This window comes from Phymastichus coffea, unplaced genomic scaffold, assembly GCF_024137745.1.
Source record: "Phymastichus coffea isolate CEN01 unplaced genomic scaffold, Cenicafe_Pcof_1.1 PCOF00141, whole genome shotgun sequence".
NCBI classification, from domain to species: domain Eukaryota; kingdom Metazoa; phylum Arthropoda; class Insecta; order Hymenoptera; family Eulophidae; genus Phymastichus; species Phymastichus coffea.
The window spans coordinates 130,302-342,397 of NW_026706952.1; the positions used below are offsets into that span (position 1 = coordinate 130,302).

At 42.2% G+C, this 212,096-nt stretch overlaps 15 protein-coding genes, 1 long non-coding RNA gene and 1 other non-coding gene across 33 annotated transcripts; 9 read left to right on the forward strand and 8 right to left on the reverse strand.

Moving 5' to 3' along the window:
* Positions 1-5,282: 5,282 nt before the first annotated feature.
* Positions 5,283-16,645, reverse strand: LOC131672021 (annulin). 2 transcript variants are annotated; one of them, XM_058948930.1, is made up of 10 exons: positions 16,385-16,645; positions 11,634-11,983; positions 10,821-10,953; positions 10,287-10,516; positions 9,567-9,880; positions 8,995-9,264; positions 8,417-8,496; positions 8,188-8,332; positions 7,799-8,105; positions 5,283-7,634 (listed from the first exon to the last, which is right to left on the reverse strand). In XM_058948930.1, exons 1-10 carry the CDS (start codon positions 16,515-16,517, stop codon positions 7,320-7,322), a joined length of 2,277 nt encoding a protein of 758 aa, XP_058804913.1. In that variant the 5' UTR covers positions 16,518-16,645; the 3' UTR covers positions 5,283-7,319. The 2 variants fall into 2 exon arrangements, with proteins under 2 accessions (XP_058804913.1, XP_058804914.1); XM_058948931.1 differs by lacking the exon at positions 16,385-16,645 and adding an exon at positions 12,653-12,775.
* Positions 16,646-17,634: 989 nt separating this feature from the next.
* LOC131672023 (mitochondrial import inner membrane translocase subunit Tim21) lies at positions 17,635-18,976 on the reverse strand. Its single transcript, XM_058948934.1, has 5 exons — positions 18,830-18,976; positions 18,560-18,760; positions 18,251-18,485; positions 18,047-18,146; positions 17,635-17,958 (listed from the first exon to the last, which is right to left on the reverse strand). Exons 2-5 carry the CDS (start codon positions 18,756-18,758, stop codon positions 17,800-17,802), a joined length of 693 nt encoding a protein of 230 aa, XP_058804917.1. The 5' UTR covers positions 18,759-18,760; positions 18,830-18,976; the 3' UTR covers positions 17,635-17,799.
* A 124-nt stretch (positions 18,977-19,100) lies between these two features.
* LOC131672022 (solute carrier family 66 member 2) lies at positions 19,101-20,780 on the forward strand. 2 transcript variants are annotated; one of them, XM_058948932.1, is made up of 4 exons: positions 19,101-19,835; positions 19,926-20,062; positions 20,281-20,497; positions 20,577-20,780. In XM_058948932.1, exons 1-4 carry the CDS (start codon positions 19,645-19,647, stop codon positions 20,764-20,766), a joined length of 735 nt encoding a protein of 244 aa, XP_058804915.1. In that variant the 5' UTR covers positions 19,101-19,644; the 3' UTR covers positions 20,767-20,780. The 2 variants fall into 2 exon arrangements, with proteins under 2 accessions (XP_058804915.1, XP_058804916.1); XM_058948933.1 differs by having other exon boundaries at positions 20,314-20,497.
* A 324-nt stretch (positions 20,781-21,104) lies between these two features.
* Positions 21,105-21,755, reverse strand: LOC131672024 (transcription and mRNA export factor ENY2-like). The gene is made up of 2 exons (XM_058948935.1): positions 21,533-21,755; positions 21,105-21,342 (listed from the first exon to the last, which is right to left on the reverse strand). Exons 1-2 carry the CDS (start codon positions 21,580-21,582, stop codon positions 21,111-21,113), a joined length of 282 nt encoding a protein of 93 aa, XP_058804918.1. The 5' UTR covers positions 21,583-21,755; the 3' UTR covers positions 21,105-21,110.
* A 1,445-nt stretch (positions 21,756-23,200) lies between these two features.
* LOC131672038 (tyrosine-protein kinase Shark) lies at positions 23,201-28,329 on the forward strand. Its single transcript, XM_058948962.1, has 13 exons — positions 23,201-23,528; positions 23,610-23,747; positions 23,853-24,016; positions 24,091-24,276; positions 25,263-25,347; positions 25,444-25,602; positions 25,678-25,880; positions 25,951-26,115; positions 26,192-26,632; positions 26,706-26,814; positions 26,896-27,064; positions 27,142-27,268; positions 27,345-28,329. The coding sequence occupies exons 1-13, from the start codon at positions 23,453-23,455 to the stop codon at positions 27,540-27,542; spliced, it is 2,220 nt and encodes a 739-aa protein (XP_058804945.1). The 5' UTR covers positions 23,201-23,452; the 3' UTR covers positions 27,543-28,329.
* Positions 28,330-28,525: 196 nt separating this feature from the next.
* LOC131672039 (uncharacterized) lies at positions 28,526-40,636 on the reverse strand. 2 transcript variants are annotated; one of them, XM_058948965.1, is made up of 3 exons: positions 40,078-40,208; positions 31,835-32,153; positions 28,526-31,282 (listed from the first exon to the last, which is right to left on the reverse strand). In XM_058948965.1, the coding sequence occupies exons 2-3, from the start codon at positions 32,084-32,086 to the stop codon at positions 30,950-30,952; spliced, it is 585 nt and encodes a 194-aa protein (XP_058804948.1). In that variant the 5' UTR covers positions 32,087-32,153; positions 40,078-40,208; the 3' UTR covers positions 28,526-30,949. The 2 variants fall into 2 exon arrangements, with proteins under 2 accessions (XP_058804948.1, XP_058804947.1); XM_058948964.1 differs by lacking the exon at positions 40,078-40,208 and adding an exon at positions 40,360-40,636 and having other exon boundaries at positions 28,527-31,282.
* An 8,649-nt stretch (positions 40,637-49,285) lies between these two features.
* On the forward strand, positions 49,286-50,374 carry LOC131672050 (dynein axonemal assembly factor 6). The gene is made up of 4 exons (XM_058948982.1): positions 49,286-49,409; positions 49,475-49,683; positions 49,865-49,992; positions 50,228-50,374. Exons 1-4 carry the CDS (start codon positions 49,286-49,288, stop codon positions 50,355-50,357), a joined length of 591 nt encoding a protein of 196 aa, XP_058804965.1. The 3' UTR covers positions 50,358-50,374.
* A 680-nt stretch (positions 50,375-51,054) lies between these two features.
* On the forward strand, positions 51,055-51,127 carry Trnat-ugu (transfer RNA threonine (anticodon UGU)). The gene has a single exon. It is a non-coding gene; the product is annotated as a tRNA-Thr (tRNA).
* Positions 51,128-56,171: 5,044 nt separating this feature from the next.
* On the forward strand, positions 56,172-81,933 carry LOC131672025 (cysteine-rich secretory protein 2-like). 4 transcript variants are annotated; one of them, XM_058948938.1, is made up of 7 exons: positions 56,172-56,518; positions 66,087-66,477; positions 68,170-68,294; positions 73,806-73,942; positions 76,379-76,524; positions 78,157-78,360; positions 79,687-81,933. In XM_058948938.1, the coding sequence occupies exons 3-7, from the start codon at positions 68,216-68,218 to the stop codon at positions 79,928-79,930; spliced, it is 810 nt and encodes a 269-aa protein (XP_058804921.1). In that variant the 5' UTR covers positions 56,172-56,518; positions 66,087-66,477; positions 68,170-68,215; the 3' UTR covers positions 79,931-81,933. The 4 variants fall into 4 exon arrangements, with proteins under 4 accessions (XP_058804921.1, XP_058804919.1, XP_058804923.1 ...); XM_058948939.1 differs by lacking the exon at positions 56,172-56,518 and adding an exon at positions 61,140-61,157; XM_058948936.1 differs by lacking the exon at positions 66,087-66,477.
* Positions 81,934-87,940: 6,007 nt separating this feature from the next.
* On the forward strand, positions 87,941-124,761 carry LOC131672026 (protein phosphatase PHLPP-like protein). The gene is made up of 20 exons (XM_058948941.1): positions 87,941-88,333; positions 88,442-88,622; positions 88,653-88,799; positions 94,473-94,626; positions 95,932-96,066; positions 96,957-97,186; positions 102,773-102,960; positions 103,638-103,784; positions 112,778-112,928; positions 113,038-113,148; positions 113,929-114,082; positions 114,178-114,238; positions 114,939-115,193; positions 115,798-116,055; positions 117,101-117,263; positions 118,229-118,548; positions 119,472-119,949; positions 121,086-121,545; positions 122,510-122,941; positions 123,333-124,761. The coding sequence occupies exons 1-20, from the start codon at positions 87,942-87,944 to the stop codon at positions 123,683-123,685; spliced, it is 4,770 nt and encodes a 1,589-aa protein (XP_058804924.1). The 5' UTR covers position 87,941; the 3' UTR covers positions 123,686-124,761.
* Positions 124,762-133,167: 8,406 nt separating this feature from the next.
* On the forward strand, positions 133,168-141,829 carry LOC131672056 (glycerophosphocholine phosphodiesterase GPCPD1-like). 2 transcript variants are annotated; one of them, XM_058948989.1, is made up of 14 exons: positions 133,168-133,799; positions 134,270-134,354; positions 134,878-135,101; positions 135,179-135,348; positions 135,433-135,611; positions 135,706-135,837; positions 135,917-136,027; positions 138,185-138,338; positions 138,420-138,573; positions 138,654-138,879; positions 139,326-139,403; positions 140,289-140,444; positions 140,716-141,143; positions 141,321-141,829. In XM_058948989.1, the coding sequence occupies exons 2-14, from the start codon at positions 134,316-134,318 to the stop codon at positions 141,640-141,642; spliced, it is 2,373 nt and encodes a 790-aa protein (XP_058804972.1). In that variant the 5' UTR covers positions 133,168-133,799; positions 134,270-134,315; the 3' UTR covers positions 141,643-141,829. The 2 variants fall into 2 exon arrangements, with proteins under 2 accessions (XP_058804972.1, XP_058804973.1); XM_058948990.1 differs by lacking the exon at positions 139,326-139,403 and having other exon boundaries at positions 133,187-133,799.
* Positions 141,830-144,570: 2,741 nt separating this feature from the next.
* Positions 144,571-145,327, reverse strand: LOC131672059 (uncharacterized). Its single transcript, XR_009302591.1, has 3 exons — positions 145,220-145,327; positions 145,031-145,129; positions 144,571-144,661 (listed from the first exon to the last, which is right to left on the reverse strand). It is a non-coding gene; the product is annotated as an uncharacterized LOC131672059 (long non-coding RNA).
* LOC131672058 (chromatin assembly factor 1 p55 subunit) lies at positions 145,032-147,641 on the forward strand. Of its 2 annotated transcripts, none has more exons than XM_058948996.1 (5): positions 145,032-145,169; positions 145,770-146,268; positions 146,357-146,614; positions 146,696-147,023; positions 147,098-147,641. In XM_058948996.1, exons 1-5 carry the CDS (start codon positions 145,151-145,153, stop codon positions 147,275-147,277), a joined length of 1,284 nt encoding a protein of 427 aa, XP_058804979.1. In that variant the 5' UTR covers positions 145,032-145,150; the 3' UTR covers positions 147,278-147,641. The 2 variants fall into 2 exon arrangements, with proteins under 2 accessions (XP_058804979.1, XP_058804978.1); XM_058948995.1 differs by lacking the exon at positions 145,032-145,169 and adding an exon at positions 145,243-145,661.
* On the reverse strand, positions 147,641-155,102 carry LOC131672057 (slowpoke-binding protein). 4 transcript variants are annotated; one of them, XM_058948993.1, is made up of 10 exons: positions 154,761-155,101; positions 153,186-153,830; positions 150,315-150,562; positions 149,631-149,896; positions 148,830-149,145; positions 148,532-148,623; positions 148,277-148,408; positions 148,122-148,204; positions 147,979-148,019; positions 147,752-147,890 (listed from the first exon to the last, which is right to left on the reverse strand). In XM_058948993.1, the coding sequence occupies exons 2-9, from the start codon at positions 153,584-153,586 to the stop codon at positions 147,986-147,988; spliced, it is 1,572 nt and encodes a 523-aa protein (XP_058804976.1). In that variant the 5' UTR covers positions 153,587-153,830; positions 154,761-155,101; the 3' UTR covers positions 147,752-147,890; positions 147,979-147,985. The 4 variants fall into 4 exon arrangements, with proteins under 4 accessions (XP_058804975.1, XP_058804974.1, XP_058804977.1 ...); XM_058948992.1 differs by lacking the exon at positions 147,979-148,019 and having other exon boundaries at positions 147,641-147,890; positions 153,186-153,752; positions 154,761-155,102; XM_058948991.1 differs by lacking the exon at positions 147,979-148,019 and having other exon boundaries at positions 147,641-147,890; positions 154,761-155,102.
* Positions 155,103-156,830: 1,728 nt separating this feature from the next.
* On the reverse strand, positions 156,831-158,930 carry LOC131672041 (non-structural maintenance of chromosomes element 3 homolog). 4 transcript variants are annotated; one of them, XM_058948970.1, is made up of 6 exons: positions 158,862-158,930; positions 158,003-158,560; positions 157,677-157,911; positions 157,500-157,594; positions 157,319-157,432; positions 156,831-157,232 (listed from the first exon to the last, which is right to left on the reverse strand). In XM_058948970.1, the coding sequence occupies exons 2-6, from the start codon at positions 158,498-158,500 to the stop codon at positions 157,119-157,121; spliced, it is 1,056 nt and encodes a 351-aa protein (XP_058804953.1). In that variant the 5' UTR covers positions 158,501-158,560; positions 158,862-158,930; the 3' UTR covers positions 156,831-157,118. The 4 variants fall into 4 exon arrangements, with proteins under 4 accessions (XP_058804953.1, XP_058804951.1, XP_058804952.1 ...); XM_058948968.1 differs by lacking the exon at positions 158,862-158,930 and adding an exon at positions 158,673-158,847; XM_058948969.1 differs by lacking the exon at positions 158,862-158,930 and adding an exon at positions 158,716-158,843.
* Positions 158,931-160,739: 1,809 nt separating this feature from the next.
* On the forward strand, positions 160,740-164,507 carry LOC131672045 (UBX domain-containing protein 6). Of its 2 annotated transcripts, none has more exons than XM_058948975.1 (7): positions 160,740-160,853; positions 161,158-161,311; positions 161,390-161,591; positions 161,689-161,832; positions 161,910-162,321; positions 162,399-162,694; positions 162,790-164,507. In XM_058948975.1, the coding sequence occupies exons 3-7, from the start codon at positions 161,515-161,517 to the stop codon at positions 163,175-163,177; spliced, it is 1,317 nt and encodes a 438-aa protein (XP_058804958.1). In that variant the 5' UTR covers positions 160,740-160,853; positions 161,158-161,311; positions 161,390-161,514; the 3' UTR covers positions 163,178-164,507. The 2 variants fall into 2 exon arrangements, with proteins under 2 accessions (XP_058804958.1, XP_058804959.1); XM_058948976.1 differs by having other exon boundaries at positions 160,753-160,849.
* A 186-nt stretch (positions 164,508-164,693) lies between these two features.
* On the reverse strand, positions 164,694-203,883 carry LOC131672046 (low density lipoprotein receptor adapter protein 1-like). Of its 2 annotated transcripts, XM_058948977.1 has the most exons (7): positions 203,720-203,883; positions 176,239-176,462; positions 170,363-170,475; positions 169,355-169,596; positions 168,338-168,462; positions 167,975-168,061; positions 164,694-166,475 (listed from the first exon to the last, which is right to left on the reverse strand). In XM_058948977.1, exons 1-7 carry the CDS (start codon positions 203,763-203,765, stop codon positions 166,302-166,304), a joined length of 1,011 nt encoding a protein of 336 aa, XP_058804960.1. In that variant the 5' UTR covers positions 203,766-203,883; the 3' UTR covers positions 164,694-166,301. The 2 variants fall into 2 exon arrangements, with proteins under 2 accessions (XP_058804960.1, XP_058804961.1); XM_058948978.1 differs by lacking the exon at positions 167,975-168,061.
* Positions 203,884-212,096: the final 8,213 nt, after the last annotated feature.

Sequence of the window (212,096 nt, forward strand, 5' to 3'; positions counted from 1 at the left end):
CAAAAAGAAAGTGTCATCCAATTTAATTGAAAAAAGGAAACGAACGAATCTCATCAAACTATCGATTCGTTTCGCGACAAGGTATGAATACTCCGCTTCTCGCATGACCTCCTAAAATTCGACGCATGCACGAACAAGAAAGCTACAGCGCATATGTTTGTTGGCGCTGCGCGGATCGAGGTATCGCCATTAATCGCGCTGTCGTTGAAACACCTCTTACGCACCTAATCGCGATGTCATAGACAGGCGGAGGCGAGGTCTCCGCTAGCGTCGGAGAGAGAGAGAGCTTGCACGCGCTAGATTAGCTCTCGCCTGGAGCGTGAAAATCTGCGAAAGTCGAGGCCATTACTCTGAGAGATTACGCGCCAAAGAGGGTAGGAGGGGGCGCTCGAGTTTGCCTCGCAATTAGGGTGGGTTTACGCTTTGAGCGAGGAGGGGCGTCTACCGTTCTCGAAATATGGGGGAGCGCACGAAAAATGGTTGTGTCTCTCTCGGCTGTTCTTCGTCGGACAATTTTATTATAAGCGCCGTAATAAAGACAGATTATATCGGGTTGATTCGGCTGTTACGGGAGAGAGCGCGGGGGTAGCGGCACGTTAACAATGTTTGCTCGCCCGAAAAGAATAAAGAAAGAAAGAAAGAAAGAAAGACAGAAAGGGAAAAAAATAACTGTCGCTTCGAGATCTGCAGAGCAGACAGGAAGAAGGCGTGGATACATGCGATGCGTCGCATCACAATGGGCTCGTAATATACATACTCGCGAATGGAGGCGCGAGTGAATTTCCAGTTAGTCGCTGAGTTCGCTGAACGGCAGAGGGGCGCTGCTGCATGGATAATGAGTGACTCCTCCTTTCCGCGAATGTCATCCCTCTCGAGTGCGTTGCCGTTGCGCGCGGTCCTATTTGTCTCGATGCCTTTTTTATGTAAACTCGAGATGACACGGCAGCAAGAGACTAGGGGAGCATTATAGTACACACCGCAGTAACGGTTCGCATTGGCTTTTCCCGAGCGACTTGAGAAATGAAGAAAACTCGTAGGCTCCGCACGTGTTAGGTGTGATGCATTTGTCGTCGCGATTGCTCGTCGACCGTGAACCTCGCGCTTGAATGGAGGATTCGAAGCGATTAACATAGCTGTTATCTTGGCACCTGGCAGGACCATTGAGTAACATAACGTAATTCGCTAACGTAGGACAAAATCAAAATAGATTCGGCAAGGAATTTGGCGAATGAAGAAGTACGACTTTGTCGGATCGGCGATGAACGCGGACGAAACATCGTAACAGCATCGCAGCGGACAAGGGATATCGAGAGAGCCGAAACTGGAATTGCCCTGGGCATTAGTCTGCCTGTCAACCTGTCGAATCGCGCCGATGCGAGAAAATCCGACGGCGGCTCCCCGACAATCTGCATTCGGGCCCGCGTGGACAAACGTACAAACGGCGCAGGAGCGGCGCACGCGGAGCTCTCGACTTTGTAAAGCTGTTTGGACAAACGACTGTCGGGAGGCGTCGCGTGGATTGGGCCCGCTAACCCAAAGCAAATAACTCGGCTAATCCTCGCGCAAACACGGGGGTCGTCGACGGCGGCACCGATAGTTTACACACTCGCGGCGGAGCTGATTAGCATAACCGCAGCTGGCACGTCGCGAGCGAGGAAAAGTGCCGGCAATTGGATTATAGCTGGCGCTGGGCGCGGGGGTGCAGGCTGCGCTCCGCTTATTAATCTATTTGTCTTGGGCTACGTCGCAGGCTGCTGCGCGCGCGCGACGCCTTTAAACATCTCCTGTATATGCTAATGGCTTATGAATTGTCGTGTTCGATGCTATATACAAGCGAGACGAGAAGGAAGCTTCTGCGAAAGGGCGAAAGTACGGGGGAGGAGAGGGAGAGAGAGAGAGCGCGCGAGCGGGGCTATATCGAGCTTGCGGATCTGCGCAGACGTTGCTGTGCGAACGAGGTGGGCGGCCTCCCTCTCTCTCTCTCTCTCTCTCTCTCCCTCGAGCAAGGGGCTGGCTGGGAGTAGGGGCTATAACGCGAGAGGAATAATGCATTGCCGGCGCCGAGGGCCCGGGCAAGCTGCTGTCTCTTTGGCTACCGCCGGGGCCGGGCTCCGCTACCGCTGCTGGCTTCTCTCTCTCTCTCTCTCCCGCCCGCTCCATTCTTTCGCGCCTGCGAGCTTTTCGACACAGCGCTCGATGCGCGAAAGCTCGTGAACCGATCGATACGCCGTATTGCCAATTTCACTTGTCGCGCACAACTTTCCTACTGCTGTTTCGCGCGTAATCAGATTTGTATTATAAGACTTTGCGATGCTAGGTACTTGTTGCAGTCGATAATCTCCGAGCAGCGTCACCGTGCTGACAAAAGCTGCCATTGAAATTCGAATTCGAACAGTCGTGTAGCGCATAGTCTTTGAAATGGAGCGCGTTAAAAATGAATTTGTCGACGTAAGAAGCGTGAATTAAAAAAAAAGCAAAATACATGATTGAGATTTGCCTGAAAATAGGTATTTGGATGTGAACTGATTAGCCGTCTCGATATAAATGAAGCGAACAGCTTACCGAACGAGTTCTGCGCGCGCCATCTGTTGAAAGGCGCTACTCCTTACGACCTTGGCGCGCCTGCTCCTCGGATAACAAACAACCGAGAACGAAGACTCAGGTGCGAATACAATTCTGATGGTCGCAGTTTGCACTGGCATCGAAACCTACCTGAGTGCCAAAAATACCGATACATAGGCTGTACGCGTATACGCGGAGGACTTGGCGGACACGGTATTTCAAATTGAAATCAGAGAGTAAAAAAGGTTAGTGAGTCGCTAAGGAGCATTCGGCTTGACGGTCGCACTGTCGCACCGTCGCACCAATGCCTACAAAGTTGCAATAAAAAAGAGAGAATGATGCGCTCGCAGATGCAAACACAGCTGCCACTCGACAATGACATCCGTGTGCAGCGGAAAAGTCAGACACGGCGCACAAAGCTCGAGCGCAGCGGGGAAAAACTCGGCGACTCGGCGCGCAAAACCTAAATGGAATCCATTGTCCCGCTAACGATCTCGGGGGCCACGCGCGTGCACCAAGACGGCGAAAATTCGTTAAAAATGAGCCCCAAACATGACGAGCATTGTCGCGTATATAGGTGCGCTGCTGTTCCAAGAATCGCGATACGGGGTCATAAACGCTCATCCCGACGATAGGCCACACTCGACAAAAAGAATGCTGCATGTGTGTCCGCTGGTTTTTCGACGAGGCAATATAATGGGTCGGCGGAGGCTCGCTCCGGCTACGTGGTGTTGATGCATGGCGCGTAGCGGGGGGCCTTGCCACGGTTTTATGTATTTAGACGTAGCCCGCTTGTATCCTCATCTCTCTTCCTCATTGCTGCTGCCCGGAGTGTGCACACACGCACACACATGCCGCGCGTACCAGCCGCTATAGTAGTGTTGTAACGCACACTCGCTCTTTTCTTATTTATCCTCGCCTAGTTTATCTCTAGACGAAAGGCATATTTCAATCTGGGCTTTATGATTTCTTTTATTTCTCGACTCTCCTCCCTCTTTACTTTTTTTCGCTTTGACGAGCAGAACGATGACGATGATTTTTAATTTGAAGATTTATGCGCCAAAGAGATGTTATCGCCGACGAGCCAGTTGATCGGATTTTTTTTCCGAGGAGGCGGACGGAATGTGAATGGGGCGTCAATTAAGCTTTTATCGCGTCTGTGTGTGCGTATGAGAGACAGATAATAGACGCCCGTGAGCAGTCATCAATCCATTTGTTCAAGTCATATTGATGGATTTCAATCGTAGGATCGTTTATCTACATTAATTACGTCTATGATTTTGAAATTAGGATGCTGCCGACATGCGCAATCAAATATTTACTTTGCCACTTGACGGGTGATTTTTCAATTTCTATAAAAACTGACTACGCTAGCGACTGCTTCGGCGACGTTCGACCGTGATGTATTTCTTGAGGATGGATTGAAAAGCTTAAAACAATGTTTTTATAATCTCACTGCTGTCTTACCAAACGAACGACGCGTCTACGTGCAAACAATTAAATGTAATATTTAGCTATTTAACTAGAGCTACAATTGATGATACTCGCAACATGCAATAATTTTCGCCAGATAGCAAACTATCCTCCTATGTATCTTAGACGAGCGAAAGCTCACCTAAGATATTTCAAAGATCCACTCGGGCGTAGTTTTGCATTTTTCAATGAAATATTCAGGTCACAAATCAGCGACCGCAGCGCAAGCCTTCTCGGTATGATTGTCCACGCCCACCAACGAAAGCAGCAGCGCCAGCAACAAGTAAGAGCAGCGGCGGCTCCCCGAAAAAAAAAACCCCTAAGAAATCAGCTGGCAGTCGAAAGACAAACAGTCGCGTGTCCGTACGACATTGATGATGATGATACATGGCACGTATCAGCGTGCGGTCCCATCATCGTCGGGCTGCCAGTCATAATGCCGCGGTGGCGCGCACGTAGTATACGAGGCCTTTGAGTAATCGACGCACACGGGACGCAGCAGCCAGACAGACGGACGGACGGACGGACGGACGGACGGACGAACGGTCGAGCGATGCGCGTTCGTCTCCATCGAGCCGGCTATTAATCAGTCGGCGAGCGCATTTTTATTTATTTTTTGCTTTGTTCCTCCGCGCATGAATAATACCGGCATTTCGTTTCTTCATTCGCTTTTATTTGGCGCAACTCTATAGGTCAATATACCCGCGCGCGCACACGTACGCGTGCGGTGGCGGCAGCTATATATGCGTCCTGCGTGATACCCGATAGCCCCGCGAGAGAGCGCCTATGCACGTATTACACATTTTTTATTCGCGCAATAAAGATTCGAAATTGATGCGGTGTGTGCAGGCAAATTACTGATTTACGCCGAGTAATTAGTTTGATTGTAACCGAGCTTATTCATGAGCCAATTAATTCGTCCTTGCAGGCGGACATATACTTGCTTTCTTTTCGTTATGCCTGCGCGCTTTTGTTTCTTGCTCTACTCCTTTTTCTCCCTTTCTTAACTTCGTATCTTACTTTTGCGAGAATCACAAATTGTAGGTTAACATCATTTCTTTATTCATACGATTCTTTTTAATAAGCGCTCATATACTGCGATCAATTGCATATCTCATAGTTTCAAGCATAAATCAGTACCCTGACGTTACACGTGCATTGACGATACAAATGAACACTATATTGAATAAATAATGCCCTTCCAATAAATATTCACAGATGATTATTTATTAACGCTACATATTTACGTATTAATTGTTGAATTCTTCTGTTAGCTAAGACAAGATGGCTTGGATGAATAAAAAATATTTATGTCTGAAAACATATAACTGCTGATAAAAATAACGACATCAACGATGTAAAAAAAAAAACAAGAAAAGAAACCCGTATGTAGTCCAAATTATCACATCAATCATTTGTAATAGCGTTATTTCAATAATATCATATAATAAATTTACTCAATAGTAGATGTTCTCTATGACCCTAGTGTTATGTTAGTATTAGTTATATATAAAACACCCATGAAAACTTTTCCAATTTCATATTCTAATCATTAGTTTTCGTTTCCCGCAACCTCTGACTTTACAATGTAAGAATTGAAAATATTATATGATCCATTATATTCTATTCACTTTTTCTCTTTTCCAATCACACTTTAAGACGATACTATTATCTTCACAGATGCTATATCAAATTATTAATTCGTATTTTGTAATTCACATGTTACTTTTGCGAGCATAATCAGAAATTATTACACTGTAATTTAAAAAGATAACTTCTTATTTTCTTATAACGATATATTAACGGCATATTTCCATTTTCGTAGATTATTATTCATTTTAATTATTCATAAATGGAATTTACTACTGAAATATAAATTTTCATGCTGATAGATATATAATACAGCCGTTTAACAGTATATATGAAAATTTAAAAGTTTGCTCTCTTTTTTTCGCATGAACAAAATCATGATAGATGCCGGCGACTCATAATTTTTTCAAGATAGGAGGATATGATGATAAAATAGAAGACAAGATCGAGCTAATAGACAGTGAACGAAAACATCAACGTGTTTTATATATATATATTGTTAATATTTTTGAATGAATGGATTTTCACATTTTTTTCAACGATTCATGGATAGAATAAGCTCAAGAATGAAGAATATTTTGTTTACACAAGCCGATAGCGTAAGAAGATAAGTTTTGTGATTTTTCATTGTGACATTTCGACCTCATTTCATGTTACTCTTATTTCACCCAATTCGTCTTTAAGTAAACTTTTCTATGAACTACGAAAACTCACAAAAATGTGTAATCAAGAAGGCAGGTCGGTATTCCAATGTTGTTTTCCCCTCTCTTTTCATATCTGCATTACACTTGTACAAGCTTTCCTGCCGCATCAGCAGAAATTCAAAGTAGAATTGAAGTAGTTACGTTAATGAATTCTTCTCTGATTTTTTTACTTATAATATGTTATGGAATGTAACAAGATTTGTTATGATAATCGATAAAATAATTATTATTTTATGTGGAGTTGAATTTTGAAGTAGCAAAAGTTTTTAATTGATAATTGAACAAAAATTGGCAATAGCATTAAAAAATGTGCAATTGATAGTTGAACAAAAGTTATTAATAACACTCAGATAATTGATATTTAACTTTAATTTAATTTTAGACAGTCCTTCTAATTTACGATTCTTGCCTCAAATTGTTAAATTGACGTTTGTTGTAATTCAGATTTTTAGTATTGTTCAGTAAGTACATTAACAAAGTATATAAAGAATACGACAAAAATACCATAAACGATGTGAATATAATATTACAAGAGGATTAAATAGAAAAGTACTGTGAAATAGAATGTATATTAAATATAAAACTTGAAACGGTAGTAATACTACAGACAATAAGCGATCGGATATACGTAATAAATACAAAAGTCTACTATCTATAAAAGGATAGCTCAAAATAAGATATTAAAAATAATGTTTTATGACAAAAATAAAATGGTCTTGTGCTTATTTTTGGGAAACATAAGTTAATATTCTAAGTTCATGTTCTATCTAAAAGATTTATATACACTGAAACGTTGCTGTTCAGATAGACTAAAACTTTTCAAAAATGCCTACTTAAAGATTACTCATAAATAATAACGTACAAAAAGAAATACTTGCTAATAAATACATCAACTTGGACTCTAGTTCGTAAAAACAAAAGAAAAAAAAGTCTACGAAATTTTGACAGCGTGTAAGTGTAGAAGATCGAATGAGAATCATTGGACTAGCGTTAATTGTTGCGAGATGAGTAAGGCTCATAAGGCTTATGCTTAACCATGAAGTTGAGAAAACCGTCGACGTCGTCGAGCTCTCGCGAGTAGAATTTAGCGGCAATCGTTGCTCTGCCCGAAAATCCTGGTGTCATGGAGAATCGACAAGCTGCTTTACCACCAACTTCTACGTTTTCAGAGAGTCGTAGTTTCAATTGTTCTTCAAGGCCTGGTCCATCTATTAAGAATTTGCCACGTTTCAGAGGAATTGGCAATGGATTTTTAAAATGTGCCGTTGCTTCTAGCAGTTCGCCAACGACTGGGCTTGATTCCAGCTAAAATTAAAAATTTAATTTGTCTATTGATAAACGCAAATGTCCATTACACGAGATTAGAGACAAGTGATATATAACATTTTTAGCGTACAACCGTAAACTTAACGATCGAGTTTGCGCTAAAACTTTAAAACTTTTTGAGAATAGAATGCAAATAATTTTACCTCAATAACAATATCAGGTTTCCGAACACGAAAATCATCCTGCGCGAAATACTCAAAGTTGGTATCCTTAACAGTGGCAAGACAAGATATGTTAAAAGCACTCTGATCTAGAAGTCTCGAACTGTATTCCTCCCAGGATACCTCGAGAATCACTTCATCGGTTGCACTGGGTTTGATAAAACGTTCAGTGTCCGAGCGTTTTATGGGATCACCAATTCGACCTGTATACGTGACAGCTTCCACACGCAGAATTACAGAAACCTGATAAGTTTCCACATAGCTGTGATTTTTCACCGTCAGTACAACGCTGAAACATGCGATTTAATATTCCATCATTATTATATACTAAAAATAATGTATTCGATTGCGATAACATGAAATAAGCCTACTTGAATGGCTGACCGATGATAATATCGTCTTTGAGTTCAAAGTTGAACATAATGTCATTGAATTCTTCGTTGAGGTAATAACGGCTAAACAACGATTCGCTTTGGCGCAGCGCCTTTAACATGGCGGCCCGCTCTTCTTCCGATTCTACGAATGGACAAAGTTGTATTTGTTAGGCGTTGGAAATATCAAAGCTTCAGCTTCAATTGATACATTTATTGAAAAACTTACTTTCCGGGTATTTGTAATGGTGTGTTATGTCTTCGCGTTCCCACCTCCCAACAGCTTTTGTACTGATATTTCGTCCAACTCTGACATGTATGAAACAATAATGAAAACATCCATCTTTTATGTATTTTCGAAATGTAATATTTTTGAAAAGAGATACTTAAAATCATTCTGTATTGAATAATTTAGCAATGAAATCCTAAGACCATTTAGTGTTATGCAAATTAAAAAAAATTAGTTTATATTCTTGTCAGAACATTAATACTCTAAAACATGAAAATTAAAGAATGCTAAATTGGCAAACAGAATGGCTATTATGACTTAGAACTTTGATGGTTATATTTGTTAATGAACGTAGATTTAAATGTACCTGTGAGTATAATTGACTCAATTCTCAGGTTATACATTTCGGTTCGACGCGAAAGATCTTTCAAAAGCTGAGAATATTCAGTTTTAGCAAATAAGCGTGCAAAAATCATTTGCGCATAAATTATTAAAATATCTCGTACTGAATTCGCAAATATTAATTTCGCAACAAAGAAAAGATGTTTTTTTTCAAAATCATAAAGCTTTGCGCTTACCCATAAATATCCTTGCCAACAAGTTTAAGGGGCTGCGTTGGTCCATTGTATCGCCAGAAAACTTTGTCGGCGTTGACCTCAGCGAAGACGAAGCTAATATCGTAGGGTCGATGTACCTCACCACGCTTGATCGCCGCGACGGAGGCTGGACCACAGCGGAAGGCATTTTCGCTGAGCTCTTGGGGCGTCGCGTCTATCACCTGCCAACCGTGCTGGTCTGCCGTCAAGTCCAATCGTTTCATCCACACCTCGTTCCACACGTGGAAGTTCCTGCACAGAGTCGCGCCAACTTTTACTTTTACTCAATTCGTGGATTTTTGTTCGTCCGCTTTGCGAACTTTTTCAATGTGACATGATTCCAATAGCGTACTATTGTTTTGAAATTGGTTAAATTTGCTAATCTTTTTATTCAACGTAAGTAATTCGACATAAGATTTTAGTTTGGAAGCGTTGATTCTGTTTTTTTTTTTTTTTTTTTGCAGCAAAGGCAAATTGAAATTCCAATGAGTTTCAAACAAAAAGAAAAAAGCAAGACAAATTGACAAATGGGATTAGCAATCTGAATCGATTACCATATCGAATCGCTAGCCAACTCAGGCATGGTTTTGCCTTCCTCATCCACAAAGTAATCTATAGTCAAGCTGCTCTGCGTGTCGTGAGCACTTAAGTAATTAGTGATGGTACGGCAGGGAATACCAAGCGTCCGGCAAACCGTCGTTAACACACCCGCGAACACCCAACATTGGCCGTACTTCACGGGCTTCTTCGTCTTGTAATACTGCTGTAAGATCTTCTGTGAGCCTAGCCACTGCGTCGGTGGGGTGCCACCACCGAAGTCTTCTGACCAGTTACCCAGTACAACCCCGTAATCGTCTTGTGAATTCACCTGTTTAACAATGTTTGTTTTTCATTGTTTCCTCAGTCACTTAATAATATTCCAAGTAAAATGGTATTTAAAGACTACGTCAATTCGAGTAATGTTAAGTACACAACGTAAAAAATAAAACGTCAAAACAGTTTTAAGAGCCAACAAGTCCGTCAAATTTCTTTCATATTACAAGCTGTCCAAATCTGTTCTTGAAGAGTCATCTGTCGAACATTTCAAGCTCAAAGTCTGACAGACCACCCTAAAATGTGAGGCGCGTGCCAAGTATATGGCGTAACAGCAAGTTGCACTCTTAATAAACGCATACCGTTTGCATTCCGAACGCAGAACGTCGATAAAAATTTTCGTATTTCCAATGAAGAACGCGTCGCGAAACAAAAATAGTTGTGACATTGAAAAGACTTACGGCAGCAGAGAGGCATCGAGTAATGACAACAGGATCGTTCCGACCGGATACCCGCACCTTGCCAACTTCGATCATCGTGTATAGAGCACAATCCAAGATATCCTTCTCGAATTGTGCGTATTTCCAAACCGTCGGTCTCATCTGATCTTTTGTACCACGCCATATGAGTCCTGTATCAGCTAGCACATACTCTTGCCTCTCGGCTTCGTTTCCTAAAAACACCACGTCCTCTGCGAAAGGAATGAAATGGTTATTCGTATGCAAATAACCCGAGCCATTGATCTACATTCTTACAGGCACATAAGGCAAATGCAGAGATAATTTGTTGGAAAATTGCCCTGTTGCGACAGCAAAGCTTTGTTCGCATTTGAATGCAATAGAGAGAGAGAGAGAGAGAGAGAGAGAGAGAGAGAGAGAGAGAGAGAGAGAGAGAGAAATCACACTGCACCTTCTTCAGTTTTAATCAGCTGCTCGTGTATTTGAATGCACGCGCGGTTATTAATAAAGCTAATCTATTTTGAAAAACGGACTCACCTCGACACCAGGGATTGCATATCAAGTAAAACGGATAGTCGACCGTGAAGCTCACAGCACCCTCGGAGTCCCGTCTCTTCGTGTCGATTTCCATGCGCCACTTGCCAACAATAGCGTCTGCCGACGGCGTAACCTGCATAAAAACCAACATACCATAACGTGAGCTTAACGTGCAAGCATATTTCACGCCTGAAGTACTTTTCAATTACATTGCGCGCATGGGGGAATTAATTGAAGTGTAGGTTGGGCGTGAATCACGCGCGCGACACTCTCTGATTCATTCGAGAATTCTTTATCGGCAATGCTTCACGTGCGTACGGAAAATTTGTTTACGCTGAATTATGATGCAGTCTGCTCGACTGTCACGTATATTTCGTCATTCATTTCAAAGTTGTATGAAACAATGTTGTAAAGGAGCGATCAACTTTCATGAAATTTACGAAACTGTATAGTGGCATACTTTACTAATTGCTTCTAAGCTACTCTAAATGATAATTTGCCGTATTACAGCTTTACTCGACCTATTGCTAGTCTTCTGCAAAAAAATTTATGCCCTCAAAACTTTTGGATTGGATTCGTTATGTAAATGCTGATGGTAGTGGTGATTTACCGCATTAATCACAGAATGATATCTATACTCAGTTTTTCTGTACTGTAGTATGACTACGTTATTCTATAAGTCATCATCAATCAAGAAAATCATAACTTTCAAAAGCTATAAATTCACAGATAACTGTTATTTGCCACTTTCTGATGAAAGAGCACAAACGACGCAGTTTTTTATTGAAATACCAGAAAAAAGGAATGACATACCTTGATTCTCAACGAATTCTCAGCATAAGCTTCAACGACAGTTTGCCATGTACCCTCGGAAACTTCCCCAGGATGTAGAACCGCTGACGCGACGAGCGTATGATGGCCGTACTGCGGTCTCTTAATACCGTCCACCGTGAACACGATAGACATACCATCGATCGCTGGGTCATAATTACGCGACAAGCTGATGTCCAAATGAAAGGGATGACCGCGACGTACGACCAGACGAGACTGATTGCCACTTCTGTTCATCAATTCGTAGCGCGATGTATAGTGGGCCTCCCCATTGTCTTCGATGCAGTAATCCACGTGCACGATCGTCAGCACCGAGCGGCTGTGGTTGTCCCCTTTGAAGAAGAGCAAAAAGTTCGCCTCGTTAATTCGTCACTCGCATTCGCACTCTCGACTCATCACGCAACAAATTTTATCGACACGCTTTTCGGCAACACTTTTCAAACGATTAACTCGCAAGCTGTCTCCAACTCATGTGCCGCACAGTCGCAGATAGAATTTATGAATGATGGTCAAAGATGAAAAATCGCTGAAAGATTTACAAGGTCGAAACCGGTAGATCCTCCACGTTGGGTACATCTCTGCCACTGGCGAGCGAGATCGAATGAGCGTGCTCGCGTGGATTTTTCGAATATTTATAACGGGGCGACTAACTGTCCAGTACAGATTATAGATATTCAAGAGCGACGGCGGCTAAATGAATTATTCAGGAAATGCCAGGCTGACTAAGAAAATATATTGCACCGATGCACTCGACGACTGCGCCGCTACGGGCAACGCTATTTTCGTCGTCATCTCTACACATTGGGATTTTCATGGATTTATTTTCAGCGTGCACGGATGATTAGAAGAAAAGTGAACGGCGCAGGAAACCTTCCACTTTTCGCAGTGTGCGCAAAAAGAAACGAAAAACCTTTGGCGCGTCTGCCGCAACTCACGTGCCAAACTAATCGCAATCAGCGTAAGATTCAAATTCGCACGGACACTGACAAGCGGCCACTCACAATAGAATCTAAATGGAAAAGGTTTCCTTCGGCGGTCGTTGAAGACCCGATAGCGATCGTAAAATCGGTAGAACATCCTTCGTAAGGCCGTGATGAAAGTGCGCGGAATCGAGGAGACTACCTTTCGCAGTGTTCACAGTTGGTTGGTTCCCTCTGGGCGCGCGCGACGACTATTCGAACGTGACCAGTACCCGCGGAAAAAGCCGAGAGGCACGCGCTCACGTTTGTTTGAACTACTGCCTGCACTATTGAATGCCGGTGTCTGTATGGTGGGAGGCAGAGGATGTAAAAGATCGCGACGTCGCCGTCGTCAAGGTACTCCGTACATGGTTTCAGGCCTCGTAATAGGTCGCCTGTACGAGTGGGAGAGCAGCAGCACATTACCTGCGCACACAGCCGCCGATCGCGAAAAATAGATTGCTTGTCGTGCCTAACATTTGATGGTTGAACGCTTAGCATGCGTTAAACTTTAATTATCCATCTATCAAATACTTAAAATGGATGCAGTATAGGTGTACGGTCGATTGATTCGACAGTGCATATCATTGCGACTGCGGTGTGTGTTTTGTTGCGAAATCGAATCGGAGCGAAGAAACACAACCGAGCGTTTGTTGCGGAACGGAGCGGTGGTGCAATTGGCGCGTTAAGATATGCGAGCATCGAGCGATCGAGACGAGAAGCAAAAGTGTAGCGACGCTCGGTCAACGATGATGGGTCGTTCGAACGAGAAATTAATATTTATCGGCGGGAGTGACGCGCGACGGTGTGTCGTCTCGGCGCTCGATTAAAAGTAGGCGATAGATTGTTATTACCTCCCATACTTGCTCCGCAATGAATCGGCTACGAGAGTTCTAAGCAAACTTTGCGACGCGTACGAACACAATCGCGCACCCGATAAAACGAGTATTTAACTGGCATGAGCTCTCGCGAGAGTATGTATCCGACGACGATTACCGTCGAGTTATATCTTTTTCGCGGCAACCCGTCAAAGCATAACGGACTCGCACTTGCGCGCGCTATAAAAAGGTGCAAAGCAAACGCGCGCCAATTAAGTTGATTAAAGTACGTCGGACGTCGTTTTCAATGTCTTCCTTTGAGTGGCATTCCCGTGAAAAAAGGTGCGCGCGCGAGCTCAGAAATATTAAAGAAAAGATGATATATTTGAGAATGGGTCAGGGTTCTTTTTTCTTTCTGCGAGTACATGTAACGTGATCGAGCTTTCCTCAAAACCCAACGTTCTAATGGGCCAATTGCTCTATTGCTCTGTTTGATCGAACGCGCGTGTGCGTTTGCGCTCGTCTCTGAAAGCGCAATTAATCACGCGCGCACACACAATCGAAGAAAAAAGAACGGCCGTTAATTTATAGCCTCATCAATTTGCTAAATGTCAGCTATGATATTTTTCTCGCATTGATCTAATTCGACTTTGGGCGGCCGCCTCCGCGTGCGCGTATTCGAATTGCGCAATTGAACTTTCACTGGGACGCTCCTGTACACGCATGTCTAAATATATAATACGAGAGAGGAAGGAGTCAAAAGAAATCGGTGTAAGAGTATGGTCGTGCATCGCTGACGCTGCGCCTTCTCAACCGAGTCAAGGTCCACAAAGCAACTTGACAGTGTAGCTCTTTGGAGCGAGAGAGAAAGAGAAAGAGAGAGAGCCGGATACCTTTGCACATCGGAAACATGACACGCGCCTCGTTGCGCTTCGTAATGTACGATCCCCTTGTCTTACATTTCGCCAACTGTGTCCTCTCGTTTGCTCGTTGCTTGATATTTTATTTTCCGAACGTGATATCGCTGATGAATTAAAAACACCTAAGAAAAAGTCTTACTCCGACTTTCGATTAAAGCTCCTCCAGCGAGACAATCAATGATCACCATGACTAACCAGACACTCAAGTACGCCGATTGCTTTGTAAACATCGCCAAAAGCCCATCGATAAATCACTCACAGCAAGAGTTGACTTATAAGTTATTACACCCATGCCAAATTCGATTAGTTCGCTGCCAAGCGCACTCTTAAATCAAAAATTAATTAGTGCCCGCGCGAAAAGTCAAGCACGCAGGACGTACCTTTTTGGCAAATAACAAAGCTGCGCTCATTTCGCGGAGCCACTGCTAATTTATTAATATCCGTTCCGCTTCTCTATATCGCGGCGATCGCTCAAAAATCGTAATGAGATTGTCGCGGGTCAGTTTATTTTAGCGGAAAGTCTTGTTTCGCGAGCTCTACGCTCGGTCCGCTAACGCTATTTCCAGAATACGTTTCCGTATCAGGGCAGGGCAAGCCTCTTATTCTATTTTCACGCGAAGCATAATAGTTTACAAACTTTCGTCGGGGAATCTCGTAAAGCAAGGAATTTAATAACTTCGCTCAGTGCGAGTTGATTTTTCGCGAAGGCGAGCACGAGAGAACAGCTAATAATAATGCCGCGGCACCTATGTTTAGCCAACCGATATATATGTGCCTTATGCACTTTTGTGCCTGGTGCACGTGTGTTTATATAATATCGCACTTACTGAAAAAACCAATTCTGAAGGATCAAGTACGACGACCGACGTGCTACGCACCTTCGGTTAGACGTTAACGTAGACGGAGACACATTCATTTGATCATCAGTCGCTGTAAGATAAGACGTCGTGCGACAACGACCCAGCCTCGAGTTTAACCAGATGTACAGCAAAATAAATTTCGTACTTCTTAACGGAATTAGATATTATCAGTTAAAAGTCGCGGGCGACGATTTGTATCGAAGCACAATCTATAGCTAAGCGATTGCAAAATCGAAGAGGCGAATAAAATGCTGAAAAGTAGTCGTCTCCCACGCGAAGGCCTCGCAAACGAATCCACGTAATGCATACTTTCCTCGCTTCGAAATCGCGCTTAATGACGCGCATCGGACTACAACCGCGAGCAATTATTTACAACCACAAGCAATTATTGCGCGAATGAAGGAGAGGCGAAACTACACTGGAAGGGACGACGCGCGCGCGCACCGCGATGAAAGCTCGGCGACCACTCTTTCCTCCGCGTCTCGTTTGAGCCTTGAGCGCCGGTAATCGGCGCCTATTATTCTCTGTCGAGGGAGTGACGAGGTTTCGCCGTTAAATGCTACGTGGATCGATCGCGAAAGATAACAGGATGGCATATCAATTCGAAACTTTGGCCGATTATGTGACATGATAGATGACTTGATCGGCTGCTTCATTTAATTACGTCTTTTTTCCACGCAAAGTTAGAAGCAAATATTCCCGGCGGTAATCTTTTTGACTTTTTACCGATGTCTGCAACTTCGCATACAATGCTTTGAATGCTTGAATGATGAAAGATTGACGTCTGAGTAACAAACCGACATTTACAATTACACGTTATAGTAATATTTCGCCGAGTTAATATTCATTATGCTGATTCTTATTAGATCACACAAGCTTACGTCAAGTTTATTGATTTCCATATATCTCATAATGTTACTATAACGATCATCAGTCATTGTTAAATTGCAACTGTGTTATTTTTTTAGAACGCTTGTTGCGTAGAACGGTAAAATAAGCAAACTAAGGCGGAATGTTGAAACCCACTTGAAATTCTCGATCGGGGCGTTCGATCGCTCGCATTTAAAACAGTTTATAGTCAAGTTAAAAGCTTGAAACCATTTTCACGCAGCACGGTGTTTACAATGACATCACGAGCGCGCGCGCGATCTCAACAGATGAAATCAGGCAACTTACCATTTATAGTAAGTTCTGGTGGTTTTGGCAAGTTGCACTCTAGTCCTGTGCACTCGGGTACAATGTTATGTTCGTGTGGACGTTGAACCCTCTTTATCAATTTCGGACACACGGACGAACAGCAATTACCCATCTTTCCAAACGGTCTAATTCACTTCGAAGTCACGAGTTTCCAAACACACTCGTTATTGAACGATAAGTTCATAATTTGTACGCGCTTATCACATGCGCTTAGACAATTGAAAGGTGTGGTGTGACCCTATGTCGCGAGTATAGGCCTGCCGGTAGTAGACTACTGACAAACTATCGGCATACGTAGCTGTGAAAGAGCTGCAAGAGAGAGAGAGAGAGAGAGACTCCCGCCGACCGAGTATACGATCAGTCTATCCCGCCCAGCATCTTATTTGGCGCATTCGCTGACGTTCTGCTGCTTACTACGTTGCGCAGCTTAAGCCGCCTTGTGACTTTTATATAGCGATGACAGAGTATGTGATATCTTGTTTTTGCGTTTTTTGCTACGAATGCGCTGGTCTTTTTGATTTATTGACTTTGGATTTGCCGGCGGCCTTTGTTTGATACACTTTTCATAGACTCACTTGCATTCGATTGAAAATTCATTGGATCTTTTTCTAACTGCCACTAAACAACGACATGGTATTATAATTTCTATACGCAGGAAACTTCTATATCGAACCATTTTGATTTTTTTTTTGCCAATGAAGCTTTAAACTAAATATTGTACGTCTTCAGTTAGCTTACAATTTTTCTTAAGCTATGATACTAGGTGGAAATGAATGAAAGCTTGAGTTGTTAAATAACATAATATCGCTCGATTCTGTGCTACATATCGTTTAAATGCTCGACTATAAAATTAAGTATGCTATCTGATAGAGTCCGATGATGGCTGACTACCGCATTGGCTAGCTACAGCCCTTGATGACGTTTCTCTTATCGCCTACAAGCCGCCGGTGTGTGAAGATGTCAACTTTCGTATCCCGTCGACGATGAACATAAAAGCAGCGAAATGCATTAAATCCAGAAACGTTGCTTTCATTTCAAAATGCTGATAACAAATTAATAAATTTATACTGATACGATGCACCAAATTTGTTACACAATAAAATTACAAGATAATTAAATACAATTTTTAAGATAAACTAATTTATGAAACAAATCATGTCAAAAATAAATCTTGAAATAACAAATATTTAGCTAGCAATATCAATATTTGAATAATAATATTACTGATCTATTTATAATTAATAGTTTATTCAAAAAGATGACTTAGTTTCACATAACATTTCTTTGAGAAATATATAATTACTAATTTTTAATCAAATTGATTCAGTGTTGGACTAACACTTCACAAGTGCTACTCTATAATAAATAACAAATGAATAGTAAAAAAAACATAATCACAACTTGAATTCAGATGATACCATTTCACTCAGTTCATTAGGAGTTTTATAAACATTGTTCTCAAGATTTCTGTTATCTTCTAAAATTATAACTGTATTAGCCAAATCTTTCAATTGCACAAATAAATATCTATAAACCCAATTTCCATTCAAATCCTGCAAAAATAATGGCAAATTTAGGTTCAGTATATTTTTTTTAATAATTTAAAGTTTGAAAATTATAATCAAATGCATGTTGACTGACTTCTCGTACTTCTAAGTTGACAGTGCCCTGTTTACGAATACCTTGGATATAAAATTTCATCCTCATGTGTGAAACTCCATTTTTCTCATACAGCTGATGGCTACAAAAAATAATCTCTTGTATTACTTTTGTAGTATTAAAATACAAATATATTATCAAGAGTTGTAAAACGATATGTAAAATTAGATTAAATTTAATTTGTACCTGACATGACCTCTTCTACCTCTTCGAGTTTCTTCTCCATAAGCTTTTATTGGGGCACCAACAGCATCAATTACTTTTTTATCTTGCATTATTCTGTCAAGAGCTGTGCTGTATACACCATTAGGACTTTTTTTAGAGAATAGTTCTCGAAAAATAGCATAAAATATAACAGCTGTCACTCCAACCCCAGCAATAATTACACTCATATACCAAGCAGACTTTGTATTTTCCTTGACTGAAAACATTTTTAAACTAAATTAATATTTATGTAGAAACAATGTTATAATAATAAAGACATTAATTGATTACCTGCTTCGCCAAAACCAATTTGCACTTGACCACCAAGATCACTCCGTTCAGATTTTGTTACAGATTTTTGATCAGAATAATTTATTTTTCTAACATGTAATGGTAAATAAAAATTAGATTTTATTGGAGTTATTTGTACTACACTAGGTAATAGACTGCTCCGTCGGACAAAATAAAGTAATGCTTTTGTGGTTGCCATTGCTGTAAAAACAACAGCTTTTTCATTTTTGTTTATCAAAATATTATAGAACTTTCCATTAAAATACTTACTTTCACTCAGTTATTTAAAACATTGACTTAATAAAAACTAACTAAAAGTACTGTATAAAAATAAATCAATATCTAAAATAATATGCTTATAAACAAACTGTTGGGGTTAAAATTACATAGAATACAGATAAATCTGGGCAGATTTGTTCAGTTTTTATAACTGACTGTAATACCGACATAGTTCCCGGTCCATAAAATAGATCCGAATCAGCTGACATTTAGAAAATACCATTGCTGCGATATCTGTTGTTTGATATAAACTGTCAGTTAGGTTAGTGCCTATAGATATAGGTACATACAAAAATGAAAGTATACGCTCAATGCTAATCAACGCTAATTGCATTTGAACATTCAAATCTTTGTCAAGACTAGTGGATATGGACGTTACATAAACACCTTCAAAAGTACAAGAAGAAAAAACATTCAAATGTCTTGTATAACATCATTTCATATCAGCAGTAGACTAAAATAAGATGAGCAATGAATCATTCGTCTAAACTCTTGATTAGAAAACGAGCCTTCAAGCAACTAAATAACTAAGCACCCGTCCTGAGGATGAGTCCACAAGAACAGTGTGAATTGGTTGTCTTGGTCGTCTTCGTGACGACGAGTATAAAGTGATAAATTTAGTCATCATAGTTTTCAAAGTCGTAAAATGATTAAATTCGTGATTGTGGAATAAAAATATTCAACAATCTTATAAATCATATAATCTAGGAAACACTACATGCTACAATTAAACACGTTTAGTACAAAATCACTATCTGGAAATTTTTGATTGGATTTGAAGACACTGTTTCAATAAAATCCTCAAAATGGAAACTTACGAGCAATTAACTATTGGACATGTAGTTGGTTGGGCAGCATCCGGTGCTATGATAATTGGAGGAATTGTGCCATTTATTCCACAGTATAAAGAGATTAAAGAAAAACAAGATACAGAAGGGTTTTCTCTTTATGTCTGCCTTACGTTGTTGATAGCTAATATTCTGCGAATACTATTTTGGTGAGCATTCTTATTTTTCTAATTTTTCTTATTCTTATTCTTATTTTTCCTAATATAGTTTTATAACAATATATTTTGATTATTTTACAGGTTTGGAAGGCGCTTTGAGTTACCACTACTAATACAAAGTATTTTGATGATAGCTATGATGTTTTTCATGATTAAAGTATGCATAGATATTCAAAATAAACATCAGATTACAAAGCAGAAGGATAGAGTCTTTACAGGTATACTTTTTGAGTTGTTGCAAAATGCATTATATTACCTTATATATTATATATAATATAATCATATTTGTGTTATTAATAATAGTTTTGTTAATTTAATCATTAAGTTATTACTATTAATTTACTTTTAGATAATATTAATTTCTTATGATTTAACCTGTTTTGTAGTATTTATGTTTGTACTTTTGTTTGTTTTGTCTTGCTATGATTTTAATTAGATTTCAACATTAAATACTTTTGGAAATGGACAGAGTTCCAGTCCTACGTGGACTTCATACTAGTCTTTGCATTCATTGGAGCTGTGTTGATGTACCTGTTAATAAATGTTCCAATTTTTGTGGAATCAATTGGTTTATTTGCCTTATTAACAGAAGCAATGCTAGGGCTTCCTCAATTTTTAAGAAATTTCAACAATAAATCTACTGAAGGAATGAGGTAATATAAATAATAATGAATATTAAAAGGTTACTTAAAAGAAAAATGATAAAATAATTTAATAAACTTTTGATTTCAGTATTGCAATGGTTGCCATGTGGACAATGGGAGATACATTTAAAACTTGTTACTTTATCAAGCGTAATGCACCAGTTCAATTTTCCATTTGTGGAACATTACAAATTTTAATAGATTTAGCAATACTTGCTCAAGTTTACATTTACAGGAGTAATATCTTAACAGTTAGAGCTACTGGTAGAGTTGACTAAAAGATCTTTCCTCAAGTAGTCAAAGGAAAATAATACAAAACGATTTGTAAATATTTTAATTTTGTGATGATTGATTGCAGTGTAAAGACTTTTTCTTATGTTTAAGAAGAATCTATTTTTGTATAAGATTTTATTAACTTTTGAGAAGTTTTTTGTATGGATCTTATTTTTAATTCACAGATAAATGCATCTTTTTTTATATTAAAAAATTGGCTAATCTTTGTGACAAAGCCTAATACAAATGAAATAATTATGTTTAAGTTATAAAACTAATGACTCGTCAATCAATGCATTTACTTAAAATAAAGGATTGTAAAAATCTGAATATCAGCTAATAATAAATATCACATTTTGCTCAATTTTTCTTCTTGTGCCAAAAGCTGTGTCTTAATTTTTTGCAAGAGTTCCTTTTTTACAATATCTGGCACCCGGCTCCTTGCTCTCTGTGTTACCATTGCTAAAAGAGCATCATATGTGATATCTTGGCCATTTTCCTTGATGATCTCCTTACATATCAGTTTTACTTCGTCTCTCCAGCCACATTCAACTAGTCGGCGCCGTAATAGTTCTTTTAACCTATAAAATAATTAAATTATTTCCTACTCGATACCATGTTTTAGAAATTCTTAACAATATCACTCAGTTAAACTGTCTAATTTAATTTATCAAAATATCCTCGAATATGTTACACTTTTGAAAAATATAATAAAAAGATTTCAAGAATTAATTTTTCCAATGAGTAATAAAATTTACAAAAATTCCTTACCCATCTCGATCACCAGCTTTGACTAAAGTTTGATGTGGCGAATTCTTCATTTTTGTAAGAATTTATTCAGCAACCACAAAACAATATACTTATCCAGTTTACAAATATTAATCGAATATTCTAGGTTATGTTGCGTATAGAATTCGACGCCATTGAATAACAACAAAAATATCTGAATCGGAATATATTATAAAGCTAAAGTATCATTGGTTAATTTTATCTATCGCCTGACCAGGTGCTGGGGTCGGGATCGGGAATCCGGGATTGGTATCTTACTCCTAGCCTAACTTCATATAGTTTCATTTTATGAAATGAAGTCTGTTCGTTCGGACAGTTATAAATATATATTTTCACGCAATAACTTAATATACAAAAAAGAAAATGAAAACCCTACATTGTTATAGTAGTATTTATTTATTTTTTATTTTATTTATTTATTTACCAAAAAAAAATTACAGAATTTACGCGTTTGAAAAATTGGTATATAAAATATAATAAATTTTATTAAATTAAACTTATCTAGTAATATATACATAATAATAAAATATTAAAAAGTTTATATAAGTTTCAAACATCACGGTTTTAATAAATGTAAATATCTATATTGTATATTTTCATTATTTCTCTAAGTAATTCCCATTAAAACAATTAAATCTAATTATTGTTTTAATCAAATTTCTTAGTTTTTTCTAATGTTCATTTTGTAATTGCTAACATTTTTAATTCTTTTCACAGCACAATATAAATGAACTTCGGTGTTAATAGGTTTTTAAATCTTTTTTTACTTCATATATTTATTTTTTAATTCATAATAATGATAAAAAATTAATTCGTGTACAAAAACTTGATCTAATCTTAGAAGGCAATTACGTATAATAAAATTCTTTTTAACTAATAATGTTAAAGAACTTATTTTTAATTTTGTAGTTGATGTATAATTGTTTTATTTGCAGTATTCCATGCTATTTTTTTATATTATAAGTTATATATTTTTATCCTATAATTTAGTAAACTATGAAAGTAAGCATAGTAAAGTATTAGTAGCTAATTTAGTACTGGATATTTTCACTTATATAGTTTGTAACAAATAAATATTAAATATTTAGTTTTATTAATTATATTGTTGACATAATGACTCCATTTTTAATTAAAGTCTATTGTTATACCTATATATATATATATATATATATATATATATATATATATATATCTAAAACTTAACCATCTTTAATGTTTTATGGAAAATTATATAGCTGGAACATGATTTAAAACACAATATATTTCTCTATAACTAGCTAATGTCATAAATACTTAATATGTGTTCATTGTGATCATTGCATTTTATTATTTTTGATTATTCGTAATTATAGCAGTATCATTTAATACGCAAAAATTAAATTTTTTAAATTATTCGCTGCGAACAACTGGTCAAACGAACTGACTTATTGTCATAAAATGTATAAATCTCAGAAGAAGAGTAAGATCTAAGATATTAATGCCGGCCACGGAGACTATATAATATAGAGACAATGCACGTATAGTTTTTATGTTATATTGTTTTGCTATATAGTTTCCACTTTCCATATGATACCGGCCCAGCAGTCCCAGCACTGCCTGCAGCTATATTCTCATGTATTCCAAGACAATAATCTCTTGAAGAAGTTGCAAGCGAAATCGTGTTTACGCTTTTAAGCATACTGGAACTTGACAAGTACGAGTAACTGTGTGTGTTATATAGATAATGCGATGACAAATGCTCGAGAAACAATATTAAAAATATAAAGAAGCACCAAAATGATTGTCAAGAGAAAGACGATAATTGCAGTGTATTTTAGTGACGTCTGATCTTAAGCATTTCATCAGTAGCTTCGACTTTCACCTACGTATTTTTTTTGTCAATAATAGTTTTTATTTGACGCTATGAGCTCCGATGAAAGCATTTGCTGGTTTCACGGCAATCTTTCAAGGGATGATGCCGAACAATTATTGAAAGATGGTATGTATTTTTTGTTTGACAATACTTTGAGAAATTTAATTGGAATAATGGACCATACAAACTTGATTTATTTATTTTTAGAAGGTCGAGAGAATGGAACTTTCCTTGTAAGAGAAAGTGGTTCTTCTTTGGGAGATTATGTCCTCTCAGTCACATATAATGGTGATGTTGCCCATTATCAAATTAGAAAACATGGGGAAGACGCCTTTTTTTCAATAGGTGAGTTTTTGAAACAAGAAAGTTGACTAATCAATTTATTTCTTTGTTGATACTGAGCAGTCCTTTATATTTGTCTCATTTGTGTGCATTTGTGAATGATTTCAGATGATGAGACAACAATTCATGGTTTAGAAACACTTATAGAATATTATCAACAAGAGAATCATGGGCTAGTGACTACATTACGAACACCTGTTAAAGGTTTGCCACCTCCGCATGATACCAGGAGACATGGAAGAACAAATTTGTTGCATAGAGCTACACTTAGAGTAAAACTTTCTCTTTTCAGTTGCATCATATGATAATAATTGAAGCAGTTAAATAATTTATTTAAAACTTGCAGAGAAATTATACAGTAGTATCTGAACTTTTAAAATGTGGCTATAGAAGTTTGGATGCCAAAAATCAACTTGGTCAAACAGCAGTACACCTGGCTGCTATGGATGGTACAGATGAAATATTGACTCAACTAATCCAAGCCAATGCTAGTGTTAATTGTAGAGATACTGCTGGTTACACACCTTTGCATGTAAGTTTATTACTAAGCTTATATGAACAAATTACTGTAAAGAAAGGAATATAATTTAATACAGGTATTTAACAGATACTCATTATTTCTTTAAAAAGCAAAAAGCAATAGGATATATGTATAAAACAAGTAAAACAATAAAAGTAAGCAGGTTTTGATGCTGGCTAAGGATTAGTTTAGCTTTAAAAATTAGTTTGCTTCATTATTTCACTGCGTATATGTTTTTTTAATCCATTATTACCCAAGCCAAATCCAAGCCAGATAGCATCAAACCAACCACTGGATCACTATCAAAACAAAAAAATTTTACTCGTGTTTTTTATTTTATGTTATTGTTTAAACGAAATAATTTCGTTTATTTAAATTATTTAAACAAATTATTTAAACAAGTTTAAAAAAATTTTCCGATTTAAAAAAACTAATCATGGCAATCTATTCTACAAGAAAAAACACATTGAAAACTTCTATACTATTTTTCTGTTAGATTCTATATTGTAAATCTTAGATTTTTGTATTTTGTATTATCTTAGAAAATAAAGTATTCAACTTTATTCAGAAATCAAGATTTTATTCTAACCAATTACACAAGACATTTAGGCATGATTTTTTTTTAACCGATCGTTTAGGGTTGGGTTTAAGTGACGGATTACATATGTGTAAGAAAGTTCTAAAAAGGTTTTTTACTTATTTTTCCGCGTAGGATCGATGGTATGATCAGTTTTTAAAATTGCAAAATTTAAAGTTTTTATAATTATTTAAATGATTTCACATAAACAATTGGTATCGCAAAAAGAAAAAACACGGGTACATTTTTCCCGTTTTAACAGTGATCCACTGGTTAGTTTAGTACTATCCGGCCTGGATTTTGCTTGGGTAATAATGGGTTAAATTCGGTTCATTGAATCTTATTGTTTCTCTGTGATTTATGCAAATATTTGTATGTATATTAGTCTTTAACTTGAATTCAGTTTAATTTATTTTTCTAGTATGCTTGCCAAAGTAATTTGCCAAGTACAGTACAAATATTGATTGCTGGGGGAGCAAATATACAGGCTCGTCATACAGAAACAGGTGAATTTTATAATCTTTATTATATAATCTTTTTAGCAATGTTTTTCAAAATTATTGTCGATGTATTTGATACAATCATATTGCGTTGATCTTTAGGAATGGTGCCATTACACGAAGCAGCAAGCAGAGGCCATAAAGAAGTAATACAATTGCTATTGTCAGCAAATGCACCATTAAACCCTCGAACGTTAGAAGACGACGTGCCAGCAGATCTTGCAAAACTTAACGGCCATACAGAGTGTGAACAGTTATTGCGTAAGTTAATTCTATTACTAAATTCACGTGCAATTAATGCTTGCATTGTACTTAAGTTTCATTAATTTCTCACAGGTAATTATAGTAGACCAACAAAAGAAAAATTAGATGATTGGTACCATGGTACCTTGGAAAGAATGGAAGCTATTAATCTCATACATCAACATGGCGATCTTGATGGATCATTTTTAGTTCGTCTTAGTGAGAGGCATGATGGTATTCGAGTTCTCACAGTTATGTATAATAAACAAGCCTATCACTTTCAAATACAAAAACAAGTAAGTTGAACCACTGACAATTTAGAAATCTATTACATTTCTGATTAAATATTTTATTTGATGATCGCAGAAAAACTTTTTGTTTATTGATAATGGGCCATATCTACCTTCATTAGAGCACGTTATAGAGCATTATAAATGCATGCAAGATGGACTTCCGGGACCTTTGATTCATCCTATTGCACCAGCACCTAAACCTCCTGTTCCAGAAATGCCATCGTCGATCTTCAATGGGGTAAGTATTCCATAAAGACGCAACATTAAACATTGTTTTTATAAATATCAATGGCAATTGTTTATTTACGTTTTAGGATTCTATAAGAAAGAAGAAACTCTCGATTCCCGAACCTCCACCTCGTCTTCCTGAAAAACCATATTTAAGTCCGAGTAATCCCATAAGAGTAGACAATAAAAGTGTCAATAACAAATTAAACGACAATGATCTTCACAGCGCTGTACCCGCAATAGTTGAAAACGACAACGATGAAATGTCCGTAAACAAAGTTTTTATCCCTGGTGAAAATATAATCCTAGGAGAAGTATTAGGTGAAGGAGAATTCGGAGCCGTTTACGAGGGTCTCTACGACAGACCATGTGGACGTCAAGAACCTGTCGCTATAAAAATGTTAAGGGATACGCAAAACGTTACAACTCGAGAGGAATTTTTACGAGAAGCACGTTTGATGATGACTTTCAATCATCACTGTATAGTTAAATTAATAGGATTCTCAGAAGGCCCTCCACTTTTGATGGTATGGAAATGCATTGCCTAATGTTCTCATTCTGATATATTCGTGATATAAAAATAATTATAGTAAATTTTAGGTTCAAGAATTAGTTTCACTCGGCTCTATGCTGGCTTATCTTTTGGAATTTCCAGACAGAATCAGTCCTAATTATGAGCTTAAAGTGTGGGCTTCTCAAATTGCCTGTGGTAGGTAGTAAAAATATTTTCTAGTTTAATACAAATTCTATTATATAATATAGTAGTAAAACCCGTTTTCTTTCAATACAGGTATGAAGTATTTAGAAGAAATAAGGCTTGTTCACCGAGATTTGGCTGCAAGAAACATTCTGCTGGCTTCAAGACATCAAGCAAAAATAAGTGATTTTGGTCTTTCAAGAAATTTTGGTTCTAACGACTATTACAAAGCTACGGCAGGAGGAAAATGGCCTATCAAATGGTTCGTATGATTCATCAAAAGTTATTATTATTGTTCCAACATTCTTTTAGAAATATTCATGTAATGTATTCAAATAGGTACGCTCCTGAATCTTACAATTTTGGCAATTTCTCTAACGCTAGTGATGTATGGAGCTATGGAATCACGTTGTGGGAAATGTTTTCATACGGAGAACAGCCTTACGGGAACAGAAGAGGAGCTGAAGTGAGTAATCATTCATTTCATTTATCAATCATTACAACTTAATTTAGTGTTTATACCATTGAAATATACTTAACAGGTAATAGAACTAGTAGAAAAAGGAGATCGACTGTCTTGTCCTAAAAAATGCCCCGATCACGTCTATCAAGTTATGCAGAAATGTTGGTCATATAAGCCAGCCGATCGTCCCACGTTTCAAGAACTACTCGATATTTTTAGCAGTGACCCAGAATACGCCAACATTCGAGAACTTGTGACAGCTGTCGATATCAGCTGATGATTCAAAAGCAATCGTGTGTTATGTATACTTTTAGTATAGCATTTTTTTAACCGAACTGATGAAAAAAAACACGTTACGCTTTGATTTTGTATTAGTCTAAGTATATGTTTTTCAAATAAAATATTATAATTTATTATTTTTATTTTTGTGTACATCTTATAATGAACTGTAAGAAAAGATAATCTATATCATTCAAAGCACGAAAATTTTTTTAAGACATTTCATTAATGTGAGGAAATAATAATAAATAAAAAGCATTTTTTTAAAAAACCGATAAAAATGTATTCACCATTGACATTTCACTATACAAAAATGAACTTAATATGGTCCAATATAAAAATGCCTATAATATGGTTATTCTATTCGTCTTTCATAATTTGATAAATTTTAAGAACTTAAACTAACGTAAAACAGATTTATCCAGGTAGAAACAAAAATAATAACTTCAATTTAGCGATGTTTCGCTACTTCTTGTTTGCGGCCTCATTAGGTTCTAAATTATAATTTTGAAATATATAAATACAATTAGACAAAATTATACTCATGTCAGAAAAATCAATGTAAAAATATTTAAAAGAATAACGCCGTTAAATTGAAGTTATAATTTTTGTTTTTATTATGGGTATATCAATTTCACATCGGTTTAAGTTCTTCAAAAAAAAGTCTACAAATTATGTGGTTTTCGAAATTCAATGTATTATATCGTCAAGATATAAAACATAAAACTTACGTTAATTGTTTTAAATATCTGTTTTCATATTTAAAAATGTTCCCTAACATCTATTGGTTTGCTTATTTTCAACACCTTATTCAACATTTAATAAATCAATGTCATAAAAAACCTCATATATTGGATTGTGTTAATCTATAAGAAATGTTTTCAAGAAAGGCAATGTTTATTTTTTTTAATTTTATAAAATGTGTTATATTGAAGAATTTATAATAAATAAAATGCTCGTTGAAAAGAACCGATGAAAATTTATTTATCACTATTATCAGGTTGTACATTTGACGTGACACCAGTGTATATCACTTTTTTGTATTATGTTGCGGCTTATAAAATGCCATCGCTCAGGCAAATAATTTCAAGTGATGTACGATGTATTTTATTTATTAATCATTAGTTTAGGGACGCTCATAATTTTTGACGTCGTGTAATAGTTAAGAAAGAAACTTACGTTATAATTATTGAGCTGCAGTAGACTTGGACTAGATTTACTTACTACAATCAAAATGATCGTGAAAATATGTTGAAAAATCTACCATTATTTGAAATATAAGAACGTCATAACAGCTGAAAATGTGTAAAACTCGTTCAACCGTAGCCCAACACATGTCGCGTCACCATTCTATGGAATGCTTATTATTCTAAAACGTACTATATCAATATACTCTTTATAATCAAAACGTATGTTATATATAAAATTCTACAAATTACGTAGAAAAGTTAAGTTTTACAAGGACTCATAGCACAGATTATGTTTCAAGCACGAATGCACAATTGAATAGTTAAATCAGTACTTTGTGTAAAGATTTTGAAGTTTACAAAAAAGAAAGATTTTCAACAACGTTTTTCTTCAAATTATCAGTGGCGCGAAATGTGCCTTGTGCTTCTACTGCTTCTCAAAAGGCAAAAAGGTTCTCAAAAATTAGCTACAATTCCATAGTGAACCTCTGGCTTATTTACAAATTATATACAGACAAAATTATGTATGAAAATTTGCGCTCTCGTAATACCAAGCTTGAATGCTAAGTCCAAGTTTTGTTTCCATTATATTTGGTTTCGCCTGTGATGTAATCTTTTTCTTGTCTTTTCGATTGGCTATTCAAGATTATTTGTTACAGAACGATTTTCATTTTCCAATTTAGATTCAATACAAAAAAGTTTGGAGTATTCAATCGTAACTAACGACATCATGAATGTCATTTAAGGGTATTTCAAACGTCTTTATTTGATGTTCTATTTTCATACAAAAGATTACGACACACGCAAATTCGCATAGCAGAATGTTCTATCTTGGCTTTATATATAAATTACATTTGTAAATATAGTAGAAAATAACGGAGGGAAAAAAAGGAAAATAAATAATATCGGAAACTAATTTTATGTACAAAACATTAAATTCCCGAATTAGTAATTATTCCTACGAGGAATTTGATTTAAATCCAACGATCGGATTTCCCTTTTTATGCATAAGTTTTTCCCAAAAGAAAACAAAGATTTTTCACGTATAACTCTCTCACTTACTTACTATGAATTTAAGGCAAAGAAAAGGAAAAACGAAAAAAATACTCGGAATAAAAAGCTAACGTCTAGTTGATCGCTACCTATCCATTGCCATGTTTTCTAAGTTTTTCAACTGTTTTTTACCGAAAGAAAAAATAAAGAAATTCTCATTTAATTACTATTTACACATACGTTTACCCGCGTCGCAATAACAAGATCAAAACACCGCTTAAAAATTATAATTTTCAATTCTTCTCTCTTTTCTGTTTGCTCGCAAAAATTTATTTCATCATTTCTTTCGCTCGTGTGTACCAATCACGCATACTAAAACATACAACTTACAAAATACTCACGCATACATATACGTGCATCTTAATAGTTTTATCGCAGATAAGTGTTTCACATTCCTAAAACAAAAAGAAAAAATATGAGTTCCATATCTCTACACAACGTAGCTGTTTTAAAACATTGCATGCATTTTCTTTTTTTGCAATATCGCTTCGCAATTTAATCGCTGCATTGCACGAGACTCTCATTCTCGTTCAAGATAAATCAATCAGCTTGTTTTGTGTTTATCATTGAATAGCTTGCGAAAGATTCTCGTGAACGTAATATTTTTGCCCTCTCCCCCACTTGCAGAACTACGAATGATTACCACCAGCGAAGTATCGACACAAACAAAACGTTATCAGGCATTCTCCTAGTATCTTCAAAGGTCGTGTAAGGCTAATAAAAAGTGTAAAAGAAATGCAAATGAATAGAAGAAACAAAGCAATGTAAAACTGAGAAATTGATTGATGTAAACTTGAAAATGCAAGATATAACAATTCATACGTGGAAATCTGATTGCCGATACAAACTATAAGAAATAAATAGTAATCATCAATAAGAAATAAACAAAGAAATAGACAACGGCGACAAGCTTAGCCAATCGAGAATTTTAAAAAGCACAATCGGTAATTGTAAAAATAGTGACCTACTCTTCTCCGCAGATCAGACGCAGATGCAAGCACACACGCGTACACACACATACATACGCACACGGACATGCACATGCACATACACATATACACACGCATACGCATACGCACATGCACACACAAACGAGATTTACAGGCACACACGCGCGAGCGTACTAGAGAGCAGCAGAGCTGATTTTGGTAGTAGAACCGGCAGATCAAACTTGACCACCGACGTCAGCTTGATATCTGAGAGTCAGGTATTCCGCAGCCTCAGTCATGCGGTTGATGCTACGATGGAGTCCATGAAGATGACGCCTGAACTGCTCAGCAGCAAGATTGGCGAGTCGATCACTTGGCTCTTCGCTTTCTAAGCCAGAATCATTCTCGATGCCTGTGTCCGAGTCCGAATCGCTTGCCGAACTACTCGATACCATCGACGATGCTGACTGAACACTTTGCATCGATGTGGTTGATGGACACCTCGCGTGGCCTAGACGAGCGTGCTCCATTGCGGCAACTTGCGCCTTGTTGCGCTGAGCTTCTTGCTCCTACAAAAGAAATGTTCTTCCTTAGTTATTCCCTCATTTTAAACAAATTACTTCTGCTATAAACGATCGTAACTAATTAATTGATCAATTAATTTTTACAGAAATTTAATCGCTTCCAAATAATTCATCGTTAATCCTTAATTAGAAGTGTTTTTTTTTGTGATATGATTTTTAAGCGTGAGATCTTTAACTGTAACAATTTCCTACTCCATATCGTTATCTTTGAACTCTCTATTAAATTGTTAATATTCCACGATATCATCGTTACCCCCTCTCACTAAATTGCAAATCAAACGATATTAATTAGTCTCTCAAGTGCCACATATCAATTTAATGAAAGTAATTGTACGCGTTTAAAGTGCGTAGATAAGATAGTCAATAACAAAATGCTGTATTCCATGTACAAACCTTAATCAATTACGCTATTATTAACTGCATTTATTATTGAAAAAGAAACATGATCAGTACGATCAAAGAAAACGGAAAAATACCAAATTATGTACGGCGAGTCGTAAGGAGGAAATTAGTGATAAACTTGAACTCGTGCAATACCTGTTGCTCGTCAGCGAGGTTCTGAGCAGGATTCTCCTGCGACCAGAGCAGTTCGATTTTCATTTGGTTGACAATATTATAAAGTCGGTAGAGATCGGTGTTGTTGAGGTTGCTTTTGATGGTGGACGAGCCGTTTCTGCATTCTTTTTGGCAGATTGTGTCTGATGCATCGCCAACGGCTAAATCCAACAAACGACTCGGCACCAATATCGTCTCTTCCATCTCGTTAACTGTGCGAACGAACCTCTCCATGCTGTTGAGGATGCTGGCATTGCTGAATTCCGGCTCCTCGTGCCTTGCGATCCTGCGCAGGCTGCATCTGCAAATGCAAAACGATCGAACGAATTAGCCACGCAGAACCATCTCTATGGGAACTTTTCTATTCGAGCGCGCGTCAAAACATTTCGCGTCATAATTATCTGGCCCGTGCGTCATTTACGCGAGCACGCCAAAGCTCGTTCGAGTGTCTCTCAGTTGGGATGTCAGTGAACTACAGAGAAAAACCGGATCATCACTATGCGCGAGCCAACCATGCGCCAGCTATATTATATTTACGTGACCAGCGCTGGTGACTCCATCGTCATTCAGAAAACACCTCTTCTTTTGCATATTAACACGAACGTAATACGATTAAATATATTTACGTAAGCGTCACACTTATTTGGCCATTTCTACGAGTAAATAGGAAATGTATTCGCGACGCGATGATATTCCAGAGTCGCGGCTTGATTCAGTATTAACGAGACGTGCGCGCGATGATCGCGACTGCGGAACAAACTGGGGAAAAACTGCGAGAGCCGAGATCGGGCTCGTGCACGTGCGGGCGAAAATCGTAGAAACTGAAATGCAAACGACCTAGAATCCGCAATAGCTAGAAGAAAAGAAAACGGCCGCTTGTACAAATTGACGGCTACATGACGTTGCAGAATAATTCCTCCGAGAGAGCGGCACACACACGCGCGCGCGCGTCGGACTTTGTGGACGGCGAGGAGAAAGACATTTTTCGTGAGCTGACCTCGATGTATAAGCTCAGGTACACCTTGCTGGCGGCAAGTATATATATATTACTTTTGCGCTCCTCGACAGAGAACCGCGATGTATAGTGAGTCAGCGACTGTTTCTCTGCCTTTTAGGTGTAAAAATTACGATGGTTTTTATACTGTTTCCCCGTATACATCGTTTTGAGGACAAAGCCTCGGTTGAGATAGGTGAAAGGAACGACGTTCTTTTTTTTTAATAAGACTTATTATTACTGCTTAATGGAGGAGGAAAGACTACCTGAAGTATAAGTTAATGTGTTTTAGAGCTATCGAAAGTAATGTTCGCTTTGTAATAGTAACAATTACAATTTATGTTTTTCAGAGTTAATTAACCAAATTATTTTTTCATAGAGTTTGAATGTTATTAATAATTGTCGAAAAAATAACAAATACGAGTAATGAAATAATTATGGTTTTGTTCTGATATTGATTTCACGGTTCAATTTGTGACGATTTTTGGCAAAAAAGGGAATGGTATGTCATCCTGACAATCATCAATTCAAAATACATGGCTTGAAATACGTTCATACTCCAATAATCTGTAAATTCGAAAAAATCACCCGAACCTTCACAAATGTTGTTTTTTTGATCATATTTTGTGTTCTCATACGGAAGCTACGATTCGATTTTGCTCGATCAATTTAAATCCGCGTGTCCTTCAAATTTAAGAAGACTGATTGAAAATAATAAAATGAAATAAAATAAATTTAAAAATAAAACAAAACAAAATAAAGATAAAAAAAAGTGTATCGAAAATGCCGATAAGCCAAACACCCACGACCTCCAAAGTGGCAAGCACGCCCGTTCATTTTGCTAGTCGTGCGATCTTTTAGAAGTGGCGGTTAAGACTTTTCTCCTTATGTGACTCAGTCACTCATCAAAAAGGAGAGAATCTTCTTTACAAACTCGAAGAAATTAAACCGTCGCGACTTGGGCGTTTGACATGCAAAGTTGACGTCTCACGTGAGCGTACGAAAGTATCGATTGTATGGTAAACTGGCGCGTGGGAGAACGAAAGTCATTTTCACTTCGCGAGTGTACATCGCATTCGACGTTTTATTGAATAAATAACGGCACGCGGGCCAGGAAAGCGGAATTCTTCTGTGCTTTCCACAACTCGGGCCTTCCGATGCTCCGAGAGGGGGGGGGGGGGGGGGATAGTCGCGTCGAAGATAGGCATGTCGTAGGATCAGCATAAAGAAGTGGAGAAAAACGCACGAGTTGGCTCGGACGGCAGCGAGGGGAGCACAAGCTGTCAAACCAAGCGGAAGCACAGTTGCACACACACACACACACACACACCTAGACCTCCGATTGTCAACGGGCTGCCTCATGACACTGCACCACGTGCGGCGACGGAGACTGGCACGAGAGAGAGAACGAGCGGGCTGTGCGTGCGAACTCGGCGTGCGTCAAAGCTCAACTGACGAAAACTCCGCGCAACACAACTCGTAACGACGACGGGGGGAGTTCAACCTTGCCGTCCTGTCTGGCGCAACATGCTCCTCGCGCTCGCGCGCGATTATAAACGCCGTGACGGGACTGTAGAGGCGGCAGCCGCCACCGACGACGAACGTTCCAGAGCTCGCGGAGCCGATGGCCGCGCGCGGACGGCAATACGCCTTGGACTCGAAAGAACCCAGCGGACGATGCAACGGCGCCTCCTCTACTTTGGGCTACGATCAAAGTCAATGCTTCCCTTACGTCACAAAGAGATCCGCCGGCTTTTCCAATGACATAGGTGCTGACGAAAGCGAGCGCGAACATTTCGCAAATGAAATCAAAGACCACGCCGGATCTGAGAATGCGCTTTCACTTCGGCGCTGCTCGTACGGACAACCTTGACCAGACCAATACCTCTCGTATATTCAATACGTATAGACACTTCCGAAATTTATTGTCGCGCGTGGCACTGATTTAGATGTTTTGAAGGAACAACAATCGAGAATGTCCTGGAATCCACCGTGGCTGCGTGTGCCGAAGGATGCAAAAATTTTGATATTCTAAAATCCAAAACCGCAAGGTGAAGATCGTCAATTTTACTTCGTCGTTTCTGAAAGTGTGTTAGTAACTGATTTCTGATCTTAACAGTTTTCGTCATTTAGCAGATCGACGGCTCATTCATTCTTTTTCCTTCCACGGGATAATATTCTCACGGCGAATCTTGTATATTGACACTCGATTTACATATCTAAACACTCGAAAGAAGAAGAAAAATATCCTCGTGTTCCATTCTTAGTCACCTTGCCACAGGCGGGCAAATGCCGATAAAAGATCATCAAACGCAATAATCTCTAACAATACACGTATAATTCTATATCTGACCTCGAAGTCAAGCGCAAATCAATCATCATCATCAACATCGCAGAGCCGATAATAAAAACCTTGCGCGTCTCGGTTATGGGTCAAAGCTCTTCGCGCGCCCGTGACGATCTGAAAATGCGCAAAGTCGATCCGCATGAGCATAAGCATGGCAGAGATAAAAAGAAATTATCGAGCATCACGATTCGCACACGAGCGCACGTAAGCTTTCATCATGTTGCTGCCACGCGGGACAATCGTGATAGTACTAACTTGCTCGGAAAAAAGTTGTACCGTACGACGAGAGGCGTCAATGCGCACGTCGGTTCCGGTCCGCCCGGAGATTTACGAGCTTATTATTTACAATTGCTCACGCCAATTTTTAACTCTGTCGGCGGGTCGCCTGACGACCTGCTACGAGCCTAGCCAGGACTCGAATCGCTGCTGGTTAACGGTCGATCGATCAGCTTTGACGGATTCCTGTTTTGTCCTCTCGTATAATTACTCTGCCACGCGCCGGAGCATACCAGCGGATTCGTATCCCGACCGTGCGCTTTTTTCAAACGAGCCTTGCATAGCTTTGGCAATAAAAGATTAATCTGGGAAGAAAATTGCGCGCGCATTGCGAAATGGTGCGATCGCGTCGGGCACCGAAGAAAAAATCCCACGCTCGCCATTTATTTCTCTCAAGATTTTTCGTACAGATTGCCCGAAGATACGCAGGCTCATCGCGTGAGCTTTTCGCGGCGCGCAAGCAATATTACGACACGTCCTTAGCTAATTGAATAATCCCGCTCCGCTCGCTGCCCGCGAAGCCAATTGCGCAATCGCGCTACGTGTTTATAGTGCACCTGTACTACGAGCGACAAATGGAAAATCACTCGATCTGCTCATGATGCACTAACGAGTCAGTGGGTTGCGCGTAAGTGCGTATCGGTGTTTGGTTTACCAACGCCTGCGGAATCTGCTAGATCTACGTCGCGGACGACCAGCATACATTGATTGATTTTTGCGAGAAAAGGGAGCGACGATCGAGGTTGACGACTGCTTCATCCCCGCGCACGGAAGCGAACAAACAAATTATCGATTGCCTTTCGGCTCTACGTTCACTTGGGTCTTCGGTTAGCCGCGCCTGCGATAGTACTACGAGCACCGCGTACTTGCGTATTGCCAAATAATTCGTTAATCGAAACATGCCATCGGACCGAATATGAGTGCTCGGATCCCGTATCGAGCAGAACTTGAGCAAAAAACGAAGAACGAATCTAGCGCGTAATCGCCCAAATCCACCTTCCCGTTAACGATGGAGGATCCGCGCAACCGCATCTCATAAATACCAGATAAGCCAAGTTCATTCGCTCATTGAAAAATTCATCGCTTTCTTTTCAACCTCAAGCGAGCAATTGTGCCGAGTTGGCATTGCGAAATCTGTGGCGGTGCAGCGCGAAGTCATGCTCGCGTCTTCGGCTGGAAGACAAATAAAACGCCAGTGCCGCTGCTATTGGCGCGAGAGGCGATGAGGTAACGCGCATCGGCATCTGCTTTCTCGATCAAGGAGACGCCTCTCCAGTGCGCACTTTGCTTCTACGACTGCCCTTCCGACGATCACGTTTCCACATCAGGGCTCGGGGCCTTACGGAGCTGCGCGCGAGAAAGTGAAAACTGTCGGTGGCGAAAAGCCGCGATGGAAAAGATGATTGAGATAGTGAAAGTTACTCTCGGAAGATTATATTGGCTCGCAGAGTATGGTTAACGAACGGGCGACCCCCCCCCCCCCCCATTATGCAGAAAAAAAAGTAGCGAGTGCACCCCACGTCGACTCCGCGCACTGGCGCGATTGACGTATCCGCATAACCTCGCCGTTCATAGATATCGACTTCCTCTCCGCGCGCACGGAGGATGCGCGCGATCTCTTTCAAAGGCTTTTAATGGAGCTCTCCTCTCCGCCTCTCCTCGTACTCGTTTTCACGCATAATTTAAGCGTACGACGACCTGGCCATCGCCTTGACTATGAAAAGTATACCGATCAAGGCTCCCGACGTCCTCGATTTATCGAGATTTACCGGGATTCTATTTTTAGTGCTCTTCGCTGCACCTGACGTCTGCCTTCTCTCTTTCTCGGCCTCCCGGCGAACGATGATCATTAAGCGGCGATTCGCAAGTCACGCGCCACGACGTTTTTTCCTCCTACCGCCGCCCACCTGCCGCACCACTCCGCACTTTCTCTTCGCGCGTGCGCGAGAAGAACAAAAAAAGAGTTCTGCCGAGAAAAGGCGCGCGGGAAGCGCGCGCGATTTGTCCATTGCCCCTGACCTTCGCGCCCTCGCGACAGCAGCCGCGCGCCTCTCTGCGGAAGACTGCCGATTAAAATGAATCGATCGCGCGGCCGAGATACCCCGCTGGTCAGCAAATAAAACGACGGATATTTCCAGCGATTCCAAGTCCTTTCGAAGGTCGCCTGTCTGCTCGCCGACTTTCAATGAAGGCCAGCGATCGCACCACGATCGTTGCTCCTAACCGCACCGCAGGAAAGCACGGGCAAAACATTCTCCTCTCTCGCGCATCAATCATCGCACTCCGCGAACTTAACGACAGTTTACTTGTTTCCCTCTCTCCGCGACACACTTTCGCGATCTACATAAGCGATACAACGCGAGCTGCTCGGCCAATCAGACCGCGAGAGACTGTGCAGCCTAAAACCACCTGTAAAAGACTGCTTCGAATTCCAGCGGCTCTCTCTTCTCTCGCGAGCTTTTTTTGTAAGCGAGAGAAAGAGAGAGAGACGGATAATCGCTTTAGAAGACCCGCAAGCGTGTAGCAACATACAGAGCATCTTTGTTGAGTTGCTTGCGCGTATAGAATGGTAAACTGGGCCATGCGCATCCTTGTGTGAAAGGCGCGTACATTCTGATTTCACTGTATAGAGAAAGAAAGAGATTATTTCGGCTCTCTGGCATTATTGAGAATGAGCCTCGATCAACGTGCGGCTTTCAAAGTGGCGCAGCAGATTCTTGAGTGCGCGATAGTTTTAACGAGGCTAGTCGACCAGCTGCGCCGAGGAATCGGAAGAAAGCGAAAGTTTCGCGATGATGATTGTTTACTTGCCTGACGAGGATTCACGTGAAATGCCTTCTTCTGTTCTACCGTATTGCGAATCATTGACGCTAGCCTTTTTTTAGGGTGGAAATTTGACAAACCGAATGTGTTCGGCAGTGTGTTTTCTTTTATTTTGTTGTAATGGCCGCCGCCACGTGAGGTTATGTAAAAATTGTAAAATTTTTATTTTTTACCTTTCGATCGATAACTCGACGGAGCTTCTATGTTACGATGTTCATCATAAAAGTATAAGTGTAATTGTAAAGTAATTATCGTTGATGACAATTTGTAAAGACCAGTTATTACGATCTTGTTTCACTCGATTGGTCAATAAATAATTGATATGACTATTTTTTGTCTCCGTGTGTGAGAAAAACAATGAGATAGTCGGAGATAATGCAAGAAAAAACAAATAACAATTTTCGCAACAAGATTAAAAGAAGAAATGTCAGCAATGTATAAAATTGAAGTTTTTTCTTTAATTGCACACGAAGGAGTCATCGGTAATAGACGGTAGACTGCGGGGCAAAGCGGGTTTTGCGATCGGAGAAGTCATGAATGCAGCGAATCGTCGCGTTTCAGCAGCCAATGAAAGAAAAGCTGCGAGCCATTGACAAACAAAACTTGACCTCTCGCACTCGAGAGCAATTATTACAAAAGCACGCTTACAGAATGCGCATTATTTGTCGATACAATCAGATGGCGAAGCCTTGCATTGCACGACATAAAAAAAGATATCTATATCAATTACACACGTAGAAAAGTGCAGCACGCAAGTGTTTAGCGTGTTTATCATCGGGTTAGTCAATGCTCGAGGTGAAGCTATTCAAATAATTGTCGTCATTTTATCTATTAGCGGGCAATTAACAAAATGATTGTACGACTGTTTGACGCAAGGAAATTCGTGCATTTTTTCAGTGGACACGTGAATGCACAATTCCTATCTGCCAAGTATACTACAAAAGACGTATGCGGCGAAAGTGACTATCCTTGAGTTTCCCCTCACACACACGCACTTACGTCTTTTCTGTTGTTAATATTCGGAGTGAGTAGTATAATAAAAGTGCGAAGCCAAAACACAAACGACCTCGACGGAATTGTAGCAAGCTCTTTCTCTCGCGTTCGCGAGCTTTTGCGCAAAATCTGTCGAAATCAATGTTTACTATCGCTCTGGATTTTCCGCTGCTGCTGGCAAGCGTGTATAGCTGGTATAGCGAGCTCCGAGAAAGTTGGGACTGCGCGCACGAGTAGGGGAGCTATTTCCATCGCTACCGCTATGGCGATAGTTGAGTGCACACGTGTAACGAGCGCTAACACTTTTCGAAAGGATGTATCCGTGGCAGCTTATATAACCACAAACTTATGTGCACTTGAAACGAAACCTGCAGCCTGGGCAAACGCGAGAGTGCACGAGCTACTTTTCCTTCTTTAGGTGTATCAAATTGCGGCTCGCTATTATAATTATTCGTTTCGGCTATATTTATATGTAGGTTTACTACGAGTGACAGACGTCTTAGCGAACAATTTCGTCGACATTTCCCTTCGTTCAAAAAGTCTACCTCAAGCATCATAGAACTTTCTATCTAATTTGAACTGCTGACGCGTCACTGATTTCTCATTCTTTTCCGGGAATGCACCCGCACACGAACACATATATATGTACGTTACGTGTCCCATCTTCTCGGCATCAGGCCACGCCGGACGCGCATGCGCCTTTCGACTGTCGCTCGTAAAATCTTCGCTCGACGTAGGTATGGTCAGATCTCACGCGTGTATACACAAAACGACGACACTTATGTATACTACCATTGCAAGCTGAGGAAAATTTCGCGCATGGAAAGCATCCATCGCATCGCATCACCGGTAGCGCGCAGCGCGTGCGACAATGATTTCAAGACAGACACTATTCAGCCGGCGAGTTCTCTCTTTGGCAAACGAATCGATCGCCTGTTCTTTCGTGTCAAGGGCTAACGTCGTCGTGGCCTGGCAAAAGGAGAGAAAGAGCGAGAGCACGTCCGAGAAAAAAAGAGCAAAAAATGGAACAGACACGCCTCTATCTCGTTCTACGTATTTGTATGCGTGCATTACCTGTTGTTCTCGGCTGTGGTGCTGTTGCCGTTATTCATCTCAGTGCCGTAACCCACGATCGACATCTTTGAAGTGTGATTTGCACAGTCCACTGCAGGAACACTGCCTTTACACTGATGAAATAGAGTAGTGCGAGGACTACGACAATGACGACGATGAAGCGACGTGTGTGTATGTGTCACTGACTCTTGCGACTGATAGAGAAAGAAAGAGACAAATGAAGCTCATTCACACTCGATTCTCAACGGACGACTGACTGTGACTGAGCTAAACGCGCCTGTTACTTTGAGTAGTCGGCCGCTCCCTCTTCTGCACCGCCACGCTACGCCGCGCGATTTCGAGGGGAGGGTAGGGGAAACACGGGGTAAGAACATGTGAAGCCGCATCATGCACACGACGACGCGTCGCCGTATTATACAGAACGAGGTTGATCAACCTAACACACGCTAACGTGGCTTGCAAGTTCAATAAATGGAAAATTCTTCGGTATGCACCGGAAGGGCTGCTTATTTATGTTTTTCTCGATTGTTCAAAAGCCGGTTTCTGACGTTCTGCCGCACGTTTCGTGCGCGTAATACTTAGATTTTCTGGATTTCTTTTTTATTCGACCAAATGGGATTTAAATGAGGGATATGAAGTAATCTATGATCAAAGTTTTTAAAAGTTTTATCAAATGTTTTGTGTGCGTGTGTCTCATCACCCAACTCATATGGAAATACCGTATTAAAATTTTGTTTTGCGAGTACAAACTCAAAACTCAAAAGTACTTTCACATAAAATTTTAATTATTTCACTTCATTCTTTTTTGATTACGACCTCGTATATTTTTATAAGTAATGTCATTCACCGTTAATAAGCCGCCGAAGCATATTCGAAAAAGAAAATAAGCCAACTTAGCATTCCGAGTACACTTGACTGTTATGAATAAAAAAAAAGCAACGTAATCTATAAATAATTTACTTAAACAAAATTTTGAAACAAAAAAGAAGAATCAGAGACGCTTAAGATTTTTTTCATTAATCTTTCAGTGAAATTTGTGGAACAATATCATTCAGATACCTACTTAAATTTTTGAATTTCCAAAACATAAATAGGCCAAGCCAAATATACGCGGACGTCAATGTTATATATAGCTTGTAAATAAAAACATACAGGTATAACAAAATTTACATGACAATCGCAGTATGCGAAATCTTCTGAACAATTGAATACTTTGAAATTTAACTGTACGTAAATGTTTCTCGTGTGACGTATAGCTACACTCGAGCTTAATTATTTGAAATTGAATAAACTTAACTTTATGTTTCCTAAGAGAATATCCCTGCAATTGCCATAACATTCTATAGAAAAATTCCGTTATAAGTGGCTTATCGCGTATCGTACAATCGTAAACAGGCCAAGTATTTCAACAAATGTATGAACGAATATATTAAAGCTTCCCAGAAGGAAATGTCAAGTGCATCATCACAATTTCCGATTCTCGCCGGAAAATTTCCACAGTCACAAGAAAAAAAGAAAAAAATACAAATACTCGTTGCGACAAAGGGAGCAAATGAAAACAAAGTAAGGCAGACGAATATTAGTCAAATGAGAGATAGAAGATGATGAACCGCGCTTGAAGTATAAGTGATCACGCGGAGGCAAAGAACGTCATCGATCTCTCGCATACTTGTATTGTAAAGTGCGAGCTGAGATGCTCACGTGAAAGCCAAAAAAGCGTGCGTGGTGGATACAAGACTGACACGTTGCAAGAACTCTTTGACCCCGATAGACGCTGTGATTTTTTTTTTTTTTTTTTCGACCGAAGATTCGTCTCCATTTTCCGACGAAGCCTCGTTTTTCAGTGGCTGTAGTGCTTAGCGCGTGCAACTCACGTGATACAGATGTCCATTTTTATCTCTCGCTCTCTTTCTCTTGGAACCGCCCGATACGTATACATTATCGATCTTCTTCATCGCGATGCTTTATCGATACTGCTGCATACACCTATATTACACTCTGCACGAGTATTATTGATCAACGATATCGCTATTTACAAGGTATTTTTGTGGGTGCGCGTGCGCATATGCAGATAAAAAGAGAGAAAAAGATGACTGGCCACACATGAACATTTAATTCGCTAATGCTAACGAGTTATCCGCGTAGAGTCCGCGGTGGTGCATTTTGCTTAGTAATCCTACGCTCGTAGCTGCGCTGTCGCTGCTGGTATGGCGATCATTGCGTGGAAAACCTGAAGCTCTTTTACGGCATAATTATCTGTAAATAGAAAATGTCATTGTGTTTAGCGACATCTGCAGAAATGCGAAGCCCAACGTACTTGCCTCGACGCTGATAGCTTCGATAGGCAGTTAAATGCGATATGTACACGATTCGAGGAAATTGTTGAATGACATTGCCATATGCGACAATGAATATTAAGCTACTGCATTGAAGGTCAATGCTAGATAGATATATATGCATGTAGTGTCATGAGATAGTATAATGTTTAATAACGCCAATTGCCGTAATGAATTATGACATCGAAGAAAGAACAAAAAATCTTAAAAATTATTGACGTCTTATAATCATGGCGCCTATTGGCACACCATGCGATATGCATTCATATTTGCGAAGGCGCCTTTCGCGCCCCTTCATCTAAACCACGTATCGACGTTTAGACAATAACCAGATTTTCGACGTTTGTTTCTATTTGGAAAAGTGTAACTTGCTCCGTCCAGTGACGTTGCGGTACGGGTCAAATAGATTTCGGGGCAGATCAGAATGGCGTCGTCGTCGTAAATTTTGTCAATGTGCAGAAACTCACTGCACGTACATGTCCGCACTGCGTCGTTGAATTTCAAAGTAACTTATAAACGCATCATTTAACGCCACCGCTCCAACAAGGGTTTTACAAGAGTTCACCGTTTCTGAAACTTTATTGTGATTCACGGCCCGTCTTAAAATCACATCATTTACATACCTTGCAAACTCAGTTTCCGCGGAATATGGCTTTTGTATTATGATGTCTTTGTTTTTCTGCATCGTGGCGTTTTCTAAGTACTTTGACGTTCGACGTCAAATTACTAGCGACAAAACAATTTGGACGAGCGCGAAAATAGACAATTAAGCGTGCATTAGCTGGGAAATTAAATGGGCTATTTTCTCGTTGCAGGAAGTGGCAAGGCGCTCGTTACGCGTGAAACTTATAAAATTGACCTTTACGCAACACAGCGTGTTCGTGCGCACGGAGAAAATTGCAGATGTATTGCTGATGATCGACGATCGAAAGCACGCGGATCCGAAGATACGTCCAATTGAGCGTCTATTTTGATAAATCTTAATCGCCATCTCATCGCGTCTGATGAAGAGACGAATTATTATGTCAGCGTGAAAGCAGCTGATATTCCTAAAGTGTACACGTGATACAGTTCAGTGTAAACAGTACTTATAACGCGGATTTGATCGATTTTTTTCAAATAAACAAATAACTTTTTGTTTTTTTTCAAATAAACAAACAGTGGAATCTTTTGTTGTATTGGCAAGCTTCCAAAGTCAAAGGTTTTATTCGTGGATCGGCCTTTGAGATATATATTATTTTTATCAAGCATTCAAATCTTATATTAGATTTATTAGCCGTACAAAGTTAATTTTAACGTTATCCTCATATTGTACATTAAGCTTGCATTTTTTGAAAAACTTTAGTAAACATTTACACGCAGATACATTAGACTTACTGAGGATTATAGTCATTTACTTTGGGAGATACATTTTAATTGCATACAATTATTTAATTAATTTTTTTCGTTGTTCATTATAAAGTGAGCATTGCCAAATGATGTGATCTAGGTCTTGCTCTGAGATACGGCATTTATACATGGAGTCTTCAATTATGTATATCCTAAATAGAAACGCGGTTAAGTCGTAACGATTTGATCGACAATTGACATTGGTTTATGGTGACAATAAATTCGCACGTTAAGCTTTTACATTCAAACCAATGCCTAGAATGCTCCGAGTACTATAGTTAGTGAAATATTGAGTGTTGCGTGTTGCGTGTATACATATAATGTATTCACAGAAAAAATATTAATTAAGTCGCAGTCCAATTTCGTATGATTTATAAAATTATTTTTTCTTTTTCTCAAATTTAGAAATATTGAAAAGCCGCGCGTTTTGTATACGCACATTAATCATCATTAAATCAAGAGAGTTAATTCGCAACGAAGACGGAACCTCTTCAATAAATATGTATATTCGAATGAACAATCGGAGGAGAAAAACTGAATTGCCATGTAAATTGTTATAGACGCGTGGCCGCATACCTTTAGAAATAACGAAAAAAAAGCGGTTAGATTTTGAGAAAAAAATCTAGGTCCCTGGACGATCCCCTATCTACTAGTCCATACGAAAGCCACTGTCTTGGCGACAAAGGACGCATCGCTAGTCGACTAGATATGTGTCCGCAGGTCGTCGCGCGAGTGAGCGTTCAGCAACCCTGCTGCACCGGTGAGCAAGTTGAGGGCACTTTGTCGCTACACCTACGGCACTGTGGATGTAGCTTTACACGCACCCACGAGCGCGTAGTCGCACCACAATGCCGCTCGCCGATTGGCCGCACCGGCAACACGCCAGAGACGCCATAAGTCGCGGCGCACAGGTGCGTCATCCCTTCCCTCCAACCCCGTGCCCCCGCGGCACTTTTATTTCGCGTGATTTTTGCCTTCGCGCAATGTTTAGCGATAAATTTCTGCGATTCGCGTGTTGCGTAAGCGATGACCGCCGACGAGGATCTTCAATTTTTTATCGTCCGCAATAATCGAGTGGTTTTGCGGATGACCGGCAATTTTCCATGACTGCATACGAGGAATCACGTAATTCTGCAAATAATACATCTTACTTCATCGGCGATCTGTGATCTTGGCGAAAAAAAAATCGTAATTTCCCGCGATGCCAAGCTGCGCAGCTCGACCCGATCCATTTATTTTTTGCGCCGAAACTTAGCGCGCGATTATACCGCGCGACGCACGGTGTTTTCAAAATCAGGCGAAAGAAGAATGAAGAGAACAGCAGCTCGATGGTGGCAGCTATTCGTTGACGGGCGCGTAATATGCATATATAGGCGCGCGGCTGTCCCTCAGCGAGAAAACACAATTACGCAATTGCCAAAGAGGCGCGCTCGCGATACGAATTGGCCTACCTAATTCACACTCGACGCCGAGCGACGATACCATGGCCGTTTCAACATTCTTGAGTCCTCAATTACGCGGATGCTTTACGATTCAGCGTTGCATTATCATGTCGTAAATATGTAAGTGTGTTTGTCGAGACACCGCGACGATACAGACGTTTATTGGGAATCCCGTTAAACAATATACAACAAAGTCGTAAGGATACCGGCAGGAAGTCGCGAAGTGTGTTTGATAAATGGATGGCATTTGGCTTATACCGCAGTGACGCCATCGTTTCACATACACGCGCCGAGACGATTCCAAATGTACATTGTGTTTCGTGAAAAATGTGTGCAAAAGTGGCTTATGCTAATGGCGAGCATCAACTCTTTTTTTCCTCCAACTTTTGAATAATTCGCGCGGACAGTCGTGCGTCGATCGTGAGAAATATTCCAAATCGATTTTTCCATTTCGAATGATATGTGGCGGCTAGAACGATGCAGCAACATAATAAAAAAGGAGCTTGTTCTGCATGCATGAGAATACTTATTAGACTTTCACAACTGACTTGACTCCATTCCCTTTTTTTCCTTTACATTTTTTTTTCCTTCTTTCAATCGACTAAGTAACGCACAACTGAATTTAAACGAGTGTTAAATGATAATAGTGTTTACTCGCGGAACGTGACATAGATCGTCGCCGAGCCGTTCGTCAATGTGCTACCAATTGCAAATCGACCTTTGTCTTGGAATGCAATGTATTATCAAGCGACTTGCGGACTTTGAACTCATCTATCATTTACCCATTTCTTCCGACTCACGGCTTTCGAAAATTTCATTCCGGCATCCAGAACAATACTGTTCGAATAACTTCGGAATGATAATTTTGCTTGCGTAAGATTTTCACGATAGCGAATTCTTGCTTGATTAAGTACCTTGTCAGGCATAATTTACAGTTTCTCGAGCGAGAAGCATTTTCTTTTCTGCGTCTTTTTCGCGTAAGTTATTATCTCGCGCTTAATGTTTGGTGTTATGTTGTATGTACGTAAAGTTTCCGCCTTGCAATCCATCGCAACTCACTTGTCAAGCACGCGCTCTCGATCGATAAGAATGCCAGAATGCCGTATCTTTTATCTATGTCAAAAACTAGAGCGTATAAAAGGTCAAGAAATCTTTGTGTATTCTTAACCACGTGACAGCAACAGAGCGTTTTTTCCGTGCATCCACGATAACGTTGAATGAATCGCGGCGCTGAAAAAAACGTTAAGTTATCGTCTTGTCGTCATTAGCACGCGCGTAAAAACGCGATCGTTCAATTACAAGTCTCTACGTCTTAAGCCGAAACGCGCAAAAACGGCGTCACGCGAATTAATGCATCTTATACCCGCCCGTCCGATTATTAATGGAGCCGTTAAAAATATACCAGAGCACGTCAACTTTTTTTTTCGTGACGAAAGTTCCGGCTGGGCAACTCTTATATACTCGTAATGTCTGCATTCAATCGGATCTTCTTTTTTCCTTTTACTTTTAATCTTATGCATAGACACTTCATTTGTTATGCCGGGGATATCCCTAAGTGCACGCGCGCGTATGGTCACTGAGCTTGCGTTTGAGGCGCATGATTTACGCAAAAGTTATTTGCAGAGTCACGCTCGCACGCAGTTTTTCTTCGATCGCTTCGTTTTTTCTCCAGCCGAAAGATAAAGAATCATCAAAATTTCGTACTTGCGTCTTTACACTCGTGGCTGAATCGGCGATGATGTGCTTTTATGCTAATTTTGAAGGCAAGTGTTCAGATAACCGCGATCGCGAATAATATAATAATAAGAAAAATAGAATGCGACGGACAAAGTGGCTCTTGTCGAATACAACAACAAAGACTCACGGGCGATTGGAACAAAAGATATAGATGCGAAAAATAAATTCCAGTCTCGCGCTTTTGTACGCATGCGGAATTTGTGCAATCTAAACGACCGCAGCGCAATGTTTATCGGCAGGATTATACCATTGGAAATAGATTCGTGCAAATTCTTTGTTGCCAACTTGAAACAGGCGGCGAGGCCAGAATGTCCTGTATCCGCATATCTCGGGAACGGTTCAATCCAGTTCAATGGAGGTGGACTTATTTGAAAGGGTATGCCTGCGATATGGTCCTGTTCCAATATTGATTTGACTGAAGCATAACTTTGCGAGTAATTGCGAAAGATGTTCAAGTCGTCTTTTATTTATTTATATAAATTAATCTTGTTCTGGTGTATATAACTAAAATTTCAGAGCCCAGTATTTAGTAAGAAATTGAAAGTAACAACCTTGATGTTTCGGAATACGAATTTCCTTTTTCATCAAGGCTTCCTGCACCATGCACTTGGTCAAATCGTGAAGCCGACAGGCTATTAACATAGGTAAATATACATGCGAATAAGCGACGATACGCGTGTGTCAACTTCATATAGCGAAAGAACGCCATGGCTAATGTTTTTCTTTTATTAATGACGTAAACAACATTTTATAATACAAACTGTAAGAGTTCATTAATCGCTAATGCACAAGCGTTATATGTCGATAATATGTATGATGCACGATGCGATAAATTATACTCTACATAGATTATGCAATTGTGTTCTTTGATAACTGATGTCTGCTGGCACTTATCGTCTTTTGACAATCTTAAGCAGCTGTACTTATGTACTTATAAACGGCAAATCTTATGCAAACTGATAAAGCGAGACAGCTACAACTATTTATAGGTCGCGTGGCATTATTAATAAAACCGTTCAATTTTTTCCGTTAGTAGAGTTGCCAATGACATATATGCAAGTGGTATTATTTTAATTGTCGCGTTGACAAGAGCGTGATCAAACGATCAAAACATATAGCAATCGCGAAAAGATTTCGTGCAAAATTACCGAAGCACAGCGACATCTCCTGGATTGCTAGTTGAACTAACTTGAACGACTGCACTATCGACATTTCGAGTTGGTTTTTATGATATGTGTCCAAATAGCTCTGCTTTGCCGATTGGTTCTGATCTGTTCAAAATTTTCAATGTCGATGCTCGGAGAAAAGTGAGAAAGCTCGAATGCCTTTTTCGTCGGCAGATTTTTTGCTATATCCATTCTTTTTTCTCACTTACTTAATTAACTTGGAATTTTTCAGGCCTACACATTTTGGTGTACGCGCATATATAAGCTGGTAACGCGCAGCCACTATACTCATTCCATTTTCTATTACTCTCGGTACTGCAGTCACGGTTTAGCAGTTCTTCTGGCGCAGAATTTTAAATCCATGGAGTCCTACACATAGTCTCCATGGTTACGAGTAAAAGTGTACAAAAACCTTACGCTACAACTGAATTGCATATATGATGTATGATGGACAATATGATGAGGATGATGGTAGATTAATTTCGCCACGTTTTCAATTGCGTTACGTGTGTTCAATAAACATAAAGTGACATCGAGTAGGCAGTACTCTTACGATCTCGTGGACCTCGTCGTGAATCGTGGTCGAATCAGCACATTAGGCAGCATCAGCATTCTGAGCGCTGAGCGTATTATATATGACATTGTAATACGTCGCAGTTGCACGAGGAAAATCCGACAGATCCGACTTGAAAGTTGAAACTGCGATATCTTAAACAGGTGGCGCTGTGTACATTGCGCGGTTGCTATGACTTCGTCGATTGTTTAGCTTTCCGTTGGATTGTATTTTTTCTCGCGTCTTTTCGCTTCTTGGAGTGTAACCTTTCCAACTGTTTGCGTGTCATTGAAAATAAATATAATGGAAGGTTTCACTGTCCAACAGATAAAGGATCTTCAGCAACTTGTCTGTCCTCCAAAAGAAGATTCCGATTCGGACTCCGACGACGGCAATCTGAGGCAGAGATTGTCGAGACAAAAAATTTGTAAAGCTACAATCGCCGATGCAAAGGCATAATTAACAAGTGTTCTCTAACAACAAGAATTGCAGGCCCGAGCGACATTGGGAAAGCAGCATGTGCATCGTCCTCGGAAGCAGTGGCATCCGCGAAAGCAGCGCAAATCGTCTCCAATTCTGATATATGGCATCCGTCAGAGGCAAATATAAGCGCGGCTTTGTTGAGCGAAGATCCACGTACGGTGCCCGAGTACCAGATGAAATTCAAGCAGGCAGTCGGCACGGAGGACATTTTTCTCGGCGTAAGCGCGTTGAAAAAGAAAAAAAAAAACATCAGTGCTCATATCTGTAACAGCCGCGCGGGCGAAAATGCGCATGCATGCGTGCAAGAATCTGGATAAGAAGGCTCGTTAAGGGGCTCGGGGAGCTCGTTAGAGCTTAGCCGCACAGATTCGCGCACAAACGCGCCTCTCTGAATTGCAGATGAACCTGAAAACGCCGGCAACTGCGTCGTGTGAGTGGATGAGCCTGCTGGTGCGACTGCCGGGCGAGCAGAGGGAAAGGGTCGAGTTGTCCGTCGAAGCGGACGTCGTTGATCTACGCAGTCCGAGGTATAAAAAGATATTTAATCGGCCCAACTGATCTTCGCGCTTCGCTTGTGCTGCCGGATGCATGCCGCGCCGGAGTATATTTAGGTGATTTTCTCTTGTCGGGATTTATTTGTTTCCTCAAAGGGCCGCGACGTTGAAAGCTTTCTCGACTGTTTGGCAATCCGTCTTCTTTTCGTTTCTTTTCCTATCATTCTGACCTTTGCATTCTTCCTTTACGTGATCGACAATGCTGCAGATATCGGCTGCAACTGCCGACGCCCCATCCCGTTGATCCTAATGGCTCGTCGGCGAAGTGGCATTCTGACAGCGAGTGCCTCGAGATAACTCTCAAGCTCACCAGAGAGCTCGACGATGTCAATTTCTAATGGGGAATATGTACGGATGCCCGTCGATTCCTCCTAGTCTAAGTCTGATCTAACGGCACGCAGTGCAAAATACTTTGTTTTTATCCTTCAAATAAATAATTCTAAGAATTTCATCTGAGAACCTTCTTTTTCCTTCATCTACCTCAAAGATTCCGTCAAAACCTTAAGATATACAATAATAAATTCGCTCACGATGAACGGAAAAAATAAAATATGATACAAAGTACAAGTCGTTGCGAGCGTGATTTAAGTCTAAATATACGTATTGACCGCGTCAAACTTTGCATATAAAATGCAATCACGGTATCGAAAGTCAGATAAACCAGCAGCAGCCGTGAAACTTGGCTAGGGGCAGGGCAAGAGAATTTTTCCGATAACAAAAAGCAAAAGTACGGCGGCTATATGATGCACAAACTTTCATCTCGGCGAAGCTTAATAAATTGCGTACACTGTCAGTAGCAGCCGAAAAACATCAGCTGATGCTATCGAACTTTCAAGTTCTTTAATAAGCTTACAAGCTTGATTATCGCGAAAGTATGAAAAACAATTACAAGTTTCGCCTCGGCTGCGCGTCGTGTCGCACACGCCGGCTTCTCCCCACCGCTCTTTAAGAAAGAACGAGCAAGAGAGAGAGAGAGAAACAAGGACGGAGACAGTCGCTTGGAAATAGCGTGCCAGTAAGCGACGTCAGCCGCGAGCCTCCATAGCTCAGGGGTTAGAGCACTGGTCTTGTAAACCAGGGGTCGAGAGTTCAAATCTCTCTGGGGGCAATTTTATTTTATCTATTTTTTTCCTGTCACTTTTCGTTAATTCTACGCAATTCTGATAGCACGTCTGCGATAGTTTGATTTTTTGTTGGGCAACTCGATCTACATTCGGCTTGTACTTTGCGCGCTAATTAACCAAAAATAGTTCAGGTATCTCGCTCTCACTCTCTCGTGCGCGCGCGAGTGTTCATTTGCTCGTGTAGGTTTAACTTTCGTGCCTGCAGCATCCGAGCCCACCTAATTCGTAATTAGCATTAAGAACGGGTTGTAATCCATATCGTTAATACGAGAGTTCTGGAAAGTGCATCTGATCGATTTCAACTCTACTAATTACAACGCAGTGCTCGTGTGTGGACGCAGCAAAGCGTGTAACTAAAAAAAAAACCAATATCAAGCGATGTATTGCATCATAAAAATTAAATGACCCTTGTTAAGCATCGCGGAAATGTCATATTTCGCTAATTACCTTTGAGCATTCGTACACACGGATAACTAATAACGGATAACTACTGCACGTAGCCGGCAGATGGAAAAATGAAAATTCAATTTTTCTTGTTTTATTATTATGATTTTTGTATATATCTCTCTGTGTATCTCGGCGCATCTCTGCACAGACGGGTCATTAGTGACACTCGAGCGGCATGATGCGCGCTCAGCAATACGTAGTAACGATCGAAGCATCGTCATCATCATCAAGCGAAAATCAGCGGAGATTGCGCGAAGCGATTAAGGAAAGCGATAGGTCGTGCTCGCGCACACATGCACACGTACACACCAGCAGATAATGAGACTATCATTACGCAGGGCCAGCGCGCGATAATGACACTGATAACTCGTTATCGCGCCAGCGACTCTCGGCGCCGCATTGCGATATATAAACGCTCAGATAGAGAGAGAGAGAGAGAGAGAGAGAGAGAGAGAGAGAGCGAGAGAGAAAGAGAAAGAGAGGGAGAGAGAGGCTTTAGCTGTATGATCGATCGCCTACCACTAGAGTGCGGCTCGCGCCTCTGGCTCTCTTGCAAGCATGATGCAGCATGTTATAGGAGGACTTTACACCTTGTTTTCTAGAGCGTGCAAATTTTTTCGCTTATAATGGTTATGTTGTAACGATGTGCACGGTTAAAGAAGCGCTCGTAAAGGCATTTTTCAAAGGTACACAACCAGCAGCACTCGGACAAAAAAAATTGCTGCATCGTTATATTGTCGATCTGATAGAGCTCTCAATTCATGCTATAACACGCCAAGCGAAAGAGAGAGAGAGAGAGAGAGAGAGACAGACAGACAGACAGACAGACAGAGACTCGACAACTTGGGCTTCGCTAAAGAGCAGAGTATTAAAGTATTGATTTTTCCACGAGTATTGTTAGATTGTCAAAGTCAAATGAAGACGGGCTTTTGTAAAATCGGATGCACTACGGTAAAGACAACTTTTCTGTCTTTGCCTTGCACTGGGACAATTTTATTTTCAAAGTTTCTTTTCATGAAAGTTTTCTTGCTTGTACACTATCGATCATTTAAAAATAGTAACTTATCTACGTCTTTTATTATAATCTCTATGAATGAAAACATCGCTCAGCTGATTACAGGTTCGGTCAGAAGGAATAACACAGCGAATGATTGATGAGATTTATCAGAAATTTTGAAAACACGTTTTTTCGCGACTCTGGCAGAAAAAATATTTTCCAAACAACAGACATGATACGATAAATACTCGAAAAATATTTTTCTTAGATGAGCATGAAAATAAATCTTGATAGACAAGAAACTTGCAAGAATTTTCGAAAATATTTTGGATCGATTCATTCTAACTTGTTTGTTACAGTTAATAGTGGACAGTAAAGTTCAGTGAAAATTTCGAAAAGTTTAACATTAGTAATCAATTAAAAAGAAAAAAAAATAGCAGATTACTTAGCCAGGCCGGGAAAGGTTTGGCAAATCCATAGCACATGGAAAATGACAACTGAGGCGAGGACTCGAGCTATGGATTTGCCAATTCCCGGCAGTGGTACATACACTATTTCTGTTGCTTGTATTTTTATTTTTAAATTACATTATTTCATTTATTGACCTTTACAGTGATTCGACTTATGCTTGAACACCGTATACTATATATTACTTTTATTGATAATTTAATGATGTTAACAAATATATAATTGTACATCAATTTGCAAGAGTTTGCTGATCTTGATTATCTGAATGATTCATATTTTCAGGTATAACTGAGTGATTCATGTTATTTAATGATAATGATGATTGGCACATAATTAAAATAGCGCCCTTGTACAATTAAATTCAATAGTATAATTCAATTTTTTTATGATACTGCAAATAGATTTTTTCAACAATTCTAAATAGACTTCATGTAAGCAACATTCTTTTTTGTTTAATTGTCAGTTTTAATGTGTAGTTGATATTATATCTCCAAATTTTCATTATCTCTACTTTACGTAAAGTGTTAATCTTTAATCGATCAAATTATTTTTTTATTTTGATCGACTCGTGTTTACAGAGCTTACAGTAAATTTCAAACATTTCTTCAGAATTACATTTCTAACGAATATACTCAGCGACAAATTCCCTTGACTTTTAGAATTGCTAAATAGGCAAGATATAGTTTTGCCACGTAAAATAATTGATTATTCATTATAGTGTAAAAAACTGAGGGTTAGCAAATAGTGCTATGTTTAGATAATTTACGCTAGCATTTACGTCAGTGCCATTCTCTAGTGAAAATAGAATCTTCTTGATATGGCTGTATTAATATTCTGCAGCCATAAAAAGAGGAGTATAGACTTTTATGTAACGTACATTTATATCAATATTCAAGTCTTGTAGTTTTTGTATAATGAAAGAATGGGAAAATGACAGAAATAACTTGGGCGAAATTAGTTCACATCAATACAAAATCATACAAAACGTGTATATATATATATATATATATATATATATATATATATATATATATATATATATATATATATATATAAGCACTGGTAGAAAATAGTTCCTGTACATGTAGGTATTTCACTCAACTACAATACAAAGTCACAGTCGGTATGAGAGTGCGTTGACGTCACGTGGTGGATAAATCATCAAAGCAAAAAGACAAATTGCGCAGTGGTTATACTAAGGTCCCTTCATAATAGATTCGGTTGTACCCATCAGCCGGTGATTTAATATCAATATAAATATATAATACAGGATCAATGAAACTGCTTGGTACGATAGTTATAAAATACATAGTGGAAATTAGTTACAAAAACTACGTTTATATCTGATGTGAAAGACTGACAAAACTTGAAATTAAGCAATAAAATAAGTTTCGTCATTTCCAAGCTTAGTTCAAATTATCTATAAGAAAGTTTTTCCTAATCTTGAACTGAATTAGGTTTACTTTATAAAATATAAATGCAGTATTTTTACAATAATTTGCATGCGCCATTTTTCGGGCAATGCCGTTGTACGGTCGCCAATTTTCACATATTTTTATGCTGATTTCATTTTGCTTATTAACTGCAATTCTATTTTTTCGGACGCAAAGTATTTCTCAAAGCATTTTCATCAATGATAACATTGGAGTTTGTAGTGGCAATTGTAAATTCATTGGAGTCTTACCTCTCACAATGCAATTATCTGTAATAGAATGTAGTTGTCTGTTGGAACGTAATGCTTCGTGAGAGTTTGAAAACTAGATAGGGTTCAGTGTAGCAAAGAAACAAAAGTATTGATCTCCAGACGTATTGTTGGATTGTCAAAGTGAAATGGAGTCTGCGTATTTTTCCGTAAAGTTTTCGAGCGGAACTTCAAGTTTCTCTGGGATAAAATGAATAAACACATTATTGACAATTTGGAAATAGTAACTTATCGGTGTTCTTCTTTTATCTTGACGAAAACAATGTTACGCTAAAGTTTACAGCTTATTACAACGTAGAGTTTCTCTTATATAGCCGCCAAGCAGTTTATGTAAATGTGATGATTATGAAGCAGGAAAACTTTTTTCATTCATTTTTGACGATTTTATTATATCTTTTACCGAGAATAATTCTACGAAAGTTTCAAAATAATTTCGAACTCATGCTACTATGTAAAGTGATTCACAGGCTTAAAAACTTTTTGACACTACATTTTTTTACCATGACACTTAAAGGGACTATTTTACTCACAATTAAAGTGGCAATAGGGATTCCCGAAATGCAATACACACGTTGCACGCGCAAGAGGAAAAAATTCGAATTTACTATTTGCTGTCAAATTGTTAAATTTTAACTGCGAAATGGATCAGGGCAAATAATTATTATTATCTCTCTGTTATTAAGAACAAATATTGACTTTGACTGCATGGTTGATTCTCAACGAACAGTTAAAATGAAGCAACGTCTGCAGGTCTGCTATTTTTCCGGTTTCGCAAAAAAACTGCCATATCGGCCATTTTATACGATCTCAATCAACTGTTTTGAACTGACGGATTAGTTGTTTTTTTATTTTTTCAATAGCAGCTCAGTTTCAGAAGAAATTGTTTGAAAGAGTGTTGGCAAGGTACAATATTGAGATGCATTACACTACCAAATCTCTAGCTTATCCTTTTTTTTACTGCTGAAAAAAAGCCTAGCCACTCTTCTACAACATCGGGTCCTTTCATAAGCTCTTGGCACTGGAAAACTTTGCACTCGGCTGCGAAACTCGACGGCGGGAAACAAAGTAAACACCTTTTGAATCTTTCAAAAACGAAGCGCGAGAGCGTGACACTTTGGAAAAGCGGCCCAGTTTCGAGAGAAAGAGAGAGAGGAAAATCCTCTCGCTGGTTGGCATAGCCATTTGGCCGTGGTAGCCCTTTGACAGAGAAACTGACTAATTGATTTTCGCCAGTCGGCCGCTCGGTGGGAGGCTGGTTTTCCGAGCCGATTTCTAAGCGCGTCGCGAGACCCTTTCTATATGTACTCCCTCTACTCAACTGGCGGACTGGCGCGCGCGCAACTCTCCTGGTCTGCTTGCCTGCCTGCCAGGCTTTCGCCCCGGCACCAAAGTGCGCGCAGTCGGTCTCGCAAGCTCCGGCCGCAAGCTCTCCCAGCTCGGCTCGCGTCGCGCGAGCTAGCGAAACGCTCGCTCCCCCAAGGCACTCCGCGCGCACACAGCAGTCTTGATTTTTATTGTTGTCGTTGTCTTTTCTTCTCTTCGCTGTATCATGTATCGCGAGTACGCGTGCAATTTGAAATTCAATTACGGCGGTTGTAAAAGGGAGGACGGGTGATTGCAAGATCATGTGGACTTTGCTGTACAACGAAAATTGCTGTTGCTACTGGAAAAGCGCGCCTAATTGCTGTCGCATCGAGAGCTAGAGAGGGAGCACAAGCGCGCTCGCGCCAAAGGGCAGAGGGATCACTTTCTCGTTAGCGAGTAAGTAGTTGCGCTCCGATACGCTGCAGCAGAACTCTCAGTACTTTTCATCCCTTGCTTTCTTCTTCTTCTTCTTCTTCTTCTTCCTCTTTGTTTATATGTATATTTTTCTTGCTTCATTGTTACTCGATTGACAATTGATTCTCAACTGTTCTGTTTTTCTTCCAACCTTCTGAGTGCTGGAGTGTATGCCAAGGCGGCGTTACACCGACAGAAACGCCGGCTTTCGTAACTTTTTCGAAACTTCATTTTTTTTTCTCCCGTTCTCTTCTCCTGCAGTTGCTCGTCTCTTTATCCGAGTTTGCGAAAAATTTTATCTTGAAGTTTTGATGCATAGTTTTATTCATGAGCATCGTCCGCAAAATTCTCGTGACAAATTCCAAAAGTATGTGAAATAACGTAAATGGCTTCTCTTTGAAGGGAACTCATATCTGATTTGTATGTGTTGCTGATTAAAAGATGATTTGGTCGAGAAGTGAATTTATGTACTGGAGGCAGAAGTTTTGTGGAGAGGTGCAGAGGGCAAAAATATGCATGAATGTCTTCACACGCAGAGATAACTTTTATAAGTGCGCTGAATAGAAAGTGCGGAATCGACAAAGTTAAACGGAAACGCTGAAAGAATAGTAAATCTCGAAATGGCAAACTTTGAGACATTTCCAGCTCTCCAAAGTGCAGGAAAATCCCGTTGGAGAAGCAGTAAATAAGCAGGATCCGCTTGAATTACACGAGTCGATGGAGCAAAAACGACGTGTCGTTCGTGTCCGACGAGAATCTCGTAATTGGCTGCACGGACAACACGTTGTATCCATCTGTTTTCCGCGTGCGAATTGAAATCTCAAATGCTTGTGCAAGCAAGCAATTGTCGTTGCGTGCGGTGTAAGAGCGCACTGCTCTTTAAATTCTTGGAGCGCCTTCGAGAGGCGGACTCGCGCAATTCGGGAGTGCAATTTTCATTCGGCGCGGTCTTCCGTTCGCGCTCGAGTAATTTTCATTAGAGGGATGAAAATATGTAGGGCGCGTACACGGCGGAGAAAAAAAAACAGCCGGAGGGAGAAGGAGCGACAACGGATTGCCTGCGGTCCGCGCGAAAAATACGTGGACAATTATGCTGCAGTGTTGTTTTTCGTTGCCGTGGCTGTTGCAGCTTTGTGCCTGAAAGAGCCGCAATGGGAGGCAAACAGAGAGTGACGGGGAGAAAAAAAAACACAACAAAACAATCACAGAGTCACAATTCATTTAGCGCAACTCGTTAGCCTCGGCGTTGACAGACGTGCTTTTTAATTTGTTTATTAAGGCGACGTAAAAGAGAGAGAAAGAGAGGGGGCGGGGGAGACGTCAAAGCAGGCCGGGCCTTTGACGAGCGACGCGCTGTTGGCAGGAAAACACAATGAGATGGTTAAATGCTGCAGCCGGCGCGTTACCGAACTGCAATCGATTCCGGTTATCCGATCGCCGCGCACTGCTATTTTCTTCGTCGTCCTAATACTAATTTCTCATCAATATTCCGCGCGCCCGCTCGCGTTGGATATTCTCGTTAAGCAAGATTATGAACCCAGGCGCTTCATCACTTACATTCATTCAGCGCCGATCGCTAATTACTCTCATGATTAATGAACGCGCAGCTAGCTTTCATAAAACCCGCGAGCACGGAAAAATCCTTCTCATCTTCTTTCTCATTCTTCATTTTTTTTCCTCTATCTCTCGCGTTGAAAATCCTATTCTTTGTGCTCGCACCAATGCTTAGATCAATTAAGTAGAAATCGGCAAATCGTCCTTGCCGATTACACCTTATAAATAGAACATTGCCATTGCAGCCGCGACCATACAATTCATATTTTCGTAAAAAATTAACACGAACGATTGTACGGCTCGGGGCTGCAAATGCATTTAAATTTTCATAAAATTCAGGTCATTTTTCGCGTAAATGAAAATACGTATCGAATACAGTTTCGATGTGGTGACGATAATGGGCTTTTACATAATGTTTGACAAATTCAATTCGCATGAAATTCGACGATAAATAAAGCAGTGCGTCACATTTGCATAACAAAAGGAGCAAAAATTACGAGTGCCAACCGTTAGAAAAGTTATTTGCTCTCTTTATGAATATAAAGAGTTCGTCATTAGAAAAATCTTCAAACTCATTTGATAAAAAAAATTCGATCAATGCCTTCTTAAGTAATCAAGTTAGTTAGAATTGAATAGGGGCACGGTCACGAGAAAGGAAAGAGTGTAATGAAAAAGTAAAAGAAGCGCTCAGTGAGTTGTAATTTGGCTCGTAAGAATTCCAATATCGCGTAACGAGTAGAAAAAGGCGGTGAATAGGGTGGGGGGCGGGGGAAGCCTGCGAAAAGGAAGTTCATAGCAGAGCGGCGGGGCAAAGTAAATAATTTGACGGCAGCCATTATCCCAGAGCCACCGAGACTTTTGTAACACGTGCCGTGGTGGTGGCGGCGGCTCCGCGATATAAAGTACAAGTAACAGCAGCGGCAGCACGCGCTTGCGCAAATACGAATAAATTTCGCGCCATTTGATGCTGTCCAATATAATTTAGTTGGCTCGCGGACGCTCTCGGGAGCTCTCGGAAAATTTCCACCCACCGTGCTCCTTGCTTTCACAGCCGCGTACGTGCGTGCTGCTGCCGCGATGCGTCGAAGTGGCGCTTGATTTAAGAGCCTCTCCGTCGCGATGTATTTTATTGCCGAGCGACAGCAGCTCTCTTAATCCTAATGAGAATAGACCACGAAAATTCACTGCTCGCGCTTTTGTTTTTGTTTGCCATTTGATTTTACGAGCTCGACAATTTAATGCGCGGCGCAAACTATTTGTTTTTCCTCGCTACTGCTTTGTGCGGGGCGAAATTTCGTTGTCAAGAGATGTTTTTATGCTTTTCACTGCTCCCTGTTTTCACCCGATACTACTCGCTTTGTAATATATTTACGAGTTAACCTACACGCACGTTTTTTTTTTTCACTACGAGTAAATAACCAGAGCTTATACAGCTTTCGCGAGCCATCGTATACGTGTCAAAAGGATGGAAAAAGCTTTGTTTGAAAAGTTGGCAAGATACGCTCCAAATGTCAGCAACAATGCCTTAGAGAACAACGCTGTAGAGTTCCCTTTTTCTGCAAGTTTTAATGTGAAATATTTGTAAAACGAATATTTTAACTTAGAAACACACAGCGGGGAGCGTATTCATGAACAAAAGATCGCCGGTTTACACACACGCGCTAATCAATAGTCTATTCGTATTATTTCAATTACACGTTCAAGAGTAAAATAATTCATAGAATTTTCGTAGCCACTTCAAAGCCAAAGACATGTATGCAATGGATTCGAGTCGTCTCCTTATTGTAAACGTCACTTTTCAGAAGTTTGGTTTTGTTTTCTAGATGTAAACTAGTTTAACCATCTAATTTCCGCAAGAAAGTCAAAGAGACAAGGACGATGATATAATACCTAATTGTTTTGCGCTAGATTCCCAAAACTCAAAAAACTCGTTTAGAGATTCGTTTTCCCCATAAGTTGGATCTACAATCAAGCACAGGCGCCGTACACGTGCACAGTGGAACAAGTAGAGCCACAGTCAGGCGACAAAGTCGGACAGTTTACCCGAACGCTTTACTATGGTGCAACTTTTCTCTCTCTCTCTCTCTCTCTCACTTTCGTGCTTATTTCCTTGACAAAATGATTATGCACCTTTGGTATCAGCCTACCGCTACAAACTCTGTAACCGAAAATAAATGTCCTCTTCATCCGAGGAAACTGGCAAAAGCGTGACGTACTCATTGAGAAATTATCTCGAGTCTCGACTATAATCTTACGTGCTCTTTGCTCTTGGCATCTAATCAAAGCAACGTTAAGGTAAAACTTTGTCGTAACAAAGGCTAATCAATTCTGACGCGAACTTGATCGATGGAAATCTTATGATAAGCCAGTGACGTCTAATTAGCGGAGACTGATATCTCGCTTGCTTGCTTGTCGGAGGCTGTCTCAAGATGGACAGATAAATAGTTAATTAAATCTTTTCGATTGCGTTGAAAATCTAAAGTTAAAAACAGTTTAGACGCTATCTCAACAAATAATGAAATATGCAGTTTCAACTACTGGGATATCTGACAAGAGCCGAGAACGACACTCTATAATTGAACGTACTCGCTATACATACAGATATAAACGGCATTCAGGTTGTTCCGTGCACATTATTTGAAATATCGTACATTTGTGTTATGATGTGAAAAATGTTCATCATTGTATCCTGTTCATTTTTCGAGCGCCTTGAATAGCAACTCCTGCGTGAATACCAATGATGCTATAAAGGCTTATCTATAACGCGAGGACCAGATCGGTAACAACAATACAGCGATGATTGCGCCGTTCTACCTATCATCGAAGCCACATGGGATTAAAATTACTCATAACACAAAGGCCGATTATTTGTAGACGGCGCTATCGATTGAAATCGTACGTCTAATTAACGACAAGCAATCTCTGGCTTGCTTGACTTGCTCGCTCGTTCGTGCGTCGGAGGCTGCGTGTAGTCACCGTCTGGATCTCACCAAGAAAACTTCGCGTCGAGATCGACGAGAACACGTGCCAAGCCGAATTCCATCCTCGAGTCTCGCAGAAATATTGCGTACGTTATACAGATACACACATACCTACAGCGTTTGCGCGTCACGCATCCTTATGGGGGAGAGCGAGGGCTTGAGAACAAGAAGTAGGCCGAGAATTAATTATTTTTTTCGAAAAATTTGACGCCCAGTGATTTCCAAGTAGGCAAATGAAAAATTATATGATGTATATTCAGACTTTCAATTAAGAGCTCACCAGAGTTATAATTTTTTTTATTTTGCCGCTGCTTTGAGCACACATTCATATCTCTGTGTGCTTTATACGGCTTTCAGCGACGACAGAGCGCTACCGCTGCCACTACGTGAGAATTTTAATCTTGTAACTTTCAAATAGGCATATTAAATTTCATGCTATGGCAACTGAATTTTCAAAGCGTATAATTAAAATTTGAATACTTTTGCCGGAAGTTGATTAACATGTTGTTTACGGAAGCTTCGTGAAAAAGTTGTCGGAAATAAAGAAATCATCCGTCGCGCTTTTCTCAACTTTTTTGCCTACGCTCGTACTCTTTTTTTTTTTTTTTCAAGCTCAATGCAATTTTCTGATAAGCCAAGAGTCGATAGGAATTTTTATCGCGACACACACGCAGATTGCCGAGGTCCTTTTGGCGTTGCCTTTTTTGCCTGGCGTCCGTGCGCGCGCTTAAATCGAATCTCCACTTGCCACGCGAGAACGATCGTGACGTTTACGAACAAGCGATTGTTTGACTAACGAAGTTTTGCAGCAAGCTTCGTGAAGTGTAATTTGCATGCTCGAGAGAGAGAGAGAGAGAGAGAGAGAAAAGAAATTCGCGCGAGCTTTAACTCAAAGTTACACGGCTTAAATTTCACGGCACTTCCGGGTTTCGTAAAAGGGCGACAGAGAGACAGTCGTTGGTTATGCTAAGAATACGCTGTCCGCATATACAAGATATAATTCGTATTTTTTAACATGAGTGGGGAAATGTTCGCTCGCCCCCGCGAGCGCGACTTTGAGAAAAGTTATTGCCCTAAAGGAATTTGCATAATGTCTTATTTCGGCGTTACGCGCTCAGCTGCAAGCTACTAGCCCGTAAATTCTCGGAATCTCAACAATGTTTCTATTACTTTGTTTCCATTAGACATATTAGTTATTTTGTTTTTTGTTTATTTTTACCATCTTTGGAATTTTTGAAGTGACTTGTCGTGCCCTTTTTACGCGTTTCCCACTCGTTCGCTTGAACTAATAAAGCGATAAAAACCTTTTTTCCCGATAAACCTCCCTCGCACCGGCAAACCCAACAGCATCACATTCACTGCACGGCGATTTAATATGAACCACTTCTTTTTCTCTTTTCTGTGTGTGTGTGTGTGTGTGTGTGTGTGTATGTCTCTCTCTCTCTCTCTTTCCTCTCAGTGGCGGAAACTCTTCAGCCGGAGAAAGAGGTAAAAAAGTTTCACCGAACGACGACGTATGCTAAAAACGGTTGCCTCGCGTACACGAAGAATTATTAAATTTTTTGCTCCACTGTCCGCAATAAATTCAGCTCAACGACAAATACAACCGTATATCTTCGTTCATTAGCGTTTGCACGCTAAATGCATATAGAGCACGAAAGCGGCGTTATATTAAGAATTTCGCGGAAGCCGTCGATGTTTGTAGGCGGTATAATATATTGAATTGTTCATTGGCGCGGTGACATTGAGCAGCGCCGGCAAGGAGGTGCACTTAGTCCTTCATAAAGATTTACGATCCCGATCTTTAATTGCTATTTTACAGCGTATTGCGTGATATTCCGCGCACTAGTCTCGCGCGTGTTTTATTGCACGATACTAGTGTGTAAGAAACGGATGTTCGCACCTGTTAATGACCTATTAAGAAAGCACTGAATAATTTGTGCGCGGCTTTGGAAAGCGCGTGCGTGTGCGCGCGCGATGCCTAAGCTCACGTTTATATCACGCGCCGTAAGCTCGAGCATCGGAAAGTAAGTAGCTGCACTTTTTCATTTCGAAGGAGGCTTGCACCTTTCAAGATTTATGCTGTGCGAACCAACAATTTTTTTTCCTTTACTCGCGAGGATTTATTATTCTATAGTAATAACCTGCCTTCTGTTACGACAATTTTTAATATCTTCTTTATTGTAACTCTCGTGCTCCCAAATAAAAGCTACCTTCTGCTAAGAGATACTTCTTGTCAATCGTGAGCAGTCTCATTACTGGTTTCCGATTGCGAGTGCGATAGTCAGACGTAAGGTGGCTTTAGTTTTAGCTACTACGTTTCAAATGAGATAACTTTCGGCTTTCTTATTAGCTGTGTGCATAAAATCGTGCACAAATATTCTTCTCTTTTATCCAGCGACCTTAAAGTGGTTCCGAAATAGAGCGTTGAAAAAGTCTATGTCTAAGCGCACAATGCATGGAAAGTTTCCATTTCGCGTTGCTGCGCAAAAATTATTAAAAAATTACGATTATTTTGGTTTATCGAAGCGGAAATAATATTAGTTATTTTACACGAGATAGAAAAAATTACATCTAATGTATCTCGACATTTTGATTTCGATCAGAAAAGGATTATGCAAAACAACATATAACACAAAATAACATAATACAAAAAAAAAACAGAACACAAAAATATAACAATGAATGTTTCGGGCGCTTAACTTTGAATAATTTGGTCGACTGTGCGTTGAAACATCACGCAACAATTAAATATTGTAAGTGCCTCGGGTAATGTTGAATAATTTAATCGAGATTGTTGCGGCGAATCACGTAAATATTAATCGACGCGAGCGTACTGCGCAAGCTGCGTTGTCATTTTAAAAACTTGAAAGCTTTTTAAAAACCGCACTCGCGAGCGTTTCAACGGCTGCAAAAACCTTCCTCCCCGCGCTGGCGCAATCTTTCTTTTCGTGTAATCGTAAACGTCATTCTCGCTAAAATATCATTTCGCGTCGTCGCGTAAAATTCGCAATAAAAATCGGACGCAACCGGAAAAAATATAGCTATACCCGACGCATGAGCGTTTTAATTCAATAACAGCAGCATTTACGGGGCGACAAACTCGGTAAGCTTTGGACATTCTTGCTTAGCGCGATATATTTCTTGGCCCGCGAAGCGCGCGTTTATGGGTATATCTAATCAAAAAACAACACCGACGAAACGTCCAGCGGCAGATACGCGATCCCTCTATTTTTTTTTCATTATACTAATGGATCTTCATTTGAGAACGACACTCGCAAAAATTTAGTTAATTCGGGGGATATAGCTGCTTCTCTCTCTCTCTCTCTCTCTCCCTCTCTCTCACTTACTTTGATCTTACTGCACGCTGCTACTAGCGTTACCGCGCGTCGGGAGCAGACTCCGCCTCGGGTGTGATTTCGCCGCGAATCCACTCTGGGTTTATCGTGGTTAATCGGTAAAAATACACCGAACTTTGCCTTATCTATTTTCGTATTCGCATCCAGACTTTCCCTCATTCCCAATTTTTTTGGTCGTTCTTCTGTACTGCTCAATTATTCGCTCGCGTCGCGAACTTTTTCTTAGAATTCTAAAAGAAAGCCCAGCCTACGGCGTCGAGGTAGTAAAATATGCATTTATTTTAACGCTGCATGAAAAATGTCGTATGGCCCATAAACTGATTGATCGACATAAGCTTGTGTATAAGTGCGAGCGCAACTTTCTAATGGGCTGTATCGCATAATGAAATACTCGGATATTAACGAGGTGCTAAAAGGGTTGATGTTCCATTACGAAGAGCAGGCAGCAGCAACTTTTCATTAAAATCCCAAGAAATACGGCGCGCCAAACGCGCAAGTTAGTTAAGGCATTAATTAAGCATTTGCAGTTTAGTTGGATAAGTTAGATTAGCAATCTTAGACTGCTGGGCGACGCGATGCAAAACAATGCAGGCGAGCGCACGCGCGCGTTCACTGCAGATCGAAACGCCCGTCAAATTTCAATTCTCCGCGTGCTCTTTTCGCCCCGTCTGTCGGCGAAAACGACTGCGACGACTGCGCGATAAACAAATGAAACAATAAATAAAAAGGGAAAAAGCGAAAAAGCCCGAGGTATTCGATTAAAGCCCAGCGCATGCATGAAACTGCGAAAAGAGGTCACGTGTGTACGTCGCTTCGGAGGCAAAAATTGGCCGCTCGTCAAAGTCTTCAGAGTGAGAGAGAATATTTCGCGATCCCTTCCGCTCGTTTATATACATATTCAATGGCCAGAGAGGATCGATGGGTGCGTGCGCGCGATAGAGACGGTAAACATCTCGGCGCGAGAGTCTCGAACGCAAATATTCGCTTCATATAACTCGAACGTACACACGCTGCACACTGCACCTTTACCGCACTTGCAGATCCTCTATAAACGTATCTGCGCATCGAGAAAAATGAGATGCACCTGTGCCCGGCAAAACGATAAGTGCGCCAAGCATTTCCCCCAGCAAGAGTGCTTCCGCGCTTCGATAGCTATAGCAACAATTATCAAAGCCTCGCTTTGGGGAGCTCCGGCTTTGAGCACGCATCGGCGCGCCAGAGAGACGTTTTTTTTTATGAAAATCTGACACGCTCGGTTGAGCAAGACGAGCCTTTAATATTGGAAAGTGCGGTCGCAAGTTCTAACTAGGAAATACGTGACAATCTCGTAATTCAAAGGGCCACCTAGCGAAATTTGATTGTCGGCGAACTCTCCTCGCCAAGTGGTTTTCCGTAAAAATGCCTTTTCTTGGCATCCGGACTTCGCAGGCAAAAATAGAAAGAGATTATGACGGTGCAGTTAGCTCTCGGTAACGGAGCGACCGTGCAAACAAGCTTTGTTTCGAATCGACTAACGCGCGCGCAAACTGTACTCCACTATTTCATCCGCTTCGAATATCAGATGAATATAAGTACGACGAGGCAGTCGGAACGCAGTGTGCCCGAGTGATGAATGTTCGCGAGCGCAAGCATTATTCATTGAAAATCGCATTTCAGATGGCGAACAACAAATGTTGCCGGGATCTCGCAATTAACCGCACCACTGGCCAAATTACCTTCCAATCCGAATATAATCAAAGCCCTTATCTACGGGGCAAAAGTTCATACGTTGCACGCGCAGATACAAAGTGCCCGGCTCTCCCGCCGGTATCACATATCCATAAATCGCCTCTCGCCGTCTGAAAAGTTAATTATCCGTGAGGGGCTTACACTGAGCCGCGCAATAGGCAACAGAACTCACGAGGAAAAAAAGAAGAGGACATAAGCGCCGAAAAAGAATGACGTTGGCTGAGCGGACAAACAAGATTCACGACTTGCAGCAGCAGCAGCAGCAGCAGCAGCAGCAGGAGTAGCAGCGGCGGCAGCTCTATCGGCGATAAAGCTCAGGGTAAATAAGATCGCCCGGAGAATTGGCAAAGGCCTGGCGGGTTCTGTGTACACAGAGTTTCGAGCGCCGGCCAGATAAATGTGATTAAATGCCGAGGCGCGCTCGCGTCCCCCGACAGCCTATCTATATCGCGCGCGCGGCATACAGCCCTGATTTATATCGGCACAGGTGGCCAACTTTTTCTCGAATTAATGGCCGATTCTTACGAAAGAGGAGCGCTGCTCGAAACTTTGCTTTCATTGTGCGCGAGTTTTCCTGCGCGCGCGCGCGCGCACGCGGATTGATACTTTGCCGGCGGCCAAAAGTTTTCTCCTCCCGCGATTGCGGTTTCTAATAATGATGGATTCTTCCGCGCCCCGCCACATGAATCATCGACGATTCCTAATGGATCTTCCGCGCGCGCTGCGGTAGAATTGGCGCCCCTGGCTTCGTACGTGCGCGCGCGCGCGCGTGAGATAATTGCTCTCCCGGGACGACGCCTCGTGAAACCTAGTAGTAATAGACCGTACGTCGGCGTTGAATATTTCATGTATGTGCTTGTGGATGTAGAGGGAGAGCTCGTGAAAAAAAGAGGAAGAAGAAAAAAAAAGATTAAGCGAAAACCGCATAAATCCAGCGACCAAAGAATGTCGTCTCCGTGCGCGTGTATAGAAAAGGGAAATGCCAGCGAGGGATAGCTATAGCTGCTTTTATAGATACACTTCACTGGAAGGCCGATCAGCGTTTATGTACACGAGCAGAAGTGTATATGCGCGCATTTTACTGCCACCTCTCCGTACTCAAGTTAAGAGCACACTCGCGAGGACGGAGAACAAACGTTACCGATATTTAACGCGAAAAAAAATCCGCAAACAGATTCACGCGATGCTTTGAAAAAAAAAAAGAAATGGTTGCTTCGCGCGCTCTCCCGACAATCTCATTCCCATGACAGTGCTATTGAAAGAAAAAGCGTCGTTAATCATTGATTATAAAAGTGGCACGCGTCAGCATACGTGACTTTCACTTTATTTCAAAGCATTTGCTTTTTGTGCAAGCTGCGGCTTTTCCGCGGTAGCACCAATTTTCGTAAGAGTAGCCTTTCTCAAAGAGAAATGCAAAAGCTACGGAGGAAGAAAGCTTCTTCAATTTGTACTCGAGTCATTCGCGCCCCTTTGACGCCGCGAGTTTGCCTGTCTTTGCTCCTGCAGCCTCTTGCCTGGCAAAAGGATAAACTCGTTGAAAACACGGTTATTTTACCTACCTGCTTGCTTCTTTACGGAATCACACATTTGAAAAGTCGAGAGCGTAAATGCTCCTTGCAAAGGAGAGGAAGGAAACAACTGCACAGAGAGGTGTCGTTGCCCCTCGAATTTCATCGCGAGGAAGAGAAACTCGCGCTATTATTTTCGCAGAAGCGAGCCGCGCGACCATCAATCCAGTGTCCAATCAAACGTACAGAATCTCCGAAAAGTCGCGACAAGGGAGGTCAATCAATAAAGCTGGATCGTATATCTATGTAGGTGTGCGCGGTTGGCTTGAAAGCTATGCCGCCGAAAAAAAAAAAAGAAGACATGCGCGGAGCAGCGCGGGGGTGGCTGGCCAATATTGGTCCGGGCGCCGCGCGAAAGACTGTTTTCATTTCCTGCGTTCGCTCGCGCGGCGCCGCGTTCGCTTGGCTTTTCTAACGCCGAGCCGTTGCCGCTTGTGTTGCAGGCGAGCACGTACGTGCTGCGAGGAAGACGACGACGCTGCGGGCAGCATGAATTGGCCGTGGCTGCTGGTACTTGCCGCCGCGTTGGCCGCCGCGACGCCCGACGAGCAGCAACGCTACAAGCCTGGTAAGCGTTTGTACCTTGCACCTACTATCGCGCGGCGCCTCTGCTCTACGCGTGCCTCTTCTTATCCGATAGGGCTTTTAGGCTCGATGCTCGCAAGCTCTCTGTGTTAATTTACCTCGCGAAAGCACTTTTTTTTCCTTTTCCTTCTTCCTTTTACCTTGTTTTTCCGACTGTTCTCTTGTTTGCCTCGCAACAGCTGCGACAGTCACTCAACGAACGATGAAATCGAGAGCTCGCTGACGGCCTTTCTCCGGCGCTATTCACTGAGAACTTGATCTTCTCCACTGCAAGCTGCTTGTTTGCACGCCACGCTGCAAATTAATTCTTTGATAAATGAAGTAAAGGCTCGAGGACCTAGAGTTTTGATTACTTCCTTCGCGATGGCAGTGTTTTCGTTAATTGTTTTTTCTCCAACCCAAAAGAAATGGAAACAAGGTAGAATCACGTGTTTCTTTGTCGAGATTAATTCTGTCGTTATTAAATACCTTTCTTATAACGAAAACCAGCCCACCATTCTAGCATTTTTTTCTCGTTCCGTCTGATGAACTTCGGTTCAAAGAAACATTACAATTCTCTCTTCTCGCCAAAATTCAAAACTTTAGAAGTTACAAGTGAACATTAAGAAAAACAAAAATAAAACAGCGAACGGACTTTTCGCGGAGCACGAGAGAAAAAACAGCACGAGGAGTTAAATTTTTAATTAAACTTTTTTTCTTTGAAATCACTTTCAGCTTTGGCTCCAATTATAAGTAAGAACTCTGTTTGAAAAGAAGCGGAAGTTTAAAAAAAAGAAGGAAATACAGAGTAGTTTTTTCGCAGTTGTACTTTTATCCGTCAACTTACGTGAAAATTTTTAATTGAAGTTTACCTCTTCACATCTATCGTGTTTGAGTATTCTATAACGAGAAGAAATACGGGTGTGTTAAACACGCACTCGCGGAGTCACTGAAAAAATTTTGTACAAGCTTCTACGTCATAAAATGCTTGTCAGAAAGTTTTTATATTAAAAGTTATGAGCGTGGCTAGTTTACAAAGTTTTGCTCAGTGTAAATGTTGTTACACGTATATCTATCAATCAAAACATATTGTCTCTACCAATAAAATAACTATCGAGAGGTGCTCTTTTGTTGTTTAGCAAATTGAAGGATTAATTTATTTTCATGTACAAATCAATTACACGAACTGGCAAGGCGAGGATTGTGTATACAATCAAATTCAGCAAATGAAAAGACACCCGTCTGCGTTTCACTGGGAATACATTAAAAATATAATTCAATCATACATTTTTTTACCAACAGTTATTCTATATATCAATAAATAGTACTGTCGTTTAGTAAGAAATGTATTAAGGGTTCAACAATATTATACATATAAGGTGCAACTACTATTTATAGAATCCTAATTTCTTACATTCTGCCTTAAATATATGAAAGTGCTAAAACAGCTTTAAGAATCATTTTCAAAAGTTTAATATGAAAAACACAGTCAATTTAGAAAATCCATGAATCGAAAATCGATCGTAAATATCAGGCCTTTTAAGATACATATCTGTATGCTATTATTCACGACACGTAATAAAAATATTATAGTAATGATTATAATTTTCGTGATATACACAAAGCGAAGCAATTTTTTGTAAATTACCAACAATTTTGTGAATCTTTGCACGTAAGAATTGGTCTGAAATAAAGTAGACAAATAACCTAGGCAACATTATTTAAACCAGTTCACAATAACTTTATCAATCGAAAAAGAAGTTAATACGGGTAATTTTTATTAAAAGTATTACTCTAATTAATTTCTGTATAAAGTAACTGGGTGTCATTTAAATAACTATAGGTAAATACTCAAATTCGAATATATCTATAAATTATAGCATTGCGGAAGTTAATCGTTTTTAGTGAGACGTGAATACCGAAGTATTTCGTTTAAGAATAGGAAATCAGTTGTATTATATGTACGTTTCAAATGAGTCAATAATAAATTATGAATAATTGAGGACTTTATTAAGATAATAACGTGAATTTTTCCAGCAAGAAAATCGATAAAACAGATAAATAAAATTATCAAATTTTGATATTACAAACTTTATATTTCAGTGCAAAAGATTGTAGTAAAATAAGTTAGTATAATTACAATTTTAATTAGTAATTTTATTTTAAAAAATAAAGGTACTAGCTAAATTTTACTTTTTCAAATGTTTGCTCGAGATTAACGTTGCTTTCAATTGACGCAAAGCAAAAGTAACATTTGGCCTACCAAGCGGTCACATATAGTCCATTAGTCCAGACGGGCATTAAATTTCCCTCAAATATATTAGTAATATGCGCTATATATACAACGCTTCAAATGGAAATTTCCATATTATCATCTGTGTTAGTTAAATTTATTTTTTATACTTTTTACATATTTTATTCCTATCTTATCTTTAAAAAAAAAAGAGTCGTTGACATCCAGCGTTGTGATTTGTTGATGCAAAAATAGAACGCGAAATTTTGAATTTTCCTATACTTTGAAATATTATTATTATATATCAAAGAGTGTAAGATTTCTATTTTAGCGATAAATTCAATTTATGAATAATTAACATGGATAATAAGCTGCAAGAATGGAAATATGTTAATAAATTGGTTTAAGAATATAATACGTTATGTTTTGAAATTATTTGTACAAATTGTTAATTTTATAACCATCTCCGATACTACAATCAATATCGTTATGTTAAAATTTGGTAGAAAGAAAAAGAGAATGAATAAAAATAAAATAGAGACTACATATTGATCTTTTGTATGTTTTAAATTAAAACGTATGCGAACAAAGGAAATTAATTATCAAAATATTAAACCCGTTAAATTAGATGAATATTCACGGGTGTCTTCATAGTGGCAGCAAAAAGTACTCGATGTTAAATGTATTACTCATACTAATATAAGATTGGAGCCATAATCACTACTATTGAATATGTAAGTTTAGTGTTGTATAATAGTATAATAGTATAATAGTATAATAGCATTATTGATCTTAGGTCGAATTAATCTTTTGAATAATTTTTCCGATATATCTTGAAATGAGTAAAAGTTCATTGATTTTTGAGAAAAAATGGATGCATGTTCTATTTTTATTCATCTATAAATATTGACATATGTAGTCTATTTTAAACAGCATGACTTATTTGTGACTATTGAAATCTTGAAGTTGACATGTAAAAGGTTCAAATAATGTAATAAATAATAGTAAAACATTTTAAAAAAAGCGCGCGAAGTGCGCTAAATAACACTAGTAAAAAAAAATCGCCATTTCATTTGATCATGAACGCCGTTGTTCTTTACAATTGCTGAGTGCGCTACCAATTACGCTACTGAAACGACAGAGGCGCAGATGTTTTCAGTCTTTTCGTTGCGTTATGATTGCCATCACATTCGTTGTTATCACATTCGTTGTATCGATATGTTTTTTTACCCTGTTACCGGTTGGTCCAGCAATTTCTTGCTTTTAAAGATTAGGATAGTGAGTCACGCTAACGACACTCCATCCAAATCGGATCTTACATTTACACACAGCCAGCATAGGAAGACGCGTCCAGAGTCGATTCAGCGAGGATTTGAACCCCGGCCTCTCAGATGCAACATTGAACAGTATGACGAATCAAACCACTTGACCATCAACGACTTGGCAATATTTAGTCAAAAACACCAAGTTAAGCCGCTTACTGTTTGCAAACAAATGATCGTGGCATAGGTTCACTGTTCATGTGAAAGCAGCACTATCTTAATGAAATGTAAACAGTCCCGCTAGTCGTGTCGACTTTGACGAGAGCGACACAATAACAACACTTCCATTGTCTAGATCTGTGCGCATAATTTCCATTATCAACTTCATTATTTGAAAACAAAATACTTTTATCGATTATGCTTTTCATTTAGTATATAAAAACTCGTGGTACAAAGAAACCTTTCGTCTATTTAACATGCCACAGGTCGCTGCCGCGACCCATGATAACGTTTAAGATATTTACTTTTTGTGTACTTTATCACGCACCCACTCATGCGCGTTTGGCCGAGCGTATAATTAATCCTTGTAGCTTTGTAATAAAATAATGGTAAATATGGTATTTATGTATTACATAACAGCTTTTGCTGTTTTCATTCAGTACCTGAACACACTGCTATCGGAACATAATTTCTTTTTTCGTAACTTATCACTTAACTAAAAAAAATCATATCGACACACAGGTCGGTGATAAATCTTCATCTCAAAAAAAGCATTTTGTTTTGCTTATAAAAATTCAAATATCCGCGTAAATAAATTTATGCAGCCGCATATCAACACAGAAAAATCTCGTTTACTCGAAAATTGTCATGGAGAAAGAAATAAAAACTCTTGTCCCAGGATCGTCAGTCTCTCGCGGGAAAGAATTCGGGTCTCTGAGGTAGGTTCAGAAATACGTGAGTTAACGCAAGCAAGGCCTTTATGCTACATGTTTCTGCATGCGTAACAACGCTTCGGCGTCAACTAATTTGACTGCGTTCTATCAACGAAGATAAACCTCTCAATTATTCTTTCACCCCATTCCCTATGGGTACGCCTATAAATCGGCGTGACATTTTTACTAGACAAAACATTTTCATTAGTTCGATATAATTGTTTTATAAATAATTATACGTATGATATATATTAAAATAACAATGGCAAACAGAAGACGGAAGAGCTTGCCGATGAAAATCGAACCTTCAGCCAATTACGTTCGGATATGATTTGAAACCATGCTCACGCCAGAAGAATCGTATAAAACATGTGCGTTCACATACGTCTCTATATGGTAATGGTTAATACGATCAACGTTTTGCGCGCCCGTCGAGCGCAAATTTAAAAAGGATATTCGTCGGACGCGTGTCGTCGAGAGAGAACGAACAGATGAAAAAAGCTGTCTCTCTTGGTCTCTCTCTGTCGGCGAATTCAATTAAAATTTCCATCAACAATTCTATTTCCGGCTCATAAGCGATAAAGTACACTTCACAAAGACGACGATGACGGGAGTCGTCCTTGTTCTCCCGCAATTGAAATCCCTCGTCGTCGTCGTCGTTGTCGGCGGCGCGCACAATGGGTTAGCCTTGGCGCGCTCGCAGGAAGTAAAAAGTCGGTCGACCAAATTGTAGCGGCGAGAGACGTTATCGCCGAATTTCATATTTCGCCGTGCACGCCTATACAAAGTGGTAGTGAAGCAAGTCGCAAATACAAAGTCTAACTGCCGGACGATAAAGCAAAGAAAGAGCAAGGGAAGGGGTGCGTCATGGGCAGGAGGGGAGGGACGGATCGGTAAGCAAGTTGGAAAAGTTGCTCGCGGAAAGAAGTAGTCTATTTTCGGAAGTGGAAAGCCCGATATCGATTGTCAGCCCCGCGGAACTAGCGAAACTCGCGAGCGAGAGCTGAAAAGAAAAGAAAGGTTTCGAGCAGAGGCTTGCAAGATAAAACACGAGCAGAAAGACAAGTTTCCCGGCATTTCTCTTTCAGTGCCTCGATTATACGGCGACAGGATACCCAGGAGGGTCTTGACTACCAGCGACAAGAAGGTCCAGAGAAAAATCGTCCTCTATCACAACTTCTTCCGGAGCCGCGTCGAGCCCCCAGCCGCCAACATGCTCGTCATGGTAAGCTCTGATTTTTTTCTTTCTTCCTTTCTCCTACCTTTATTTCTCTCCCTTTCTCATTGTTATCCGATCTGCAAGCTGTAATTTTCCAACGCCTCTCTCTCTCTCTGGTTTGATCCACCGTCGCACAGTCATGAGGGTTAAGTGGCATTGTTTGTATTCAATGAACTGCGCCGTGTGTCAACGGCTTGCTTTTTTCTCGCGACGAATAGAATTTTCTTCATTTTCTCTAAGGGAAAGTCGAGAGCCACTCGTATTCGCGCTTGATCACATTGGCATTGCTCCCAATAAAACCGAACAATTTATTATTTTTTCGCGTTTAAAAGCGAAATAATAAGGATTTATCATCCAGTGCGAAACGTCACTCATACACCGCGTAAGTCCTAGAAATAAGACTGGAATGAGAGGTTTGCTGGTGAAAAAATTTCTGCTAACAAGACAAGTCCTTATGTACACCGGAAAAAAGTTCTTTTCTCTTTTTTTATCTCACTTGCAGTACTTTTTCGCGGATGTAGTACCAGTCTGCTCGCGGCTGAACTTTCATAATGATCCTTCTTTTAGTTTGCTGACGTTTACTACCTTGAATAGCTTTAATTACCCCGGAAATGCGATATCGCGAAATCAATCATCGGCTGAATTACGCAAGCAAGCTCGATAATTAATAATAGCAATCCGATATCGGATCAATCAAGTCTTTTCGAAACTATTCCTTTTATATGAATTATCCATAAAATTATTTAACTAGATTCACTGAAAAACAATTTTTACTACCTCATTGCTGGAGACACGTTTTTTCTGAAGCTTCGGTTCTATCACTACTTTCTCTCTCTTCTCTTGAAATTTTCATTTCCTGTGCTTCAAACTTGGTTCGAAGTAAATGGATTCGCATTTCACTACATCGAATCGAGAAAGCGAGCCGCCCGCGTCACTAAAACATCTGAAACTTCAGCAATAAAGGGGGAGATTGATATTCCGATCACTTAACACGTGAATTCTATACGCCCGTATGTGTGTGACTCGTTCAAGCATAAATCGCGGACGTAAGTTTCTTTCGGGTTTTTCTCAAGGCGAACGATCGTTTTACTGTTCGGAAAAATCAGTAAATAAAAGAAAATAAAATAAAAAAACTAGACATTATACATTTTTTCCGGCGCGCGCAGAATAATTAATTTGGTGGCGTAATTTATTCAAAGACGTGAAAAGGATTAACGAGAGGAAAAACTCTCGAGTTCGTTTCAATTTTAATTATTGTCGCAGGTTATTTGCGCATATAAAAATAGCCCACAGTGTGCGCATCTGGAGAGAAAGAGAGATTCATTTGTTTAACTCGCGAGAAAGACTTTTTGCTAACTCGAGTAGAAAGGGCGCAATTTAGCAAGCGGTAAGCAGAATTTATGGAATCGCATAAAAAACGAATCAGCGCAACGCTTTTCTAACGCGCCAAAACTTACTCCAGTTCTCTTTGACTTTCAAGGCTTGTCATTCCATCCAATATATTCAAGAGTAACTTGGAGTTTGAATTTATGTTTTCTCTCTTCATGTATACACTTCGGGCTTGAAAAAAGGATAAGCTCTATCGAATGCCAATAAAATTTCTCTGGTTTTTTCTTCTCTTTATCGGTCTCCACGCGTAAATGATTGCTACCCACCTCGATTCGCTTCGTCACCGTAGCAATAAAATCACTCAGGATTTATTACTCGCGCGCGCCGAAAAGCGATAAAAAGGACGAAAGGGCTTTCAAATTATTTAGACTTTCAACTTTCGGGCGGACTTGCGCGAACGAGCGCGCCCTAATCCTCGCTTTTAAAGTGACTCGCAAACCCCTTGAAAAGCTCATCTTTTTTCGTACGGGTTATCATTAAAGATTGCACGATGAATAGTCTAGCGCTCACTAAAAAGTTCCACGGATAGGACGCTGGAATGAAAATTTCAATTGATCTTCAAATTTGGAATCCTCGCATCTTTTTTCCCGCCGGCTTCTCGTTGCAGCTTTTCGAGCAAAATCACGAAAGACCTGATTGGCGGTAAGCAATCTAACTATTATATTAATCAGCGTATTCATTGCAGCTCTGCATTGTAGCTTAATTGAGAATTAATCAATCGGAACATGAGGTTACATGCTCAATTACGCGCCGCAAACAAATAGATAGATTATAGTATGAATAGCAAACGCAGGCGCGAATAGCAATAACGAAGAGAAATATGAAAGTTCATTTTCATAAATGGATCAAAAACTGTTTTTCCGCCTCCCTCTTTTCGCCGTGTAAAAGCTTCAGAGTTGAGATAGAACTTTACTCTCTTAATGAGCGTCGATATCTTGATTACATTTCACATTCAAACGAGGTCACTTTGCAAAAGTCATTTAGAAAAGCCGCAGAGCTATTTGCCGAAGCTAACACCTAATAATCTCTTCTTTTTCTGGCTCGCGATTGCAGAAATGGCACGCTGGAGCGGAGAAGGCAGCGCAACGCTGGGCGGAGGCGTGCTACGCGCTGACGCACGACAACGCGACCGGTCTACACACCGATGACTTCGGCACTTGTGGACAGAATATCTTCATCTCGACGGCACAAGTACCATGGTACGAGCAATTACCACGCTGATAACTCGCTAATGTGTATTCTCGATATTACAACGACGCGGTGCGCGGTGTGCGGGTGCGGCAATTTGCATCCACGTGAGCTTATTTCGTCGCACGCATGGCCAAAGCTTTTCATTCGCGCTAATTGCGCGCTGCTGCCCTCGCGCGCGTTGAGCTTTATTTTTTTTAATCCCTCCCGTTAAGCATCGCGGAGCAAAGCCTTCTATCAAATATCATTATTGCAAACCAAAGTAATACTAAAATTCTAAGCTTTTTTAATCAAATGCCGGATGGATGAAAACTTTTCAAATCTCTTCGAGAACGGTATTAAACTTTGGATCTAATTCTTCTGAAAGCTTATCGCATGAGCTAATGGAACACGAAACTCCTAATAATAATCCGTTTTAAATTTTAACATCTGCAGAGCCTGAAAAATAACTTTGTTAACTGGAGTCAAGTTGAAATTACGACTCCGCGGGTGAATTATTGCTGCCCTTCTTTTTCAAACTTAACGATGGCTAATTGAAAATCCGATAACAGCTTCTCTCAATTATCAATGACATACGATAATGTATCCATTGGAAAATCGTTTTTCCCGTCAATTAACGCTACGCAAAACAATCAGCTCGCACGTGCACTTATTTCAATCCCCCGAATTCACATCGATTTAAAATCCCATTGGCCAATGAAACAAAATAAAAAAAGAGTTAAATAAAGGCCCTCGACGATAATCAGATTACCCCCGACGTTAATGAAATAATGCAAGTAATAGCGAGCATTGGCCACTGGAAGGGATAATGGCGGGGTCAGGCGAGTTGCAATTGTCATTAATAACGCAAGTCCAAATGTGACCTACTTGAGACGCGACAGTGGGCTCAGTTGGTGGCCCCTAAAGAAATTATACGTGAAACGGCTCGCTAGAGGGGATGGCGGTGGCGTGACGTTTAATCTCGCGGGCGCGCACATGGTCTCGCGTGCGGGCCGGGTGCCGCGCATTACCCCACTCATCCTCGGGGATTTTGAATCCCGATCACTCCTGGCCCATAGCCAAAACACTCGCTACGCTTATAGCTATACGCGCGGAATTCCGCGCGCAACGCCAAACAAAAATACCTTAAATGCCGTGACATTTTCTAAGGACAGAGGTGACGTTCGCTCGCCCGCGATTAAATCTTGGAGACTTTCCGCGAACCGAAGGAATTCGAGGCGTGTAATGTTCCTTGTTGAGACCGACGAGCACGTTGAATTTGTAAGAAACTCGAAAGCTTCGTGAAATTATTCAGTTTCAATTTGGAAAGGTACCTTTTACTGCGAAAAAACTTAAAAAAAAGACGACCTCCCTGTTGCTCCACCTTTTAACAGATTTTGAAATATAGTCGCTCGTGCCAATGCATTTTTTAAAAATAATTTCGTTCGTTCATTATTCTACTAAATTATTCTGAAACTTTTCCTGGGAGCCCAGTTTGTTACGAAATTATGTTCCCGCCTGCACGAGATACGAAATACGTAACTTCAGTCTTTGCGAAAAAGAAAAAAAAATGAAATTTCTCCGTCAATTTAAAAACGTCGTGAACATTTTATAAATGGAAAATAACAGTTGAAAAAAAAGAAAAATAACTGTTCACTGGGCAGGTTCTTCGCTATAAAAACTTGGTTCGGCGAGGATCGTCTGTTCAAGTACGGCGGCAGCGGCAACGAGCTGAGTAAGATCGGTCACTACACACAGATGGTATGGGCGAGCTCGCACCTAGTCGGCTGCGGCTGGGCCGAGTGCGACGGTAAGCGTGGACCCCGTGGTATCCCCTACTTCAGCTACGTCTGCAACTACTGCCCGGCGTGAGTACACAGCACATCATTCATATTTATGGCGAACGGAGAGTGAGCACGTGATTTGCATATGACACGGGTATCGCATCCGTCATCCTACTAACTCTGCCGCCCTGCCCGTTCGTTTAATTTCATATTGAAGGCAGCAATAGCTTGATTGCCCGGCTTTTCATTAACTTGATTCGGCACGAATAATTTTCCACGAATAATTTCGAAAATATCAATTGTCCGACAAAGTTATTCGTGGCAGCATAATGCAATTAACGTTATTGTGCATCGTCACACTAAACCGTGGCCGAATGATGTGTTCGCTCAATTATGCTGGGTAATCGAGTAATTACGTTGCGTGATTCGAAGGCGGAAGGAGGGGGAGTAAGTAAGTTAATTTTCTCTCGTAAAACCGCTGATTCAACGAAGACGCGCGTGCATTAAACATTAAAATGCTTTCGCTAGATTGGATGTTGTATATATACAACCGAGATTTCTCAACGAGTATATCACACAATTTATGAAAGTTGTAAAAGCGGATCATTAATTCAAAGGCAAGAGGTTTGTTGTGCCGTTAACATTACAAAATTGACGGCGTCATTTCACTTTAACGCTACGACGGGGAGAATATACATATCAGTTTTACGTACTCGCAAAAACAAAAGTATCCAATGAAAACGCGAAGGGCGCGCGAATAGCGATTTCAGTTCTTTCTCTGCAGCTACCAAAGTGTTAGAGGATTTTTATTTGAATACTCTATTCATAAAATCCGTACAGAAGGCGACCGCGGATTGTTGAATCAATTTTTTATTTTACGCACTTTATTCGAGACCTTCTCTTTCGTGCGAATTGCGGGAGGGGGGAGAGGAATAAAACTTGTAAATTAACAATCGACGTAATACAGCCGAGCATGAGATTAGTTTTGCGAGAGGTGTTTGTATCAGGTGTTGGCAATTTTTTATTAGGAATACCTGTGAATTTTTGTCGGATACTTCGTTAAATCCTGGCGTCGTTTGCTCTTAATTGAAAGAACATTGAACAAATAATTAAAAGAAACGGGCAATAATGAGGCGTCGATAATGGAATAAGTTTGCATAGAATAACGCTGTTTAACGAAAAATTGTTTTGGCAATTGGCAGGCTTATACAAACGAGTCGGCTCGTGGAGTTTGCATACATTGTGCAGTAATGCAAATCTATCGCAATGTCTCGTGGCTTTACATATGCCGGACACATTTGACAAGCCCAAACGGTTCGCGTTATTTAACGGACGAAGGCCGGGGCGAAATGGAAACGAAAAGGCTGCGGGGTGCGTACTGATCTGTGTCTGTCCGTGTGCTTTGAACAGTGGCAACAGGGAAGACCTGCTGTCGACGCCCTACGCGGCCGGCGAGAGTTGCTCGGAATGCAAGGAACACTGTCGGCTGGGCAAGCTCTGCAAGAACTCGTGCCCGTGGGCGGACCTGTGGGCCAACTGCCGGCAGCTGCGCAACACGTGGCCAAGCTGGCTGTGCGACAGCGACACCGAGCAAGGACGAGAGCGTAGGCAGTTCTGCCGGGCCACCTGCCGGTGCGAAGGACGTATCATCTAGAGCGCGCGCAGCTGACTTTCCGCAAACAAGGAGGCGTCGAGAAGAAACGCCGACCGAGAATCATATCGTTAGTCTGTGTATATAAGATCTTCTTTTTTCTGTTCGTTGAAGGCGCGCGCGTGTGTGTGAAGCTCTCGGTCTCTCCTCGACTACTGCGAAGCTGCAAAGTTTCAGCGTTAACGGAGTTCTCTCTTGCTTAATTTGAGGTTTTAGACGGTTTAAGCGCCAATGGAGAGGAGATAATAGTTTTGTTGAGCACGCGAGGAGAAGGAAGAGAAGAGAGAGAGAGAGACACTTGGAATATTTGCCAGAGACCAAGTTTCGCAAATGCAAGTTTCCCCTGGTATTGCTATTCTGCGCAAAATTCTTCCTGGACAAGTTTACCATAGTAATAACTTATGAGCAAGTCAATACAAGTCATTTGAGGGATACTTTTTCGCGTACATAGCTTACGAATTTCATCTGCAACATCAATTTCAATGTTAATTCACGGAGCTTTTGCGCTTATCTTATTTCACGGGCGAACTTTGATCTAAATGCTGCATTTCTCAGTCTGCGCCTTTATCTCAATTCCAAATACGTGAGCGATTGTAGTCGGGGCAAGGAAACATTTTCAACGATGATGAAACTAAACTCCCTCTCGCTTTAATACAATTGAAATCCACCCGGGGAGGGAAAAAGAAGGAAACGTAAGAGTAGAAGGGTTACGTAGTCTTTGCAAAGGTGGCCAAAAAACAGCCGTTACACTTCTGGCGCGACATCCTCCTTAATTTGAATAATCATTATCCGTCTCATTAGGCATTCATCCGTATAATCCCCGGTGCAAACTTCAACGTCTCTGCCTCTCTCTCTCTCTCTCTCTTTCGCGCGCGCGCGCGACGCACGAGAGTAAGAAGATACTGCGCGACTCCTCCTCTTCCTCCTCTTGACCCGACCAAGTGAAACGGGTTAACCGAGATTTCTCGCGCGCGCAAGTTTCTCGGCAGCCGCGCCAAGGCTTTGCCGCCTGTACGTTATTCCTGATTGTCGAGTGTGCGAGACGCAGTGAGCCTTGAATAGCCGAGATGCAATCATTAGAGGCTAGGGGATGAACGAAGTGCCAGTGTTTCTTCCTAGACGCGTAAAACTGATGTAATTCGAGGGCCAAAAAAAAAAAGAGAAACGCCCGGGCATAATTGCCCTCGTTGGGATGAAAAATGGCCGCCGAGATAGAGAAAGAGAGAGAGAGAGAGTAAAGGGCGATAGGGTAGAAGGTAGTAATTCATGCGGCTCGCCCCCCCCCTCTCGCAGTTCGTTACGGAAGAAGAAATAGGAATTATCTTGTGCGTAATGTGGTGTGGAAAAATGCCGTCTAAGAATCGCGGCTGCCGCGCTGCGAGGCGAGATTAGAGCCAAGTTCGTAATTTGAAAGTGGCCGAGATAATGGCGAACGGCGCGTCGTGTAAAATTGCACACCGCTCCTCGGCGAGAGACAACGAACGAGCTTGCGCGTCGTGCCAGGGAGTAAAAAAAAATCTCAGTTTTACAATCTTCCAGTTTGCGCTCCGCACAGCTTTCGTGTTTCTCGGCGCGTCTCGGCATCATAATACACACAGAGAAGAAACAACTTTGGCGAGACGAAAACAGACAAACGAGCTTGAGCGAAAGGTCAGAGGAAAAAAGAAGAAAAAACAGCGAGCAGAAGAATTGCGCGTTAAATAAACGAGAAAGCTCGCGAAGTAAACAAAGATATATTACATTCCAAGCGAGAGCGCGAAATCTCTTTCGAAAATTGACACTTGAAGTGACGGCGACGAGTTTCTTTTGTTCCCTTCTTTTTCGCGTGAGAGCTTTCGTCGTCTCTAATGGACGCGTATGTGTGTGAGTGCGAGAGAGAGAGAGGCGTGATGATAAGGATGATGGCGAAACGATGTCAGAGACGAAACCGAGATGGCGAGAGGATTTGAATGTTTGCATGTCAAACGACGCATATGTAAATTTCAAGTGATCATCAATAAATGTATATGAAGTTTTATTAATATCATGTCCTACCTGTATTTTCCACCCTGCTACATTCGAACGAGTATTCTTCCTACCTTATAAGTAGATTATTTGAGTTTATTGGCGACTAAAGAGCTTTGCATGCTCCGTAAGAAAGCATAATCCAACTTTCATTTTTATTTCGAGTGAGTGGAGTATCATCCGTAACGAAAAGTCGTTGCACTTTGGCGAACAGAATCACGTGCCTTATTTTCCTTGTCAAGAGCTGTATCGCGTCGGTAAGTGCTGAAAACCATTCCTCAAAAATTTATTCAAAGCCAACACACCTCGGCCCCATTCAATTATTTTGCCTCGAGCGCTGGCGGCGGCAGCAGCCAAAGTAAAAAGAAAAAAAAAGTGTGTCATTTTTCAGCGAGCGGCTGCTTAGCGGAGAACAATGCCAGCGAGTATTTTTAATCCAGCACGAGCTGTTACGATGACAACCGTAGCACTTGGGAATTAAGGATACCAAGCTCTCCAAGCTACTAGTGCTGCTGCTGCTGCTGCTGTGTAGGGTACTTTAGAAGCTTGCCTCGCGCCAGTGGGGAGCCTCTTTCTCATTTTCACTCTCGCCCTCTCCTTTCCTCCTAGACTAGACTTTAGCCGCTCTCCTTTCTTTTTTTTTTTTTTTTTTTGTCAAACTGTGCGCGACTACTGCGACTTATTTGCATTTCGCCGAGGTTTATGAAGTCTAGCTTCCACGAGAAATTTTGTTATGCGCTTGACTTTTATTAAGACCGCGCGCCGCCCGTGCTATTCTCTTTATCGAATTAGAGGATTGTTTTACTCAGCGAGAGAACGGAAAATCCTCCCATTGTGTTTGATTTCGCTCGAGTCCCGGCAATTTTTCCCCCCGTCGCTAGACCGAGCTACATTTCCCCTTGTTTCCTTTTAGCTTTCAGCCTGATTTCAGGCTGCTGCTCCATATATGCATCCCGAAACAAGCGAAGCCCCGCAAAGGCTGCCGAGATGGCGCGTGGCCCGCGCTGCGAAATCATTCCCCAGCGCCTCGCTCATAATTAAAGCTAATGTCGGGCCGCCTGACGGATAGACGCGCGAGAAAGTGCGCCTCCCCAAATATTTATCTGTCTGACAATTACCCGGGGCAATTGTTCGTTGCATAAGTTGAGCCTGAGCGATCGCCGGTCGTTTGTACGCGTCGACCTAGGTGAAAAGAAGCTGCCTTTGTCGCGCTGCTCGTCCGAAATTGACGCGCGTCCCGCGAAATTGCGAGCGCGCGGGCGCATTATACCGCTTAATAAGCAAAACGCGGCTATCTGCGCGCACATCGCGCATAACAAAGAGCTCGGCATCGTGTATGCGCGTACGTGTATCCCCTCCTGTCGCAAGCTCGCGAACGGGCGGACCAAATTTATGTTAATTGCTCCAAGTGTTTGAGCAGCCGAAGTTAATTAACTGTTGTTCATCTATTTATCTATACGCGCACGCGGCTCACATATTAACGTACGCGCTCGCTCGACCTACACGGCCTGACTGGTTCATTATATGTCCCGCCCGCGTCGAAATTCACCCGCGTGATTAAAAGTCCCTCGCGCGTTGACTTTTAATCAATTATATATGTCACGTGACGCTGATCCCGAGGCATATTTGAAAATAGCTCGGCGTTGTTCGCCCGGTATATCCCGTCCCAAAACTGAAACATTGCACTCGACCGGGCGACCGAGTGAGCGCAACTCCAAGTTTAAATAGGATTTAATTAATCCCCTACCTTACAGCGCCGCAACCCACATACCGGCTTGAAAAACCAACGGATTGAATAAACACGCTCTCATTAAACGTGAAATCGCCCCAAGAGCAGGCACCGGCAAAAGAGCAGCGACCGCGTTCGTCGCGTCGGCGCTTCCGCGACGGCAGACGAAGGGAAATAACTTTCGGCGGCGACGCGTTGCGAAAAATCTCGCGCCGATTTACGCCACGGCTAATTGCATGTAGGACGCGCACGCGCGCGGCGGAAGGCTCGCGAATAATTTCGCGCGCACCAGCCAGATTTATTCGCTCAACGCGAGCGAGCCTATTTTTCCGCGTGATTTTTCAGCCTTGCCGCCGCTAATTAATGACGAGGCAGCCTACGGAGAGAGAGAGAGCTTACGCGCGGAATTTCCGAGCTGCCCGGCAAGAGGCCAAAGTGATGCCTTTATTAAGCGCCGCATTAATGATAAATCGCGTAGGCGCGGGCGGAAGGGTAGAGATGCTGACTCTGCGACGGGCTTATATTAACAATGTTTATGAGAGCGAAACGCCCACCTCGCTAACGGATAAATAGCGCTGGTTTTCACAGAAAGTCGTATTTAATTTTGCTTTGTGCGGAGCGCAGCAGCCGCGGCAGCCGCGGTAGCCGTGCTTATTAATAGACGATGCAGTGCCCACGAGAACCAGAGACAGAAAGAGCGAGAGAGATATTTTTAATTGAATTATCAATGACTGCCCGCTCGTGCGAATTCAATTTTCATTTTCGTGTTTACACGCGCCGCTGCGCGTCATACATTCGTGCGCTACCGGACGATCGTATTATTTGAGATTTGTGGTTTTTCCCCCCTTCCATTATTTTTATTGCAACTCATTGGCAGCAGAGCCGTTGACAAATTCAGTCTGCCACGAAGCTTGGAATTATTTCCTCCCGAGAGCTAACAAAAGTCGCGAAAGCAATCCGAGTGGCCGTCGATCGAGCAGCCGCAATTTTCATCGCAATCAAATTGCTTCCATTACTCACTGCGGAGGTAAAAAAAAAAGAAGAGGCCTCGAAGCGAACCGACGAGAGAGAGAGAGAGAATGAGGAAAAAAGAAAATCGACGAATTGGCCTGGCAAAAGTTTTTGCATTTCGACGCTTTGCACGCCGATGAATTTTTTCGATCCTTATCCAACTTATCGACGCGATTATACATATGCTGCTGCTACTGCGCTAAAGTGCTCTACGAAGAAATGTAAGCTTCATTGTAGCCAGCTGAATTTATGTAGCGCCAAGCTGAGTAAATTATTTGAGCTATTTTCGACAATTACTCATCGATTCAGTTTTTTGAAGGATCATATCTCTCACTCTGATTCCGTTTGAATCTCTGTGAATATACTGTTTTCGAGCTGTACGAATAAATTCGACAGTGAGCCGAAAGGTATGTTTAAATACGTAACGTTGAAAAAAAAGTAAAAAATCTTCAAATATTGCGGATTAAGTGAAATGATATGAAAAAAGAGAAGTTCAACGGGTTATTTATCGTTGACGATAAAAAAAGTTAATACATCTGTCGGTCGTAAATCTTCCACAGCTTGAAATGCATAATCCCCATCAACAAGTTACCTCTGCTAAAAATCCCTCTCGCGTCCCTGAAGCTTTTAGCGAAAAAACAATTTTCCTACCTGTCGCACTCGCTCACCCCTATACAGAATTATCTGGCATCTGCATGCTCGATCTGAAAGCCTTGTCTTTCAATAAGCCCGAAATGCACGGAAACACGTACAACTTTTATCGCTGTATATAATAGTTGACAAGTTCTTCAACAAAAAGTGCTTGCGGAGTACTTAATTGCGTTGCGAGCTTGCGCCGCGAATTAATTGACAGGCGAATCGAGTCTCTCTCTCTCTCTCTCTCTCTCTCTCTTTCTCTCTTTCTATATCGCTCATGCAAGCGCGCGAGCATAGGCGCTGCTAGTGACGAGCTACGCGAAATATTTGCGGCGCGTAAAATGCTCGTCGATGATGTGAACCTGCGAGCAGTGGGATCGGTCAAAGTCGTTAGCGGTGCGTGATCAATTCGACAAAGAGAGTTGATCCCCTCGCAACAGTACAACTTTTCGCTCATTCTTTTCGCCCTGCGCTACGGATTTTACACAATATTTTTTTTAAGCTCAAGCTCTTTTCAATACCGTTCGTTTGATACTTTTTTCCGCCGATCGCATTTAGCCTTCGAAGAACGTATATGTTGTGTACTTTTCGTACTCTCGAGGGCTTTGCGTAATGAAAAACAAGAAAGAAAAAAGAAATAGCAACAAGGTATAGAAGTGAGATATTACGCTCGAGTGCATGGTTTGCATGGGATTCACATCCACACGAATCATGTATGTGAAAAAATTTTTACCGCGAATGCAGGTCGAGAGAGTTGAGCTTTGTTTACATAAACTTGAAAAATATATCACGTACAAGAAAATATGAAAAACGTGATCTCAATACCTGTTGCAAGTACACACTCGCATTCTTGGACAACATAATTCGATTTTCCGCTATTCCGTAGAATGGAAACTGTCGTCTCGCTGCAGAAGCACAGGCAGTCGTTGCACTTGCGACTCGCGACAATCGCCTAACAACGCTGCGAGGCGTAAAAGAAATCCATTCTCTCGTGTGCATGGCGTGTAAAAAAAGCAGAAAGACACGCAGAAACGAATGCAAATTAATGGATCGATCAATCGGTGAGGCGAGAAATCGGAGAAAAGCCCGGCAAATTCCGCTCTGGCGCAGCGCGGCAATTATACGCGACTGAGAGAGCGCGAGAGTAGGAAAAGAGGGAGGGGGGCGTACCGCCACAAGATAGAAAAGAGAGAATTCCACCGGGGGACGGAAGTACATCCTTCCCCCGCCGGGACGCCACGACGCACACGTACGTATACACGTTCGTCGTTCTCTCCCTCTCTCCCCATGAGAATAACGCGCCACGCCAGAGGATGTGGTTGTGTGCCTCCCTTTTTCTCTCTCGACTTTCGGCTTAATCTATCCTGTGCGCGACGCGATCGTGCGTCCGCTGCTCGATACGTGCAATAAAAACGGTTAAAAAAAGCAAATCGAAGCGCGTCGCCCGTCGGCATCGTAAGTCACTTGGTCGGTGTGATCGGATGACTGCATTGTCTAGGCATGACGCAGACCAAAGCGTTGACGCAGAATGAAGATGGCACTCGCGAGATTTTCGGTTGAATGTTCATTCTGTTCGACTCTCGCGTGTCGCTGCACTTTCCAAAAAACGCAACAAGTGGCAGCGCGCGCCAGATTTTTTTTCCCGTCTACCGCGAATAGTTGGATTTCGCGCATGGAATGGAATTCCTTTATCGCGACTATCCGTGAATTGATTTTTGGAGGAGTTCGTATTATCGATGCACACGTAGAAAAAAGCCAAACAATCGAACGGAAATGTTGAACAACGCGCGCGCGTGCACGGTCGCTTAATTGCGCGGGAACGAGGTCGGCGACTGACTCATCGCGCGTCTTTCAAGTGGCCGCAGCGAGCTCTCGCGTACAACCGATGCGAGCAATTGAAGTACAGCAATTGAATCCTCGAAAAGCGAGCCGAGCGGAATTTCTGGGACAACAAAGGAAGAGGCGAAAAAGAGGAGCGAAGGACAGGTGGAACGAGCAGGGCGCCGCCGAAGTACGAATCATCGCGTAATTACACGCGTCTCTGGCGACAGCACACAAAGAGCCGGGCGCTCGCTCGCGCGAGGTGGTAGAAAGGGAAGGACGAGCGATGCACGCGCGGCGCTGCGGACGGCAAAAAGAGAGGGAAAGGGAAGAGAGCTCGCGGCGCCGCCCGGAATATATGTAAAAATATGTGGCCGTGGCAGAGCAGCCGAGAGAGAGTCGAGGGCAGAGATCGGTCAGCTGTGGCGGCGCGAGCATTACGAGCAGCCCGGCTTGCTCGGCCGCGAGACAGCGTCGTTCGTTTATTCGCGCGCCCGCGCGGCCGATCGGCAATGCGCGGCCGTTAGCGGCTCACGGAAAAGCCATCTGACGCTTTGCTTTTTCCCCAGCCGCGTCAGCCGTGGTCGATTACAAAGTCGGCGGGAGGCCGGTCGGGGACCGAGCGAGCGAGTCAGCGGTAGCGCGGGTGCGTGCGCCGGCGAGCCCTGTTCTCACGGCCAGGCCGAGCGTGTCGCTCGCATGTGCACGGCCGCTCCCAGCACACCGTACCGGACCAGCCGCCAAGCAGTGGCAAGTGCACGGTGGACTGACCGAGCAGTGCACGCGGTGAAAGTGATGGTGTAGAGAGCGAAGATGGTGATCACGAGGAGCAACTGCCAGTGGGCTCGGGAGGCCCACATCAACTGGGAGCTCAACGAGCGAATCAGCTTGAGCAGCGCGGGCTCGGCGTCGAGGAGCAGCTCGAGCTCCAATGCTCCGAACGGGGCCACGACGGCCGATCGGAAGAAAGCGGCGCCGCCCGAGGACCGTCCGGAGACGCCCGTTCGGAAAAGGTGGAGCGCGGCGAACGAGCGGCTCGAGCGCACGAACGACGCGCTCGCGAGACGCTCGAACGTCATCCAACAGCTGAACAGGAAAATCATCGCGAACCGCGACAAGATGCACGACAGTGCGGCGCGCAAGAGCCGCTGGAAAAACGACGACGAGCCGGCGTCGTGGTCGTCGACGCCGACGATCGAGCGCTCGTCGCGAGGATGCCGCGCGAGCAAGGATTCGCTGAGCAAACGGCAGAGAATGAACGTGCAGCTGTGCGCCGGTGGCGAGTGGATTCTGCCCGAGGAACCACCCCCCAGTCGGTGCACCCTGTCGCGCTCGGAGAGGCAACAAGAGCAGGAGCAAGACGACTCGGCGAGCGTGTTGCGCGAGTTGAACGAGGCCATCGACAGATTCGAGGAAGAGGACGACTTGAAGAAGCAGAGTGGCACGGCTGGCCAGCAGCATGACTCCTCGTGGGACTCGGGAGTCGGCGCGGAGGTCGGGGCTGCGCTGCTGTCGAGCGGCAAGAGCAGCGTTGGCACCGAGAAGACCACCGGCTGGCTGAGGGTTCACACTGGTATAGAGAGTAGCCTTGTCTACCTCACCCAAGAGACTTCCGCTGCTGACGTTTGCCGTGACATGCTTCTATCCGACTGTCTTGCGCTTTACCTTCAGGTACGTGCACTACGCGTGGCTGATTGTTGTGTAGTCGAGAAGATCTGCTCGATCACGTATCTTCCTCGCGTTTTCGCACTACATGCACAGAGGGATGCTTTTGCGATGATTTCGCGCGAGACCGTTCGACACAAGTTTGAGTATCACGTCGCGCGAAACGTGCTTTCAGTTTGACAAATCGTACAGCTTAACAACTCTCTTATAGGTTGAAAGTCATCTTTTTCAGGTGAAATCCACCCAATTTCAAATATCCAAATCGTAGTTATAATCAACAGAGCTCGTAAAAAGTCCAGTAACCAATAGCTGATTTTCAAAATTGGCGCGCTTGTAAAATCAATTTCATCGACCAGACGGTACATCGCTAAGTCGCTCTTGACGACAAGTACCATCTACTATTAGTTCTACTTTGGTTTGTTCAATTGCAGAGTTTAACGCCTCGTTACGAAAATGGAGCAGCGATTGCAAGCGATAATTCTGTTATGAAACGACTACCGATGGCGCAAAACAATCAAATTAACATTGCCGAAACAAGCAATCCAATCTAACCGAAAATTAATGAACTGAGAGGTGCGCGAGCATATATCAGCGTCGCCAGCCAACGTTAAATTTGCTTTCCGTTAAACCGCGCGTGTCGTTCGCAGCTTCTGCAGATTAACGATAAACAGCAATAAATTAAGAGCTCTCGATTAAAAGTCCGGAACGTCCGAGAGATCGCGCGCGCTGCGACCTTCAAGGACTACGGTGCGCAAAAAAGAAAAAAAGACAAACATAATTAACACTCCAATCAAAAGTTTTAATTAGAACGACGACGAGCTGAGACCGGCATATAACGAAGTAAATAATGTAACGGATAATACGACTTTGATTCAGTTTTCAAAACGTAATAACGTCATTATAGCCAAAGCGCGCGCGCGCCATATGTGCCTGAAGTTCAAGGGGCGTAATTATTGTGCTTGAGAAAAATATAATGGGCGCTTTCTGCCCGAAACCGAAACCTCAATGCTTGCCCTTTCCTAGCGCCGGGCACAATGGAACCGCGCAATGAAACTTTACAGTTTCATGGAATTATTTTTTTAAGGGTAAATATTACCCTTCACCATTGTGCGTAATGTTATGCGCGTTCAAATTAAATCCCATTCGCTCTCCCCCCCCCCCTTCGCCATTAAGAGAAAGGTTACGCGTCTCAATTTAAGTGTAAGGTGAAAATGCAGTTAGTTCGAAATTCCGCGCGCACGCAGGCTCGACAGCTGGGAAAAGAGTCGTCATCTCGTTTAACAAAATTTTTCAAAGCCCGCCCGTGTGTGCGCGTTAGCTTCTTCGTTACCAGCCGTGTTTTTTTTTATTCCTTTTTTTCCGGTTTTTTTTTTGCCGCCGCTTTGCGCGCAGAGCGACAGCCCTAGGGGCAATTCGGGGTTCTCAACGGACGGCGTTAAGGGAGAGACTGTTATCCTTTCGCGGCTGAAATGAAATCAAAATTATCTTGGATTTGAAGCGAGAGGCGAAAGGCGCTTCGAGCGCGTTTTAGTTGAAACGCTGTTAAATAAACGTCGCCGTCTCGCCGCCGGCTTGTTGTTGACGATACGCGTTTGTAAAACTTTATTAGAATTTTGACGCATTACAAAGATATACAGCAATTTTACTTTGACTTTTATACTGGAGGTGGTATGCGTGTAATTTTCTTTTGGAATTCGGCAAGATAACGAGCAGCCGTTTACGCATAAAAAATAATCAACGATCATCTGTGCGAATTTAAAAATAACAAAGAGACGCGTGCCCCTCCCCGTTGATCAATTACCAGTTGACCAGGTATACCTAATTGTCGTGAAGCACATTCATTCCACACTCTTCATCTGCGCAATAACAAAAAAACTGTCATTAGATGCACCGTTCATTATTCACAGCACGCCGAAGGAGAAAGCGAAGAGTTTATTTTAAGCTCCAAGTTCTACGCGCAGCTGACGCACCTGTTTGTTCACATCTGCTCTCTCTCTCTCTCTCTCTCTCTCTCTCTCTCTCTCTCTCTCTCTCTCTGCGACCGCGTCGCAGGCGCACGGCTCAACTGTAACAGGTGTTGCAGCGAGAGCCTCGCATTTAAGGCCTGATTATTCAATTCATCAACGCTGCTGCTAGTAGTAGCCTGCAGCCAAACGTTAATCCACTTTCGGAACATCGATTTTCTACGGGGAATATCCTGTTACTGCGGTGCCCTTTTTTTCCTCCCTCTCGCTGCGGAGTTAATACGATTTTCCAACCATGTACGTGTGTGTGTATGTGTGTGTGTGTGTGTGTGTGAGCGTTGGCAAGCCGCTTTGCTCGTGCACCCGTGTAAACGATGTCGGGAATCAATGAGACGAGGCGCTTTTCTATTTGCCTTCGATTCAGCTTCGGTGAGGCAAACCACGCGTTTCGTTCCATGTTGCTTTCTCCTCCTTCGTGGACGAGCTTTAGTTTCCGATGAAGAGTTCGGTCGAAATTGAATATTGCCGAATTATTGGATTGGTCAGAAAAAGCGCGCGAGCGGTTAAAAATCTTATGTACCGTTCGTCGTTTTCAATTCAGCGGCAAAAGACGATTCGTGCGATTGCTTTCCCCCAGGGGGGAAGGGAGGGAAAGCGAGTGTACGCGGAATAAACACGAGAAGCGCAAACACCCGCAGTCGAGAAAACATATTAAGATCGACTTAAAAATCTTAACTTTTTGCCCTCCGCGAGAGAGTAAAGAGGCAAGCTCAGCGCAGATCAAAAAGCTGCAATTTATTTTTCAATTCAAGAAGCTCTCTACGGCGTTCTCGTTACGGAAGCACTCTCTTTTTGCCTCGTGAGCACCACAATTGTGAAAGGAACCAAGGAGTCGAGAGAAGGAAATTCAAAATCAATCGGTAAAAACGCGAGAAAGCTTTGCAACGCCGAGCGTAAAGAGAGAAAGAGTGGGAGAATTGGTCTAACAAAAACAAACAAGTTTTTTAATTGAAGCTTCCTCCCACGAAGAAAAGCACGAAGCTTTTCATTCAGCTTGGCCGCGTTATATATTCCTTCGCGGAGTATTAAAGATTTGGAGTCAGCGTCTCTGCCGTGTCATTTTATATTGCTTTCTTTAAAATTCCGAGGGAAGTTCTTTGCACCCTCCTTCTTAGCATGTAACTGCGTTACGATCTGCGGCGGAGTTCGAGAATTAATTTTTCATTCAACTCGACTCTAAATGCTCTGTGGATCTGGTATTAAACGTTCCTACTCTCGCGTATTTTTCTTTTCTACAAATCACGTTTCTCGACAGGATCCGCGACTAATAGATAGCATAATTTTCCAACGGTTAGCCGAATGGCTGGCGCGCAAATAGATGGTCTAGCGACGGTTCCAATCGAAGTATTTGTATTGCTAGCCACTGGAAGGTAAGCAATGCCAGTATTGATTATTCGTCGATTGCTTCAGGAATTGAGGCTAACAAACAGAAATACTTGTGCGCCGTGCTTCCTATCGAACGTCGATTTTGACGAACGTTTAATTTTGCTTCGAAATATGTACACTTGAAAAGATAAATATTATCACTCGAATCAATGTTCATTTGCAGTTTCACGCGCGAAAGCTATTAAATTTGACAGTTTGTGGATATGCCAGCAGCCGTGTCATAATTAACCAAGTCCAATACAGATGAGTGACATGCAAAATAATAATGAATAGCGCCTCGCTTAGACACGACTAACTCCCAAAGTAACTATTGGTATATTATGTAACTAGATATACCTTTGCATTTGTGGTACGACCGTTTGTTTCATCTAAAGTTATACGTCAGAGTAGGTACAACTTCTCTCTCGAACGAAGATAATTATTCATCCGCAGCGACGGTGGCGCTTTCATCTAAGAACCGTAATAAGTCGAAACTAATCTTTTCTTTTGGACAGACGAAAAAAAGAAACCCAAGACTTGCGCCAATATAACAATGTCAAAGTGCTCTTGGGGTAGAGACATTGGCTGAGGCATTTTTTTTAACTGTCGCGATTTTAATCACACGGCGTTTCATTACCAAGCTTAACTTGATTGGGGGGGGGGGGGGGGGTAAAAAAGCTCGACAAGGCAAGCGCGAAAAAGCGACAGAGAGCTGTGTAGCGTGGAATTTACGCGCTTTTCCGCTTCGATAATTAGAAAGTGCTACACTGTGCGCTGCGCTCGCTTGCTGCATCACTAGTCCCTGTGCCGACATTTATTTCGGATTTGCTAATGATGTTTGCTCTTCTCGCATGCCCCGACAATGTGTATACTCCAAGTAAACCACTAGCAGGGCAATATTTTCACTGCGTTCCCTTTATTTCTTTTTTTTAACGACGAGGTCTATACAATGTTTGCTTTTGCAAATCAAGAGTCCAGTCGAGGCTGTACCCATCGAATTTTAGAAAGAGGTACTACGTGCGCTTGGTTTTCTCTCTCTCTCTCTCTTTCTCTCTCTCTTCTTGCGGTTGTTTTCATTAGCTTGATTGAACGCTGAAACCCTATAGTTGATGTGGACTTGTTTTTTCATTTCGACGCCGTGAAGAACTGACAGCGGCGTCTGATTTTTCATTTTTTGATCGATGTATTAATTTTCAACCTACAGATTCGAATCGCGATTGCAGTGCGCTTTTTCAATTGCAATTACTGTTCGATTTAAAAAATTGTAAACTCTGCATCGAACATTCGTTATTTTATTTTATCTCAAAACTATATCGGGGCAAATATATGGCTTTTTTGGGCATGAAATTTCATAGTCTACTTTTTCTCGTTACTTCGGGGGCAAAAAGGACGCGGGGCACTGCATTAAAGTTTTACGATTCTCAGCGCGCGACGTTACGTTACAGAGAGCATTTTCCAAAATATTTTCACCATCTGCTCCATCTGATGTTATCGTCTGGCCTGCTCCTATCCGTACGTTTCTAACTACATTTACTTGCACCATTCATTTTCACGGTCTGCGCTCGCCAAGAACAATACATCAACGCAATCATATCTGAAATCATTATTACGTACGAATCTTACACTTTCATCTATTTATCGAGAGAGCTGATAATGTTGTAAGAAAAGTAGAGCAGACAAAGAATGTTAGAAAGGAAAAGGTTGAGGTGCGATGTGTTTTTTTCCTATTACTACGTCTATTAATATAATTATTTTCACAATCTATCATTTATTGCTCTAATAAAATTTTCTACCCATACGAATTTTCAGTTTTATATTACTTGTTTAATAAACTCGTCAAATCGTAACATTGATTTGACAGTTCATACTCATTACCGTTGAATGCTATAAAAAAAGATTATTCTCCACGTAGATAGTTGACAGAAAGGGCCGCCTTGCGAATGCCACGTCGAATGATGCACCTGTCGTAACTTTGTTCTTTTTCATAGACAAATTCCCGATAAATAATTGTCCAACGGAAAAAAAGCAAGTAAATTAGTCATGAAGAGAAGTCATAGCAAAGAAAAGCTCTGGCGCAATCGCCTCCAATTTTCCGGCAATTCTCCGCCGGGCAGCTCGTAAACTAGTCTATTAGGAGCAAGCAGTGCAGCCTCTGCGAGTTTGGCCGCGATACAGCCGAGTGGAGAGAAGGGCGGGGGTTAGCAAAAAACAACACTCGCAGCTCCTAAACAATCGCGTCGCCTGTTTTTGGCGCCGTACGTTGCTAAATGCGTAATGTGGCTGTTGACAGTATGGCGGCGAGCCAGGTCGTAGATTGTCGGCCGACGAGAAACCGTTGGAGCTTCAGGAGCAGCTACTGCTCAGGCTTGGCTACGGAGATGCTTCCAGACGCGCCAGGCTGGGACTCGATGCTGAATTAAGGCATCTTATCGCATTTCACGTTGGTACGTATTGGTTCAAATTGACTTTTCTTTCAAGATTGCGCGCTTTCAAATTTTTCATGTGTTTTTCGGGATACAGCAGAACCAAATTTGCCTGTACATGTGAATTCGAATTGATTATTTCTGAAATTCAAATGAAATATGTATGTGCTTGAAAATACTAGTTAATTAAAAAAATTCGAATAATTGGTAATTTCTAATCTATTCCGAGAGCAATATGTCGATATTCTCCATATATTAGTTGGATTTTAAAAATGCATCAGACTGGATCTCGCGCAAAATTAGAATTATTCGACTCAGCCCGGAAAATGTCGATTCGACCAGTCGAATATACCTTAATCAGATTAAAACATCAATCTTGCAAAATGGCAAACGACAAAAATCTTCATTTAGGTGATATAAAGCTTGACGAGCTGCAATCGGTTATATTATAATTAGTAAGGTCTTGTCGTAATTGCGAATGTTTACAAGGGCTCGTCATAATTGGGCACAACGAGATTAACGATATATATTTTCAAATGACAAATTTCGCTGAAGGCATGCAGGCGTCAATTCGGATTGCCGAGCGCATAAAACTCGACCCGCGCGCGCGGCTGTTAGCCTGAATTATTCCTGTAACACTCGCACGCGAGAATTATATCTGATCGAGGAATGAATTCGAGCGCAAATGAATTTTTGTTTTTTTTTTTTCATTTCGTTTATTTCGCTTTGTTCAGCGAATGATCGGATTATCTCCGCGCAGTAATTTATCATGCATATATTTGTTAATAAAAAGCGTGCTTCGTGCGTCCAATAAATAAAATTGCTCCGCTCGCGATGCTATTCAAAGTTATTGAATGCCAACTATGTATAGCTGGGAAATTAAAAAGCATCGTGAGTGATTTTTTTGTGCAAGTGTATTCGCGATATCGTTCGGAATCGGATCTCTTTGGTGAATTCGCTCTTCCTCTCTCATTCTCTTCCGAAAATTCACCGAGAAGAAAGTAATAAAAATTCTCCGATATCTTTCGCGTTGCCGTCGATAGATTCGCGTAAATAAACGGAAAAGGAGTGAGATCGCTTGTATAAATAGCCATTAAACATTTTTTTTCTTTCTGCGTACTAATATTCTTCTGCCAATTTCGCATCGGCAGTAAACATTCACTACATCGAAACATTGCATCCTTTCAAAAAGAAAAAGAAGTCGTAGAACAATAGCGAAAGTTGGCAAGCGTCGTTCAGCCGCGAGGTACATCATCATTGTCGGCCCGAAGAATTTTCATCGCGTGCAGGACGATAATTGTCGCGTGCTTGTTTATTTTTGCGCAGGACCCGCGGCGCCGTTGGCCGAGCTGCAAGGGTATAGCAGATGCGGCTACGCTCTGGTGCTGAAGGGATTGGTGTTCCCGCAATGGAAAAAGCGAGCCCTCGCCATCATCGGCTCTCGACTCTTTCTCTATCCCGGTATGACCGAGCTTTCTGCTTTTTTCTTTCTTTTAGCTTCCACGTGTATTCCGCCGCCAGTAGACAAATCGAAAGAGCAAGCTGAAATGCTTTTGTACAATCGGCTGTGATCAAGAATTTTTTGCCCCCTTGCGCACGCTCATTTGCGCCGTTCGACTTGTCTGCAGAGCGCAGAAAAAGAAGGAAAAATTGTTTTTCGCCCGTGCACTTAATCAAAGGAATTAAGTGGACTTCTTCGCTCTCTCTCTCTCTCACTTTGGTCGGATAGGACTTGATTAAAAGGAAAATGAGTCTGCAGAGGGCGATGGACTTTCCGTTGCTTCGTCGGAGTAGCGTATACAGACCCACGCATCTTTTAATTAAAGCTCCAATTTTTTTTAGCCCCCGTCGCTCGCTGCTGAATTGTCAAGAGCTTCGTGCACGTAAAGTCCTATTAGCTAGCCGCTACTCGGGCGCGAGCACATTACTTCAGCTGCCAGAAATCACTTAAGGATGAAGAACTTTCACAGAGAATGAAAAACATTAATTACGCGACTCCGTTCCTTTCCATGAATAACGGCCATCTCTCCAAAACTTTTCAATGAAAAGCTCTTAATTATGAAAATGTAATGTACGCGCGAGAGACGATAGTCTCGATTTATCAGAGAATTTTTTTTTTCGATTTCCATTGTAACGAAGGCGCAGCCACCTGCGCACATCGCACCGCGGAACCAATTCATTTAGTGGTTGTTTACGATATACTCACAATCAATTTATCAAGCCAGCCGCAACATTCGTAGAACCTTTTTTTTCTAAAAAAAAAAGCAGCTTTCCCGTGAAAACAATCGTGTAAGCAGCCGTAGGTAGGTGGAGGCGAGCGCTTTAATAGAATCCAATTAATCTGCGCGCAGCTTGTTCGGAGTCGCGGCCCGAATGGATGGAGCTGGCCGCGGTCTGCTGTTCGGCGTCGCGCCTCGGCAAACTCGTGCTACGAGTCACCGGCTATCCCGCAAGGATCGCCGCCACTCGACAGCAGCCAACCAAGGATGATACGTTGTCGAGGTGTAATGACACCAGGCACATGTATCTTGGTTTCCAGCATCCGTGGGACAGGGACCTTTGGAAGACTTGGCTCAGACAGGTTGGTGTATGTCGTTTTTCACTCGATAGCCGCGATAATTATTCGTCGGGATACAAACTGCTGCAAATTAGTTTTCACTGTTTAGGTTCGGTCGCATTGTTTGATCATCAGAGCCCTCCTTCATACACATGTATATATAAAGTTTCATATGTAACAAAAAAGTTCGATCGCATTTACTAGTAAATCGTTCTGTTCAACCCACTGTAGAGATGTAATATTTAATAATTTATGGAAGATAAAGAGATCCTTAATCTTTTGTCTTTGCTTTACTAAAGCACTAATTGCATAATTTCATTCGACGCTGCCGATCAATTTTAAAATTTGGCAACCACGACAACGAGCAATCACACTCGTTTCTTCCAAAAGTAATCCAGCCAAATTGGATTGCCAGGCGTGACATTAAAAGAAAAAGAATATAACAAAATAAAGGCAGATATTGCAAATGATATGAAACCAATAACAAAGTTTTAACGACATTAAAAGGGTGGCGGCACATTGATGCTGGAGCGCACATTGATTATCATGAAAAAGTAGTTATTTAAAGCGAGCGTCGTGGCTGCGCGCGCGCGGGCGCTCGTTAAAACGCAATGAAAAGCCAGCTCTCGCGGCAAATAAACCCATTACTCACTCATCGTCGTCGTCCGATGCCGAAACCCATTGCATCGTCAAATGTTTTATTCGGCCGCTAATCTGCGGGTGAAAGACGTACTTTCTCCGGCAATAACGAGCCCCGGGTTCAGATGAAAAAAAAAAGGAGGAATATTTCAGATAGAGAGCGAGCGAGGGGGAATGCGGCTTCAATAATCTTTCATCCTCCCCCCCCCCCCCCCTCCTACCACCATTACATTTTCATTCGCTATGCAGCGCGGCGGTGCTCAATGATCTCTCGCTGCTGCCGCTACCGCTGCCACTGCAACGCGCGGTTTTCCTTCTCCTATATCCACTGAAAAAACGTTCCCGAGAGATATCTTTTGACGCGGCGGCGCTTTTGAGATTGCGTATCGGCCGTCTTCTCTCTCTCTCTCTCTCTCTCTCTCTCTCTCTCTCTCTCTCTCTCTCTCTCTCTCTCTCTCTCTCTCTCTCGCTTACTCTCTCCAAGAGAAAGCCAAGGCATCCAATCTGTGAAAGCTCCGTCCCTTTCAATGGATATTGGATATGAATTCAAGCAAGAGGCTGCTGCAGCCTGCAACGCGGATGGAAAAGAGGGAAAAAAGAATGCCAAGTCGACAAAGAGTTGGGAGAAGAGAGGTGGATTAGTTTAATGGGCAAACGACGAGCTATGCTAAAAGTGCTCTCGGATGGAGTAATTATGGTCAAGAGAGACTGGATGCGTTAGTGGCTTTGCGCTGCGCGTCTGGAGTTTAATAAGCTAAAGAACTCGGTGCGACTTTTACGTGACGATTCACGGGATTCCAATTATTTTGCCAGCGACGACGACGACGGCTTTCCAGCGACGATTCATCCCTTCGTGTTTCTCTCTCTCCGGTTCTGTCTGTCTCGATTCTGCTCGACGCGCATTCGGGCGACTTTTTTCGAGTTTTACTATGAAAAGGGTTGTACGTTAATTGGAAGAACTTTGCAAAAATAGAAAGTTCCTACTCGTTGGAGAACTTCAATTTGCGAGTGTTCGTTTCACTGCTAGTCGAGTAAAGGTCTTTTGAGATAATCAAGTGCGACGAAATTTTTCGAAAAATTTGGTATTTCTGTGAAGAGTCTTTTATTTATTTGTAGATTTTTGCTAGTTATGACTCAAAGGAAAATGAATTATTTCAAAGATCAGCTCATAAAATTGCAGCTCTAAAGCTTTTTGTAATTTAGAGATGGATATTGAAACAATATCCACTGTCTAGCGTGCATCAGAGTATATTTTAAGTTCTAAGAAAAATTAGGCAAATGGGACAAAGTCGAAAAAAGACAGCGAAAGATAAGAGCCTATCTGCACGACAGCGCATCGTGAGCTTGTATTGGCATGCCAAGCGACATAACGCGCGGAAAATGTCACGCCCATAAAAAACTTAAAATCCCATAAGCTGGTGTTTGAAAAAAAGAAGAAATGAGAAGCAAGAGAGATAGAAACGCAAAATATCCATTAACCACCGATGCTCGAAACACTTTCGCGCCGGCATGCGTATGTTTTTTTTTGACATCCATAAGCAGCAGAGCGTCGTAACACTTACAGCATACACATAGCTGTAGCTTTAGGATGGCAAGCAAAAAAATAAAAAAAAAGAGAAGATTTTATTGCCAACAACGTCGAACCCGTTAGTCGTAGGTGCGCACGCGAGCGTATTTCTTGTGTCAGCGACGAGGATCCTTGCTTATACGAGAGTTGACACTCGGAGCGTGTCAGTCTGAGGTACGCGCGCGGCAAACGTTGACGCATTCGCCGATGAAACATTTTGTGGTCGTCGTGTTTTCTTTCCTTTATTGACGAAGGCTCGTCAGAAAAGGCCCTCTCTTTTGGTCGCTGGCCTCCCTTGGCCGAGCGCTCATTCATTATAAATCGACGAAAAAGATAGAGAAACGAGGACAAAGGAGAATTAAGAGCCGGATACTTTTCCGCTCGGTGCCTTTTCAATTGGACGACTGCCGTCGTCGTCGTCGTCGTCTTTGATCGGATGAGCGCAAGAAGCGAGAGAGAGGAGCTTTATATTACGTCGTCGCGTATGAGCCAAGCCGGTTTTCGCGACAAAGCGAGAGAGAGATGGTACACGAGGGAATATAAGATCCCTTTGAGTTCGCCATTTCGTTTTGTACGTTATATGCACGTGTGTATGTGTGTGTATGCGTGTGCGTGCGTGTGTGTATATGTGTGAGAATTCTAGTTCCGTTAAGATGTGGCGGAGTACAGGGAGGAGCAAGTGTAATTACTCGCGACGACGACGCTAGATAACACATGCACGCGATGAGAGAAGAGCAATGCAGACAGGAGCAAACCAGATTAATCGAATCGAATGTGCTTGGGATTAGCCCCTTTGACGTACCATCCCTTGTCTCTTCTCTGTGTCGCGAATGTGTGTGTATGAGCGCGCGTTCCTTGTGCCTAATATATTCTTCACTTGTTCTCTCTCTCTCTCTCTCTCTCACTCTCTTTGTTCGTATACTCGTGTTATTGAAATGCTGATATTCCACCTGCTGGCTATACTCTCGGGTCGTGTTTGTGTGCGCATGATCAACGTGTATACTGGCAGTTAAGCTGTCCAGAAAACTCCATCGTGTGGACTTGTTAATTATTTATTCCGATACTCCACACACACACACACACACACACACACACACACACACACACACACACACACACACACACACACGCACACACACAAAAACACAAACACAGATGCACTAAAGCAACATTTCATGTAATACAAATTTCTTTCGTTCACTCGTGAAACGTTGACGATAGAGAGGCAGATAGTAGATGACTAATTCCCTTTGCATATCAAGGGCTATTATTCATAATGAATATCATTCAACAGACAGAGAACTTTTTAGAAATGGTAATACAGCAGCGAGACGTTTACAGAAAAGTAAAAAAAAGACCGACTACTTCAATTAATCTTTTGAGCAAGTTGAATTAAAAGCCGTCGGAAAGCTCGCGCGCGCGCGCACTAGTAGATGGGCAGGCAAGATCGAGAGCGAGGAATAAATGAGCGCAAATGTAATGATTTCTTTTACGCACGTTGAAGCTTAATTAGAACATGACATTAAACTCACTCGCGCACCCTTCAAAGAGTCTCGAACTAATCATCTCACGTATTGTAAAGTCGTCTGTCAATATGATATTTCATGAATCATTAACCTAGATTTACTGATAGAAATACGATAAGAGAATGAAAAAAGCTCATTTATTTTTGCACACCCTTAGAGCAATTAAAGTGTTCGCGTGCGCCAGCGACGAATTCTCGGGAAAACCTCCTCTCTCTCTCTCAACAATCGGCTCGTATAATCGCACCGCTCTGAGAGAAAGAAAGAGAGAGAGAGACAATAGAGCTTCGATACGGAGAAGAGAATGCAGTGTACGAGGTGGTTTAGCCTTGATTTATCGGGACTTCGTGACGTGAAAAAAGGAACAATGGGTATACATCGCGAGAGCTTCCACCATCTTTGCCTTTTGCCTTTTTTTCGCAGCACGCAATAATGCCTTTTTTTTTGCATTGGCACGTTGGAATGCGCGCACGTGGAAAAGTATTGGACGCCGTCAGGAAATCGCTCTGCTGTTTTACATCGACAATTGCAGTGTGCGCGGCAAGCGCAAAGAGACGAGAGCAACGTTGAAATAAAAGAGCGTGTGGCTTGGCTTTGACATGTTCGGCGGTGGGCTGAGAGCGGGATTAAAATTCTGCGTAAAGATAGAGAGGAGGAAAAAAAGCGAGCGAGAGAGAGTTCAAATATTGTCGTTCCTATCTAATAGTAGCAACACTTGAAAAACAGAGTGCGCGCAAGAGTGACGAAATGAACGTTATATATACGTTGCCCGAAAGGCAAGAGTACGCACGAATAATTATCCTTTCAGGCGAAAAGAAAGATAAAGTCCGCGGGCTAATTACTCGGCAGTGAGTTAATTATCCAAAACCCTCTGGGGTTAATATGGTGCAGTTCGGACTAAGACTTCTCGCTATCGCCGAAGACAGCAGCGAAGAGGATGACGACGATGATGATGACGGAGAAAATGAAGAAGCAGAGACCGACTCGCTTGAGGTGAATTAAAAGGCGGTCAGAACTCTCTTTGTGTATTCAACTTTTGAGTTCACTTTGCTTCTTTTCCTTGGCTCGATGCACTTTTCCACACAAGCGCTCTGCGCACGCGTGTGTGTGTATGCGCGGTCAAATGAGACTCTTTGTTAGATCGCGCGCGAGGATAAAAAAGAGAGAAGCTACGCGAGAAAAAATGGATGTAGTGTGATGCATTGTTTGCAGGCATATGAATGAGAGGATTGTCATCCTCAAATCAATTGTTACTTATTTTGTGGGTCGCTGAATAGGCGCAAGCATCAGCTTATAGTATAAATGATTGTCAAGTATCAAATTATACAATGAGTATCGAAAGAATTTGAAAGCATTAGCGCGAAATCGATTACCTCGAAATTTGAAATTCAACGACGAACCATCAGCGTGTTTCCACGCGGTGATGACTATTCATATGCTGCTATACCGACTCTTCAATGATGCACGTCTGACCAAATCTGGTCTCTTTCTACTGGTAGCTTGGAGATGCGTTCGAAGCTTTGATTTCGTTAAATCTTTAATTGAATAATTTGAACGATTATTATAGCGTATCTGCTCAAAATAGATGCGAAAGCCGATAATTCTGCATTAAAAATTTTATTTTTCAAACGCGACACTTTATTACGAGCATGCTCTGAGTATCAATGTTTAAATATGCACGAACAATGTAAAAGCAAGCATTAATATAATATTAGTTTCGTTCGTCTCGTGTTCAAAGTATTTCTGAAATTCCCATGTAAAATGAAAACTGACGAGTGTACAACTACGTTATGTAAAGTAAAGAAACACATTGACCGGAACGAAATATAGTTTAAGCGACAGCACTTAAACTGTTGTTATTCTGTGGACACCCTCTCGCAGGCATGCCAATCGAGCACGGCAACGACAACACACCTGCCGGAGCAGCCAACAACCAAACTCGAGATGAGCAATACGGGCACAGTTCGCCTACCGGACGCAGCTCGAGCTTTCAATGCTAGCCGTCAATTCTTTCTGGGTCACAATCAATTGTCCAGCAACCTTGATGCCAATCTCAAGCTACTGCTTAGGTACGCAATTACAGCCGACTACTTCGTAAGAAAAGCCTCTCTCCGGTACTATAGACTCCCTTCATCATTGTACGTGCACCTCGTGAACTGCTCTCTATTAGCCGCCTAGCGCTGGTAGGAGGAGGAGGAGGAGGAGGAGGTTCGTCGATTGAATTTCGGCCGTAGCGCGCACTTTGGTTATTAGTTAGAGCCTCCGGCACCCTCTCTCTCTCTCTCTCTCTCCCTCTCTTGTATTCAATATGCTCCTTTCGTAAATAAGTTGTTTCATTACAAAGTTTCCACTATACCCCATTGCGTTGGCAAAAATAATCGATAAATTGACTGCGCGACACGATTACCATTTGAATAAATCACGGCACATTCGGCGTTATTAAAAAGCTTAATCACTCGCGAGAATCAGCGAAAAAGAAAAAGGAAAAACCTTAGCTTTGTACGCGTATGTTGTTTGCTCGCGTGTAAACGCGTAGACCATAAATCCTCTTCAACTCGGCGTTCTGCGCGTTGGCGTGGGAGCAGCTGATTTATCTCGTCCATTAATTGCGTACGTGCGACCCCACGTGCATTCTGTACCTGCTACTCTATAGGATCTCGCTCTCTTTTGTTTTTGTTTCATGCTTTTCGGATGCCGCCGTTGCTATTTCGTTTGTCTGCTACCACTGTTGCTCGCCACTGGACAGCTTTCCTGACCTGCAAGAGCTACATTTGGAGAACAATCGGCTGGACGAGTTTCCCCGCGAGCTGTTGTCACTGCGAAATTTGACTTTCTTGGATTTGTCCGACAATCAGATTCGGTGCTTGCCAACTGGAATTAAAAGCCTTGCCAGGTAAGTTTTTCCACCGAACTTTTCAATGTTTTCTCCCTCGATTTCAATCAAAATGCCGACTAAATCAAAAGTATTGTTTCTGATTTGATGGAATCCAAAATGTTTCTCTCGTTCGACTGACTATATTTATTTTGTTAAGTTTCATTGGAAAGACGAATGCAAATTTAGTCCGGCAATCTTTTGATAAATGCAAACATTTGCGTTAAAAATTTATTGCATTTCGCAAAGTACGTGAAATATACAACGCCACGTAAAAAGTATTAAAGGAAAATATTTGAAACTGTTATAATAAAAGCTGAAATATAGTTTATTTACATTTTTTTCAATCAAGTCCGTAAATATCCATATCGGTAAATATAATATCACGAATAAAAGACTTTATATTTGTGAATGCGAAAACTGAAAATATGAAATAATGGGTTTGCATATGATAAGCCGCTATTGCGAAGATTATAATAAGAAAAGGTGAAAACCTAAGAAGAACTAGCGACGCTCGATCGTCAATATACGTGGCAAGTCAGAATTTCTTAGTTATGAAAATTTGTAACGAAGGGCAGGGACGGGTCGAAAGGGAATAACCAAGTCGAATTAGTAGTTGAAACAGCGGGAGCTGGAACAGCAGTAAGTAAACACGCGGACACGAGATAACGAGACTTCGAAATACCAAGCCGCGGATGCCGTAGTCGCGCGAGCGCGCGTCTGATGACAAGATTAAAAGGATCCCTCCCCTTTCGGTCTGGCACCGCGCCGGCGCTCGGGTTGACTAAACGGCGAGGCCGATGGCGCGTAAAGATATTGATGATTGGCAGTGGACTTCTACCTCTCGATCGGCTAATGAACATGCAGACTCGGCCGTTCGAAAAGTGGCGCGTCGGTGTATCTTCTATCGCTAACGAGCGCTTTTAGTAATTAGAGACGCCCTTTCGAAGACAAAAAGAAAATAAAGGAAAATCCACGAAATGTCAGGGAACCCGAAGAGCTCTTGAGAAAATATCGAGAAATGTGTATTTTTGAGATTTTATAGATAAGCTAGGGCGGGTTCGATTACCCACTCGACGCTGAGGCTATCGAGGCTATCAATAACGGCGGACCATGATTAGATTTATCGCGGGTGTATTAATATGAAATCCTGTGTGATCCGCTCGCGGAATATTGATACGCGTTAGGCTCGCGCGACTCGTGAACGGATAATTTACATTCATGTATAAATTATCGTCTGCTCGGCGAGCTCGCTAAACGAATCTACCCGTTAGTTTCGCAATACATCATCATTGTCGCAGGCAATAAAATTTTTCAGTGGCATACACGCGCACACGAGCACACGCTGGCTCAACGATATCCCTTCATGATTAACTGATACAACGGAACGTTTGCTAATCGCCTATTGCGATCTGCCTTGCGACCAGTCGTTTATTTGGCTTTAACAACCAAAGTGCCTGCTTTGAGCTCACTTTCGATGCTTTATTTAATTGCGCGTCGTCTAATCAGTGGACTTTACTTTTGGTCTCGAGCGCCTATTGGCATCGATAAAAGCCAATGCTGTTTTGTCTTCTCTCGCGTTCAGATCGGAAAAATCAAATTTGGCAAATGTCATTGACGTTGATGCTATACCTTCCCGAAGCTTTCGGGGCATCTTATACTTACCACCTCGGTGTGGAAAGTTGCTCGTCGTTCTCACTTCTTTCTCCCCTTGGTCTCACTAAACCTACACGTTATACGTTATAGCGGAAAATATTTACTATCGGGAAACCCACCCAAAGAATAACAGCTGTCCTACCTACTTAAATACTGACGTAAGGTGCAGATATTTTACTTCCTCTAAAAAAATACTAATGGCTCGCGATTGAGGGATCGAACAAGCCGTAGCTCCGTATAATAAGCCTGTAGTTTACTTACTAACAAGCCATTACAAGTATTTGCGAAATAATGCTGCAGTTGATCAATAGAATATATATTGTCTTGTAACTAGTTTTTTGCTACATCGACATTACTCATGTATTCATCGAATTCTTTGTTCGACGAATCCAATGAATACTACGACTTTCGTTGGTATAGTAGTTGAAAAAAGTCGTAACACTTTTATGTACCGTCGGTGTTTCAACCATAATAATTAATCTAACGCAACGCGTCAAACGCAATACTACCAAGCATGATCATTTCGCACAAAACGGAACGAAAACGTATATTTATTTTCCTAGAGAAAAAGACACAACACACTGACCCACAATTGCTAGCCGCGAAATCGTACAGTAAAAAAATGTCGAGGCGAGATACAGAACGAAAGAAAAATAGATGTCGCGCGCGGGTATCGCACACCAGCAAATTTGATTAATCGCCGCTATAGGATCGGATCAAAATTTAACGCTTGACAGAGGGGCCGTCAAAACGCCTGCACATCTGTGTCACGATGCACGTACAGCATAAACCAGCCAACTTTTTCATGCGAACCTTCGGTCGCGCCGTTTTTCGCTGGGACGCGCGAGGAAATCAGATACACGGCGACATATCAAAAACAAAAAAGAGAAAAAAGGAAAACAGACGTAGCGTGAGCGGCAGCTTGTCGCCGATAACTCGTGCGCGCATAATCATCTAAGCGTTGATCGATAAACAATCGCCGCACCATTGAGCTTTTCTCCATCGACGTGGCCTCCTGATAATTCCCGTGGTAATAGCCTTAATATGTACACAGGCGTCAATACTGACGCCTCTCGTCGTCGGCACAATTGCGTGGATGTTATATAGCGACCAAGGGCCTCTGCATAGTCGCGTGGCTGTATTGTGTGCTCGAGCTTACAATGGCCACTGTCAACATACACACCGCCACATATATAGTGCGTCTATCACCTCTCGCGCCGTGCCGATATGCATCGGTTGCCCACGTGTGTATACGTGTATGTATCAGGTATGGCACATTTCAAATCTATTCTCCGCCAAACAGCGCGAAGCGACCATGCAAATTTTTATAAAGCCGATTGATGCCTCTGATCGATAAGCTCGCCCAGCCAGCCTGTTTACACTGCAAGCTCGTCCTCGTTGTTGTTGACGCTGCCTCTTTTTTTTCTTTCTTTTTTCTTATTGCTTTTACGAAGCGACGCGCGCGAGCACAGCACCGCTATCTAGCGCTAAATGCATTTCGTTTCGAAACAAAGGAAACGAAAGTGGCGGGCTTTGTTGCACTTTTCAAATCGCGCGAGCTTACGATTTTTTTTTATTCTTTTTTTCTCACTCTGCCGCTGCTATTCGTATAAACTCCGATGTGCATATACTCGCGTGCGGTTTCGTTTGACAAACAAATTCATATTCACCGTGTTCGCAAAAATATGGCGTTAAGGCTTTTGCATGCGTCGCGGGAAAAACAAGCGCCAATGCCCAAAAACGAAGCTAATGATTTTGCTCATTATGACGCAGCTGCTCGTGTGCGCGGTGTATGCGGTTAATATTACGTGCATAACTGTGTCCAGCCTGCTGTTTGCACACAATACAAGCGTATATATACACACGCGGGCCAACGTGCTGTTACTCTGAGAGCGCTAAACAGGCACACAGTACACGTTGCAATACGCCGAATCTCTAATACTCGGTAAAACGCCAGATGACTGAGTGCTTCGAGGAAGAATTTCATCAGACGACGGCGATATTACACATATATGTGTGTGTGTGTGTGTGTGTGTATATATATATCCGTCGTTCACACTTGGCGGCTCTTCGCCCGCCGAAAGAATGTCTCAATAGGCCTCTCTCTTGAGTCGTAAAGGCGACTTCATTACGACACAAAGTAGCAGGAAATTATGCAGTGATTATCGTGGCCCTAGTCGTCGAGAAAAATATTGTTAAAATCAAGCCGCTGTTCGTACGCGCGGAGGAAAACCGCGCTGGTAATTCGTGCGTCCTGCCTCGCTCTCAGCCCCGGATAAAGAAAAGAGGAAGAGAGAAATTGAATCTAGCTATTTGGCAAATCGATCGTGAGACGCATCTTGGCCAATTTCTCCGGTACAATCAAACTCGAATCCACGGATATCAAGGAGCAGCATCTCTCGTTGGCCGGGTGCGCGGCCCGATCGATATCCCCTTTCTCCGTCTCGCGTGCAAGCTCCTCTCGGCCGCATTGTCTCGCACCTGCGCGCCGCCGCGGCCGATTCGTGCCGGCGTTTCCTTCCTCGCTCATAATTGAAGCTCCGCTCTCGCTGCCAAACTCTTATTTACAGCGAACGGGCAACCCCGGAGTAATTTCCCGGAGGCTTTATGGATGGCACAGGAAGAGGCTTTTTCATTCGCGCGCGCGGCTCGACGAGAGGGATTTTTATAGCGGCTTTTTAAGCAGATTGCGCAGCCCTCGCCAAAACGCTGCGAGCGAGAAAATTGAGACACCCCACCGCTCGCCTGATTTTCACGCCGAGTTACCTAAGCTCGACACACTTATTTGGCGAGATATCTTTCCTCTCTTACTACTTCATTCGTTGATAAACTTGCCTGCTCGGGCCTTCCTTCCTTTTTTTTCTTCCGTCCGCTCGAGAGCGTGGATTAGTGCGCCGATTAGCCCCGTGTGAATTATTTCCACGGCCAAATGAAGCCAGTTCGAGATTGAATTCGCACGGGCGTTCATTATTCAATGGACCAACTTCCGCGCAGCAGTAAAAAGGGCGACGTGTATTTTTTTTTTTTTTTATTCGTGCGATTTTTCGAAAAAAGAGAGCTTTGGAAAAGGAAATGCCGGCGTTTCAATGGGATTCATAGAGGATTCCAAGCTTACAATGTGTGAAATTTGTTTCGCGCACTGCAGCTTGAAAGTGAATAACGCAGAATTTACATTTTCAGCAGTGTGCGTGTCTGCTCTGTGGCGAATATGCAGTTGCGCGCGCGCGCGGGCGCTCTGTCAATCACCGTGAATCAATGGAATCAAGAGAATTCGCAGTTGATCCGCGCACATCCAGCTGAAAGCTCTCTCTTTCTCGCTTTTCTATACAAATATCACAACTTTTTCCAGTCCTAATCCTTCATTCTGTGCGAGCTTTCGTTTTTTTTTCCAAACAGTTGTATCGCGCTCTCATTTAAAGTGCACCCGCGAACGCGATTATTTCAACGCGACCGATACTGTCAATTCTGGGAAATGAGCCCCGAACTTAAATTATTCTCCTTTAATGAAACAGAATTAAGTATATCTTAATAAAATTTTATTTTGAAAACCTAATAATATTTGTCTTTTGTAAAAAATCATATTAGCGCAGTAATTAGCATTGAATCGCGCAATAACTATATGTATTATAGAAAAAATGAAATTACCAATTGGCCTTCGAATATTTCAAAAGCCATTCGAGATATCTTTTGGTTGTTTCGCTCATTTGGTTCGTGATAATGAGATATTTCATGTCGAAAGAAAGGCTCGCGCACGGTGAAAATGTTCAGCAGAGCCTGTATAAAAAATAATTGTTACATGAATTAACAAGGCGCACATGATAATCTTTCCCAAAAGTATGCGCGCGTATTTTTTCCCTTTCTATCGACGCAACAGTGCACGCGCGCGGCTATAATGCAACTTCCGCATGGTTTAGTCCGCTCGTGCTCTGCTCACTTTCATAACGATAACGCGTTTAGAGGGCTCCAATTCGATTTCATTTAATACGAGAGCGAGCACGCGCGCAACATCCGCGTATCAGTCGCTCAACCGGCGCGTTTCTAATAACACGCTGCGACGCACCTACGAGCGTGCTTTTCATCAAACTGCCTTTCCTTTTAATTTTTCCGCGTGCTATCATTAGGCAAATTAAAGACTCGGACGGATGTTCCCGCGGGCGAGCAATTCCGGTATTATAAACTTGCTTGCGCACACGCGTTCATCCCCGTATTGACAATATCTCGCCGCGAGTGCACTCGAGTCTGTTAAATTGCGTTTAAACTCTTTTTTTTCCTTTCCGTGAACGTAAGTGAAATCAGACAAGCTGCTTTAAAGTCATAGAGAGGGGAATTGAAATGTTCTTATCGAATAAAGTTTTAACGCTTTTAAACGTTCCACTTCTCTCTGCTGCTGATCGGATTTCAATAAATTTTTACAACTCTAAGACGCGAATCATCTTGGATCAACATGGCTTTTTTATCAATTTCAATTGAATTTTTATAGAAAACGCACCGACAAACATATTTTCCACTGTTACGATTGCTTAGATATCTATCTTCGATCCGAGGAAATTGGTTTGAAATGCACGTAGCCGCAATAAACCAAAGGCAAATTGCATTCATCGCCGAGATAAAAGAAGAAAGAAAAAAGAATTCGAGTTAAGCGTTCTCGCGACGAAAAAAAGTGGATCGTCGAAAAGTAAGGCTAGCTTATATCCTTCAATCTGTGTACCTCCCACGCTTGCGGTGTACCGGCGAGAACAAAGGTAGACTTTGCCGGGGAGAGGTTGCAGATCAACTGATGGGCATTTTGCCTTTTTTTTTTCTTTCTTGCGGCTCGCACCTCTGGCGTGCACAAAAGCCTTCGACGTGCATTCATTCGCTCGTTCGGTATGGTGAGGAGGGCGGGGGGGGGGGGCAGACCGGAGATTACGCAAGTTTTGAAAAGTGCGCTATCTAAGGCTCTGGCGTGCGCGCGAAAGAGGAACTACGCTCCGAGCGCAACGCTGACTTCTGAGGCGGCACGCGTGCGGCCTCTGCCCTTCCTTCCATGCCACTTTTCCACATAGGTTTTTTTTCCTTCTTTCGCATCGCTTTTCGCTCGCTCGGACTTTGATCTCAGTTGTTTTTCGAAACACCGAAAATAGCACGGCAGTTTTCGCTGCGGAATTACAATTTTCATCGGCATTACATCACAATGCAGCGCCGCCCGCGATATGCACGCACATCCCCGCGCTCGGACCTTCTCTTTTCCTTGTTTCTTCCTCCTGACCGAGCGCTGGCTCTCTCTCTCTCTCTCTCTCTCTCTTTCTCTCTCTCTCCGCAGAGGCTTTCCGCCCGAGCTGCGCCACTACACTCACCTCCGCCGTACACCGACGAGGAGCCCTCCTCGTAGTCTGCCGTGCGCGTCCGTCTGGACAAGCCGCTTGTGTTTTCGAACTTGGTTTTGCCATTGGCAGTGTAGTTTACGAGTGATGCATGTGTCGTGTGGTTATTTGAGCCGTTGCGAGAGGTCCTCCGGTGCAGGCGAGGATGCCTTTTAAATTGATGCCACGACGCAACGCGCACTCGAAGGCCAGACAACCCGCCGTACGTATACACGCCTCAACATCTCCTTGACGCATAAAGTTGTTATTGCCCGTGTCTTCCAGCTGCGCTAATTGGTCAGTTTATTAGCGCGCGCTGCTGGGAGAAAAGAAAACGTTCATTGCGAATGATGAACGCTCCCGCGACTGCGATCGTTACGTCTCGCTCCTTTAAATTTGAATAGGAGCGTACTTTGTCGGCGCGCGCCGCGCGGCAGTCTATAAATCGCCAGCTAATAATGCCAAAGTTTCAGCGCTCCTCGTTCCTTCGCCGCTCGCTCTCGCATCGAGTCACTTTTACACGAAATTTCGTGCGCGATGACTTAATCAACCACTCCATCACCTTCATTTGCGTTCTAAAGGCACGTTAATTGACGACCGGCGCTCGGCTCTTTATATATAACACTCATATTATCTCCTCCTGCAAACTTCATATTGCAGTTTTCAATTCATGTAATCGATATATAACGCCAATGCGCTTCATTTATACTTCGGAGCAGTACTTGCTTGTTCTTTTTTATTATTGCTATCTCTTGCTGTGGATTTTCCGATTTAATCGCGTATTAATTTCTCGTTTATCTGGCTCAATGGAGTCCTTTAATTAATGCAAATGTAATGACCGAACAAGAAAGGCTATTTATCAACTCGTTCCTAACGATGCGGGCGCGCGAATGTTTTCATTTGGTTACCCCCCCCCCCCCCCCACCCACCCACCCACCCACTCTACCCACTCTCTTTCTAGCTACAAATCTTCCGCAGCGTTCTATTTCAAGGTTTTTGTTTTTTCTTCAGTAGCACACGATAACCATTTCTAAAAATGTGGAAAGGCTACAGGGAGGTATGCTGGAAAGAGAAAAAATAAACAATGTCCGCATGGCGCTAGCTCGGCTTAGAATTTTTCATGCTCTGCGTGTATGTAGGTTAATTGATGGGTCAATGGCAGCACGAATATCGTCGTTGATTTTCCTTTTTTCATTTTAGCGGGTATTGACTGCATGCCTTAATTGGTCGGGGTTTGTCGAGCGGAAATATTGATGAATCATATAGAGACGTCGAACGTCAAATTGCCAGTTGAATATCTGCCGCAAAAAGCGCATTTATTGCGACTGTCGACTCCGGCTCAGGCGATCCTGAACGCTATTATTATCCCGACAATGCGCTACGATCTTTTTCTTTATTTTTTTTTATTTTAGGTTGCACTGAAATTATAAAAATCGAGGCAAGTTCCACGAAGAGAAGTATAGAAAAGAGCTCGTAACGTTTATTTTCGGGTAATGCTCTTTTTCTCCTTATTTGCTCGACTGACGAGTTTAATTAACGAGGATACAACCAAAAAATAAAGGTAGTGCAAATGCATCTTTCGCCATTCATTTAATGGATAAAGATTTTCACTAGGCTGAAATATAGCCGAATACTCGGCGGATAATTTGAAGGACATCCGTCATACTCAACTCTCCCGATGTGTCAAAAATGAACGTGTATCGCATGGCCCGCGTATAGAAACACAAGCGCATGCTTCAACGTGATCCGGGTCAGTTGCCATTAAATAAAATTTAATAGAATTTGACGGGTAAAAGCAACGTGGAAGATCCGCTTATCGTGCGAATTGTGTCGTCGAATAATAGAAAGAAGATCTTGGCTCGAGTCGGAAAAGAAAAGAAACGGAAGAGAGAAATGGCGACAACAAAAGTTTAAATCTCGGGGCGTAAATCGCGGCTTGATATTTTCTTGCGAGTGTCAGGGTCTTTGGGAGCAGATAATCATTGTCATGGAGACGCCGCGCGTCTACTTTTACAGTCTGAAGGATCTGATCATCGATCGCAATGACATCAAGGAGCTGCCAGCGGAGCTCGGGGAGCTTAGCCAATTACAGTACATCTCCTTGGTTGGAAACCTGATCGAGTTGCTGCCGAGCTTCCTTCTCGAGATGCGCGCGCTCGGGCTCAATGTAAGTTACCGCCAAGCGTAAAAATCAGCGATCGCACATTTGTTTGTCCTTCCTCCTCTTGCTTTTCCAATCTCACGCTTTGACGTGTCCGCGCGTCTGTGTGTTTTAGGACGTGCTCGCGGCCAAGACCGAGGAGAAGAGCAATTTACACAATAGCCTGTACAAAGTTAATCTTAGGAACAATCAGCTCAAGGGCAACATCATCCTTGGCAACTATGGGGTGAGTCGATGTGTTTATCTTGGGCGGCTACAGTCGTCGCACTTCGCTTTTTTTTCGCTCCTTAATTTCCGCTTTACCGATACCTTCCCAGCCTCATTTTTCCGCGCTGCGTCAATAGCTAGAAGGTTTATTATTGCTGCATCGGTCAAAACTGACGGACTGATTTTGTTGAAACTTGGGGCGAAACTAACTCTGGGAAATCTGACAGTGCATAGCCAAAGGATATATAGCTATATAACTTTAGTGAGCGCGGAAAGAGAAGAATAATGAGAGTGAAACTTCCCGCGTGACGAACTAAATTTTCATTTTAATTGAAGGGAATTGAACTCTCGTTAAAGAACTCCTCTCTCTCTCTCTCTTTCGCCTTTTCCATTTCTATTGCAAACTTGAATGTCTTATGCGTCGTGATCGAGGGATTCACTTAACTTTTGCCAATTGCGCTCCTTATTCTTCTTATGCGTTACCCTGTCAAGGGAACTTCGGGCGGCTTCCACTAGTAGATAGCGGCCCTCATGAATAAACACGGCGTAGCTCGCAAATGCCGTGATCAGCCAATCGATGGCCGAATTAGAATTTCAGAAAGCTCATTTCGTCTCGCTTCGAAACAGAAATGCAACCGATGAAAAGAATCTCGGCGCGCAGCAGCCTCGCGTAAAAGTACTTCGCGATAAAACAAGAGGCGGAAAGCCAATCCGCCGCTTCCCCCTTCCCCATCAATCTAGTCGCCGGCTCGGCAATTCGCAGTGTGCCTAAAGTTGGATCGTCGCTCGTGCGTTGCAGAACTTGACGCACTTGGACCTCAGCGAGAACAGCATCGAGAAGCTCGACTTGTCAGCGTTGCAGGAGCTTAGGAGCGTGCGCTGCGCAAGGAACCAACTCACCGAACTGACTCTGTGCGGTAGAGGTCTCGTCTCGCTTATTGCCGGGAATAACAGTAAGAAAAAACGCCCTTTTTCACTGGACTCTTACCTTTGTTCGTCCGTCCCTCGCTTTATTTCTGGCTTTTCTTTTTCGGCCCGCAACGAGCAGAGCTGAAAAAATTGACCATTGTCCCGGTGCCGGCCAACCTTGAGCACCTCGACGTTTCATAGTGAGTAGCCCAGAATTATACGTACTGACGCATTACCGTTGAATCGCGCCTGCGTTTCCTCGTTTTGTTTCCTTATCTTTTATCAACGATTGACCAACCCAATCAGCTTTGTTTGCCTGCATATTATCGGATATTGATTTACACGGGTTGCTACGCTTACTTACCTTTTCTCTCGCGCACGGCCACCTTCGTAAGAATTATGAAACTTTTTTATGATTGCAAGCGTACGCTCAAAGACCCTTTGCACCGACGTTCGAACGTCAAAGGAGCTTACGATGAAACATTTTCAATTTAATTAGAAACGCCTTTTTCTCCCCCTTTACTCCGCCTATCAAAGCGAAACGTTACATTTACAAATGCATGCTTTGTGGCTTTTTTAACGTGGCGCTCAGACCAGGCATATTTTAACACGTTTTACTACTACTTTTGAGTGCTTTTTTCGCGAACGACTGGCATCTGCATCTGAAATTTTTCACATTTTTTTTTTTTTTATGATTTCTCGGAGCTGCCGATGCTTATTCGCTTACATTTTTACGCGCGAGTACTTCTTAAAGAAAAATATCCGATACAAAAGTGAAAAGCACTCTCGGCGTCGGCGTCGCGAGCTGAATCGCGACGAAGAATGAGAGCAAATTAATAAAAAAAAAATGCCCACACACACCTCCGTAATGACCCATCTCGTGTGGATTAAATCTTGAAGCAACGAATTGGAGAGTCTGCCAGATTGGACGCCCGAGCTGCCGCAGCTACGCGCACTGTTCGCCTCGCACAACGGTCTCAGTACATTACCCGAGCGTCTGCTGTCGCAGCCATCTCGGCTGGAGGTGTTGCATTTACCGCACAATCGGCTGCAAGCGCTACCGCCGCCAAGGAGAGCGTTGAGCTTGGTACATCTCACTCTACAAGACAATCAACTTACCGCGCTGCCGGCGCACTTCTTTACCTACACGCAGAGGTGAGCTGGATTGAAAGCGATGCATTTCAGAAATACCGATGGAGGAGTAAATTTTCCAAATTGCTCTTGGAGATGGTGGGAGGGAGGGGGTGGACTGCGGTCGGGTCAGGCTACCCCGTGTATTCGATCTTTACGCCAGATCAAATTTTCAAAGCGAAACCACGAGTCCAGCCGAATCCACAAGCCAACGCGAAAGCCCACGGTGCCGCATCAAAATATTATCTTTGTATAAGAGTTCGCCAGCGTTATCGAGTTTTCCAACGACAAGTTTTTTACCAACGGCAACGTCAACCGATCGAACGTAGCGTTGTCGAGTTGAATAAATCATGAGCGGACAAGTCGGTGAGTTTTTGGCGTGCGTGCGCGCGAGAGCGACGATAGAAAAATTCGTCTGTCCATAAAACAGCGGAGATGTCTTTTCTCGCGAAGACGGCACCGTCGCATCGCTGGAATTCGCGAGGTAGCGTGGCTCGCCTGTGCATCAGCAGGCCTGCTCCTGCCGCAGCCTCTTATCTTTCGATTTGCCGGAGCGGCGCCCGCAACGGAGATCGCCCTGCTTGCCTCTATTTACATCGCGTGTGTTTTCTGTGTCGGTCGGGAAAAGCCTGAAGGTCCTGAATCTTTCCAATAATCGATTGTCGGAGCTGGCCTGGAGCTACGGTGGCGCCGACGAGGCAGGTACTTCTCGCAACAACAGCACACACGAGCAACATCAGCAGCAGCGGCGGCCTCACAGCGCCCTGGAGAAACTCTATCTGACGGGCAACTGCCTAACCAACACCGCTCTCGATGCCCTCGCCAAATTCTCCGCGCTCAGGCTACTTCACCTTGCTTACAATGCACTCGATACTCTGCCCGAAAGGTCAGTTTTTCTACCTCTACTTTTGTGTGTATACTCCCGAGCGCGACTCTTTTCTTTTTTTTAGGACTCAATCCGTAGCTTGTAATTGAATTCGCGAAAGGGCCCTCTTTCTCTCTCGCGCTCTTTTGGGAATATTACTGGCAAGGTTCCTTTTTTCGAAAACGCGCACGTTTCGACCTTTTAAGCTAACTTTATGTGGCTTTCTTCGGCGTGACGCGCTTTTTCGAATCTACTCAGCTCAAACAAGTTAATTTCAGTTTTTTTTTTTTCTTTTTATCGTGGTCAGCAGTTTCTCTTGCCGCTATTCCAACACCTTTACCAGTTAATTTTTAATTTAATTTTGTAATTCATAAGTTTAATAAAATTCACGGTATAAGTGCTTTTCTCAATTTCCCCGGCTCATAATAATATACAATAGAAACGTCGCATTTGCTGGTATTTCATTTGGTAGATCGGCCAAAGCAAATTTTCAACATCAAAATCTACTTTGGAAAATTTAACGTATGAATTCAGCTTCATTTGAAAGTAGTTTGAATTTACGCGTGCGTGTAACTTTAATTTTGCAAACTAGATATACCACCGCGCTGTACAAAAGACCCGTGGCTATACATAGTCATTTGGTGAAACGTAATGTAATGAACTGCCACGAGTAAACAATTGCAAGCGTCGAAATATAATCGACCGGTCGGCCTAAGTCAAGCATCGACAATTAATTTTGAAATTGACATTAGCTAGACAGAGGGAGAACGAAAGATATAGAAGGAGGGAGGGGGGACAACGCAAGTACTATAAACTACGCACGGAAATACATACGTATCATTCAATTAGTCCATAATGTTCGCAAGTTCATTGACTCCCTCGACACATTCATATACTCACGTCCTAAATTAAGCTTCGCTGGCTCGATTGTTGGCTGACAAAACAGCATTAGGTTGTGGACGCATACACAGTTGCGCGACGTCACGGTTACAAAAAATACAAGCCGCACAACTAATCGACATGAATTTCGGAAGGGATTCAAAGTGTTTTCGGCGTGTGCTTGCAGCTGCATAGCATCGTGGCGAGAGCTAGAGGAGCTGGTACTCTCGGGGAACAAGCTGCAATATCTCCCGGACAGCGTAGCGAATTTGGCGCACTTGAGGGTGCTTAGGGTGCACTCCAACAGGCTTCTCACTTGCCCGGCTTTCAGTAAAACACCCTCTCTCAAGGTAAATTATATCTGTGAATAGTTTCGATTCTCCTCTTACCTTTCTTCTGTTCTTCTTCTTCTTCTTCTTCTTCTTCTTCTTCTTCTTTTCCTGCTTTTCTCCGTCACTCGCTCGCTAGCGAGCATCTACTGCACACACGCTAGTTTAATCCTTTAAGACCAGCATGTGCATCATGTTCGAGCTGCAATTACTCAACGTCAACTGGCTGCGTTTACGTCGATGGGGCGGAGCTTCTGTTAATCATTGTCGTTTTGTCGCTGCCCAATCATTATTTGACCCTTTTCCTACACTTATTAATTTTAATTTATGGTAGGCCAGTTTATACATTAACTATTATCGATTTTCGAAGGTACGTACGTTTGGATGGGTTAACTGTGATGTGTACCTATCTCTTGCAAATTTCTCTTGATTCCGCATTAAACATAAACTATGGAACTCAACATTGAATCGCTCGGCGAACATACTGGATATTTTTCGCGGCATATAGGGAGGATGCATAGTGTCTTTAAGCCATTCTTAAGCTCTCTTGCATCAGAAACATAAGCAGCTTGGAGTAATGGTTAATTATCGATGAATATTCATATATAAAAGTCGATTGTGGTGATGAAGAGTATGGGATAAGGCGCGATACCTGTAAAATATAGTCGACTCAATTACGTGTCAAGAGAATCGCAACAAGATGTTGATGCTGAAAAAGGTTAAATTCGTTAATTGCAAGCTCTCGGAGACTTGAAAGCTCGAAGATTCGTTTGTATTCCTGGAAGGAAGTCGTCATTACAGCAAAGTATAGTATTAATTGAAAATTAAGCCATTCAACTTCAGTATCCTGAAGTGAATTGAGATTGTCGAAGGTAGCATCGAACGGAGAGCTGCAGATAAATTTAGTTATTAATTTTAAATTCGATGAAAAATGTTGTCATTTGGAAAATGACGCGTGAGAAAGAAATTGAAATATATATGTGCAGGTACTCGATTTGGCGCACAATCATCTGGACCGCTTGAATCTCGATAGTCTACTACCAGCGCACCTGCAGTTCTTGGATATCTCGTGTAATTCCCGTCTCCACGTAGATCCACGACAATTCCAAACGTACGCAAGCTCTCGCAGGCCACTTTCTTTGGTGGACGTATCCGGGCAAAGTCGCCTGAGTGCCAGCAATCCAAACCTCAACAACGCAACCACGCCAACTCGTAGTAGCAGTGGCGGTCAACGCGATACAACGACGACGACCGCGCACCTACCCTGGAGGCTTGGATTCTCCGAAACCGCCGGTATTCGCGAGAGGTAAGACAGTGTGTAACCAACCGCTCGGCCGTGGAGATTGTCTACCTTTGATAAAATTATATAGGCTTCCTTTTCTTTAGAAAGTTGTTACGGACGTTACGTCTCGAATTCGAACAATTTTCGCTTAGGACTGGTTTTTCTCCGAGGCATCAAGACAAGATGTGTCATTGTGCAACTTGCACTCAACTATTGTCCATCGTTTTATCTCGAGTAGAGAGGCTACTTTACTGTTACTCATTGTTATTCAATTAGAACGATCTATGCGAGCGTGGGGAAAGTAAGCTATGCAGTGAAATTTGCGCGCTCGTTAAAACACTAACGCATGTTAAATTGTTAGGCAAAAAATCAGCGCGAAAGCATCGTTACGAAGCTAAGGAATTATAGATATTTCCGTCGAGTGCAAGAGCCTTCGTCTCCGAAATTCGCAAGGAAACTTGCTAATTTGTTTCTCGCAGCAGCTAAATTAGCGAGTCCCACAAAACTTTCAATGGTTTTTCATTGGTTATTCTTTCGGCGCGTAAAGTTCCGTATAAATCTGGCGTGCAGCTATGGAAAGGAAGAGAGAGCTAAAGTAGCAGGTGAAAGCACTTGAAATAATTTCGCACCTGTCCGTTTCCTCTGCCGTCAAAAAATAATGCAACTTTGGTTGCGACTTTCGGGAGCGGATACACAGCACACAAACTTCGTTACTTCAGCGCTCGCGTCGAACGCTTTCTATAATTTCAGGCTACGCGTTCGCGTGAAAACGAGAATCCATTTTCGCAACGAAGCTCTTATCGATCGCGCCGCGTTCGAGCGTTCAAGCGCGCGCGCGGGTCGTTTTTGTAACGGCAGCGCGAGTTGCCGAAACAATCGCGAAGTTAGAAGGAAGAGTAGATTGCGTCAAGGCCGATTCAATTGACCGGGGCGCGCTAAATTTGCAGACTGCTGGTGAGCCAAGTGCGCATGCCAACGTTCTGCAACAGCGAGGGTCTGTTCGGCCTGTTCGACGGCGGCTCGAATCAAGAGGCACCGAGCTCCCTGCAGGAAATGATACCGCGTCTCTTGCTGGAGGAGCGTACGGTGAAGGAGACGCGCAGCGAGTACCTGCGCTACACGCTGCTGTCGGCGCACCGCGAGCTGCGCGAGAAGGGCCAAAAGTATGGGGTCGATGCCGCGCTGGTGCACGTCACGCGGCAGCCTGCCCTGCAGCAAGAGGAGCTGGAGAAGGCGAGGTATCTGCTTACGGCCGCCACTTGCGGCGAAGCTCGGACCGTGCTGTGCAGGGCCTCGGGTCCGCTGCAGCTGGCCAAAGGTGCCCGGGTACAGTACGGCGCCAGGCTGCAGGCGGCACTGGCTCAGAGTGGCAGGAGAGGCGCCGATCTGCTGCCCATCGCTCTTCCCGAACCCATCAGCGAGGAGGTCAGTTGGAAATTCAGCTCGCCCGTTTCCTTCGCTGTGCTGTTGGATTTTTCGCCGGATATGCCTGTCGATACTAGATCGTCTCGCTGTCTTCGTAATAATAATCTGTGAGAAATTCGCAACGTCAGTCATCCCCCATTCATTCTCGTGAAAATCGACGGACCGTCAATTAGAGTGAATAAAGGTCTTCTATGCCAGTCATCTCCGGATTTAGCGAGTGACAACTATGCTCCGTGCGAGTATCAGCTTGCCCACAGAAGCTTTGCATTTACGTCCTGTCGGATCAATTCTACATTCACTCTAATTCGCCAAAATCCTAGTTCTCTTTGATTCAATCGCGTATACACTCTTATCCCCGGGACTGCTCGCACAAAGCCTCGAAGAGAGAGAGAGAGAGAGAGAGAGAGAGAGAGAGAGAGAGAGAGAGAGAGAGCTGCGGAGCAGTGGTGCGAGTCGCGTGAGAATTTACGGGCCTCACATACGTAATGTATGAGCTCGCTACAATTCTTTTTGCGCGTAGTATTCTTTACAACCGCGGACGTAGATGTACACAGTCGCAGTCTTGTGTCGCAGTTGTGTGTGCTCTTTACAACTATCGGAAAACGTGAGCTGTGTCGGCAACACAATGACTAAACTCCCAATCTTGAAAATTTCACGTACCTCGCAAAGTCCGACAATGGAGGCCGAGAAACCGGCTCGCGTGAAATTTCCACGTGGAACACGCTCCTAAAAGAGACGGGGAAAAAACAAGAAATTTATCTTCGAGTTCTGCGCTAGGCTAAACGGATTCGCACTGTACGGTGCAGAGGGTCGTAGAAGGGTTTCCGTTGTATCGAGTAACGCTATTTAAAAAGAGAGAGAGAGAGAGAGAGAGAGAGAGAGAGAGAGAGAGAGAGAGCGAAAGCAGAACATGAATGTTACTAACGATTTCGAGAGAATTTTCAAATGTTAATTTTTTGACGTACTTTGCCAATGCTTCACTAACGAGCATCGCGCCACCCCTCACGCGAATAGTAAAAACATCGAGTTACTTTATGCGAAAAAGAAAAACTCGTTGCGGGCCATTCACACCAGCAGCGCACATTTTGCTCATCGACTAAAAAAGATCTTTTGCATGGAAATATGAAAATTTCCAGGTGCTGCTGGAGGACGACGACGAGTTCGTGATTATCGGCAACCGTCGTCTCTGGGAAGTGCTCTCCATTCAAGAAGCAGTTCGGGAAGCCCGCGCCGAGGCAAATCCCGTGCTCGCAGCCAAGCGTCTGCAAGACTTGGGCCAGGCGTACGGCGCGGAGGACAATCTGAGCGTGATCGTGGTGCGTCTGTCAACGGCCACGGCAGCTCCGAACGAGCCGCTAGGGCGTCTTTTGATTCGCGAATTACGTCAAGCGGTTCACGCCAAGCAACAGCCGGAATCCAACGGCGGCTGCACGTGTCCCTGCTGCATGCCAAGGCTATCAGCCGCAGGTGAGACACCTGCCGCTTGCTGTTGTCACGCCGCCGCCGCCGCCGCCGCGGCTGCGGCTGAATCGCAATCGGCCAACGGATTTTACCTGAATGGCGTGCTACGCAGCCTCGTCAGCGCCAGGTTTGCTCGCCCTCTTCGTTTTTATACTTTCTTCTTCGGGAGCAATGCACTGCACTGACACAGCCCGCGGCTGAGTTATTGGATCGTTAAACTGCGCCGCATAAAATTATTTTAGGAGGCGCGATAGCTGCTCGCGCTACGCGGTCGTTAAAAGGTTCGATAGGCCCGAGGTTATCTTTTATGTCTATATTTTTAATTCGCACGCTTGCTCTTTTTTTGTATGATTTTTATTTTATTTTATTCTTTTTTTCGCGGCGATCTTAAAACAAAGAACGAAGAAAGTATTTAAAGCTTGAGAACGCGGCGCTGCAATCCGAACGAATAAAATTTTATACTTTTTCCGATTAATAAAGGCCGTGCATTCACTTTTGCACGACTATTTTTTACTACCGAAATGAATTTTCTTGCTCTCGAGAGGAGGTATATAATATTATTTGGATTGGCTTTGCAGGTGTACATGAATATATACATTGACAATGCCGATGTATACGCGAGCACAGCAAGAGATAATAGTAGTAGACAGGAAAATGTTGTGATACCGCAGCAAGTGCGCCGCAATGAATTATTCACGAGTTTCAGATAAATTTGATTATCATGCAATATTTCAGTTGCATTTGCATGCCGGAAATTGCACGCGTATCAACAAATAACCCGACGTACTTTGTGGTTCATGCACGACGTTCGCGTATCACTACGGTGGATGAAAAATTATAATTAAACCCCCGTGGTTGCTCTCTTTTTTATATCCTATCGAATCATCGATTTCCTTGAATACGTCACTCGGCTTTTCGATAATACAGTTCGATCCGCTTCGTTGCGAGATTTATTGAAATTTAACCATGGATATTGTCTGCGATATCATACGATGTGAAATACATTAATTTCTAAGAAACCCGAATGAAATTCTGTTACTTCTGCTTTCCGCTATGCAACTAGTTGAATCATCAATCCCAACTTATCGATGCACTGGCAAACTGATTTGCAGATCGAGCGCGAAATCAAGCCGCAGCAGTCAGCGCAACCAAGAGCGCGCCTTGAAAGACGCGGCGTCAAGCTGCAGTCCGACGGTTCAACAACGCGAAGATCGCAGCTCACCGAGCGGCCAGTCGGATCAAACGAGCGAGGTCGGCCTCTTCGAGCCGCGTTCACGCAAACGCACATCCGGCCGCGGGGGCGGTGGAAGCAGTCGATTGGCCAATGCATGCAAACTTCGTCAGCAGCAGCAGCAGCAGCACCAGCACCAGCAGCAGCATCAAACGGAGAGGACACCGCCGCCGAGCGACGAACAATTGAGATGCTGGGAATACATGCTCGAGCAAAATACCCAGTTGCTGTTCGACAAGGAACTCGATACGCTCACTTCAGGCGGTGGTCCTCGGACTGGTTCCTCGGCTCTTCGACGAGGTGGTAATAGAGCCTCTTTGTTCTCTTCCCGCCTCTGTAGTTTGCAGTTTGTTTGCTAAATCTGCGCTCGCCGAGCCCTGCTCGGTCTATTAACTTTGGCCACGGCTGTTTAACGATGGGCTCTCCAATTTCTTGCCAACGCTAACTTAGCAACGCCGCGAACCGAGTGCATCGCAACCGGGCTTCTCGTCGCGTACTCCAGATAAGACACTTCAAACGCTCGTTGAGACTGACCGATATCTAGCAGTCTATAACAATGTCGTCATGCATCAATTTCCGTCGGCTGCATCGATCAACTCGCTACGCGGCCCTCGCGCGAACTCCCCGATCGTTCGGCAAAAGCTCATCCGCCGAGGCTGCAACTAACAAACCGACTTATCTCTGTCACAAGTAGGTCAATCAAGGTCCACGCCTCAGCTAGGCGCAACGAGCACGAGTGGCGTACCTTTTCTGTCGCGTCGCTTTGGCAGCGCGCGATCGTTCGACACCGGGCCGACGCTTGAGGCGTCTGCGAGCGCGGTGGTCCAACAAATGCCGATATTACGCTCGGCATTCGGCGGCAGTGGGCGCAGGCTGCTCAACGGAGGCCCGAACGCCGCCTACTTCGGTAGCCTGCAGCGCCTCATGCCTTACAACCTCGAGTACGACTTCGCGGTGATCCAAGAGAGAGGAGCTTTGGATTCGCTCGAGCAGGACGCGTCGAGGATGCAGCAGTACTGGGGTGTTGCCACTACCGAACTGTGATTACCGATACTCTCACTGTAGATATTACACGTTGCTTGTGTGCGTGTGTGTGCCTATAGAGCCGAGAGATTTCTACAATTTTATTACTGTTCCGCGGAAGGGGTCTTATCCCAGACGACACGTGCCGATGTACTTTCTAATTATCGATCATTTTCTCATCAAGTAGGTAGTTGATTAATTATCTCATGAAAGCTAGTACACCCGAGGCAGAGTTATCGGTTATTAATCGATTTATTCAAATGTCCTTTTGATTGCCCATTATATTCGATACGAGGCTTCACTATTTGCGAAGCAACTTATTTTTCAAATTAGCATTAGTAACTTATTTGTTGACCACGTGCACCAAACACTGTTACTGTGAACGTAACCGCAGCGATTGTAACCAATTTTTTGTCTCCCGATGCTCGTCAAATACACTCGCACGAAAAATAATGCTCCTCTCTTGAGGCAACTACGCGAACAGGCTAACAAAGGCTTGCGCGCGTTGCTGAAGATGTAAAGCAAGTTTGCGATAGTCTGTAAATATAAAAATCATATCGCGCTCGCAAGATTGATGTCTGACGAGAGCACGGCGAAGCTGTTGCATACATTTTTATCGAACGGAAGATTGGATATCGTGTTTTTCTTCTTCTTTTTACGACGCAAGGTTAAGATTGTCAATCTTAATAAATTTTTTTTTTCATCACTGTTGCGTAAGTGTGTGAGAATAGATCGATAGTCGTCCGTGGTCGATTAATTAAAGCGATTCGTTTTTCACCACACGTCCGCCATTATCTTCGGTTTTCTTGATCGCAGCAAAGCACATGTTTATCCTCGGTATGTACACTATGAGTGCACCTATGTACGAAATGGTATAGAGCTTTCGTGATTCTCACTACGCACGCGTACATACGTATCAAATGAGCACGTGCATACATACAGTGAAGCTAAACAAGGCCAAAGTTGGTTTCCGCGCAATGCAAACAGCATCGGGAATGCCACCATTATTTATAGGCGAAACCATCGACAGCGTCTACAAATTATACGCGACATTGCTAAAATGTATATTTTGTACAAACTGTATCAATAAATCAAAATACGAGCATTTTATATCAAACGTTATCTGGCCGTGACATTTCATCTCTCTTCGTGCCCACCAATTATACACTGTAATGCGAATTCATGAAATGCTCTAGACGTAATGACGCTTCAGATTCTAATGTGAAATATAACACAAAAAATTCGCTTACAATACATTTTAACGCGATAAGGTTTATACTACTTGCATAGCAACGTAGCTATAATCTGCTCTGTGATTATACAAAGAAAAAGTAACGGCGAGGTACCCAAAAACATTAGCTTTTGTGGACGCGTGTGTGAGAGAAACCAAGCAAATCCAATGAGAATAGCTGAACGGTAGTAGGTGTATGTACGCGCGACTAAATGCGCTAACTAACGAATAGTAGGATGCCTCTTTATACACAAGCGCTGTACCGTGAGTAGTCTACACATGGGGCACTGATCGCGAACAATATCAACGACGCTCGACACACGAACACGTAGCGCAGAACCGCGTGGTAAGCTTTGAAATCATAGTTCATTACTCGCAGGAACGCCATTACCCCAAAGTACATACTACGAGCGGGGGGGGGGGGGGGAGTTTGCAAAAAGCTCAAAGCTGCAAAGCATAAAGGGATGAGTAGCTTTGCGTAAACACGCGTAGATTATCACACCGACGCTCGCGTCTTTATTGAATTCAAAAGCTGTTGCAGCCGCAGGCACGCAGATTGTGTGCTTGTATACATCAAGTGCATTAACTAAGTGCACAAAGGAAAGAGTATATAATGGGTTACATTGAACAAAGAGAGACGCAATGAACAACAAGATGACTTTCAGTGTTGAGCTTCTGATGATGATGATTACTCTTTTCGTGCTTTACCCCTAGCTCTATTTCCACAAAATCAAGTGCTGACGCTGTACTCTAATTATTTTTCGATTCGTTGAGCTTTCGAGCGTTTTCTTTTCATTTTTGATGGCATTTTCTTTTAGAATTAATTTCGTTGGCTTCGCGGTTGATAGAAAAAAATCTGCATTACTTAGAATCACTCTCTTCTTTTTTTCTTTTGGAATTTGGCCACTACGATCAAATGAATTGATGGGCTTTTGTGAAATGACAAGCTCATTCGGGCTACAAAACAAGAGATACAATAACTCAGTAATCTCGTACAACTAGGTCAATAAACTCTAATCAGCTTTACCATAAAATATCACTGAAACGTTTCACGTTAGAGTATACATCGAAGGCTACGCATGATGATTTAGCATAAACAAATCCTTTCATTTGCGTCTAGCTTGCGTCACCATATAGAAAGCTTAATTACTAAAGTTGGAACAACTTATAAAACTGAAATAATTTTTCTGGCCTGACGTGCCCGAAAAAATCTTTACTTTGAAACAAAAATTTCAAAACAAAATGAACCCAAAAAATTCTCATCGGACGACGAAGCGATACCGTGAAGTTACTTGAAAAAATAAATCAGCAAGGTAATTTTTCAATGTCAAGAAAGAAACACAGAGAGAGAAGGAGTAAGAGAAACAGTATTCATACTGAATCGGATGCAGCGCTCTACATTTGCTAACTTGCTTATCAAGAGATACGCGAAGACAGTTTCAACTTTTTTTTTCATGCCAAAGATTAACTCAATTAGCTCAAGCAATGTCTAGACGAGTTGCTGCATAATTTCCCACTCTCCGTTGGAGATCTGCAGTAATACCATTTTTGTAGAATACAAAAAGAGAAGATAATACTTTTGAAATTTCCGTACGTGTCAGCTTATTCTATTAAAATCGTAATTTCTATTGAGAATTAAAGAAATATATAAATGATTATGAAGATACTGGATAGAGTTTGGGAGAACGCGGTACATATCTCAATCAATTACATAACGAAGGAGATGAAAATGAATAAAAATATAGTTTTGCAAAAAAGATAATACCTTTCACCGTTCTATATGATGCTGAAAAAATGACCGACAATCCGTCAAACGAATGAAATTTTTTTTACTGGCCCGAACTAATTCACTTATAAAAGTGCAAATAAAATTTTTCCTCCGACGCATGCGAAACACACAAGTTAAACGAAATAACTCTATGAAAGTACACCTGAAAAAGGGCTCCCCATAGTTTCCCCAGCTCAAAGCTTTGAAAGGTACGAAAAAAAGAGCTTGAATGACATTTTTACCCGGAAAAAACAACAAACAAAATGACGACAGCGCAAGCAATCCGCGAAAATACTTTGACCCAGAAAACCTCTGAGAGAGAGGTAGTTTTACACTCGGATTTACCACATAACTTTTACAAACGCGAGTATGAGACAGAACTGTACAAACAAGTGAGCGAAGAGGGAATAAAAAGACGAGCGAAAAAAATAGATATTTTGTCTATCTAGCAGGAGACAAACAAACAGCATGACGAGCGAGCAGCTGTTAGTCAAGCTAGAAAATAGAAAAGAAGAGCGAGTGTTTTGACGAATTGTCGATAATCGAAGCACGCGTGCGTCAGTATATAATAACGCGCGGCAATAAAACCGAGCCTCCCTCGCTCTTCGCCGCCTCTCCGCGATGGAAAAATCGTGGTCACGCGACTGTTGTCGGACTGTCTGTGTGTTGCACTTTCCAGTGAACCTCGGATACCCGCTTCGAGCTTTCATACGCTTTTGATTACTTGTTGATGAATATGCGTTGTTGGCGAGCGTTCGCAATGCTTTTACAATTTGATTGATAATGCTTTGTTGGTAGTTTTTTGTTGCGGACGTGTACATTTCAATTTCACAATTTCAAGTGTCGATTGTTTCTTTCTTTTTCGTATTTCATGCGAGGAATATGATGAAATCGGGGTAGGTTGTATTAATTTCATTTCGCGCGAGTTCCGCCAGGTGGAGTACGATTCCGATCACTCCTAAAATAAAAGATAAACTTTGATATAATTTTAATAAAAATGTAAATAAAAGCTAAAATCCTGTGGCTGTACACGCGCGTCAATTCAAAAACTCATCAGCGGATACGATTCTTTTTTGTACTCTCCTGCTGGCTTTCGTGAACGATCGAGAAAAAGAATCTGATAACATCGGCATTTGCTAAACCCATTTTAATCTTGGCCTGAAGCGCGTTGAAAAAGGGTTTTTAATTGGCGCTCATCTCAATTCCCCATCCGCCGGTGCAATCGATTTTCCGCGCCGACTACACAACACACACACACACACATACACAGAGTGTATAACGATTGCACATCACGTGGCGGGTGTCTCCTTTCTCTCTTGCTGCCTGCCCCTGGAGGGAGCAAAAAAAATTGTTAGGTGTGTCTTTTGCAGGTGCGCGTGTGAGCGGTTCTTTTAACGATGAAGCTCCAAGCGAGCATTGCCGCGCGTTGCAGCAACGCCGCGACATTTACTCGCGCTTCGTGCGCGTTTATTTCGGATGAATCAACACGTTCCGCTCTCCCTCTCCTAATCGCTCTCTTTTTTTTCAATTCGAACGACCGGCGAAGAGGAGAAAAAAGTGTTTTCCTCGAGCTACGACCGATAATGGGCAGCGTCGGCGTCCACCCGTGCGCCCGTGCTCATTTCACTCGTTGCTCGCGCACGGTCGTTTCGATAAGAGCAAATAAAAGAAGCGCATAACTAACGATCGCAGAGCGTTGGTATTGTGCAGAATTAGTCAGTTTTTACAGCATCGTCTGACACACATTTCCGTGTACGCACTTCCAAAAGTGCCGTACTGCGATGCCGTACTCCAGCAGCAGCAGCAGTAGCAAAAGGAAAAACAAACAAAGTCCGCGGCTATACTTTCACGCGGCTAGGCTGCCGCGTGGAGAGCGTGACTTGCGAATCACGCGCCGCACGTGCTTCTAATCCGTGCCTGCGAAAAAGTCATGGTCTTTTCTCGGCAACTCGACTGTTGCTACTGAAAGCTTTCTGCCAATTAATACCGCTGCCGTAAATCAAATGTCGTATCAAGTGTACATTACAATTTCGTATAGTAAAGGCTGCGCGTTCTTGAACTAACAGGCCACCAAAGGTGAAATACTGATTGAGTGCCTCGCCTTCCGATACACATAGCTACGCGGTATGTGTGTGTGTGCGTGAGATATGTTTTGAAACGATGATCAAAAGTTGCAATTTGGATAGTGACTGTTCAAATTTGCGCGACCACTGATGATCATAACAGTGTTCACGTATTCGTGTCATACGAGCAGAAATATATTATTCGCCGAAAACAAACATTCCGCGTTACACGATACTGTAATCTTACGTTGCGCCGAGTTCAAGTGTAGGAGCTACGACGCGTTGAAAAATTTCGTCATCGTAAGAGTTGCACATTTTTCATTCTTCGCCTGAAAAATCCTATTCATATTTCATCATCGAACCGAACGAAAAAAAAAGAGATAAAACGCAAGAATAATAGAAGCTGATTTTCTCCTGGAAATCTTGACTGACCTATAAAATATAACCATATAAAACGCATAAGGAGATCCTCTTCAGCCGAGCAACAATTCACTCTGGCGACGACAAGAAAAGCACGACACACGTTGGTCCAAAGTCTAACTCGACGCTACGAATATTACGCAATTATAAGATCGTACGATATACAACGAGTGGGGAGTACTTCCGTAAACACGCGAGTGAGTAATTGAAACTTTCACGCGAGTCATGCTATCGCGGCCTTGAAATAGATTTATACTACTGTTTACTATATAGACCACGCTTGTTCTTCTTTGCAGAGCCGGCTGTGTGGCGCGCTATAGCGTTCAACTCCCGAGAGCGAGAGAATTGCATTTCGTTGCTCTTGTCTTTTTTTTTGCTTGCGGATGCGCGCGCGAACTCGACGCGCGGTCGGGCGCGCTACATTATTTCGCAGCCGTTGAAATACAATCGTCTCGTTGCGTTCAATCAAACTCGCGAACGATACGAACACTTTGCAAAGTTCTGCTCCACTGTGCTCGTTAAGCCAAGGCTTAGACGATACGAGACACTTTTTGTTTGGGATTGGCTGAAAAAAGCGACGACGGTGATTGACTCTCGACGCAATGAATAATGCACTTTAGAAGGCGTCGATTAGTAGCGTCTCGTCGTAAAAAATCATCAGCAGACTTCTTTTTCAGGCGGTATCTCGCTGCCAGCAACGCAGAACAATAAATTTCGCATCTCGGAAAACTACTTGTGAGTCGTAGAAAAGACGTAAAAGTACTAATAAGAGTTATCCGAGAAAAGTAAGCTGCGGGAGATGAAAAGAAGCAATTCAATTTCATAACCCCGCCACTAATCAAATAATTGAAAGAAGTCAGCTCTCTTGCGCAAATAGTCTCAAGGTAGACGAAACAGAAAAAACACACCTCTCTTCACTTATGTACATTCTCCGTCGAGACAGAGTCGTAATGTAGTTACAGGTGAAGTAGCTAAGGGTTATGAAGGAAATTTTCATATCGCGCAGTATATTACGTGCGTTACACATCGGGGTGGCGAAGCGCAGAAGAAGAAGAAGAAAAAGGAGGGCAAAAAACGAGGCGCAGTAGCAGCGGAAAGCTCTAAATCATGCGGCAAGTTATTAGCTACCTCTAGCGCACTACCTTCTGCTACGTATGCTAATGTCAGTAAAAAGAACTTTCACTTCGTTAACCTTTTCGAAAGATAATTAGCCTTCCGTTATTAAAGCCGGCAGGTGTAGAGAGAAAGCTTCTGTCATTCGCGACGGGAATCGATGCATCTGTGCATTTCGTTGCAGCGACTGGCCAACGCACGACACGCGCACGCGTGCTAATTGCTCCAGTTTTACAACTTTACGCCGTTTTCTATGGCGCCGGACTGTTTACGAGCTTAACTTCGCGCTACACCGACGAAGGAACGCTCGATGAAAAGCTGCACGTTAAGCTTCGAGTAGTCTCTCACCCTGCAAATTTTGATGACGTGCTAAGCCAAAGGCATATTACACCCAATTTCTCAGCATCGATGCCCCTCGCGCACTCGAGAAGGGAAGAAATACGCAAATCTCGTTAACGCGTTAATATTCACAAAAGTTGTGCTCTCGTCCTTCGTATAACGTCAAATGTGGAATAGAGAGAGAAAGAGAGAGAGAGAGAGAGAGAGAGAAAGAGAAAGATGACACGAGCGCCGAGCAGTAGCAGCAACAGCAGCACAACAAAAGGACTCGTGCTCGGCGGAAATGAACCGCGCTCTGTTGTTTGGGTGTGTGTATGTGTTGACTCGGGTACTGCACTCTTGGCACTCTGTCAAAACGCGAAAAAGCGCTAATCCTACGGATATCGCTAACGAGCTTGCACGGAAAACCTACCCAACCCTGCCTGCTTTTCCACTCGGCTTCTGCTGCTGGCTGCTACCTTCTTTTACTTTTAACGATGAACTGCCTTTCCTCAAAGAAAGACACAGAGCCCTACAAGCGCTCTGTGCATTCGCGGATTTTTCTGGTTTCGAGTTTGCATTATATGTGCTTGTTCCGCCTCGTTAGATTTTTTCCTTTTTCTTTCTGAATGATATTTAAGAAGAAAAATAATTAAATAATTTACTTTCGAAATTGTTACGTTCCTCCGGGACGAATGAGACTCAATGAAATTACAGGTGTAACAGTTGACGCCAGGAGAACCTGGCGATTTAAGCTCGATGCGACGCAGTTTTATTCGGTCTATATCACAGTTATCGACGTATAATTAGCCCAACATTTCGAATTTCTAATTACAGGACGATTGCGCGAATAGTTGCCACTGTCCGCGCTCAACGGGTTGAAGACCTATTATTTAAATTTTTTCTAAAACACGAAAGGCCGATATATCCGCTGATATAAGAAAAATGGCGAGTCAAGCGCGATATGGTTTCATCATGAGAATCATTATAAGCTACGTACGCAGGTGTTCTGTAATCTAATTAGCTTAAAGACTCATTTGCATAATTTGCATACACATGGAGCCAGCCTACACAGTTTTCTCATAATCGATGACTTTTGCAACACTGTATACAGCGATAAGCTTAGCTTAGTATACTTGCATCGAGCAGAGGCAACTTTCGATTGACATAATCTGGCTGCGCAGCTTGCGCGTTTCGTCGCTTAAAAGTAGTCAAATGCGCGCGCGCGACAGTGCACAGCGTCGCATCCCCTCTCCTCGATCGTCCGCGCGCGCAATGTTCGCGCAAATATTTGAACTTGCTCGCAGCGTCATTGCTTGACCGTGTCTCGTGAAAAACTAAGGCGAAGGTCGTGGCCGCGCCGTCTGTACGTAGCGTGGCGTGCGCCGCTTTTGCTACTCACACTGGACCTTACACCTGCGAGCTCGACGAGTATTTGGCCTAACAGACTGGCGCCGCGCGTTCGGCGAAGCAACACTTTGCAATTGTTTGTTTGCAGCGCGCTCAATCAAATCCTCTCTATGACAGCAATCGCTGCGATGGAGAATCAACGGCGATGAAATCGCACGTTCTAAATTTAGCGGAGGATACGAGGGATTCGTTTACTAACTTCAAATACAATTACTTGCTCGACTTTCGTATCACGAATGTGTGTATAGTCTTGTAAGAGAGTTTTACTCTCAAACTCGCAAGCGTTAATTGGAATTATTTGGAAATATTATATCTTATCTTACGTAATTTGGTTGTATTTAGGCACGACTTCCAACTACGCCTGCGTATTTTTTTTGGTTTTTACGAACTCGAAAAAACAATTTTGGCACAGGTCCAATATTAATTTAAAGTTCTTCGGTACACTGATTTCCCAATATATACTTAATGTTATAGCAATTTCTTGTATATATGTACATAGGCAAGAGGAAAGAAGCGACGAGTAATTTGCGTCGTTAAAGCTTGACAGAGGGCAAAAGTATATGATAGCGCTATAGTCAGCCGGGGCACGTGCGACGCTCTATCATTGTACTTGCATTAGTTGATTATCATGTAACGTCATACGTTCGCTGTCGCTCTTCTCCTTTCTTTTTTTTGTTTCTACCACTCGCTGCAAAATTGCCTGTTCTTTTTTATTGTTATTACTCAAAAGCAGCGAGGTTTTCTTTTCGAAGGAATTATATTGTTGCACCGACGTGACTACATGTCAAAACTTTATTTTTATCTTATCGTTTTTTAAAGTAAGCAACCATTTACTGCATACAACATTTTTCATATTTGCTATTAATTTGTCGAAATAAAATTTGTTTGAAAGGAGGCCAATATTCAGCTTTTGCGTTGTAACCAAAAATTTTATTTGAAGACTCGTTTGTCTACATTCTAAAAATTACATCGTTCACGCAATAATGTAACTTTTTCTTAAAAAAAATTTCTACACAATACACTAATAAATAAATCATTCATAACGTCTTCGATCTTTCGTCGTTGCTTAAAAACTGAAAAATTATAATAATATGTTTCGCTTGAAAAATGAAATAAATATTCATCGTGCTGTTAAAAAATATCTTTAAACAATTTTTCACGTCAATTTATTACCGTCCTAAACAAGACTTAAACAATACGGTTAACTATAAATGCGAGCAGCAAAACAGAAAGAAAATCAAGATTAATTGAAGAAAGGTCAAAATAACGCAGCGCGCACACAAAGCTATAGTACTTATAAAACAGTGGAGCCGCCTTTCGCCACAGTCTGAAAGTAGCTGAGCACACGCTCTCACGGAGAGAACTCGGCACGGGCGGCACGCGCTACGCACACAGCTAACTTGCACGCACACACCTACACGCAGCGCCAATCGGAGCAGACCGCCGTCGTCGTTGCCGAGAGAGCGCACTTCTACGTAATCGTCTGAGGAGTCAGAGTCAGTACGCTTTCTACGTAGTTCGTGAACGGGTCACCGCTGGTTTTGACTTTGATCGTAGAGAAAATAAATTTCCATCGTCGTCGAGTGCATTGTGAGCCATATTAAGTGTTGCTACACACCAGTCGAGTAGTGCAAAGTGTGCGAATTCAGTGCAACAGAGGAGACATGACGCTGATGCTGGAAGGCACGCCGCCGCTGCAGCAGCTTGCTCGTGCTGGTTACTTGGTCAAATAACATTTGCTTCGCAGGCGACAGAAGCCGAAAGACCAAGTGCCAGTAGTCACATCCTTACCCTCATCACACTTCCTTACATGTAAGTATAATCATCCCTGAAAAAAGCGAAGGCTCATTTTTAATCCCTTATTTCTGCATTGCTGATAAATCAATCGCGTAGCAATGGCATATGTTTTTATTTAGTCTGTAGCCTTTTGCTCGAGTCTGAATCCATACTCTTAGGCCCAACGCGACATAACTAAAGTAGCATTGCATCATTTTACCGTATTATTTACCAAATATTCGCTGGCGAGCCTTCCCCATACTTTGACAGACACGCTATATCCTTGTCTCTCTTGCTCTCTCTGCTATGACTATGCGCGCTGCGCGCAATAAACTTGACACTGCAACCGGCCGCTGCGCAATCCTTGGCTCTCCACGATGTTTTTACTCGATCTTTCGTAATGCTTTGTAAAATTGAACGATTGAAACGCCCGTTGTGTTGGAAGAGGCTACTATTTTTAATGACGTTATTTTCTATACATGTTTTTTGGCACCATCGCATCACAGACGAGGAAAGGATAATACTGTCCTGGCTCAACAAGCAGGAGGTAGCATGAGGGCTTCCAAAACTGATTGGATGTTTAGGGTCCAGGTATGATTTCAAGACCCCACATTCATTGCTCCCGCGATAAATATAGACACTTGTTACCATTGTCTTCAATCTCTCTTTGGAGTGGCATAATTATTACTTAGTAGTTTGATTCATTGAGAGGTTGGATGATTAAGTCATATGTTTGATCTTTTTATATTTGATGTGATGCAATTAGATTGTTTGATATTCTCGAGGAGAGATGAAATTGTACAGACAACAGTCATTGATATGCCTAGTGTTTGTACTGTTGTTGAATGTTTGTGCAAAATATTTAGATCACTTTGCTGAAAACTTTCTGATTGCATAAGCGAATCTTTCAACGCAGTGAATAATTATGTTTACCACAAAGTTTTTCTGAGAATATATGAAAATGAGCAGAGAGTGCTATGATCATATGCTCTGACAGCGCGGAGTGTTTGTTGGTTTTGTATCTTTTACTCGTGTCTATATTCATTGACTAACCATTTATCATGGCAATGAGTATTCATTTCAACTTATTCAATTATTTTATGAATTATAATAGGTCCCTGGCCTGGAAAAAAATGATGTTGTGTTTGTTGTTGGTAACCTCCCCGAATTGGGTGCCTGGAATCATAATCAGGCTATCCAATTGACAAAGGAAAATGATGGAACAGATTCTCCAACAGGCTTTGAAAATAATGGCACATCAGAATTTGCTGATTTTTATGGAAATTCTAGTGATGGATTAGATTCATTTGGGAATGGTGATTCTGAGCATTCTGATGAGTAAGTCATATTGGATCTAAATGCAAATATTTCTGAATTAATGTACAGCTAGTTAGAATTTTAATTTATTTTTGCAGAGGACAGGTATTTTCACAAAAAATTACGTTGCCCTCAGATGCTGACATACAGTTTCGTTACTTTGTAGCTGTAGTTTGTTTATCTAATAATGTCACTAAAAATTCAGCTAAAACTCTAATTATAAGGAAATGGGAAACACACATGACACCAAGAAAAATAAAAAAAAATGGTACGCACAGTGTTCCAAAGCTTTACCTTATTTGAAAATATCCTTAGAAGTGTTCTAGGATTTCACAATTATAACTATTTTTAGCTCCAAGCAACTTTAATGAAGAAACCCTGCCAGATCCTGAAAGATTCGGATACCATAACGGTTACATGAAAGTTGAAAGAGGTTGGCTCACAGATGAAACAGTAATTCAATTTAAACTTTTTAATAATCCTGTTAAACTTTGGAAGAATAAGTTGCAAAATAGAAGGATTCATATAAAAGTAAGCTGAAATAACTCAAATGAATGAAGATTTTATGAACTAAAACAGTTTTGTGCAAGTCACAATAACAATAATAATAATTTGTTTATTCCAGATGACACCAGTTAATTTGGTTAGGCATAATTCATTAGAGTTACAACAATTTGGAGAATGTCCAGATGATAGTCTCTCCATGGATACTCAAGATATTGTAGATCAGCCAGCATTCAGTATTACGGAGATAGCTGTATGCATTTAATAATTTATTACATAACATAATTTTATTGTTAAGCAATATTGAAAACTCTTGTGATATATTATTCTAGGTCATGAATGATGACGAGGCTTATTTTAGGCATCAAAACCAGTTTGGTCGAGCCTATAATGAGGACGAGTGTATGATCTTTAATGTAGCAGTTCGATATCCAGAAACAGTTGTAAGTACTTCTTCACTGTTAGTATTGATATAGATTAATTGGAAATGAATATCTTTAGAACATTGTTTGATACTCTTTTAAAGAAGCAAAATCATTGTGTGATTGATATAATTAACAGTCTGATTTCAAAGCAACAAACAATGGCTTAAATTTATTCAAATGAAATAAAAATAAAATGCACAAATTGACCATATCATGCGAGTTTTCAGTAGACTACGAGTAAGCTGTCAGCGTCTTCTTAAACTAATAATTTCATTTTTTCTTTTCAACTTGGTAAAAGATGATTAAATTGTTCGGCAGCGTGTGCCCAGACCAGAGATGCGGCCTACAACTAATATATTGGACAATGGATAATGAGAGATGACAATGAGAGAGCCTATGACTTGTGCAAAAAAAGCAAGAAACTTGAACAATCTGATGTACAGATGCTAAGCAATGCTTTGCATCATAAGTCACATGACATCGCATCGAGATATGATAGTTTTGATAGTCGTTTAAAATATCCTCATAATCCAGTCCCATCCCCAAGCCTGGGCTCTCGTAAACTGCGCTATACAATACGCGGTTATAAAAGAGCAGAGCGAAATTTCATGATTGAATAATGATATGTAATTGAAACAATAACCTAGTTGAGAAAGAGAGATTTTGAACGTCATATTAACTGCATCACATTGTTTATAATTCGTTATAATGCGACTGCGGTTTACACGGGTCCTAGACATCCAGTCTACATTCCTAAAGCGTAGTAGATTGTGTGAATGGAATGAAAGACATGCATTTTTTAATAATTCATTTTAAGTCAGTAAATTGATCAATATGCTGACGCACACACATTGTTTGTAAATAGATTCTAAAATTGGAGTAAACTTAATGACATAATTCACCTATAATTTCGGCCAATAATTGATAATTAAAAACAAACATACTCATCGCAAGCTCACGATCGTGAATGTGTTTTTGACAAATTTTAGAAAATAACTACAAGCTAGAATAATGCGTCAAAATATTGGCTAATCAGTTTAATAATTCAAAATAAATCATTCAAAAATGCAATGCTTTCATACTGATCTCGTAATCTGTTCCGCTTTCTTTCTTTCTTTTTTTTTGTTTTTGTTTTTTTATTTTTGTTGTTTTTTTTAACAAAGATTAAGAGAAATGATGTCAAGCTGTCACATCTCGTAACCATCTGTGTGCGTCGAAAAATGGTGAGAGTCCCTTATAGTCCTTTTATATCATACTTAGTGTATGGCCATTATTTTCTAGCAATAAACGACTCTACCGAAACCGCACGTGGGCATCGCTGCTTGGCCAATGCCAGAAACAAAATGCTGAATTCGAAAGTAACAAAAGAGTAAACGAATGAAAGTTAAAAGAAATTCTTTTTTCTTTATTAATGATGATGATTGGCAGGTTGTTGCGGGTGCCGCTTTACAGTAATAGCATTTGTCAATTTAGAACAAAAAAATGAAATTGGTCTGGTTCAATGATTTGATTGCACAAGAAACAAACTGTAACGCTTAATTCGATTGAAAAAAAATTTTTGTATGATGTTCTTTGTTTTTATTCAATTAATTGGCTCAATTGCAGTCTTATTGATGTGATACAGTTTTAGTTCTTGATCGCAACATAAAAAAGCAGAATTGATCGAAGATACGATCACTGCCAATGCGGTAAGAGTCGAGCGTTTCCGAGTCGTCGGCATAATTGAATACAAGTGCCTATAAATCTAAAAATAGATTATGCACCAAAATCTCTCTATCTCTCTATGTCAAGTGTAAGAATTTTAATCACACATTACTCTTATTTTTGTTCTCTCTGTCTTTTTCCACCGTCAAATGAGAAGATGAAATGCTGACACTCTTATCTTCGATTGCTGATTCATTAGTTGAAATTAACCTTTAGCTATCATGATGGAATTACAAATTTTACAACAAACTTATTATTTTTATTGACATTGATCATTTGAATATTTTATGAGAAAAACGTCTCTTGAGATTTTAAACTTGTCACCGTTGATAGCTAAATGTTAGGCTAAATAATTGATGAGTAGTGGAAATATGTGCCATAAAACAAAACGTCGAATTTTTTATTTGTAAATATTGTTAATAGGACAATGTGTTGATAAACGTTGATTTTTCATGAAATTATTATTTCCAGGCTTACTTAGTCGACTACTATGTGTACACATCAAGATCCTTTCCTGGGGAGCCACCTAACCACATTGGGTTCAGCTATATTTTGCCTAGCACTTTGCAAACTAGCACTGGTCTTTTGACCGTGCCCATTACTAGTACTAAGCATAGGCCCATAGGTCAGTTTAATCGATGAATACATGAGAACTTATGCAAAATTATTCAAGTTAACTATAATTTTTAAATATTATCCATTGTAGGACAATTAACAGTAGAATACGTTGCAATAAAGCCTATACCGGACTTCCCATGGGACATGAGTATTTCCTACGCAAAACACTGGGAGCAGAGGTGGGCAGGTCTGGATGTCGGACATCGTGGACTTGGAAATTCGTTCTCTTGTAAAATGAAAAGGTTCATATCTCAAGCTTTCGGAATAAAATTATAATGTAATGCTATTAGCAAATGAATAATTAAATATGTTATCTTTGTAGTTGCGCGAATGTTCGTGAAAATACGATTGCCTCTCTGAAGACTGCCTCGTACCACGGCGCCGACATGGTCGAGTTTGACGTGCAGTTATCCAAGGACTTGGTACCCGTTATTTATCACGACTTTTACGTATCAATCTCGATGAAGCGCAAGAAGCAAATTGAAGCTATGGACATGTTGGAGATACCAGTGAAGGACCTCACCTTGGAACAACTGCACTTGCTCAAGGTAAATTTTGTTAATTGTGCCATTGTTACTAACATAATTCCGTGAGAGCGTGAATGAATTACAATATATATTTTTATTCAACGAATCATCTTATATAGTAAATGGAAGTGTTGCCAATGACCTCTATTTCCCTTCTTCAGCAAATATTTTATTTCTATTTCCACGCTTTAGGGATTGGGCATTTTGTAAAGATTTGTTAACCTCATATCTATATCTACGACTACTTTTTTTCCTCCGCTGTTAATACTTTCTGTCTTTCTGATATGCTGGTCTTTACTTAAAAGTAAGCTTGTGTCTCCCGAGCGCAAAGTAAGGGTAGCGAGAATAACATGGTAAAACTCTACCGTGATCTGAAGTTACTTTTACTTATTTATTTTTTTGAACGATAAGTACTTATGATTTGAAATTTCGAAATTATCGCTTTTTTATTTGGATATATTTAACAGGATTTTTATTACCCGGGGGACTCCTTGGGTAAGGTGCTGTATTACGTTGATAAAGCCGAGAGCTGGGTTAACCAACCGGTGAGCCATCATACACCACTTGCCGTGGTGCACACAACTCTCATGCAACATTCATTGCATGTGACGCAGCTGATTTTACGAAATTTTCTAACGACATCACCCATGCGAATATACCAGCATTAACTATTCATATTTCATCCAGCGAGACTCGTAGTTTGGTGGTCACTCGTCAAATAAACTTTGAGTTTTATTTAGGTGTTCAGATTTTCTTTTCTTCCTCGAGAAGCTCCAATGGCGTGTTGTATGACTAACTGCGTTATTTTTACATAACGCGTCCAATTTATGTCGTAATTAATTTTTAACATGAAGTGACCACCTACTAACCCACATAGTACTCTCTCTCTCTCTCTCTCTCCCTCTCTCTCTCTCATGGTATATAATTATTAGTCATATGCTTCAACGAACATCATTCTTCAAAGTTTCCCGTTACTTTTACCAACGAACCTACGTGTTTATCGGAGAGACTTGAAGAATCCTTCATTACAGTTAGCATCAGACGAGGCTTAAATATAAATCAGCTATCTCACTCTCTAATGAATGCCTTGCTCGAAAAAATTTCTAAGTCAAACACTATTCAAGAGCAACATAATTCGCACTTAGACTGTCCTTCACTTTCTCATGTTTTATATATCGTGCAGCATGCCCCATACGACTTCAAATATGATAAAAGACAATGCTACGATCACAAATTTTCTTCACCTTTTCTCTTTGCGTGCATTAACGAAGAAAAGAAAGAAAACATACTGCGTGCAAAAATAGAATTGATATGTATGACAAAAAGCCTCCACGGATCTTCTGGCCTTATCGCCTGTAGTTTATATCTTTTACTTAAATATCAGAGCTAAAATTATTAATTAATTGTATCCTTTTCATTGTTTATCTTAGGTTTATCATGTGAACGAAGGTAGGGAGAAAGCTGCAAAGTTCTTTGATGAAGACTTAGAAGATCATCAGCCATTTCCGACCCTTCAGGGTGCGCTGCAAGAGTTGGAACAACATGTAGGCTGCAATATCGAAATCAAGTGGACGATGCAGCTGAAGGTAACAATTTTTGATTTCTGAAAAAGTAGTTCTGGTGGATATATCCTCAAGATTTTATTTCCATTTCCAATACCTTCGCGATGTTTCTAAAGGCGATATTTTTATAAAACGTAAGTGTTTAAAAACAATTTTCTTTGTAAGAAAAATACATCAAAAGAATGGATGTGCCTTACTAAGAAATACGCTTTTTAAAACTGACATCAGGTCTAAATTGATTTCCATTATTTTTTAAATATGAACTGTAAATGAAGAAATGTATAAACTTTTTCAGGACGGCACATTTGAACTTAATCATCCGTTTGATCTCAACGTCTACCTAGATACGATACTTAAAGTCGTGCTAGAGCACGGTGGCGAAAGAAAAATTGTATTTTCATCGTTCAACCCTGACATTTGCGCCATGATACGCCTCAAACAAAACAAGTATCCGGTGGTTTTCTTGACTCAAGGCGTGACCGCCAAATATCCGACTTATCACGATCCTCGTTGTCAAACAATTCCGATGGCCATGAGACACGCACTGGCTGCGGATATTCTCGGGATCAACGTTCACACGGAGGATATTCTACGCGATCCAAGTCAAGTTAAGCTAGTCAAAGATCGTGGTCTCATTATTTTTTGTTGGGGTGATGATAATAATGATAAAGACACTATTCAGCATCTGAAAAAACTTGGCCTACACGCCGTCATTTACGATAAGTAAGTTTTTCTAGCTGTTAAACCACATATAATTGTTCAAATTATTTTAACTTGCGATAAAGTAGATAAGTTGTAGATTCAAAATTAAACTTCTATGCTTGTGAAGCAGAAATTTGGAATAACATCAATTATAAGCTTTACATCGGTATTAATACGTATGTATTTATATTTTTCTAGAATTGATGAATACAACGCGAAAGAGGTCAAAGAGAGTGTATTTCTAGTAGACGCTCGCGAGAATCAGAAGGCACTGATTGAATTGGCTCAAGCAAATACTGTAGCGGCTGCAGTAGCAGCTGGCACTCCTGGGTTTACCGCTAACAACGCCGGTGCAAGTAGCGAGAGTGACGACAGCGTCGGCGCCGCTAGTGTCAGTTTGACGACTAACTGTGATATAACGCAACAGGACAAGGATATTCGCGACCTTACCAAGGACTTTAGCGTTTGCGCGCCCAGTTTTGGGCATCCCGAAGGCGAAGCTGCGACCAATGCGCTCTAATATGCTTTTACCTCGGAATTTTTAACTGTGTTTCTAAATTCTCAACTGATTATTACAATTGTGTAATGAGGCGCTAAAAATTGAAAATTTCTATGCTGTTTATTTTTTTTTATTTTTGTCCCTTCTCTCTCTCTCTCACACATACACACACACACATATACACGCGCGCGCGCGCACATACACACTCTTTTTTCTTAACAATCTAATTTTCATGCGCTTGTTATATAAGCGATCGGTGTGTGACGTACGGAGAAAATAATCTTAGTGGTGGTTGCATTTTGCGAGTTAGGACTAAGGACAATAATTTATTGTTTGAGCTTAGGATTGAGTCCTGAACTATTGAAAGGATTATGATTTCCTATTATCTACCTGTATACGGATAGTTGCTTTAAATTTATTGATTTTGTGTGTATTGAGTATTTTTAATGCTTCTAATTTACCTTGTAAGTAGGAAAATACTGCTAGTTTAATATTTCTCTCGTAGATTAACAGGTTTTTTAATTAAATTAAACTGTACGAAGTAATATTTCAAAGCTAAAAATGAGTTAGGACTGAGTCCTAAGAAATGTATGTATTGAAGCAATATAAGTTGGTAGTAAGAAACAAAATTATTATTTAACTTTTGAACATTAAAGTTCTAAGTCCTAACTTTAATAATATGTACAAACACGCTTCGTAATTCATAATTATCAAATTTCTTAACATTTTCTCTGTACAAGAGTGAGTTATTTAAAAGTCACGATAATCGTTTTTTTTTTACAATTTACAAGATATCCAGTGCAAGTTTTTGTAAAATGGAATATTTTGTAATATTTGTAATAGCGAAAAATGAAGTTCTACTTATAGAAACATTCACATTTTTATAATGAATACAGGTGTTTTTTATAGCTCACTCATGTGTTGAATTCAAAAAATAAAGGTTATATCAAAATTATATAAACTAAAAAAATCATCTGATTCAAAATAATTGTTTAAGCTCTACTGTTTTTTCTTATAAGTAATAAGTGATACCATATTTTTAAAGAAAAGGAGCTGCTCGAAATTATAAATGCAAATTTTCGTTTAAACTTCGTAAAACTTTAACGTTTAACTTCGTAAGACTTGTAGGAAATCTGTGTCATTTCATTTTTCAAAACATAATTGCTGTAATAATTTTTCTTTTACAAATAATTGAGAATATTTTAATGATTGGTTTAATTAAAATGACGCAGAAATTTAATGTGTTGCTTTTCCTTTTCTCCATAAACTTATCATAATCAACATTATGTTACATTCAATTTCTGCAATATATACAATTTATACGCTAATGTACTTCTAAGTAATTATACAAATTAATGTTCTACAGATGAGCTAATATGGAGGGAATTCAGGGAAGGATGATAACGATAATTTTACAGATATCATTGGTGATTTTTTAAAGTTTAATAGTTCCTTACATACTTCAGTTAAATTCATAAGAATTAATGTTTTACAAGGTTTCAAGTAAACTTAAATTATTTAGCTGAATATATTGATAAGCTCTTTTTCAGAGAAGACTTAAACTTATTGAACACTTGATATTTCAATTCTGAAATTTATTAATTTAGAAATACTAAAATTAATTGTACTGCTGGTAGTGCGTCAATAGTTTCACAGGAATGGACAATTGTATCAATTGTCAAAATCCTGTTGTGTGATAGTCATCCAGTGTATCCATAAAGAAAAAAACAATCATCACATTTTTTATCTTTTTCATTAAATTGCACGTTTTTCTAGAACACAGCTTTATGCAAATATATTTCTATAAAGGATTGAAGAAACATCATACTTGTAAAGAATTTAAAGAATCACCACAATTGTGAATTATAAATTAGTATTAGACCTATGTATTTTATCCGACAATGATACACTACCATGTTAAGATAACTTACAATATATGCGTTTAATGTTAAATTCATACTCAATGCAAAAAATAAGAAGTAATGTAAAGCTGTTTTGTAAAGTTTTTTACCCTTCACTGAGCTTTCACTAATCCTAAATATTTCCAAATGTTACAAAGACATGGAGGTGAAATGAAGAGTTATAAAGAGATGTTCTTAAAAATTTTTTATTAAATTAAATTACTGGTCTTTTACTTCACGTAGACGACGAACAGCTGATCTAACAGATGCAGCTGTGGTTGTTGAGAAAACCCAAGCACCACCAGCAACAGTCCTTTTGCATCGCTTGCAGGACCAGACGCCGACGACGCTACGTTTCATAGCCTCCTACATAAAGCATTATACAATTTTTTCAATATAAATACTATTTTTTAATAATTATATATTGTTTTTTTTCATACCTTTCCACAGAACGTGCATGTGTATTTGCTGTGCTGTGTGATTTCCATCTTTTTGACCATTTTCCTGAGTGAAGCACCATAACGGGTACCATATTTACCAGTGATTCCAACCTTCTTTGTACGCTTAGCCTGTTTAATATCGAATATTTATCAGTATTTTGATAACGCAATCATTAAAATTGAAAATACTTTGTATATCTAGTAACTTTTGTATTATTTTTCAAGCAATTAATTTAATATTCGTAGATACAATTACGCAAGGCAAAGTGATAACCTAAAAAGTATCATTATTTAAGTCAATGACAACAAATACAAAAAAGTTAATAACGGATTCATTATTAATAAAACTTTCATTAAAACTGAGATAATAATTATTTTAAATGATCATCGAATTTATTCATGGATTTAAAATAATAATCAACAATTGTAACACAATAACATAACCCCACTTTTTCATGTCACTCTCGGATAATAAATGAACATATTTTGCAACATAATTATTAAAAATATCACTATCTGTCAACGCAGATGAAATCACTTTACGTCAAGTAATAATATTCACTTTTATTTTTCATTGATGTATTCATTAACTTAAGATTATTTTATTACCATTGTGATAGTCTGTACTTCTCACTCCGTTGACAGAACCGGAAAAGACCTTTGCTGCTGCGCAACTATACTCGTTTCACTTCCCGCTTCCTTAATGTTACCTCGAATTAATGATTTTTTTATCGAAACTATTGAAATAATACTTCCGAAGAAGATAAAAAATAAAATATGTAGTTTTTAGTTTCTTTTGTAAAATAGTAGTCAACAATATTGAAATTTGTCATTATATTATAAAAATTTGTAAACTGAAATAAAAATATTGTCAGATAAAATTCTTTTAGTAAGTAACATAGAAAATTATGAATTATTATAATAGATACATTTACAATATCTGTCAAATTTATAAATTATTAACATTGCCTCTGTAAAATTTTATGAAAATTTTACATCTTGCAGACGCATGCGCAATGTGATACAACGATTAAAAAAGCGAAGCATTAGGTGGTAAAGGAGACATACTTTTGGCGCGGCCTAGCGCGGGTTTGTGAGCACGTTCCTCTGCTCGCTCATTGCAAATAGCCGTTTAAACAGTTGTCCTAGACAGACGTCCTAAAAGACCTTCAAAACAAAACAAACACAATGGCCGACAAGGACGGTGGTAAGTTGTAAACAAAGTTAAGTTATATACACGCTCTGAAATGTTCGTACACTCTAATCGACTTGTAGTGGTTGCTCGCGTCCCTTCGGCTGTCCCGCGAATTCACCAAAAACTGTTCACATAGACCGATCGTGTTGATAATTATTCGTGATTCCGAGAAATTGGCATTTGCATCCTTAGTCGCTCGGTGTATACAACATTTAGAGTTATACTTTCCCAATTAATGCGTCAAGTGTCATCGTGAGATAACCTGCGAGTGAATTATTCCTATTAATGGCGTTTGTTCGTGGCATGGTCTTTAATTGAACAATTTCTGTAGTCTTATTGCTTCTCGTTTAGATACTATTGTTTTGTTGAATTGAGGAAAGTTAATTTTAAGTGGGTTTTCGTATAGTTAAACAAACATGATGAACGGTCACGAAAGTGATACAGAGCAATCCGAAGTAAACACCCATTATTTGAGAAGAGCGCCTAATTGCCGGAGAGACGGCGGTGAATGAAATTATTTACAATATACTGCATCTTTCTTCTATTCTTTTCTAAATGATGTTTGGAAACAACTATTTTTACAACTACTTTATATCAAAATTTGTGTTTCAGATCCTTTTGATGATGCTGTTGAAGAAAGAGTTATTAATGAAGAATATAAGATTTGGAAGAAGAACACTCCATTCTTGTATGATCTTGTCATGACCCATGCATTGGAATGGCCATCGCTTACAGCACAATGGTTACCCGATGTAACAAGACCTGAAGGAAAGGACTATTCTGTTCATCGTCTCATCCTTGGTACTCATACATCTGATGAGCAAAATCATTTGCTAATTGCCAGTGTTCAATTACCAAATGAAGATGCTCAGTTTGATGCTTCTCACTATGACAATGAGAAAGGTGAATTTGGAGGTTTTGGTTCTGTCAGTGGAAAGATAGAGATTGAAATCAAAATCAATCATGAAGGAGAAGTCAATAGAGCAAGATATATGCCTCAGAATCCTTGTGTTATTGCAACCAAAACACCTTCCAGTGATGTCTTGGTCTTTGATTACACCAAGCACCCTAGCAAACCTGACCCTAATGGAGAGTGTCATCCTGATTTGCGGTAAATTTTTTTCCACAGTGAAATTTATTTTACTTGTCTCTTAAGCTGCTTGTGACTTACAATAGGGAAAAAAATTGGTCTATTGCAGGTTACGTGGACATCAAAAAGAAGGATATGGTTTGTCTTGGAATCCTAACTTAAATGGATACCTGTTGAGTGCATCAGATGATCATACTATCTGTCTCTGGGATATCAATGCTACACCTAAAGAAAACAGAGTTATCGATGCTAAAACTATTTTTACCGGTCACACTGCTGTTGTGGAAGATGTTGCATGGCATTTACTGCACGAGTCTCTTTTTGGATCTGTTGCTGATGATCAGAAATTAATGATCTGGGATACACGGTATGCATAAAATTTATTCATTTTTTGTTAAATTATCTGTAAATTTCATTTCAAATTGTAATTGGTAATTTTACACTTCAGATGCAACAATACAAGTAAACCAAGCCATACTGTTGATGCTCACACAGCAGAAGTTAATTGTCTTAGTTTCAATCCATACTCTGAATTTATTCTGGCAACTGGTAGTGCAGACAAAACTGTTGCATTATGGGACTTAAGGAATTTAAAATTGAAATTGCATTCGTTTGAATCACATAAAGATGAAATCTTTCAAGTTCAATGGTCACCCCATAACGAAACTATTTTGGCTAGCAGTGGAACTGACAGGCGTTTACATGTGTGGGATCTCAGTAAAATTGGTGAAGAGCAGTCTACGGAAGATGCTGAAGATGGTCCACCAGAATTATTGGTAAGAATCAAAAAATTGAATGTTGTGTGGAGGAAAAGACTAAATATTTATCGATGGTCATATTTTTCATACAGTTCATCCATGGTGGTCACACTGCTAAAATAAGTGATTTTTCATGGAATCCTAACGAAGCATGGGTAATTTGCTCTGTGTCTGAAGACAACATCATGCAAGTTTGGCAAATGGCTGAAAATATCTATAATGATGAAGAACCTGATACACCTGCCAGTGAACTTGAAACTGGAGCTCCATAAGCCATTAGGTTTAAATGTATATTTTGCATTTTTTATTTTCAACGTTTTAATTATTATGTTGTTTTTGTATTCATCCAAGTAATACGATATTTACAATAAGACAAATCGCGTAAACTGTATTTGATTTTAAAATGTATCAAAAATGTACTCATTTTTTTCTTTCCTCGTTAAAATAATAAATCATTGTAGTGTCTAATAATACCATTGTAATAGCATCAGTGATGTATAACTACTCGATATTTTTTTACAATTTGGCAGTTAAAGAAAAAACGATAACTTAAATAATAACTTGTGATCTAACTAACGAAATCCGTGAATGTCAAATTTTACCTGTAAGAATTGAAATATATTGCAAACTTTTTTACTTTCAGTGTTTTTATTTTTCTGAAAAGACATTTCTCATGGTAGCATATATACATATACATACATACATACATATATATGTATACACACACACATATATATCCTTTCATTCTGTAATTAAATTTTTATTCAAACGGATGTCATAGAAAGTTCCTTGTATATTTGCGCAAGCAATGAACCATTCTCACTGTGCTCATCACTGTCAGGACTGCTAAGCGATATCATATCTTCGGAATCATCTTTTGATAATCTGCAAAGTCAAATAAGCCTATTAGTATTTTGTTCGATATAAAGTATTTGTAGATATTTGCAAAGATATTCCAAATTCAAATGATTACATTGTTGTTACCAACGCTTGGCTGATCGCGATCTATGGCGACTGTGCATGCGAAATCATAAGTAAAAAATAAAAACATTCATGCAGTTAATTATCATGCAACATTAAAAAATTTCACATCCAATCATCGTAAAAAAGATTTACCGTTTAATCGGCGTATTGGTTTTTTGACATTTGATTCCCTCGAGTATTTTTGATATTGGAATGGATGTATCTGGACGGAAAATCTGAAACATAATTATGATAAATTGTTGCAAATGCCGCATTTATTTATGTTGTTTAATGAACAATGAGCTCACGTTAACTGAAGCATTTCGCATTTCACGAAGATCAATATTGCGAAATAAATCGTGTAGTATTAACTGCTCCACGCCTGGATATTTCAATCCATGAATTGGTCCATCGAATATAAACCTCAGACACTCAAGAACCTATAAGCGGAACATTTTAAATTATTAAAAAATACACATCAACTCGTCTATTTAAAAACGATGTGAAAAAAATAAGTGCAATGTTACGTATAAGAATAACCGAAATAACGTGGTTTAGCGCACCTGTGGATATTTCTGAATATCGGAAAGATTAGCAGCGGTCGGCTCAAAAGTGCACAGCTCATAGCCAGCGGTCATTTCAAAAAGCATGTGACCTATGAAGCGAAAGCTTTGCGGTTATTTTAATTAAATCTCGCAATAACGACGTAAACCAAGCTCGAGCATGTCAAAAGCTTTCGTTTCGGAGTTGCCGATTCCGCTCTAGAGTCGTCGATAATTATCCCAAACAAAAGTCAATCCGAAGCTCGTGACATCCTCAAAGCAATTAATCAAAATGCTTGAAAAGGAAAAGAAAGTCTACCAAAGCAAATAGTATCAATAGACACAGGCGCCAGCTGATTTTTGCAATGATTCTGCAGTCGACTGGCGATCACAGGATGGATTCGACTCGTAAACCCTAGCAAAGTGTTTTCAAGAGCTGCGAGTCTGGCGACACCATTCGTCACTATAACGTTTCCCGAGTGAAGATGCGCCACCGTCGGAAAGTCGCGTTCTTTCAGAAACATCAGAGCTTCCAATACTTGACGGCCCATACGTTGAATCTGCGTGATGGGCAGTCCTTTGCCGCGGCTGCTGTACTTGTGCGACCAGTCCTCGTTCCAGCAGTTGCGTTCGATCTGCCATCAAAATTTTGCGTGTAATTGTGCTGCCCGTTGTCGCGCGCAGTTGTCGACGAGTCGGACAGCGAAACGTTTGCGCCCTACATTACGTACCTCGCCCCCATGAGCAGTTTCGTTGGGGACGAGGAAAAGTAACTGCTTAAAAAAAAAGTCGTTACAGCGACAAAGTTAGAGTTCCGAGCTAACAGGAACGCGCGGTAATTTCATTACTTTGCCACTCAATTATCCGCTAAAACAAAATTTGCAGGAGCGTAGAGGAAAAAAAATTTTCAATTATCGACGTAGACGCTCCCAAGAGCCGCGTGCCGTTGCACTCGCCAGAGTCACTTGAAAAAAAAGAAACCACGAGCAGCAGCAAGAATTAATTACAAAGATTAAACTGTTCTGCTCCAGAAAACTCACTGCTACGATAAATCTCTCCGGCGGCAGCGTAATTACCAATCAGCAGTGAGACAGTGAAAAAAAAGCAAGAAAACACTTACGCCATAAATGATGTCTTTGAGGCTACCCTGGTTGATAGGTTGAACGAGAACAACGCAATCTTGGCCCTCGTATTGAACGAACTCGATATCGAGAATCGGGCAGATGTAGGGGTGCTGGAGCGTAAGGAAGAGCTTGTTGAGAACGTCGCGAGTCGACGGGCAGACGTTCAAGCTGCAATTGCGATTCAGTGGCGCCAACGTTAACAGCCGGTCTGTTTTCAGCAGATTGTCGCGCACTATGAACCAGTGCTTGTCTACTCGAGAACCTAGCGTATGCAACATTCAATATGTCCATTTAATCGAGTGCGCGCTAATCGCAACGAGGGGGGCTATCCGTTGACATCGACCAACTCTGCCCTGAATAATTTACCGCAGCCAATCAAGTTGTAATTGAAAAGGGCGCTCGAGCTGTATCAACAGGTGGCGCTTGGCAATAATAAAAAAGACAGAATAAAGGAGAGGAGCTGGCTCACGCGCGGCATTGATCATCCGATCGAACGTGACGTTCGACGAGGGGGCTACGAACGATAAATCGACAATATTGCACGCGCACCAGGACCTCTCGCGAAGAAACTAGGTCGCCTCGAGCGAATGCCAGTTTCGATCTAGTTTGGTTTTCTCTCTCTCTCTCTCTCTCTTTCTCGTCAAATATAATGTAAGATGCGCTGCTTGGCAAATCCGTACCGGCGTTGTTGAGATGCTTGAGGAGGCTGTAGCGGGGCGTCTCTCGAGTGTAGATACGGCAGATCGATAAGGCACGATCTCGCGATCGTCTCTCCATCTCCATGCTTTCGGCCGAACTGCTCTCGTTGCTTGGCGTCGGCGCCGACGACGAGGATGCCGTCGTCGATGAGCCCGTCGCCGTACCGTCGAGCGCGCTTGCCACGCGATTCTGCTGCTCCAGCGCCATGTACTGCTGGCGACCATTGTTTCTGCAAAGGTGTGTCTTACTTTAGGCTCGGATCGATCAGATATGGAAACTACGTGCGTTCGCCTGTAAAGTCATCGATCTAGCCTTCCTCTCGAAGGGTACTGCTACAATGTATACACGCGTCACAATGGCATTTATTCGATAAGCCGCGCGATAATACCGCGTAAACTAAAACTCGTACGGCGGAAGAAGAAAGAGAAGGTCCGCGCATAGACGATTGGCAGCGTTCTGTGAAATTTAATCGCACCCGGAGAAATACTTGGCCAGATTATCTGGACTTTAACGGGCGGCGCCCCTTGTTCGCTTTAACCGACGACTTTTCTTTCTCGGCAGCGCAAAGAATCCCACAGTTTAGCAACGGCAATTCTACGAACCGTCGAATTATCGAATGACATCCCTCTTCGGAGTTTGAAAGGGATCGCGTCGGCTTTGTGCGAGAATTCAATTGTCCGCTCGTATTTCACGCGCATCCTTTTCAACGGAATATAACGCTTTTGAAAGCTTATTAATTATATCAAAACGCAAACTCGAGACAGCCACTACTCTCAGTGATATAGATTTACCTGGAATGAAATCGATTGTGACGAGCCGATCAATAAAGCATAGCTAATCAAGAACGCCATCGTTATTAATACCAAGCAAAATCAGATCGATACGACTATTTTAATACTTGGATACCGTGGAGTCCTTGGTGTACGACAACTCTGCACGATTACATGAAATTCAAACAGGATTGAAATTAGACGCCAGCTGAATCCTTAAAAATCATAAGGAAGCATAACAAAGCCACCTCGACAATAATACAATACGGCAAAAAGAAGTGCTCGCTGGGCTCGCGCGGATTATATTCGTCGGCGCACGAATCGCGCAGGGCTTTCATCCAATAAAGTCGCCGTACATAACATAGCTCTCTCTCTCTCTTTCTCACGTGCGCGCGCGAAAAGAAAACAAAATCGTAGAAACGAGAGATGTGTGCGTGTGTGGCGAGCCGCGAGAAGTCTTCTGCTGCGACCGCACGCTTTTTTACGTAACTAAATTATACCGCAGATTACGATATGCACGCGTTTGTTTCTCTTTTCTTTCTTTTTACTTTGTGGTCTTTAGATTCGTAAGTTTCTGGAACGCGACGGAAAAAAGAACAGAAACGAGTTTGCATCCGAAACAAGAACGTTTTCATAACTCGCTGGCGCGTTTCCTGGAAAATTGGAAATGAATTTTCCGCTCGGCAAAACTACGTCGGTTCAACGAGACCCGCAGCGATCGAACCAATAAGCAAACTGGCCAGGTGCGTGATTGTTGTGCAATCGTGTGACGCGGAACGAAAATTGCGCGCGGTTATTCCAGTTCCGTACGTTATCGCGACGTTTACAATGTTAAGCAAACGTAATCAGGATATTTACCTTCGAGTAGACCTCTTTTTCAGAGGTAAGTATTCCACCCTCGCGACGATTCCCGTTCGTTGACACTGCCTGTGCCGATCGAGCTTGATCGTCCCGTGCATCGCGAGCAAAAGTTGAAGCGTCGCGCGGGCACATAAATAAATGAGTGGGCAAAGTTGATTGTTCGTTTGATGCGCGAACAAGATACAAAGCTCCACCGTCGTTCCGGCAGGCGTCGATACACGTATAATCCAGCGACCGCGACTGTTAAAGCCGTTTGCTATATTTACACGGAGAATGTTTACTTTGCGAATTAATTTTCGATCGATCGTTTTAAGCATCGATATTAGCTAACATTGGACACTGAAAAGGCAAATTCGTTTGAGAAACTAACTAATAAAGAAGAGAAGAAGTTCGAAAAAGAAGAAAAAAAAGGAAAAACTTGGTAAAGTCAAAAGCTCTCCATAAGAAATTCTCTGTCATGCTCTGCGCATCCGTCATCACTCGAGAGATTGTGAGGAACAAAGCTTCTTTGATAAAGCACAATGCCAGTGAGAAATTACATAAGGCTTCTTCTTTTTCGCCTCAGCGTGAAAAGAAAAGAAAATTGTTAGAAACCTGGCGCCGCGACAATAAGCAGCTCGCATCTCGAGGGTATGTACCAAAGAATTCGTGTCAAGATGATCATACATATCGGTGCTTCGCGAAACGTTGCGAGCGCCGTTTCTCCTTTTTCTCTTTTATCGCGACAAACGAGACGCGGTAAACATTTATTTCTCGGCTTCTCCTCTCAGCAGCTACCTGCGAAAGCACTCCCGTGTAATGGACTCTGATTACATGTCCATTAAACGTACACGCATCACGCGCTCGCTCTCCGAAATCTGTGACAATGCTGTTAGCGCACCGTCGAGTGTTTCATATCGAAATTGCTTTTGCTCGAATGTATATGCGATTGGAAAACATGCACTTTAACCGTGGAGTGCACGAGTACGTAGTCTGAACAATATTACAGTGCTCTCTCGAGGAATTGCGTTTGAACGTTTCAACAATAAGGATGCTCGGACGACGTACGTGAATACTTAAACGAGCCTCGACGTAAATTGAATTTCTTTGACAGTTGGTTCTAGTTCCCGCGCAAGTATTCCAGTCGAGATTTTTGTAGTTCAATGGGTTCGCCGTAAACACGTAAAGAATAAATGCCGAGCGAATGATCCGAGTCAATATACTTCATCGATAGTCACTCACCTCGCCACCTCGGGACCCGGATCCTTGTAGCCTTTGACCGCATACACCCTATTGAACAGAATCTTGGCCAAGCTGTCGATCTTGCTGGTCAATTGATTGTATCCCCTGCTCTCTTCATCGGGCGTGTCAGGAGTCATCGGCGTAAGGACGTCGTCCTCCTCGATACTCGCACTCTTCTCCTTTCGCAATAGAACGCTCCTCACGCCAGCGAAGGCGTCGTTATTGCACTCGATTTCTATGGCGCTCTGAGTGCGTCGGTTGGCAACGCCGCGACGTCGACGGCGTTGCGGCGCGCCAGGACGTAATTGGCAGAAACGATCATGGCCTGTCATCTCTTGGTGTTCTCGCGGGATCTCCTCGATGTCCATGCCCCGCCGGGGCATGTTGAATAAAGTAAACATCTTGGCCAGTCGGCTTACTCTTTCGCTTTTTTCTTCTTTGCGCGAGTGGTAATTAAAGATTCATGTGTGCTGCAGTGGGCGGATGGCTATGTCTGCTTCTTCGCTGCTGCTTCTGCTGCTGCTGTTGCTGCTGCTGCTGCTGCTGCTGCTGCTGCTGCTGCTGCTGCTGCATTGCGGGTGAGGCGATAGTGATTGATATTGATGGGAATGCCGGGGAATCAGTCGATCTTGCCTGAATTTTTGTCTATTAAAAGAAAATACCAAAAGAATGCCGTACAGCTTCAAAACTCTGTCATGGGTTTTACATTTCACGTCGTGTCTTGGCAAAAATCACTGCACGCGATAAATTCAAGCATCTACGCTGCAGTAGAAAAAATCAAGTATAGTCAGACATGCATGTTTTTTGCTCGTGCAACCGCGAACATTTCGTAAGAGATAAGAGTGAATCCGCACAATTGTCGTTTGAATCGAGAAGCCATCTACTTTTAGTTATCTGGAAGAGGCAAACGTACGTTGGAAGAGCCAAGATTTTTGAACCGCAGCCAATCTTTCTCGAGACGGATCAAATATTCAAAAGATACCGACGGAGAATTTAATCGCTTTCGAATAGATACATTGACAAACTTACGTAAAAAAGTTTGATTAAAAATATCGTGAGCCCCCGCATGACATTCTTGAAAACAAAGTAGTTTTTTAGAAAAGTAAATTGTCAACAAGAAAGAAACGTGAGGCAACTAACTATTCCTCGCTTCAAGCTAGTTTTAGGCATCACTGGAATCGAACGAAAAAGTCGAGCGACGGGCATTTTACGACTACACCAGCGCGTGAAATAAAGGTTTGTCATCGGATGATCATCGAGAGAGAGAGAGAGAGAGAGAGAGAGAGAGAGAGAGAGAGAGAGAGAGACAGACAGACAGACAGACAGACAGACAGAAAAAGCGAGAGAGAGAGAAAGAGAGAGAAGAGGCTCCGTTAAACTCGAAAAGGTTTCACGAACGAATTGATCCGTCACGAGCAAGCCATTCAACTATAAAATTCATTGCAGCTAAATCCCTAAACGCCTTTCAATCAAGAGCACTCGAACACATGAAAGGCTTCTCAAGTAGACGAATGTACGATAAACAAAAGCTCGACATGGAGGTTTTGAATGAAAACAATTGCCAATAATAAATACCATAGACGTGCGTGTCTGGAGCAGCCCTCCAGCCATTCATCCCTCGCGAGCCGGCGTGTATTTTAAAAACAGTGCGCAGCTTCTTGTCCGTCGCGGTGAAATATACAAGTTGAGGACGACGAGCAGAGCAATTACGAGACTCGGTGAGCGTCGTCTCCAACTGATGGACTCATCGCGAGCACATGACTGCGGCGAAACAGAGCGCGCTGCGGCTCGCTCGCTCGAGGTAAACTGGTTGCTGCTGCTGCACGCCAAGGTGCTTGCACCCTCTCGCGGATGCAGTGCGCCTGCGCTTTCCTCCCGCTCTCTCGCTCTACTCGCGTGTGCACGCGTCTGTCGCACAGCCGCGTGCGCTGCTGTGTGACAGACTTCCCATGCTTTGCTTTTTTTACTTTGCAAGAGCGCGGCTCGCCCCGCTGAATTCCGCGATTTGACGACTTTGACCTCGTTGCTGCAAGCTGCCGGCGCCGCCGTCGATGTCGCCAGCGGCCACCGCTATGTTTACGCTGCTAGCTACACCTGTAATCCAATCTCGCGCTCCACCCAGGCCCTTTGCAGGGCTTCTCTACGCGGCTAAACAGATGCCCAGCCGCAACGCCTCTGCACACTTGGACTCTTGTTTGTTTTTCCACTTGTCCTCGCAGGTGTCGTGTACTTCGCTGCGATTGCTGCTTCCCCTGCTCGATTTCTCTGGTGCGAAGGGTTGCGCTCGACGTTCGCGTTCGTTTCCTTTTCCATCGTCTTTGCGGCTTCGTGCTTTTTTTTAGTGTACGTAGATAAATATTCGATATTCGACGTACCTTGGAAAATTGTTTTGCGTGCGTAGTTCACGTTAAAGGATTTTTATAAATGACGCACACTCACGCATTAATCACGAATTTGATAAATGGAACGTAAAAGATGAAAACCAATCCTCGACAGTCCTGTTAATACCGATCGTACCGAAATTAAATAGCGCGACAATGGTCATCTTTTAATACTCTTTACTAACATTTTGACATGTAGCTGATTTCATTCTGGAACGTGGACTTTATTTTTCCGACCTTTCGTAGGGTTTATATTTTGATAGATAAATTCATCTTGATAGTGCGTCGCGATTTATCAAACAATTTTCGGTCACGTACAACACGCAATCTTTCATTTGCTCTCTCTCTCTCTCTCTTTCTCTCTCTCTCTCTCTCTCTCTCTCTCTCTCTCTCTCTCTCTCTCTCTCTCTCTCTCTCTCTCTCTCTCTCTCTCTGAGTAAACTACCTAGTCACATCGACAAACATGGTGCTGTAGACTTTTTCATTCGTATCGGAAAAATTGACTTTGGTAAACTTTGTGTCTACGTGCCTCTGGTTAAAGGGTATTTCTCCTTTAAATCAATTTCTGGATAGTTCGATTGTAAATGGAAAATCAATACAAAACAAGACTCGAGTATTTTTTTATCAACATATTGAATAGGAGTTCGCGGTATTAATATTTGGGCCGACGGTCAATAAAAAATTCATACAATTAATTAGATTGCATTTGGAAGCATATGTATTGAGAATCAATTGTATTAATCTCAAGTTTATTATTCAAGCAACTTTACCGTTTATTTTTCAGACAAAGCACCAGAAATCGACTCTGAATATGCACCTTTTATAATAAAACCAATTTTGTATTAAAAATAAAGCTACTGCGTGTCCAACATTCTCTTCTACCTGCATCATTATCGATTTAGAGAAAACGAATTAACTACAGAATTTTAAAGCTAGATGTTTGTTTCAAAAGAAATCTTCGCAATTATACGCATTTTTTTTCCGTATTATTGAGAATAAGGTAGCCTATTACTAATTATTAAAACACTAAAACATTAGACTAAGCGAGATAATTTAGTTAATTTGACCAACGTTACTTGATACATAAAATATGTTTATATCATAAATAATCATTATACAAACTAGGTTTAATAAAAAATTAAAATTATAAAAGTATCAAACGTTTTTTATTCTAAATCTGATAGTCATAAATATTAGAAATTACAAGTTTTTCATAAATATTTTAATCAAAATTACGTATAATAAACGCTTTAATTGTAAATAAACTCGTATTTTTAAAGCTCTTTATATATTTATCTATAAAATTCTATTGTTCTATTTTATACAATATTATATTATTCAACGGAATTATAATTTATTCTATATTAATTATAAAGTGTGAAACGAAATAACCTTCATACAATCACATAATGGGAATCATGTATAAGAGAAATCTTATAATTAAATATTGTTATTAGAGCAATCTTTGAAAAATTTTCGGTTTTGAGCATTATAAAAATACGATTATTGATATAGTAATTTTGTTTAAAATGCATTGATTCAATATCTAAGACTAATGTTTAGCACCATTGACCTGACCATTTAGTCTTTGATTCTGTTCCTGCTCCTTAGCTAACAAACGTTCATATTCTTGGGGCCAAGTTTTAATATCTCTGCCACCATATATCTGCAAGAAAATTAATTTAGGTATAACAAAACAAGAATATTTTATTTGAAAATTTCACATATTTCATTATACTTTTATAGACTTACTTCACTAACAAAGTTCATAACAGTTCTTGGTTTTAATTCTTTCAAGGCACGAATACCCCAAGAAAATTCATCTTCCTTTTCATTGTAATTTATGTACTTCTCTTTAGTATAAATCTAAAAAATAATTAGATGAATCAAATGCCAATTCAAAAGAATATTTTTAAATAATTTAAAATCATACTTTCTTTATAACATCCATAGCATCCCCAAATTGTTCATGCCTCGTATGACTATCTGTTAGAATCTCTAGTTTTTTCAGAAATGTTCTAAGAGATTCTGCTCAAAAAATATAATTATTATACGATTTCAATATTATCATTTTAAATGTACTAGACATGTACTTGCTTAAAATGCTCACCTTCTGTACATTTATCTCCACTCATAAAAATGTGTGTTAGACACAAAAATAATAACACATAATGAATAATAGTCTCTTCGTCCCCATCATCACATAAGTTTTTAATTACTTTATCTTCACAGCTTACTTTATTTACTAAAATATATTTTAAATTTGTAGATTTAGCTTGTTTGACTTGATTCCCAATCCCATTCTTATTTTCTTCTATTAATTCTTCCAACTGATATCCAAATACCTATATTAAAATAATGATAAATAATTCTAATTAGATTCGATAACAGAAGAGGACATTAAAAACTTTTCAATGAACAGTAATAGTTTCTTACATCTTCTAATGCATCTTGAGCTGACTTGAAAATGTCTTTAAATTTTTTGTTATAACAATTTACAGCTTTGCTAATATTTGATCTTTCAATGGGATTATTTGAATGATCAGCAGCCAGGATATATTTCACTACATTAGCCACATGATGATTATATTCTTGTTCAGTTAAGCTTGTATCTAGCATTGTCTGAGATGCTTCACCATACAAAGTTTCATGAGCTCCACTCGTACTTGCTTGTGATAAAGACTTATAAGCCTTTTGAGATTGAAATGTATTTCCCTTTTTTTTCCTTTCCTGAGAAGCTTGGGAGGTTGAAGGCTGCGGCTCTTCATCACTCGTGGATTCTTCCTGCCTATCATTTAATGTATCTTTACCTTTTTGTCTTTTTCTTAAACTACTCATTCTTTGAGTTGCTAAGGATTTCTCTTTTCTGTTTGAATCCTGTTTAGGCTTATTTCTATTGCTTTGAATATTTTTGGAAATATTCATATGCCTCATAGTCAATACATTTTCAGAATCGCTATCTATTTCTTCTTCTTCATCATTGTTTAGATTTGACTGAAATTTTCGAGATTTAAAATAACGAGGCATTTTGTAATTTTCAGATTATATATTCTATAAATTTTTAAAACACATAAAAAAAGTTGTAATTAACGTATTTTATAAATACATATATAACCCTGTATTTGTGTATACACATGTAAGCTACACACTTTTCAATATATCCTGCCAAAAGTCATTTAACACTAAAACTTTTATAATTTCTATACGGTACAAGTACGACGCATATTTAATTTTAAATTCAACGTCTTTTTATGCGTTCATCAACTTTCGACTGTTTGACTTTGCAAGTACTTACGAGAATGAGTTAGTGAGTACTCTCCATAGTGTATTTTACGAGGATCGTTCATTACGTCCGTAACTTCTCGGAAGATGGTGGTGTTATCGTAACGTATTTTACACTGTAAAAGTCTCACCTAATATAAGAAGAGTATAAGTATACAACGATTTTTACAGTCATTTGAATTTAATTTTTTTTTGTGTAAACAAAATTACGGAAAAAAAACGTGTGCTTATTAAATTATTATTATCAATCAAAGAAACTGAAGAACAATTCAGGAAATATTATGGAGACTCTACTCCATCGCATGGCATGGTTCAAAAGTGGTTGAACTGAATTTTGTTGTGGTCATAAGAGCACAAGTGATGCTGAGCTTCCTGGCCGTCCAAAAACGGTGACTCCTCAAGACATAATCGATAAAATTCATGATATTGTACTCGCCAATGGTCGACTGAAAGTGCCTGAGATTAGTGAGACTGTTAACATTTCAGTATGATGCACATGGAACATTTTACATAAATATTTGGGCATGAGAAAGTTGTCTGCAAAATGGGTACCGCGCTTGCTCACAGATAACAATCGACTATTTTTTGTATCTTGACATAAAAATTTGGCTTGCGGGTAAAAGATTTTCATCCAATGAAGAGGTAATTGCTGCGACAAATGAGCATTTTGAGGAGTTTGATAAGAATTACTTTTCAGAGGGCATAAAAAAAGCTGTAGCGCCACTATAATAAATGCATAGAGTTAAAAGGGTACTATGGGTATAAAAATAAATTGAAACTATTTCAATAAATAGTGTTTTCTTGTTTAAAGTTACGGATTTATTGAACGATCGTATAAAGGTGTATAGCGCTCTCCTGATCCTGATGTATATACTTTAATTGTAATATAGTTTTTTATTCTGACGATTGTTGGTGCTGGTGCTGAAAGAAGGGACAAAGCAGTTAAATAAAAAATTCTTAAATATAATTATAATCGAAAATACTATTTTAATGCAAAAATTAATGCTTATAACATTAAAAATACTAATACCGAAACGAAACTAATAAAAAAATATCACATTCATAAAATTATGTACAACAGTTTTAATGCAAACTGCGGTTTACTAAATGAACTGGCAATGTAACTTGTAATTAGTATACGTACACAATGACAAAAAACATGATCATAATATTTATAATTAAAACAATTAATTTTTAGTCTCGCTCGACATAAATGTCTACGAAAAGAAATTGTATTTTTGGTACTGCGAGTCATTGAAAACAACACCGAAAAATCTTGTTTTTAAACCTCACAGGCCCGCGAACTTAAACAAATCGAGTCGCGAAAAATTGTCATTGTGTTCTTTTGATGATGAATGGTTCGGCATACCGAGAATACAATTTTTAACATAAAAAATGTGATTATTTTGGCCCTCTGAAAGTATTTGAAAATAGATATGTTTCGTAGAGTGAGGAGAAATGTTTTCGCTATTCCGAACCCTGAAATAATTTTTATCTCTAAAGCAGTGCTAAAGTCAGATTTTATATATATAGGTGTCGAATAAAAAAATTGCGGTCTGTAACGTAATGTCAAAAAAACGAATAAAAAATAATTTTTAATTCTACATTATCTTTCATTTAATTCAAAAAATAAGAATTTTCAAACAATCTTATTTACGAAATTATCGTGTTAATTATTATATTTATTAATGAATGAAAATGAACGTAAAGCTACGGTTACCATTTAATATATACATGATCATTTAACAAATGGAATTTCTAATCCCGTTGTAAATGTGATTGTTACTATTTCTTGGACTTTGATTTTACAAAAAATGAATTTACTAAGATGCGATTGGTCCTTTACGGACGCCATATTGACGACTAAGGAAGCGGACGAAACTTTAAGTGGATGTGACGACGTAATATCTGGTAAATGCGTACTGTTGAGTGCGTGTTCAGAGTATTCAGACAATGACTTGTTATGAAAAAAAATGAGCTTATCCAGTAATTCCGTAATGAGTAAGTAAGTAAATGTGTGCACGAATGTATTGGATCAATTTATATATGTGTATTGTAACGGACGGTACAACATTAAAAGCGCGATATACGCTAAGAATAAGAAGTGACTCGATGTGATGAACAGCGTGCTGGAAAGTTTGTGTGCTTGGATCGACTTATTCGTCGAAGCATTCAACAACCTCGCCTGCAACGTAGCTGATTTCATTTACACGAGTTTCACAGAAAATCCCAACGATAGTGATAGCAACAGCGACATCGCTGAGAATACTCCTGTGACTTCAAACAAAATTCTCCCGAATATTCCCCAGATTCTTCAGGACGCTGCCTCTCTCTTCGAAGCTGACGACTTTCAAATTTTGCTTTTAAAAATTTTTGTGACTATTCTTATTGGTAATATTTGTCTCATTTACATTGCCTGGCACATTTACGGAGAGAGAATATCCGATCGATTTATGAACTCAAGTAAGTAGCTATATGCTTTAAATCAGTGTAATGAATATTGTAGAAATACAGCCGTTATAATGTACTCCTGTTTTGTAGACATCTCACCAGAGGAACTTAAAAAACAAGTTTCTGAGCTTAATTTGCCAACAGAACATTCACAGCGTTACGCATAGAAATTAGTTATTTTACAAAATATTATTAGTTGTTTTTAGAGGAGTACTATGGCAGATAAAATAAAGTCATTTTTCCAAAGAAAAATCAAAGATAAGAAATTTAGCAATGCGGGAACTGGGCATAGGTAGGTAACAAAATATAGATTGTATCATTGTGTGAAACAAAATTTACTGAATTAATTTACTGAATCAAAACTTTTAATGGATTTTCACTATTATTAGGTTAAGTGAATCAACTTCCAAAGCTAGTACAGCTAAATCTACAAAAGTACCAAAGAGACATGAGCCAACTAATGACGCTATGGTGGCTGGGCAGGCTGCTTTGGCTAGAATAGAAAAAATGCAAAGTGCACCCAAGTTTAATCCGTATGTTTCATGACAAATTACAATCAAAATTCATCTTTTTTATAAGAAGGAATTTTATATGAATTTATTTATTTTAGGTCTTACACGGCTATACAAGCTCGCATAAAAAAAGAGTTAGAGCAAGAAAGATTAACTCTTGCTAAACAGCAAGCAGATGGAGGTGGTACATCTTTAAAAAAGTCAGATAACATTCCAGATCCACAACCTCACATGTTGGCAGTGAATGGTGTATATTATAGATGTCCCATGATCTCAGAAGAAGTTTTAGATAAAGAAACTTGGTATGAAAGACTTCAAGAATTTTTGGATATTGAGTTACCAGATGAAGAAGGTGGTCTATCGGCTTGCTTAATTATTCATAGTTGTAATGATGATGTAAACAGAATAAAAGCTTGTGTAGATACTCTTTGTAAATATTTGGACAATATTCGCAATGATCCTAGTGAAATGAAGTATTGGAAAATCAGGATGTCCAATAAAGTTTTCAAAGTAATGAAAAATAATAACTAAATTTTATTCTATAAATATAGTATTTACATGGAATTACAAATGAATATTTATTGCAGGAAAAAGTAAAGCTTATGAGGGGATCTATGGAATTATTGAAAGCAGCAGGGTTTGTTCAAGAGAAACACATGCATCAAGACCAAGAAGAGGATTTCCTTGTTTGGAGTCCTGAAAGATCAACTATCGATCATATAACAACTTTAATTGATGCTTTAACTTCTGCCGATTCCGTGCAACTTCAACTCGATAGAAACGTACAAGTTTTGCTTCCAAGCCAAGCAGCAGAGAAAAATGAACTACCAAAAGAGTTTTACGTGTTATCGACTGAGGATATTAAACGTGAACAGACTGAAAGGTAAGTTTCTATCAGTTTCACACTTATTTATGAGAAAAAGTTAAGTAATGAACGCTCAATACAAACTTCAATTTTTCTATACTTTTTTTATATAGATCAAGGGCTGTTGAACGTGATCAAATGCTGATGACTAAAGCAATGAGAGAAAAGTTCATGAAACAAAAGGAAAGAAAATATCGATATACACTGATAAGGATAAGATTTCCTGATAATATAATACTGCAAGGTACGTTTGCGGTATTAGAAACTTTCCAGGCAGTGATTGATTTCGTAAAAGAACATTTGTACATGGATGAATTTCCCTTCTATTTCATCACCGCTACGAGAGAAAAGTTAACGGAAACGGATTTTGAGAAATCTTTAGAGGCTCTAAACTTAGTTCCTGCAGTTGTTCTTTCATTCTTTTGGGACAGCGATCCGAATTTCGAAACTCCGTCTCAAAGCTTGAAAGATGATACGCTTAGTTTGCTTCAGTCTATGTAAATATATACAGTAGCAAGCGATTTTTTACACACACACACACACATTGTATACATCATGAGCTATTTACAGCTCGACCTTTTAAGTCACGTAACAGTTCGTTTATAATAATGATGAATCAACCAAACATAAAAGTTAATTACGTTATTTATATTGAAAGAAAGTTATTGAAATGGGATCAGGAATATTCTGGATGAAATAACGTACATCGATTTTACAAACTGAGATATGTATGCTTGTATTTAAAATTCTATCAATGTTTATCGCGCTAACATTCACCGTTATACTCGTGCTAGTTAGACGTAACAAATGTAATAAGTGCATTCAAAATTTTTGATAACAGTACCGATGAGTATCGTTTGTAATCTCAGACCCAATAGAAAGTTCATTTTCGACATGAATATAGTAATAAAGCTTACTTTATATAAATAAAAACATATACAATAAAAAATACGTAACATCGCAAAATAATTAACAAAGATTTATATCTTATTTTATAAAAATCTTATAAATATACATAACAATTTACAATATAAAGTAACGAGCGCTTATACATGTAAATATTTAAACTAGCACGCATAGAATGGACAGTATACTTAATAAATTTTCAGTTTTTAGCGTTTCAAAATTTTTTTGATAAAACTGAAAACTCATTCTATATAATTCGCTTGTATACTTTTATTATAACAATATTTTCACCTATGATAGTAGGATAAAATTATTGAATAATTCTCTTACTAGTACCACCTCTAATGTTTACGTTCACCTCTTTCGATATTCTTGGAAAGGTTTTTAATGTAGAAAGCTCGTACAAAAGAATTGATTAACTATATCATTTCGCTAAAACGGTATAAACTCTTATACGGCATTATGAATTGTTTGATAATTTACACCCTATTTACTCTATTCTTTTCGTTTTTGTGGCAAAAAAGTTCAGATTCTGTTCTTGATATTTCAAGACATTTTTAATATTCTGTCCTCAATTGCATTGAAATGTCATTTTTTAAATATCGATACTTTAAAAAAGAAATCAAACTAGGATTATTCTAGATATAAAAGAACGTTGGTACTGAAAGTTTACAATTGTCAGTAGAAAAATTGGTTACTTTGATATCTCAACTACTTTACATTACGTTATTCGATACAAACTTGTGAGAAAAATACATAACGCTACAATGAAAATGTTGATGAATTTAAAATTAAGTGAAAATTTTAGCAGAATATATTAAATGTATATTTGAATTTATTTTACGATTGTAGACAAATTAAATTGTATTTGTTACTTATGTGTATCGATTCATAATCTTTATGGAATATAAAAGTTTATTTTTTACATGATCCTGTTAGTTTATTTATAATTCAATCTGACCAAAAGTGCTTAACAAATAAATATATTTAATGTATACGTAATAGATTACGAAAAATGATAAAGTAGAACTTTATAGTTATATCCGAACATTCAAGTAGTGAAATAAGGATGAAGGAACTTAGCGGGCAATCGATGAAAGTCAACCCGGAAAAATTATAGAAAAACTGCGGGTGATTGGCAAGAATAACAAAATTCATTAATATTTCCGCGCAATGAAGATTTCATTAATAAAAAAATTTTTAAAGTTGAACACTCCCAAATCAATAGAAATTCAACCTGCGTAGCGTTTTCATTCGATTTTTATAAAAATGAATGTGCAATTTTTCTATCCAATCAAAATATCATTATAACTATTCATTACAAAAAAATAAATATTTCTCATTACAGCGATTATATGCATCTGAAAGGTTAGTAGAAAACGTAAACTCAAGAAGTACTACGCTCTCAAAAGGGTTGTATTCATAAACATGGGTTATTTTCTAAATATCCAGCAATATCAACTACTTTAACATGCATAGACAATAACTTCTCAAGAATGCCAGTGTAAGAGCTGTATTGATAATGATGGGTTATTTTTTCATTAATCAATAATTTTAAGTACTCTGGGGCTGGTTATCTGGGTCAACAAAATCCGCTTCTACCAAATAGTTAACATTATTATTAACATTATTGGTTATTCCAAAAAATAACTCGTTTATATTAATAAAGTTTTTATTATGAGGGCGCAAGAGGGTTTTGCCCTACGAAAGTGTAGATCTATATTACCGACTGATCTTTTTCACGTACGTAATTGTTGTAATGAGAAATAATATTTATTTCTTGAATGGCTATAATATTTTGATTGGATAGAAAAATTGCGCGTCATTTCATTCGTTTCTATAAATAGCGTATTAAAACGCTACGCATATTCAATTTCTACTGATCTGCGAGTGACTTTTGAGAATTTTGTTATTAACAAAACTATATTGCACGGAATTGTTAATGATTTTCGTCCATTTCTCGCTGAGTTCCTTCAGCAAGTTGAGTATACACATATTTTGTACAACAACTTTGTTTACGACGATTTGGCACGTGTATTATTTAATACTCAGTGGATTTTGACGAAGAAAAAGGACATTGAAATAGAAATTATTAAAGAAGTATAATATTGATTGATAAATCTCGATTGACGAAATTGAAACGAATTCGACGAATGTTTTGGACGGGCAGTTGTATAGATTTACGAATAATGTTAATGCCGACGCACAGCATGTATATCATTCACCATGTAAACGTGAGTTGAAGAAACGAGACTTAGTATAACGAACATTTACTAGTTGACACTTTGGCTTTCGACCGGTAATTGAGACTATTCAGACTTATCTATCAATTGCTGTTATCTACGAATTTATTGCCTAAAAATAATTAGCCCAAGTTATCAGACAGACTGATGAGTTTAGTATCGTTTGAGATATTCGCCATGAGACACAGGTATCCGCATTTACACGTGAATAATTGCCAGATGAAGGAAAACGTAAAATTCAATGATGAATTGGGTAAAAATTTCTTTTTGATCGTTCACACTTGCAATGGATTTCCAAGTCTGGGGCAATCTAAAATCCAACTATTGCTACACAGTCGATATCGTTACGTTACTTTCGCTGAATAGACGCAGATGAAGGAACCCCGATGCAAAAGGCGTGCGTGTAACTGTGACTAGGGTTCCCCGGTCGACAGCTGTTTCCAAAGGCCCGTAATGAGGGGCACGTCGCTGAAGTGCTACGAGGTGCAAACTAGATCGGGCGGACCTTTTGTCGGTATTTCCGCTTTCGACTCTGCTGGCATCATCGCTTGACCGCTGCTCGTACTCGATACGCTGCTCGTTGGCGACTTCATTTGCTCAAGCGCTATGCCGTCGTCGTTCGCACTGGCCGTCTCGTCCACGAACGATACCTAGAAACGAGGAGGCAAGCTCATTTCGCTTCTCTTTCATTTTTTTTTCTTTTCTTTAGACAGGCCGTTCCAATTACTATCTTTTTACAAAAGCCCAGTTCGGGTACTTCCGTGCCAAACCATTCTTTCCGTGTAAAACTTTCTATAGCAGAGGTATTTTTTGCGAATGTGAAACTATTTGTATAGCTATAAAGAAATAAACGCATGCGAGTGGGACTAATAAAAAATAAATAATAAAAATGAAAGGATTGCAGAATTTGAAATTCATTGAATATTAATAACGAAATGAAAAAGAGAAACGAAGCTCGGAAAAAGCTCCGAATTAGTCGGGGATTCAATACCGAATAGCATCAATATCAGAAAACAATATTGGCGAAGGTAACGGGTATAAGCCGAGCGCGCATGTAATTCAGCGCTGAAGCAGCCTTAAGGAGGATTAAAAACAAAGCCTTTGCTTATTAACAGCGCAGCGGATGGAGAGCGATACACGCGATACATACCGATGCACGCGCATAATGAAAGTCCAATATGCGGCTAATCCCGATCTATCTATCCCGCGACCCTCGACGCGGACGAGCGTCGCTAATTATGATCGCGTAGGCAAACATGTTGCTGGGAACTAATTTTCGTGCCTGCGGCAACTTTGCCCGTAAATTTTGGCGGCCTTTTTTTTCGACGCGGCGGACGAAACTTTTCTCCCTCTCTCTCGTCCGCGCGCGCAGCGGCAATTTTCCAACTTGGCAAGCTCTCGCGCGAGCTGAGTTATTGCTTGTTGAGCGGATCTGAAGGCTTCGCAGTGGCGCGGCGCGCTCTCTGTTTTATACCGCTTCTGCCGCGGCTCTATCGCTCTGTTTCGGTGAAACATTCTGATATAATTTACATTCATTTTTGCGCGTTTACAAAGTGAAAAGGAGCCGCGCGGCGCGGCTGCTTTGCCTTCGAGGTATACGCGTACTTAAGACTTGAATGCTCGCGCGTACGCGCGCAAAACGCAGCTTCGTCAATTCCTACTTCTGAAATTCACCCTCGAAGATCATTATATTTGCAGAGCGCTACGACTCGGAAAGTTCGGAAAATATTCATAATATCCGCGCCTTTATCTACTCAACGAAGTTGCCCATAAGCAAACTTTGTCGATTAAGAAAGTCACGGCAGTTTTCGAATCATTGTACTGCGTCCGAAAGTTGCGCCCGTTACAGAAACAACTTTGGCCGCACCTTGACGCTCTACCGAATCGACTGGCTTGCGCGTGGATTACTGTCCCGGAAATTAATATTTCGGCACGAAGTATTCGTAGTGCGCTGACCGTGAAGCGTTCGCGCTGCGGCTTTTGGGAGGCTGACCGTGGACGAGGATGACATATCTACGCGTGCACCTAATTAGATGCTCGGCCGCAGTTGCCGCCCGTACAGAGCTTTGCAAACGCACAACTGATTTCGGGGCGACAAACTCGAACGCATGCAAGGACATTCGTTCGTATATTTGAAAGGGATACGTACTCGGCAGTCAACGGGGCTAAAGTGGTTATCATCGAAATTGATGAGACTCTCGCTACCAGCGTCATCGATGTCGGAGCTCGCGTGCGTCTGCAAAATATGCACAGTTTCTTTGAATGAAGGAAATAAGACAGGAGAGCGCCATCGGCAGGCGCGCGTGCCAATGAGTTAACGTTCAGCGCGAAAAAGCCGAGACAAAGGCATTTCATTACGCAAACATCGCGCCGCTCGCGCGTGTCAGAGAGCGTCGTAATTAAAAACATGCGGGCTGCGCGGAGCCGTCCTTCATCAGCATTCGGCCCGCTTCCAGCCCAATAAATCCTGCCGCTCTGCCGCGACAATTAATCAGGCGCGCGTGCAATTTACCCAGGCCTCGGTCTTCACGGCGCTCCTCGCCTTGGCGTCCTTGGCGAGGTCGATCAGTATTAGGTTCTTCTGGCTGCCGCTGGCCTCCTCGTCCGTGTCCGAGTCGGAGTCGTCCGCCTTCTTGTCTGCGAACAGAAGCGCGAGGGGTGAGCAGGCCTCGTTGCGCGTGTTACTTTCGTCGCCACTTCGCCGAGCGCCGCGCGCGCAGTACCGACAGTCCGAGTGCGTCTTCGTTCCGAGGGACATTGCGACGCGCTCGTGTCCCGATTCCGTTTTCACGATTTAATAAAGGTACGCCTTCCGTTGCATGAAGAGGCATCTGCCCTTCCGAGTGGATTTCTTCTCGCGGAAGTAATTTTTACAAGACTACGGCATTCTTCCGTCTCGGTCCGTCTCGGTCCGTCTCGGTCCGTCTCTGGGATATTTTTAACGCTCGGTATTTCGCGACGGTATTTTTCTACTCTTGACGCGATTAATTCCGCTTCGTTAAAAGCGACTCTGGCGCGGCGAGGCGCGGCGAGACGCGGCGCTTGATATAATAAAGCTTCAAGCATTCTCCTATATCGAATAATGAAAGCGCGTGAGAAATATATGCGTTAATTAAACAAGCTTCAAATATTCGGGTTTAACAGGGCCGTCCGAACACCACCAACATTCTAACGTTACGCATTATTTAAGCAGGAAGTATTTCTGTTCAATAAACTCATGTAAATTATTAGCAATGCTCGTGTGGTGTAGCCGTTCGTTCTGCTATCAATTTCATTTGATTTTGCCCCCTCTCTCTTTCTCTCTGACGCGGTGCATTTCCCAAAATAATTCGTTGGAATCGAGTTACGCCAACTACACAGGGTTCAACCTCAGCGGTATCGAAATTCAGCGTTCGCGATTTCGCTTGAATAACGGCCAACCGCAAGCAATTAGAGCAGCGATGGCTATCGAACGAAACGGCCGGGAAAAAGCGTAGATCGCGCGAGCGAAAGCCAATGTAGAGCGTCTGGCGAGGCGGAGCGCGCGTACCCTTCTTGTCGTCGGCGAGCTTGGGACTCTTGTCGTGGGCGTGATACATTCTGGAGTCGAGCTGCGACAGTTGCCAGAGCTCGTAGGCTGCGTTGAAGGCTTGAGCCACGGTCAGGCAGACCGAGTGAGCGGCTTTGCGCTTGGCGCACTCGTAGGCGTGGCACTCCATCGTCTCGTTGAGGTTCGTCGCTATGAAAGCGAACACCTGCGGGTACGCCGCGTCTGCCGAGCAGTAGGAAATCCTGCCGAGAGAGAATAATTCTCCATTTGAACAAGGCCGGCCTGTAACTTTTGCTCCCGGACCTCAGCGCCGAGAGTTTTCTCGCATCCGTATCCGTGGATCGGCGCGCGTATCGAAGGGGATCGCCGATCTCCCGCGCGATTCGGAACTTGCCGAGCAACCGTGCCGCTCGTGTCGGATAACGCGCGCGCCGAATGTTTGCATACCGGTCGCCGCCGCGTAGCGTTTCCAGGAGGGAAACGTGCCATCCGAATGCGCGTAGCTCGCCCGGCGCACCGAGCATACCGTTTCGTTTGGAAAACCGAATTGCTGTTTTTTCCTTCGGTTTTTTCCATTTCGCTCCTTCGCGCGCCCGGTTATCAAAAGTGCACTGTTCTGTATGCGCGGCAAACAGCCGGGGATAAAAATACAAAGTTACGCCGAGCTTGGCCCGTTGTTTGCTCCAGCTCCGACGCGCGCGTTATCTACACGCATATTTTTTGCATAAAACAACGAGGAAAATATTTTGACCGCGCCGGATGAAAAGGCTTTCGCGTCGATGAATAAGCTGAGGTAAACAATCAAGAGATGCGCTACGCATACCTGCGAGCGTGTACAAATTTTAAACGCAACAGCAGAGCGACGCGGCGACCGGTGAAAAAAAAACCAGCCGCAAATTCGTATCACGCAGCGCGATTAATCCGATTGAATAGGAATGAACAAAAAGTAAAATAAATAAAAAACAATGTACAGACGAGAGCGAAAGAGAGAAAAATCCAATTACTCACCTGTATATCGAGATGCGAAGCTGTTCCTCTTCGGTAGTGAGGTCCGTCATGCGGATACCCCTGAGGCTTACAGCCAGCGAAACCCTGGCTGCTTTCTTACCACTGGCCTTCGCCTGCAAACAGCAAAAGAATAGAAAAGAATGGAATCGTATTTGGCGTCGCGTCGCGCCCAGCGCACAAAGGACGCGCTTCGTTAGATGGAAGAGCTTAGTGGCTTGGATATTGTACGTGTGTGTGAGAGTGTCTGTGTATGTGTGTTGAATCGAGTAAAAATGCCGACAGTCGTTGAATAAAAGATGGCTGGTGATCGTTGCGCGAAGGCTTCTACCGCTATACGTGTGTAAAAGAATTCGAAGGATTGTCGTCGAAGGAACCAAACTGAGTATTGGAGGATGCCCCCTTTCCCCTTTTCCGCAGGTATTTTCATCGGGGCAGTGATACATGTAACGTTGTAGCTATGTGTGTGTAACTGACTGCTCTCGATTCGATTACAAATGGCTTTTGACATTTGACGTGTGATTTATTTTTTTTATCACTGGATTTCTGTTGACGAATTGTCGAACGATTCGTCATAAGTAATGCACTTATGAAGTCATTGCTATTGTTGTCGAATGTGATTTAACAACCTCTGGTAGAATATTTGATGATGAGTTTGAAGAATCTTTTCTGAATCGTGTGTACTTGCGAGCGCTAGATTTTCAATAAAAAATACCCATCGATTTACCTTTAAAAAATTTGTTCTGCAATAAATCGAAAACGGCAGAGAATTTTTAAATTACCTATAAATGATGATATGCCATTCAATATATCGCAAAAATCCAAAATTATACTAGGTCAAATCAAAGCAAGCATCAAGGTAAACTCGAACGAATCGATAGTTCATCATAAACCTTTTCAAGGAAAAGAAGAAGCAGCAGCCGATATTAAGTGCAGCGAGCCCTCCGTTGAAAAAGAATCTGAACTTGCCAGAAAGGAAAAAAAATAGAATAAGGGAGAAAGAAGCATCGCCGTCTTAATTCCCAACAAGCCAGCAGCACAGTGAGAGAGAGAGAGAGAGAGAGAGAGAGAAGCGCGCGCGGCGCTCGTAAAAAGCAGAGAAGCAGAGGAGAGTGAGAGCGCACTTTGAAGTCGTTTGGTCCTTTCTCCTCGTTTCCCGGTGAAGCTATAGCAGCACCCCCTCGGCAGCGGCACCGAGCAAAGAAGCATAAACTCTACGGAGGAAGGCCGCCGCCACCGTCGCCGCTGCCTCTGCCGGCGGGACGAAATTTCCGCAAGTTCTTACGGGCGCGAGGGCGCGCGAAAGCTTTGATCGGATCTCTGTTTTTGCGGTGGGAGGCCCTTCAAAGGCAAACCGCGCCGCAGCCACCGCGCGCGCCGCCTGCAGTGGCAAAAGGCGGCCGGCGCGCAAATTGTTTTAGCCGCACGGAGTCTGAGTGGCGCCGCGCGTCGCTTGCGCCACCATTGATTCATCTCGTTTCTCATTCTAACTTGATACTCGCGGCGTCGTTTCCCGCGCAGTGAAACAGCGCGATGCACGCTCGGTCAAACTTGGCGTCGTGTCGTGCCCCGAGCGCAGTCGGCATTCGCATAGATAACGCACGCATCAGAGACATATGGAGCGCCAGGCGTGACTTTTCAATCCTTGACGCGGCAACGCATTATGCGGCCTGCGGATAACGGTCGCGCGAGGCGGTCGTCGGACGGCGCTACGGTTACACGCGAGGTCCTCTTTTTGTTCTTTCGGGGCGCGCGCGCGAAAGCAAGACAGATCCAGCGGGTGCCCGCGAGTACCCGCTCGGTGCTCCATCTCCCGCGCGTACCGTACGACCAGCTCTCCATGATAAATCGCGTGATTAATGGATGCCCGGGCCTGGTCCACAGCGCGGCGAGCCGAGTGCTCGCTAGCGCGCGCGTGCCGAATATTCCACTCGCAGCCCCAGTCCCTTGTCGCGAGACAATTGTTTTCCCGGACAAAATACATCTTCGAAATTGGAAAGTGAGCTTTCGCTGCCAGAAGATCAGCAGTTGAAAAGCTCGCTCTTTCTTCCTCTTTTGTGGCGTGCCGTAGGGGGGTTATAAGCTTTGACGACGTATTTTCCGTCGATGCTCGTGCGCCGTGCCGTATATACGATCGCATGAAAATAAATAAGTCGAGAGGGAGAGCGAGAAGGAGGAATGGCTTCAAAGTATTGCTGCGAAATTGAATTAGCCGGCTTTCCTTTTTCTCTGGAATACCCCCGCGTAATTCGTGTTCTCCATTAATTTAAACAGCCGTGCGAGTTTATCTGTATAATTAAAAAGATCCATCTCGGCGATATTTCCGGCAATGCGGCGTTGGCGAAGCCCCATGTTACGATTATTTCTTTTTTTGCGCGCGCATCTTGTTCGCGCACGCGGGCGCGCGCGTACAAGGCATGATAAAGCTTTTCGCGCTCGCGCAGCGCTTCTTCACGGGCGAACAGGCTCATCGTCGTTATTTCGCTGGGCGGAGGACGTAAAGTAGCTTTTACGGGCGGCGATAAAGCGCGTTACCGAAGTTCAGCGGCGGGCGCGCGGCCTCCCCCGACTCATATACGTTAATCTTTATTTGCAGGGGGAAGCCGGCCAAGGTAAGTTCATGCCCGCGCGTGTCTATTTATTAAAACAGCCGTGCGCCCAAGTGCCGCGTGAACCTTAAGTGCGCGCAGTACGACTCGCGAGTATAAGGTAATTATCGTAAAAGTTATACGCCGCCTGTTAACATTCGCGGTTATGGGCGCGCGCGTGCATTTCAGATTTGCAGGCGTACCAGGCGCTCTTCCTTTTTCCTCGGGCTATTTTCGACCGTGAGCGACCGAGTAGTCCGGTTAATAGTTTATAAAGCGATCGCGGCAGCCGCGGCCCAGTGATACAGTCTTATACCTTGATCCGATTTCCGACAAGGTCGCTCGCACTACCGGCTGATCGTAAAATGCTATTGGCTTTCGTAATGTCGTATAATCCGATTTGCGCGAGCCGCCTGGGGAAAAAAGGAGGGTATACGAGAAACTTGGTTAGCAACGGGGCGGCGCGGGCTGTGCGGTGGCGACGATCGACCAAAAATATTAATTCTCGGGAACAACGGCTCCAAAGTCCCGCGTGTCGGAGCGCGCGGCTGCCGTGGCGCCGCGCGTATATTTTTTTCCGCGGCCGGCAAAACTTTCATGCATATTCGATGTCGATGATCTTCGGAAATACAGCCGGCGATTCCCGAGCAAGCGGCGCGAGCGTCCAATTTGAATGTCATGTAATTCAATATTTCTCTGCTACGGCCATTTTCGCACGCGGAAACAGTCGAATAAAAATGCCGTCAGCGCTCGCGATAAAATCGATCCTCTCTGTCCTTCCGCGGGGGGCGTGCAGAAAAAAAAGGAAACTTTTGAGAGCGCAGGCCATTAATAGCGTCGAGCGGCCAGTATAGTAACAGTGCGGCGTGTGCGTGGGACGCGCGCGCGGCGCTTTTCAGCGAGGCGCATGAGTTATACGCCCATTTTCCCCGAGCGGATATTTATATTTCCCCGCGACTCTCGCCGGCGGGCTTTTTAAAACAGCGATAACCAAAAATTTATCGAACTCGGCACATTGTCTCCCCCAGCCTCCCATCCCCTCCATTCCTTTTCCCCCGTTTTGTTCTGTCGTGGAGTAAATCACCGAGGTGAAGGGGAAAAGGCAACGAGTACACGCCGTAAGGATATCCGGCGTAGCGTGGCAATTTTCTCCCCGACTGGAACAGATTGCCGAAGAGAGGACTCGTAATACGCTAGGTTTCCATTTAGGAGGCCGCATCTATTTGTCAAGCGCACGTGCGCTCTGCGCGCGCCCCTCCAAGCGCCGTATGCGCATCTTCAAGTGCCTCTTATATTAGTTCTGCGGGCGTGTTCGCGCGCGCCGCGGTATAAAGGCCTGATTATGTCCGGCGCGCGCGTTCGCGTGGAAGCTGCCACTTGAATTTGCACGCGCTTGCCCGAGGACGAGAGCTCGGTGCTTAGTCGAACATTCCATTCCTGTCTTGCTCTAGCGCGCTTACTTGCAACGAATATTCACCGGCGAACAGCGACTCCGAAAACTGAATTGCTGCTCGTCAAGTCGCGTAAACAAATTTTCTCGCGAGAATATATCTTTTTGCCCACACTCTTCTCCATCGGCATTGACAATAGCCTGCTTTTTAAGCGGGGGAATTACCAGACGAAAGTTCAATCGCCCTAGTTATTATCGTACTCTCCCGAGCGGTGATGAAATTGAATTTGGCTGCGAGTGCACGTCGTGAATTTTTCCTCCACGCAAGCTGGGAGAGTAGAAGAACTTGATATTTGCCGAGCGTTGCGTTTTTCCTTGCAACAGGCAATCTTCCTTTAACAACGATCCGATGCCCACGATGACAAAGTCAACGTCTAAGTCGTTATTCAGGAATTACATGTAGCGCTCGGCATGAGAGTCAGTCTGGCGCGCGCGCGACCACAGACATTGATGATGGAAGTGCCACAACCGGATCAACGACGTCGACGACGTACAACCACGTCAATCCCAATGATTGGCCTGTCCAAGCCATTAAACATCCTCGTTGCTTCCTCTCGACGTTCTCTCTTGCTCTCTCGCTACGCGCAAGCTCGACATCTCTAGCTTCTCTCTCACGAGTGCCTTAAATTAGCAGTCTCTGCCGCAGCAGCGCAGCGCCAACAGCGGCGGAGCCAGTGTGTGCGTACGTGCGTGTATGTGTATGTAACCTAGGCAACGTGTGTGCCTGTCGCAAAAGCGTTTCCCTGGGATTACGCGACCAGACTACCACATCCACGACTCTATTGGACTGAATGTCGTACGCGCCATTACACCGACTTTTCTCGCGCTACTGCTGTGCATCGCGCGAGCCGCGTTTAACGGAGGCAGTTCGCTGCAGATTTGCAAACAGGTCAATATTTACGATGGTGTCGTCGTCGCTTTGGCGGCCGCCCCACGACCGTCGCGGTCAACAATGGTCGGGAGGCATATCGTCGAATCTGTTTGCACGCGGCGTACACGGCAAAACCCTCGACTGCTGCTGGAGATTCCTGTTGGCCAATTAATCGCGAACGGCCTATGTTAATTTCTTGCCGCGAGCGAAGTACAAAGCCCACGCGATCCCCGTCGATATACATCATGTTGACAGGTAACCTGGCGCTCGTGCAAACGTTAACGGGGAGCGTGAGCTGCGCTGCTCGCTCGCAAGCTCCACGTTGCTCGCGCGGTCACAATCAAACCTCGCATTGGGCATTTACACTTTCCGTAATTGACTGTGCTTTCTATCGGTATTTTCCACGTGAGGTACGTTCATTTGGCATTTTACTTGTCGGCCGATGCTTAATTTTCTTAACGAACTATTTAAAAAACCAAATATAAAAAAACGAAAAATTTAATTGATCTAATGATAGTCAGGTTGTATCACTGGACAGTCATTAATAACCATGCGAACTAAGATTTTCTTTTCGGGCATTATTCACTCTATCTAGTGGTTTTTTAGCGCAGTAAAATATTACCGAACATCGCAAATCTCTTGCCCCTCTTGACGTGATAACTCGCCATTTATTTTTTTTCGAAGTCGAATAGCAAAGGCTGATTTGAGTTGATCAAATGTAGGAGCTATAACTGACAGAACACGGACATTGGAGGAACATCGACACGCGGAGGAGTCGTAAGCGGCTTTCTTGCTAGCATGACGATGAAAAATCATCGCTCAAATAAATACGCGCACAAGCGCTATCGTTAGTCCACCTAACAACTGGCTCAAACGCTACAGAGCAAAGCCAACGTCAAAGCCAGCTTCCGCACAGAAGCGCTTAATTTTCGTTAAAAGCCCCTGCCGCGCGCGCGTCCGATGTACGTACCACGGTCATGATGGTCTTGATAGCTTCGGCCGTCTCCTCCTCGCTGTTAGGCGACTCGACCATCGTGCTGCCCAGATACTTCAGTGTGAAACTTGTCTCGGGCGCCGCCTCGGCGTCCTCGGGACCCGTTCTGCTGCTGCTCGCGCTGGCACTGGTGCTCCCACTCGACGTGCTTGGGCCTACCGACTCGCAGCTGTTGGCCAACGCCCATTCCTCGCACAGCTCTGTAACCATTGATTTTAATATCAGACACAGCTAATTGCAACAACCGCGGCCAGCTCGGATTATAGAATGACGCGGGGCTCTCCCTAGTCACTTTGCTAATTATCGAGGGGAGAGAGAAGATTAGCAATGAATTGATTTTTTTTTGTGGACTGACTGCGGTGCCGGAGCAACTTTGGCGTAATTTCATAATGTAAATTTAGTAGTATAGCTCTGGTAGTGGTCAGCCAGATCTGCCGCTGCATACCACGGGGACTTTGTTTAGCAAAGTTGTAATAGACTGTTTTAGGATTATAATTAATCCTTTCGGGGCTAACTATTCCACAGAATAAATTTTAAAGCTTTCGTACATTTAGCAGCTTAGATTTTCTCGATCGAATTTATCAATTGGGTAATTTATAATTGTTTATAAAGACAAGATATGGTTATCTATATTTGCAATGATTTATGTTTATAAGTTGTTTACAAACCTCGGAAAAGTAATTTGTAAATGGTTTGAACGAATGGTTTCAACGGACAACATTCGACTCATAAATAATGACTAGACGACATTTTCTTCTCCGTAAACAGGCTGTCACAAGAGCCATCTAGTATTTATCTAATACTTGTAATTCTATGCAATATTGAAAAATCCGTGATATCATTCTACAAAGATATCCAAAGCTAATAGGCAAAAAATGCAACTCGTCTACACGGCTGAATTCAATTTTTCATGCTGCCTACCTCGTACAACAACGACGACGATAAAAAAAGTCCTCTTGTCCACCTCAAAAACAAATAACGCGCCTGCAGCGCCACCGGTCGTTGATAAATTAGTGGTGGCGAGGACGAGATGATACCGACAAATTTAAAACGATAAATAAGAGAGAGAGAGAGAGAGCACGAGCACTAGTACGGTCCCTTTAACGAAGAGACATTAGTTCGTTAGACGCAACGTACGCGATGCGAATGTACGTGCGCACATTTCCCAGTCATTGACCGTACGTCTTCCTTTCTCTTCCGTTCGAGCTGTTTTTTTTACTATCGAAAAATTTTCAGGTAATGAATACGAGTGCACTTTTGCAGTGCCGAGCTCTCTCTCTCTCTTTCTCTTTCTCTCCCACTTTTTCTCTCTCTTTCTTTTCATATACATGTACAAACAGCGCGCGCCATTGAATTTCAGTTTAATTGGATGAGTGTCTGTGCGATATGCTTGAAAGGATTTTTGTGCGCGCGCGGCCGTGCAAAGTTACTTTTTACGTTTTATCTTTGCGGCGCACGCTGCCTGGGAAAATATATAACGAAGAATTCGAGATGCGCTGTAAAATAGGATGGTTTCTTTCATAAATTCTGTATGTATATGTAGGTTAGTCATGATTTTCGTACGTTTCTTGTCGACGTATGAATAGGACAAATTGCTGCAACTATAATATCTTAACGATAAACGAACGATTTTGATACGATAATAATTCGTACATAATAATTCATCGTCGAAAGCTTCCGAATCCCAGATATTAAATATATACGAGAATAAATATTTCATATGACACTAAAACGTCCACCTATATGATGCCATCTAGTGAGAGGGTAGACTGATTGGCTCTATAAACTTCAGTTTGAGTTTCGAGGACGCTTAAAATGCACGAAGTTTTACGAAAAAAAAACGCTGAAGAGTTACCGCGACGTATACATGAAAAACCACTAGACGTAAATTTGCGGGACGCAGAATATAAAATATAAGCCCTCCTAAAAATACGCAATCTCGGCGTCTCCGAGCATACACATAAGATATTGTTCCCTCTTTTCGCAACACAAGCACACTCTGCCACGAAGAAGACCTCTCAGCGTCGCAGCGCCTTGAAAAGTATAGGCAAGAAAAAAGACAAGGAGAGCGTGCCACCTCTATGTTATCTGTTCGGTCGAAACTATCGCTCGCGATCTAAAGCAATAAAACGAAGCTTCGCGCATTTCTCTCTCCAGCCTGGATATATAGCTCATAAAAGCGATGCAGCCGGCTCTTTTATCGGAAGAGAGATAGAGAGAGAGAGAGAGAGAGAGAGAGAGAGAGCGCGCGACAGGACTTTGGTCGAGAGCGAGAGAGCTGCCTTTATTAACCATCCTCTTTTGCTGCAGGCGTGCGCCTGTTGCACAAAGGCACTTTGCTGCGAATGCAGACGCACGTGTGGTTGCGAGCGAGGATTTGTTACATACGGGGCGTAACCGACTGAGTCGCGGTTCGAGTGACGTTTGTTTCTCGTTTAGGCCACAGAGATACATTATATCCGCGCCTCGTGATGCTCTGCTACTTTAAATTTCGCCGCGGATCGCTTTGTTCGCCGCGCGTTATTCTAATTCGAAGTGGCGCGCTTCGCTTGCTTTCATATCGGATTATCAGCTTGCCGCGAGCGCTTGCATGCCTTTGTGTCTCGGCTCTCTCGACGAGTTAGCGGCACTCACCGTGCAAACGAGTAATCGCAACGAAAAAAAAAACGCTTTGACGCGCGCGAACGTCGAGTTTTAAATTTCGCGGCGTAAAGTCATTAACATTGATGGCGCAACGGTCGCGCGGCAAATTAATAAACGATATTATCGATAAAATTACTTGTGCTTCATCAAACTTTATAACTCAGTATAAGTAGTACGAGTCAATATTCCGACAGACGCGCATATAGACATAAGGCACGAGCTTTGGCGGCGTCGAAATTAACTTGCAAACAAAAGACGCGATAATGACGAATGATATAATCGATAATTCAGTTCATTATGCAGCAAAATTAAGAGTTGACGCGGTCAAACAATGCGGCAATTAAATTAAGCTGGGAATATGAAACAAGATTAGAGGAGGCCGGGCGCCAGACAGTGAGAGTCAGCTCGATAATGTTCAATTATAGAAACAGCCGGCCCGTAATCCAATTGACGCTGATTAAATATTTAAGCGAGCAGGTGTCGTCAGCGCTTGGGATCGCATCGATTTGCCCATGCAAATACCTGCCAAAGTATAAAACGGAGTAATCAACCAACAACGAACGCGTCTATATAAATCGGTGACACGCACTATTACCGACTGCCATAAATCGCTTTTAATCGCAAAAGTGTAGGCTAGCGCCGATAATGGCATTATCGCGACGATTCGATATAAGCTAGAGAGAGAGAGAGAGAGAGAGAGAGAGAGAGAGAGAGAGAGGGAGAGAGGGAGGGAAAGCAATGCGACACATACAAATCGACGACGGGACGGCGCAGAGGCAGTGGCTTCTCCCTTTGACAGGGTTACATTGTTAGCCTCGGCTGTCTGTAATTGGATTCCCAGCGTGCAAGCTTAATGGCCGAAGACGTAATTGGAGCTGGGACGTGCTGTGCCGCTAAGAGACGGTCGGAAAAGCGATCGCCCCCTCTCTCTCTCTCTCTCTTCAGCGGCAGTGCTCTTGTAAAAGTCGATGATGTCATTTGGGCTGCGATTCTTTGGCGTAATGCCTTGTTAACTTGGCGCACGTACGCGAGATTGTTCCTTTCCGCGAAAGCGTTACACGAGCGTACGAAACGATTCGAATCGCGATGAGATTGTCGCGTCGGGCGCTGCACGACTATCTTTCACGAAAAGTGAAATCGCTGTCGCATCATTGCAACATTCAGACAGCGTTTCGTACAGCATCGACAAATCGGCGCTGCAATAACGAGTTCAGCAATAATAACGGAGCCCAGCGATGCAAAACAATGCAATATGAATTTTCATTTTGCTGCAGGCCGTTGTCCATTCAAACATAAAGTCAATATACGCGCACTCCCGTCAAATGTATACTTGGGCGGAGCCTTATTGAAACAAGCCCGGTATTTATTGATGTAACCGCCGAACAGCGGAGAATCTCGGAACGTACTGCTTACTCGAGTGTAAAGCAAACAATCGCTATGGCCTGACCTTTGCAATCGCGCGCGCGCGATCGTGAACTGCAGGTAGTTCCGAGGTGTATTAATGTAATTTCCTCGCGAGAACAAGTTTTCGTCTTTCGTTTTTCGCTCGTCTCGCGGCAATTAAAAGATCCATTAATTCTGCGGATAGTTCAGGCCCGTGGCCCCACTCTTTTCCACGCCATTAGGCGCAGTCGTGCGAGTTACTTTTAATTTGACTGTCTCGCGCAACAATGCGCGTCTTAACCGCAAAAGAAAATTAAAGGCGACAGAAAACAAACGGCTCGACATTATTATTCGCGCTGGTTTTTTCCCCGGTCGTTCACGAAATGAAACACCGGCGAATGATAAATTAGAACGATATTCAATTAATCAGTGCTCGTCGTTCTTTTCGTTACTAAATTTACCTTAGCCGATTTGCCGCTGGTGCGCACAGCAATTGTTTCCCCGGTGCTCGGGCGGCTCTGAATCATGTTCGAATCCTTGGCGAAAGTTCGAGGCTCGCGTAAATGATGTTGCGCGCGTCCGGGGTAATGAGGTTCGTTTACATCGCGCTTCGAAGCTGAGATTTAAAGCAAACTGCTACAAGTATTGCGCTGAGAGTTGTTACTCTCTTTTATTTTTCGAAGACCAGTAAATTAACTTCTTCCGAGCTAATTACGTTTTATTTCGTCCGGGCATCGTTGCAATAGCGTGGATTTTTTATCCGCGGGTATAGTGAGGATACCTTCGTAGAGGATCCTTCTCCGCTGTTTAATGCCTGCCTTTTTAATCGTGTTAGTTCTCTTTTTTAAAAGCTTCTCTGAGAGCACGCTAAGGTGTTTTCCTCGGCAAGTTATTTTTTAATAAAACCTTAGTAGTAAAGGCGTGATTATAGTCAGCCTCTGAACTTTTTGCTGTATTAAGCGCAGTTGCTACTTTTTCTTCTTTTCATCGCGATAGTAAATTAAAATTTGCAATGTTGGCTTACTTCTGGCAAAGATTTTACCTAGTCTTCCTGCGAATTTATTTTTAAAAACTTTATTCGGGGTAAAAAATGAGATATTGTGATTCACAAAATCTCATGATTTTTCCACATAACTTTGTGAAAGTCATGCAAAATTTAAATGATGATCAATTTTTTTTGTCAACGAAACACATTCTGATAAATGATCTTATTTTGTAGATTGAAAGATTATATTTTACCGATATTGTCTGAATAGAAAACTCAGTAAAATTCTCAATTATTTATTTTAATCTATATGATCTTTAATGATTTTTCTCGACGATTTTATAGCTTACCATTATCCGATTGATTAATAAAATGTTGAGTTCAAACAAGAAATATTAACCATCATATACATTTTTCAAAATTTATGGATAATTTCGAGATTTTTCACAGACATGCCACAATAATCCTTATTTTCTATACATAACCGTTTTCAGCCAAGATTATATATAATCTGTAATTCGATTAACTTTAAACAGAAATATAGAGTATGCGAAGATCCCTCCCGCCTTTACGCGAGAATAAAGCTGAGAATAACGCGCGCACGTACTCGACAGCTGCAAAAGTCAATTAAGAGCTCTCAAAAAGGAGCTGCTGAAGTGCCATAGAGCGCTTAAAACAATTTAACAAATCTTCAAAACAAAGCTCTCCTCGCAGTAATCCTCTGTGTCGAGGCAGCACTTTCAACGTTATTATACATACGTACATACAGCAGTCGCCGGATCTACGACTCGAGGGAGTCACGTCTCTGTCGGCGCGCTACACGGCAACGAGAGAGTGCGAGAGAGGGAGGTGGGGGAAGGGCGTGGGCTGGCACATAGATTTTCGCGCGCGACTTCCGTTTTCTGGAATCGCCGACAGAATTAAGCGGATGCTCCTCATTGTTAGCCAACCGCGTTACATTTCCAAGCGGGAGTACATAGACTGTGTGTGCTTTTTATCTCCGCGCGTAGGAACTCGAGGACGCGACGATTTATCGGTTTTTTCGAGGAGTCGAGAGACCGCTCGAGTGGAAAATTTTCTTCGCGGGAGCGGATTTGCACCGAGGAGAAGGAGAGGCTTCACGGAGCTCTGAAATTCTGATGGATTTGGAGGTTTTCCGCGCGTCGGATTCCGGAACTCGGCCGCGCAATTTTCCGCGGATTCAATCTTATTAATTATTTCAACGGCGCGCGGTTTGGCGCGACTCGTTCGCGCGGAAATGATTGGCCGGCGAACGGTGTGTTTGCGCTTACGTCGCTCTCGAGTGCTCTTACGAATAGATCTCGGCTCGTGGATTTTTCGCAAGACTGGCGGGCATGAGCCCGCGTAGAGTAATTTGTGATCCATCTGAAATTTTCATCGGGTAGGAGCTGCAGCTGCGCTCGATAAAACTCTCATTGGTCTCCTTTCCACTTGGACAAAGTATACACTATTCATGGCGACGAGTCGAGCTTTATTTATATCAAGCGTTTATATTCCATTATGAGTAGATTTGCGGGGAATGGCGAGGGATTCCTGCGGAATGATAAATACTCGAGTAAGCTCATTACTATTTATCCTCCGATATTCAAGCAACTTTTCACTGTAGCCACGGCCGACCCACTTCAACAACAGCAGCAGCTGCGAGCAGCCTGCAGCACGTGAAAAAAGGCCAACTTTCTACTCAAGTTCCCGGGCGAAGAAAGAAAGCAGCGGTAAAAGTGCAAACTCTCCTAGTATGTAGGTACACGGACCCAAGTTTCTAGCGCCCGCGGGAATTAGGCAGAACTTGCTGTTTTCCCCGCCCTTCCTGATATACATATGGAAAAATCGGAGTTATTAGTTTTTCATTAGACTGCGCATGCGCCCTCGCAGCCGCGTCCTGCTTTTAATTGAAATTGTTTGTGCCGGCTAGACAGCCGCGCGCGCCAACGCTCTTTGCTTAACTCGATTGCATCCGAGCGATTTGATTAGAAGTGCGACGATCTAGCCCACGGAATAGAATATTATTATTTTTTTCTCGCGGACCTAAGGGAAAAAGTCCACGACGGATGCTCTGGAGGATGTTATTGATATGATTATTCGCTATAAGCTGTTGAAAGTTTTTCCGAGGGAGATGTCTCTGATACCTGTTTACATTTCTACTTGGAAAATGCTGATGATATGAAATCGATCGATTTTGGAAAAATAAAGTTGATCCTGCGAAAGTCGAAAGTCATTTATGAATTTTGTCTTCTCAAATCCATTTCAATTGGATTCGTTACGGAGTTTCCGATAAGTCAATTATGTTAAACGTTGTCAAACTTGCGCTGAATTAATCAAATTTTCAGCAAAGATTCTACATATTCATCGCGATGCAGGACTAGACAGCCTGTATGAATATTGAAAGTATTGAAACGTATTTAACGCGAATTGTTGAAAATAAGGACTTTTCGAAGGCGAATCAAAATGAATTTAATACAGTCGCTTTCCTGTTCAGAGATCTTAGAGTTAGACGAACCAGCAGTAATCGATTCGAACATTTTGCATTTTCCCAATAACCTACTAGTTTTTAGACTTTTCCCTCTTTATTAAGGCAACTAAATTCTTGTTCGCGTGTAAAAAGTGCGACTGCCGCAAATATTTTACAATTACCAATCAATTACTGTCAAACAATTGTGTTTACCCCCATCAGACGTTAATCCGTTTGCAGAAGCATACACAGCTGCTCTCTGACGAAGCTTACTCTTCCTATTCCTAGCAAGCCAGGCGAACTAAATAATACATAAAGAAGTACGCGCGAAATGGAAAGCAAGCAATCAAGGAACACTTCTCTCCTTGCGAACATTGTGGCTTTACACCGGCGTCGTAAATTGAATCTTCGGAAGTTGTTCGCCTTCCCCTCGATTTGTGCGACCCTCTTCTTCTTTTTTTTTCTTTTATGAATGCTTCTCCCCAGATGGAAAAACTTTAAACAGACGCAAGATTACACTGCGTTAAATTTTGAACTGATGTCCCCCTTTTTCGTGCAATGAGGCTAGATTAAATTCTAAATTACCCGAGTGCATTCGTTAACGGAACAAAGCAGCTACTTCCAAAATGTTGATTACCTGGCGCTCACACACGAGCCTCGCACTCTCGTTGTCGTTTCTATCCGTTGCTGTAGAATTTACGCTAAACCGCGCTTTTGTGTTTCAGACTTGCCCTCCTCACAAGTATAACGCATTAATTATTTGTTGTTTCGCGAGAAACGACGAGCAAAAAAAAAAGTTGCTTGTACATTTTTTTTCGAGCGTATAAAAAAGTTTCGTAACGACTTGAGTCTAGCGAGCATTGTTCATTCCTTTTGGCGTGCAGCAGTAGCCTAATGAAAAAATTTTTTTTTACATTCGGCAGAATGGCCAAAGTAAAGTAACTTTGGTAAACTAATAAAACAGCGTCACGTGTATCGTGAAACAGAAAAAAAAGTTGCTTGGTTTCGCGCGAAATAAAGTTTTTATTTTGCCTCTTTGCGAGTATTAACGATACTCCTCTCAGCGTCGTCGAAAAAAAAAGTAAAACAAGCACGAAAGTCGGATATAAAAACTGTGTATACGACGCTCGCACGTATCCAATCGAATTTGCAAGTGCTGCCATCGTCATTCCCGTCACGTGTTTCTGGGGAAGTCGATTGATCGCGTGTCACGCTCTCTATCAAAAATTCAAACACCTATACGTATAAAAAAAGAGGCCTTTAATCGTCTTCGTTGTAGTCGAAGTCATTGATCCGCTTGTATATTGTGCGCCGAGTCAGCGTACCAGGCAAAAAGTTAGCACGCTCTCTCTCTCTCTCTCTCTCTCTCTCTCTCTCTCTGTGGGCCATTTTGCATGCATCGATCCGCCGTCGTTAGGTGAACATACTTAATTAGTGGCCACATCAAAAGATTAGGCAAGTTTGGCTGGGCGACGAGTTTTTAAGGAATAGCTCGGGAGAAAACGAGATGGTAGATTTATGAGTTTGCTGATTTATGAGTGTTCGCGGTCGATCGTCCAACTTAACGTAGTTTGTACTATTTTTTGCGGAATTATTGCTTTTGGTTCTATTTTTTAGAAAATGAATTGACCTTAAAAATTATAATGGAATGCTGCATTTAGATACAAATGTGATGATGATCTACCAAGCATAATACTTATTAAAAATGAATTATTCTTATAGAATCCAGGTAATTTCAGTAACTGCTATCGAAAGTATTTAAGTAGAAGGTAAAGATATAATCATTTGATCTATGCACGCCAGCTAGATCCAATTCAAAGTTACTCGCAAATTCAATCGTCTTGATGATGCAGTAGCTTGTCCCTGAATCCCATAAAAGGTTAAATGCTATCCAAAATCCTTAATAGATACTATAATTTTACCGCGCTATTTCATCAAAGTATTTCGCGCGACGAAGAAACATAAAACTAAGATGCTACGATTCAATTAAATCTACTTCATCTACTACATTGCAAGAGTTGGACAACCTTGGCTAAACTCTAAATTATACTTAGAGAGTCGAGGGAACCTGCCATGACAAGATCGTGCACCGGTAAAATTATGACAAAATCATGTATTTGGTTTTACGATTCAATGATACGGAATGAAGTGTCATGAACAACTTTTGAGGAAATTCCAAAGTGCAAACTAGCAGATAGGCAGTGACTTTAATTCAAATTTAACTACTTCTAAGTCGACATTACTTATCATCTCAAAGCGACTATTATTGTGTGGATATATTCCAAGTTATATACGCTCAAAGTAGGTTACTTTATATCAATTTTGCACGTCTGCATTTCTCCGATAAATAGAATTTGTTATGTTGCTTTGAACTAAATTAATTAAACGTTGAATTGGCTGAAAAATAACGGAGAGTGAATATGAAATAAAGGTGACAAGGAAAAGCAGTTTCTATGAAAGATTTTGCAAGCAAGCTGCAGTACGCGAGGACAGCAAGGCATTCAAAGTAGCATAAGACGCTTCGCGCTATTGCTCATCTCGCGGCTCAGTCAACGCGTTTGCCCTTGCGCAGCTAAAATATGAATGTTGCTCGCGCGATAGCTCAAATAAAAAAAAGCCGCCGCCGGCGCTCGCATGCATAATGTAAGACGCCTGGCGCTGCGCGTCGGGGGATCGAGCGAGCGCGAAATTGAATTTGTTCTTTGAGGGGTTGGAGGTGGGGGGGGGAGGGGGTGAAGAGAGCTAATTTGCCAGGCATCTTTTCGAACGATCGACGTCGACGCGCGTGGCTTTGCTATCGATCGACGTGGAAAAAGTCGCGTGACCAGAGTGGTGGCTGCGGCGTTTAGCGCGAAAATCATGACTCGTTGATTTTTATATATGATGGAAGAGTTTTGCTCACAAGGCGCGAGCAAGCGCAGAGATATTGCCCCTCCCGACCTGAAATAAAAGTCTTCCTCTACGCGCCTCGCGCAGGCAGGGGGCTTTATTGGCCTCCTCTTTCCTCTCTCTCTTTCTCTCTCTCTCTCTCTCTCTTTCAGTCGTCTGGCAAGTTTCCTTGCGGGGACAAAAGCTTTTTACCACTCGCTCCTTCTTCCTTTTTTATCGTATATGGGCTTTAACCCTCGCCTTCTTATTCGGTTCGACTTCTATGGGCTTACTTTAATTACATCGTGAAAGAGTGATTGTTCGATGAACTCGCTCGCAGGCCAGGATCATAATTTCGTTTTTTTCTTCTCCTTTTTATCTATCCAGAAGAAGAACTTGCTCTTAATGTTATTCATGAAAGGAGGTCAAGAAAAAAATAGGTAGCACGAAGTTGTAGGAAAATTAACATGGCTTAATGTCACGGACGGTTTGCTCGTGCGCTTGTTCCGTATTGTTACTCGCGAATGGACGTTTGGGGATTCCAACCTTGGAGGCCAAGTTGCAAGTTTACATTGCTGATGATGCGGAAAAATTCAACGGCACGTCGTGCCAACTTTTACGCGATATTACTTTATCTTCCTACTGTCTCTTTCGATTCCTCTGTATTTTTTTTTTTTTTTTTATTGAAAACGCTCATGAATATTGAAATTCATTACTTTTGGTGCTGACATCGGCAACCGAGAAACTGTAGAAAACAAGCGAGAAAAAAGTACCTACGTGCAGTATTTGTTTTCCAGGAATGTCACGTAGACGTATATTGAAAAAACGTTTAGAGCCACTTTTAATACCAATATCTTCTCTCAATAATAGTTCCACTCGCAACTGCGCGAGCAGGCGAGTAGACTCTTGCTCACTCAGCGCTAAAACACTTTGTCACGAAAAAATATTTGCCCCCCCCCCCCCCCCCCGGTGTAATTCAAAGAACGCAAAAGCAAGTTAAAACTCGAGAGTTCCGGCGCGCCGAGAAAAACAGTCGTCTCGCCTGGCGTGCTATACGAAGACCCGGTTTTTTCAATGGTTATATTCAGCCGCGAGGCGAAATTTTATTACGCGCTGGGCGTTCGCGCGCGACAAGACAAAAGGCCAGAAATAGAGTTTTATACTGCGAGAGAGATAACGAGACGTCGACTTTTCCGGAGCTCATCGACAGTTGGCTTGCGCGTTTCGAAAGTCGAGCGCACAATGCGCGGAAGCGATAGCTCGTAGCGCGCCAATTATTGTGGGTAGCCTGCCGCGAGCTCGCGTGGCGCTACGGTCGAAGCTTTTTTCCGAGGCTGCGGCAAGGCTGACGAGGGATATGTAACTTTCCGACGAAATAGCCCCTGGACTACGCGTAATACTCGCGCCGTCGCCAAATTATTTAATAATGCATCGCTGGCGCGTGGCGCGTCGCGCAAATTCACGCGTGTTTTAATTGCAGAGCGTGGCTTTGACCGAGTCGCCGGCAAATTGAAAGCGCAGCACTGCGCAATTATTTGATTGTGCGCAGGCAGGTGAGATTTTGAAATGGCCGTCGAACCCCGGCGATGAAATCGTATGACATTCTGTCCGCGCGATAAACAGACGCTATCGGTCTGGCTGTCGCGCGGTGCGTGCAATTCGACTCGCATTTACCGGAGCGTCTGGCGCGCGCGACTCGAATCGAATTCTAATCGAAAGTCAATTATTAAGCCGAGCCAGGTGCGCGGCGTCGACGGGCGCGCAATCGGACAATCGAGTCGATCGAGCGAGCAGCTGTAATGATCGGCCGAGATGAGGATAATAAACGCACTCGAATGACGTGGACGCGTCGGCCGAACGCACGTATAACGTAGCCGTCGAGGCTAAAGCGGCCGTCTCCGCGCGCGGCGCAATTAACGCGAGCAAGTTGCCCGTTCGAGTGAATAGCTAACGAGTTCGCTGAAGAAACTTGCGTTTCCTTTATTGCCAGAGCGAGGGAGCGAATCCAAAAACTACTAATCCCCTGCCGCAGTTCTATCCGGAGCCGCGCGCCAGGGCTTTGCGATACAATGGCGACTCTTGGCTTTTATGGGTTATTATCGTCTTTTGTGCGGGTTTTCGGGCTTGAATGAGGATGAAAATCAATGGGCCGCGACGTGGTTGGCTTACGTCGGGGGTATTTTTTATCGGGATTCTCGGGCAGCTCGGTCGAAAATTAAAGTCCAGTGCGCACGTCACGATTGCGACGGACAAAAAGCAAATTCAAGACGACAATCGACGCAGCGATCGGGAATCCGCGCGCCTATAATCGGGAGGCTATTTCTACATAGATGCGGCGCGACTGCACGAAATATCACATTTCGCAATCGATCGATCAACGCGCTTATGAAGGGACGCTATCGCGGAATCGTCGGCTGCGATCGAGAAAATAAGGCCGCTCCGTCGGAAAATCCGAATAATCAGGAGCTCCTCGCGGTTCCATGTTTCAATCGCGTTAACTCTCGGCGCTGCAGGCTCGATAATGAAGCTGACTGCCAGCTCTCGCTTGGCAATTCAAATTGCAGGGCTTGCATTCATTAGCATCCGTTGCCAGTTTTAATGGTTTCGAGCCTAAGCTTAGCGCTGCATATACATGGCGTAGCGAGGAGGCTCCTCGAGGAAAAAAGAAAAGAGATCGACTAATTTGGAATGAGCCTCCCGTTTGGATTTGCCGGATCAGGGATTCGAGGGAGTTGGAAGCGCGGTTTGATCTTTTTGCTCGTTATAGAGACGCTAACGAATGCCGGTTGTTGGAGCAAGCACTCGGGGATTTTCGATGTATCGGACATCCGGAGATATCGGAGCGTACCGATGAGATTTTTTTTGACCGTATCGGCGAGGACGAAACTAATTAGTAAAGTCTGTGAGAAAATGTATAGCGCTTGAAAATGCACAAGCGCACTTGGATGTATCGACTAATATTTGTCCTTCCGAGGGAATTACACCTGCGATAATGAAAAATCAACCAACCGAAGTTCGTCGTTGGCCAGATAGAAGCTTGATTTTGATCAATCTCAAGCTTACATAAGCTCCAATCAGAGAGCGCATTATATATCTTCGGAAAAGGCGGCTGGCGAGGCAATTAAAGAAGAAAGCAGATCGATCGTTCTCTCCTTCTCTATAGCTATATAGCAGTAGGTAGTAGGCTGTGGTGTAAGCGCGATTGAAGTGTCAATTACTCTTGCCGGCGTCGCGCGGGATTTCACGGGTAAAAGGAGCTCCCAGCGCCAGCGCCTTTAGGCTCAAGCTCCTCCAGGGAAAGAATACGTCGTCCTCGCGGCTAGGAATATTTTTCCAAACGGAAACTCTTTCGCGTTGCTTGCCACAGCCAGAGCCGAGAGCTTTCCTTCCGAGGAAAATTAAACGCGGTCGTTGTTGTCGTCGTTAAGGCCGATAATGGTTATTTACAAACATTTGCCGCTCTTGCTGCAGCGAGCAGGGCGTTGCTTTACTTTGCGGTTAGCGTGAGAACGATACGTACGTAAATGCAATTACGAGTATCTCGACGTGCGTAATGTCGCACGAATAAAACAAAAGACGGCGTTATTTTTTAGCTCGAAAAAGGAACGATGAAATATTCATGCGCGTTATTCCAGTCAGTTCGCAAACTTAGTTTCTAGTTCACTCGAATGCTCCGCAAACACGTATGTCAAATCGAACTATAAACCAAGTTGGAATTTTTGTTCGAAAGTGCATACGTGACGTGGTATTTGTACTTGCGTCAGTCTTTCGATTTTTTTATACTTGCGGAGAATCAGATTGAAGCGACTGGTCGGTCGAATTTACTCGTTTGTTCGCATTGATCTCGTACACAGTCGTGAATATTGTCGACGATAATTATTTTGCGACGGAAAAGACTCGTCTGATTGTGCATGTTATTTTTCACACTTTTGGCTACTGGGCGTTTTTCGCAAATGGCTTTTATATACAAAAGACGATATTATCACATATCACGTTTCACTTGGCACTCAGCTAAGAACTTGAAAGCGGATTATGTAGCCTACGAAATTTCGCAACTCTGCTTGTACAAGTAAATAAAATGTATTTTAAGTTCAAAGATTACCCGTGACATGTGAAAACAATTGAAAATGAAGAAATGTAGATAGTGTCTGAGGTGATTCGTGCATGATCCATCTACGCATGTATCGCAAAAGATAACGAGGAAACATTTGAAAATTCCGCCAATTAAAGATTATTGTCGCACTTAGATCAATTGCAATTTAAGCAATTGAGAAAGAAAGCACGTCCATTCCGCCCAGGTGTAAGCTATCTGTCACTATGTAGCGAATGCGTGACGCGAGCATCGATTAAAGTGTCAATTACTGTTTTTCTCGACGTCGCGCCGTCGTCGCGACGAGATTTCACCGCTGAAGGATGCCTTGCCCGCCGGGTATTTCACTCTTGGAGAAATAACCGTCCCACGCGGCTTGTAATAATCTTCCTCGAACTCGCGTCTGCATCGCGACTTGTCAACAGAGCAAGTTTATCGCTGCGCAGCGCTCTGTTTGCAATTGTGCATAGCGGCGAGACTTGATGAGCTTGTTCGGCATACGTGTATAAACTTGTAATGGAAAAATCACGTTTGATTAGTTGTTAATCGAGGATCGCGAACGACCGAACCCTGAAAATGAAAAGCCAAGTATTTCGAGCGAAAATAATCGAGCCGCGGGCAGCCATCATTTTGGTGGTTCAAAGCCACCGCCGCTGCCATCTCATCAGTGAAAAGAATTCGCTTCGTACCGCAGGGGTGGCAGCAGGGTGCCACTATTGTTGGTCGTCTGTAATGAAAAATGGAAGAATAGCGCGCAAAAATAATACAGCAATATCGACAACGACGTAAAATAGGAGAAAGAAAAGACCCGTCCTCTGAAAAATTAGGAATTCCTGGCACGGTTTCAATCCTCCTTGACGGACAATATATCGTCTCATCGATTTGCTCCTGCCCAATTTAACGCACGGATCCGCATAGAATCAAAAATCGGAGGTGCAGTCTCTCGAAATCCCAGGCAAATGTCATTTCGCTGCAGCGCCGCGCAAATATGGAACATTTTTTTCCGCGGAAATCAAAGTGAATGTAATGTGCACGCGCCGCGCAGGTTAGTGAAAGCTTTTTCGCCTCTGTCAGATTCATTGAAGGCTTATTTTCTGCGGAATGACGTTTCCCATCGCGGCAAGGTTTTTTTTGTAAGCCCGGGGGAGGATTGTCGAAGAGTTTCTGAATCCGCGCGTTCGAGATGAAAAAATTTTTTTTTCGCGCCACGTTGCGCTTGACACGCGCGGGCTTCGCGTGGTTGTCTTTTTTTTTTTTTCTTTTTTTTTTGAGTGACGCGTCGCTCTACGTCAAGTGCGTTCACTAAACGAGGAGAATCGAGAGGAACGCAATAAATTCGTATTTTCGGATATATAAATGGTTTGTTCGGGCGTTCTTTCGATTGAAATATTCCTTACCCATCAAATTTTGTTTTCAATGTTCAATCACACGTTTTGGTAGAGCACTTGCGCTGTACTATATATTATTAGCATACATTTTTCATGACACCTTCCCTCAATTCGACTCTAGCAAAGGTCGTATAACTGCACTAATATCCGCGAATTCCTTTTCGTCCGATTGCCCACTCGGCAAAAGCGTTTCGCTCACCATTTGACGTTCATCCGTCGTCAGCGAAAGGAAATGTAGATAAAAGAGTGCACGCCATCGCCGCATGGCCGTTGAATAATTCTGGTAGCGTGTGTATGTGTCGTGAAACGAGGACGAACCCAAACAAATCAGCACATAAATATACCGGCGTCTTAGCATCTCGGCAAAACTTACATTCACCGACGAGGAAGTAGAAGAAGAAGAAGAAGAAGAAGAAGAAGAAGAAGAAGAACGAGGTACAAAAGAAGAAACAAAACGTCATCGTCGCGCGTATAGCTTTTGTTGAAGTGTTTGTATTTTCGCTCGACTACTAGCGACTGCGCCCGTCCGTGTATATATACTCGAACAAGCTAATATATATTCTTCTCGGACTGCCGGTTTGCCCGGGAGAAAAATGTCACAATGCTATCTCGCACGTGCAGGGTGTATGTATATATATATAGCAGCGCACCACTCTCAAAGTAAAAAGTCACGTCGGAGCTAGGGAGGAAGGCTTTTCCCACCGAGAGACAGAGTAAAAAACTCTCCACTGAACGTACACTAGACTAAGAAGACTAGAAGGATGAGGGCTAAACGACGGCGGAGTAGTCTTTTTGACGGCCCTCGGCCGCTTAGAGAATTTAGAAGCTCGAGTGTACGCTAACTACTTGATTGGATTAACGGCATCGGAGCGAGCTCGTGCTCTTTGTCCAGGATCCACTGCCAACTGACCGACAGCTCGAGAGTCATTACGACGCTCAGAATCGAGCCTTCCCTGATAGGGAAATTCATTCAGTCAACGAGCTTTCGTGTTAAACTTAACGCCTGTAAATATATAAACCCCGTCGCTTCGTCGACACGACCTCCCCTCATCGACTGCTTACAACTTTCATTTTTATTTATTTCAATTCTATTGCGGCAACGCAAACTTGATGTACGCGAATGAATTTTGACTCGGGGCTCGTAAGCGTTGTTTGTGTTTTTAATCGAAAGCATAAACAATGCGATCCTATATAACCTATCCACATATAGGTCATATTTTATTTTTAGTTTTTTTTCTTTTCATTCGAGATTGACCGTAAAAAAAACTATAGGATAAAATCAACGTACCGTCCGTGAGTATTCCCTGTATATTAAATATTCGTCGAGCAGAAAATTGGAAAAAATACGAATGTGCTACTGCCTTACGCGCGTTACATAACCAACAGTATTACAGGGAAAAACGCGATACTGGTAATGTGACATTTTATAAAAATCAGGTTCCACGGAAAACAAATGTAACGATATAAAAAAGTCGAGCAGATGCCGTACGTACTTTTACATAACCGGCATACCAAATATTGAGCGAGCGTAGTATTGAGTCGTATTGGCTGTTGCCAATACGGAAACCCGGGGAGCTCTCGTGTGGTCGTCCTCATCATATCCGCGCATCTCGCGTGGACGAGCGGCTGCAGGCGTGAGCACGAGCACGATATTAAAAGCCATTAAGGATTTGCATAGGTATGCGGGCTGAGACCCATTGCTTGTTAGTTGCCTCGAGAGATGAGCAGCTGCCAAGCAAATTCGATTTCAGTCGCCTGCGGCTCTTCAATTTTATTTCATATCCCGGCAAATTGCATTTTTACCGCTCGTGGGAACTCGTGCCCCCTCTGCCGCCCCTCTATCTTTCGATATTCAATTTCATCAGCATTTCAGCAGCGGCACCTCCCGGGACTTTGGCCACATCTCGCGAATGAGCCTTCAGGAATTTCCGACGTGTTATCAGTGCTGCCATCGAGACTTGGGTGTGCAGCTCTGCGGTACTGCGTAACTTTAATCACGTAAGTTTTAAGTGCGCGAGCGACGCGCTGGCTCGAGCTTAAGATTTAGGGCTATAAAAAGAGAAGCTGCGAGTGAAATTATCGAGTAACCGCCTACAACCGTACTCCAAGTATATTCAATTATTCGACGCGCGATAAATTATCGAACTGCGACAATTGCGATCCACGCTCGAATTTTGTCGTGGAATAGAAAATAGAATCTCTCTCGCACTCTCTGTTTCGCAGCGAATCTCGACCGGCGCTGCCGACGCGTGATCTCTCCGCTGTTTCGGTGCACCGGCAGAACGTGAACCGTCGAATCCCCGTGGACCGCGGAAAAAAATGTACTCGCGACACGATGAATTTACATCCGTCGGCACGGTCGCGCTTCGCGTGCACACGCGATTAATGCTCAGGTTCAGCGAGTCAGGAAGGGGCTCTAATGCACTCCTATCTCCGGCGGCGCGAGCGCTAATTCGATTTGAAAAACGCGCGTCTCTCGCGCGCAAGCCCGTAGCGATAAATTTGCGAAAAGCGCACGGCCTTTTCACGGCTCGCCGCCGCCGCCGCGCTTTCGCCGCGAGAATTCAAAATCGGATTAGGGTTGCTGCGCCTGCAGAAAGTTTCGCCCTCGCGCGTACTGCGTGCGTTTTCATCCGGGTTTCAATGTTTCAAGTGGCAGCATCTATCCTTTTGATAAATAATTCGGCTGGCGTTATCACCGACGCGCGTATCGTTCTCGCGTCTTCGGGAATTGAATAAGTTAGGAGGGAGCAACGGGTTCTAGGATATCACATGTATTGCTGCTAAACAGCGAGGGGCCTCTGTGCGGGCTTAATCTCGCCGATGAGAACCCTATTAAGGGATGGAGGCTGGATTAAAGCCGTGTGCCAGTTTCATAGGCTACAGTAAAGCGGCCGAGATAACTCTTTTTTTACCACTTTCGCATTAGCATCTTCTCCCCCTTCTCTCTCTCTCTCTCTCTCTCTCTCTCTCGCTCTATCCCTCTCGTACCTTCGAGGATAAGGTTATTTATAAGAGTCGGGAGGCTCTATTATTTCTCTCTTGGGTATACATATCGAGTGGCAACGGCGAGAGTGTTTGTGTCGCGGGCGCCTCCTCGATTTATACGGGGAAAGCGGGGTATTACATCAAGCGATTTCATCGATTTCCTTCTGCTCAGCCGAGAGATAGTTCCGCGCGAAATATACCCTCTGCCGCTCGGATTCTTTTTTTTCCTTCTTTTTACGCCCAGAGATTGCACGAGCTTCGAGGATGTGAAAGGATGCGCGATCTTCTTTTCCTCTCTTCTTTTCAAGCTCCAAACGCACGTAGAAGTGATTTTTATTTGAAGTGGGAGAAATTTCGCCACCGTGCTTCTTTTTTCAGAGACTTCATTTGAATTTGCGCATAATTATCAAATTTGAGTTCTATACTTGAGAAGTTACACACCTGTTGGCGAATATTTACATTTTCAATCGCTCAACTTTTGTAGAAGCGTTCAAAAATATATGTCACCTTGAATTTGACAACTGAAATAGAGAATTTTCTTGTGCATTGACGCAATACAGCGACACGTAGAAAATTTATATTCAAATGCAATTGCGTGGATTCATTGATATATTAGCTTTAGCGAATCGAAATTTACGTTTGTAAAGAAAAGTTTGGAAAGCTGACATATAAATTAGAAAGCGAGTTGCAAGTCGCATCTAAAATCATAGCATTCGATAGGAAGCAACCAATTCATCGGCAAGAAGGAGCGAGAGTATAAAGAGGAGGTTGGAAGCCGCAGTTAGCTCGAAAATTACAACTACGATTAAGGTGTGCGAGAAAGTAGTATGGGTGAGTCTAGTGTCTAGTCACCGAGGCGCGCGTTCTCGCATTCGGTGGTGTCTGGTTGCTAAGCGACGACAGGGACAGAGAGAGAGAGAGAGAGAGTAAGCGAGAAAGCTCGAGCCTTCTTTCTTCTCCTCGCGCGACTGCAGGCGTCGTTGTTTGAAAGTTGGCGCTAACCCCCCTCCCCCTTCTTTCTCTTCGAGCCGAGCTGTTCATAGCCCCGCGCGGCTTTTCAACGCGCTCTAATTGGCAGTTGCCCTCTCTTGTATACATTTCAATTTTACTCGAGCTCGCCGATTCTTTTTTCTCCCTGTGCCTCCCTCTCCATCTCCCTTTTTCATTCGCGGATTATCACCGCTTTTTGTGGCCGCTTTGACTGTCTTTCCATTTTTATTTCTTTCCTTTTTGTATACTTTCGGCTTCGGCAGTCCTGGATTTTCAACGTTAATGAAGATTGTGCTGTCGTTGATCACGTGGGATAGGCGAGAATATTAACATTGCGCCGACGTGCGTTTGCGACGCGGCAATTTTAATATCCCCGGCAATGAATTTTCGTATGGAAATACGGTGATGGATGTGGGCGCGTCGATAATTTTGAAATATTCATGTTTAATATCCGTTGTTGCGGACGAGGCGCGCGAAGGGATGGCACGAAGAGACGGCTTTTTTTTGGTTGCTGGCGAACACTCGACACGATTATTTTTGTCTCGTCCGTCGAACTTTCCACGACAAACAGACCAGTGGACTCGCTCGACAAAATTTTCCCGCTCGACTTTCGCATAATATACATCAGCGCTAACGAGCGCAAACTCACTGCTTTCTGCTCTTCGTTATAAATATTTGAATGATCCTTGTTTGCTCAGGTTTTTCATTAAAAATCGCGAGCATTAAACCCCCCCCCCCTCCGCAAACGATCGTGTGTGTGTGTGTGTGTGACTGGTAAACGTACGGATGGATAATATGATAAAAGAAGTCTTGATTAATCCAAATACTGAAATGCCAAATAATATGTAAAAGCATGTTCATTATCCATTCTGCCGAGCGAAGTCCTGCCAATGTAATTAAATTTCGAGTTACAACTCACAAAGCAAGCGAAACTTCTCAGTTTTAATTGCTCCAAAGATTATCGTCCGAACGCACCAACAAGATTAATTAAAATCTGTCGGTTGGCAGCATCAATGGTCGAGGGCAGCGCAGAAAAATGTAGCGAGCGAGCGGTGCGAAATCAGGACGCGCGAATCTACGCGAAGCCCAATTAGTGTAATAATTCGACGTGGGAACTGCGCTAATTACAAGCCCGTTTCGAGAAGCGGAAGCGAATCGCGTGGCGTCTATTTTTGCCGGGTATGCTATCGGCGCGAGTATTTACAGCAAGCATTTGCATCGAAGGAGCGACGCGCGGATGAAAATAGCGGGGCGCGCCTGTGCGTGCGATATTCAAATGTGCCGGCGCGCCGGTCTGCCCACAGTGATTTATATTCGGAGGAAGCGTTTTTCGCGCGCGATAGCGTTTTCGCGTCTGCAGCACGGCCCCGTCGGCTCGCGCCGCGCGTCCCCGTGCGCCCGAGTCCGAGTTTTCGTTGTCTACTCGCAGATGCAATTCGGCGAGCGGCAGAAGGGCCAAGTTCAAAGGAAGACGAGCGTAGTCGTAAATCGTTAATGGTAGCTACAGTACCCAGCGCCGGCGGCCGGTCGAATTACACGCTCGGCCGACAAGAGACGAGCAAAATTCGGGACGCTATATCGTTGTGCGCCGGCATTGTGCGGACACAGCGTTATGGAATAATAACGACGAGCGAGGGTGAGAGAGAGAAAGAGAGAGAGAGATGCGAGCGACGTGCAAGAGCAAGCAGCGCGCTTGCGATCGCGATACACTTCCGCTTGTGAACCGTGTAATCGGCCACGAGCGTATCGCAGGTGGAATTGTCCCGCGCGTGTTCTGCGCATTCGTTGCTCTAGAAATTAACCGTCGGAGCCTGGAAAAAGAAAAAAGCTAGCTTGGTCGGCAAGCCAAACTTAATTTGCCTCCAACAATTGGAATCTCGATCGCTTTTCCCAGCGTCTGTTTTTCTTTTGTTTGCAATAATCGGAGCGCCGCGTGCGCGCAAATCTCTCAAATACGCACGCGACGCGCGAAATTCTATATTCCGTACGAAATCATCAAAAGGCAGTCGTACAACTTCAGCCTTTCTATGAAACGACCCTGTTCTTTCACGTTTGTTTCTCGTACAAAAATCTGATATTCGGAAAGATTAAATTGCCGTTTCGGTGTCGGGAATAAAAACCAAACTGCGACGAGTTGGCGGATCCAGCGTCCGCGTGCGCGTCCGTGTCGACATAAAAATCTCGTTCATATGTAACAGTCGACATTGGAATTCGACTGCACGCGACGTGGATAAATCCTTGCGAATGCTTTAGCGCTCGAAACCTTTTCGGCTTTGTTGTGAAATTGATAAGAGCCTATTTTTTTTTTAGCAGCACGCGGAACAACAATTCCCGAGTGTTTTTTTGCCTCTTCGTCATCGAAGATAACGAGATCGAGTTTGCCACGCGTCTTTACACAGAGATTATTATGCGCCGGAGGGATGATTCAAGATAGTTAGGAGCCTCTCGAAGGCGGGCTAGGAGCGCAATATGATTTCTCTTTGTCGGGATAAGCCGGCAGCGCGATGCACCTCAAGAGCAGCGTCAGACACGTTGTACCTAAGTAATTACCTCATCAACGCTATTTAATTGTAAATAAACTCGCTTTCGTTTCACTTTGCCGTTAGCGCCATTAATTTCATTTGAAAACATGGCTATCCCGATTGCGTGTTTGTCGGATTGTCGATTTCTACTCCTAGGACACGAAGTTACGCGTGGAAATGGAGGAAGCTGCCGAGAATGCTCATTAAAGCTTGTATTTTGCCAGTTGCTATCGATTTATGTAAATACCTCGAAGGCGTACGAGACAAGAGACAAGACAGAGGGAGAGAAAAACCTTTGCCATCTTGGAATCTGGCCAAAGGTACCAGGTGTCACGAACGTCCGTCGCTTGGAAAAGCTCGCGTGCTCGCTCGCGCGCATGGCTGGCATCGCACATTTATGACACGACAATTGTCGGTGGGACTTTTTGCTCTCTCGCTCTCTCCAAGACAAACGCTGTTAATGCTAACGAGATCTCCTCGCTTTTTGCGCACGTGTCGATACGACGACCAGCGTAGGACAATGGGATTTCCGCGGACGGTCGACCTGCAACGTTAATGCTACGACTGACGAGATTTGACAAAATTGATTTTTCGTCGTGTATAGTCTTTTTTTATGCACATATGAGCTCTTTATACGATTAGAGAGCATACAGTGTTTCATAGAAAGTATTTTGCGTTTATTTTACGTATTATTGTGATCACACTAACGATATCTTAGAGACTACTATATATTTGATAAAATCGAATCAGTGCGGAAAACTTCGTACTTAATCACGATCGCAGAAGTGCGAAAAATCAATGCAACGCGACGAGGAAGGTTGATATGTGAATGTTACAAATCGCTCTAAAGTTGCGTTGATCATCGATTCAAATTGAATGTGACTGACGAGCGCAAAAAACAAGATAATTTTAAGGAGATTGCCCGCGAAAGCAAGCTTCAGTTCAAAATGTCATGCCGAGTATGGCAAGTAAAACGCCAACTCGTGTAAGCACGCCGAGAGGATTATTTTACATAGCGCTCCTATTTATCAGGATTAATTAGACAGTGCGCGTAATGCACGCGGATGCTATATTCGTCTTCGCATTACAGAAAATTTCTATGCTGCGTACTCGTTATAGTTCAGCGCGTTAAAGCAAGTACCTTTAGGGGATGAATAGGCACGGGTTGCAGAATCAAATTTTCAAAAAGCGCGATCACTCGAAATGTCGTAACGAGTGCGCCGAGCGGGCAAACAAGATTGAGCGAAAACGTCAAAGGCGAGTGTCCCGCGCTGTAACTTCATTACTGCACAGGACGAGAGCTCAGTGCTGCCTTTGTATTTACGCCGCAAGTTCACTTGCCGCAAACGTCATTACGACATCGTCGACCGAACAAGATTAATACAGCCGGCAACTTCCGTAAAGTGGCTTCTTAACCGACAAGTCCGGACCTCCGTAACATTCATTTTTTTTCAATTCCCATTTTTTTTTCTTCCCCTCGCCAACCTCTCCGCCCCGCTCGCTTCGGCAAATTAGCGCGCTCAAGCTAAACTCATTCAAGTTCGTACCCATGGTGGCTGCCTCTTGTAAATATCATCCAAAACACTTTTCGGTCGAGAAAAAAGCTTTGGGAAAAAGGCTAGCGTAGACCGAGTAAATCAAAGCAAGTTTCGCCGAGCCGCCTGCCAGGAGAATTTATGGGTCGCGCGCGAGACAGACGAAAAAAAAAATCACCAATAATATTTCGCCCAAGTGCCAGTTCAGTTTTTGTCAGTCACGAGTGGCCTCTGGGACCTCGCGAAGAAAGCCTCTCTAAATTTTTCTCCTCGGCTGACCTCGCTCTCTGCACTCTCGGATATCTCGGTCCGTCTGCCGCTGAGCAGCCTTAATACTTGAAGCTGATGTCACACGTACGTGCGTCATAGCGGCTGGTAATGATCCGGGCGCCAGGTAAAATCAAGCGTTAACTTTTCACGAGGCAGCTACGCCAGAGAGTAGCTTCACCACTCCGCTATTTTACGAGGCCAGTGCAATATTTAGTGTTAATGCTTCCGTGAAATGGATACGCAAGGTAACCCGGGGAAGGAAAAAAAAGTGTCAGAGTAGACGCCGCCGTCGTCGTCGTCGTCGTCGCCGCACGGTCTGGCCGTAATCGGATTACTCTACTTTAAAATAAAACGGGCGTGACTGCGCGACGACGCTCCATTTCAAGTTCCTTTCTTTATTTTTTTTAAATAAAAATTATTTTGCCGCGCACGGCGATCGGTAAATTCTGTCTAACCGACGGCGGACGTCAATTGGCATTGTTATGAAATCGAATCATGTTGCTGTGTGCTGCACACCCTAGAGAAATTACTTTACAACGAATGCAACGGCATCAAAGTGTAGCGTGAATATCGTACGATAATTTACGATGGCTTTATTGCGATAAATTATTGATTCTAATGCAATAACCTAACAAATTGGATCAATTGAGTCGAATAATATAAAATAGTTATATTTGTATCGTAAGCTATAATGAATATCCGGATTTTTAATGAATATGTGGCGGTGAATATGAACCGACAATGTATCAATGCTTGTATTTCCTTGCAAATGGTATATCCAAATATGAAACTGTATTTATCTAAATATAGTTGCATTGCTTACAGCGTAACTACTTGCATTGTGCATAGAAATACCGTGAATGTGTGGGCTTCCGTTGATCGAATCGAGGAATGAAATATGTTCGGATAGTGAATTTGCCACAATGTGTGTGATGAGAACATCACGTACAAGATCACTACAAAACTTCTCGAAAAGAAATCTCCGCGACAATTCTGTTAATGCTGTCCCCTTGGTGACTATCTAGTTGATGCGTCGTATCGCCGCAAGCATGGGCTTCGATTAGTGGCCAGTCGCCAAAGCCTAATTCAATAGGCAAACTTGACACGAGTAAAATCGCAGAATAGCCGGAGGCTTAGTCGATCGGAGCTAGCTCTGCAGGACCTCTTTTGAGCGTACATAATGCAGCGCTCTTCCTTTATCTCCACTCCACTTAGTATCGTTATCTGTGGCTCTGGCGTCCGTCTAAGTCACGTCGCGCGCGCGCTCGCGCTTTAATTGAGAGACGCGCCCGGCGTTCGAGAATTATTTTCTCTAGCCCGCGTTAAAGTACAGACTGTGTGAAAGAGAGAGAGAGAGAGAGAGAGACCTGGCGCGGGTATAATGCGGTTAGCCTCCCGTGATCTATAGCTAGCGGAACATACTCTACCTGCGGTCGCCATTGTCTTCCATGGACTTGCTGCTGTTCTGCAGTATCTAAATGTCCAAATGGACGGACTAATCATGCCCCCCCCCCCCCCCGCCACCTCCACCGCCAATCCTCTTAGAGAGCTTCCGATGCAATAAACATTCGGTTTTTGTTTGCTTTTACCTTTATTTTTGTTTATTTTTAACGAAATTAACGGAATATTTGTGAGGATTCACCCAACTTTTGGTGCTTGCTAATTTACTGTTCATCTCAATTTTAATTTACGTGAAAACATCAATATGTCTCGTGAAATTGAGTTTTAATAATTTTGCCAATTATTAATGATGTAAAGGAAAAAATGACGAATTACGCCAGGCAAAATTTTCGTTTTCCTCTGATATTTCAATGAAGTGTAACATCTCTAATGGATAAAACAATGTATGAATTTATTAGCAAGAAGCGAAGTAGCACTGTACGTGGAAAAAAGAAATAATGTCTATTTCAAGTGCCTCATTTATAGTAGAGCGAGTATTAAAAAAGTAATCGATGATTAATGGGTTTCTCGAGAAAACGTTATTATTTTCTAAGAAGTCCTAAGAATTTCAGATTATCGCTTAAGCGACTAATTCAGAGTTTTAATTTTAGCACTACATTCATATGTAAAGATATCATCAAGAGGAACCTGAAAAGCCGTATTTGCATTTCTAAAAAGCTTCATAATCTCCTGCAGCCTTTTAAACTAAGCCGTGCGGCAATCGAAAAAGAAGTAGGTATAAGTCCACTTTTGAAAGTCTGCCTCTAATTAGAGAATCGGCCAATAACGCGCTTACACGAGGCTGCGAAAGTTTCGCGAACGTAATTTCCATTTTACGGCCGAGCTGATTCTCTCTGGGACATTTGTTTCGTCGCGTTCTGTTTTTCGTCGCGCGCTCGCCGAAAAACCAGACGCGAAAAAACGCTCGACATTGTAATGATGTCACGTACCTTCAACTCCCCCGCACGCCTGACGTTTAACTCAATTAAGCGCTCCGAGCTAATTTTGCGCCGCGCAAAATTTAATGCCCGTCTCCATCTTTTCCGAAGAATTTTCCAGCTTGAAACGCCGCTCAACTGTTCTCTACCCGCACCGAGCTAATGAAGCGCAGCGAAATGTGCAGAATTATTTTGCACGTTATTTTCTGTGAACCGCGGCAATATCAATTCGCACCATCGACATTCCCGTTCGCACAAGAAAGAGGTGCTGCCAGAAACACACTGCTCTTCGAAGCATTATTTTATCGCTCATATGTCTATTGCAAACGTCCGGCGTTGCCATTGAGTGCGCCGTAACCAGATCGCCGAACAACCGAGCACAAAACAATGTAGCGTCTCACGGTACGTTTATTTACAAAAGCATGGTACATTTGCTAATGAGCCCATATCTCGAATTAACGCGCGGGCCGGCAAACAAAAGGTCCGACTCCGGCGCGCGCCGTGCAAATAAACTTAATTTCGTGCAAACAGCCAACTTGCAGTACACAACGCGATCCCTTTACGCATTCCCAGCTTTGATCTGCAACTGTGCGGGAGTCCAGCCGCGAGTGCCGCGCGGCTATATATGGTCTTGCGATTCTCTTAGACGGGAGGCAAAATCGAAAGCAACATTATCGGGGGGAAATTCATCGCATTCGTGGCGCGATCGCGACGGCGCTCCGGAGGGGAGAAATTCCAGCGAGGCGTGCAGCGGAATACAAGAAAAACATGGGAATTTCATAATAGCAGCTCGCGAGCGCGCAAAGCATCGCGGCCGTAAATTCCTCCCAAATCCGCTTCTCCCTCGCCGTCGCAGCTCGGCAACTGGTCTCGCGACGCAAAACCATCGCCGCCGTCGCAAAGGCCACGCGCTCGCTCTCGCGCGGTCATCCCTAACGCGCACTTACTTTTGTGCTTGGAATTGCTCCTCCACAGGCCCCGTAGAAATGACATGTCGAGTCGCGCTGAAAGCCGGCACAATTACACTTGGCCTCGCACTGTCTTAAGCCTGCTATCTGTCGGGTGTGCGTGCGCGCGCAGCGTACAGCCACGGCAAAAGCTCCGCACGGCGTCGCGGCCAGACGCGTTCTGGAGACTGGATGCTGCTGGCTGCTGTAACCTCCTGCACGATGGTCGATGCGCACCCCTGACTGCGCTGCTCTTCGCAGTCCTCTCTCTCCCCTCCGTCTCTCTGTTGTTTTTCTCTTCGCGCGCGACGTCGTCGCCACCCCGGAATATTATGATCCGAGGAAGCCTGCGGCGGTACATGCAAAATTTTCATCGTTTTTCCGGCGTAACGAGAGGTTTTCCTCGACAGATCTGCTCGTCGTTGCAACATGCCAGTTACGTGTCGTACGTGTGTCGATCGACGGCGTGCGACTACGCGCGGACACGTTGCCTTGTTGACATCGCGACACTTGCTGTGTAGAGCTATTTTCCGTCTGACGTATTTTTAAAGCTTTGTAGCTTAAAAAAATTTTTTTCGAAGAGAGCGAAAGAGAGAGAGAGAGAGAGAGAGAGAGAGAGAGTGAGAGCAATTAGCTGGCCGGGACGATGTGTATTTAATCAGAGTAGCCTTTTAGGCGTTGATTGGATATTCCCATGAGAGGAAGCTGGCCAAATTGATTTTGGCAATTTGCTCCCTCGCACTCACTCGTCGGTACACTATAAATTGCCCGGATTAAAGAATTCTTTTTTCTTTCTTTTTTTTAACCTCGCGGGAAAGAAAGGGGAAACGCCTACGGGGACCGGCGCTCCCGAGCAAATATTGAACTCGCGATAGCATTTCGGATGTTTGACCATCGACGCATAACCGTCGTCGTCGCGGAAATGCTCGATCTTTCTTGGGAAACGCTCGACTTGCCTTCTGACGCACGTAAACGCGCATCGGCGGGCGTGCATTGTATTCCCGATGCATTGACCGCGCGAGAATTCGCCGGCAACCGCGATCCCGCGGCCCAAACGTCAATTTATTCTCGCGCTCACGGCGAGCGGCCGCGCGACTCGCGCCGAGGCGCGGCGAATTCACCTTGCGATAAATCGCCTTCGGAATTCGCGCGGGCGTCTGCGCGTGTGCTGCAAAATTGCCAAGCCACGCAAGCTTGGCTCCTTCGAGGCGCCGTCGTGCCCGCGCGTTTTTCTCTTATTTGGCCGGAGGCCCGCGCGCTTTTTGTCGGGTATTATTCGAATTATGTAACGACGGGATGCGCCGGAGCCGTTCGCGTATCCTGAATATTTCATTCCGTCGGCAGAACGAGAGACGAAACGTAAAAGTATGGTCTCTGCGACTAATTAACTTTTCACGCGCGCGTCCATGTTTTCATCTGGTCTATAAATAATTATGGCGAAGTGCAATATTAACGAACACTTTTGTATCGAACCTTCGTCGAATATTGACAAGCAATTTGATTCAACTCGTTAATAATATGAGCTGCCGCTGAATTCGCAATCGGCCAATAATCAGAGAGGCGCATAACGCGATTGTGTATCCACGAGTATCCTAAATCATTACGAATGTCGCTGCGCGCGCACGCAGGTGTATAGGTGTAGTGCACGCGCGAAACACCTGCAGGGCGCTTCATCTCGTCAATATGTCAAGCCCATGAATTTGCTTGAAGCACGGCACGTGAAATTTTGTCACGCACTCTGGCAGAGACAGACAGAGAGAGAGAGAGAGAGAGAGGAAAATGTCGCTCGGCGATAATCGAAGTAGGTGCAGTAACGTGCACTCCCGTCTCGCTGCTCGTTGGAGTCGGCCGAAGTAAATCTCCATTATCTTGGCCGGAGAGTGATTAAAAGCGCCATTGAGCTTGCCGGAAGCCGAGGCGAAGGGCAGCGCCGGCGCAGGCCGCAGTCATCGGGCGAAAAACTTTATCGGCGGAGTACGTGCGCGGAGTGCGTGGCTGCGCGCGAGCGTGGATGATGCGGGAGATCCGTTGGATTGTCTTCGCTGCTTGTCGAGACAGTGCGCGCCGTGCTGCGCAGCGGGAAACGGCGGTGGCGCAACCTCGTACTCGCGAGCTAATCGGCGCCAGCCGATATCTGGGGGCCTATGTGTCATCGGGATCTTTATTTATCGAGCGCGCTTGACGTCGACGATCATATCGAGCGAGGGAAAAGTTTCAGCGAGGAAAACGACGCGCTATCTGGTCTTCGTAGCCGCGAGCGACCGAACGAAAGATTTCGCATAGTTGGTCGGGCTTATTGCGTCGCGCGAGATCCATTTAATATCGGATGAGCGATGATCTTTTATTCCCGCTCGCGCGCAAGGTTCTGCGATTTCAATTTCAATTTCGCGGCAACTATTCCAATAACGTATCCGTTGTCCTTAGCCTCGCCGCTGCCGAGTTGGCCGAATGAACTTTCGGCACCTCCCGTAAAAATCCTCGCGGCCGCGCGACAATCGGCCGCGCGCAGTAAAGGTCTCGCGCGGCTCTCCCGCGATAACAATTTTAATGAAACGCTTGTTGTTATCTCGGCCGGGGCCGCGACCAACGGACGGAAGGGATGGCCGGCAAAACGGCTTGGCCGCGAGGGCGGCGTAGCGCAAGAGAGAAAAAGTAGGGCTTAACTCTGGATAAATAAGGCCACCGCAGAGTAAATGCCGGCCGAGCCACGGGGGATGCGCGCCGGCACGAGTTGGCACGTTAATTAACGCCGGGCGTTATTGCGCGATTAGCGGGAGAAAAATGTCGGCCGCTCGCGTGCTCGGCTGGCCCTTTCTCCTCTCGCTTCCCCATCCGGCTTGGCGCGCCGGCCAATTTCGCGAGCGCTGCCTGAAAAACAACGATGAATTCCTTATCGGCATTACGCGCGCACGATTCTTTCGCGTCGCCGTACGCCTATAGATTCTCGCATAAAAGTCGAGCACTCTGAACGAGGCATCAAGTGTTATAATACGCGATAAGGATTTCGCTCGCGATTATTCCAGAGGGCGCGATCGGTTATTGGTCGGGCCCGAGCCAATATCCGAGGAGCTTTGGCGAGATCCATAAATAACTCAATCTACTTAGTATGGCTTGTGTGCCGAAAATACCAACGAATATACATTTCACGCGAATACTCTGTTTGGCGATAAATGCATACGTTAGCGATACCTTCGCCGTGCACACCACCCATTGGATTTTACGGTGCAATGTAATCTTTTCTCGGGGACCGCAATCGATGCTCGACAAACTTGACGTTTTCCAAAGATCCAGGACGGCGTAAGTGTACAGTAGCTACTGCGTCTCGCGGTCTAATCTGATCTTCTTTGCCAGCAATTTCGACGTTTTAACCGCTTCGTACTTGCGATTATGAGCTAAGTTTATTGTATGCCATACGTACGCCAACGAGAAGTTCGTCAACCATGTTGTTAAGAACTATTTGACAATTCTACTCTAAGCATGAAACGCCATTACGCGTACTTCTCTTACCGCGCTTCACCTAAGTGATGCGATTCTGTTCACGGAGTGCGATAGCGCATTTTTTCGGCTTTTAAACATTCGTCCGATGATGAAATGCTACTCAACGAACATTCGATTTACAAAAAAACGCTCGTGGATGAAACGCTCTTTCAATTTCGATCTTTGACAGGCGCATCGCTCAATTGTTTCTTTTGTTTTACCATGAACAATAAGTTTTCCATAGAATTGAAGAAAAATGAATGGGTCCTACCAAAATTTGGCTGAAAAAGCATTGGAGAGTATCGAATCTATCGCAATCGTGATTTCTGCGTTCACGAAAGTTAGACGTAGTTAAAGATAAAAAAATGTCTTTGTAGGGATTGTCAGAAGCAGCTGCAAAAACGAAAGACGCAGCTCAATTTTCAGACAACAAAGACCTATAGAGCGGCGCAGCAAAGTAGAAATAAAGAAAGCATTCAATTTTAGCTCTTCAAGTTCCATAGATGCAAGAGAACCAATCCTGGAACTTATATAACTTACGTAAACGCCCCAATTCAATCTAAACTCAACGACCTGCACGTACGCGACGTCGAAGAAAACGACACCGGCCGCTGCAGTGTGGCCCCCGACAGCGAGAGAGCCAGCGAATAAAGGCAACGTCGGATGGATTCCCGAAAAATCAATTTGCGAGAAATCGACTGGTCGCATGCAAGTCCCGCGACTTCTGCTCACGCGTCGCTACATCTTCATTTCTAAGTCGAAAACTCGGGCGTTCGCTGTTTTCGCACATCGCGCGCCCGGCAAGTTCTTTCTCGTGTTCGCGCCGAAGTCGAGGACGAGTTACTCTGCGTCGCGCGACGATATAAGAGCGCGAATAAAGCGCGCGACGACCGGCCAAGTTTTGGCGACGACAGGCGCCAAGATGTCGTGGCCTTATTTATCCCTGACGAGGGGCTGCCGGTGCGCCCAGGCGAATGAATGGACTACTTACTTTTGCGCTGACCCCGGCGTCCGAGCTTCTTGAACGACAGTACGGCCGAGGGCTCGCGTTCTCGCGCAGCACCGTCAACGCTACATTGTCCCGGCGAGAAGTCGGCGGGCAGCGAGCGGCGGACGTTGCGATACGCGCGCCGAATGAGAAGAGGCCACTAGACTGCACGCTACGCCTTCGCTCGAGGGAGCCTTATCCGCCTTCTCTCGCCACGCGCGGCAATACGTAGATTCCCAGACGCCTCGTGCTCTTTTCCTTTCTTTTCCAGATGCTCCGGCCACGGAGATCGATCGCTCTTCCTGCGTTTATTATCCCGACTCGCTGCTCTTGTTGATGCTTGCGCCCTCGCGTACGAACTGCGCTTTGCTCTTGCGCTGCTTCTTTTCACAACGCGAATTCATCGCTAATTTGAGACAAAAAAATATTCGCATGGGCTGACTGTTATTAACCGACGGTTCATTGCAAAATAAACCGCAAATCAATTCACTAATCGATCTAATTAAATGTCGGTCAAAGTATAAGCAGAGTCATTCAGTTATACCATGCATGACTCATGTGTGAAGTGCTTTACAAAATATACCTCGTTCATTATCAAACTTTTCGAACAGTTTGTTAAATTACGATAGTGAACAAATTGTAAAACATTGAAAAGTAACCAAATAAGGACTTTCATTTTATTTCAAATTTTCTTTTCTCAAAGGTTTTTTCAATTTTCTTACTAATCAATCATTCACTGTAATCATTTTACTTGACCTGGACAAAATGTATTATATATATATGAGTGTGTTATATTTTATATCATGCTACACATGCAACCGGATAAAAGATTTATTTTTCTTACTATTTCATCATTTTGCTTTAAAAAGCATACGCTATTCATTTCACGAGAGCTTTTTATATTTCATGATTTTGTTTCTGACGTGACTTATCAAAAGCTGAATAATACTGTTGGATGCATGCTAATCAATCCTTTCTCATATGAATAAGCACAATTGTGAATCAAAAATCAATACAATAAAATTAAAAAATTGAAGAGTCCTATAAAAAACTTATTAAATTTCATTATCGATTTATAAAAATGCGACTGTTTAAAGACTCATTAAAAATTCATTTTATAATTTCACGCTATAAAAAATTTACTTAATATTCGTAGTTCAATTTCACATCACAATAATTGGTAAATGGATAACAGATGCCGAAGCACTTGAAAAAGCGCTCATACAGCTCAAAAGTTGAGCTCTCTCACTCTTTCACTTGCTCTTTCTCTCTCTCTCTCTCTCTCTCTCTCGCTCTCTCTCTCGCTCTCTCGCTCTTTCTCCCTCTTTTTCTCTCTCACTCTTTCTCGCTCTCTCGTTCTCACTCACTCTCTCTCTCGCTCTTTCTCTCGCTCTCTCTCGCTTTCTCTTTCACTCTCTCTCTCATTCTTTCTCTCACTCTTTCTCTCTCTCGCTCTTCCTCTCGCTCTCTCTCGCTCTTCCTCTCGCTCTCTCTCGCTCTTTCTCTCGCTCTCTCTTTCTCACTCACTCTCTCTCGCTTTCTCTTTCACTCTCTCTCTCTGTCATTCTTTCTTTCACTCTTTCACTCCTCCTCTCACACTTCCTCTCACTCTTTCTCTCTCACTCTCTCTTACTCTCTCTCTCTTTCTCTCTCTCTTTCTCTCTCTCTGACTCTTTCTCCGACTTGTCTCACACGTTTGCCCCTCTCCCTGCCTCTCATGTGAGATATATCAGCTGCAGCAGAAGTAATAGCTTGTCGATTTGCCACGATATCGAGTGGATATTGATGCAGTGCCACGTCAATACATAGGAAGTGACCCGAATGCTCTCGAGATATAATGTGACGGTCGTTCACGCCCAACCGGATGGTTGGTCGTTCAAACTAGTCGGTCTTTTCTTATTCTTTGGCACAACGCAAGTCGTTGCGTAACAGTATACGACGCGTATTTATGGATTGTTTCGGTGATTGAAATACGTCTGGTTTATGACGAAAACTGAATCGCCAGGTGTATAATTGCCTGTGAGATATTTCAAAAAGCGCAATAAACACGGTGTATTTTCAAGAAACTGCTATTTTTTATCATTTCACCTCGTGAAACGTTAAGCGTATAGCGATCGCTTCGTTCGAACTGTGCGAAAATATAGTCAAGGGAAAAATAAACGAAACGAGATGATCAAATACAAATGAATGTATAAATACTATGGGAAATATTGTGGACATTTTTAATCATTTCGTTGAGCTAACTATCAAACTCTCATCTTCGGATTTTCTATAACGCGTTGGACAACGATAATTTATAAAACCCATAAAATACGCGCAATATGCCATTAAATCTAATATTCAAGCCCATAATTCACGTGCAACCGGCGGTAAATAGAGTAAACCACCGTGGAAATCTTCATCGATCGGCATGTTTCCCGCATCCTGCCTTTCTTCTCTCTCACTCTTACGCATCGCTGTGAAACCACCGACAATAACTCACGCGTTGCGACCGAGTCCCTCGGGATCTTCGCAACGGTCAAGATATTCGGCGCATCGCCTCGGCATATATTATTGCCTCGGGCACACGGAGAAAACTTATGCGGTTATGCCATTCAGAAATAGCCTATTAGACGAAGCCGATATTGTCAAACACCCGCTATGGCTTCGCCGCGGATGTCAATTTACGCGCACTTTACTTTTGCCAATACTTTTACTGTCTTGGATTGCAATCTTCCATTTTTCCCTTCACTCGGAACTCGGCCCTGCTTTGTTCTACCAGTTTGTAATCTCTTCCTTTTTCCATAGTCTCATGAGTTAGGCAACTGGATTATTAGTATTATGCATTGTATTTTCATATTTGAAACTGCCAGAAATGGAAGCTGATTTCAAAGACGATCTTTCCCGTGGCAGCAGATTCAATTAAAAGAGATGGAAGTTTCGTCCCTTGATGAGGAGCTCGTCAAAGGAATGCGAGGCACTTCCGTTCCTCATTTGCTTTTTTTGTCCAACTAATTAAGGTCAAAAAGGACCTAGGATAGGATGGAATATGAAGAAAAGCCAATTACACGTACTTAAGCTTACTTTGAAAGGGATTATCAAACATTGGAAATTTCGTTCGTTTCGATATTTTATTCTCAAAGTGCATAGCGCTTCCAGTCATATTCTCATTTTGTGAAATTTACTTTTCATTCGACACTTTCATATTATAATTTTGACAGAGTGATGAAAATAAAATGCAATTACAGAAAACTATATTTACCAAAAATAAAATTCTCAAGTACTTTCAAGCAATCATAACGTTTCCGTTATTTTCACCTATTTTTGTGTTCTTCAATCACAGCATTGTAAAAAATCGGAAATTGGTGTTACTGAAATCCCAAAAGGAAAAAGAGTTTTCCCGAAATCGAAAACTAGCAAGAGAGAGAGAGAGAGAGAGAGAGAGAGAGAGAGCGAAAACTCAACGTTTCGGTCAATAAACACGATACCGACTGGAATAGCAATACTCCTTAGCAAAGTTCTCTGAAAGCTCTAGCTATCAAGCACATACCTTCGTAAGCTTTATTTTCGGTGAATAATAGTTGCAAGTAGAAAACTTTCTTTGTGCTTTTATTTTGGCGCCTTTTCTCTCCGAAACGCCTGATAATTCGCAAAGTATTATCTCATTTCAACCTGGATGAGTCTGTATATATCGGGGAAAAGCCTTAACGACATCCGAGGATTGGACATGTAAAAGGGGTAGTTGCGCGCACGCGATCTATTTCGCCTGTCGTATATTTTATGGAATGCGCGCGGTTTTTCAACCGCAGCCGCTGCATCTTTAAGCTCCAACTGTCGTGTCCCTGAATTAAAGCTCCTACTCTCGACCACCTGTAAAATATATTCGACGTTTCGATTGCCTTTTGTCAGCGAACGAAACAAGGACGTTTATTT

Coding starts and splice junctions, on each gene's coding strand:
- LOC131672021 (XM_058948930.1), bottom strand. CDS start 16,517: ATGGGTAATTGCTGTTCGTCCGTGTGTCCGAAATTGATAAAGAGGGTT. Junction 10,517..10,820: donor ATGCAATCCCTGGTGTCGAG/GTGAGTCCGTTT, acceptor TTCCTTTCGCAG/AGGACGTGGTGTTTTTAGGA. Junction 9,265..9,566: donor TTGGCTAGCGATTCGATATG/GTAATCGATTCA, acceptor GACTCTGTGCAG/GAACTTCCACGTGTGGAACG.
- LOC131672023 (XM_058948934.1), bottom strand. CDS start 18,758: ATGGCAACCACAAAAGCATTACTTTATTTTGTCCGACGGAGCAGTCTA. Junction 18,147..18,250: donor GGTAGAAGAGGTCATGTCAG/GTACAAATTAAA, acceptor TATTTTTTGTAG/CCATCAGCTGTATGAGAAAA. Junction 17,959..18,046: donor TCAACTTAGAAGTACGAGAA/GTCAGTCAACAT, acceptor TTATTTTTGCAG/GATTTGAATGGAAATTGGGT.
- LOC131672022 (XM_058948932.1), top strand. CDS start 19,645: ATGGAAACTTACGAGCAATTAACTATTGGACATGTAGTTGGTTGGGCA. Junction 20,063..20,280: donor GAAGGATAGAGTCTTTACAG/GTATACTTTTTG, acceptor GATTTTAATTAG/ATTTCAACATTAAATACTTT. Junction 20,498..20,576: donor AAATCTACTGAAGGAATGAG/GTAATATAAATA, acceptor TTTTGATTTCAG/TATTGCAATGGTTGCCATGT.
- LOC131672024 (XM_058948935.1), bottom strand. CDS start 21,582: ATGAAGAATTCGCCACATCAAACTTTAGTCAAAGCTGGTGATCGAGAT. Junction 21,343..21,532: donor AAAGCTGGTGATCGAGATGG/GTAAGGAATTTT, acceptor ATTATTTTATAG/GTTAAAAGAACTATTACGGC.
- LOC131672038 (XM_058948962.1), top strand. CDS start 23,453: ATGAGCTCCGATGAAAGCATTTGCTGGTTTCACGGCAATCTTTCAAGG. Junction 23,529..23,609: donor CGAACAATTATTGAAAGATG/GTATGTATTTTT, acceptor ATTTATTTTTAG/AAGGTCGAGAGAATGGAACT. Junction 25,881..25,950: donor ACTTTCAAATACAAAAACAA/GTAAGTTGAACC, acceptor TGATGATCGCAG/AAAAACTTTTTGTTTATTGA.
- LOC131672039 (XM_058948964.1), bottom strand. CDS start 40,424: ATGTCGATCGTGGGTTACGGCACTGAGATGAATAACGGCAACAGCACC. Junction 32,154..40,359: donor ACCACAGCCGAGAACAACAG/GTAATGCACGCA, acceptor TTGCATTTGCAG/ATGCAGCCTGCGCAGGATCG. Junction 31,283..31,834: donor ACCTCGCTGACGAGCAACAG/GTATTGCACGAG, acceptor TTTCTTTTGTAG/GAGCAAGAAGCTCAGCGCAA.
- LOC131672050 (XM_058948982.1), top strand. CDS start 49,286: ATGGAAGGTTTCACTGTCCAACAGATAAAGGATCTTCAGCAACTTGTC. Junction 49,684..49,864: donor CGGAGGACATTTTTCTCGGC/GTAAGCGCGTTG, acceptor TCTGAATTGCAG/ATGAACCTGAAAACGCCGGC. Junction 49,993..50,227: donor GTTGATCTACGCAGTCCGAG/GTATAAAAAGAT, acceptor ACAATGCTGCAG/ATATCGGCTGCAACTGCCGA.
- LOC131672025 (XM_058948938.1), top strand. CDS start 68,216: ATGAATTGGCCGTGGCTGCTGGTACTTGCCGCCGCGTTGGCCGCCGCG. Junction 68,295..73,805: donor GCAGCAACGCTACAAGCCTG/GTAAGCGTTTGT, acceptor TTTCTCTTTCAG/TGCCTCGATTATACGGCGAC. Junction 73,943..76,378: donor CCGCCAACATGCTCGTCATG/GTAAGCTCTGAT, acceptor TCGCGATTGCAG/AAATGGCACGCTGGAGCGGA.
- LOC131672026 (XM_058948941.1), top strand. CDS start 87,942: ATGGTGATCACGAGGAGCAACTGCCAGTGGGCTCGGGAGGCCCACATC. Junction 96,067..96,956: donor TCGACTCTTTCTCTATCCCG/GTATGACCGAGC, acceptor ATCTGCGCGCAG/CTTGTTCGGAGTCGCGGCCC. Junction 119,950..121,085: donor CCGAACCCATCAGCGAGGAG/GTCAGTTGGAAA, acceptor GAAAATTTCCAG/GTGCTGCTGGAGGACGACGA.
- LOC131672056 (XM_058948989.1), top strand. CDS start 134,316: ATGAGGGCTTCCAAAACTGATTGGATGTTTAGGGTCCAG. Junction 135,838..135,916: donor TCAGTATTACGGAGATAGCT/GTATGCATTTAA, acceptor ATATTATTCTAG/GTCATGAATGATGACGAGGC. Junction 140,445..140,715: donor AGTGGACGATGCAGCTGAAG/GTAACAATTTTT, acceptor AAACTTTTTCAG/GACGGCACATTTGAACTTAA.
- LOC131672058 (XM_058948995.1), top strand. CDS start 145,574: ATGATGAACGGTCACGAAAGTGATACAGAGCAATCCGAAGTAAACACC. Junction 145,662..145,769: donor TAATTGCCGGAGAGACGGCG/GTGAATGAAATT, acceptor TTTGTGTTTCAG/ATCCTTTTGATGATGCTGTT. Junction 147,024..147,097: donor ATGGTCCACCAGAATTATTG/GTAAGAATCAAA, acceptor TTTTTCATACAG/TTCATCCATGGTGGTCACAC.
- LOC131672057 (XM_058948992.1), bottom strand. CDS start 153,586: ATGTTTACTTTATTCAACATGCCCCGGCGGGGCATGGACATCGAGGAG. Junction 148,624..148,829: donor TATTGATACTATTTGCTTTG/GTAGACTTTCTT, acceptor TTCGCTTCATAG/GTCACATGCTTTTTGAAATG. Junction 147,891..148,121: donor ACCAATACGCCGATTAAACG/GTAAATCTTTTT, acceptor TTGACTTTGCAG/ATTATCAAAAGATGATTCCG.
- LOC131672041 (XM_058948967.1), bottom strand. CDS start 158,593: ATGCCTCGTTATTTTAAATCTCGAAAATTTCAGTCAAATCTAAACAAT. Junction 157,912..158,002: donor CTCAAGATGCATTAGAAGAT/GTAAGAAACTAT, acceptor ATTTTAATATAG/GTATTTGGATATCAGTTGGA. Junction 157,433..157,499: donor CTATGGATGTTATAAAGAAA/GTATGATTTTAA, acceptor ATTATTTTTTAG/ATTTATACTAAAGAGAAGTA.
- LOC131672045 (XM_058948975.1), top strand. CDS start 161,515: ATGGCAGATAAAATAAAGTCATTTTTCCAAAGAAAAATCAAAGATAAG. Junction 161,592..161,688: donor AATGCGGGAACTGGGCATAG/GTAGGTAACAAA, acceptor CACTATTATTAG/GTTAAGTGAATCAACTTCCA. Junction 162,322..162,398: donor TGTCCAATAAAGTTTTCAAA/GTAATGAAAAAT, acceptor TATTTATTGCAG/GAAAAAGTAAAGCTTATGAG.
- LOC131672046 (XM_058948977.1), bottom strand. CDS start 203,765: ATGTCATTTCTACGGGGCCTGTGGAGGAGCAATTCCAAGCACAAAA. Junction 168,463..169,354: donor GCTCGCCGACGACAAGAAGG/GTACGCGCGCTC, acceptor TTCTGTTCGCAG/ACAAGAAGGCGGACGACTCC. Junction 166,476..167,974: donor TTAGCCCCGTTGACTGCCGA/GTACGTATCCCT, acceptor CCTCGTTTCTAG/GTATCGTTCGTGGACGAGAC.